Source organism: Equus asinus, chromosome 16, assembly GCF_041296235.1.
Source record: "Equus asinus isolate D_3611 breed Donkey chromosome 16, EquAss-T2T_v2, whole genome shotgun sequence".
Taxonomy (NCBI): domain Eukaryota; kingdom Metazoa; phylum Chordata; class Mammalia; order Perissodactyla; family Equidae; genus Equus; species Equus asinus.
The window spans coordinates 26,871,631-27,146,202 of NC_091805.1; the positions used below are offsets into that span (position 1 = coordinate 26,871,631).

Below are 274,572 nucleotides of genomic sequence, written 5' to 3' on the forward strand. Positions count from 1 at the left end.
TTTTCTTTGGGGGTTACCATGGAGCTTATGTAGGATAGGTTATATTTGTGATCGTATACTTAAAGCTGATAAGAACTTAACTCCACTTGCATACAAAAACTCTACACTTTTACCTGTCCTCCCCTCCACATTATATGCTCTTAATGTTACAATTTACATCTATTTATATTGTGTGGAAGGATGTTGGCTTTTGCCAAATGCTCTCTCTACATCTATTGAGATTATCATGTGTTTTTCCCCTTTATTCTATTAATATGGTGCAATATGTTCATTTTCCTATTTTGAATCAACTTTCCATTCCTGCGATAAATGCCACCTAGTTATGGTGTATAATCCTTTTATACGCTCCTGGATTAGGTTTGAAACTATTTTGTTGAGGACCTTGGCATCTATATTCTAAGAGATTTGGTCTACGGTCTTTCTTTTTTATGATGCCTATTCCTGGTCTTGCTATTGGGGTAATGCTGGTCTCATAGAATGAGTTACGAAGTGTTCCCCCCTCTTCTATCTTCTTGGAAGGGTTTGAGAATTAGTGCTGATTCTTCTTTAAACGTTTGGAAGAATTCACGTGTGAAGCCATCTAGTCCAAGGCTTTTCTTTGTTATAAGTTTTTAAACTACTAACCCAATCTCTTTACTTGCTATAGTTCAATTCAGATTCTATTTCTTCCTGAGTCAGTTTTGGTTGTTTGTGTGTCTCTAGGAATTTATCCATTTCATCTAGTTATCTAATTTGTTGGCATATAATTGCCCATAGTATTTCCCTATAATCCTTTTTATTTCTGTAAGGTCAATAGTAGTGTCCTCTCTTTCATTTCTGAATTTAGTAATTTGAGTCTTCTTTTCTTGTTCTATCTGGAGTTTGGTCAATTTTGTTGATGTTTTTAAAAGAACCAAATTTCAGTTATGTTGATTTTCTCTACTGTATTTATATTATCTATTTCATTAGCTCTTGCTGTAATCTTCATTATTTCCAGTACTTCCTTCTGCCTGCTTTGGGTTTACTTTTCTCTTATTTGTCTAGTTTCTTAACGTAGAAGGTTAGGTTATTGATTTGAGAGCTTTCCTCTTTTTTAACGTAGGCATGGACAGCTATACATTTCCCTCTTACTACTTACTGCTTTTGTTTCATCCCATAAGTTTTGTACACTGTGGTTTCATTTCTGTATATCTCAAAGTACTTTCTAATTTCTCTTATGTTTTCAAGTTTGACCCATTGGTTTCTTAGAAGTGTGTTAATTTCCACATATTTGTGAATTTCCCGTTTCCTTCTATTATTGATTTCTATTGACTCTTCCTGTCTTATTCTTCTGTTAGCTTGAATCGGCTGTTGAGCCATTTAAGTGAATTTTTCATTTCAGTTATTGTACTTTTCAACTTCAGAATTTCCATTTGTTTACTTTTTATAATTTCTATCTCTTGATAGTTTCTATTTGTGAGACATTGTTCTCATACTTTTCTTTAGTTCTTTAGATGGGGTATCCTTTGAACATATTTAAAATAGCCGAAGTTTTTATCTAGAAAATCCAAAGTCCAGTCTTCTCCTGGACATTTTCTATTGATCACTTTATTTCCTGAACAGGAGTCATACTTTCTTACTTCTTAGCATGGCTTATGATTTGTTTTTTGAAAACTGAATATATTGAGTATTATAGTGTGGCAAGTCTGGAAATCAGATTGTCTTTTTCCTTAGGGTCTGTTGTTGTTTGTTTAGTGACTTTTCTGAACTAATCCTGTGAAGCTGTATTCTTTGTTGTGTGAGGCCATTGCAGTATCCACTTAGTTGGCTTAGTGATCAGCTAATCACCTCACTATTTCCTTAAACGCCTGAAACCATAAAAGATTGGTCTTTGCGAAGGGGCTTTGTGTGTGTGTTGAGGCATACCTTCAGCACTCAATCAGGCAGTCTGCAACTCTGCCTTAGCCTTCAGTTTCTGCTTCTGCAGAGCCTCAAAGTCAGTCAGAGGTGACAGCCTAGCCTAGGACCTTCCTGGGTCTTCCTGAGTATGCACACAGCCCTATGCATGTGTATGGCCTTCTAGATTTCTAGAAATGTGTCAAGAGCTTTTCAAAGCCTTATGAACATTACATTCCTCAGTCTTTTATTCCCAAGATTTTTCATTAATATACTGTTTTCCCCAACTCTTATCACCCCTGGCAGCAGCAACCAAAATGTCTGTCTTTAAATATATCAACAGACACTGCTTGCGTAGCAGCTGTAGCAGTGGATGAGTTGTGAGTCAGGTTACATAGGTAGAAGCTTCTATTTCCTCTGTAAAGCCACCAAGTTGCAAATAAGGACAATTTTTTTGTGAATGGAGTTTGTTCTGCTCCCTCAAGTACCTGGAATGTGGGCTGTTATTTTCAAAACTACTGCTGAACTGGGGAGTGAGGATGGGAATAGGGTGCATTTAAATGTCACCAAGCTCATTGCTGTTACTGTGACTCAGCTTTTTCTTGAAAAGCCCCTCCCCAAGTTGCTGCAAGCCTTTGGTTAATTTCTTGAGCTCTGAAAAAGTTGATTTAGACAGGGTGGTTTTTCGTGTGTGTCAGTTTTTACGAAGGGGTAGGATTTTGGAGTTTCTCACTCGGTCATTTTCACTGACATCACTCCTTAGCGACTTTTTTTTGTGTTTTCTCCCCAAATCCCCCTAGTACATAGTTGTGTGTGTGTATATATATTTTAGTTGTGTGTCCTTCTAGTTGTGGCATGCGGGATGCTGCCTCAACATGGCCTGATGAGCAGTGCCATGTCCGCACCCAGGATCCGAACTGGCGAAACTCTGGGCTGCTGAAGCGAAGCGTGTGAACTTAACCACTCGTCCACCGGGCCAGCCCCATAGTGACTCACTTTTAATGAACGGATGCAGCAGAAGTAATGCAGAATGTCTTCCAAGGCTAGGCCAGAAAAGGTGACGCAGTTTCCACTTGGCTCTTTCTTGAGACACTTATCCCTGGAACGAGTGATAAACAGTGACAGCCACCATCTTGGAAGAATGCCCAGAATACATGGAGAGGCTACAAGACGGTGTTGAAGGCAACAGCCCAGTTAAGTCCAAGCTGACAGCCAGTCTGCCAGTCTTAACAACCAGACTCCTGAGTGAATTCGCTAACACTAACTGGAGGAGGGATGAATGTTCCCCCCCGCCCCGAGCCCTGCTCAAAAGGTAGTTTAAATGGTAAAAACAATGTTACTGTTTTATTATTTAATAAAAATGTATATATTTAAGGTGTAAAACTTGATGTTTTGATACACATATACATAGTGACATGATTAAAACAATCAAGCTAACATATCCATCTCCTCATAGTTACTTTTTTGGGGTCAGGGCACCTGAAATCTACTTTCTTAGCAAATTTCCAGTATTCAATACTATTATTAACTATAGTCATCATGTGATTCATCCGACATGACTGCAACTTTGTACTCTGACCAACATCTCTCCCACTTCCCACACCTGGTAACCATCATTATACTCTCTGCTTCTATGTATTCAACTTTTTAACGTTCCATATATAAGTGAGATTATGCAGTATTTTTCTTTCTGTGTCTGGCTTTTTTCACTTAGTATAATGTCCTCCAGGTTCATCCATGTTGGATAACATTCCATTATATATACGATATATATATATATATATATATATCACAATTTATCAATGAACACTTTTATTGTTTCCATATCTTGGCTATTGTGAATAATGTTGCAATGGACATGGGAGTGCAGATATCTCTTTATGATACTGATTTCATTTCCTCTGGATAAATACCCAGAAGAGAGATTAATGGATCATATGGCAGTTCTGCTTTAAGTTTTAAAGGAACCTCCATGTTTTCCATAATGGCTCTACCAATTTACATTCTTACCAATAGTGTGCAAGGGTTCCCTTTTCTCTACATCCTTGCCAACATTTGTTATCTCTTGTTTAGATAATAGCCACGTGAGGTGATATGTCATTGTGGTTTTATTTGCATTTTCCTGATGATTAGGGATGTTGAGCACTTTTTCATGTACTTTTTGGCCATTTGTATGCCTTATTTGGAGGAATGTCTATTCAGGCCCTTTGCCCGTTTTTTAATCAGGCTATTTTTTGTTTGTTTGTTTTTGTTACTGAGTTGTATGATCAACGTTATTTTAAACAATTAAGTTTCGGAGTGATTTGTCACACAGCAGTAGGTATTTGGAATAGATTCAGGTACCTGAAAGAGGTGTGCTGCTGTAATCAAAAACCTAAATTACAGGTAGCGACTTTGGGTGGAAGCTAGAAGGGGAGTGTTAATAAAAGCCAAAATGGTCTCAAAGATGCTCTTAGTGAAAACTTGATGGCCTCCAAGGATGCTGTGGTGAGGGATTAAAGGACAGTGAAAAAAAAACGTTACTGGAAACTGGAGAGGAGAGGACCCTTGTTATATAGTCGTGAAAGCGTAGCTACACTGTTGCTTGCAGTAACATGGAAACTAGGAAACGTACATGATGAACTGGATTCAAGGCAAAATGTTCAAGTTGCTGTTTGAGTTCTTTTGGCTGCTTCTAGTAAAATGCAAGAGGAGAGAGAAAAGCTAAAGAATGACAAAGTAACAAAGGGCTGTTGTTTGAAAAATAAAACTGTCTCATTTCTGGCTTTTCCAGAGGGCAAATGTTGCTAAAACTAAGAAATGACTTCTGGGAAGAGTTCAAATCTAGGGTGCTGTCACGAAAACATCGTGTAAAAACGCAGCCCAGCCCATCGCTGAAGACTTGTGATAAAACCTCAGGAAGGTTTAAGATGGTGCCTCAAACAGACAAAAGCCCTTCTAAGGGTTGTGAGTGTGCCTCATAGACCCTCTCCATTAAACAACAGGTCTTACAAGGATCTCGTAGTCATTGTCCCACAGGAGCCTTATAAGAAGTGCAAGGTAGAAACTGGCTTTATCATGACAAGATTTGCGAGTGATGCTTTTGTCTAATGGATTGAATCTCAGTAAGATTCATAGGAAACTCAAAGTTTTGAGAAAACTGTACCAACAGAAACATTGTCAGCTTGAATTGAAAGATACAGAGACATAACAAAAGAAAGAGAACTATTAAGAGCAGGGAGCAGGCTAAGAAATCTTCTCAGCTGTATCACCAACCATTTCTTATATGCAAGGAAGGATGACTCTTAAATTCAAGAAAATATGAAAAAAAATCCAGAGGAAGAGCCCAGAACTGTGGAGAATTACTCCCAGAGAGTAGGACTAAGCTCTAATCAATGAACTGGCAACATGTGCCCTGCTGGATTTTAGAGTGGCTATGAAGCAATAACTTCTGTGTGCCTACTGTTTCCGCTTTTTGAACGGGAGGGTCCATTGCGGTTATCCTGTCCCATTATTGTGTGTTGAAAGAGGTGGGAGAAGACCACTTTTCTTTTTAGTTCACAGGCCTTCAGATTAAGAACTGTACTTAAGGAGCTGTACTGAGGCAACCACATCCAATGAGCCACATCTACCTCTGGATCTGGTTTAGACAATGAAATCCTGACCCTTACCCTGATCCTGACATTATCTTTAGGGATGTCTGGAGAGGGATGAATGTATCTTGCATGTGGCAGGAATGTAAAATTTTGTGGCAGACTGTGGTGGCTTTAAACATGTTGAAAATTCTTTGACATTTCTCCTCTCCCCTTGAAAATGGGCCGGCTTTAGTGACTTACATCTAATGAATAGAATAAGACAGATTGTTGATGTATGACTTCAACTTCTGAGGCCAGGAGAGAAATGTCTATTTAGAAATGTCTGAAAAAGATAAGATAGTTTCTACCTGATTCCCTCTCTTTTGGGATGCATGCTCTTGGAATCTAGCCATGTTGTGAGGAATCCCAGGCTATATGGAGAGGCCTTGTGCAAGTATTTAGCCAACAGCACTACCCATGGTCCCAGCTGACAGCTAGCATGAACTGCCAGACAAGTGAGTGATAGATAACTTATGGGTATTTGGGCCTGAATGGCTTTTGCCATTAATGAAGACACTGTGACAAAATATAGAGTAAATTAGTAGTGGGGGGTGGGGGGGGAGGGGTGAACAGGAATATTGAATTGAACATATTAAGAAGGCCTCAATTTCCTTACCTGGAAATGAAGGGTTTACACTCTAGATCAAGGTTAGTTACTGTGACTGGAGAACTTTTAAAATTTAATTTTAGTTAATTTAAACTTAGCCACATGTGGTTAGTGGCCATCATTTTGAATGGTACAGCTTTAGACTATCCATGTTTTTTTCTGGGTCCAAAATACTACAGTTTTATAAGTTTGATTCTGTAATATCATTAACAGGTTTTGTGATGCTGAATTAGATTTCCTTCGGTCAGTTTTGAAGCTCTACTAAGGAGCAAGAATTGGCAGAATTTTGTACTCAGTGAAAAGCCAAGAAAAGCAGTTACCATTTTTTGAGTATCTACAATGTTCTTTCTATATATCATCTTTCTATATTATATATTATCTTTCTATATATTATTTTTAATTCTCACAATAACTTTCTAAAGGAGGGGTTATCATTGCCATTTTGAGATGATGAAATTGAGGGAGTCAACTTGAAAATAGCTTAAGAAATGGGGTAACACAATAAGAAACAGTGCCAGGTATTAAACCCAGGTGTCTATGATGCCAAAGCACAGATCCTTTCCTTCCACTACGCATAAACTTCAGTAAAACCTGAATGTGAAACCTGTCTCTTTGGCATACTAATTATGAAACTGGAGAAGTCACTAAGTCTCCAGCAATATGCCTCCACTTCTTAATCTGTAAAATCAAGAAAATGATAGCCATGTCATAGGAGCACTATAAGGATGACTGTGTTTAAAAGGACATTGTAAACTGTCAAGCATTTTATAAATAGTTATTTTTATCAAAACTATTCTAATGAATTGGTTTGTTTCCACAGTACTTTGTCATACTTTTGGGAAAATTTGATAGATTTTTGGCTTTTTTCCCCATAAAAATGCTAACAAGATACTCTTTTGTCTTTCCCTTTATGCCATCAGATTATCCTTAAATTTAGTATATAGAGAAAGTGACATATTTTTATTCAATATTCCTTTCAAATGCTAAGCCTGCTTTCCTCCTGTGTTCACAATTAAAAAGTACTCTTTTTATTACTTTCTATGGCTTTTTAGGATCTGTTAGCAAACACAGAAAGCTGGTCTCAAATGACCCAGAAATCATGGATGACAAGCGGCAGAAGTAACATGCTGATGGCCCTGCTCATGCAGGGTCCACATTCCACCTGTGTCCAGAAGTGGGCCAGCACAGGTTGGCACAGTCAGGCCCAACATCCGTTTGCTTGCAGACACTCACTCCTCTCCTGTTGTAGGAGAGTGGAGGGTGTGTAGATGGCTTCACAGGGCAAGGCTACATTGTGGGTGGGAGACGACACAGCTGAGGAGGTTTTGCATCATCCGTGCGGAGACCAATACACCAGCATGTGACAGTGCTACGTCTACGTGAGTTAGCTTTCTCTGGATTCTTAAAAAGGAAAAACAATGCTTGGTGTTAAATTCCTTTGGGGCTAATAGAAAATGCCTGCTTAACTAGACTTGCTTTCCCTCCAAAAAAACCCATGCAGGTCCAGGAATGAAGAAAGGAGGTGGGTCATGAACTGACAAGTTAATGTAATAGTTCCACTGTTTCCAAGAATAAGCAAATGGAGACATTCTGGAACTGTTGTGAAATGTGTTTCCAGACAGACTCTTATTTTATGGTAAGCAGTATTTTTCAGTGTGTTATCAGTCTTTTAGACACCAAAAATACTAAAATTCAAATTAAAACATGCCTCCAAACTATTATTCTATTCTGGAGGTTGTGCTCTCTGCTCCTAAGAGTCACTTCTGTTGACCTATAGACACTTTATTTCGTTTGCAGCAATCAGAACACAGAAGGGACTGGGTGATACGACGCAAAGAGCAGTGTCACGGGGGAGGCTGCAGTTAACAAAGTTCAGGATGTAAAAATCACGGCTCTTTGATGGGACAGAAGCCATGCGTTTGCTTTGCTCTTAGAGCATTTGTCACGAGGTGGGAGGGAGAAATTCTACTTCACAATGACAACGATGGCTGTCATTGAATGACACAGAGTGATGCTTCTGCATTTTGGTGCGTCATGTACACTCGACATAGTGTCTTGTGCTGGAGCAACAAGAGGTGCTTGTGTACATCTCTTCCCAACTCTGCCTTCAGTGATGTCATTTTGGTAGCTTGCCAGTGGCCATGGTGGGGGCGTTTACATCATAGAAATTGGCAAATGCTACAAATCAGGTACCTGTGTTGCCCTCAGCACCCAGTTTGCCGGGAAAACCAGATATTGAACATTCACTAGCACACAACTGCGAATTCTTACCGATTCTTACCGATGCTCAATCTGTGATTCTACAGGCACACGCGCGGAGTTTCCCATGAGCTGTTTGAATGAAGACTAAAAGTTCTAGTCTAAAATGCCACTAATATCTTCCTCTATCTATACTAGCGGAAACAGTTCAACCTCAGTCAGGCATCCTAGTTCTCAGCATTTCAGTTCTCCAGGATCCTAGCCCTCAGTGTAACATACCTGACACTGGTCTAATGCCCTATGGTTCTCAGAGACTTTAAGACGGCTTGAATTTTCTGGAAGTTAAAGGCTGTACTATGAAAAATATTGACAGTTGATGAAAAATATTCCACCAATGCCAAATGTTTGTTTGAAAATTTTCTCCAGGAGGAGGCTGTTCTAGAAACTGTATACAGATCATAGATGCCAATGAGAATCGACTCAGTTCAAAATTGTGTCAACTGACAAAGCTAAAGCTGATTCAGACTCCTTTTCTGTCCAAAAGCAGTTAGAACATTTCCAGAGTTTAATTAGCTAAATGTTGCCATTATGTTGATCTATACGTGTCTCTTTCTCTCATTTTTGTGGTTATGTATTTTCGTGCTTCTATCTTTTGTTATTTGTTGTTTGTGCTGATTATTCCCCAGCTCAGACTCTCTAATTCTTGTGTAACTCATCACACATCTCTTACTACAGGGCTACTCACATCACAGACAAACAATAAATGTTTTGAGTGGAAGCAAAGACTTTTTAAAAGAATTCCACAGAATAAGATTCACTCAGTAACTCACTGAAATTTACAATATTCTTCCTCATTCTTTGCCCAAATCCTTCACAGTGAAAGCTTATGCCCTTATCTTATTGTTTGGAACTCAGAAAGAGAACAGCTGGTCACTATCTTCCGTAAAAGGCCCTTAATATTCGGGTGGGGCGTACATTCAAGACAGAAGCTTAGGGCCTAGTATTAGACTCGCTGATCGGGCTTGATTCTTTAAAAATGTTAAAACTTCTATTACCCAGCCTACTACTCTCTTAAATGAGTTTATGAATTATGGGTTTTTTTTAAGACTAATTTCAGTGTTTTCCCAGGCTAGGAAGTCCAAGTGACTAGACATATGAAATGCCTAATGATGATCTTTTGCAGTCTTTATTCACCTTACCACCTTTCACAACGACAGTGTCTCCCCTCCCATTTGGCCCCACAATAATTCTGGTCAATTCTTCTTTTTCTTTTGGTGAGGAAGATTAGGCCTGAGCTAACATCTGTGCCAATCTTCCTCTATTTTGTATGTGGGATGCTGCCACAGCATGGCTTGATGATCAGTGTGTAGGTCCACACCCAGGATCCAAGCCCACGAACCCTGACCCACTGAAGTGAAGCACACAAACTTAACCACTAGACCACCACGGGGCCGGCCCCTGGTCAATTCTTGAGACATGACACGTTATCAATGCTGTAGGCTCGAAGAAGTCCAGCTTAAGTAGGCTTTCCCCAGAATTTCATATTATTTCTTATTAGTCACATGCTCCATTTCCACTCTAGTTTCTAATTAACAGTTTACATGAAGCATGTATTAATAGTAATATTTCCTTTCTCATATCATTTTGAACTTTTCTGTTTCTCATTTATAAGGAGACTATTTTCCTTCCTTTTTGAGTTTTCTGTCTAAAGGATGCTGTTTCTATTTCCTTTTACTTCTATTAATTGCAGCTCAGTTCTAGAATAAGGTTTTCTCATCTTATTCCAACAAAGAGTTATAGTTATGTAACTGTGTGAAGAAAAATGGTTATTTCAAATTTTTATCCCAATTTCCACATAATGCTCCTTTACCATCTTTCTTTGTCAGAAAGGACATCATAGGCCATCAAAAAGTCTTGATTATTAACTAGGGATCTGTAGACTTGGGGTGCTTTTTAAATAACAGAGGAGGCTATGAGATAGTCTCCTTCTCTCCCAAAAGCTAATAAAATTTTTAGCAGTCTGAGGAATGCCAAAGATGTACTGAAAGGAAAAGTACTTTTCATTTAGGCAAATCATACTGTTCCTCCTGAAGTGTAAAATATTTCCAAAGTAATATAGAATAAAAGCAGCCCAGGAGGCTCTACCTCAGAGAATGGAAAGACAGGATATTACTGCCTTTATTCTGGAACATGCCTGAAATCATAAAGTATAAACTAAATAGTCAAAACCTTACAGAAATTTCTTCCCAGGAGGTTGTGACAAAGAACAGAAACTCTAATTTTTGGAACTCTTTCGTCAAATCCTTGTGTTTGGAGGGTCAGATTACCTAGTCACACACAGCACAGTTATTGTTTCTCTATTTTCCCACATAAAGAATAAATTTTTAAATTTAAGGCACATCTGATTGGCTTCCCAATTTAAGCTGAAATTTAGCATTTTTTGAAATTGCAGCTTTGACAAAGGAAACAAGATAAGCAAATCTTTACAGACTACCCAGAAAACTGTTGTTTTAATAATTTCTACAACACAGTTTACAGAAAATACAACTAGGGTCATATTCAGCCTTTGTTATGAGAAGAGGATGTACTCATGTTTAAGCAAATTTGGTGTATCCCACTGGGTTATGTGTCATTCAGTGAGAAGTGCTCCCTGAGTCAGGGGCCAGATGGCGGATGCAGAAGTCTTTTGCTAGAATACATCTCTATAGAGGATGATGTCACATTGGACTTGGTGACCAGGCTGACACTGAATGCAACTCAGTCACGGTATTTAAATCACATTAAGACTCTCTTTTATTTATGGCTCTCCTTGTGATTTAGTCTGGCTTTATGTCTAATTGTTAGCCTCCATGTGGCGATATGATGTGCTATCAGTTCTGCCTTTTATCTTTGCCAAATGAACTCTGCAACTCTTTCCAAAGTACAGAGGTTCCCGAAAAAAAAAACTGTTACATAAACCAATTACAATTAAGCATAAACTTAACTAAAAGAACACCTCATTCTATATGTTATTTTTCATATTCCTGATACTGTTTAGGCTATTTTATTAGTGTTTCTGTGGATGCTTTCTGTTGTAATTACAGATTTTTAGAGGTAGAAGGACAAGTGATCACATAGTCCACTTCCTAGTGATAGGGAAACTAAGTAGGAATTCAGGGTCTTGTGTTTGGCTAAAGTAGGGAACAACCCAGGCCTAAAAATCAAGTTATGATGCCTGCTTTAGTGTTCTTTCCACCACTCCCAACTTCCTTCCTCTAACAGCCACTAGATTTCAAATGTGCCTTCATCATCGTCACTGTCATCATCATCATCCCACCCTCATCAGCTGACCGCGGTGGGAAACACCATCCATTTTCTTTTTTTAAACCACGGAAAAGTTCTTCCAATCTGCATAATTTCCTTCTTTCTTTTGGTTAGGGAAAAATTGTATTTATTCAGTAAAAGAAAAAGTCAACTGAAGTTATATTTGTCATTTGGGTGTTTCTGACAGTGTCATAGTATCAGAGAAAGTAGCTGTGTGAAAATCAATGGCAATGACGGAGCAACAGTGCTGCTCTTGAAATAGAAGTCCTCTTCCTTCCCGTATCAGTTTTAACAATTTTTGGGGGGAACACCTCCCTTGTCCATATGCTCTGGTCCATAAAGAAGCAGTGTTTTTTCCCTGGCTGGCTCTTCAAGCATATCCAGTGATTGGGCTGAATGTGAAACTGCTCTCAACACTCTCCTTCCTGACAGCCCCTCGCGTTATTCTACTGTCCAACCTCCACTTGCAGAAATTAGACTCTTTGACCTGTCTGCCTTGTCAAACCTCTCATCATCTTCTCTCTGGCTCCTACTCAATACATAATCCCTCTGGAGTATTTCATAGTAGAAATATGATTCTATCCTCATCCACACTATTGGTGTCAACCTGACGGACCTGCTTTAAGGATCAGTATTTACCCCTGTTTAAAAAGCCCTTTCCTGCAATAGGAAGTGGCAACATCCAACACAGGTACAACTGGATTCATCACAGTAAAACCTTGGGCCACAGATTGTTAAATTATGTTCTTGGTCTTTGCAATCCTTGATCACATTATTGTTCTTTAAACCATTAACATGGAAATACTTTATTTATTAAAAGTGATTAGGCCAAAGCCTTAAGACACATGTCTAGTAAAAGGGATCAACTCACCCAAAAGTATATGGGATTTAAAACCCTTTAGCCAAATCTCTACCAAGTTATATTTTCTTTAGAACTAAAGAGAAATGTTTCAGATATTACTACTAAAGTACCAATGATCTTCATTCATCAAGTTTAGGCTGGTTTGGCAAAATTATTTGGTTTTATGTTTTCCATGAAATAAAGCTTCCACAGCGAAAAGTAATCACTTGGGAAATGGTTGGATTTTCATTTCACCACGGGAGTTTGTAGGCCAATTCTCTTTTATTCTCTTTGAGTGGTTTCATACTAACATCAGTTCCTTTTGAACGGATTGGACCTTTCATTGTGAATAAAATTTCAACATTTTTGCAAATTGAGTGTAATTAAAACACATGTGGGTGCAGGAAAGTAGAACTACGTATAATGGGGTACAGGCAACAACATGGCTTGGAAAAGCTTGCCTGCTCTTTCTAACGGGAGTTTTAAACTCTGACATGAGGATAACTTTCAAGAAGCCAAAAAAAGAAACAAACAAAAAACAATAAATAGGAAACACTAACAATGCTCCTCCAGGGACGGTGGTTGACTCCACAACCTCTCTCACCCAGGGACCAGAAGAGCCAATCACAGGAATCCCTGCACCTTGCCAGTAACTGTTTAGGAAGGTGCGTGCAACCTCTGCCAACGAGAAGAAGGTCAGTCAGCTAGACTGATTCTGATGTTTCCTTGTTCTTAAAACTTAAAAACTTAACTGATCTTGAGGATTTACTATTTAAAATTTTCTAAATCAGCAGCTATTTACAAAGTGTTCATACAGTCATGCATTGCTTAACGACAGAGATACGTTCTAAGAAATGCATCATTAGGCGATTCTGTCATTGTGTGAAGATCATGGAGTGCACTTACACAAATCTAGATGACACAGCCTACTACACACCTAGGCTATATGCTACTATTCTTATGGGACCACCGTCGTATAGGTGGCCCATGGTTGACTGAAATGTTGTTATACACCACAGGACTGTAAACTCTTCACTGGTTTGCTATGAGAACAAAATAAGATTAATATATGTAAAATATTTGGAACAGTGCCTGGCACAGGGCAAGTACTTGATAAGTGTTATCTATTATTATACCTGTTATCATGACTATTATTTCTGGTTCGGACAAGGAGTTTTGCTTTAAAAAGGAAAAACAGAAATAGGTGGTAGCTGGAGAGGATAGTGGGGGCCAAAAGAAGTTGGGTTTTTTTATTTTTGGTTTTCTTGTGGGTTTTTTTTGAGGAAGATTAGCCCTGACCTAACACCCACCACCAATCCATTTTTTTTGCTGAGGAAGATTGGCCCTGAGCGAACATCCATGCCCATCTTCCTCTACTTTATATGTGGGACGCCTGCCACAGCATGGCTTGATAAGCCGTGTGTAGGTCCACACCCAAGATCCCAACCGTCGAACCCTGGGCCGCCAAAGTGGAGTGTGCAAACTTAACTGCTGCACCACAGGGCCGGCCCCAGCAGTTGTTATTTTTTTTTTTTTTTAAGGTGGGAGAAAAACATCATAAGTGTAGAGAGGTGGTTTAACTAGGGTTGGGATTCTGCCAAGAGAGTACACAAAGTGAGAGCAGGACAAGGGATGACTGATTCTAAGAGTGATGCTGATGAAAGACTAATGAATATAATTTTGGTAAGGGAGTAACAGCCAGTCCTGGTGGTCTAGTGGTTAAGATTTGGTGCACTCACCACCACAGCCCAGGTTCATTTTCAGTCAGAGAACAACTGCCTGTCAGTAATCATACTGTGGCAGCTGCTGTGACGCTGAAAGCTATATCACCAGTATTTCAAATCCAGCAGGGTCACTCATTGTGGACAGGTTCCAGCAGAGCTTCCAGATTAAGACAGACTAGGAAGAAGGACCTGGCCACCCACTTCCAAAAAATTGGCCATGAAAATCCTATGAACAGCAGCAGAGCATTGTTTGATATAGTGCCAGAAGGTGAGAGAAGGGAGCAAAAACGATCAGGCAAGGTTCTGCTCTGCTCTCCACAGGGTCACTCTGCTTTATACAGGGTCGCTAGGAGTTGGAATCAACTTGAGGGCACCAACAACAAAAGGAGTAAGGGAAAACATGGCAGGGGGAGGGCTGAGAGTCAATTAAAAGGTTGTTAAGATCAATGGATTGTAGGTCCTGGTGGGGTTGAAGAATTACTGGAATCAGACTATAAGAGAGAATAAAATTAGAAGGACAGGATGTGCTAATTTAGAGAGGAGAAATGTTAAAACTGAGAAAAAAGATGTGGCGGCACTTTTGGGTGCAGACAAGATTTAAGATCACGAGAGTGGGAGACTGAAGGAGAGTGAAGGGTAAATTTGCTAGAGAGATCTTATGATCTTGCATACCTTACAATGGCATAGAGGCCCTATATGACCCACGTCTATGTTTTTCTGATTTTCTCTCCTACTTTTCCCCTTTTCTCCAGCCATAATGGCCTTCTTTCTGTCCCTTCAGCACACCAAGCATGTTCTGCTTCAGTCTTTGCATTTGTTCCCTCAGCCCATTACACTTTTCCCCAAGATAATTACATGACCAACTCCCACATCTTCTTTGGCAATTTACTCTAATGTCACTTTCCCATGGACACTGAAATCTTCAAGATTTAGGACACAAGTCATGTTGCAGAGACTGACCAGGAGCTAAAACTCCGCAAGGCTGCGGCACACTGGGGAACTATCAGATAACTGCAATAAAGAGGAGGAGTGAGTGGTGTAGTCTGATAGCACGAGCTTCAAAGCTGAGGATTCTTACAGAAGAGAGAGGGAGAAGAGTCTAGAAGTAGCAATGAATAATAGGATCAGACGTTTTCCTCCTCTGCAGAGTTAGATAAAATATAAAATTTATTAAGGTTATTGGTAGCTCTTACATAAAGTGAGCCCTAGCTGAATCTATTCACTGCTAACTGCACATACTTTACTGTGATTGTGTTTTTAGGCAATTCAGTAGATCATCCAGAAAATGGACTATGAGAATAAAATAAAGCTTACTGTTGTGCCAGTAATACCACTTGGAACCCTTTGATTTTAGCAGTAACTATGCAAGGAATCGACTTCCCTTTAACCTGTGTAGGCTGAACACCACACAGCAGACTGCACACTCTACTAGAGTTCCCAATCATCAATTCAAACAGCCATAGTAGCTTTAGTCTTCGGGAGAAGGCATTTGCCTGCTGTGTCAGAGAGGAAATACAATGGTAACAGATGTGTGATATAGAAGACAGATCTTTAAAGTCATAAAGAGAACATAAGTTTCTTCCATCTTCCCAGTGAACGGTCTTAAGTCCTTTTGTATTGCCCTTCTGGGTGAGAAGAGGTCTCATCAACTATGATCTGTGATATATAGATTTCTCAAAGGGCTTGAACATACTATATAAAATAATGGGGGGGGGGCCCAAAATCACGTTCACATAATATTTTTCACCTTTGGTAAATAATGTTTTGGTTCTGAAATGGCACCACAAGAGACATTTCAAATTAGCAGCTTAGTCATTTTTTTTTAAATTTTTAAATTTTTTTTTCCTTTTTCTCCCCAAAGTCCCCTGGTACATAGTTGTATATTCTTTCGTTGTGGGTCCTTCTAGTTATGGTATGTGGGATGCTGCCTCAGTGTGGTTTGACGAGCAGTGCCATGTCCGCGCCCAGGATTCGAACCAACGAAGCCTGCAGCGGAGCGCGCGAACTTAACCACTCGGCCACAGGGCCAGCCCCAGCAGCTTAGTCATTTTGAGCAAAGAGAAATGAGTAACAATAAATGTCATCTTCTAAAAACAACCAAATAAAAAATTAAAAAGTAGAACACAAAGTTTAAATCACAGGGTAAAATATGTACTCATTTTAATCATGTATGTTTTAGAATAACTTCTAAAAAAATCAAATACTTTCACTCCTTATCTATTTCTATACATCTTCATGAAATACATGTCTAATGACGCACTGTTCTGATACCCTAAAAGGACTCACTTATATAAGATATATACGGGAAAAAAAAAAGAGGATTTGAGGCAGCTAAAAAGAACATTGCTTTGAAGCATAACTACCATGCCTTATAATATGATTTCACAATAGTTTAGTGAAATAACATGCCACTCCAATTTTTACAAACTGTTCTATCTACCAAAAGAAGGCTTTCATGTAAAGTGTCTTACAGACTGTGTATTTTACTAATAAGTTTACCAATGACTAAGAAATCACTAAAGAAGTGATATGGGGGAAATTAGGAAGGTTATGTATTCACAATAATTTATGGATTAGCTCCTGAAATTTGGATCAAGATCTAGACTGAATATACTATACACTTCAGGATCCTCTAATTCCTAAAAACTGACATAAAGAAAAAATTTAAAAGTCTATAACAGTGTTGGGAAAGAAGAAGGTGTATTTTGATTAATCATAAATTATGAGCAATATCTGAAAAAACAAGGCAAATGAAATCTAACTGAAGGAAGAAATTTTAACCCAAACTATGAATGAGCAGACTGCTACAAAAGGTGCGAAGGGCTCAGAGGTTGGGCTGCTTTTGGTTCAGCCATGGCAGAGGCATGGTATTGCTCTACAATACCAAAAACAAAATGAAGTCTACACTTCTAGAAGACTCGATAGTAGTTGCACTCTTTCCCTATAATCACCAGAAACAGGCTAAATTAATGGAACATTTGCAGAAAGGCTAATAAGGAATTTGAAACGATAGATGAGTAAAAAAGCAAGAACCCACCAAAGATCTGAGGGAAACCAACACCATGAAAGAAGGGCATCACACTCAACAAATAGAACTTATTCATGAGAAAACAATTAATAGAGCAAAAAGAAGACTTAAAAATATATACAATTAGTATCTTGAGAATGCCAAGAGGAAATCACATCCATGAAACAAAATAGGCTCTTAATAAAAACAATTAAAGATCTTAGAAATAAAAAGTGTGAGTGCCAAAAAGTAAACAAACCAAAACACCAAACCCCAAAACAACTCAACAGATAGGCTGATTGGCAGAATGAACATAGCTTTAAGTTGTGTGCTGGAAGACTGAGTGAAGGAACTCTCCCAGAGCCCAGTGCAAAAGACAAGGGGATGAAAGTGTAAAAGAAAGAGACATGGAAGACAGACTCAGGAGTTCTAATATCTACCCTAAAGAAGTTCCATAAGGATAGAACAGAAAGAATTTAAAAAGATAAGTGAAGAAATAATAAAAATAAATATCCCAGAACTGAAAATAGACATAAGTCCTCAAACTGAGTGAGTCCAAAAAGTGCTGAGCAGGATGAATAAAAAATAAAGACATATCCTGGTGAACTTTCAGAACATTAAGGATAAAAAGATAATCTTAAAATTTCCAGAGGGGAAAAAAAATGATTGACAAAGGAATTAAATCAGATTGGTACCAGACTATCCATGATACTGGATATGAGGACAATGGAACAATATTTTCAGAAGTCTAAGGGAATTCCATCCCCACCCAAAGTGGAAATAAATACATCTTCAGATGTACAAAGACTCAGAGAACTTATCATCCATAAGCCCTTTCTGAAAAAATTTCCTTGAGAATATATTCCAACAAAAGAAATAATTCCAAGAGGAAGAAATGCATAGATAAAACCATGGAGGACAAAGAAACTAATAAAAATTTGAGTGAAAATAAAAAGTATTGATTAAAAAATAATAGAGAAGTAGAAGAGGTAAATTCATTGAGAGAAAATGCAGATTGGTATTGCCAGGGACTGGGGGTAGGGGAGAATAGGGAGCAACTACGTATGCACAAGGGTGGGGTAATGAAAATAGTTTGGAACTAGACAGAGGTGACTATTGTACAACCTTGTGAATGCACTAAATCATTTAAAGTGGTTAATTTTATATCAATTTTACCCCAATAGAAAAAAAGAGTTCCAGGAAAAAGGCAACTAGACCAGCTTGGAGCTCAAACAATTACATACAAGCGCTTTTTTTTGAGGCAACCACCGTACTTCAGTATGCAGCTGAAATGCTTTATGTGTTCTTCACATGGACTATTAAAGGATGTGTATCGAAGGGTTGAGATTCAATACGATTAAATTAAAAAAATAATATGGAAGCCAAATTTCAGGTGATCAAAAAAAAAAAATTGGTTCCTGAATGGGAGAGAAGCAAAGCATGCTGAGGTTCTTTAGTTGTTGGAGGAAAAAGATACAGATATTGATTGAAGTCAATGCTTATTAAAATTAAGTTAATATTTATTAAAAGTTTCAAGGGTGAGGAAATTATGGGAAAGGGGTGATTTCAACAGAGTTCCCTCTTCCTAAGCCATACGGATGCTCAGACTTACAGGTAACTGGTGTAAATGTGAGTGAGGCGTGGGGTTCTCTTGGGGTCCTGTCTGAGAGAAAAGGGAACTGATACAGAACTTTCTTCTCCGTGTCTTGAAGCTCAGGGGTGAGGATCAGAAGGTGCTGGACCCTGGGGAGAGCCTGACTGTGAGGGATACCTGGCGTCTATGTAAGCGTACTGCATCTTTTCCAAGCTCAAAAAGGAACCGAATAGGGAGACTGAATCCTCCCTGCCTTTGAGGCTGAGAGACCACAGGGCGCTCAGGGAGATGAGGGACGTTGTTCAGGTACCTCAGCAGGGACTGCCACTTGACTTTTCACTGCTTGGAGGACTATTAACATGTAGGCTTATCCCAATAAAGAGATCTGAATTCAACGAGCTGAAAAAGAAGAACAACCCGTTTAAGGGAGCCCAGCAACCAGGGAGGAAAATCACCAGAATAATCAGAAGATATACTCAGTAAAATAAAAATGCTACAGAAGAAAGATGAAGACATGAGTAAAAATAAATAATAGCATTTAAGGAGATTCAAGTACAGTGAACGTACACACACATTTCTAAAAGCTTAGTAACATTATTTTTGAAACAAAATTTTAAATAATTTAAGAGGTTGGTCACTATAAGAGCAAGAAATATCCATAGTAGAAAGCAAACCTACATAAATGGAAATCATGAGGGAAGAGATTTGGAAAATAGATCAAGGAAATATAATGTGCAGATAATAGGTGTTCTGAAAGAAGAAAAAGGAACAAATGGAAAAGATAAAATTAAACAAGAGATAATAGGAAATTTTACCTGAGTTAGAGAAAGACTGGAGTCTGTTCACTAAGTTCTAGGCTGCACTGATGAGAAAAGCACACATTTAGGCACGCTTGGCAGAAGTTCCTGAACTCTAAGGATAAAGAGAAAATCTTATGAACATCCAGAAAGAAATAACAAGTTACTTAAAAGGAAAAAAGTCAGACTGGCAATGAAATAGCCAGTCTAAACATCCTGAGACAAAGAGCATCTCTCCATCCTGAGGGAAGAGGACTGCCTCCAAGGACCCTTTACTCAGTCAATTTATTAGCCATCTTTCAGAGCAAAAGTATAAAACAAACTAGAAAAGAGACCTCAAGATTAAATAAGAGCAAAGGAAACACCAGTCAGCCATGTAAAATTAAATGTAAATGGATGAGGACTGACTTCTCAAGGTAGTGAAAATAGAGACGTAAAACTTTTGAAACAAAGAGCAGGGTAGTAAAATCACTCTGAAGATCTTACTGTGAGAGCACAGTGAGGAGGTAAATGCATTCTAAAGAAGGAGGGGGAACTTTGCTCTGCCAGTTATCAAAACATAGTACAAAAAACCCCGTAATCCAATAAATACGGTATTGATTTAGAAAAAGACAGAAAGAATAGTTGAACAGAACAGAGATTCCAGATGTAGGTCCCAGGTTACACAATATGTGACAAAGGTAGTGGTTCCGTTTTGTTGGGAAACAAAGAACCATTTAAAAAATGGTGTTGGTATAGCTGGTTATCTATTTTGAAGAAGAGAAGAATGGACACCTATGCTACACCATGAGCAAAACTAAATTTCAAATGGATTAAAGACTATCTTAGTCCATTTGTGCTGCTATAAGGAAACACCACTGACAGGGTAGCTTATAAACAACAAACACTGCTCATAGCTCTGGAGGCTGGAAGTCCAAGATCAGGACGCAAGGGCCCTCATATGGGTTACAGACAGTTTTACATAGTGGAAGGGGCCAGTGAGCTTTGTGGGATCTCTTCCATAAAAGCATAATCCCATTCATGAGGGCTCCATCTTCATCACCCCAAGGCCTCATCTGCTAATACCATCACCTTTGGGGTTAGGATTTCAACATATGAATTTTGGGGGGATACAAAATTCAGAGCATAGCAAAGACTGAATTTGAAAAAAACATTACAAGAAAATCTATAAAACTACCTGTATTATCTAAGCAAAGACATATTTTTCTTTGCCCTATATGACCGCATACAAATATAGGTATAAAAAACTAACCAAGAAAACTCAATCCAATGAAAGATGGGAAGGGAAAAGAAACACTAAGAAAGCACAATACATAGAAAGTATACAATAATATGGCAAGAATATACAAGAAACAATATACAAGAATAAGTGTAAACATATGCATAAGCACAAAAATATGAATGGTTACATTCACTTTCATCTCAAATTGGGTGAAATAATAGGAAAATCTAGCTGTACATCATTGACAAAAGGCAAACCTAAAATAAAATGACATCAGAAAGGAGGGGAAAAAAAGACATATCAGGTAAAAAAAATTAAAAATAGGGTTTTTTCTGTATTTCTGTTGAATCCAAGTACATTCAATAGTCATGGACCTTTATATACTTAAGAACAATGACTAGAAAAACAGAAAGCTAAAACTGAGGATGAAGAGAAATGGATACAGTAGTAATCATATTGGGATCCTAACATACTTTCACAGAATCTGAGAGGTGAAATACATAACATATGAGTATGATATAATTTAAATGCCATCATTTAAACCCTGAATATATGGATGATATAAATCATATATAAAAATATTTTTATATAATTCTGTACCCTTAAACTCAGAGATTATATATTGTTTTTCAAACATGTGAGACACTGCTAACAAGTAACTGTGTATCTTAGATCACACAGAAAATTCCAACAAATTCCCAAAAGGTAGAAATTGGTTAAAAAGGAAATCAAAGTTTAAATGCAAGATAAAAAATAAACAAGGATGATAGCTTTATATATCTACATCCATGGGATATGGTCAAATTGATATGCACAGAAAAATATGTAGCCTTACATGTACTTTAGAAAACTAGAAAGGCTTGAAAATAAGCCTTAAGTTGTGGAAGGTAGAAAAGTAGAGTTTATGAATAAAATACCAGGAGCAGGTTCTTGAAAAGACTAACAAAAATAAATGAAACCTTCAGTAAGTTTAACTAAGAAAAAAAGGTAAGCTAGAAATAAACACTAATAACGTGAGGGAACAATGACAGATATGGAGATCAAATAACTTGTAAGAGAATATTATGTACAAACTATTCCAAAATTTTAGAAAATCTGGAAGAAACAGACATTCTTCTAGGAAAACATAAAACTGGCTCAAAGAAAGGAAAAAAATCTAATAACCTGTGATTATAAAAGAAATAGTAAAAGTACTCAAAAGATTTCTCTCTCAAAGGTAACAGTTTATAGATGAGTACTATCAAATCTTTAAGAAAGCAAAACTGGGGCCAGTCCAGTGGTGTAGTGGTTAAGTTCTTGCACTCCACTCCTGCAGCCTGGAGTTCCCAGATTTGGATCCTGGGCGCTGATCTAGCACCACTTGTCAAACCACACTGTGGCAGCGTCCCACATAAAATGGAGGAAGACTGGCAACAGATGTTAGCTCAGAGTCAATCCTGCCCACAAAAAAAAGACAAAGAAAGGCGGCAAAATTGTACATGTTATGAAAACTCATTCAGAGCACAGGCAAATTTAAACTTACCAATTCATTTTATGAAGTTAGCCATAACTAGGATAACAAACCCAGACCAATATAGCAAAAGAAAAGGCCAATATCACTAATAGACATACATGAAAAAATTCTTCAATGCAATAGAAGCAATCATCAAGGTCACAGTATTAAGCAACACATCAGGACTACGGAGAAATTTAAGGATGGCTCAATGTTTAAAAGCTTATTAATGTATTTTACTGACATCAACAGATTCAAGAAGAAAAATCACACGAAAATCTCAACAGAGGCAGAAGAAACATTTGCTAAAATCGATAGTCCATTTTTTATTAAAAACAAAGCACGGAAAAACTCTTATCCAATAAGAAATACTCTTTTTTATCTCAATAAATTGTGTCTACAAGAACTTTCAGCAAAATTACATTTAGTGATGAAACACAAACATCCCTATGACAATAACGAACAAGAGAAGAATGTCAGCTATCATCACTAAGATTTAAATATTGTACTGGAGATCCTGGATAACGCAAGAACACACAAAAAAACTAGGGATAACTACTGGAAAGTAAGAGATAAATGTCACAATTTGTAGATGATATGATGGGCTACTCTGAAATTTCAAGAGAATTCACTGAAAAAATATTAGAATAAGAGAGTTCAGCAAGGTGAGAGTTATAAGACTTCCATACAGAGAATCAATAGTTTCCCTTTATGTCAGCAATATTCAATTAGAAAATTTTGGTAAAAACCTATTCACAATAGCAACAAAAACTAAAATATATAGAAATAAATTTTTAAGTGTGTAATTCTTTACAAAGAAAACTATTTAAGACTTTCCTATAAGACATAGAAGATGAAGATAAACAGGAAAACACACCATATTCCTAAAAGGGAAGACTTATATTTTCCCATTTTCCACAAATTACTTTATAAATTCAGTGTAGTGACAAGCAAAGTCTCAGGGTTCAAATGGAATTTGACTAATTCTAAAACACCCGGGAGAGAAAAATGCTTTAAGAATAGTCAAAATTTATTTTTAAGAAGAAAAACAAAAGGGAATGTACCCCATAAAGTATTTAAATTTGCTTTAAAATAATGGTTTATTCACTTAATCACTCAGTGAATCTTGAATGGATCCACACTATATACTAGAACTCTTCTAGGAAAACATAAATGAACAAAACATACAAAAATCACTGCTCTCAGAAATATAAAAGACTTCTGATTCTGATAATGGTGAACTAGGTAATCTTGATAAATTCCCTCTCACTGAGGTCAACTAAAAAGGTTGGATTAATAAAAAACAAAAACATCACAGAAGCATCAGAGAAATAACAAGATGGTGAAGAATTATCAAGTTAAACTCAAGAGAAGAACAAAAACCCAGCAGGGCCACCTAGTAATGAAACCTTTTATTTTTGCCCTGAGGCCACATCCTATCTGGAAGGAATAGCCAGGAAACTAAGCTGCACTTTGGACGGCCTTGTGGGGCCAAGCAGAACAAAACTACATTCACAAGGTAAAAACTGAACCAGAGGTATACAAGCCTTCCCATGATGTAGCTCTTATAGCCTGACTTTGGGTGATCTGGACAGAACAAGAAAACACAAACCTTGAACTTGCATTAAGGCGTTCTAAACTGGTAGTACCTCTAGGTGCAAGGCAGAAGTAAATGAAAATCCTATGGGGAAAGATACTATCCTGGGCCTGAAAATAGTTCTACAAGTGTTTCCAAATATTATGTCCAGCACGTTGTTAAATATACAGGCAGACAAGAAAACAAGACGGCATGAACAAGCAGAAAAAGGAATATCAATAAACTCAGACCCACAATTATTTGAGATCCTGAAATTATCAGAAGCAGAACATAAAAATAATTATGTAGGCCATATTCAAAGAAATAATAGGTTACTAGAAAACAATAAAAACCATATCTGAAAAAGAACCAACAGAAATTCTAGATCTGAAAAATATAACCCAAATTAAGACTTCAGTGGATGAGGTTTAACAGTAGCTGAGAAAATTAGTAAACTGGAAGATAGGTCAAAGGAAACTATCTAAAATGTAGCACCAAGAGAAAAGAGATGGAAAATGGAAAAGATAAGGTAAAAAATCTAGAGGACGCAGCGAGAAGCATTTAACACACATTTAACCAGAGTTCCAAAAGAATGAGAGAGAGAAAATGAAGCAGAATAAATAGGTGAGAGACAATGGCTAGGAAATTTCTAGGAGCCCAGCAGAGATCTCAAACTTGAAAATGATAAAAGAGAAATTCTTATCTAGATACATTATGGTAAAACTTTAGAAAACTAGAGATAAAGATAAATATCTTTAAAGCAGCTAGAAAATATAGGACAGCTTATTTTAAAATGAGCAACAGTTAAATTTGGAAGAATGAGGCAGGAAACGGTGGAATAACAGCTTCAACATGCAGCGGAAAAATAAGTGCTAATCTAGACAGAATTCCATACCCAGTGAAAACAACCTTCAAGAATTAGATGAATAAAGATGCCTTCAGACAAACAAGAATATTTGCCACAAAATGACCTTAGGAAGTTCAAAAGGATGAATTTGATTACATTAAGAACTGTTCATCAAGAATCACCATAAAGCAAGTAGAAAATAGAGTTACAAAGTAGACTATACGTGTAAGTATAAAATCTAAGGATTAGTGGAATTCTTAAGTCAATAAGAAACTAGATAGACACCCCAACAGAAAAAAATGGGCAATTTGTGAAGATATTTCTCAAAAGAAGAAATCTAAGTGACCAATAAACCTAAGAAAGGATAATCAATCTCATAGTAATCAGGAAAATGTAAATGAAATTCACAAGGAAATATCACCATTCACACAGCTGGCAAAAATTTAAAAGTCTGACAACAGTATTAGTGAGGATATGGAGGAACAAGAACTCTTATGAACTCCTTGTGAGAATATAAATGTGTACAGTCATTATGGAAAACAGTCTGACCTTGTCTAAGAAGCATATACTCTATGACCAAAAAATTCCACTCCTTGGCACGTACCCTAGAGAAACTTACAGATATTTACCAGGAGAAAACAAGAGTGTTCATAGCTTCACAGCTCTTAAAAGCCACACACTGAAAACAACCCAAACGTCTATCAACAATAAAAAAGGGGGATAATTAAACGGTATCACATCAATACATGCAATAATACACAACAAGGAAAATGAATAAACTATAGCTACAGGCAAAAACAGAGATGAACTTCAAAGATAACATTAAGTAAAAGCAGCAAGTCACAAAAGAATATATGTGGTATAATTCCATTTCTATAAAATACACAAACAGGCAAAACTAAACTAGATGCATTCATAGGTCAAACTGTCACCAATAGCAAACGAACGATTGTTAGAGATGTCAGAATAATGGTAACGTGAGGGAGAGAATTTAACTGGAGTAGGGAACATAGAGGTTTCTGGGGATGCCTGAAATGTCCTACATCTTGTCCTTGGTAATTAAAATATTTCTTTAAATGGTAACATGTTTACGTACTTTATCTCTCAATAAAAAATAATTTGGCAACAGGCAATTTGTGCATACTTTAAAAATTTCTGGTATTTATAATATTTGCAAAAGTCTGGCCTATTAGACTAAGAGTTCAGCTTTCCAAATCCAATTTAAAATGTGCAATGAGTAATCAACTTCAACTTGCAATTTTTTTTTCTTCTGCTTTTTCTCCCCAAATCCCCCCAGTATATAGCTGTGTATTTTAGTTGTAGGTCCTTCTAGTTGTGGCATGTGGGACACCGCCTCACCGTGGCCTGACAAGTGGTGCCATGTCCACACCTACAATCCAAACCAGCAAAACCCTGGGCCGCCGAAGTGGAGCACGCGAACTTAACCACTCGGCCACGGGGCCGGCCCCATCAACTTGCGATTTTTAAGTAAAAATCTTAGTAAGTTATATGAGGCATTGAAATATTCAACAGAATTCAAAGTTCTACACATTTATTGAGTTAATTTATAAGAGATACTTATGTACTTGAGAAGGTTTTAAATCAGGGAAGTGAGATTATTGAAATAGAAACAACACACTGAATTTATAAATGTAGTTTACAATATTTTAAAAGTTTCATTTGTAAATGGGACTAAACATTATTCTAAAACCTCCTTAAAATATTTGCTGAAATTTCCAAACACATTAATAGAAAAATAAAATCCCAGAGGGTGATCTTAAAAGTTTAAGAAAGAACTAATAACTCTTTGAGTTTATATCTTTAAGAAATCAAACACCTTCTTAAAAGCAAATAATCTTTTTCTACCAACTTGTTCAGAAGATGCAAAACAATTCACACTCTCTCATTCCCCTACCACAAAAACGAACAAACAAAAAACCTATGCCAGAAGATTTTGGGGGTTAATTTTGTCTAGGATTATACTCAAAAACATAACCACTTGACAATTAATATGGTGACACACAATACTTTCAAAATAGTTATTCTTTCCTTTACTCGAAGGGGGAAGGTCACAACCTAACTCAAGTATTTGATAAGTGCTAGAACTCCCCCAAAATGCACATTGATGTACAAACAAAATTTTAGAATAAATAAAACAAAGATCTCTTGAAAAAACTACAGAGTATCAGGACACTTACTCTCTCTCGTACCAGAGGCCAACCACAATATCAAGAGTAAGTTATTTTAGACACGTCATCTACTAAAACATAATCATATGTATCTTTATTTTAAATCAAAGTGTTAGTGTCTTTTTTTTTTTTTTTAAAGATTTTATTTTTTCCTTTTTCTCCCCAAAGCCCCCCAGTACATAGTTGTATATATTCTTCGTTGTGGGTCCTTCTAGTTGTGGCATGTGGGACGCTGCCTCAGCGTGGTCTGATGAGCAGTGCCATGTCCGCGCCCAGGATTCGAACCAACGAAACACTGGGCCGCCTGCAGTGGAGCGCGCGAACTTAACCACTCGGCCACGGGGCCAGCCCAAAGTGTTAGTGTCTTTATAATCAAAAGTTCAGTTATTTTGTTTTCATTTGTCCCCTAAGGATGAACAATATACGACTTTTTACCTATTAAATAAGCAAAGTTTTAAAGAATAGATTGGCAAAGACAAGAGGAATTGTAAGCCATTCTCATACATTGCAGGTAGGAGCAGACAGTTATAAGACCGTCTGGAAAAACAATTTGGAAATTCATATATAAAGCCTCAAATATGTGAGCAATATACAACTCTTTGATTCACCAATTCTACTACTAGAAATTTATCCTAAAGAAATAATTTTGGATGTGCACAATTTACTACAAGAATAGTTGCAAAAAGCATTCTTTATAATACCAAAATTCTGGAGATGACATAAAATGATCAACAATAGACGAGTAAAAATGTGTAGTACAAGGGAACATGATGCAAAAATTTAAGGTATATATAAGAATATTTAGTGGCATGAAAATGCTCACGGATCTACTGCTTAAGAGAATAAAGAGTCAATTTCTACACAGCATGATCTCATGTTTTTTAAAAAGGAAAAGTCTATGAACAGAAAAACAAGACTAGAATGAGTATATGACAGATTTTTAATGTGATGGAATTCTATTCATTTTTCCTTTTACTTGTCTAAAACTTTAGTAACAGGAAAAGACCCCAGTAATTTATTAGATTATATCTACTCTTTGTTCATCTTGACTTCTGGCTTCACCTAAGAAGCCTGAGGTATGAAGAATCAATTCTATAAGTTTTACTCATTATTACTGTTGTTTACCTAAGCAATTAAAAGTATTATTCAATTATTTGTTATCAATTATTTGTAACCAAGAAAAACCAAGATTATATCTATGTCTATAATGTAGGATAGAGGACCAAGAAATTAAAGTTATGGGCTATTGATGGAAGATCAATAACTGAACTTGATTGGCCCTCAAAATAAGAAAACAAGTTCCCATTGTTAAAATAAATTTGATAACTACCTTCTATAGCAGGGGTGAATGCTAATTCTAGTCTATGATTTGAAATATCCCTGATGCTGACTGGTTTTTGTCACATCCAAGTATTAACTATCTAGTGTGATCTAATAAAAACAATTGAGTCTTTGTCCCTGGCACAGGGCTCCTAAAACCCTGGAAATGTGCAGAGTTATTAAGAGTGTCTTTTGTACGCTAACAAGATGACTGGTGGCTGGGGGCCCTAGACAGCTGCAGGATGGGAGCTGGTCACAAGAAAGACCAAGGCATGACTAGAACTTTCAGCCCTACTGCCCACCAGACATCGAGGGGGGCGGAAAGAGCCAGAGATTGAGCTGATCACCAGTGGCCAATGATTTAACCAATCGTGCCTATATAATGAAACCTCTATAATAGTAACACCCTAAGTGATGGGGTTCAGAAAGCTTCCCAGGGGCCAGCCCCGTGGCTGAGTGGTTAAGTTCTCATGCTCTGCTTCAGCGGCCCAGGGTTTGCCAGTTTGGATCCTGGGCACAGACCTACACAGCACTCGTCAAGACATGCTGTGGTGGCGTCCCACAGAGAAGAACTAGAATGACTTACAACTAGGATATACAACTATGTGCTGGGGCTTTGGGGAGAAAAGAAAAAAAAGAGGAAGACTGGCAACAGATGTTAGCTCTGGGCCAATTTCTCTTCACCAAAAATAAAAACAAAAAAACCTTCCAGGTTGGTGAAACACATCAAATGCTGGGAGGATGGCACACCAGAGAGGGCATGGAACCTCCATGTCACCCTCTCCCCATATACCTTGCCCTATGCACCTCTTCCATTTGGCTGTTCCTGAGTTATATCCTTTATAATGAACTGGCAAAGTCAAGTATTTTCCTGAGTTCTGTGAGCTGTTCCAACAAAGTATTGAACCTGAAGGGGGTTGGGTTGTGGGAATCCCCAATTTATAGCTAGTTAGTCAGAAGTATGGGTGACCTGACACTTGCAACTGGCATCTGAAGTGTGGGCAGTCTTGTGGGACTGAGCCCTTTAACCCATGGTGTCCGATGCTAACTCCAGGTAGTATAATGTCAGAACCGAACTAAATTTTTGGACACCTAGTTGGTCTCTGGAGAATGAGAGAATTGGTTGCTGGTGGTGGAAAATGCTCCAGATCTAGTATTCAAAGATTAGTCTATACAATGTACTACTCAAATTTAAAATTAACTTGGGAAAACAAGATACATTATCATCACAACTATAGAGAAACAATAAGAGAAGAGAAAGCAATGTTAACAGGGCTGGCCCGGCGAAGTAGCAGTTAAGTTTGCATGCTCCACTTTTGTGGCCCAGGGTTTGCTGGTTTGGATCCTGGGTGCGGACCTACACACCACTCATCAAGTATCCCACACAGAAGAACTAGGACTTACAACCAGGATATACAACTATGTACTGGAGCTTTGGGGAGGGAAAAAAAAAAAGAGGAAGATTGGCAACAGATGTTAGCTTAGGGCCAATCTTCCTCACCAAAAAGCATACAAGAAGAAGAAAGCTGCATCTATTTTAAAAAAAGGAAAAAGAAAGAAATATAACAAGCTGTTAAAAGTAAATGTCTTTGAGTGATGATATCACAGGTCATTTTCCCCATTTTTTACTTTTTCATTTTCCTAATATTTCTAAGATAGCATATAATACACTTTCTTAGTGAGAAAAACTATCAAAGCTGTCTTTTGAACTGATATGTTTTAACTGTACAGTTCCTGAGAGAGAACATGTACGTCCTTAAGAAAAGTTTATCTATTAAATTACTACTGAAAAACTATCATCTCCCTAACTCATAATAATCATAATTAAATACATGAAATCTAAAATAGAGATATTAGCTATGCCATGGTTCTAATATATTCTAAAGAAGCATAGTGGAAACTACTACTTTTGGAGAAGTTAACTTTTTTGTCTTGATGCTAGTAAACAAATCAACACTTTTAACCAGATTAAAAAAAGATAAAAGCTTTAATACTAAAGAAGCTCAAATATATTAGGCAAAGATAAAGTAATTAAAAGAAAATTAGGCAATACTGAATACTGAATCAGCCCTCATTTTGACATAAAAACCTATCATGTAACTTGAGACAATACTTTATAGTTTTCTTCTAGTGGAAGCCAAATGAAAATATATCATTAACTTTCTAGTTGCCAAATAAAAGGAAAACTTTGCTTCCTAAAGAATTTTTAAAATTTTGTAACCCAAATATCTTTATTACGAAAAACATTCGTTGTTTAATTTACTTTTCAAGAATCTCTCTAGTTTACTGTTTCTAATTTGAATTATTCTATTTTGATGATTTAATTCTTTCATATCCAGAAAGATTAATTGTTTTAAATATAATTTAACATAGAAAATTTAATCTAGGTTTGCTTATGAAATCTGTGGTCAAACTACCTATTCTACTTGTATTCCTATATCTTGATAGTTGGTTTAATAAGAAAAAATCATAGAACTATAACAATTAGAGCTGAAACGGGCTCTAGAGATTGCTAGTCTTCCTACCAGGAATCCTTTTCTTTTTACTTCTGAACTCTACTTGCTATGTAGTATGTCTTCCATTAAAAAAAATGTTCATAGATAACCATTAACGAAATTTACTCAATAAGGGACAACTAGTATACACAGACTTGGTATATTTTCAGTCAAAAGTTAATAAATTTGATGTTGTAGTCTCTTTATAGAGAAATACACAATTTCTATTATTTCTATTATTATCTTTTGAAAAATGAAAATAACTTACAAATACTTTTTTCTGATCTAGCAATCCAAGGATCAGGATACCTTTGGTTGAGAATGATCCATCTAGTCCAATTTCCTAATTTCTCATATAAGGTATGTGAATAAAGCAACTTTCTAAGCATAAATAACTGAACTCAAATGAAACACAACCTCAAGTGGACTATTTCCACCAGTGATAAAAATAAGAAATGCTTCACACTATAGACATTATAATTTTCTTTAAATCTTTTTTTATTTAGAGATTTTTCTGGTAAGGAGATATACCATAGGAAAGCAATTTCACTGGCAGTGAGGTATGTATATACTCTACCAAAATACTCCTTATTTTAACTGTTTTTAACTTTATTTACATACGAAGAAAAGTATCAATGCATATCCTTGTTTCAACTATAGCATTAGCCATACTACATGAAATAAAATGAAATGGTGCTTGCATACAAAAACTGTTATTTGTAAAGGAATCTGATTTCAGATTAAAAGAAGTAATTTGTTTTTGGAAAGAGTTTAAAAGAAGAATCACAATTCATCATGACCAAGACATCTGCACCATATATTTTCCATTCCTCACAGCACATTTATTTCAGTAATTCTGTTATGTCGGTTCTTAGCATGAGCATAGTGTTACACGATTTTCGTACATATAATCACATCCAAAACAAGTTCTAAAATTTAAATTGTAAACATTCTCATCATATGTAGAAATATTTCAATTGGTGTATTAAGTTTTGCTAACTCATCAAATTTGGAAGAGAATATAAATGAGAAAGCCTATTCTAAATTGTGTAGTGAGCACTGTTTATTAATTACATTTCTACAATGTTAAATAAAGTAAGAGGCAAACCTGTCCTGTAAGCATGTCAAATTTTAGGTAAAACATTAAAAAGAAACAAATCTGTTAACAAAAGGATGTCTTGCAATAAAGAACATTAGATTTTTTAAATCTATTATGATACAAAAATGTAAAGGGTAAATAGCATCTTTGTTGACAAAGTAGGAGGTAGCATGGATGCACCACTTTATTGTCTGAGAAATGCAACTGGAGTAAAGAATATTTCCTTACCACAAATAATTTCCAGGACTATGTACATATTTCTTTTAGAAATACTTGTTTAAACAAATCTCCCTCCACTTTTTAGTATAAAAAAAACCGTTCCATGTGATTTTAAAAAAACACTTACACATCTAGATAGAATAGTACTCTGCCCTATTTGAGTGAACAGTCTCAAAACTATGAAGTACATGATATTTAATGCCCTAAGTTGAGTAAATTTAGTTAGCAGTTCATGGTATTATACAAAACACTAAATACATACAAACAAAATATAATATCTTATTTTTCAATGCAAGTCTTGTGGGGAATAAACAGAACCTTGATTCTGGTAACACTGCAGAAAACATAATTTTCCAGTAAGTCTGTCTTTAAGTATCCATGTGCAACAGTTTATTAATGACTGCTTACATGTACTGATCTTTTATTGAGTGAACACAGTTAACTGACAAAACTTAGTAAACCTTAAAAACACATCTTCCACCCTATATAAAATATATGGACTACTTACTGTTTGAAGTACTCAATTTGCTCTGATGTCACTGTAATTCACTGTTCCCCATTTTCCTGCTTTAGTATTTATAAACGGATAATTTAATGTGGTTTTAAAAAAAAGACAAAGAATTTCAAATTTACATCCAATTCAAACTTGCTATTTAAAAAGTTTCCTTGTTCTATGAAGCTGCTTCTGCCATTAGTAGAGAAAATGAAGTTTCTGTAATGGAGGCAGGCTTTTTAAGTAGTGACGTGACTTCCACCATGCCAGCTCCAGTCCGTGGAAGATTAGCGTTTACAATGTGTCGTTGTAAGTGCTTAATCCAGTCTTCCTGAACAGACAATGGTCCACGAAAGACTAGGCCACAAAACCTACAGAAGAAGTTGATAACAGTTCTCTTAACATGACCAATTCCCTTTATTTAAAACCAATTCACATAACATTCATAAGCATAAGAAACAAATCTTACCATATATTGGAGATAGTAATTGACCAGAGATTCTAAACACATATAAAGTCAAAATGATTTAACACAATATCAAAACTGCCAACTTACATGTTTAACAGCTATACTAACTCCACTAATATTTGTAGAAGTGGGAACATTATTATTAAGTTCAAATTAATTAAAAGACCTTAACACCTACACATCTTAAAACATTTAAAACAACTATAATTCCATATGTACCATTCTTTTCAAAGACCTTCCCCAATTGAGAATTCTTTAAACTGCATGAGGGTAAGCATGAAGGAGGTGTGAATGAATTTCTATAGCTACACTTAGAAGTATAAGTGGAGAGAAAATGTGTTCCCAATAAGCAGGAACTCAAGACAATTAAAAAAAACACCCAAACTAAATAAAATTAAACTAAACAAAGCAAACAAATAAAACAAAACTTCATTCATCAGTTGTTGAAGTACAGCATATTATGAGCTGAATGAGATTTTATTAAGTCTGTCTCCAAAAGTTCACTTATAACTTGATTGTTGAGAACGCACCTTCTGCCACAAATTAAAAATCCCAAATAAAATAGCTAATATAAGTCAAAGCAAAATCTGAAGAAATTGCGCAGATTTGGCAATACACACATATACCTGCATCGGAGAATGTAAACCTCGTCAGCACCATGAGGTAATGTTAGCATTTTCTTCTTGCTTCCAGATCTTGACCTTGATTTCTTTTGCTTACAATCTAAGGCTAAAAAAGGGAAGAGAAATAAAACATTTCTTATATATTCCAAAATATACATATACACATATATTTCTAGAGAGGTCAGACCATCTAAATCAAGTTAGAAAAAGTCTGCATTTATTTGTATTCCCTGAAGCATGCACTAACTTGCAGCTGGTTCTCTAACAGCAGTAATATTGTCTGCACACTTTCTTCCTACACTGCTTTTCCAAATAATGCTTTACCATACCAAACTAGAACCGAGAAAATAGAACTAAATAACCTGAAATTACTACATTGGTCAATTGTTACAATAATGATCATCTTTTCTCTTATGATCATACATACATTATTTTAACAACTGGTTAAATCTTCCTTATTTCCAGGAAAATTATAATCTTTTCTTTAGATCATTAAATTAAGTTTGCATTTGATTACTACTCCATTAAGTAGGCCTCACATACTTTGAAAATCTAGTAAAGGAACATCAACAATGTAATAAGACCTTCAATGAAGAACCAATTCACTTGGAATTCTATAATAATAAATAGTTCCTAAACTATATACTGGCCGTCGATTTGAAAGGGCAACAAAAGCTCAACTTTCATTTTTTAATTCAACCTGTAATGCATATACAACCATATGTTTTATTTTACTGGAAAATGAATATAAATCCAGATTACCTCAAAGAAGTTTACAAATGAATCAGAAGTTTAATGCTAACTATTCTTTACAGTTTTTTTTTCGTTTTACATTTTTTTCTATAGCTTATTTTTAAAATGTGATTAAAAACGGGGGAGAAAAAGATTTTTATATTAAAGTGAACCAAGATTTTAGTGATAACTGTTCTTGAAATTTCTCCACTACTTTGCTTTTCCTTCAATCATTTATTCCAAAAAATCTAATTTAATAAAGAAAAAAAGATATTTTTTATAGGTAGGAATAGACAGGACATAACATTTTATTGGTGTTTGAACACAACCACACCATTCCTCTGGTCAAAGGGATGACAGTATTCCAGGGTGCTGCTGGTCAATTAGCAGGAAGAAAACGTAAGAGTTTATCTCTAGGGGTTCAAAGGGGAGGGAAGTAAATGTAACAGAAGAGTTACCCAAATTGGCTTTTCTTCTGATAACCTGTCATGTGAAATCTCCTGGAAAAGTTGTAGGTAAGAGAGAATAGGAACTGGCTATTCAATGATTCTGTGAAATGAAGTTGCTCAAAGTCCAGATTCCAAAAGAACAGATGCTCCTATTACAAAACCAGTAAACATAGTTCCTTATCATAGACAAGTGACAATGCTAACGGAAACGTCATATAGAAAACTAAAAACCATGAGAAGCCTAAATCTCATTCACGCTCCTGGTCTCCACTTGCTGTCACCTTCCTCTTCAAAAATAAAATCTAAGGCCCATGGTCTTTCTCTGCTCATCTGCAGAAAAAGCATCTAATAAGTAAAGAACTACAGGAAGTCAAGTTAAGTATTAAAGAATGGCTAATTCCAAGCTAAACAACCAAAATTTGGAACAGAAAAATCTTCTAAGGTTCTCATTAGTTATGTCAGTCAAGAGCCTGGTACATAGCAGGAACTCAACAAATACTTCTGGAGTAAAAAATAAAGGAAAACCCAGTAATTTAACCTTTCACATTTAGGCAGCATATGAATGGAAATTTGTTCTACCTCTATGTAATATAGATAACATTCCTGTAGAACACTTCAGCATCATTTGTTTAAATTAATATGTTGCTAGCAGTCACACAAATTCTTCACTGATCAGTCTAGCTTATATGTAGAATCTAAGTTCTTCACAATCAGTAGGAAGAGTGAGGTATCACGTACTTTGTAACCAGCACCTTCTTTTTCCTAGTTACTTTCGTGAGCAATTTAAATTTAAGTGGATTTTAAAGCAATTCATACAGTAAAAGTAAAGAGTTTAGGGAACTCAAAAAGTGCTACTAGATGTCAGCTACTCTTCCCCTATCTGTAGTATGAACCACACATAATCCCTCTCTCTGTTATGGGGAAGAGCAAGCATTTGGTATATCATGAGATTACAGGCAGAATCTTACTTTGATGAAATTGCTAGTTGTCAAAATTGCTATACTATATTCAAATTTCTTTAAAAATGTAAATAAATTATTGTACAATACTAATACAATTCATTATAACAATCATTTAAAAATTTGTTCACAGAATGCTAATGTTCGGTGTGCAAAGCAAATTGAGGGAGAAGGGAGGAAGGTGATGGGGTATGGAAAAGAATGTTTTATCAGTTACAAAGCATTTAAGTTACAATCAGATGCTGCAATACTTTAAAAATGTGGAACTGGACATTTACTATCACATGCAGAAACGTTTTTTACTTTAATAGAGAAAAAATAATTCTTCTGACTTTTGATGTTATATGGACTCTAGAAACTGAAGTTTAGGCTATTTTATGAATGATCAGATCTAAATTTTAAATAAGAATGCATGGTTTCTGTATTAATTAATATTTGAAGGTATTGCAACTTTGGAAAGTAGGACAACTCTGCCAGCATATGATTGAGAATCTCCAGTATCCAAGGTTCCAAATAAGTTTAGAGAACCACACACATTGGGAATCCTGGAAAACTTCTCCATAAAGTAAGTACTGGAAAAACCTGAGACCTCTAGTAATCATATCTAAATGCCTCAGTGTCTTAATATCTCCATGATCACTTTTAAATTTCTTATCCCCCGAAATGTCACGTATGTATTTTAAAACGTAAAACATGAATACATCCTACAAGAAGTTTTTTCTAATACCAAAATTCAACTTTCACCCCTGCAATATTGCCCAAATAGTCTAGAAATAGCTGTAAAAAAAAATGAGCATTTAATATATTATTAATATGCACAAAAAGGGGACATCTATATAGGATTGTCTACACAAAAAAGGTAATTTACACAAAATGTTCCACTAAGTGAAAAATATGATGTACAATCACATCTATTACACAAATGTTTTAATTTAACAGATTTTATTATATCTAGAGGGAAAAGCAGTTTTATTCTGGACTGTACCAGGAGTCACTAGAACATTAAAAACAGAACATTACTAACACATTCAGTTTAGTATAATGGGGCTCATCAATATTTGTGATAAATAACCAAAAGTTTAACAAAGCTGTTTATATTAATAATCTGCCAAATAGATAACTAAATATAACATCTTTCTTTGTGATAGAATTTTATTTGCACTTATTTGTCAATGTCAAAAAACAAAACAAATGCACACCTTTTTTCTCTTCCAAACTATTTTAAATCTAACATTGTTTCTATATTTGAAATTTTAAAACATACTAGATTTATTTTATAAATTGTTAGTTTTCTTCTCCTTGACTATAACTGCTTCTTTAGAAAGGAACAAACCCAGTCACTCAAACCTTCCTACTCAGGGTGGCAGAAAATGTTTAAGTGATAGTATTCACCAGAAGACTGTAAAAAAAAGTTTGCAGTTATCTAATTTATAAAGGATCTGAACTGCTACTGGGAATATTGTTATTCTACTTGCAAGAAGAATGAATTGAGCTGTAAGGTCATACAGAAAAAGTTTTAGAATATACCCTCCAGTCAAACAGTTGTTTTGCTCAAATAGGAATGAGAGAGAAATACATTGATAAGCCCTCAAAAAGAATACCACACTGCTAATCTATGAATACAACAATAACGACATAGACATGTCTAAAGCACTAAACCAGATCAGTGAAAAAGCAAATCAATAAATACAAGAGACACAAATTCAAGTCTGTTTTCTGAGACATTATGTAATTTTATACATAGAAGTAAAAGGATTTACTTTAGGCTCTAACATTATTAAATAAATCCTTTTGCCCTTTCCACCTCTCTGCCCATTATATACAGTAATTACTTCAATGAATTTCATTTTCTTTTTAATTCACTACACAATTGACTTCAAAGAATAAGAATTTATTTCTTAAAAACATCTGAAGCTTCTGTTGTAAAGAAGCACATCATAACTAAATTAACATTCACCACTAAAATATTTTTATTTGCAACCATTGTCCTCTTCCCATTTAGTTAAAAGCCCTGTTTCATCTGTTTCCTTTCTAACTGGTTGTTGACATCTCCAGGGTAAAGCAAAACTTAATATAATGGCCAGATTATATATATCTAAAATAAGAGGCACGATATAGCCCTACCAGGGGGAAGAAAATTTCTTTTTTACCTAGTTGCCCTGTATAATGTGAGTAGGCAAGAGTAGCTATGAACTCTTTCAGGAAGACAGAAGGGATAAAAATGACATAAATAGGTAAGCCATCATTCCACCACCATTAACAAGCTGGTGGTGAAGATGGTAGTGGCAGTGGTGAAGTGAGGAAGAGGATGCATATGTTCCGAGGGGTACACAAGTGTGAGATGAATAAATAAACTCAATTCTAGTTGCTGCCATTAATCCTTCAAGGTTCATAAGCCCCAAGCATACAAAAGACTGCAAATAGCATTTTCTTTCCCTCAGCCCCAACTGAAAAAGAAGCATGGCTTTATTGGGGGGAGAAGAAACACGTTAGCTTGTACAAAATAGGGATGGGGGAAGGGGAAGTCATCTGTTGAGAAGCCAAATTCTTATTTCTTCAGTGTACACTTTTCTTTTTGCATAAAGTGCCTACAAGACAGACTTCATGGGTGCACGTGCACTTGAATAGGGTCCCACACTTGGTTTAATGCTCTGCTGTCACAGTCTTGAAATTGTTAGTAATTTTTGAACATGCTCTACATTTTCATTTTGCACTGAGCCCTGCAAACTACATAGCCAGTTCTGGGTCCTCAGTACCTACCACCCTAAATGAAAAGGTAGCCCCCAGTTCCACCTCTTAATCTCTTGGCCCATAAAAAAAATAGCTATTAAGAGAAAAACTGTTAAATCCTACTACTCTCTGCAGACCATTAAAATTGGAAAAGACTTTCCCACTCCCAATACCAATTCTTTTGTTCCTAGTTACACACTGCCATAATCAAACCAGTCATTATTCCCAAAACATACATATAAAGCAGTTCAAGTGGTTTATTGTTATGAAAAGCAACGTTCCCTTTCCAATTAGAATTAAGCATACAGACAGATACACTATTAACAACCTCAAAAGTATACTTTCACCATCATTTTCCCTTGATATTTGCACTCTAAACCTGGATATTTCTTTCAGGACCCTAAATTTCTTCCATCAATTTTTAGTTTCCATTCTCAATAACTAAAACACAATAACTAACCCAGAATCACAGAGCAATCACAACAAAGTTAATTAGATCCTGCACGACATAACATTTTACCTGGAAGAGGATGAAATGCAAAAAAAACTGAAAAAGCAGATTTCTTTTGTTTTAAGTATGAGGTTTGTGGCTTAACAACATTAGTTTATAAGAGACAGGTAGCTTGAGTTTGCCTTATAAAGTAGGAGGTTGTATTAAGGGTAGCAACAGCCTTACATGCTTGGTTCAGAGAAAGAGTTAAAGCAAATGAAGGTAGCTTTTTAAACTTGGGTCTACTTGGGAGAAGAAATAGTACATTCAATTTGTAGAAGCCTCTGCTATTTCAAAGTAGAGATGATTAGTAAAAGAGTAGTTTGAGCCAAGTATTTTCAAGATGTGAAGGGAAAAGCTAAACATAAATATGATACCTTATTCACACATTTTTATAAACAGAAATTGGAGGCAGTTAGTTTTTCCAGCTTGCCAAAAGCTGAAAGCTAACAACACCCTAGCTACAAGTTGCTTACTGGTCAGTTAAGAGTTAACAGGATAGCAAATGTATTATTTCTCTGTGGTAACAGGTAAAAAAACCCCAATTTCTCCTTAAGGACTTGCATGCTGTTTTATTAAGCAAAATAGGCACTTATCAGTATCAACCACTTTTCCAAGACACATCTAAAATTGGAATAAACATTAAAATACATAATGACAAATCTGCTTTATGTCACTTTTGTTTAGAATTATCTGAATATAATCACACTCCCTGCCCTCTAAAAGTCTCAGTATTTCCAAAACATTTCATATTTAGCAAGAGTAATTGAATAATTGTTCCTGATTACAAAATTAGTTAAGAAAGGGAACCACCTTACTTTAAAATTTACATTAAATTATCTGTAATATAATCATGTTCAACTTTAAATTAGATGGGGTTCACAATAATTATAATAGTAAATCTAAATGTCACAAATTCATGATCCCAATAGATCTGATTTGGTGCCACAATTAAATATATATTGTAAACACTGGGTAGCAAGAATTAACCTTATTCCTCAAAATCCAGACACAACACAGAAATAGTACATCCTACTCTTCCTCTTAGATAAATGAGGGACCACCAGTCTCCAACAAGCCATCCTCTTGCCATAACCTCCAAAAGAGAAAGTCTATGTAGTATTTTATTACTTCCATAAAGTTACTTAAAACAGATTACCTACATTTTCGCTCTGGCCAGGAACATGCCTTGTTACAATAAGGTCTAACTATATCTTAATCCAGATTATAAACAGCATTCAAAAAATGTTAGACTAGAAATCACAGCAAACACAACACTACAACTAAGGATATAAATATATTAGACACGTTAAAAAATCCAAACATATGAAAATCCAATTAAGTCAATTGTTTAAAAAATCAAAACAAGATACAAAAAGCAAGACTCAGAAAACTAGTAAGTAATAGAACCCCAAGAATGCGCGAGGACTAGTTAAGATTTTTTTGAAAAACAAGCTGTTGGCCAAAAAAGATTATCAACCAAACAGAATTCCTAAATTTTATAACCAATAACCAGCAAAAGCAGGCATCATTAAATGTAAATATTTTATGCTACAATGGTCCTCTTAGGCTCCATTCTCCAAAAACAAACTTACTGATTCAATAAGTGTGGTTATTTGCTTTCTTATAGTGGATAGCTGGATGATAAGGTGCTGGTAGATAAATGACAGCCAGAGAAGTAATGAGGCCTACCCTTCTCTTACCAGATACCATGGTAGCAGATTCATTAACTATACTGGTATAACCATTCTCAGTGACAAGATTTAAAACCTTGAGCCATTTCTGTCTCTTTCCTCTTATTCTTCTACCTCTAACTAATCTGCAAATTCTTACTTTACTTTCATAATACTATCTGTACATCTGCTCTATTGTCATTGTCCTGGTTCAGGGCTCCTAAAATGATCTTACCTACTACAATCTTTCCACCTCCCCACCAAATCTGTTAACTTTTCTTTAAAAGGCAGTTTTAAAAACTTTACTCAAATTCTTTAAAAAAACATCCTTCCTGGCTCCTCACTACGAAATTAATTTCAACATAACAAATTAGCACTCTAGCATTCTATGTCCTTACCTATCCACCTCTATTCCCTATCTCCTATTTCTTACTATTTTCAATGAACTTCCCACATTGTCCCAGGTTGCTTCCCCCAAGTATACTCCTTCCCCACTCCTGACCCCCATTTCCATTTCAATTAGCTTTCCTTCAGGGTCCAAATCAAATGTTACTTCCAAAAGCTTTGCTGAGTCCTGGTCTAGCAGAAAGTATCTTCTTCCTCTGAAATTCCACAATACTTCATGCACATCTCTCCAATGGCACCTAAAATTCATCTTGTATTAGTTATATATATATATATATATATATATATATATATGTGCTTCCACTATATTGTAAGATCTGATTTATCTCTAGTATTTAGCATAATGCATAAAACACAGTAGGAGCTGAAAAAAATGCTTGTTGAATTAGTGAATAAATCAGCCAATCACTTTTTCAGTACTGTGGGCAAATAGCCCAATTCTTGATGGCATGACAAAACAATCAGTATCTAAATGATTAAATTATATTCAGTCTACTGTTTAACAAGGCAGAAATGAGACCAACATTTTAGAAATATTACCATCAAAATGGTCAGGATAAAATCAAGGTTGACAATCGTCTTCGATTACCTGGAAAATTTACTCAACTGGAACATTCATTACTTTGCTAATCCTGAATAAATGATTTATTACTGTACAGATAAATATATACAGATATACACTTTTAATGAAGAACAGTACTACAGAGATAAGTTATAGCCAAGAAAACAGAGAAATCCATCTTTCATTGTATCAGGGCTATCTTTTTAAGATACAAGTTTGACCATGTCATTCCCTTATTTTAAAAATCCTTCAATGACTTCCTAAATTTTTAGCAAGCATTCAAAGCATTAAACCCATCTTTCTAACATTACCATCTTCCCAAACATCTATAACTGAATCTCCCAGCACCTCTTGAACTCTAAATTTCAACCCTTTGTGCCCACACTATGTTCTTTTCTCTACCTGGAATGTCTACGTCATCTCTTCTTCCTAAAACTACTCATCCTTCAAGTTCATGGTCTAGATGAAACGTTCTAAAGCTTTCCGTAACAGTACACTTATCCTTATCCCACTGCATCATGATTATGTTTATGCAGCTGCAGTGCAGGGTCTTTCTAGCCTCAGAGCTAGCACAGTCCAGGCACAATAGAATAACTAAAACTTTCATTGAATGAATGAAAATTTCCTTTGACTACTGGTTTCATTTTTCTCTGTCATTTTAAACATAATGAGAAACATACCAGTATGAACTATTTTTATCTTTTTTCTTCCTTTTTGAGGTTCTATTTACCAATGAGACAAACAGTAAAGGCAGCAGGACAAAAGGAACCAACTTACTTCCCAGCTCCCCTTGAAAGGAGGCCTAGACTAAAATAAACACCTCGAACTCCTTCAGCACTTAGAACAAATACACCACTTATTTGTATACTATCTTGCACAGTTCTCTAATTTTGATAGTTTTGTATGTGTTACCAATAATGCTTTCCTAAGTTCTTTGGTGACAGGCACATGTCTCATACTTCTCATGTATCCCCCATACAGCCAAGTCTCGAGGAATTATCAAGGTATTTGCTTTAACTAGCTAGTTTTCTCCATTAGAGTTTAATTATAATAATAAGATAATTTTCTACTTGTATTCTTTCAGGCTGAATGAATCACTACAAAAGCATACAATTTCTTGAAGATGTAATGTTATAATACATTTAAAAAGACACTGCAGAGACACTCATGAAAGAACAAGTATTAATGCACCTTCAGAAGCTTTCGCAATACTATTCTTTTCCTCTTTCCATCACAGAGGAAAGTGTTCCTATAGCACTTTCCACAATGTAAGAAAAACTTTTCTGGTGGCTTATATATCTACTCAACACACGGCACTGTGTTATATGTTCATTAGTACTTATTGTTACAGGCCTCTACTGCCAATTATATCATTATAGCTTAAAACAGGCAAAAGATCTGTTAAGTAATATGCAGTGGATAGTGTGAAAAATCAAACACTGACTTTCCTAAAAAAGAATATAGATATGTTGCACTAGTGGTATTGACTGAAAGGGTGTAGTACCAATTCTTAAGCCATTTTTTTCTCATGGGAAAAGTCATTTTTTAATTGTGATGGTGAGTCTGTTGTAGAATAGCAACAATCATGCTTTACTTCTAGAATGCTATCATGAAAGTGTTCTGAAAATAACGAAATGAAGACCTTCCCTGAATACATTTGCACATAAAATATTTTTCTTGTATTATTTTAAATAACTAGAAATTTCCAATTTACTTTAATTACCGAAGATCAACATTTGATTAAAAAACACTATCTACAGATAAACATTTGAAAACAATGAGTAAAGAAAACTCATTTGCTGCCACACAAGTATTATGATTTCCAAAATATAACTATTGTCAATTCCAGTCAGTACCAGTCCCTAAGAGGGAGAGTCACTTAAGGAGAGTGTCTGCAATCTGTGGGTAGTAACTTCTTACAGGGTGGTAAATCAGTTTACTGGGTCACGACCAGCATTAATTTTTAATGAAAAAGAATAAAATAAAAAACATCAGAGTGCATCACACTCAATTCAGGTGAGTGAATGAGTGAACAAGTGAGTATGTCTAAGAATGCGAGTTTGCATATGGGGTCAAGATATAAAACAGAGTTCCAATCAAAATGTTGAACACCAATGTTATTTTTTCTTCTTTTCAAGAGATAACAGATTGCTATGTATCACAGGGAAGCATTGTGCAAAACACACATTCATCTTACTGATGTATTTCCTTTTACAACATTCTCTACCCAGACTTTAATTATTTCCATTTCTTCAACTGTTGAAATTCATTCTTTGACCTCAGAATATTGTTTTTTGGTTCCTGGTTGCAGATTAAGTTAATAGACTACACTTTGCCTTACATAATTTTAAATATTTTAGAAATTTTAATAGCAGAGTAACCATATAATTTATCGTCCAATCTAGGACACTTCTGAAAGAGACACTACTACTTGGTTGGGACAACAGGGTTAAACCAGTCTGCATGGTCACTTCATTAACTAACTTAGTACTACTGTGTTCTTAATATTGCCAGTATAAAAAAGACATCATTTAATTAAAATATTATTAAAGCATTTAATATGAACTATGTGATTCTGATTTTTAATGAAAATTACATAATGTTTTTATTAGACTGCATAAAGAATTAACCAGGAAAAAATGGGTATAAACATATAAAACATTAATCTAAAGAGAACAAAACCTGAAAAAGAAGTCTACCAATAGTTCAGTCTATATTAATTGGAATAAATTCCTGAATAAGAAGTATGCCTTGAATTTACAATATAGGACATAAAGTAAACCCTTCCGCACTAGTCTCTTTAGATAAAAATCCATTAAAAAAAAAGTAAAACATCTTTGTAAATGATTATCCACAAGTGAAGGCACATGGAAATTATTAAACAATTTATTTGAACTTGCCCAACAGATGATAAACTGGGTCAGTTCTGGGCAAAATTTTAATCTGTGAAGTTTATTCTTTTTTGACAATTTAACTTTGTCCCAAGTATGGCTACCTCTTCCATGTCATTATTCCAAAGTTTTCCTACTTCATCATTTCCTTTTACTAAAATTAGGAAGAATTTTTTATTTTAATTTACATTTGTGACCATATAAATTAGTTTTGATATTAACAGTTCTGGCATTTTAGGAACTTCTAACTCAAAAAAAAAAAAAAAAAGATTTCTTAGGACTCCTGATTCCCAGTTCTGTGTTCCTTCTACTTTGTTTTTATTTTGGCATCTCCCTTTCTTGGTTTTCCACCAGAGGAAGGGTCCCTGGATGATAACTTCTAAGGGATACGCAAAGCCTATATATAGAAAAATTCTTATCTGTGGATGAGTAAGTGCATGTTTTTGGGACAGAGCCTATAGCAATGACCCAAAAAAGATTAAGAACTATCATGTTTGAACTTTTGAGTCATCAGTAAATAACTATTTGGGGAAGCAGGGGGGCATCCTTTTCAGTCTATTCAGGCTAACAAAAAAATCTCTCCCCTTCGAAAGGCCACCAGTTCCCACAGAAAAGGCCTGGAGCTGGTGGCTTATAAGAAGACTTAGAAGTTATTCTATCACAGGTCACTAGGCAGGCCTTCAGCATTTAGTCTAGGGATATCTAAGTTTTTTCTTCAAGATTAGGTAGTCCACATAACTAAAAATCTACATGAATGAGGACTGCCTGAACTGGGAACACAGAAACTAGACATTCTTCTGGCGGCTTTAGTCCTACCTCTTTTCCCTTACATTGTTCCACTTTTGTGATACATTTGGATTAAGGTAAGGTCTTTTAAAAATGATTTTGCATTTTATTCATCAAAATAGCATCTACATGTTCTTGAAAAATAATGCTTATTACTCATATGAATTGTTGAAGCCCTTATAATAACCCAGTGGAACCCTCCAGGACCAGAGGTTGGGACCACTGCTTTATACCAGTGAAACTGATATGGGAGAAGAGAAGAGGCATGTAGAGTTTCTAAATATAACATAAAATTCTCATTTTGAAAACAAAAAACATTAATAAAGCTGATTAAAAAAAACTTCCTAGTTGGCATGAAAAAGCAGCAAAGACATCTTCTCTGTCATTCCACTGGTCAAGAAGATTTTAAAAAGCAGGGAAAAGTTTCAGCATTTCCAAGAAAAGGGAGCATGAGTTTTTTATTTTTCTTAAACGGGTATGGGCTATGGAAAGCACCACCCTAGACATTCTTCAGCTTTTCATTTCCCTTCCCTTTGCCCTAGAACTATCAAATACACACTTTATATTTTCCTACACTTCCGATATTTTGATCAGTATTTAATGATATTTTAAAAATAATATCTTTTTTCTTATATCCAAATAAATGTATCCCCATTCATCCTATATACTTTTCTCTCTAATAATGAAATTTTTTAAAATAATAAAGTGTTCATTAGAATGCACCCTAGGTCAATGGAGGGTTACTATCAGCTATTTTAAAACAATTAATCCTATGTTTTGAAGGATTTTCAGATAAGGTAAAAGCCATTTTTTAATGGACTGCAAAATCTGTACCAGAGAGATATACCTCACCGAGCATTTGCATAATCTGCCTGAACTGCCAAAATGGAACACTGTCATCTCTTCCAAGCCTAACCATTTTCTTGGGTCTCTGCTCTAATTAGATTCTTATTTATTCAGTCTTCACCAGAAAGTTCCTCACCTTAAACCCAACTCCATTTTAGGATTTTCAATTGCTTTCATTCTGTATGTTGTAGATAACAGTGATTAAAAACAAAGGTCTAGGGTAAAACAGCCTTGATTTGAATTTCAACTTTGCCATAATTAATAATTACATGAGTTTCGGCAACGTGCTTAAGTTCTCTAAGCCCTAGTTTCCTGTGAAATTGAGAGAATTATAGTACCTACAATGCATATGGTAGTAGTGAAGATGAAATGTTATGCACGTAAGCTGAATAGCATAATGCCTGACACTTATTAAGTTCAGTAAAAGTTAGTGGCTAAGAGAACAATAACGATGATTTTCTGTTCCTGCAGTCTCTTACTATCACTGCCTTCCTGACTCTAATGTCTGCAATCACCTTCCAAGCCTGATGAAGGTAGGAGTAATATCATAAAAACTAAAACCTTACTGTAGGAGGACTAACCCAGTAAAGTAAAACTCACTCTATTCCTCTCCTTTTAATATAAATGGTCAGCAGTCATCCCTGGTCATTTGTATATCAAGTCAAAGGATAAAGCAAAGAAAGACATTAGCATAAATACAAGTGTTTTTTTGGTAGCAAGAACATATTAGATGTGAGCCATAGGAAGACATGAGAAAGAACAAAAAAGTTGGGAAAACAACAATTAGAAGGAAGCAGAAGGCAGTGATCTAAAAGAGCAAGAGAAATAAAAAGACTCGATGGAAAATTTTAGGCAAAAGGATTTATATAGATCTATTTAGAAAAGAGGGTATATTTTAAGATGTGAGAGAAATGGGATTTGCCAAAGCAGGGTATTCTGAAAGGTTACAAACGAAAAGAGCAAGGCATTTTGTAGGGTAAGAAGCAGTATTACATATGAGTAAGCTAATAAAATTTTCAGACTAGCAGTATGAAGAGGCATCTGCAAGGTTGGGCTAACCAACCAAAAATAACACAGAAATGTGCATGTTAACATTTATGGGCGTAGCTGTATTTATTAATCCTAAAAATAGTTTATAGGGACATTAAAAGAAAAAATCTATTCAGTTTCAACATGGGCCATTATTAACTCTTGCCCCTTTAAAGATCTGATCTATAGACTAATGAAAACTCATTAGTTTGCTTAGTTTTCTAATCAAGCTACATATTTGAAATTTCACAATAATTTCCTTTTCTAATAAAGTATATCCCCACGCTGGAATTTTTTTTTTTTTACCAAAGAGAGGTGTCTTACTGGAATCTACTAACAAAAATAAATTTAAAAATGAAAAATAGTATAATTTAAAAATCAACGGGAACAATGTAGACTCAAAAGTTCTACACCTCTACTGAGTTATTTTTTATAAGAGCCAAATGAAAAAGAATAACTTGCTTAAAATTATATCTAACAGTTTACAAGTTGCTGAAATTTAATGTGTATTCAGACTCAATTGCTGCTTACCAAAGAAAGCTATAAATATCATCTGAATTAGCACCAGTCTGGTGAGAAAAAAAGTGTATCAAACAGACTTGCTGTGTTATCTGTTCAAACATACCTGTACCAGTCAAAAGTCCAGCACTCTTCTTTCGTGCATAAGCGCGTAAGTGGTTGGACAGGCTAACAGCACTTGTAAACGTCGTATTGCAATGCACACATGTTCTAAGCTTCACAGGCATACCTATCATTCAAAAGAAAACTATAATCCAGTTCTCACTCCAAAAAGTGAAATTTTCTTAGCTAAAAGCGTGAAGAAAAGTACCACAATAAAGATGGTTTAAAAAACGTTCATTGAATTAGCTTAACTTAAAATAAGGAGGGGGAATTGTTAACTATTATTAGTTTGTAGTTAGTATTTAGAGCCAACCCACGCTCTTTGGAAAAATGGAAGAGGAATGTCTTGCACCTCTGAGCTGCTCTGGATTTAACACCTATTATCACTTTCTTGCAGATTTCTGTGTTACGCAGATCATTTCCCTAAACCTAAAATACAATTCTGTGATTTGAATAGCACAGTTCTGTTGAGAAGTTTCAAAGCTTACAACATAACCAATAAAAAGAATTAGAAAGTCTAGTTGACAAAGTGGTAATTAAAGTGTTTTACCCACAAAACAGTAAAAGGCTCAATACTAAATTAGGCTTTCTGATGAAGGCTGGGAGAAAAGGTGGTAAAACACACCACTGAACAGCTGTTAGACACAACATTTTATTCAGGGCATTTTATGTTCATTACTCTGAATGCGCAATCAATAATGAAAGTTAATGATTTGAAGTTTTTTGCTAAAATCTTTGTGCTAAATAAATGATCAACAAGCTAACATCTTCGTCATCACAGGGAAGTAAACAGGTTGAAACAATAACAAACTCCTAACTTCTGACGCAACCCTCACCCCCCCAACACATTTCACTTGGCTTCTTCAACATTATCGTGATAGCCACAAGTACACCTTCCCTCTGAAGTGTACTACACCTTTGTCAACACAGCTAACGTATCTTCCTTATATTTTATCCTTCTGAAAAACTGACTTGGAAAGACTCTCTTCGTACGAAAAGAAAGAGATTAACCAGAAGCCCATACAAGATAAACTGCTTTTCAGACCACTTACAATACAAGGCAATCTTTCCTTAAATCAAAACCGCATTACGAATGTCGTCTGCCCAAAGTAAACAAATCAAGATTACAGTAATTTTATTCATTATTAATCCATTGATCAAATACTTTTCCTTTAGACACATTCAACTCAGGGCTAAAATTATGAGACCACCGAAGTTAATCTTCAACATTCTCAACCTCCAAAGAAACCTATAAAGACGCATAAAATTATTCTAGTCTAAAAGAGTAAACCAGACTTTACAACACCAAATAAAGGTTGGCTACTTTATCTGCCACATCATTTGCCAATACATACAAAATGTTCCTTTGAAAAGGAAAAACTATTGGTGCATAAGCACTGAGCTAGGTCACCTGTTCTGCTCCATTGGAACACTATTGTAAAATCTAAAACCACAAACAAACGTTTTATACTCACAACAGTTCTCCAAAACCAAACTATCCCACAATACAATGAAGAATTGGAGAGGAAGAAGTTTCTTTGGGTTAATCACAACACACAACAGACACCAATCCATTCAGCTTAACAAGTCTGTTTTGTTTTACCTAAGCAGCAGGAAAAGCAACAGCTAAATCTTGAAAATATTATCACTTTGCAGCACTGGCAAAAATAGGACAGAGGCTTGCCTTTTCAGTAATGCTATGCTTTTGAACAACATCAACCTCCCATCCATAGAACCATCCCCCAGCCATAGCAAATTTTATTTTTACAGATCAGCTTTTCGTTTGTTTTTGTTCTCACCTTACATTCTGACCCAAGAAATAAGGCAAAGAGAATTCAGACTGCTGATGATCATCAACTGATGATTTATATAGAAATGACAGTATAACCAATCTCTGCTGCAAAAAAAGCAGCTTAAATAAAGATTCTAAAAAAGTATTTTCTACAAATATTCCATTAAAGTAAGCATAATTAAATTGTGTTTAAATTATACAAGATAGTCATAAATGTCTTCTTACCTGAGTGCATAGTCAAGTCCATTTTTTGTGGGTGATACATCAACGGACCGTCTTCACTTAATGGAAGAACACATTTCTGAACAAATCTCTTTCTTGCAGTTTGATTATGAATCTTTTGAGGAGAAATAGCAGAATTCCTTTCTTCTCCCATCCTTTTATTTTTAAGCAGTTCTATCAGTGTAAGAGACTGATTCTTTTTTCCACTGGGCAGTTCTGGTTTTGTTTCATCATATTCATTTAAGAAATTCAGCCCTTCTTCCTCTGACGCAGATACTGATAAAGCTTCAGTCTTTAGGCCATTACGGTATGCTTCAAGAGGTATAACATTTTGAGATAGAAAGTCATCACTTGATGCAAGTTTTTGAGCTACAAATGGTCTGGGAATAATACGTCGACTGTTCAATGCCTTTAGGATTTTTTCATATTTTTCTTCATTTTGCATCATCTCATTCAGAACACATATTGGAGATTTGTGAGCATCCCATTTGGTCTTTCCAAGTCTTTTCAGGTGGCCTCTAACATGATTTGATAATCCAATTTTAGTATCAAACCAACCACCACAGAGCTGACAAGTATGTTCAGAAGTGGTTTCAGACTTCTCTATAGCTAAAAAAAATTTTTTAAGAGTAATATCAGAATTTTTTGTAAATTGACCATCTTAAAGCCAATTAACTCTGAAATATGAAGTTATGTGATTCTAATAAAGACCAAATTTGAGCAAAACCTTCAAATCCTTTGAATTTGAATATAGACATATTAGCTCAAATTATCTACATGAAAACTTACCTTTTCTAACTCGTTTAACAGGTGTCCCTGTGCCAGTTCTTTTGAAATGTTGCATTTTATCACTTGTAGCTATTTGTTCTGGTGATACAACATGACGGGCTTCATAGCTTAATCCTGCTCTGTGAAGATGTCCCCGGACATGGTTTGACAACCCAACACCTGTTTCAAATGTTGCTGGGCAGTAAGGACACGATTTCTTCTCAAGAGACAAATCAGTCCAATGAAAAACAGAACTATGCTTTGTCAATGAAGTTTCCGCATTTTCTAAATGCTGAGGATCGTGTATCTCATGCAAAAAGTTATTAGTTCCAGCATCTTCATAATATTCAAAATAAAAGCCATCGTTTTGATCATAACTAAGGGTAGCATTTTCCCCAGGCTCTTGGCCTTCTATCTTGCTTTTAAACAGAGGGAATAAGTTTACATGTTCTTGATTAATATCATTATAAGTTTCATCTTCTATAGCCTGTGCAGTATAGTCACCTAGCTCAACATTATCCCAGGAACTTTCATCTTCTGTTTCATAGCTATCTTTCTTTTCAGCAGAATTAAGTTTCTGTAAAACAACAACAGTCATTTTATGCAAGAAATCCGGATAGCTATCCAAATCTTCTCCTCCAACAGTTCTTCCCTTCTTAGATTCCCTAACTACTCTCTTTACAGCTACACGCCTGTGGTCTTTAAAGCTTTCTGGCCTTTTGGTGTCAGAGTTACGAGGGTCTGAAATAAAACTATTGTTGTGAGAATTACTTGATGATGAAAACAGATGTAAAGAATTTAATGAACTACCTTCTTCTTTTTTGAAATGCAGAGGATATGATTCACCTGATTTTTTGATCATCCTGTAGTTTTCATATTTGTGTCTATATAAATAGTTGCTATTTGCCTTGGCATTAGATTTTTCTTTTGCTGCTTGCTGGAAATACTTAGGTTTTTGGTCAATGCTGCTTTTAATCATAACAGTCTTGTGAGGAGAGTTGTTTTGACTGCACACATTTACACCTGACTGGGCAATGCTTTTCCGAGCTTTTTGTATTCTGTGTGGCCGCTTATGGAATTTTGAAAAATTACTTGGTTGTGAGGATGATCCAAATGTTCGCTTTACATCTTGTTTTAAAGCAGAGTTCTTTGGAAATGTGGTTGACTGTTGTTTAACTAATGGTTTAGTGCTATCAATATCTATAGATTCTTCAAGGATGTCACTTTTTCTTTTATCAAGTCCAAGAGGACTACCAAATGAATCAACACATGATGATGAATGCAAGTACTCCACGTGTTTTTTTAAAATACTTCTGGCTGAAGTAGTAAAAGGACACATCTTACATATGTAGGTAGCTGATTTTTTGGATGTTCCTATAACAGAGTCTTTCATGAAAGTCTTTTTTTGCGTTTTTCTCTGGGCTACGTCAGAACTGACAATAGGGCATTTTACCACTGCTCCATGGGCAATGCCTCGATGGCATTCTAGTTCATTTTCTGTCACTGCCATGAAGTTACACTCCTCACAGCAGTAGTACCTTTTATCTTTTTCATGGGTTTTAGCATGCTGCACAAATGTTTTAGGGCAATTGGTACCAAACACACACTGAGGGCACTGTAATCGTGCACTTCTTCCTTCATCCTGAAGTTCTTTCAATTCACGAATTTCCTCCATCAACTTCTGTCTTCTTTCTTGGTGGATAATCATATGCTTTAGAAGTGAGTTACGGTCTCGAAATGTCCGTCCACACTCTCTACAAGCATACGGCCTTGGGACATTAAGATGACGAAAGTGACTATTCCCATCTAAATGATACATCATATGCCTGTGGAGGTGCTTTTTCTCCCTAAAATTCACATTGCACTTTGTACAGGGGTAGAACGATGGCTCTTCGGTGCTGAAAGTAGCAGGTGACTCGGAATCACTTTCTTCACATTTCTTTTTTAAGGTATTTGAAAGAAAAGTGCTAGTATGAACAGGTGAACTGTCTTCTCCACACTTATTTGAGTTATAAATTAGATGTTGAAAAGCATCCACAGATTCCAAGTCTTCATCAGTTGATTCAGGCTTCACTTTTGACAATGCATATTTCTGTGAGTCTATTGCTTGTAGTTCTTCATTCTGTTCCAGAAAGTCTACTTCTAGCATTTTTGACTTATTGGGTATACAATTAGAATCACTAAAGCAATCCTCAGTATAACGAGTTATCTTGCTTACATCCATTTTTCGCTTTCTCTTTTTTTCTAGACCTACTTTAGAGTGAACTGGAGCTTTATCCACTGTGTCTTCATTGGTCATAAGAAACTGAATAAACTCTTTTTGGGGATCCCAGTTTGTATCATTTTCTGACCTAAATTCATCTGTACCTGAGGAAATTCCTGTTAATGTATTGACACAATCATCTTTTACCAATAAATCTTCACTATCCTCACCCACCTCTACTTGATTTATTAAAGTGCTATCTGACTTCATACTATTCCCTACTGAATTCTGAATGTCACAACCAACTGAAGCAGAGGTAGGTAGTTTTTTAATGGAATGAGTTGGATTCTTAGCATGTGCTACATCTGATAACAAAAATAAAACTTGATGTTGACTTGCTTTCTGTGGTGTAGACAGCTGAAGATCAGCTGCTACCTTCAAAGACGAACAAGATTCTGTTGTTGGCTGATCCACAGGCTGTCCAGTGGTTAATGAAACACTGCCTTTATTCATATTGGAAGTCTTAGTTAAAGAGGAGTGTGAAACTGGTCCATTAACAGCAGCTCCTTTAGGCAAGATAAAGTTTTCACTAGAAACAGTAGGAGCACCAGCATGTATAAATAGAGTAGACTGGCCTCCACTTAAGGCTTTTTCAGATTTGTCCTTTGATAGTTCTTCAGGCAGAGTGAACGTATGATTTTTCTGAAATGATGTTTGACAATCTTTTGGTTTATGAACTCCACTCTCTTTGTCTGAGATGAAATTGTTGTCATCTAGGAGTTCTTCTTTAGCACCAGTAATATCGGTGTTTATCTTCAAATCATCCATATTGTTGGCAAGCCCATTTAATACATTTAGTCTAGAAAATGGAAAAAAAAAATTTAGATTTGCATGAAGGAAAAAATACTATTAGAACGTATGGAGAGTTGAAAGTATACATTTTTATTAGCTTAATCCTACTCGTTATATTGAGATTCATTTTAAAAAACTGAAAGACTTTAAAAGTGTCTCAAAGGTGAATTTTTTCTTTGTGCTAGGCAACAACCACCACCCAACACTGCATATATACAAAATGTCTAGGGAACAGCAACATATACACAGACACAAACGATATAAATGAATATGCTACATACTGAAAAAGCAATTTTAAATCTCATATATAAATTGCTAATAAAAAGATTATCTCATTTAAGTAGATTTATTAGAGACAATCACTCCATACGAGAGAACAATGTAAACTGTTAAACATTGCAGAGCAGTAGAAGTTTTGTCACTTAAAAGTTCATTCCTGGAAGAAGGTAACAAAACACCACTCAACAAAGAAATTTACTTGAATGAACATATGTGCTATCAACATCAATGGCTAATGTATGAAAGAGTACTCTTTATTAAAAAAAATTATGATTACTTTGCTCTCAATGTTTCATATTTTCCTAAAATTCTACCAATTTAAAAAATATTGGGGCCAGCCCCATGACCAAGTGGTTAAGTTTGCGCACTCGGCCTTGGCAGCCCAGGGTTTCACCGGTTCCGATCCTGGGCACAGATAAGGCACCACTCATCAGGCCATGCTGAGGCAGTGTCCCACATAGCACAGCCAGAGGGACCTACAACTAGAATACACAACTATGTGCTAGCGGGCTTTGGGGAGGAGGAGATGAAGAAAGGCAAAAAAAAAAAAATTAAACAGGAAAGTTTAGTCACAGGGTTTCATTCATTTCTCATGTAAATTATCATTAGTTCTAAATTAGTAAAGTTAAAATAAAGGAAGTTTTACATGTTGCTTTAAATTTTCATAACCTGGGCCCCCAAATTCTAGGCATTCTCTAAAGGCAGTTATCCCATTTATGATTTGACAGTCTGCAATGACCTAAAAATTTTTACTCTGAAACATCATGAATATATGTTTTAGTTTACTTCATATAAAATATAGATACAACTTTTCTAGGCAATTTTGATAATATATTTAATTATTATGAAAAGACAATAGAATATTTTAAAAGGAAAGGAGACTTCCAAAAGTTTAGGAGACATTCATACCATGGTTATATTACTGCCCCTACTATGAAGAGTTCCTCTGCACCCTGTTCTTATCCTGCTCTTAGAAATGGTTACACTACACAGGAATTGCTTGTCTTCTTGGAAGAATGTAAGCTCTTTGAGGTCAGGGACTGTGACCCGGTCACCTTTGTATCTCTAGAATAGTGCTTGGCATAGGTGTTCAGGCAATATTTGTTGAATAAAGGACTAAAGTGTTGAATGAATAAAAAAACAACTGCAAAATCAAAGCAAAAGTTCCTAAAGCACAAGAACAAAAGTAGTTTTCTTCTTATGAAATTTTGATACACTACTCAAATAATGCAAATTTGATCGTGGTTCTGATTTCTTGACTCAGCAACTGTAGCAAGCTTCAAAATATCCAATAATCCTCAAGTGCAATTTAAAAAACCTGCTATTTAGCAACTCCAGGTATTAACTATTTGAAGTACTGGCATAAAATTCCATATTTCTTTTCCTTTTGTACATAGTAGTAAGTACAGCTTATTCATTCTCCAAGTATTTATTGAGCTCTTACTGTGCCAGGCACAGCTCCAGTACTAGAGATACAGTAGTAAACAAGACAGACTAGCTTCCTGCTCTGGTGAATAGTATTCTATTTTTTCATAGTATTTTTAATTTGTATAACAAATACTATAACAGTAATACTATTTTAGGACAGCAGGAACTAACAATCTGATATTTAGAAATTAAAAGGTTTTCAATAAAGTTCATTATTTCTAATATCTTTTATGGTACCAATTACATGCTTCGTAAAACATTAAATCTAGTTCAAGAATAAAAAAATTGTTTTTAATTACTTTCTTACTTCACTACTTGGAACAAACACTTACAAAATAACCTTAATCCTTCCACAAGATGTGTTTTTTAATACAACAAACATTACAAATAATTATTACAAATATCTTTTTTGGTACTATTGTTTATACCAGCAATCATTTTTCCACCCCTCATAGGTCTTAGAACTCTGTTTCGAGATCAGCAAACTTTCACAGTAATAAAAATAGACTTCCAATAAGATCATATTCACTGATATCACCCCAAAATGGTGCTAATGCAGCACCCAGCAGGAGTCTCTACAACGCATACACACAAATTAAAAATGGGCAGCACAGAAACATGTGTTAGGAAAAGAGTGTGCAAATGTCAATGAAAAGAAAAGCAAACCCTGATGCTATACTATTACCCATTCCTGACATTTCTCATTAAATCAGTAGAAAAAGTAAAATGCCCAAATAGGAACAATCTCCAAAATCTGAAATGGACAGAATTTTTTAAAAACTAGCCTGAAAGACACTTACTTTCTGTTCCTACTTATTATAATCACAGAGGTAGACAAATATATGCTCAGTCAATTTGAAAGCCTATATTAGCTTTTCTCAACAGGAAGCAACGTTGCTAACGAAGTGGTAAATTCAGTGTTAATGAGTGGCTTCACTGTTACCACCTCAGAGGTAAAACCTTCCATGTTTCATGTTCCACCCATCTGTTCTGGTGTTAGAGGTTCAGAGATGGAACAGACGCTTCCCATTTAAAGCAACTTCATTGGTATCCTCTGAACAGCAGGGTGACAAACTATGAGAATACCATGTCGGCTCGAAGACTGCATCCTCATTACCAGACGGCTTTATAAGAGCCTTCCATAAGTTCACATTCTGAAGTTACCAAACTGTTTTGCACTAAAACATGGAAAGGATATATGTGTATAATAGATCTTTTATCTACAAAACATATGTAGGAAAAAAAAAGAGGTTCAAATTAAATATTGTTAAAAATAAAATGAGGTCTTTAACAAGCAGTTTTCCTTTACACCTACATAATGAAATATGCCTTACTTACCCCCAAATTAAAGATTATCTCTACTTAAACAGAGAAGTTATTCTTTTTCAGAGTATTTTTTTCTTATTAGCACATTAATATTAAAAACTTACTCCATCAGTTAAAAAACATACTATAAGAAATTGACTCAGTAAGCTAGTATTTTAGCAACAATGAAAAATGTTAAAAATACATTTTTTTCTTAATAGCATTCAAGACTCATAGCTATTGCATTGAGATACAATGCAGAACAACAGATCAAAACCTGTTGAACTAAATAACAAATCTAGAATTTTGACACCAAAAATTATTTATCTGCATTCACAGATGGTTATGTGGCAGCCAGGCAAGAAAGCATTTGACTTATAAGGTAATTTCACATGGTCTCAAATAGTTTTTCCAACTATCTTTATATAATCAAAAATATATAACAGCTATCCACAGCAGTTTATGTTAATATAACTAAGTTGAGGACATACTTGAAGGTAGGCATTATTCATTAAGTTAAAAAAAAGCGAAAATGATAAATTAAAATAAACTGTTATATCGTTTGGACTCCCTAAATTTCAATGCATTTGCTATATCAACTAGGATTTTTTAATAAAATGTTAAGACATTAATACTATGTTCTCCTCCATGTAATCATATAACCAGCCAATTTTCCTTTTAACTGAATTTTAAAATGTTCTTTAAAAAAATTCACACACTTTATAAAAAGCTGCAAATGGAATTTTAAATCTACATAAAACACATTTCAGTTTCTGGAAAATCATAATGAGTTCTACAGCTATAACTGCCTGTAGTTATATACTGTGAGCATTAAAAAAAAGCACAAAGGTCAGATCTGTCTTCAGGATGACAGATCATCACTTATATGCCTCAAGCTAGACTTATTGTCTCAGAAATCTCAAACATCAGTATTTTTGCAAACTATCAGCACTTGCTATAACACCCTCACTACACTACATCTTGAGGTTACTACAGAAGAAATGAGGTGATAATTGCATATTAACATAATTATTCTGTAATCCCTCTGAACAAGCTTCCTAGGTCACTCAGTAATTCAGATTAGATACAACCTTCCTGTCATCAAATCTATGCTGTCCACTTTCTGTTCATGAATAATTCTTTTTTGATAGAAAATTAGCTTAATTTCATTCTTTTATGTACATTATTAATTGTATTTATTTCAAGTAGGTTAATATTTGGTGGGTACTTACTACCATAATGCCAACCTTTGTCATGTGGTATAATTTCACACAAAAACATAGTATCATTTGCCCTCATTTTGCATTAGTGCATTAATAACTATATTACACAGCTATAAATAAATTATAATGTTGCCAACTAGCTGAGATATAGTAAGAATCTGTCAGATTTTCACAAACCTCATCTTCATTTAAATTATCCTTGAGAACACATGACAACTTCAGTTAGTCATATATAAGATCGGGTCAAGAAGAGAAAATCATTCACAACTATCATTCTAATTGCAAAACCAATCTTAATTAACTGAAATATTACATCTAAAATTACTGTAGTATTTAAGCCTATATATACTATACACAACATACAAACATATATACCCAAGACTCAACTAGTATACAATTCAAGTGAAGACTATATAACCATATCATCCAGTAGTTTCCTGCTCTGGATATCACATTGAGAGGAACACTAAAAAAATAAAGAACATTCAGAATGGTATCCAGCATGCCACATAATGAAATGAAAAGAAAACTTGGTATGTTTAGCTTAACAATTAGCTAACACAATTAACAATCTTCAAATGTTTGAAGGCTTGGTGTACAGAAAAAAGAACATACAATCAAGGTGTTTGAATCATAAAGATGTGGATTTCATCTCAAGATTAAGAAAAACTAGGAATAGGAACCATTCAACATTACACTTTCGTAATGGCAAATCACAAACCAGCTACTACTTTTTTTCTGATTTAACATTTGAGCTGCTAACAAGTTTTTACTTATTACATGTTTAATCCTGGAGTTTCATTTATAAAACCAGATACATTTATTTATTGTGAATTTAAATAATTACCACATTTCACCAAAATGTTACAGAAAACACTACATAACATTTAGGAAGTGCAAGTCCTTACTAATAATCACATGTATAGCTCTATTCAAACAATTATGATTAAAAGAATGTCCTTCAGGTTCACTCATATGAAGAGAGAATGTCAGCCAGGTCAAGAGTAGCAATTTTGAACTATAAGACACTTATAGAACATATGATTTCCATCTATTCAATCCATAAAACCAAAATGTTATCAATAGTATATTATTGTTTTATAAAAGGTGACTAAAATTTATTTAAAATTGAGATCAACATCAAGGAAAATTTCAATTATTCTTAACACTAGTCAAATGGTACTGTTGTCGTTTTTGGTTTTTTGTCTTTACTGTACTGCTATCTAACTCAGGAAGCCTATATCGGACAAATATGAATAAAAAACTGCTATCAATAAAAAGCAATATATTGTCCCCAGTGAGTAATACAGATTATACATTCTACAGCTCAGAGAAGATAGAAAGTCATATAAAATACCATGGCTAAGAAAAGCCTCACAGAAAAGAAAGGGTTGTACCTAAATTTTATCGTGCAGTGCCAAGAGAATCCCTCTTTGGAGGCAGAAACACCTGGGTTTGAAAAATGGCTCCACAACTTCTAGTTTGGGGCAAAGTTACTCTACTTTCCTTAAGTTCAGTTTCTTCATCAATAAAATAAGCATGAAACCTACTTACAGGATTGTGAGGATTAAATAAGACAATGTACATAAAACATGTAGAACAGGTGGTGGCATTTAGTAATTACTCATTCAGCGTTAATTCCCTATTACCCTTGCCACTTACTTGTTTCATTTACAGAATGATGACACTGAATGTGCACACTGCTTCCAGTGATGAAGGTGGCCCTTACAAACAGAAATTTATTCTAGAAGGAAATACCTGGGAGCTTATACCACTCCAAAGGCATAATAAACAGGATAAACGGGTAGAAGTTAAAGAGCCAGAGGAAGAAGCATATCTTAAGAGTTGCTGAGGCTAGAACAATAACACTCTTGTGGGGATAAAGCAGGGCTTTAGATAAATAATATTCTATAAGCAATAGGGGGTAATTACAGTGCTTGACTCACTGCTCTAAGGAAAAAGGACATGAAGTGACCACTCAGGATTTAAGAGTTTTTGATTCCTTAGAATCTATCGAGGATATAATTTATTTTTCCTCTCTCATAAAACACCAATGAAACGAAAGCAGATGGACTAGAAGAGAGAGATATACCAAGGCATATAAAACCATAAATTAGAACAGTCGTGTCTAGACAAGGGCTGCTGGAAAGAATGGAGATGACAATCTCAAATAAAACAAACAAAACTAAAAACAGGTCTTATAGAAAAGAATATGAATCAGAATAGCATCAGACTTCTCATTGTCAAGACTAAGGGTGAAGTTAATGGAGCAATAATTCCAAAGTTTGGGGTTAAAATTATTTTGAAATAGAATCCTATACAGAGACAAGTTACATAATACTCAAGTGTGAGGGGCACACAATCTCTAAGTTTACCACTTACCTACCATCTCAGAAAAATTCTTCCAAAAGGTTGAGAGTGTGTGTGTGTGGGGGGGGGGGAGGTATCTGAAAATGGCTGAAATTAGTGTGTTAAGTGTATTTTTATTATTTTATACAATGAGGTTATAGATATTTATTGACAGTGATTGAAATATATAAATTTAAATATGGTAAAATTATAAGGTTAATCAGAAGAAAAAGAGAAAGTAAAATATATTTAATATATACTTAATATCCTCAGATTCTATAAACTACTCTGTTTTAAATAAAGTACAATATGCTTTGAGCAGGAGGCTGACAAAGAACTTTGAAACAAAAAATTACTTTAAAAACCCCAAAAACCAAAACAACCCTTAACAGGTGAGCTGAAGAGTAGAGTGGAAACAGCTGATGAAATGAGGTATTCTTCCAGAACAAAGATTTTTTTAAAAGGGGTCAGCCCCATGGCCTAGTGGTTAAATTTGGTATGCTCCACTTCACGGGCCCAAGTTTAGTTTCTGGGTGTGGCCCTACACCACTCAGTGGCAACCATGCTGTGGCAGTGACCCACATACAAAATAGAGGAAGACTGGTGAGATGTTAGCTCAGGGCAAATCTTCCTTAGCAAAAGTAAATAAAATAAAATAAATAAATAAATAAACAAAAGAGGGCAAGAAGGATGTAAAAAGATTAAGAGACAAAATCTAGATCTACAAATTGTACCAAGCAGCATCACACAAACACAGACATCTTTAGATTAACAGGGTTCAATGAGGGCTCAGAAGGATGATGAAAAAGACATACCACTTGACAAGTCTTGGAAAAATTTCAGAACTCTAAGAATAAAAGCAAGAATTCTACTCATTTCCAGAAAACAAAACAAAGACAAAAACTAGACTACTTACAAAGGAACAAGAATACACAATTCATCATCAGTAGTAATGTCAGACTTTTGAGGAAAAATAATTTTTTAAAATCAAATTTATCTGAAAAAATTACAAAAGCAGAACATATTTGTTGCAATCTTTTTTACTTTTCCCACTCTCTCCTACCTCAGTTACCAATGTATTAGTCTGGTGTACCCTTCTACTCCTTTTTCTTATTCATACTAACGTATATACATACGTATTTGTTTTGCATTTATCTTTACAGAAATAGGATTATATAGACATGCTACAATATATACCCTTGTACAGATAGCCATATAGTAGTGTTTTTATTTCAACACTGTAGATTCTTTACAGGTGTGTGTGCATTTTTTTAGTTGAATATACATTTCCAAATCATTTCCCAAAAATTTCTCTCAATATGCATGCCTACCTTCAATGTATAACGAGTTCTGCCACATTCTTATAATTTTTGCCAGTATCATGGTGACAGATGTAAAAATACTTTTCAACCCAGAATTCTATAACTAACCAAACTAGGATTCAAGTTAAACAACAAAATATAAAACATTTTTGGACAAAAAAGGATTCCAAAAGTCTACCATCCACAGATAAAAGAATTACTCATGGAGACATTCAGGCATAGAGAGAAAAGAATATATGAAAAAGGAAGACGTAAGAATCAATAAACATTAGTGAGCAATTAAACCACTAAAACATGCAATTAAATCTAGCAACTTGAAAATTGTTCAAAAAGAATTCTTATGAAATGAAAAGTATACAGTATTAAATAACATGGGAATTAAAATCCCAAAAAGACTTCAACACAAGAGGTTAAACTAGTGGACACTAATTAAAAGAAAATCTTTCAAAAAACATGTTAAAATGTTAAGGGTAACCAACTATATATCTTAGCGAAATAAGATATATAATTTCAAATCTAGAGAGTTAAAAAATGAAATTTGATCCAATAAAAATAAAAAAGCAGAAAGAGGTCCAAACACATCAGTATTCACAATAAATGTGAAAAGTTCATATATTAAGAAAAAGGCATTCATATTTGTTTTGTTTTTAAGTATGCTATATGTTGTTTATAAAAGAAGCACTGAGTTAAAAATAAGGCAATAATAAGATCAACCAGGCAAATGTTAAAAAGAAAATAGATGTCTCTCCTATCAGAAAAATCAAATGTAATTTAAGGCAAAAAGCACTAGACTTGCTAAAGATAAATACTATATATTAATAAAGTATACAAGCCACCAGAAGATATTATATTCATGAACACCTTTGCAAACAACAAAATGGCCACAAAATATACAAATCATAAACTTTTACAAGTATTAGGAGACAGTGACAGCCACAGAGGGAGGCTTTAAACACTTCTCCCCAAAGGTCAACAGATCAAGAATATTCTAGTTTTCCTCACCCGTCTCATCTTTCAATATCACCCTTCTCTCACTTTACAAAGGAAAGGTTCCCAAATACAAATCTGCAAAGTTCCCTCTATCTCCATCAGTTGTTCAGGTCAATAACCTTGGGGTAATCTTTCTTTTTCTCTCATATTCAGACTCCATATTCAAACCATCAGGAAATCCTATTGCCAACATCTTCAAATTACATCCAGAATTCAATCACTTCTCACTCCTGCTACCCCAGGTCCACTATTATCTCTCCCTGTACTATTTCAACAGCTTCCTAATCTAGTCTTAGTGCCTCTACCCTTGCCCACCTACCATCTGTTCTCAGCACCACAACCACAGGGATCATTGTAAAACCTAAGACGGATAATGTTCCCCAAAACCCTTCAACGGCTCCCTGTTTTTTCGTCTCAGAGAAAACAACCCAACGTCCTTATAATAGCCTATAAGGCCCTGCAAAGATCCCTTCTAGCAACTCTTTGATCTCATTTCTTACTCCTCTCCCCAACTCACTCTGTTCTAGCTGTACTGGCTTTCTTACTGTTCCTTGAACACGCTCTCTCCCATGTTAAGGTCTTAGCATAGACTATCCTCCGGCTGGAATGCTCTACCTCCCAGACACTCTCACGGCAAACTCCCTCATCTTTGCTCAATCATTTTCTTTTGAATGATGCCTACCTGGACCATTTTGGTTAAAATTACATCCCAAATTCCCTCATGTTCTCCACCCTGCTGTCATTCTCAAATACACTTATACTAGTTTACCCTTCCCACCCCATAAGTGTTATCACCTTCTAATACACTATGTCATATACTTATTTATTACAGTTATTGTTTGTGCATCCCTCCTGTAGAACTAAGTTTGAAGGGCACAGACCTTTGTCTATCTTGTTAACTGAATGTCTCAAGGGTCTAGAAGAGTGCCACTACCCAGAATCTTAGTATTGTGCACTGCTCTGGGGTGTAAAAACCCCTGGGGAACCAAATAAAAGGAGGTTTGGGAATACCAATTTCCTTAGAGAGAATGCCATGGCAGCAAAGCAAACAATATGGAAAAGCTACACAGTCTTATTACATTGAAAACAACTCAAGGCAAATTCCAGTGCCTGTCTGTCTCTCACTCTACCCCTTTCTCTAACCCCTCTCTCCCCACTTTCCAGTCTTAGAATTAAAATTCAGAAATAAAAAGGTTGTCAACAGTAACATGTATTATACTTGAATTTAAAAAGTGAAGCCACGTTTTTACTGACAAAGGGTTACTTTGATTCAGCAGTGAAACTGGCTTTGTTAAACATGTTACGTGGCAGACATTTTCACCAGGCTGAATGAATTAAATCTACACTGCAAAGATTTTGAAGAAATTAGATTTACAGCACGTACACAACATATAAACACTGATAATTATTTATCTTGTGACAAAAATTACAAATGCCAACTTAAAAATGCCATAGTTTTTCAAAATTCTTTTACAGGATATGCAAAAGAAACAAGAAATAGACATTCTATTTCAAAACAGGAGTGGAACATTTATAAAATCTGACTATATATTATAATGACCACAGAGAAATTTTCAATGGAAATAGAAATCATGTAGACCATATTTTCTGGCCACCATGTACAAAACTAAAAACTAGATAAAATTAAAGAGTTAATTAGTATGTCAATTATATATCAATAAAACTGGGGGAAAAAAGAGTATCTACTAAAACAAAACAAAAAGTTAACTAGCAAACTAGAAAGATCAGAATAATTATCTAGAATGAAGCAAGGAGAGACTAAAGGATGGAAAGTGGAGAAAAGAATAAGAGCCAAGGAGGCCGGCCCCATGGCCAAGTGGTTAAGTTCGCACGCTCTGCTGCAGCAGCCCAGGGTTTCGCTGGTTCGAGTCCTGGGCACCAACATGGCACCACACTCATCAGCCCATGCTGAGGAGGCATCCCACATGCCACAACTAGAAGGACCCACAACTAGAGACACACGACTATGTACTGGGGGGCTTTGGCAGAAAAAGGAAAAATAAAATCTCAAAAAAAAACAAAGAATAAGAGCCAAAAAAAAAAAAGATACAGTGAAAAAATCTAGCATATATTTACTGAGAATATCAGAAGGAGAGAAAATAGGACAGAAGCAATATTTGAAGAAAGAATGGCTGAAAATATTTTAAAACTGACAAAAGATATCAAGCCACAGTTTCTGGAAGCACCGGGAACTCTAAGATAGGTAAATAAAAGAAAACCACACCTAGATACATCCCAGTAAAACTGATGACAATGAAAGACAATGAGAAAATCTTAGAAGTAGCCACAGGAAAAAAGAATACATACAAACAGACAATAATTAGACTGAGAAAGAAAAAAAAGCAGTTCCTGACATCCAAGAATTAATCTGATGCTTTCAGCTAAATCATATTGTTCTCCTGTTGAACATAAAAATATCTCACAGAATATTCACTTCAGACAGGTCATTGTACAACACAAACTACCAAACATACGCTTCTCTCGCTAAATGAGTTGACTGCTACCTTCTTTGTCCATTATAAGTTTATCCTAGCTTCAGTTAGCCTTCCCTACAAATGAAATTTATTAAGACGGCAATCTTGAAATGAATGAAAACAAAACACAATGGAATGTAGCAAAAGCAGCATTTGGAGGGAAATTTATAGCTGTAAAAGCCTGCATTAGAAAAGACGACCTCAAATCAATAACTAACTCTAAATCTTAACAAACTAGAAAAAAAAGAGTAAACTGAACCCAAAGCCAGCAGAAGGAAGGAAATAATAAATACTAGAGTAGGGAGAAGAGAATATAAAAATACAATCAATCAACTCGAAAGTTGGTTCTTAAACACATAGATGGGGAGAATAGACTGTTGGTTACCAGAGGGGAAGGGGGTTGTGGGTAGAGTGAAAGGGGTAAAGTGACACACGTATATGGTGACAGATGGAAAATAAACTTTTAGTGGTAAACATGATGCAGTCCATACAGAAGTCGAAATATAATGATGTATACCTGAAATTTATATAAAGTTATAAACCAATGTGACCTCAAAAAAAAAGTTGGCTCTTTTAAAAGATCAACAAAATTGACAAAGAAGTTGACTAAGAAAAAAAGAAGATGCAGACAACTAAAATCAGAAACAAAAGTAGGGACATTACTACAGACCTTGGAGAAATTAAAAGGATTCTAACAGAATACTATGGACAATTGGATGCCAATAAATTAGATAATCTGGATGAAATAGACAAATTCCTAGAGACACACAAATTACCAAACCTGATCCAAAAAGAAACAGAAAATTTGAACAGATCTGTAACAGCTAGAGACTGAATCAGTAATCAAAAACCTCCCGAAAAGGGAAAGTCCAGGACCAGATGGTTTCACTAACAAATTCTACCATTTAAAACACCAATCCTTCACAAACTCTTCCAAAACTAGAAGGAATACTTTCTAACACAGTGTATGAGGCGAGCCTTACCCTAAAACCAAAGCCAGACAAAGATAACCAAAAGAAAACTACAGACTCTTAAGAATATAGATGCAAAAATTCTCAACAAAACACTATCAAATTGAATCTAACAGCACATTAAAAGAATTATGTATCATAATCGAGAGATTCATTCCAGAATACATAGATGGTTCAATATAAAAAAGGCAGTCAATCTACTACATCATATTAATAGAACAAAGGGAAAAAGTACATTATCATCTCAATAGATGTGGAAAGAGCGCTTGACAAAATCACTCAGCAAACTAGGAACAGAATGGAATTTCCTCAACTTGATAAAAGGCATCCATGAAAAAAACCCACAGCTAACATCATACTCATCAATGGTGAAACACAAAGCTTTCTGCCTAAGATCAGTAGCAAGACAAGGCTGCCTGCTTTCACCACTGCTATTCAACACTGTACTGGAAGTCCAAGGCACAGCAATTATGCAATAAAATAAATAAAAGGCATGCAAATTGGAAAGGAAGAAATAAACAATTATATTTGTAGATGACACGATTCTATATATTAAAAAATCCCAGAGACTCTACACACAAAAAAACTTACTAAAGCTAATATAACAAACAAGTTCAGCAAATCTGCAGGTATAAAACCAACATACAAAAACCAGTTGGTAACGAATACTCCAAAAGGAAAATTAAGAAAACAATTCAATTTACAAAAGCATCCAAAATAAAATACCTAGGAATAAACATAACCAAGGAGGAAAAAGAGTTATACACTTGAAAACTAAAAACACTGCTGAAAGAAATTAAAGAAGATCTAAACAAATGGAAAGACGTCCCATGTTCATGGATTCCAAGAAAAAATACCGTTAAGATGGCAAACCTTCCCTAGATATATATCCAGGTGAAATGAAAACTTACGTACACACAGAAACTTGTATGTGAATGTTTATAGCATCATTATTCATAATAGCCAAAAAAAAAAAAAAACGAAGTACATGCTACCACTTGGATGAACCTTGAAAACATGGTAAGTGAAAGCAGCCAGACACAAAATGTTACATATTCCTTTCATATGAAATGCCAAGAATAGGCAAATCCAAAGAGACAGAAAGTAACAGGTACCAGGCGATAGTGTAAGAAGGAAATAGGAAATGATTACTTAACAGATATGAGGATGTTGAAACAGTTTTAAAACGCGAGAGTAGGTGGTTGCATAATATTGTGAATATACTAAATACCACTGAACTGTACACTTAAAATGATTAATTGTATGTTATGTGAATTTCACCTCAATTAAAAAAATAAAGATGACAATTATAAAATGCCCCATGGGCTGATAACATCAAATTTAGAGCAAACTTCTACTACCTTAGACCGTCTCTTAAATTACCCATCCAAAGTCCAAATCCTGTAACAGGTTCTTTCTAATCCTCTTAAAAAGACATCCAAACGTTCCCTGAAGTGTGCAGAATCTCTCACTCCAACAAGTGAAACATGTTCAATTTTCACTTTTTGGTCTATTTGGTCTTTTTGGCTATAAGGCATTGATAACACGCATTGACAAGACTAACAACTAATTTCTCAAAAGAAATAATAGAAGACAGAACACAAAGGGATAAATTCCTAGTTAAAAGAAAATAACTGACAACCCAGAATTCTACCCAGTAAGAAGCCATCAGTCAAAAGTGAAGGTGAAATACAGAACACGACCAGACAAATACTGAGAGGATTTCCCAGCAGAAATCTACACCAAAGGATATACACTAAAGGGTGTTCTTCAAAAAAAGGAAATGATCGTAGATGGAGAACTGAAGATGCAGAAAGGACTAAAAAGCAATAAAAATGCTAAGTATGTGGGTAAACCTAAAATAATGACATAAAACGATGATGTCTTATGGGGATTAAAATATATCTGATTTAAAAATACATGAGTATTATAGCAAATAAATTGAGCAAGGAGGGTGGAATTAATGGAATTAAAGTGTTTAGCCTCCATGTAATGTCTGGAAAGATATAAAATAACTTAATTCGACTCTCATAGGTCAAGGATGCATGTTGCAATCTCTAGGGCAGCAGTTCCCAAAAGTGTGGTCTATGGACCCCTGGGCGTCCCCGGGACCATATTAGGGAATCCTCAAAGTCACAACTATTGGGGCTAGCCTGGTGACGCAGTGGTTAAGTGCGTGCTCCACTTCAGTGGCCCAGGGTTTGCAGGTTTGGATCCCAGGTGTGGACCTAGCACTGCTTGTCAAGCCACACTGTGGTGGCATCCCACATAAAATAGAGGAAGACTGGCACAGATGTTAGCTCACCAACAATCTTCCTCAAGCAAAAGGAGGAAGATTGGCAACAGATGTTAGCTCAAGGCCAAACTTCCTCACCAAAAACAAAAAACAAAAAACCCACCACAGCTATTTTCATAATAATACTAAGAGCTTATTTGCCTTTTTCACTCTCATTCTCTCACAAGACTACAACGGAGTTGTCCAGAATCTATATGACTTGTGACTTCCCAATAGATCAAAGCAAAAGCAGGTATGAGACTCCAGCTATATTCCATTAAGCTAGACATTAAAGAGATTTGCAAAACTGTAAAACAATGCTACTCTACTCACTAAATTTTGTTTTGGAAAGAACATTTTTCACAAAATTATGTTAACATTTAACGGGATAGTCTTGTTCCTTCAAACAAAAAATTATCTGAACCAAACGCTATCACTGAGAAACAGTGATATAACCAAATAAACAAAAGTTCTTTTTAAGAGTTTAAATAGGTCCCGAGAACACAGAGTTTGAGACTCACTAACCTAAATAATGAAAGGATAATATGACATTCGTGGATTGGAAAACTTAATATCACAAAGATGTCAACTCTTATCTCTAATTAATGAATAGATTCAATTTTTGTAAATGTGACGATGTGATTGTAAAAATTTATGTGGAAATGCAGAGTCAAGAAGTATGAGGTGGGAAGACTTGCCTCATTGAACATAAAGACTTGTTATAATGCCACATAAATTAAAACATTGTGGTTTTGGTGCAAGAGTAGATAAAACAGACAGATGGGGAAAAACACAGAGCCCAGAAACAGACCCATGCATATATGGTCACTTGATTTTTGATAAAGGTGATACAGTAGAGCAACGAAGAGACAAACTTTTTAATAAATAGTGCTGCATAAAATGTATATTCATAAGAAAACAAGAAAACGTGACCTCCTTACTTCACATAGTATACAGAATCAATTCTAGGTAAAAGGTAAATCTAAATACATACTAAACCATATACTAAATGATACACAATAATCAGCTCCAGGCAGAAAGCAGAAAGCAAAATAATAAAGCCTCTAGGACAGTGCCTCTCAACCTAAGCACCACTGATACTTTGGATTAGGTAACTGTTTCGTGCATTGTAAGATGTTTAGCATTCTGTGCACTGTAGGATGTTTGGCAACACCCTAGCCAACCCACTAGATACCAGGAGTACTCCACCCACCCAGTTGTGAAAACCAGAAAAGTCTCCGAACATTTCCCAATGTCGCACCCATAGAGCAGAAGGTGTGAGGGAAGGGGGAATCGCCTCTAGTCGAGAACCACTGTTCTAGAAGATAACATAAGAGAGTATCTTATGTCCTTGGAGCAGGGAAAGACTTCTTAAACAGGATACAAAAAGCATCAACTATCAAAGAAAACAATGATAAATCAGACTACACTAAAATTAAGATCTTCCTTTCATTAAAAGATACTATTAATAGAGTGAAAATCAAGCCAAAGTGGGATATATTTTTCTAACAAATGTAACTAAACAAAGGGCTTATATCTAGGACACATAGAAACTCCTAAAAACACAAAGGACAGAAACTGCAATAGGAAAAAAAAAGGGCTCATATCCATAAAATATGTAACTCCTATAAACTGGTAATATAGAAAGGTCAATAGTAGTAGTAGTAATAGTAATAATAATAATGAAGTGGGGGAGATAAGAGACTTCACGAAAGAGGATATCCAAACAACCAATAAATTTATGAAAAAGTACTCAATCTCATTTGGAATCAGGGAAATGCATCCTCCAGAAGGGCTAAAATTAAAGAGGCTATTAACACTAAGTGTTGGTGAAAATACAGAGCAATGGGAACCCTCATACCCTGTTGATGGGATAGATGCAACTACTTTGAAAACAGTTCTTCTAAAGTTGAACATATATACACCAATGACCCAACTTATTCTACTTCTGGTATATACTCAACATAAATGCTGTACATGTGCCCCAAGAAACATATACAAGAATCTTCCTGACAGTATTATTCAATCAAATGTTCTAAAGTAAAAAGGTAAATAGTGATAAAATAGTACAAGTGAGTTACAGCTATATCTGAAAGCATTCATGAATCTCCCAAACATAATGTTAAATAAAATAAGTAGAGACAAAATACTACTATATAATCATTTATATAGAAGTCCAATAGCAGGTAAGAAAAAGCTATATTCTTTGAAGCCAGGCCAATGGTTACTCCAGGAAATAGGAAAGGAGGAGTGATTGGGAAAGGAAACACAGGGGGCTTCCGGGTTGCTGGCAGCATCCTATTTCTTGGTGTGGTGGTCATGAGGTGTTTACTTTGCAGTGATTTGCTGAGCTGTATACTTATATTTTGTATACTTTCCTGTATGTATTATATTTCAATTTTAAAATAGACATGGAGCACTATCTTTTCTATGCTGTATATACAACCTAGAAAATAGTAATTACACAAAAACAAGTATTACGGTACTAGATATCAATTGTTTAGAAGTAAAAATCATGTCTGGGGACACAACTTTCTACATCTTATACTTCAGGATCCTTTGTCTAATTAAATAAAACAAATAAAATATCTTAAAAAGGACTACCCGAGTTTCCAGTATGCTGTAGCAAGACATAATTAAATACATTAAAATCTTCTGTTTTCCTATATATTTCATTTACCTTGACCATCTGAAAAAAAATCTAATTTCTTAGCTTTATATATGACAAAATAAAATACACATCTTGGAAAATGTTAATATTAAAGGAAAGTTAAAGATGTTTGTTTCTAACATTATATTTTTCTGACCTTTAGACACAAAGAGGATTAAGGCAGAATATAAAACGATGCCTGAACTAAAGAAGGTTTCTATCAAAAATTTTGTAGGCTTCCTCCCCACTAAACTAAGTCTTGGTTTATATTTTTATATTCCACCTGACATTTTAATAAAACTCAACTTTACAACATCAATTATTATTTTATTTATAAACTAAGAATCAAACATTTATAATACTAAGTTGCCTAACATCAAATAGATCCACTCTGAATTTAATCATTTATGTAGAGCAGCATACAGTTCACAGCAGACAACCTGATTTATTTTTAAGCCAAGTAGTGCCACCAAGTGGTGGCAAATTCTGTTTCCAAACTACCACTCTGAATCAACAGAAAAAGTTATACTGGAATATAATATTGGAATGGAAAAAAAAAAAATCAATCTTACAATAAATTTTAAGTAAACAAGATTGTGAAATATCTTGGGACAAATCTTTAAAAACCAAACAAAAGAGGTCAAGCTTTTTTCAAAAAAGTTGTATATATCACTGTAGTAGACTTAGTTTCAAAGTAAAATTTTTCTTAGAAAACAAGGAACTACGAATATAATGTTGTAGTGTTTGCTTTTTGTTGCTCTAGTTTTTTAATTCCATAATTTCTTAAAAGACTTAAGCTGCTTTAGAAATTAATGAAACCAACACACACACACACACAAACACACAGAGTAAAAGACCTTAAGTTTTTTATAACATTAACCTCTTTAAGTATAGGAAGAGAATGAGGACAGTAGGAAAGGATCTGCACCAGGCCTCTCCTTGGCTTGTAGATCACCTTCCTATGTCTCTTCAAGTTGTCTTCCTTCTCTGCACATCCGTGTCCAAATTTCCTCTTTTTATAAGGACACCAATCATAACTGGATTAGGGCTCACCCTAATGACCTATCCTTCTGTATTTTGAATATTTTTGATAAGACTGTATTTTTCTTATTTAAAAAGAAGTCAAAAATAGCTCTTAAAAATCGTTAAATGATTTTGATATTGTGATATTTGGTTTTCCTCCCTGTTTCTGGCACAAAAGCTCCAAAAACCCTTGGAACTTCCTAAGTGACAAGTACTATAAAGATGTCTTGTTATGTTAATTACGCAACTTTCAGAAAGCACCTAAGGATGGGGCTGATTGCCAAAGGATCCAGCCAGGTAACTAGAGGTTGGAAACTTCAGTCCCACCCACTGACCTCTGGGGAGGGGAGAGAGGTTGGAGGTGGATCAATCACCAATGGCCAATGATTTAAAGGATTATGCCTACATAATGAAGCCTCCATGAAAAACCAAAAGGATAGGGTTCAGAGAGCTTCCAGGTTGAACATGTGGAGGTGCTGAGAGTGGCGCCAGAAGAAGCGAGAGGGCATGGAAGCTCCATACTCTTTTCCTATACTTTGCCCTATGCTTCTCTTCTGTCTGGCTGTTCCTGAGTTATATCCTTTTCTAATGTAAATGGATTTCCTGAGATTGGTGAGCTGCTCTAGTAAATTAATCTAACCCAAGGAGCGGGGCGTGGGAACCTTTGATTTAGAGCCAGTCAGTCAGAAGTACACTTGACAACCTGGGCTTGCGACTGGCACCTGAGTGTATGAGTAGGGGAGGGGGCAGTCTTCTAGGACTGAACCCTTAACCTGCGGAATCTGACACTCTCTCTGGGTAGATGGTGTCAGACTGAGTTGACTGTAGGACATCTAGCTGGTGTCCGGAGAAGTGCTTGGTGGTGTGGGGGGAAACCCTTCTCCACACATTAGAATTGGATCCAGAAACCAAGTAATACTATTTTAATTTCATGAACTATTACCAGCAAAAGAAGTGATTATATTTTAGTATAAAGTTATATATACAAAATATCAAAGTAATGTGTCATATAGTTCATGTTCAACCCAATTATACTGCACTTAGTCTAGACCTCATCTCCTAATACTCTCTTTCTTCTCACTGTACCCTAGCCACACTAGTCTCCTTGCTATTCCTTGACGAGGCCCACGTACTTTGTACTTAATGTTCTCTACCTGGAGCTCTTCCTCCAAACATATGCATAGATCAGCTCCTTCAGTTCCAATTATCTCTTTCTCAGTTCTTAGACCATCCTAATTAAATAGCACTCTTAGTCACTTTTTATCCTTCTCTCTGGTTTTATATTTCTTCACAATACTTACCAATACCTGACAGATTATAGAGTTACCTGATTATCTGTTTTCTCTCCCCTACTACAAAGTAAGCTTCTTGAGGGTAGAGACTAATGTTTTGTTCACAGATGTACCCCCGGCATCTAAAACAGTACTAATGTGACTACTTTTTTGACATACTATCATAAACAGAAAGAATTTTTTAAAATGAATGCATCTCTGCTTTCTAAATGGATCTAGTGGCTCCTTTCTAATCAGTTCTTCACACCTATAGGCAGGGATCTTTTCAAGTTCATCACTCCTCTGTGGAACAAAATGTTTCCCACTCTCTTAGAACATAATCTCAAATCTTTAACAGAGCTGCAATGGCTTAGCTGGGCCCTGCCTACCTGTCCAGTCTAGTCTCACACTTTACTCCTAACATTTCTCAGAGATTCAAGCACACTAGCCCTCTCTCAAATTCCCCAACATGTTGCTTTTCATCACAGGGCCTCTGCACATGCAGTTCTTTTGGTCTGGAATCCTCCGCTCCCCTCTGGAATCCCAAGCCCTCTATCACATAAATTTACTTAACCTTAACTCATAATCTTCAGATTACAGCTCTACATATCACTTACTCTAGGAAGCCTTCCTCGAACATTCTATGTCAAGTTCCTTTGTCATAAGCTTTTGAAGAACTGTTCCTTTCAGAGCCTTAATGTCTTTCAAAGATCCAATTGATAATTATTGATTAACGTATCTATTCCAATGAACAGAAGTTCCAAGAGAATGGGAACCACGTCTTTTGTGGTATACACTGTGTTTTTAGCAACTAGAAGGTACTCAAATGTTTAAATGAAAGGACACTGACAAAGCAGGCTAACAATAAATGTATAATAAAGCCTGCAATGGGAATTAAACAAAGCAAACTTTCTTCTTAGTAACTTTAACTGTTTTATCTAGACATACTGCATGTTTCTAGGCAGATCTTCCCAGCCATCAGTGTGTGCACAAAAGATAAAAGCTTATTTAATATTTCTACTAATTGGAAAATAAGAATAATATAAATCTCTGCAACATTATTCTATCATTAGCTTTCAGGTGCCTAAACAGCAACTATCTCTAGCTAGAATTACATAATTTTGACATATAGTACCAACTTTTACTATTTTTTTATGAGAATACCATAATGATAATTAAAATGGGTCAAAATGAATTTTTAGAACAAATTCATATTATAAATGATATAAAATAAGGCTATAACTCTCTCCCAGATTTGTGACGCTTTTTCTAGACACTTCAGTATACTTTTCAGATGACACACATGCATACCTACTTGCCATAGCAAACCAAAAGTACATATCCGACTGGATGCATTACATCTTGTTATTACATTCTAAAGGTATGGTTAAATATTCATTACAAAAAACAATTCCACACAATTTCATTCAACTCATTAATTCATTCAGTTATACAGGAGAACATTTTGAACTAACTTACTGCTATAGACTGAATTGTCCCGTCATCCCCTTCCCCCAACCCTGGGCATAAAAATCATATATTGAAGCCCTAACCCCCAACACCTCAGAATGTGGCTATATTTGGAGACAAGCCCTTTAAAAAGGTAACTGAGTTAAAATGAGGCCATTAGAGTGGGCTCTAATCTAGTCTGACTGGGGTCCTTATAAGGAGAGAATAGGACATACACAGAAACACCAAGAATGCACTCACACAGAGAAAATGCCATGTAAGGACACAGCAAGAAAGCAGCCATCTACAAGCCAAGGAGAGAGGCCTCAGGAGAAACCAAATCTGCCTTGGACTTCTTCCAGAACTGTAAGAAAATAAATTTCTGTTGTTTAAGCCACCCAGCCTGTGGTATTTTCTTATGGCAGCCCTAGTAGACTAATTCACTCATCTTGGCAAAACCACTGAGATGTTTTAAATCATACTGCATATGAAAGTTTTATTCTACTGTGATATATGTGAATGACTGGTAATTTCTGTCCTATAAATACACCAGACTACGGTCACCTCCACCAGGCTTTATACTAAATGCTGGAACCTAAAAAGAATATCTGTTTAGGCATATGAGGAGATGTGTCTAAGAAAAAATTGGTCCTGTTTACCCATATTACTGCAACCATACGCAGCAATGAGATGGATCTACACCTCAATAGATACCCACATCAATTTCCTTAATGGTCAGAAGAGAACAACTTAGCTACTATATACCTACTACATAAAACATATTGATCTCCTTTCAGCCCGTAATACAAAAAAAATTACATTCGGGGCCCTTGCAAATGACCTTAATTAAAATAGTTTGCTAAGTGTCTTTGTCTACGGCTGAGAAAATTATGGACTAGTGGTCAGAAGCCTACTGTGCTTCAGAAAAGCTTCAATATTTTCAGAAACACAGATTGCAGAACTTTTCTTCCCTGGAATTTCTAATTCAACCTTGCAAAGGTCTGTAGTTTTTCTTCAAGTACCCCCAGATAACTCCAACATGTAGTCAGGATCATCTAGAACAGGTTTCTCAAACATGTCTGCACTTGGAGACCTTTCAAAAAATACTGATGCTCAGTCCCCCTCTGAAGAATTTGGGAATGTGGCTCTGGCACTGTTAATTTAAAATATATACATATAAATTTTAAAAAATATATATGTAAATTTAAAAAATATAAGCATATCATATACATACTAAGAGAATATATATATGTATATATAGAGAGAGAAAGAAAAGGAATCTCTAGGTGAGCTGAATGTGCAGCCATGATTGAAAACCATGGTCCAGAATCCAGGTAACATATGATTATCATGTGTTGTGATTAACGTGAAGTTATGTGCAACCAAATACTGGTGTACATGAATGATTATCTATTGAAAAGTGTATTATCTCATTCCAGTGAACATATTTTCCTTAGCAGTAAAGATACAGTAAAGGACAGTATGAAAGGCATCTGTGAGATTTCAATTATCCAAGTAGAAAAGGGAATGAGAACCTCAACAAAATACCAGCAAATAAAATTTAACAGTACATTAAAAAGATTACACACTATGACCAAGTGAAATTTATTCCTGGAATGCAAGGATAGTTCAACATATGTCAATCAATCAATGTAATATACCACATTAAGAGAATGAAAGACAAAAACAACGTGATCATCTTAATTGATGCAGAAAAAAGATCTGACAAAATTCAACATCATTTCATGATAAAAAAACACTCAACAAACTAGGAATAGAAGGAAACTACCTCAACATAATAAAGGCAATATATGAAAAGCCCACAATTAACATCGCACTCAAAGGCAAGAGACAGAAAGCTTTCCTCCAAGATCAGGAACAAGACAAGGATGCCCACTTCCACTGCTTCTATTTAACACAGCACTAGAAGTCCTACCCAGAACAAGTAGGTAAGACAGAAAAATAAATGACATCCAATTTGGAAAGGAAGAAATAAAGCTATTTTTGTTCACAGCTGGTATGATCTTAAAGGTAGAAAATCCTAAAGATTCCACAAAAAAAACTGGCATAAATAAATAAATTCAGCAAAGTTACAGCATACAAAAATCAACATGCCCCCTATCTTACACCGCTCACAAAAATTAACTCAAAATGGATTAAATACTTACATCTAAGACCTGAAATTATGAAACTCCTAGAAGAAAACATAAGAAAAAAGCTCCTTGACATGTGTGTTGGCAATAATTTTTTAGATATGACACCTAAAGAACAAGCAATAAAATAAAAAATAAACAACTGGGATTATATTAACCTAAAAAGCTTTTGCACAGCAAAAGAAACAATCAACAAAGTGAAAAGACAACCTATGAAATGAGAAGAAATATTTGCAAACCATATATCTGATAAGTGATTAACATCCAAAATATATAAAGAACTCACATGACTCAAAAGCAAAAAAAAACCCCCAAAAACCCACAATTAATCCAATTAAAAAATAGGCAAAAGACCTGAATAGACATTTTTCCAAAGAAGAGATATGAATGGTCAACAAGTACATAAAAAGATATTCAACATCAGGCATCATTAGGGAATTGCACATCAAAACCACAATGAGATATGGCTTCATGCCTATTAGAATGGCCATCATCAAAAAGACAAGAGGTAAGAAATGTTGGTGAGGATGTGGAGAAAAGGGAACCCTTGTTGCACTGCTGGTTGAGAATATAAATTGGTAAAGCCAGTATGGAAAACAGTACCGAGATTTCTCAAAAATTAAAAATAGAACTGCCATATGACCCAGTAATTCTACTGCTGGGCATTTATCTGAAGAAAATGAAAACATTAACTCAAAAAGATATCTGCACCCCCATGTTCACAGCAGCATTATTTACAATAGCCAGGACATGCAAACAACCTAAGCTTCCACCCATGGATGAATGGATAAGGAAGCTATGGTATGTATATACACAATGGAATATTATTAAGTCAGTAAAAGAATCAGGAAATCCTGCCATTTGCAAGAACACGGATGGACCTTGAGTGCATTATGCTAAATGAAATAAGTCAGACAGAGAAAGGCAAATATTGTATGAGCTCTCTATTATGTGGAATCTAAAAAACAAAAATAAAAACCCAAACTCAGAGACAAAGAGATCAGATTTATGGTTACCAGAGGCGGAGAATGGGGGGAAGGGGAATTAGAGGAGCGGTCAAAACGTACAAACTTCCAGTTATAAGATAAATAAGTACTAGGGATCTAACATACAACATGATGACTATAGTTAACACTGCTGAATGATATATATGAAAGTTAAGAGAGTAAATCCTAAGAGTTCCATCACAAGGAAAAAAATTTTTTTCTTTTTGCCTTTTCTTTTTATTGTATCTATATGATACAATGAATGTTAACTAAACTTCTTGCGGTAATCATTTCACAACATATGTAAGTCACACAATTATACTGTACACGTTAAACTTATACAGTGATGTGTGTGAATTATATCTCAGTAAAACTGGAAAAAATAAAATAAAAAACAATAATGATAGAAAAAAATCATCATGTACAAGTCACCTGCATTTCTATACACTAATGATGACCAATTCGAAAAAAAATTAAGAAAACAATCCCATTTACAATAGCATCAAAATAAATACAATATTTAGGAATAAACTTAACCAAGCAAGCTAAAGACTTGTACATTGATAACTACAAACATTGCCAAAAGAAATTAAAGATGACAAAAATAAATGAAATGACATCCAATGTTCATAGTTTGGGAGGCTTAATAACATTATAAATGTCACTGCTACCCAAAGAGAGGTGTCAAGATGGTAGTATATCTGGGTGTACCTCGGTGAGAGGTGAGACCTCTCCAGGGACTGAGACATTGGCGGCAGCCATTGGTGTGACCTAGTACAGGCGTGATAACACAGACACTGGCACATGCCACTGGATTTCTTCCCCCAGCCTGTTAGCCCAGGGTCTGCCCCACCCACTAGAGCACCAATTAAGCCTGGCTAGAGCAGAGAGCCTGCCCTAGGGACTGGCCCCACCCACCAGCAAGCCTTTGGGCAACTTGTGGGCCTGCATGGCTGGTTGCCTGCAGGGCAGGGTTGTGCAAGGAGCAGACAGACTGTGTGGGGTCTCTGCAGTGGGGCAACTGGGGCATGGGGCAAGACTGCACACACATGGGGCAAGACTGTGTTGGTGGTGTGTACAGCCCTATGGGCAGTGGGGCTTGTCAGCAGCAGAAGACCTGTGCTTCTCAAAGAGCTACATAGGGGATTGGCCCCAACTTCCAAAGCCTGAAACAACTGGGTGCTCCTGTGCCTGGTGCCAGCTCCACTCAGCTACAATCCTGAGAGAGCTGACAAGAGCCTTGTGGGCTGGAGGCCTACAGCAACTGTAAGCCCCTGAGCCTAGAAGCCCACACACTGGGGGCCTACTCACTTAACAGAAAAACTGCAACAGGAAGGTGTTATTAGACCTTGCAGCCAACTGTGCTGGGGCTCCCCACACCCGATAAAGTGACTCAAGGGTCCAGAGCAGCCAGATGCAGCTGAGTATTACAATCAGCTGGCCAGGGGGATAGCCTAGCCTCCCTGGGCACCTGCAGCAAGAGCAACCCTGCCACAACAGAAGGACACACGTAGCCCACAGAGGGGTCACTCTTGGAACATCTGGAACTGGTGAAAGGAGGAATGCACACTGCTGGGCCTCATAAGGCATCTCGTACACAAGGCCATCTCTCCAAGATCAGGAGATGTAGCTACCCAACCTAATACATACATATAAACACAGAGAAAGAGGCAAATGAGAAGGCAAAGGAATACATTCCAAGTAAGGGAACAGGACAAAACTCCAGAAAAAGAACTAAATGAAACAGAAATAAACAATCTACCTGAAAAACAGTTCAAACAAAAAGTCATAAGGATGCTCACTGATCTTGGGAAAGAATGGATAAACTCAGTGAGAACATGAACAAAGAACTGGAAAATATAAAAAAGAACCAATCGGAAATGAAGACTAAAATGTCAATACTATCCAAAGCAGATTTAATGCAATCCTTATTGAAATCCCATTGGCCTTTTTTACAGACATAATAAAATTCATCCTAATGTTCATATGAAATCTCAAGGGATCTCAAATGGCCAAAACAATCTTGAAAAAGAAGAACAAAGTTGCAGGTCTCACAATTCTTGATTTCAAAACTTACTACAAAGCTACAGTACAAAACAGAGTGGTACTGGCAGAAAGACAGACATACAGACCCATGGAATACAATAGAGCGTCCAGAAATACCCCTTCACATATGAGGTCAAATGATTTTCGACAAGGATGTCAAGACCATTCAATAGGGAATAGACAGTCTTTTCAACAAATGGTGCTGGGAAAACTGGATAAACACATGCAAAAGAAGGAAGTTGGACTCTTACCTTACACCATGCTACGGCCTAAATGTTCGTGTTCTTTCAAAATTCATATGTTAAAATTCTAACTTCAATGTGATGCTATTAGGAGGTGGGGCCTTTGGGAGGTGATTAGGTCATGAGGGCTGAGTCCTCATGAATGAGATTAACACCCTTATTAAAGAAGAGCTCCCTTGCCCCTTCTGCCATGTGAGGACACAAGGAGAAGTCTACCACCCAGAAGTGGGCCCTCATTCAACCATACAAGCACTCTGATCTCAGACTTCCAGCCTCCAGAATTGTGAGAAATAAATTTCTGTTGTTTATAAGCTACCCAGTCTGTGGTACTTTGTTATAGCAGCCCAAACAGACTAAATTAACAATACAAAAATTAACTCAAAACAGATCAAAAGACCTAAACCTGAGAGCTAAAACTATAAAACTCTTCAAATAAAACACAGGGAAAAGCTTCATCACACTGGATTTGGCAATGATTTCTTTGATGTGACACCAAAAACACAGGCAACAAAAGTAAAAATAGAGAAATGCGACTACATCAAACTTAAAATCTGTGAATCAAAGAGCATAATATGAGTGCAAAGGCAATCTGTGGAATGGGAGAATATATTAGCAAATCATAAATCTGATGAGGTTAATATCCAGAATATATAAAGAACTCTGTGACACAACAAATATATATTTGGCCTCTGACCCCAGTTCCTAACAAAGAACTCCTAAAACTCTTGGAATTTCCTTAGTGACAGGAGTGTCTTTTGTTCTAATGAGGCAACTCTTGGTGGGCTCCTGGGTGGAGGCCATCACCATAAAGATCAAGCCATGATTAGAAGCTTGGAACTTTCAGCCCCACCCCTCCATCCTCTGGAGGAGAGTAGAGGGGCTAAACATTGAGTTAATAACCAATCGTGCTTACAGGATAAAGACTCCATAAAACCTCCTTAGGTACAGGCAGCACCTTGGAGAGCTTTCAGGTTGGTGAACACATCTACACCAGGAGGGTAATGCATCTCAACCACACGGAAATAGAAGCTCCTGCACTCAAAACCCTTCTGGAACCTTTCCCTATGTTCCTCTTCATCTGGCTATTCACCTGTATCATTCAACATATGCTTTATAATAAACTGGCAAACATAAGTTAAGTGTTTCCTTGAGTTCTGTGAGTTATTACACCAAATTTTCAAACCTGAGGAGGGGCTCATGAGAATCCCTGATTTGTAGCCAAGTTGGACAGAAGTGTGGGCACCTGGGTACCCACTAAAGACTGGCATCTGAGATGGGAGACAGTCTTGTGGGACTGAGTCCTTAACCTGTGGGGTCTGCACTAACTCCAGGTAGTTAGTGTCATAACTGAATTATAGGACACCCAGTTAGTATCTAGAGAGGTGGAGAAGTGGTTGGTGTGAGAACTCCCCCCCAAAAAATTCAACAACAAAGAAGAAAACGCTGTGATTAAAAAATGGGCAAAGGACCTGAATAGACATTTCTTCAGAGAAAACATACAAATGGCCAACAAGCACAGGAAAAGATGCCCAACATCACTAATCATTAAGAAAATGCAAATCAAAACCACAATGAGATACTACCTCACATCCATCAGGATGGCTACTATCAAAAACAAAAAACACCCCAGAAAATAATAAATGTTAGTGAAGATGTTAAGAAATTCAAACTCTTGTGTACTGCTGGTGGGAATGTAAAACGGTGCAGCCATTTTAAAAGGGAATGTAAAATTGAAAACAGTTAAGGTGGTTCCTCAAAACATTAAAAATCTAAGTATCATATCCAGCAATTTCACTTTTGGGTATATAGCCCCAAAAAACTGAAAGCGGGGTCTCAGAGAGATATTTGTTCATAACAGCATTATTCACAATAGTTAAAAGGTGGAAGCAACCCAAGTGTCCACCGATGGAATGAACGGATAAACAAAATGCAGTATATACAAGCAATGGAATGTTATTCAGCCTTAAAAAGGAAGGAAATTCTGACTTATACAATAACATGGATGAAACTGAGGACGTTATGCTAAGTGAAATAAGCCATTCGTAAAAGAAGTCAAATTCAAAGAGACAGAAAGTAGAATGGTGGTTGCTGGGAACTTGATGAAGGGGGAATGGGGAATTCATTAAGCACATAGAGTTTCAGTTTTGCAAGATGAAAAAGTTCTGGATATCAGTTGCACAATAATGTATACACTTAACGCTACTGAACTGTACACTTAAAAATGGCTAAGATGGTAAATTCTATGTAATATATATTTTCCCAAAATTAATTTTTTTTTAAATCATATGGAAATAAACACAGAGTAAAACAAAAGCACGGAATTTTCTCAAAAAAAAAAAGATTGAGAACTTCATATCTAGAGGGTTAGATTTAGGGATACATCAACCACTCATTCCTCTTACATCTAGACACTTAAGAATTCTCTAAAGTTTATCCCTGAACCAAGTCACACCATCAGAAAGCTAAACGTCATGACTATGTGCACATAAAAACATCTCCAGAGAACCAAAAGAAAAATATTTCCACATCTTTATACAAAACTTCTCTTATGGGGCCAGCACAGTAGTGTAGTGGTTAAGTTCATGTGCTCCGCTTCGGTGGCCCAGGGTTCACAGGTTCGGATCCCAGGCATGGACCTACACACTGCTCACCAAGCCATGCTGTGGTGGCATCCCACATAGAAAGTAGAGGAAGACTGGCACAGATGTTAGCTTAGTGACAACCTTCCTCACCAAAAAACACAAACAAAAAACTTCTCTTAAAAGCACTATCCATTATGTAATTCAACGCCCCTTGACACAATAAAGATCTACATGATAAATTTTCCACAGAGTTAAATGTAAGGAAAAAATTACTTTCTTATTCTTCCTCTTTGGGTGACAATGAGGACTATTTTAATACATAGATCTCTTTCCCCAATGATTAACAGGAGCATCACAGTCTGCTTAGTTGTAGAAGTTATCCTTCAGCTAATATTTTCTAAAATAATCATTCTCCTTTGCCCCTCTTTAACCCTCATTAGTTTATTCTCTCACTCTTCTTTGCAAGTAAATAGTGTATTGAGTACAGTAATCCTATACTCTGGATTTTCTAGAACAAATTTTCAAATATTGTTTTATACCCCATCAATGAGTGGTGATATTCCAGAAACTCCAATATTTCAGTGGCCAAACATCCCTCCAGAAACACATGTACCCAGAAACAAATTTTTTAAAATCCTTGTCAAACATCATCACTGTAGATATAAATAACAGGCAGTGAACTGCAGAGTTACTACTAAGGTAGATATCTTCAAAGAAAGCCAATAGCAGAAATATTTCCAATCTGCAGATTAAATGCATCTGTTTACCTGTGGCAGGTTTGATTGTGCGAGAAGAGCCGATCAAAAAACAACTGTTTCACAGTCAATCTGGCATAAATAAGAATTGAGTAGAGCAGAATTCCCTTCCAGGCATTTTGTTCTTTTCCCCATTTCCTATTTAAAACTAGTTAGGCATATTTTAAGAGACTGGAAGGAGTAGAAAAGACAGGTAAATATAACAGTTAAAGTTTAACCTCTTTATTACTGTTATATATAAAAACAAAATTAAAATTGATATAATTGTAAAATTTCTTAGATATTTTCAAAAGATTACCATAAAATGACAGGCAAATTATTCTCATCTAAATCACCTTTGTCATTTAGAACATTTGAAAACACTGCTCCATAACAGCTGCTGTACTCATGGAATTCCAACTAATTTCACATGGTACTATTTTTTAAAAAGGCAAATCATGTAAAGATTTTAAGCCTAATGATTTTTACGAAAATAATTTTATATAGAATAAATAAAATAATTAACATGGATTGTAATCACAGCACTTTTGGTCTAGATGAGATGGTATAGACTCATCTCTCCCTGCTCCTCCCTGCTCACTACAACTATAAATCCAGGAATAACACAAGAGACAACCAGAGGAGAAATCTGAAAGGTGGCAAGAGGAAGATGAACTTCTTAGGCACCTTACGACTAGAGGATAGTGGCAGGACATCTTATGACCCTGCAGTCAACAGGTTACCCAGGCCCACTGTTTCCCATTAAAGCACCAGACGGTAGCCCAGGTAGGCTCATTCCTTCCCTGGACCAAACAGGAGTCGCAACCAGATAAACTTGGCAGAAGCAACAAGAGGTATTAAGTGGAAACTCTGCTGATAATAAAAGCACTATCCTTCCCTGCCAGCAAGATACTGCTTCCCCCAACCCAGAAGTACTGTGTAGATGAGAAGCACCAGCAAGGGGATCCCACCACAACAAGCACCAAATCCAGAAAATATTCTTTGCCCCACCAGAGACTACCTTCCTTGACCTAAAGGCACCAGGTGGCCTGGTCATGGGAAGCATCTTCCACTCCCTATAGAAGCACCAGAAGGGACCAGTGGGAGCCCCAGAGACATGAAATAAATCAAGTAAATAAACACAACACTCAGATAATTAGACTATCATTGAACCATAGCCCACAAAAGTAGGCTAAGATCTGCATGCCATATCTGAATAGGTATCTACTTGTAAAAAAAAAAAAACCTTTACGGGGCCAGCCCGGTGGCTCAGCGGTTAAGTGTGCATGTTCCACTTTGGTGGCCCAGGGTTGGCCAGTTCGGATCCTGGGTGCAGACATGGTACCGCTTGGCAAACCATGCTGTGGCAGGCATCCCACATATAAAGTAGAGGAAGACGGGCACGGATGTTTGCTCAGGGCCAGTCTTCCTCAGCAAAAAAGAGGAGGATTGGCAGCAGATGTTAGCTCAGGGCTAATCTTCCTCAAAAAAAACCCCAAACCTTTAAAGGGTCCAGAATCTCTGAAAATAGCCAAAATGTATAGGATAAAATGTAAAAATCATCTGTCATACAAAGAATCAGGAAAACCACAACTTTACTGAGAAAAGACAGTCAACTGACACCAAAAACAAAAGAAATCAAACGGTACAATAACCTGACAAATGTTTTAAACAGTCATTGTAAAAATGATTCAATAAGCAATTACACTTTCTCTTGAAACCAACATAAAAATTGAAAATCTAAGCAAATACACAGAAATTACAAATAAGAAGCAAATGGAAATTATATAAATGAAAGATACAGCAACAAATTTTTAAAAACTCAGACGGGCTCAACAGTAGAATAAAGATGACACAGGTCAGAATTAGTGTACTAGAGGACAGCAGGACAGAATTCATTCAACCTAAACTACAAAGAGAAATTAAAAAAACAGCCTTACAGAGCTGGGAGAAAATAACAAATGATCCAACATTTATATCATTGGAGTCTGAGAAGGAGATAAGAAAGAAAAGTGAGGATGACAGACTATTAGAAAAAATTAAGGCTGAAAACTTCCCAAATTTGGTAAAATACACAACCATACAAATCTAAGAAGGTGAGTGAACCCAAACATGACAAACCTAAACAAATCCATGTCAGGACATAATAGAATTAAAACTTTTGAAAGCTAAAAACAAAGAAAAAATCTTCAAATTAACCAGAGAGAAATGACAAATTATAGGGGAAAACCAATATGAATAACAGCAGATTTCCCATCTGAAACCAGAAGGAAGTGACAAAGTATATTCCAAATGCTGAAAGAAAAGAAGTATCAACTGTGAATTCTACATCCAGTGAAACAATTCTGCAGGAATGAAGGGGAAATAAAAACAATCTCAGACAAAGAAAACCTAAACTAAAAAAATTTATCATTATCTGACCCTTAAAGATTGGCTAAAAGCAGCTCTTCAAACAAGAAATGAAATAAGAAAAAATCTTGAGAATAAGGAAATAAGAAACAAAAGAGAAGTATGGACACATACAATAGACTATGCTTTCCATTATAAATTTTATAAATTATCTTTGATGACTGAAACAAAAATTATATCATCGGATACTCAAGACCATGATTATTTAAAACTGAGAAAGGTAAAGGGAAGGTTAATGGAAGTAAGGTTTTGAGATTTCACTCCAAGTGGTAAAATGTTGGCACCAGTAGAGTGCTAATAAGTCATATATGTGTATTTTAACAGCCAAAGGAACCACTGGGAAAATTACACCGCAACAGACTAAAAAAACCCTACTATAAATAAATAATGATATAATCCTAAAAAAAAGTTCAAGTAACCCACAAGGCAGCAAAAAAGAGAAACAGAGGAACAATAACCAGAAGAAAGATATCAAAAATTACCTTAAATGTAAATGGTCTAAATACATCAATTAAAAGAAAGAAAATGACAGAGTGAATAAAAAATACAAAGCTACTATCCATAGCTTACACTTCAAATTCAACAACATAAGTAGGTTGAAAATAAAAGGATGGAAAAAGATATATCATGCAAACATTAATTTAAAAAAGAGGCAGGAGTGGTTACATAATTTCTGGTAAAGCAGACTTCAGAATAAAGAAAATTATTAGTGACCAAGAGGGACATTAAACAACGATAAAAGGATCAACCCACTAGGAAGACATAACAATTCTAAACGCGTATGTACCAAACAACAAAAACTCAAAATACACTAAACAAAAACGGATAAAGCTGAAAAAGAAAGAGAGGAATCCACAATCATAGTTGGAGATTTTAATACTCTCCTCTCAGCAATTGATTACAACTACTAGACAGAAAATCAAAAGAATATAAAAAATCTGAACACAACCACCAATAGAATCTGACATAGACAGAACACTCCACCAAGCAACAGAGGGATACACATTTTTTCCAAGAGTCCATAAAACACTGATGAAGATCAACAATATCCTCAGCAATAAAACAAACCTGAGCAAATTTAAAAGAATTGGTAATCACAGAGTGTTCTATGACCATAATGGAATCAAACAAGAAGTTACTAACAGGAAAATCTCTTATCAATTGAAAATTAAACAACACAAAAATAATCCATGGCTCAAAAATTCTCAAAGAAAAAAATTTTAAAAAATAGAACTTAATGAAAACACAACATATCAAAATATGAGAGATGCAGCTAAAGCAATGCTGACAGGGAAATTTATAGTATTAAATATCACATTTGAAAAGAGAAAGGTTTCATATCAATGACTGGAAAAGAATAGCAAAATAAACCCAAAGCTAGAAGAAAGAAGAAAATAATAAATGTAAGAGTAGAAATAAATGAAATTAAAAATACAAAAATAACAGAGAAAAATAACTGAAACAAAAAGCCAGTTACAGGAAAAAAAGCAATAAAATTAATAAACTTCCAGCAAGACTGGCAAAGATAAAAAGAAGATAAAAATTATCAATGTAATAATGAAACAGAGGATATCACTACAAACCCTATAGACATCATAAGGACACTAAGGGTATACTATGAACAACTTTACAGACATAAATTTAACAATTTAAATGAAATAGCCCAATATGTCAAAAAACACAACTAACCACAATTCACTCAATATGGAATTAACCTTTAATAGCCCAGTAACTATTAAGGACATTGAATTTAGAATTATAAAACTCCCCAAAAAGAAATCACTAGGCCAAGACAGTTTCACTGGAGAATTATTTTAAGTAATTTAAAGACGAATTAACACCAACTCTAATCTTTTCCAGAAAATAAGAGAGGAGGGAACACTTTGCAATTCATTTTATGAAGCTAGTATCTCACTGATACTAAAACCAGAGAGTACAAAAAAAAGTACACACTAATATCTCTGATGAACTTAGATGCAAAAATTCTGAATAGAATACTAGCAAGTTGAATCAAAAATGTATAAAAAGCATTATACACCACAACCAGGTGGGATGTATTCAGGTATATGAGGTCAAGTCAACATTTGGGAAAAAAAATCAACGTAATGTGCCATATCAATAAGCCAAAGAAAAAAATCAATGACTATATCAACTGAAAACCCAACATCCATTCATGATAAAAACTCAGCATTTGGAATAAAAGGAAACTACTTCAATCTGATATACAGCATCTACAAAATACCTACAGCTAATATCGTACTTAATGGTAAAGGGCTGAATGGTTTCCCCTGAAGACTGGCAACAAGGCAAGGATGTTCAACCTTACCACTCTAATTCAACATATTGCTGGAAGTTCTAGCTACTGCACAAAAGGCAAGAAAAAGAAATAAAAGGCACATACACTCAAAAGTAAAAGGAAAACTGGCCCTATTTGCACATGATACCATCATTGTCTACATAAAACATTCCAAGGAATCAAAAAAAACCACTTCTAGAACTAATAAGTGAATACAATAAGGACACAGGATACAAGATAAACATACACAAATCAAGTGCAGGATGTCAGTTAAAATAATAGAATAGGTGTAATGGTTAATTTTATGTCAACTTGACTGGGCTACAGTGGCCAGATATGTGGCCAAACATTATTCTGCATGGTTCAGTGAAAGTGTTTTGGGATGAAATTAATACTTAAATTGACAGACTCTGAGTAGACTGCCCTCCATAATGTAGGTGGATCTTACCTAATCAGCTGAAGGTCTGGATAGAACAAAAGACTGACCTCCCCCGAGCAAGAGGAAATTCTGCAGCAGATCTCCTTCGGAAATGAACTTCAATATCAGCACTTTCCTGAGCAGTCAGTCTGACAGCCTTCAGACTTGAACTGCAGCATCAGCTCTTTTCTGGATCTCCACCCTGTCAGCCCACCCTACAAACTTCAGACTTGTCAGCCTCCACTTTTGCATGACCCAATTCCTTAAAATAAATCTCTTTCCATATATATACACAATCCACTGGTTCTGTTTCTCTGGAGAACTCTGACAGATACAGTAGGGAAACTCAAGGGGCTGTTGCTCCAAGGAAAGACTGGAAAAAAGAGCAAAAATTGTCAGAAGCAACTTTGTCCAAACTCTGGAAAACAGTAAAAGGTTTACAGCAGCCAAGTGAATGCTGAGTCAAAAAAAAAAAAAAACAAAAAACAAAAAGAACCTTAAAAATGGCAGGAAAGCTTTGTGCTATTTTAATAGCCTAGCTCCAACCCCCCTGCACAGCACAGTAAAAGTCAAAAAGATTTCAGCCAGCACTCCTGTTGTGGAGGATCTGGTTCCAGAGAAAGCAGAGCAGACCTTGTTCCAAAAGAAATATCTATGTTTGTTTTGAGCTATCTGGGGGTTTGATGATGCACTGACAAAATGCACATGGCCTTGGTTTCACCTAACTTGAAAATGTCTCAGGACAGATAAGCAGCAAAGCAGAGAGTGTTAGAAAGTTTAGAGGTAATTTGACGAATAAGGGCTTTGAAAAGCTTGCGTATTAGAATGGGGAATATAGAAATCCATGCCCATGTCCAGGGCAAGATGCAGGATCAGAAAAGACAAGAAAAAATCCTAAACTTCTACCTCTGGCTAATCTTTAAATTCAGTGCAAGCAGGACTTGAAGGCAAAGGCAGAATTGCAAATAACCTGGCTAAGAATTGAAGGGATGCCCAAACACAAAGCAAATTCCTAATGACTAGAAAGGTACTTTTTTTCCTTGAAATTTTTCTTTCTTCTCTTTCCCTTTTTTTTGGCTACAGGCATTTAAGGAAATCTCTGTCACATCTCTACATGACCACAAACTAAAGCAAGAGAGACTTCAAAGACACATGAAACAAATACAGTTAAAAAAAAAAAAAGTTTAGAAAAGTCACAACTACAAAGCAAGTAATAGCAAGAAACCCTGAGGAAAGGGAAGACCCTGATTTCCAGAGCTGTCACACTATAATATCCAAAAGGTCCAGTTTTCAAAAAAAGATTATGAGGCATGCAAAGAAACAAGATATGTCCTATTCCTAGGGGAAAAAAAAAATCAATGGAAATTGCCCCTGAAGAAGCATATACATGGTACTTCCTAGATAAAGCCTTTAAATTGACAGTCTTAGATATACTCAAAGGGATTTTAAAAACCATGGTGAAAGAACTTAAAGGAAAGCAAGAGATAATGTCTCAATACAGAGAATATCAATAAAGAGAAAGAAAGGAATCAACAAAAATTTATAAAAAAGAACCAAATAAAAACTCTGGAGCTGAACAATAATTAAAATGAAAACTTCAAATGGGTTTCAAAAGTAGATTTGAGCAAATGGAAATAACAATCAGTGAACATGAAAGCAGGTCAATTAAAATTATGCAGTCTGAGGAGTAGAAAGAAAAAAGAATAAAAATGAACAGAGCCTACGAGTCCTGTGGACACCATCAAGTCTACCAACATATTTATAATGAGAGATGAAGAAGTAGAAGAGAGAAAAAGATGGAAAGGATATTTCAAAAAATAACGGCCATAAACAAGCCAAATTTGATAAAAGACATGAATCTAACTATCCAAGAAATTCAACAAACTCTAAGTAGGATAAATGCAAAGATATCCAGACTAAGTCACATTAATATAAAACTGTCAAAAACCCAAAGACAAAGAATGAACAATAAAAGCAGCAACAGACAAGGAACTGGTCACATACAGTAAGTCCTTAATAAGATTAAAAGCTAATTTGTCATCAGAAACCATTGAGGCCAGAGAGCACTGACATGATATTTATAAAGTGCTAGAAATAAAAAACCGTATCAACCAGAATTCTCTATCCAGCAAAATTATCCTTCAAAAATGAAAAAGGAATTAAGACAGTCCCCGATAAACAAAAGCTAAGAATTAGCCACTAGTAGACCTGCCCCACAAGAAATGTTAAAGGGAGTATTTCAGGCTTCAATAAAAGGATACTATATTGTAACTCAAAGCCATAAAAAGAAAGAAAGAACAATGATAAAGGCAACTACATAGGTTAACATAAAAGCCAGTATTACTGTATAAAGATGTAACTTGGGACAGTAACAGCAAACCAGAGGGGAGAAGGATCTGTAAAGCACAGTTCTTATACTACTGAAACAAAGTTGGTATTAATTCAAACTAGATTATTATGAGATTAAGATGTTAACCGTAAACACCAAGGTAAACACAAGAAAATAACTGAAAAATACACATAAAAGGAAATCAAAGTGTTTCACAAGAAAAATATCAATTAAACATAAAAGAAAGCAGTAATGGACAGTACGACAACACAGATTATCAATAAGGAAATGGAGAACTTGAACACCATTACAGACCAATTGGACCTAACAGACACAAATGAAAAACTGACTCCAAAATAGCTGAATATATAGTCTTCTGAAGGGTACACGCAACATTTTCCAGGATAGACCACATGTTAGGCCACAAAACAAGTCATAACAAATTCAAGAAGACTGAAATGATACAAACACCTTTTCTGATGATAATGGAATGAAACTAGAAATCAACAGCACAAAGAAAACTGGAAAATCTACAAATCTGTGAAAATTTAACACTCAAACAGCTAATGGGTTAAAAAAGAAGAAAAAAGATAAATTAGAAAGTACCTTGAAACAAATGAAAATAAAAACACAACATACCAAAACTTTGGGATGCAGTGAAAGCAATGCTAAGAGGTACGTATACAGCTGTAAATACTTACATTAAAAAAGAAGAAAGATCTTAAATCAACGACCTAATTTTACACCTCTCGATATTAGAAAAGAAGAACATTAAACCCAAAGCTAGCAGAAGGAAGGACATAAAGATTAGAGCAGAGATAAATGAAATAGAGAACAGAAAAACAATAGAAAAAAACAAAACAAAGGATTGGCTTTATCAAAAGATCAACAATATTGACAAGTCCTTAGCTAGATTAAGAAAAAAAAGAGAGAAGATTCAAATAACTAAATTAGAAATGAAAAAGGACATTACAAACACCACCACAGAAATAAAGAAGATTAGAAGAGAACACTATGAACAACTGTACCCCAAAATGGTGGATAACAAAGAAGAAATAGATAAATTCCTAGAAACATATAACCTATGAAGACTGAATCATGAAGCAATAAAAAATATGAACAGACCTATAACTAGTAGGGAGATTGAAGCAGTAATCAAAACCCTTACAACAAAGAAAAACCCTGGACCAGACAGCTTCACTAGAGAATTCTACCTAACATTTAAAGATTTAACACAAATTCTCCTGAAACTTTCAAAAAATTGAAGAGGAAACATTTCCAAGCTCATTCAAAGAGGCCAGCATTAGCCTGATACCAAAGCCAGACAAAGACACAACAAATAAACTATAGACCAATACCCCTGATGAACACTGATGCAAAAATCCTCAACAAAATACTAGCAACCTGACTTGAAAAGCTCATTAAAAGGATTGTTATCCACCATGATCAAGTGGGATTTATCCCTGGGTGAAAGACTGAAAGCTTTTCCTCTAAGATCAGGAACAAGATAAGGTCATCCGCTCTTGACATTTCTATTCAGCATAGTACTGGAAGTCCCAGCAACAGCAATTAGGCAAGAAAAAGAAATAAAAGGCATTCAAATTGGAAAAGAAAATAAAATTCTGTTTGCATACATGACCTTATGTAGAAAACACAAAAGATACCACAAAAAAACTGTTACAACTAATAAATTCAGCAGTATTGTAGGATACAATATCAACACACAAAAATCAGTTGTGTTTCCAAAGACTAACAATGAACAATGCGAAAAAAATTAGAAAAACAATTTCATTTACACTAGTATCAAAAAGAATAAAGTACTTAGGAATAAACTTAACCAAGGAGATAAAAGACTTGTGCACTGAAAACTACAATACAGTGCCAAAAGAAATTAAAGAAAACACAAATAAATGAAAAGATATCCAGTGTTCATGGATTAGGAGACTTAATATTAAGATATCCATATTATCCAAAGCAATCAACAGATTCAACACAATCACTATCAAATTCTCAATGACTTTTTTTTGCAGAAGTAGATAAATTGATCCTAAAATTCATATAAAATCTCAAAGGATCCCAAATAGCCAAAACAATTTTGAAAAAGAACAAAGTTGCAGGTTTCATACTTCCTAATTTCAAAATAAACTACAAACCTACAGTAATCAAAACATTCTGGTGCTGGCATAAAGACAGAGAGACCAACGGAACAGAAAAGAGGGCCCAGGAATACACCCAAATGATCTTTGACAAGGATGCCAAGACCACTCAATGGAGAATGGACAGTCTCTTCAACAAATGATGTTGGGAAAACCGGATAAAAACATAGAAAATGATGAAGTTGGACCCTTATCTTACACCATATATAAAAATTAACTCAAAATGAATTAAACACCTAAATGTAAGACCTAAAGCTATAAAATTCCCAGAAGAAAATACAGGGGAAAAGCTTCATGACATTGGACTTGGCAATGATTTCTTGGATATGACACCAAAAGCTGAAACAACAAAAGCAAAAACAGACAAATGGAAGTACATCAAACTTTAAAAAAACTTTTGTTTTTTTCCAAAGGTCACAATCAACAGAGTGAAAAGGCAATCTATAGAATGGGAGAAAATATTAGCAAATTACACATCTGATAAGAACTTAATGTCTAGAATATATAAAGAACTCCTACAACTCAACAAAAAACAAATAACTGAAATAAAAAATGGACAAAAGACTTGAACAGACACTTCTCCAAACATGATCTACAAATGGCCAACAAGTATATAACATAATGTTCAACATCACTAATTATCAGACAAATATAAATCAAAGCCATAATGAGGTATCACCTTAAATCCATTTGGATGGTTCCATCAAAATCAGAAAAAAATAACAACTGTCGTTGAAGATGCGGTGAAAGTGTAAAGTGGTGTGAAAACAGTATGAAGGTTCCTCAAAAAATAGAACTACCATATGATATACACTCTCACTTCTAGCTAAGTATCTAAAAGAATTTAAAGAAGGGTATCAAAGAGATATTTGCACATTCATGAACCTAACAGCATTATTCACAGAAGCCAAGAAGTGGAAGAAACTCAAACGTCCATCAAAAGATGAACAGATAAAGAGAATGTGATAGACAAGTACAATGGAATATTATACAGTCTTATAACGGAAGAAAATCCTGTTACATGCTAGTGAATTGATGAACCTTACAGACATTATGCTAAGTGAAATAAGCCAGTCACAAAAAGACAAATATTGTATGAGTCTACTTATATGAGGTATCTAAAATAGTCAAATTCACAGGACCAGAAAATACAATGTGGTTACCAGGGGCTGGGAGAAGGGAGAAAAAAGGGGCTGTTGTAATGGGTATAGAGTTTCAGATTTGCGAGATGAAAAAGTTCTGGATTTCTGTTTCATAAGAATATGAATATATTTAATAATATTGAACTGTACACTTAAAAACAGTTAAGATAGTAAATTTTATATGTTACATGTTTTTTTAATCACAATAATAATAAAAAAAAGAAGGCAGTAATGGAGGAAATGAGGAACAAAAGAGACATAAGACATTAGACAACAAATAGCAAAATGGCAAAAGTCCTTATCACTAATTACTTCAAATATAAATATGTTAAATTCACCAATTAAAAGGTAGCAACTGGTACAAATAATTTAAAAAATGATCCAACTATTTCTGTCCACAAGACTCACAGTTACATGAAAGACACACATAGATTGACAGTCAAAGGATGGAAAAAGATATTCCATGCAAACAGCAACCAAAAAAGAGCCAGAGCCGTTACACTAATACAAGACAAAATAGACTTAAAGACAAAAACTGTTAGAAGAAACAGAGAACATTATATATCAACAAAAGGGTCAATTCATTATGAAAAATCAACTAGTATAAACATATATGTACCTGGGGCCAGCCCAGTGGTGCAGTGGTTAAGCTCACACACATTCTGCTTCGGTGGCCTGGGGTTCACCGGTTGGGATCCCAGGTAGGGACATGGCACTGCTTGGCAAGGCATGCTGTGGTAGGCGTCCCACATATAAAGTAGAGGAAGATGGGCATGGATGTTAGCTCAGGGCCAGTCTTCCTCAGCAAAAAGAGGAGGATTGGCAGGAGTTCCCTCAGGGCTAATCTTTCTCAAAAAACAAAACAAAACAAAACAAACCATATATGCACCTAACAACTGAGCCCTCAAATACATGAAGATTGAAAGTAGAAAGTTCTACAACAACAGGTGGATACAGGAATACCTCATTTTCATAATAATGGACAGAAAAATCCAATGGAAGATCAATAAGGAAATAAACAGCTTGAGTAATAATATAAACCCACTAGACCTAACAGATACATAACATTCCACTCAAAAACAGTAGAATATACAGTCTTCTGAAGTGCACAGGGAATACTTACTAAGAAAGAATATATGTTAGGCCATAAAATAAGTCTCAATATATTTAAAAAGATTAAACTCAAAATATCTTTTCTAACCACATGGAATAAACCAGAAATCTAGAAATCAATAACAGAAGGAAAACTGGAAAATTCACAAATATATGGAAATAAAAGATACCCTCTTAAACATGAGGAAAATAAGAAAATATTACGAGATAAATGAAAATGCAAACACAACATACTGAAACTTACGGGATGCAGAAAAGCAGTACTTAGGGGGACATTTAAAACTGTAAATGTCTACATTAGAAAAGAAATATGTCATATCAATAACTTAACTTTACACCTTCCAGACCAAGAGAAAAAAACTAACTAAACTGAAAGCTGGCAAAATGAAAGAAACAGTAAGAATTAGGGCAGAAATAAACAAAATAAAGATATGAAAAATAAAAGAATCAACAACATCAAAAGTTAGTTGTTTGATGAATAAAATTGAAAAAGCTTTAGCTAGACTGACCAAGAAAAATGAGAGAAGACTCAAATTACTAAAATCAGAAATGCAAGTAGGGACATTACTTACCAATCTTATAGAAGTAAGAGGGGTATAAGAGAATACTATGATCAATTGTATACTGACAAATTAATAGCCTAGATGAGATGGAAAAATTCCTAGAAACACACAAACTACCAAAAATGACTCAAGAAGAAACAGAAAATCTGAACAGACCTATAAGAAGTAAAGAGATTGATTCAGTAATCAAAAATCTCCTGAAATGGAAAAGCCCAAGATTAAATGGTTTCACTAGTGAATTCTTCCAGTCATTTAAGGAGGAATTAATACCAATCCTTCTCAAATTCTCCCCCAAATAGGGAAGAGAACACTTCCTAACACATTCTATAAGGCCAGCATTACACTGATGTCAAAGACATCACAAGAAAAGAAAACTACAGATCAATATTCCTTATTAACATAGATGCAAAAATCCTCAACAAAATACTAGCCAAAGCTCCAGCCGACTAAAATGATTATGCACCATGACCAAGTGGGATTTACCTCAGGAATTCAAGGGTAGTTCAATATAAGAATATCAAATAATTTAACACATCACAGTAACAGAATGAAAAACAAAAACCAACTGACCATATTGATAAATGCAGAAAAAGCATGTGACAAAACTCTACAACCTTTCATTACAAAAAACACTGCATAAAGAATGAATGGAAGGGAAGTTCCTCAACCTTTTTTTAAAGGACATCAATAAAAAATTCACAGCTAACATCATACTTGATGATGAAAGACTGAAAGCTTTCCTCCTAAGATCAGGAACAAGACAAGGATGTCTGCTCTCACCACTTCTATTCAACACTGTATCAGAGGTTATAGTCAGGGCAAACATGCAAGAAAAAGAAATAAAAGGCTTCTAGTTTGGAAGAAAGAAGTAAACTATCTATATTTATAGCTGACACAATCTTATATGTAAAAAACCCTACCCCACAAAAAAAACCCTATTAGAGCTAATAAACAAGTTCAGCCAAATTGCAGGATACAGTATCAATAAAGAAAAATCAGCTGGCAATGAAAAATCTGAAAACAAAATTTAAAAAACAATTCCATTTACAAAGCTTCCAAAAGAATAAAATACTTAGGAAAAAAATTTAACCAAATAAACAAATTAACACATTAAAAACTAAAAACATAGTTGAAAGAAATTAAAGACGACCTAAATAAATGAAAAGACATCCTATGTTCATAGTCTAGAAGACTTCATATTGTTAAGATGGCAATACTCCTCCCCAAGCCATCTTAGAGACTCAGTGCAATCCCTGCAAAAATCCCAAAGTGCTTTTTGTAGAAAGAGAAATGCCAATCCTAAAGTTCATATGAAATTGTAAGGGATTCCAAATAGCCAATACGATCTTGAAAAAGAAGAAGAAAGTCAGAAGACTCACTTCACAAATCAAAACTTATCACAAAACTACAGTAATAGAAACAATGTGGTACTGACATAAGGATATACCAATAGGGCAGAATTGACAGTACGGAAATAAACCCATTCATCGATGGCCAAATGATTTTCAATAAGGACACCTCATCAATAAATGGAAAAGGAATTGCCTCTTCAACAAACGATGCTGGCATAACTTGATATCCATATCCAAAAGAATGAAGTTGGACTACTACCTCACAGCATATTCAAAAATTAATTCAAAATAGATCAAAGACCTAAATATAAGAGCTAAAATTATAAAACTCTCAGAAGAAAACAGAGGAATAAATCTTTATGACCATGGATTTGGCAATGGGTTCTTAGATATGACAAAAAAGAAAAAATAATAAGTAGGACTTCATCAAAATTAAAAACTTTTGTATATCAAAGGACAGTACTAAGAAAATGAAAAGACAACTTAAAGAATGGGGGAAAACATCTGCAAATCATTTACCAATATAGGTCTAGTCTCCATAATATATAAAGAACTCATAACTCAACAACAAAAAGATGAACAACCCAATTTTTCAAATGGGCAAAGGACTTGAATTGACATTTCTCCAAAGAAGATCCATAATTGGGCAAGAAGCACAGGAAATGATGATCAACCTCATCAGTCATTAAAGAAACACAAATCAAAACCACAATAAGATACTACCTCGTCGTACCCACTAGGATTGCTATAATCCAAGAAATGGAAAATAGTAAGTGTTGGCAAGGATATAGAGTAATAGGAAGCCTTGTACATTCATGGTGGGAATATAAAATGGTACATTCGCTGTGGAAAACAATTTGGCAGTTCCTCAAAAAGTTAAAACACAGAATTATCATATGATCTGGTAATTCCACTCCTAGATATGCATCAGAAAGAATTAAAAACAAATATTCAAACAAAGGTCCACAAATGGGCATAGCAGCACTATTCACAATGGCCTAAAGGTGGAAATAATCTAAGTGTCCATCCACAGAAGAAGTGATAAAGAAACTGTAGCATAACCATACAGTAGAATATTATTTAGCAATAAAATGGAATGAAGAACTCAATGCTATAACATGCATGAGCCTCAAAAATATTACGCTCAGTGAAAGAAGCCAGACACAAAAGGTTACATATTGTATAATCCCCTTTATATGATATATCCAGAATAGGTAAATTCATAGAAATAGAAAGCAGATTAGTGGTTGCCAGGGGGAAGATTTTGGTAGACGTAGGCAAGCTTATCTTAAACTTTATATGAAAAGATACAGGCCTTAGAATAGTTAATCTTGAAAAGAAAAATAAACTGGGAAGAATCATTCCACCCTAAATTATGGCATATTATACAGCTACAGTAGTCAAGACAGCATGGTATTGGACAGACATGTAAATCAAAGAAGCAGAATAGAGAACGCAGAAATGGAGCCACACAAGTATGCCCAACTGGTTTTTGACAAAAACCCAAAGCAGTTCAATAGAGGAAAGATTGCCTTTGCAACAAAATGGTGCTACTGCAATTAAAAAAGAGAACCTCGAATTAAGTCTTATAACTTATAAAAAATTAACTCAGAAAGGATCATCACAGACTCAAATGTAAAATGCAAATCTATAAAACTTCTGAGAAAAAAATAAGGAAAAATCTTTGGGATCTAGGATAAAAAGTTCTTAGACTTGACACCAAAAGTACAATTCAAAAAAGGAAAAGCTGATAAACTAGACTTCTTCCAAATTTAAAACTTTTGCTCTGTGAAAGACCTTGTTAAGAGGATAAAAACACAGGCTATAGTCCAGGAGAAAGTATTTACAAACTCCGTATCTGACAAAGGACTAGCAAACAAAGAATACATAATTCTCAAAACTCAACAGTCAAAAATCAAACAATCCAATTAGAAAATGGGCAAAAGACATGAACAGACATTTCACCTAAGAGGAGAAAAAAATGCAACTGAGCACACAAAAAGATGTTGAGCATCATTAGCCATCAAGGAAAAGCAAATTAAAAACACAATGAGATATCACTACATACCATTCAGAATGACTAAAGTAAAAGAATAAGTGACATCTACCAGCTAATGCTGGCAAGAATGTGGAGAACTGGATTACTCATACATTGGTGGAAAACAATTTGGCCATTTCTGATAAAACTAAACATGTAACTAGCATATGACAGCAATTATACTCTTGGGCATTTATACTAAAGAAATGAAAAACGGACGTTTACACATAACTGTTCATATTAGTTTTATTCATAACAGCCCCAAACTGGAAATGACCCAAATGTTCTTCAAAAGGTGAATAGTTAAACAAACTGTGGTACACTGACACTGTGGAATGTACAGGTCACACTGATGTACTAATTGATGTACAGAACAACTTGGATGAATTTGTTTTTTTTTTTTTTTGAGGAAGATTAGCCCTGAGCTAACTGCTGCTAATCCTCCTCTTTTTGCTGAGGAAGACTGGCCCTCAGCTAACATCCACGCCCATCTTCCTCTACTTTATATGTGGGATGCCTACCACAGCATGGCGTGCCAAGCGGCGCCATGTCTGCACCGGGGATCCAAACCGGCAAACCCCAGGCCGCCAAGAAGTGGAACATGCGCACTTAACTACTGCGCTACCTGGCTGGCCCCAACTTGGATGAATCTTAAGGGAACTATGCTGATTGAAAAAGCCAATACCAAAACATTATATACTGTGTGGTTCCATTTATATACAATATTCTCGAAATGACAAAATTATAGAAATGGTGAAAAGATTATTGGTTACAAAGGATTAGGGATTGAGGAGAAAGGAAGTAAACTGGCAATAAAAAGGCATCACTAGGGATTCTTGTAAGGCAACTGTTGTATAACTTGACTGTATCAATGTCAATATCTTGGGTGTGATATTGTAAGGTAGTTTTGCAAGATGTTACCATTAGGTAAAGGGTACAAGGGATCTTTGTGTTATTTCTTATAACTACATGTGAAACTGTATTTATATCAAAATAAAAGTTTAATTTAAAAGTCTACCCTCTTCAAAAATGTCAACATCATTACAAAGAAAAGATGACAAAAAGGACATCATTGAAACAACTGGTCAAGGTTTTTTTGTTTTTTTTAAAGATTGGCACCTGGGCTAACAACTAGTGCCAATCTTTTTTTTTTTTTCTTTCTGCTTTTATCTCCCCAAACCCGCCCTGGACATAGTTGTATATCTTAGTTGCAGGTCCTTCTAGTTTTGGGATGTGGGACGCCGCTTCAACGTGGCCTGAGGAGTGGTGCCATGTTGGCGTCCAGGATCCGAATCCTGGGCCGCCGCAGCGGAGCGCGCGAACTTAACCACTCAGCTACAGAGCCAGCCCCACAATTGGTCAAGTTTTAACATGAGTTATGGGTTAGATAGGCAATAGTGTGTCAATGTTATATTTCTTGATTTTGATAATTTTATGGTTATGTAAGATAAAGTCTTAATTCTTAGGAAATAAGACAAATATTTACAGATAAAGGGACATGATATCTGCAAATTAATTTCAAATAGTTTAGTAGAAAAATGACAACAAATAGGTATGTATATAGATACAGATATACAGCATATGGTAAATAGCATACAAATAAAAGCAAATGTGGCAAAATGTTAACAACTGGTGAATCTGGATATGAGTATACAGGAGTACTTTATACTATCCTGTAACTTCTCTAACTGCGAAAGTATACCTACATTAAGTTTGGGGTATTTTTTAATTACAAGTGGGGGTAGGGTGGGGCCAATAATGTGTCTAGATTTGCTCCAAAATAACCTGAGGGTGGAGGAGAAATGAGTGAGAGCCCCAGTGAGCTAAGACTATATATCTGATTATAGCTTTTTTCAGTAAGATTTCTTCTCTTCACAGCTAAATTATTTCACAGCTCTAATGAGATGCAGTGTAACAGTCTTTAGAGCACAGACTCTGAAGCTGGACTACCTAATTCAAATTCTAGCTCTTCTACTGCTAAGTCAATGAAACTCATTGTATCTCAGTTTCCTTATCTGAAAACTGAGAATTGAGTTAATATTTATAATGTAATTATAACAATGCCTGGCATATGGTAAGTACTATATAACTGTTAAATAAAATAAATTTGGGCTTATCATGGTTTTGGTTTTTAATCAATCAGGCAATAACTAATTGCTTGTTAAGTGTAGAGACAGTGAACACTATATAAACTTTTGTCTAAAAAAATAAATCTAAGTTTCTCATAGGTTTGTTTTTTAAGCAGTCAGTCAAATAAACATAAGAGCCCATCAACTGCAGAGAGTACTGTAGAAGACGTTAATATTTAGTATCTTATCTTGTCATGGCTTTAAGTCACTCAGTCAATAGGTGGTTCAGTTTACAATTACAGTAGACACAGAGAGAAAGCGACTCCCTAGGGACTATGTCACCTCAAGACAGAGGCAAGACTTGAGCTGAACTTTCTTGGATGAGTTAAATTTCAAATATATAGATGAAATAAGAATGAGACTGGTGAGAAAGATATGAGTAAAAGTGAAAGTGTCAGGATTTTCCAAGAACAATGATAATCAATTAAGCTGCAGCAGAATGCTTATTAAAAAAAAACAGTAGGAGATGAAACTGTTAAAGTTGATTGGAACATGAATTTGGAAGCTCTTGAATATAAGATCTAAAAATTAAAATTTATCCTTAAGGAGTGTGACCAAGTGAATAATATAATTCGGGTAACTTCCTAAAAAGTTGAATCAAATGGTCTTACACAAAAGAAATGAAGTGAGCAAAGACATATCATTCACGGATGAATGCAACAGAGAGTGTAAACAAAATAGCAATGGGAATGGAGAGAAAAGATAAATACACACTACACTGATGAAACAAAAGCAAAAAGACCTAGTAAAGGACTGACTCTTTAAGACAGAAAATAAGCAATGTAAATATTCAGAGGGATTTTGGTCTTGATAACAAGAGTATGGGGCACTAGCAAGAAGAACAGCTTTTGAAAGTAAAGGTGACTAATCCAGTTTAGATGTCAGAATACACAAATGAAAATGTCCAAACCAATTACGTTTTTATTAGAAGACATGTATAAATACAAATGGTTATAGGGTAATGTAAGGGGAGAAAATACTACTCAAAAGTACAATCTTGTAAGTTGGAAGAGCTAACTTGTCTGCCACTACTGTCATTTGACTAAAAATAAAATTTGATTAGATATCATAAACATTATATGTAAATATTGACTGATTATTCAACACATGTTTATTGAGTGCTAAGAACTGCTCTAGATAGTGAATACACAATGGTAAACATGGCAGGTGAGGTCTTCCTCTCACACATACCTTTTATCCTAATAATTTACTCAATCATGATTAACCTAAAGACTTCAGGACCATTTTAACCTGAACTTTGTTATTCAGGCTGGTAAATGTCTGCATTATCAAATATTATCAGAATTCATGTTTAGCTATTATGTATTAGACACTATCAATGGAAATCCAAGGTTTAACACATTTAATGCATCCTTAGCCATTCAAGTATCTTTGGTAAGACTCTTGCTATCAACAGTATGATTAATTATTCATTCATGGTAATAAATCTTGCTTAATTAAGAGTAAGCAGAGGCCGGAATCTCTAAGAAAAACAGCAGCTCATAAAACTATATGGAACGATTCATTTTTCAACAATCTTTAGGTCCTTTGACCTAAAGATTATATGCTTTGTAATATCTTGCAGAGAGAGATAACAAAAGACAAACAAATATTACGAAGATTTAATGCTGATGGCTTTCAGATCTCTTTCTTAATAGGTCTCTTGTATCTAACTACCACCTAACATCTCTACTTAGCTGTCTTGAGCTACTTCAAGCTCAGGATACCTAAAATTTAGCTCCTGCTCTCTACAAACCTGCTCTTCTTCTCCACAGTTCTATCTTTGACTGTATCACTACAGCCCAGGCCGGAAACATGGATATCATCCTTAACTCCTTCCCTGCTCTCTTACCCCCAATTCTATTACAATTAATCACCAACGCTGGTCTATTTTGCTGTCTAAATCTCTCTCAAATCCAATTACAATCTTTTCTCCCCACCACCAACACTCTGAAGTCAGGCCGGCATCCTCCCCCTGCTAAGTGGTCATCCAGAATCCAGTCTACCTTCTCCTCTGATCTTTTCTCCACATTTTAATTAGGGACCTTTTCTAAAACACAGATCTAATTACTTCACTTCCTCACACTTAAACTCCTTCAATGGTGTCTCATTACTCTGTTAATCCAAACTCCTTAAAGTGGTTTATAAAAACCTCAATAAAATAGCTCAAGCTTTACTCTGTCTTATCTCTTGACACTCCCCGTGAATCCCCATGCAAGACATACTACATTTCTTTCAGTTCCATCAATCTTCCGTTTCTCTTACCTGTCATCCTTTCCAAATACTATTTCTCCTGCTAACAGTCCTTCTCCAAATTCTTTATCTAGATAAATCACCAACAATTCCTCCAAGTTTTAGTTTAAATGTCACTTCTTCCGAGAGGCCTTGCCATATTTCCATTCACTCATTCAATAAATCTGTATTAAATGCCTACTTATGAGTAAAGTGCTGTCCTAAGTGCTTAAAACAGAGATGGTCCTTACTATCGAGGAATATTTTAACTGTAATAACATTTTACTGCAATTACATACTTAGTCATCTTTGTTCCTCAGACTAGCAACTAGTATCAAGTATGAACTAAAACCAATTTAGCTACAATAACCAATTGATAAAACACTGAATCAATCAATAAATCATTAAACAAATACTTGCTGAGCACCAATAATGTGACAGGTAGGCCCACAGCCCTCAGCCTAGCTAGAAGACCCTAAAAAGGTTTCAAATATCTGCTTTAATGGTCATCTCAAAAGAACAGTAGACCAGAGGTCAGAAGACTTAGGTTCTAATTCTGTCTTTGTACTTATTTACCTGACCTCAAGCTAGTCTTTTATTACTTACAAACCTCATACCCTTAAGTATAATATTAAAATATTTAAATTAATGATCAGTATGGAGCCTTTCACAGTATAACTTATTTCTTGGTGGGTTCAAAATCAGACTTGTTAAAAAAGTGAAAAATCAAACAAGGAAACAGTTCAAACAATGAATTCCTAAGGTGTAGTAAACTGTAAACTTCAGTATGCTTAAGAAAATGACAGTAACTTTGACAACATGGATATCCAGTTAAATGTAACTGTTTTACAAAATAATTCCTGGAAAGCAAAATAAAAGCTTTAGTTAACACCTCCTCTGTCCACATTTTCCCAAGGTCATCCTACAATCAAAATTCTATTACGTCTTTCTGGGACCTACTCAAATGTCACCTTCCTTCTATGAAGCTTTCCTGATCTCTTCCTCCAAAATTCCCTCCTTACTCTTACTATACTCCCCTATATATACCTGAGAGTATTCTGTTCGTGACTTATAACACAATTAGTTATACAGCACTGAGAATTCTAACTACCAGTGCATACTTAACATACAGCATAGTGCCCAGAATTAGGTTTCAATAAAGCCTTACTGAATGCCTTATTTTATTTAGCATCTTTATTTACAGTTTAGACCTACCATAGAAGGTTAAACTAGCAACAGCAAAATTCTTTGGTCTGACAGGGCTGTTTTACGGTTTCCCATTCACATATTAGAATGACATTTGCCACTCAGCCTTTAATTGTTAAGTTAAAAGCCACTTCAGATTTGGGTAGAAACTTTTATAATAAATATAGGCCTAGATGAAACTTTCTTTGGAAAAATAAGATTGACAGCTCAGCTTCATAAGAGATCAAGGCAGCCTACTTAAACCTTTAAACACATGAAAGAACAGGGAAAAACCAAGGATGAGTTTTAAGAGATGTAGACCAAGAAAGAGACAAACGTATCCAAGAGTAAAGGCATGACACTGGAAAATACCATACCAATAAAAATAAGCTCAAAAGAAGACAATATCTTAATCCTAAAAAATAACTCAGATAAAACCATCATAATAATGTTAAGGATTTTCTCACTCTTTTTTCCTGGTCTTAAATTTAGCAGTTTCTAGAATTAAAGAATTTGAAAAAAAGAGTTCACTGACTTTAAAGCTGAATCTGAGATTAATAATTATAGCTTATCGTACATGCTAAAGGCAGGAAAAAAAAATGACCATAAAGAAGAAAAGTTTTTTAATGCTTGAGTTGCAAGGGACAATAGATTTTGAGTAGTATGCTGCTAAGCTACACTTAATTAACTGAATACTTGGTAATGGCTTTTATTTTCTTTTTACTTACAGACCATGCTAACATTAGTTGGTAGCAAATTATAAGGAAATTCATCATAAGGAAATATTTATCCTAAATAAACAGCATGAAGGGAACCAAGAAGGTAATCTGGTTATTTGATATTAAATAACTGAATGCAGTACATAAAACACAAAGGTATGTTAATTGATAGATTTAACAACAAAGGAGAAAAATCTTTGCAAATTACATATTCTCCAATGGAATTAAGTCATGATGAAGGTAATATTTCAAACCTTTGAGGAATCTTACAATTAAATAAATGCCACTTTTCACTGATTAGACTGGTAAAGATTAAAAATAAGTTAACATTTAGCAGAGAGTGGGGAAACAGTATTCTCGAAAACTGCTAATAGGAATGTTAAGAGGTCTGGCCTGGTGGCATAGTAGTTAGGTTGGTGCACTCTGCTTTGGCGGTGGGGGTTTGCAGGTTTGGATCCTGGGCACAGACCTATACACTGCTTGTTAAGCCATGCTTTGGAGGCATCCCACATTACAAAACAGAGGAAGACTGATACAGATGTTAGCTCAGGGACAATCTTCCTCACGCAAAAAGAGGAAGACTGGCAATAGGATGCTAGCTCAGGGTCAATCTTCCTCACCAAAAAAAAAAAGGTAAGTAGTACAATCTCATTGCAATTTTGCAATATATATCAGAAATTGAAGTGCACATATATAATGACCCAGCAATCCATTGCTACAAATTACCCTATAGACACTCTCACACAATCCCAATGATATAGTCAAGAATATTTATTGCAGCACTGATTATACAAGCAAAAAACCTGAGATTTACCCAAGTATCTATCAATAAAGAAACAATTATAGTAAATGTAATGCATATATGAAAAAAATGTCCAAGTTATATTGGTAAGTTGAAAGACACAGATACAGAATACATACCAGCTATTTTTGATAATTTATGGGGAGTACAGTGCTGGACGAGAAAGGAGAGGTTTACTTATTTTAAACATTTCTATACTATTTGCTCATACATATAAGCATATGTGACTTTTATAGAAAGATTTTTTTTGACAATACTAAATGTTTCTTGGCCATATATTTGAAAAAGATGGAATGTACACTGTGCAATCTCATCTGGAATGAAGAACAAGTAAGTTTTCTTTTTCACATTACAACAAAGGACAGCACATCTACAGTGCTGCCAAAGAAATTGAAGCATAACGAGGTTAATTTGGAAATTAAGCTAATGTAAGACAAAGATTCATAAAGAACTTCAAATCCTTGGATTCAAGGATTCCGAAAAATACAAAATCTTAGCAGCAGCCAAATACATAAAATATTGAAGCACAAAATGAAGAGGAAGAGTCTGAAACTGAGTCATACCTATCAGCCTCTGAGAAGAGAACCTAATCTTAAATCTTTTAAAGACACATAAGCAATCTCAAAGTTAAACTTCTCTGAATACTCAAATTTCATCAGCAAGAAAACTAAACACACTTCACATCCAGGAAGAAATAAGGAAATAACCAAAGTTATACATTCGATGAGAATCCATGGCTAAGAAAATCACTGTAGGGAGACAGAAGGAATAGCACGAGACAGGGTCAATGTCCAACTCTGTGTTCAACCTTGATGGCAGAAACTGCAGAGAGTAAAGGCAACAAATTGATCCCAGTGAGGAAGAATTTCTCCTTGCTTTAGACTTGCTGGAAGGCAATCAAGCTTCAGGCATTAAAATCCCCCAGGTGACTACAATAGCCAATTCAACTGGCCGAATTTCAAACATGGAAAAAGAAAACTAGTGTAAATGCTTCAGAATTTTTTAAAAGTTTCATTTCTTAAGAAAGTATAATTTTTACATATATTACAGATCTATAATGATAAAATTTTTAAAAGCACTTTTCAGCAAACAGCAAACTTCCTAAGCTATAGGAATCAAAAATGTTATCACAACTCCAGACTATGATTCAATCTCTTCCTCTACTCCAATAGTTTTTTTACTCTCAGGAAAATGAGGAAAAGTTTTCCTCACTTCTGATAAATGGGACCAGCCCTCCTAATCTTCTATTTGTATTATTAGTCTAACACATCTTTTAAAATCTTTAATGAAATAATTAGTATAAAGACAATACTGTTAGTCCCAAACATTCCAATTTCCATAACATGGATTAACGCCTTCATCTGGAAAAAGTAACCAAAATCAACAATGACACAGTCTTCCTTAAAGTCTGAACTAAGAACATTACTAGCCATTTTATTCCAACTGGACTGAAAGAAGACTTGGGGGATATTTTATTTCTCTTTTCAAAAGCCCTATAATGCTGTCTCTGTATTGCCCTCATTGGCTCCTTCCTACAGCTCAACAGCAACTGAAGTGCCAATGCCCCATCCCATTCCAGCCAGCATTCTCAATCCCTATTTGTCTGAGAGAGCACTCTGTTCATTGTTTGAAGTTTAACAAACATTCACTAAGTGCATACAGTACTGTGGCATTGTACTACCAAGATAAATAAGACATGGATGGTGTCCACCTTCAAAGAGCTCACAGTCTAGTAAAGAAAACAGACTACTGCTGGCCAGGTGTGGATCAAAGGAGAAAACGATGCTCGAAATGGACTATTTCAGGAGATAAGCTGACAACCAGGAGGAAGGACACTGGCAGTTGGGGAGGCAAGGGGTTGGGGAAGAGCGCCAACATAAACAGAGGACTAAAACTAGGAATATAAGACATCATACTTAGTTTATTCAGGTAATTCCAGGCATTCTGGAATAGCTGCAGGGAGATTATGGTATGTCACGTTACAGAGCTTACATTTTATTGTGCAGGTGATGGGGGACAATGAGGGGGACAACCAGAGGAAGGAAAGCAGAGCAGAATGTTGGCAAGTGAGGTCAGAGACTTGGAGAAGCCAATAAAATCATAGAGATAATGCATTAAAAATGTGCAGTGTGTTCATAGAATGGAATATTACTCAGCAGTAAAAAATAATGAACTGCTGAGACTCAAAACAACACAGAGGAAATGCAAAAATATATGTTGGATGAAAAAAGCCAGATACAAAAGAGTTCGTATTTTATAATTCTATATATCATAAAGTTCAAGAATAGGCAAAACTAAGCTATGCTGATAGAATTCAGAAAGATGCTTACCTCAGGATGAAAGGTTATTGGATTGGAAAAAGAAGAGCACAAGAAACTTTCTGAGATGATAAAAATGTTCTACGTAGATCTAGATGGTGTTTTACACATGTGAACATATAAGTAAAGACCCATTCAGCTCTATAATTTAAATTTTACACATTTTACCATACATAAATTATAACAGTAAAACATGTAAATTACATCTTAATAAAAAATGCATATATAATTATGGTGGAATAAAGTCAGAATAAGTTAAACCAGTGTCATCCCATGAGCAGTATCTAAGAAATCAGAATAAAGGTTCTACTAGATACTGTATATTCAACTAGCAAACAAAATCCCTGTTAAGACCTTAAGTACTAAAGTTAAGTTCTTTTCCCCTTTAGGAAGATACACAGGCAAGTACTGCTTATCATAAATGCTGTGAAAATAAAGTACTCCACCTAAAAAAAAAGAAACAGCTCAGCTTTTACCAAAAATTTAAAAATTCCCTATACAGCATACCTACCTTATAGGAGGTACTATGAAGATTAATAAGGCATGAGAAGCACTTGATACAGAGCACAATAAGTATTCTTCAAACTACCACTACTATTCTTATTAAATAATAGCAATAAAAGGAAAACTTTGCTTCAAATTATGCTTAAACCACTTACTGAGAATACATTACTTAACTGCACGTTACTCAACTATAGCACTTCTCAACCCAGGCTTTTTTTTTTTTTAACTTTAAGATCATCAAGTTTCTGACAGCTGAAACATCTCACTAGACAAGAGAAAGACCAAGTTAATTGCAATTTTATCAAAGTATTTTTTATCATCTCTTTATATCCTGAAGCTGTGTTAACTTACCAAATAGTAAATGTATCTTTCTAACATTTCAACAGTTTTTATTCTTAAAAAGCATTCTTTCACATACCAAACCAAAAGTACAAAATCAAAATTCAACTTTTGGAAAGTCAAGAGTCTTAAAAGATCAAAGGGAACCAGAATGCTAAATCAGGAAAGTCATTCAGTAGAGATACCCACAAGAAAAATATTAAAACAGTCATTTACAATTCTGAACATTATATTAACATGAATAAGCCACACAACTTGGCAAATTTACATTGTTAACCAACTTGTGGAAGTGGTTTGTTAATGGAAATAAGAAAGTAAAATTCACTAAAACAAAGACTATTCAAGTACTATAAACCACTAAGAAGAGAGCATTGAAGCAATGTAGCAAACGACTTCTTTAACTGGTTTCAGAGTGGCTACCAAACATCAAGTTGATTTTCCAACAGGTTTAAGACTCACTAGAAAGTGTATACTTAAGCTAAACTCAACATGAAAGAAGGAAAACTAAGAATTTAGCTCCACAACTTGATAGCTGTATTTTTTTTTTCTGCTGAGGAAGATTTGCCCTAAGCTAACATCTGTTGCCAAGCTTCCTCTTCTTTTGCTTGAGGAAAATGAGCCCTGAGCTAACATCTGTGCCAAGACTTCCTCTATTTTGTACGTGGGTCGCCACTACAACATGGCTGATGAGTGAGGTAGGTCCATGCCCAGGATCCAAACCCACAAACCCGGGGCGCCAAAGCAGGGCATGCCGAATTTAACCACTATGCCACAGGGCTGGCCCCTGATAGCCGTATTTTTACTCTCATCAAATCAATTAGACCAGTGCATAAAAAGTCAACTCCTCATATTTCAAAATTTTATTTAAAAACTCATTTATTCTGGACTTGAAGGCACATTTTTTAAAACAATTTTTATTATTATCCCTACTTATATGTAACATTTAACAAGGCAGCCTTCTACTTACCTAGATTTTGTCTTATTAACATCTCGCTGCAAGAACAATCTCATTCGAAATTAAATCAAACCTGAAAGAATACATGTAAAGACCACCATTTAGTTTTTTGCTTCAAGTAATAATAAGCACATCTATGATACACTATTCTTTTAAACTAAAATCTGTAAGTCAAATTATTTTCTTGATATAACATCTATCCAAAAAGTGTTTAACTAAAACATGATCAATTTAACCTTAAGGAAACTTTCTAAGTACCACTTTTTTTGAGGAACAATAATCTATTCAAATGAGAAAATTAAACTTTCTAGTTCTCTTTAAAAATTTTTTTAAAAATCTAAAAAAATGTACAATATCATAAATTTAAAAAAATTTACAATTTTGTTTCACTAATTTTGATAGTACGGCAATAGCAATAATTAAAATCAGTACTTGTTACTAAAACACACTATCTAGATCAATGTTTATACAGCACTATTAGGTACATACCAAAAAACATGCCAAAAAGCTGAAGAAAAAAACTGAGTATGAGATGGCATAAAAGCATATACTAACAGCAGCCATAATAATGGCTAACACTAATTATTTACTAAATGACAGGGACCATTATTCTAGAGAATAGCATACATTGATACTCTCCAGCTTCCTCAACTTAATCTTCAATCTAGTTTAACAAGGCCTCCACCCCAAAACTCCACTGAAAATTTACTTGTCAAAAATCTACCTACCTCTAATTTGATCACATTCCACAAACTCTGAAAACTCACTATGTCCTACCCTGAACTCTGCACATCTTCTCCTACTTGAAACTTAGCTTGTTACTCTAGTGAATTCTTATTCTCAAAAAATGGTACCACCATACCTACTGCCATTCTCACCTAGATTACTGTAAGTATTTCCAGGCTCACTAGCATCTCAAATTCATCTTTCCTAGAACTATATATAATTATTTTGCAATGGCCATCCTGAAGATGTCACATCTATGGTTCAAATCCTTCAACAGTACTCATCAATGTTCTCAACCTTAATCTATCTATTCCCAATCTTTACTCTCCCATTCATTCCAAGTTCCTAATATACTAAACCATTTTAACTCCCAGAACAGATCCCACGGTCTCTCAGCTTTCATGCTTTTTCACATGGTAAACTATATCTACCTTCTACCTCTCTTGAAATTTGCTAACACCTTTTATTAGTTTTTCAATATTTAGCTCAGTCACCCTAGCAGATCCTTCTTTAATTTCTCCAGCTATGTAAACTTGACTTTCTCAACTGCCATAGCAACTAGTAATAGCTCTATATCAACCCTATTTGTTTTACCTGTGTATTTTCTGAACTACAGTGTGGATACACTGAGGAAAAGAATTCATTTATGTTATTCATCACTTTCACTGAATGGCATAACAATGCAGGAAGAATGAAAGATTAGAAATTTTGTGTTGTATCCCAAAATGTACATAGGGATACAGGAAAAAAAAACAAGTAAAATTCAGTTTAATGAGTTTAATTCACACCTTCAAGGGCTAAAGAAAAAAACTCATATCACTTCTGATTCTGGTAGTTACTTAATGAAATAACTACATCTAAGTAAAAATACAACTAACAATAATCAGCCCAGCACAACCTTTTATTGATTAAATTAAGTAATTTCACTGATTATCAGTACAGTATCAAGATTGTGGTACTAAATGTTTACATCCCTACAGAAAACAAAGTTTGTAGACTATAAATCCCAGACTGATTTAAGTATTAGCCTTAAGTAGATAAGAGTTGGAGAGGGAGGGAAAAATGGTTTTAATGATGTCCATAACCTAGAAAAGTGGTTCTCAAAACTTTACTATGCATCAGAATTACCTGGAGGGCTTGTTGTACACAGACTGCTGGGCCCCACACTCAGAGTTCCTGATTCAGTAGGTCTAAGATTGGAGCCTAATAATTTGCATTTCTACTAAGTTCCTAAGGTGATGCTAATGCTGTTACTTCCAGTACCACAGACTGAGAACCACAGACCTAAAGTTTTCTACATAATGCCTAGAAGAGATGAGAATATTCTCTCTGCAATCTACTGCCACCAACCTTTACCTAGATTCTGGAACTTATTACAAATGAAACTAAACCAAAGTGAGAGCAGTAAAAGTCTACTACAAGTTGCTAAGTGTGATGGGCTGAAAAATGGCCATGCAAAACATATTAACATCCTAATCCCTGGAACCTGTAAATGTTATATGGCACAAAAAATAAAGTTCTTTGCAGAGGAGTGACATCAGCATCATGGCAGAGTGAGGTCTTCCCATAACTCTCCCCTCTAAGATAGAATGAAAAGGTCATTTATATTCCAACAGAGAACATCCACACAACACAAAAGAAGTCTGAGAGACCCAGACAGCCATACATCAGAAGGTGGAAATACTGGAGCCTCCTCTCCCACGTCGAGAAAGTGGAACAAGGTAAGAGAAAGCTTCTGTTCCTCCCTGAAGGGCAGCATCCCAGAGACTGCACACAACTTCCAAGAAGAAAGGGGGAAGGGAGCAGCAGCTGTCCAGGGAACACCACAGATCTCTCAGGTCCCTCACAGCCCAGGGGAAAGTCCCACACAGAGCAGACTCGCTCACAGGAGGTGTCTTCATCAAGCCAACACCCCAAGAGGGCAGAGCGAGAAACCCCCGAGATCATGCAGGGGAAAGCGCCCCTCCCTGCCAACCAGCACCCCAGACCAGCACCTGGGAGCTGCCCTCAGAACACAGTGGGCTCAGAATATGAAGCTCTTGACCCCTGCCCAGTGGTGAGAGATGGAAGCAGTGATCAAATACTACCACAATGCGGAAGCACAAATCCATGCCATCTAGCAGTATGAAAAAATATATCAAATCTCCAGACAAGAAGAAAAATGATAAGTACCCAGGAATCATCCCTGAAGACCCAGAAATCTACAACCTAAATGACAGAATTCAAAACAACTATCACTAAAAAATTCAACAAGTTAAAAGAGAATACAGATAGACAATTCAACAAATTCAGGAGCTGCTACACAAAATAGATTGAAACTATGAAGAGACTGAAACTATAAAGAACCAATCAGAAATACTGGAGATGAAAAACACAAAGGTTACATAAAGAAGAATATGGATTCCCTGATATCATGGAGTAACAAATCAGCACCACTGAAGACAGAAATATAGAAATGCTTCAGATGCAGGAGGAGAGAGAACTAAGACTAAAAAGAAATGAAGAAAAGTCTCCAAGCAATATCCAACTCAATTAGGAAATGCATCATAAGGATTATAGGTATTCCAGAGGTAGAAGAGAATGAGAATGGAACAGAAAGCTTGTTCAAAAAAATAATATTGGAGAACTTCTCAAACCTGGGGAAGAAGATGGAAATCCAGGTGAAAGAAGCCAACAGATGTCCTAACTATATCAATGTAAAAAAGACTTACTGCAAGGCATATAATACCAAAGCTGGCAAAAGTCAATGACAAAAAAAAAATACTAAGGGCAGCAAGGCAGAAGAAAATAATTTACAAAGTAACTCCTATCAGACTTTCAGTGGATTTCTCAGGAGAAACCTTACAGACTAGGAGAGAGCAGAATGATATGCTCAAACCTTTGAAAGATAAAATCCTTCAGCCAAGAATACTGTATCCAAATTAGTACTCTGAAATAGGACAAGAAACAAAGGAAATGCAAAAGAACCAGAAAACAAGTGATAAAATGGCAGCATCAAGCCCTCATATATCAATAACCACTCTAAATAGAAATGGATTGAATTTGCAAGTAAAAAGACAGAGTGGTGAGATGGATTAAAGTTCAAGACCCAATAATATGCTGCCTCCAGGAAACACATCTTAGCTCCAACCACACACCCAGGCTCAGAGTGAAGGGATGGAAGATGACAGTCCAAGCTAATGGCAAACAAAAGAAAGCAGGTGTTGCAATACTTTCATCAGACAAAGAAGACTTCAAGATAAGACAGGTAAAGAAAGACAAAGAGAGGTAGTATATAATGATCAAAGGGACACTCCACCAAGAAGACATATAACACTTATATATATCTATGCACCTAACACAGGGGCACCAAAGTACATAAAGCAACTATTAACAAACCTAAAAGGAGACATTAACAGCACAATAACAATAGAGGACTTCAACACTCCACTCACATCAATGGACAGATCATCCAGACAGAAAGTTAACAAGGAAACAGTGGAATTAAATGAAAAACTAGACCAGATGGACTTGATAGACATATATAGAACACTTCATCCAAAAACAGCAGAATATACATTCTTCTCAAGTGCTCACAGAACATTCTCAAGGATAGACCATATGCTGGTAAACAAGGCAAGCCTCAAAAAATTTAAGTGGAGCGAAATAACAAGCATCTTTTCTGATCATAATGCTATGAAACAAGAAACTAACGTAATAAGAATTAACAATTAATTGCTTAACAATTAATAAGAAATTAAATTAATTACCAAGAAAAAAGGTGAGAAAGGGACAAAGATGTAGAGAGTAAACAACATGCTACTGAACAACCGAAGGATCGTTGAAGAAATTAAAGGAGAAATCAAAAAATACCTGGAGACCAGCAAAAATGAAATATACGATACAAACTCATACGGGATGCAGCAAAAGCTTTACTAAAGGAAATTCATCACAATACAGGCTCACCTTAAGAAACAAGAAAAATCCCAAATAAGCAATCTCAAACTACACCTAACAGAATTAGAAAAAGAAGAACAAAGGCCAAAGTCAGCAGAAGGAAGGAAATAATAAAAATCAGATCGGAAATAAATGAAATTGAAACAAAGACAGCAGAAAGAGTCAATGAAACAAAGAGCTGATTCTTTGAGAAGATAAAAACTGACAAACCCTTAGCCAGACTTACAAAGAAAAAAAGAGAGAAAGATCAAACAAATAAAATTAGAAATGAAAGAGGATAAATTAGATCAGATACCACAGAAATACAAAAGATTCTAATAGAATACCACGAAAAGCTATATGGCAAAAAATTGGACAATCTAGAAGAAATGGATAAATTGTTAACTCTTACAACCTCCCAAATCTGAATCAAGAAAAAATAGAGAATCTGAATAGATCAATCACAAGCAAACAGATTGAAACAGTAATCAAAAACATCCCAAAAAATAAAAGTCCAGGACCAGAAAGCTTCCCTGGAGAATTCTACCAAACAGTCAAAGAGGATTTAACACCTAGCCTTCTCAAACTTTTCCAAAAAATAAGGGAAGATGGAATACTTCCCAGCACATTCTATGAGGCCAAAATCACCCTGATACCAAAGCCTGATAAGAACAACACAAAAAAGGAAAACTACAGGCCAATTATTGCTGATGAATACAGATGCAAAAATTCTCAACAAAATATTGGCAACCCGAATACAGTACTATATCAAAAAGATCATACACCATGATCAAGTGGGATTTACACCAGGGACACAAGGATGGTTAACATCCACAAATTAATCAATGTAATGCACTACATTAACAAAATTATGGATAAAAACCACATGATCATGTTAATAGATGCAGAGGAAGCATCTGATAAGATCCAACAGCCATTTATGATAAAAACTCTTAACAAAATGGGAATAGAAGGAAAGTACCTTAAGATAATAAAGGCCATATATGACAAATCCACAGCCAACATCACATACAATGAGGAAAAACTGAACATCATCCCTCTCAGAACAGGAACAAGAGAAGAGTACCCACCCTCACCACTCTTATTCAACATTGTACTGGAGGTTTTGTACAGAGTAATTAGGCAAGAAAAAGGAATAAAAGAAATCCAAAAGGAAATGAAGAAGTGAAACTCCCACTGTTTAGATGACATGATTTTATATATAGAAAACCCTAAAGAATCCACAGGAAAACTATTAGAAATAATCAAAACAGTAAAGTTGCAGGGTACAAAATCAACTTACAACAATCAGTTGCACTTCTATACTCTAATAACAAACTAACAGAAAGAGAACTCAAGAATACAATCCCACTTACAACTGCAGCAAAAAGAATAAAATATCTAGGAATAAATTTAACCAAGGAGGTAAAAGACCTAATACAATGAAAACTATAAGCCATTACTGAAAGAAATTGATGACGGCATAAAGAAATGGAAAGATATTCTATGCACATGGATCGGAAGAATAAACATAGTTAAAATGTCCATAATACCCAAAGCAATCTACAGATTCAATGTAATCCCAATCAGAATCCCAATGACATTCTTCACAGAAATAGAACAAAGAATTTTAAAATTCTTTTAAATTCTTTTAAATTCTCGGGGGCAACCAAAGTCCCCGAATAGATAAAACAATCCTGAGAAAAAAGAACAAAGCTGGAAGTATCACAATCCCTGACTTCAAAATATACTACAAAGCTATAGTAATGAAAACAGCATGGTACTGGTACAAAAACAGGCACACAGATCAATGGAACAGAACTGAAAGCCCAGAAATAAAACCGCAAATATATGGACAGCTAATCTTTGACAAAGCTGCTAAGAACACACAATGGAGAAAAGACAGTCTCTTCGATAAATGGTATTGGGAAAACTGGATGGCCACATGCAAAAGAATGAAAGTAGAGCATTATCTTACACCATACATAAAAATAAGATCAAAATGGGGGCTGGCCCCGTGGCCGAGTGGTTAAGTTCGCGCGCTCTGCTGCAGGCGGCCCAGTGTTTCGTTGGTTCGAATCCTGGGCATGGACATGGCACTGCTCATCAGACCACACTGAGGCAGCGTCCCACATGCCACAACTAGAAGGACCCACAACAAAGAATATACAACTATGTACTGGGGGGCTTTGGGGAGAAAAAGGGAAAAAATAAAATCTTTAAAAAAAAAAAAAGAAGGCTTAAAAAAAAAATAAGATCAAAATGGATCAAAGACTTGAAGGTAAAACTTGAAACCATAAAACTGGAAGAAAGTATAGGTAGTACACTCTTTGACATGGGTCTTAAAAGGATCTTTTCGAATACCATGTCTTCTTGGATAAGGCAACAAAAGAAAAAATAAACAAGTGGGACTTTATCAGACTAAAGAGTTTCTGTAAGGCAAAGGAAACCAGGATCAAAACAAAAAGACAACCCACTAACTGGGAGAAAATATTTGCAAATCATATATAATCAACAAAGGGTTAACCTCCATAATATATAAAGAACTCACACAACTGAACAACAAAAAAAACAACCCAATCAAAAATGGGCAGAGGATATGAACAGACATTTCTCCAAAGAAGATATACAGATGGCCAATAAGCACATGAAAAGATGTTCAACATCACTAGTCACCAAGGAAATACAAATCAAAACTACACTAAGGTATCACCTTACACCCATTAAAATGGCTTTAATCACTAAGACAAAAAATAAATGTTGGAGAGGTTGTGGAGAAAAGGGAATCCTCATACACTGCTGGTGGGAATGCAAACTGGTGCAACCACTATGGAAAACAGGATGAAGATTTCTCAAAAAACTAAAAATAGACATACCATATGACCCAGCTATCCTACAACTGGCTATCTATCCAAAGAACATGAAATCAATTCAAAGTGACTTATGCACCCCTATGTTCATTGCAGCATTATTCACAATAGCCATGTAAGTAACCCAAGGACCCATCAACCAATGACTGGATAAAGAGGATGTGGTATATATACACAGTGGAATACTACTCAGCCATAAAAAAGACAAAATCATCCCATTCATAACAACATGGATGGACCTTGAGGGTATTATGTTAAGCAGAATAAACCAGACAGAGAAAGATAAACACCATATGAATTCACTCATATTTGAAAGATAAACACACGGATAAAGAGAACAGTTCAGCAGTTACCAGGGGAAAGGGGATTGAGGGGTGGGCACAAAGAGTGAAGAGGAGCACTTATATGGTTTCCGACAAACAATAATGTACAACCAAAATTTCACAATGTTGTAAACTATTATGAACTCAACAAAAAAAATTTCTTTTTTTTTTTTTATAAAAAGGGTCTTTGCAGATGTAATTAAAGATCTTGAGGTGGAGAGATTATCATAGATTATCTGGGTGGGCCCTAAATACAATCACACGTATCCTTAAAGAGAGAGACAGGGAGAAATTTAACTACACACAGAGAAAGCAAAGACAGAGCAGGGAGAGATTTGAAAACACTGGTCTTGAAGATTGCAGCCAGAGCCAGGGATGCCAGCAGTCACCAAAATTGGGAAGAGGCAAGGGACCGATTCTCCCCTACAGCCTCTGGAGAGAGAACTACTCTGCTGACACCTTGATTTCTGTCCAGTCATAACGATTTCAGACTTCTGGCTTCCAGAAACTGAGAGAGTTTCTGTTGTTTTAAGGCACCTAGTTTGTGATAATTTGTTAGAGAAGCCACAGGAAACTAATATACTAAGGATGGCAGGCTCTCTAGTAGATAAATTAGAAGCACTATATAAAAGGTGTTACAGACCGAACAGTTTCCCCATAAAAATCATATGTTGAAGCCTTAACTCCCAATGTGACTGTATTTGAAGACAGGGCCTTTAAGGAGGTAACTGAGGTCATAAGGGTGTGGCGCTAATTCAACATGAACTAGTGTCCTTAGAAGAAGAGAGATATCAGGGACGCATGCATAGAGGAAAGGCCATGTGAGGACACAGAGAGAAGACAGTCATCTGCAAGGAGAGGGGCCTGAGGAGAAACCAAACCTAACACCCTAATCTTGGGCTTCTAGCCTCCAGAACTGCGAGAAAAGAAATTCCTGTTGTTTAAGCCACCCAGTCTGTGGTATTTTGTTACAGCAACCCTGGAAGACTAATACGAAAGTATATACATGTTTGCACAACCATGTGAATGCACTTACTGCCACTGAACTGTATACCTAAAAATGCTTAAAATGTTAAATTTTATTATATTTTACCACAACAAAAAAACAAAAGGGGCCAGCCCAGTTATGCAGCGGTTAAGTTCACACATTCCGCTTTGGCAGCCCGGGGTTCACCAGTTCGGATCCCGGGTGCAGATCTATGCACCACTTGTCAAGCCATGCTACGGCAGGCATCCCACATATAAAGTAGAGGAAGATGGGCACAGATGTTAGTTCAGAGCCAGTCTTTCACAGCAAAAAGAGGAGGATTGGCAGCAGATGTTAGCTCAGGGCTAATCTTCCTCAAAAAAACAAAACAAAAAAACCCGAAAAGACAAAAGCATACACAAACACCACATACACACACAATAATTTTGACTTCAGCTCTTTATTATTTATCTTGCTGTGTTCATGGTTATATTCCAAAATCTAGGGGAAAATACCTTTTAATTGCATTTGTTCCCCAACAAGCAAAACCAGCCCATTTTAAACACTATAAATACACTGTTTTAAAGGAGATTTGTAATAAAGTTTGCTAGAAAGTACTTTTTAAATCTGTACCTAAAAAGTATAATATAATTGGGATATTGTTTAGGTGAGTGCTGACACACAACAAAAAAAGAAAACTACAGACCAATATCCCTGATGAATATTGAGCAAAAACTGTCAACAAAATACTAACAAATGAAATTCAACAGCAAACTAAAAGAATTATATACAATGACCAAGTTGGATTTATTCCTGGAATGCAAGGATCATTCAACAAATGAAAATCAATTAATGTAATACACCACATTAACAGAATGAAGGACAGAAACCATGTGATCATCTCAACCAATGCTGAAAAAGCATCTGACAAAACTCAAGACCATTTCATGATAGAAATACACAACAAACTAGGAACAGAGGGAAACTGCCTCAACATAATAAAAACCCTATGTGAAAAACCCACAGCCAACATCATACTCAACAGTAAAAGACTTAAAAGCTTTCCCTCTAAGATCAAGAAGAAGGTGATGCCACTCTTGCTACTTCTATTCAGCATAGTACTGAATGGACTAGCCAGGGCAAATAGACAGGAAAAAGAAATAAAAGGCATCCAAACTGGAAAGGAAAAAGTAAAATTTACCTGTTAGTAGATAACATGATTTTTTAGGTAGAAAACCCTAAAGATTATTCAAAAAGAAAGAGAAACCTGTTAAAACTAATAAGTGATTTCAGCAAAATTGCAGCATATAAAATCAGTTGTGTTTCTATATACGAATAATGATCAATCTGAGAAACAAAATTTTGAAAACAATCCCATTAACAATAGCATCAAAAGGAATAAAGTACTTTGGAATAAACATAACCAAGGAGGTAAAAGACTTGTACATGGAAAACTATAACACATTACTAAAAGAAATCAAAAAGAAGATACAAATAAATGGAAGAATACCCTGTGTTTGTGCAATGGAAGACTTAATATCGTTAAAATGTCCATACTACCCAAAGCGATCTACAGATTCAATGCAATCCCTATCAAAATCTTCTGCACATCAAAGGAAATAATCAACAGGATGAAAAGGCAATCTACAAAAAGGGAGAAAAATTTTTGCAAATCATATATCTGATAAGGGGTTAATACCCAAAACACAGAAGGAATATCTACAACTCAACAACAACAGAAAAAATAAAAACAAACAACCTGATTAAATGGGCAAAGGATTTGACTAGACAAATAGCCAAAAAAGATATACAAACCTCCAACAAGTATATGAAAAGATGCTCAACATCACTAATCATGAGAGAAATGCAAGTCAAAACCACAAGACATCATTTCACACCCAACAGGATGGCCACTATCAAAAGAACAAAAAATAACAAGTGTTGACAGGGATCCAGAGAACTGGAATTCTTGTGCATTGCTGGTGGGAATGTAAAATGGTGCAGCCATCGTGGAAAATAGTACGGCAGTTCCTCAAAAAATTAAAAATAGAATTACAATATGACCAGCAATCCCAGTTCTGGCTATATATACAACAGAATTCAAAGTAGAGTCTCAAAGAAATGTTTACATACCCATGCTCACTGCAGCATAATTCACAACAGCTAAGAGGTGGAAGCAACCTAAATGTCCACTGACAGGTGAATGGATAAAAGAAATGTGGCATATACATAAAATGGAATAGCATGCAGCCTTTAAAAAGAAGGAAATCCAGTCACATACTACATTATAAATGAAACAAGGACACTTTGCTAAGTGAAATAAGCCAATCAAAAGGACAAATACTGTATGATTCCACTCATGTGAAGTATCTACAGCAGTTAAAACCACAAAAAAACAAAGTAGAAAGGCTGCCAAGGGCTGGGAGTGGGGCTGGGGCAACAAATTAAGTGTTTAATGGGCACAGAGTTTCAGTTTTGCAAGACATAATGTTCTAGAGATCCTTAACACTACTGAAGTAGTTAAAAATGGTTACTTTGGTAAATTTAACGTCATGTATTTTTTTTACCACAATTAAAAAAATAAATATCAAGAAAAAAATACATATAAAGGCCAAGATGGACTAACAGAGACTGAGTTTGCCTGCCACCTGAAAAGCCTAAACACACACACACACACACACAAATATATACATATGAAATGGCAGTTTTCAGACATTACACAGGCAACCACTGATGGTGAACCCTAAAAGAAGGGAAACAAATGAGGTGAGCTCTCCAGCAATCCTAACTCACTGCCTGAGAAAGCACAGACCCCCACCTGGAGAAGGGGTACCCAAGCAGAGCCTGGTGGTTTCCCCAAGTTAAGGAGACGGAGCTGGAAGTCTAAAGAAGCCAAGATGGCTAGAGATTTCAGGGCAGAGTGCTGGAAAGAAGGCAACTGCACAGATCAAGAACACCCTTAAGCATTCAACTGCATAATGTGTGGAATCCTGTGTGGAAACTACCCAAGGCCAAGGAAAGAGCCACCCAAAAGGATGAGAGGGATTATTGGCCCAGTCTCACACAAAGCCAAAAATAATGCCTGTTCCCTTCAGACAGAGCAGAAAATCTCTTAATTCAGGCAGCACTGGCTTACAGTAACCCTAGACAAAATGCTGTTTGAAAGACAAACCCAGAAAGGGAATCTGACTCAGGAGAGAAGAATTACAAAGTGGAACAAGGAAACTTTGGAGGGTGATAAATATATTCATTATCTCGTTTGTGGTGATGGCTTTCTGAGTGCATACATATCTCAAAACTTATAAAGTACATTTCAAATATGTGTACTTCACTACATGGCAATTATATCTAAATGTCTGTTTTTAAAACCTCAATGACAACAAAACAATCCTATTACAAAACGGGCAGAAGATTTGAAGCAGCACTTCACCAAAGATACATGAATGACATGTAAGTACATGAAAATATGTTCAATTATCATTTGTCATTGGGAAAGTGCAAATTAAAGTCATAATGAGTTATCACTACACAACTGTAAGAATGGCTAAAATTACTAAGACCAATCTACCAAGTGTTGGCAAACATGTGAAGGAACTGAAACTCTCACACATTCATACAGAAAAGTAAAATGCTTGGTGCAACCACTTTGTAAAAACAGTTTCACCAATCAGCAAGTCAAAGAGACTTATACACCCCTATGTTCATTGCAGATTACTCACAATAGCCAAGACATGGAAGCAACCTAAGTGCCTATCAACTGATGACTAGATAAAGAGGATATACACACACACACACACACACACACACACACACACAATGGAATACTACTCAGCCATAAAAAATGATAAAATCATCCCATTCACAACAACACAGATGGACCTTGAGGGTATTATGTTAAGCGAAATAAGCCAGAGGGAGAAAGAAAACTCTGTATGATTCCACTCAGATGTGGAAGATAAACACATGGACAAAGAGAACAGACTAGCGGTTACCAGGGGGAAGGAGGGTGGGAAGTGGGCACAAAGGGTAAAGGGGCGCTCCTATAAGATGACTGACAAATAATAATGTATAACTGTAATTTCACAATGTTCCAAACTGTCATAACCTCAATTAAAAATTTTTTTTTAAAAGTTTCACCATTTCTTAAAATATCAAACATACACCCACTACGTGATCTAGTCATTTCACTCCTAGGTATTTACCCAAATAAATGAAAGCACATATTCACACAAAGACTTACATACAGATGTTCATCCTTATTTCTAACAGCCAAAAGCTGAGGGAAAAAATGTCCAGCAACATGTGAATCCTTACAATGTACTTTACAACAGAGTAAGTAGGACTGAACTAATGATACACGCAACGTTGTGAATGAATCTAAAAATAATTATGCTGACTGAAAAGAGGTAGACAAAAAGATTACATACTGTATAAGCAGAGGAGCAATAAACACGATTGCAAAGGGGAACAAGGAAACTTTTCAGGATGAAAGATACGTTTATTATCTTCATTGTGATGATAATTCCATGGATGTATACAGATGTCAAATCTGTTCAAACTGTACACTTCAAACATGTGATTTATTATATGTCAATTATACTTCAATAAAGTTTAAAAAACCACATATGCAAATAATAAAAAATTTGGGAAAAAGATAAAGTCAAATCTCAAATTAGAAAGTCAGAATGATAATAATGAACACAAAAAGAACATTGTCATTTATAACCAAAAGAGTAAAGGTACAAATGAATCTTTCAACATCTACAACTGGTGCTACAATTACCCTACAATCAGTAACTCAATGCATGAACAAGGCTTCCGAAAATCTCATCAGACACAGCTTATGAAACAATTATAACTAGAGTCATTGTATCTAGATTGATACAATTGATTGATTGTATCAGTCAATACAGATCAATGTACTTAACTTACACTTGCCCCAACTTCTATACTCAAACACAATTCCTACTGAAATATAATGGGGCTCAACCTAGAACTAAATAAACATTAAAAATTAATTTCACATCATGAATCAGTGTGTCTGCAAAAATAACCCCAATTCTGCACCACCTCATCATTCATTCATTTGGCAATGAGGCTTTGCAGTTTTTCCTATCAAGAGGTAGAGAGTCTTTTACCCCAGACTTTAACTCTATGCTTGACCTTCTAAGGAAGACCAGTGAATACAGCAGATGTCACGATTTGCCAGTTCTGAGCTAGGTCTCAAGAGATCTTGCATGCTTCTGTTTTCTCTTGGAATCCTGCCACCATCACGAGAAAAAATCCACTCTAATCTGCCGGAAGATGAGAAGACAGCCCAGATGTCCCACCCCAGGCCATCCTAGAGAACCCAGCCAAGAGGAGCAGAGCCACTTTCCTGAGCTGCTGCTGAATGCAGACTCATAAATGAGTCCAGTCAAGACCAGAAATTCTGCCTAGCTGACTCACAGACTTGCTCTAATAATAAATGTTTGTTTTAAACCACCAAGTTTTAGAGCAATTTGTTACACAGCAATAGCTAAGTGATACAGCAACTCTATCTTAAAGATGGCATAGTAAATTATTCTCATTTCTAGAAGAGTTATTTTAGATTAACAATTGATCTAGGTCTCAACTTTTGAAGGCAAGGGGAAAAACAGACATCAAAGTCTCTTTTATTCTTTTATTAGACGTAGCTCTACAAAACACTTTGTCACAGTATGTCAACCTCAGAGATACATAAACTGAGCAAAATCATTTTTATAAGTGATGTTACCAGTCACCTATAATTTCATGAAATTTTGCTGCTAGACGGCTTTACCGGATTCAACCATACAATGACATTTTTCAGGATACTCCAAAAATCTATGAAAACTGTTGTAGAGCAACTTGCTATCTTGCCTAACATCTCTGTTCCTGTTTATGTTAATGGCACCCTGACAGTCCTTTATGGAAACATCCTTATTCAACTATCAAAGTGGTGCCAATCCTAGGTCCCTGGACTGAGGGATACAAAAGTGACACCCAGGCTGATCAGAGTACCTTGTCCTCCTAGCCACAGTAATTTGTTCCTGGATGGGGAAGTAGCCCAAAGTGGGGAAATCTGGAATCCTTCTCAGGATGTTTGCAGGTACTGGGAAAGGTACACTCTTCAGTGGAAATAACAGCTACAAGAATGTAGGTCAGAGCAGCCAGTGGCCATCTTTGCCACCTCATGGAAATAACAAATTTAGGAATAAGGCCACCACAGAAAAAATCCAAGCCAACAAATAGAGACATTAACTTAATAATATCATACGCACCCATCAACCCAAACAAGCCTGAAATAATTGCAGTGATAGCAAAATAGGTAATACCAATCTTCCTACTGAGACCTATTAAAGAAACTGAACAAAATATTAAAAACTACCAATTTGAAGGTATCAAAAAGCTAATACCTTCAAAAAGTGATGAGGCCAAGATCCAAGACAAGACAGAAACATACAGATAAGATAAAAATCTGAGGATGCTTTTGCCTTGGGGTTATTTGCCAATCCAAATGAGACAGCTGAGAAACTGGTCATTATTTCTGACACTGCTGTAGAGCCAGGGGGACCAAAAGGGGAATGCAAGGTTCAGAAATGGTGGGAACCATTATAAATGCTGCCCACTATTTGAGTTGAGACCCAACAAAACTAAACTCTATTGAGCCAGAAGTAAACAAGTTCTTGCATGCTCTGAAGCGCAACCTGAAGACATCTATGTGGTCAAATGAAAAAAAAAACTCAATCCCTAAAATTTAATTAAGGTGATCCCAGACTGCTGGAGACCCCTGGTGTGGCAGAGGCAACAAAAATTATCTCCAGAAAAAGACAATATTACCACAGGGCTGGGAGTTTAGGCCTGGAAAAGGAGCTATAATTTAAATGGAGAGAGCATGGTATGACAGAACCAGATAAGGAGTGAAATAAAAATTCTTGGTATAAACTCTGCCCAAATCACCAGATGACTGCTAAACTATGCATGCCCAGAGGAGAACTGAAGAGGTCAAGGGAGAAAAAGTTGGCAGAGGTCAGAGAGAAAGCTAAACTTGAAAAACAGAACTGTATCGTGAGTCTGATGCTTTTTCAACAGGGTGCATAGCTTGGGGGGCAGGAAGGTGAAGCCCTACAAGGTTGAAGTGTCAGAGGACAGAACCCAAGCCCAGCAGAACAGCTGGAAATTAGTGGAATCCCTAGTAACAAGAAAACCACAGGGCAACCTTGAAAATCTGACTACAAACTTCACCCAACAATTTTCAGAAAAACATGATCAGAATCCAGTCACTAAAACATACTCACAATGTCCAGTTTTCACGCAAAAACTACATGACATGCAAACAAACAGGAAACTATGATCCATACTCAGGAAAAAAGGGGAGTCAATAGATATTGATTCTGAGTTCCCTGAAATGTTGGAGTTAGAATATAAAGAATTCAAAGCAGCTATTCTAAGTATGTTACAAAAATTAAAAGAAAGTACATTCAAAAAATTGACAGACTACAAAAAGAAAAAGCTGAAAAATAAAATAACTAAAACAAAAAATTCACCAGAAGGGGGTGATTAGAGGGAGCAGAAGAAAGAATTGATGAGCTTGAAATAAGGCAATAAAACTGTCCAATCCAAACAACAGGAAGTAAAACGAGTTAAGAAAAATTAACAGAGTCTCAGAGACCAGCAGGACAATACCAGGCAGTTCAACATAGATCTAATACTACTCAACAAAGATATAACACAAAGAGAGAAGATAGAAAAAGGTATAAAACAATTTTTGTTAAAGAATAGCCAAAAACATCTCAAATTTGGTAGAAAACATTAGCAGATCCAAGAATCTCAACAAACCCAAGCAGAATAAACACAAAGAACCACTTCTACATACGTATCACAGTCAAGCTGCTAAAAGCCAAAGAGAAAACCTCAAAAGCAGCCAGAGAAAAATGAATGAATGGTCATATGGGTAATGACAATACAAGTAATGGCTGATTTATCATCAGAAAAAATGGAGATACTGGAACAACATCTTGTATATCCAGTGATATTATCCTTCAAAAATGAAGATACTATCCTTCAAAAAGAAAAGACTTTCAGATCAACAAAAATTAGACTTGCGGTCAGCAGACAAAACAAAAACAGGTTAAAAAAAAAAAGATGGGGGAAGTGACAAGTGATAAAAATACTTAGTCCAAATGATGGCAAGGAAGATGAGAAAAAGAAAACAGAATAAATAGAAAGCACATAATAAGATCACACATTTAAGCCCCAATACATCAGTAATTATATGAAATCTAAACAAATTTTATGTCATAACCAAAGACAACGAGTGTTAGATGGGATTGAAAAAAAAAAAGCAACGACATGGTGTATGTATGAAACAGTTCTAAAACATAAAGGCACAGAAAAATTTAAAATAAAAGGTTGGGGGGAGAAAATGAACCATACAAACACTAGTTATAAGAAGGTTAGTGTAGGGGCTGGCCCCATGGCATAGTGGTTGAGTTCAGCACACTCCACTTCGGCAACCCGGGTTTGCAGGTTCGGATCCCAGGCGTGGACCTACACCATTCATCAGCCATGCTGTGGCAGAAATCCACATATAAAGTAGAGGAAGGCACAGATGTTAGCTCAGGGCTAATCTTCCTCAGGAAGGAAAAAAAGGCGGCTAATGTAGCTATGTTATTATCAATTAAAGTAGACCAAAGCAAAAAAGCATTACCAAAGATAACAAGAAACAACAATGATAAAAGGAACAACTCAACAGAAACATAGAATAAAACAACTCTAAATTTGTATGCCCCTAATAGCATGGATTCCTATATATAATAAAGCAGAAATGGATAGCAACCCAAGAAAGACAAATCCATTATAGCAGTAGATTTCAACAAATCTCTCTAATGGAACCAACATGCAGAAATCAAACTGGTAGGGATGTACAAGTTTTGAAGAAAATAATTAACAAAACTAACTTAGACACATAAATACACCCAAAAACTGCAGAATACACATTCGTTTCAAATACACACACAATATTTACAAAACCTGGCCAATAAACATATAAAAATGTACAATCACATTTGGATCAGGGAAATAGAAAATAAAACCACTAAGAGATACCACTATACACCCTCTAGAATGGCTAAAGTGAAAGACTAACAATACAAAGTGTTGGTGAAGATGAAGTGCAAAAGGAACTTTGTTGATGAGATTGTAAACTGTTACAAACACTTTGGGAAAAAAAGTTTTGAGTATCTTCTGAAATCAAACATAAATACACTCTAAAACCAAGCTATTAAACTCCTACATATTTACTCAATATAAATGCTTCCATGTGTGCACTAGCAGACATGTACAAAGAAATGCATAAGCAGCATTATTCATAAAAGCCTAAAAGTGGAAACAATCCAAATTTCCATCAGTAATAGAATGAATAAATTGTGGGATATTCATATAATATACTGTACAGCAATGAAAATGAACTACAGTTATATACAACAAAAGAGATGAATCTCACAAACTGTTGGAAAAGCCAGGATCCATTTATGCAAATTTCATTAACAGGAAAAAAATACAAAGTTCAAAAGTTTACTTTTAAATGATAAAAACATAAAACAAAAAAGTGACCACCATAAAAGGTAGGATGGTAGTCTCCTCAGGAAAGACGGAGAGGTGTGACTGGGAGGGGGCAGAGAGGAGGATCTGGCAATGTTTTAATTCTTGACTACGGGGTGATTAAGCAGGTATGCCACTTTTGAATGCCTGAGTTGTACATTTTTTTCCGTGCACTATTTTGAGTATTTTCTCCACAAGAAAAACACTGCAAAACAAATAAATAGACATATAAGGGTTTTTTTGTTTTGAAGAAGATTAGCCCTGAGCTAACATCTGCTGCCAAGCCTCCTCTTTTTCTTTTTTTCCACTCAGGAAGATTGGCCCTGAGCTAACATCCACGCCGATCTTCCTCTACTTCATACGTGGGACACCTGCTACAGCATGGCTTGAGAAGTGGTGCATAGGTCCGCACACTGGATCCAAACCGGCAAACCCCGGGATGCTGAAGCAGAGCGTTCAAACTTAACCACTGCACCACAGAGCTGGCCCCAACCTTTAAGGTTTTAAATTTTCCCCTAAGTAAGGCCCTGGCATTATCCTATAGTATTTTGTTTTTATTTGAATTAAAGTTATACAAATGCATATTTTTAAAATCAAGCAAAGCTTCTTATGAAGAACAGCACTACCCACCACCCTTTCCTTCCCTAACATCTCTCCCTCTCATTTCTAAACAATACAGTTATACTGGTATCTTGATTTTTCATTTGGGATCTGATGGCCTATGATTACATAAGAAAATAACTTAAGTCTCTTATATCCCTTCCATAACCTCCCAAAATTATACCATAGCCCCACATGAGGCTAGCTGATTTTTTGACAAAAGCGCAAAAGCAATCCAATGGAAAAAAACAAGTTTTTTCAACAGTTAGTGCTGGAGCAAGTGGATATACATTTAAAAAAAAGAAAACCTAAATCTCACACTCTATATCAATATTAATTCAAATGGATTATAAGTTTAAATGTAAAATGTAAAATTACTATAGTAGTGCCCCCTTATCTGTGAGGGGTATGTTCCAAAATCCCCAGCAGACACCTGAAACCATGGATAGTACCAAACCCTATATATGACAAGTTTTCTCCTGTATGTACATATTTGAGATGCAATAGCAATACCAGCATGAATTTCTTTTTCCTTCTGCACAATTTCAGAGATAGAAGATTCATTCTTACCACAGATCTTAGCAACCTCAGCATATGACCGTTTTTCTTTCCTTACTAAGTTGAGAATGTTTACCTTTTCACTTAAAAGATGCACTTTATAGCTTCTCTTTGGCATATCCAAATTTCTGGAATCATTACTCTTGCACTTGAGAGCCATTATTAAGGAAAATAAGGGTTACCTGAACACAAGCACTGTGATACAACAACAGTCAATCTCAGAACAGAGAGACCTACCAAGTGACTAACGGGCAGGTAACATATACAGCATGGACACACTAGACAAAGAGATAATTTATGCCCCAAGTGGGACAGCACAAGATGTCATCACACTACTCACAACAGTGAACAATTTAAAACTTATGCACTGTTTATTTCTGTAATTTTCCATTTAATATTTTCAGACCTTGGTTGACTGTAGGTAACTGAAACTGTGGAAAGTAAATCTGCACATAACGGGGGTCTCCTATAATCCTACAACAGATAGAAGAAAATCTTCAGGATCCAGAACTAGAAAAGGAGTTCTTAGAAGTAACACAAAAAAACCATGATCCATGAAAGGAAAAATTTAACAAATTGGATTTTATTAAAATGAAAGCCTTTTACTCTGGAAAAGATTCTGTGAAGAGGATTAAAAAATAAGTGACAGATTTAGAGAAAATATTTGCAAGCTACATATTTAATAAAAGACTCATATCTAAAATACAAAAGAACTCTCCAAACAGTAGGACATCAGCAAAAATAGCAAAACAAATCATCTCTTCTACAAAACCAACAAGAACACTGGGAAAAAGAGAGTTGTTTTCCAAACTCTAGAAATTAACCAAAAGCTTGCAGCAATCTAGGGCGAGCTTATTCAAGAAAGATGGCCAAATCTTGATAAGATAAGCAAACTTTATGGCATTTTATTTTGCTCTATTCCCATCCTCCCATCCCAGCTCCACATTAGCTTTGAAAGACAACAGTTCACAAGCCCAGGGAAAACCAGCAGCCTGGCAGCTACCTGAAGGGAGCAGAAGAGGGTGGGAGTTCCTTCACTACTCCATCCTCAGAGGACTGTCATTATTTGACATGCCTGGTAGTTTTCTAGAACACCCCACTCCCAAAGCAATCTTAATTTGACCTGATTGAGAGTTCACCCAGTGCAAAAACTGTCTTTTCCCCAAGGATGTCTGTCAAAAACAATCAGAGGCAATTGTTTCATGTTGCAGCTGATCAAGGCAGTGGTTAACAGTTGAGACAAACAATAAGCTAACAAAAAAGCTTAAACAGAAAAGCTGTGGTTTAGAAAAGCTCCAATATATTCCTGAGAATCTAGATGCTCACATGTATGCACATGCCCAGGGCTGTGCATATGGTCGAGAAAGGCCTAAGAAGGCCCTAAGCACTCACCTCTGGCTAACCTGAAAGCTCTTGCACAAGGGGGAAGTGAAGGGTAAGGCAAAGTTACAAACTTCCTGGCTGAGTGCTGAAGTCATGCTCCAACAGATACAGAACCTCTCAACAAAGACTGGGAGACTTACTCGTCCTAAGAAGTTAAGAAAATCACTGTCCAATTATTAGCTGACCACTAAGCTAACTGAGTAGAGAGACTTTAGTCGCCACACGTGACAAAGAATACACATTTTAAAGAATTAGTTCAGAAAAACCACTAAACAAGCTTAACAACAAACACTGGCCAGAGGAGAATATCTGATTATCAGAGCTGCAAAACTGTTTAAAATGTAGACCTTTCAACAAAAAGTGACATTAAAAAAAAGAAAAAAACAAGAAAAGAATGGCTCATGCACATGGGGGAAAAACGCAGCCCAGAGAAAGTGTCCCTGAGGAAACCCAGACATTGGACTTACTAGACAAAGTTTTTAAATCAGCTATTTCAAACATGTTCAAAGAAACATGTTCGAAGTCAAGGAAATCCATGTCTGAAGAACTAAAGGAAAGAATGAGATGAATGTCTCACAAATAGAGATAGAAATCATGAAAAACAACAAAATAGAAATTCTAGAGTTAAAAAGTACAATACCTAAACTGAAAAATTCACTGGAAGGTTTCAGCATTAGATCTGAGAAGGCAGAATCAGTGAATCTGAAGACAGGTCAATTGAGATTATCCATTCTGAGGAACAGAAAGGAAAAAAAAAAAAAGAATAGCATCTAAGATACCTGAGGGACACCAATAAACATATCAACAGATACATAATGGAAGTCCCAGAAAGAGTGGGGTAGAAAGGGACAGAAAGAATATTTGAATAAATAATGACTGAAAAATCCCCCAAATTTAATTAAAAACATTAATCTCAAGAGGCTAGCCTGGTGGCACAGTGGTTAAATTTGCACACTTGACTTCAGCAGCTCAGGGTTCAGTGGTTCAGATCCCAGGCACAGACCTACAGACCATTCATCAAGCAATGGTGTGGCAGTGTCCCACATACAAAACAGAGGAAGATTGGCACAGATGTCAGCTCAAGGACAATCTTCCTCAAGCAAAAAAAACAAAAAACAAAAAAAACATTAATTTAAAACCCAAAAAGCTCAGAGATATACAAGTAGGATAAACTCAAAGAGATCCACACCTGGACATATCAAAATCTAACTGTCAAAAACAAAGAGAATCCTGACAGAAACAAGAGATAAGCAACCAGTCACATATAGAGATCCTCAATAAAATTAATAGTTAATTTCTCATTGGAAACCATGGAGACCAGAAGGCATTGGGAAAACATATTCAAAGTACTGAAAAAATAAGACTGTCAACCGAGACTTCTATAACCACTTTTGAGAAATGAAGGAGAAATTAAGACATTCTCAGATAAACAAAAACTGAGAATTGGTTGCTAACAGACCTGCTGTACAAGAAATACTAAAGCATGTTCTTCAGACTGAAATGAAAGGACACTAGACAGTACCTTAAGTCCACCTGAAGAAATAAAGAGAACGGTAAAGATAACTAGATAGGTAAATATAAAACACAGTTTAAATTTGTCACTCTTTTTTCCTCCTATCTGATTTAAAAGACATATAAAGATGTAATTTGCATGACAATAGCACAAAAGAAGGGAAAGGAGTGAAATTATATAGGAGCAAAACTTCTGTATGTTATTGAAATTAAGTTGATATTAATTTGAACTAGATTGAAATAAAGTTATTAACTGTAATTCCCAGGGCTAAGAAAATGAAAAAAATATATGCTGAAAAAACCAACAAGGGATTTAAATGGTACTACAAAATAATCTATTTAGCACCAAGGAAGGCAACAGCAGAGGAACAACAACAACAAAAAACCCTTAAAACATACAGAAAACAAATAGCAATATATGTGACAGACATAAATCCTACCTGATCAGTAATTACAAATGCAAATTAATTGGGCATCTCAATAAAAAAGCAGAGACCGGCAGATTGGGTAAAAAAATACAATCTAACTATATGCTATCTATAAGAGACACTTTAGATTCAGATAAGTTGAAAGTAAAAGGATGGAAAAAGATATGCTATGCAACCAATAACCACAAGACAGCTGAAGTGGCTATACTCTTATCAGACACAACCGACATTAAGAAAAAAATTGTTACTAAAGACAAAGAAGGACATTTTATAATAAAAGGGTGAATCCATCAAGAATTAAATATTAATTATAAACATATATTCCTCAAAGACTCAAAATATATGAAGAAGAAACTTATAGAACTGAAAGGAGAAACAGACAAAAGCAAACAAACAAAAATAATTGGAGACTTACATACCTCATTTTCAATAACAGAACCAGACAGAATACCAAGAAGGAAACAAAAGACCTGAATACTATAACTAGACTTAACAATTACAGAATACTCCACTCAACAACAGCATAACACACTTTCTTCTCAAGTGCACAGCCAACATTTCTCCAGTAGAGACTACATGTTAGGCCATAAAACAACTCTCAATAAACTTAAAAGGAATGAAATCACACAAAGTATGTTCGCCAAACACAATGGGATGAAACTAGAAATCAATAACAGAAAGAAATTTGGGAAATTAACAAATATGTGAAAATGAAGCAACAAACTCCCAATAACCATAGGACAAAGAAGAAATCACATGGGAAATTACAAAGTATGTTGAGATGAAAACAAAAACACAACACACCAAACTTATGGAATGAAGTAAAAGCAGTATTTAAAGGGAAATTTACAGCTATACATGCCTCCATTAAAAAGATCTCAAATCAATAACCTAAGCTTCCACCTCAAGAAACCAGAAAAAGAGCAAACTAAACCCAAAGCAGACAGACAAAGCAAATAATAAAGATCAAGGCAGAAATAAATGAAACAGAGAACAGAAAAATAACAGAGAAAAAAAATCAATGAAATCAAAAGCTGGTTCTTTGAAATTGTCAACAAAATTGATAAACCTTCAACAAGACTGACCAAAGGAAAAAAACACAAACTACTATAATCAGGAATGAAATGAGGGTCATCACTACTGACCTTATAATGAGAAAAAACAATTTTTTTTTCCTTTTTAGTATTTAGTTGTTCCGGAACACTAGGAACAACTGTATGGCAACGAATATTCTAGAAAAAAACAAACTACTGAAACTGATTCAAGAAGACATAGGCAATCTGAATAGACCTGTAACAAGTAAAGAGACTGGGTAATGAAAAAACTTCTCAGAAAGCAACTAGGACAAGATGGCTTCTCTGGTGAAATTAACCTTTAAACCAAATGTTTAAAGAAGAATTGACACCAATCCTCAAACTTCTGAAAAATGCAAGAGGAGAGAACACAACTTAACTCATTTTATGAGGCCATTATTAGCTTCATTCCAAAACCGGACAGACGTCACAGAAAAACAAAACTACAAATACTTTTTATGAATAGTCACAAAAATCCCCTCTATTTCTTTTGGATCTGTGTGTTTTTCTAAAGACATACTCATCCAGATTCTTTTGCCCTCCCGTCCCAATCTAAACTGATTACTCTTCAGACCTGCTGCATAGCCACCTTCCTTGGATCTCCCTTCACCATCATCCTAGGCATTCTCTCCTGTACTGGATCCTATTTCCTGGATCCTTCCTCTTTTTGATTTACCCCATCATTTTGATGGAGCCTATGTCCTCTAGTAACTTCCTGAGATATAGCGCATTTGAAGTAAATATTCTAACACCTTCATGTGTTTCATACTTTTAGCCTACTCCCACATTTGACAGCTTGGAAAGCTACAGAATTAGCAGTTTGGAAATAACTTTCCTTAAAGATCTTGAAGGCATTATTCCATTATCAATTACTTTCCAATGTCACTGGCTTGTAATCTCTTTTTACACACTCCATAATTGAAAGCTTTTAAGACGTTCCCTTTATTTCTGGTGCCTGAAACTTCACCATGATGTACTTTGATGTAGTTCTTTTTTCTCGTCACTATGCTGAGGATTCCTGTGAGTCCTTTCAGAAATGAGGAAACTCAAGGTTTTTTGTTCAATTATTCTTAATTTCCTCCATCCACTTTCTCCCATTCTGTAATTCTTATTTTTCACATTTTGAACTTGTCAGGTGTGATCCTCTAATTTTCTTACTTTCTCCTACTTCCTATCTTTTTTGGTCCTGCTTTGTGGGAGATTTTTTCAATTTTATCCTCCAACTTTCTACTAAGCATTTAGTATTTTAAATTTCTAACTCTTCTGTATTCCATAGTCCATATTTCCAACCCTTTTAAGTATTTCATATGCTAAATATTTAAGAGCTCTTTTTTCCTGAGAAGTGCTTTTTTATAGCATCCTTTGTTCCAAAGGTTCCAAGGATTTTATAGCATCCTTGTTGCAAAGAAACAATTACCCTCTTACATCCAAAGATATCAGTAATTTTTTAGAAGTTGTCTTCATGAATTGTTTCTATTTCCTTGTTTTCTTACATATTGAGGTTATCCTCAAATGTTTAATGATCCTTAATCTCATATTTTAAAATAAAACACTTAAAAGTTACCTAAAAGTTCTATGTTAATGGTTAGGTGTCACTGTAAAATGATCAGTCTGGGCCATTTCCTTGGTGGATATGCCCTCATGTGTTATTATCTGTTGGTCTTTTTTCCTGACCATTAGTTTGCTCTAACAGAATGAATCTTCCAACCTCGTATCTGGGGTTAGGAACCTGACACCAAGTATTTTCAGAACTAGGAGGGGGAAAGAGGTTGGGGATGGTTCCCAGTTCAACACGTAGATTTCTACTCAACTGTTTTTCAGTATGACACTCTTAACCTGAGCTGTGCCTAGTGCTCTCAAGTAGAGAGATCTTTCCTCTTAATATCACAGAAACCTGGATAAAGCTAAAAGACCCTTTCCTGGCACCAAGAGTGTTGCTTACTTGTTATTACAAACTTTTAGACAATTCTTTCAAGGTACCTGAAACTCCTGAAGGAGTCCTACAGCATCAGGGCCCTAAAGCATCAACTCTAGGCCTTCCCCACCAACAGCAGAAAATTCTGTTTCTGAGACCTACAAAGTTAGTTACCACTTGTTGCTATCCAGCTTTCAAAGTTTTACTTCTGTGATCAACTCTCCAGTTTTCTTTGTCCTTGATATCCTATGCCTTTTTTAAAACCATTACTATAATTCTAGTATGGATTGATAACAAAGTAAATGCTTATTTAATCTATCATGTTTAAATGAATATTCATTTAATATTTGATTTTTTTTATGTGTCATGTCCTTTGTTGTTCATTGCTAAATCGTATGAAATTTAACCGCGAGTTCCAATAGGACACAGAGTTTTAATCATCCAAGTAGTTACAACCATTTTGGTTTTAACATCTAGTTTTACTAAACTGTAGTTAAAAAATATTGGTCTATACAATTTCTATGTTTTAAAATTTCAGATTCTCTTTGAAGCCCAAGATAATTTTTTTAAAATTCACAGGAATTTGAAAAGAACGTGTATTCTCTATTGGGAACAAAGTTTGACATACATCTATTAAATAAAGTATACTGCTATCAAAATCTTTATAGCCTTGGGGCCAGCCCGGTAGCACAGTGGTTAAGTTTGCAGGCTCTGTTTCAGCGGCCTCGGGTTCGTGGGTTCAGATCCTGGGCACAAATCTACATACCACTCGCCAAGCCATGCTGTGGCAGGATTCCACATATAAAATAGAGGAAGACTGGCACGATGTTAGTTCACGGACAACATTCCTCAAGCAAAGAGAGGAAGACTGCCAACAGGTGTTAGCTCAGGGCCAATCTTACTCACCAAAAAAAAAAAAAAAAAAAAACCTTCACAGCCTTAATTTTTGTTTACTTGATCTATTAAATTCTGAGCGACAAAATCCCCTAAAGAAACTGGTGTTATCAATTTCTCTAAAGAATCTATAATTCATATGTTTCAATGCTATTTGAGTTTTATCACACAAAAGTTCAAGCCTGATACTGTTTAGTAGTCCTAACTTTTTATTAATTAAAAACTTTTTCACTCAAAAGTTTGGCCTAGAAAGGTTTTATTCTTTGCTTGATATCAATGAAATTTGCAAGTTTTAGTATTATTTTTGCCATTCCTTTATTTTCAATTTTTGTGTCATTTTGACTTAGATAAAACTCATAAAACCACACAGCATGAATTTTTAACCCAATTTGTAAAGGGGAGAGGGTAAGAAATCAATTCCAGTTAAATTAAGAAAAAGCTGTTGGAAGAGTATCAGGAAATCAAACTTGACAGGAAAGTTGGTGAATAAAATGAACCAGGAGGTTAGGTAAGCAATATCACATTAAAGGACACCTACTAGGATGCCATTTGTATCACTGTTAATGGCACTGCCAGCATTAAGACATTCACATTGACACAGCATAAGATTTTGCGTCCATCAGAGCCACCGAAAGTTATCTCTATCTCCTCCACCTCTTTCCTGTATGAGCTGTTTCAGTAGGATCAATGTATATGGAATAGTCGATTTGGTTTCCGAGTCCTCACCCCTTTAAAACTGCTGCCTCTCCTCATGCATGTAGTGATTTTTCATTGGTTCTCAGCTTGCAGAGACCCAAGGCAGCATACACAGGTGGGGATGGGTCTATTTCCAAGAAGACTGCAGCCACAAATAGGTATAAGCTGAGAACCATTTATGAAAGAGGTTCAGAGCAGGGTTTTCAGGCAAGCTTCCTATTCCCACACCACTAGTTCATCAGATAACCAGGGAACAGTAGATAGTTCTGCTGTCACCCCTTCTCGTCCATACTATCTACACAGAAACTCCCAATTTCAGAGATGTGGATAAAATCTCTATTTCTCATTGATCGTAGGGGACAACCTATTCTCTTTTGTTTTAGCTGATTTGCCTCAACAGGTAAAATGGATGGAGTCAAATCTACCTCCCTATTTTACCACGTTGCCAGAAACCTAACTTCTTTACCAACTGAAGTTCAGTCTATATTAACAGCGAGAATGGTTAAAATACAAACTTGTTAAAATAAGGCTTACATACTATATTAAAACTCTAAGACTCTATTAATTCCCAAACTCTGTTCTATTTACTAACTCTAAAAAAAGGCAGAAAAAGATCTTTTAAATTATTTTACTCGTATAACTTATTTTTCTAATTCTTCTATATTAGAAACTATATTTTAGGAACATAAATTTCTATGTAAGAATAATAAATATGTATAAATTAAGTAACAAATGTATATTTCTATATATATTTAGGAATATATATTTTTATATATATATTTTAGGAATCTTTTTTCCCCTATGAAAGCAGTATGTTCTCAACTATTCCTATATTTTAAAAGAAGTATTCATTTTAAAACAAATTTAAACATTGGTAGTCCAGATTATTAATTTTTATCATCTCTTTTTTCCCCAACTCCTATACCAACTAGAACATCTCTTAAACCATGGTGAAAAGTACTATTATAACTCAAAATACAGCACAATTACACGCTCTTCTTACTATTCATCTCAAATTTTTTTTTAGTTCAAAGTACTAGCAATTTGAAAAATACCACTATAGTGTAACTTCCTTGGGTTTTACTTAGTTTTCAAATCAAACTTAAAAAATAAAAGCTCATCAGTTTTTATAGAACAAGGCAGCTGTACCTGAATTAGTGTTAATAACTTATTTGCAAACTGTATGTCCAAGTAAATTTATTTTCAATACCAAAAGATGATAAAATTGTTCTACTCTTATCCCAACTTTGCACTACAAAGTTAGGAGCCACATATTTCACCTGCTTTATTTTAAAATTGCCCATCCTTACTCTTCACATACCTTCCCCACTCACCCACCAAGATAATAATCTCTACACGACCTTCATCACTTCAATCTTTTCTCCAATTATGTTCTATCTGGCTACTAATCCTTCTCATTTTTCTTCATGTATTTCTCTTCAATGGCCATCAGCAGAACTCCTTATTTCTATTTTCTTATCCAAACTTTAGATTCCTCTAGCTCAGACCACAATCTTATCAACTTTAGTTTTCATTACATTAATCTAAAACAGACTCTACTTCAAGCAAGGAAAATGACTGCATTCCACCATTCCCATCTCTGTGCTTTTTAATATACCTTTCCCCCCAGCTGATATTCCTTTCCCTCTCACCAACCTATATATGCCACTTCTTCAAAATCTAGATAAAAAATTATTTTTGCCAAGAAGCTTTATTAATTAATCCAGTTTTACTACACACCATTCATATTATTTTGTGTCAGCTCAGTAATTCAAATGCTTCTTCATTAACTGCTCTTCAAGTTGTGCCTTAGATCACGAGCTCTTTGGCACAGGAACCATATCCTTTGCTCTGTACATCTGCACTCTTACTCTTAGTGAGGTACCGAGAATTTTTTATAATAACTAATCCAATTAAAATAAGTGAAGGTTGAGGAAAAATACAACCATACAAACAAGGTTTTTCTGTATACAAAAAATCAAATCTCCCAAAACTAAATCCAAATATAACATTCATTTTTGTCAAAAAACACAAAAATAAATATACCCTTAAATGTATTTTTTTCTACACATACAAGTCATCTCTTAAAGCTGTTAATATTTTGTTTTGTGACTTTCTAAATCTAACCCAAAAAAGGTATTAAAGTCTTAATGTTTTGTAGATAAATTTTTTCAATGTCTAATTTAACCAATTTTGCTTTAGCCTCTATACTTCACAAACACAAAACCTACATAAGAAAAGTTGACAGACAAGGTTTTATTTCTTCAAGACAACTATTAAAATTCTTGCAGCAAGAGTATATTAAGCAAACATTATAAATTTAAAACATCTTTATATATTTTCATTCATAGACTCAAAAGCATTCATAATCCAAAAGTTAATGAGAAAGTATTTTCATGTCTATTTCTGCACAATTTACAAAACACATCTATTCCTCAAAACTAGGCACACCAGAATGTGAAGATACATATTTTTATGGTTATGTACATTTTAAAACTTTATTATAATACATATATCAAAATAAATCTTTCTCACCAAGGCACCAATTGTTACACTACAATAAGAGCTCAATTCTTATGAAAAACAAAGCTGTAACCATTAATTCCATTTGAAAAACAAAACTGATTCAAGCACTGTAAGTGAAATTCATGATTAATAATTCCATTTCAGTTTTCAGTTTATAAAGTGTCCTTCACAGATTTTTTTTTTTTTGAGGAAGACTAGCCCTGAGCTAACATCCACCAATCCTCCTCTTCTTGCTGAGGAAGACTGGCCCTGAGCTAACATCCGTGCCCATCTTCCTCTACTTTATACATGGGACACCTGCCACAGCATAGCTCGCCAAGCGGTGCCATGTCCGTACCTGGGATTCGAACCAGCGAACCCTGGGCCACCAAAGCAGAACGTGCGCCTTTAACCACTGCGCCACAGGGCCAGCCCCGCCTTCACATATTTTAACCATTCAAACTTTTGTGCAACTGTCCTTAAGGGAACATGCTAGTTCTTTACACACAAATGAATGTCAAAATCTTTCAGGTTGAGAGTGGATACTTACCTTCAAACAGAACTACATCAATTTATTAACTACCCCTACAACCACAATCAGAAATACTCAAATACCTTATTAAGTAACCTGAAATGCCTGAAAGCTAAGTTACATAACGCCTAGAAGCTACTATTAAGGAGGATCCAAAAGGCATCTATATAAGGAGGCAATCCAAGACCTCCTCTATCTACTTCTTGGCTATCTGCCTAGCAAATACTGTAATGAAAGCAAGCCAGACAACTATGTTATCTGTGGAAGCAATTCAAATCTCTGCATTCTAAACAAATTTTGTAGTCATAAAACTAACCTTAAGGGGTTATTAATGAAAACTAAGAAACATCTCTAGGACCTTGGCATAAATCACACTGGAAAAAACCAGAAGGGCCCTAGTACCAACTACCTATCATCTGATTTACCTCCAAATTCACACAGCAATGCCAAACAAGGCTAGAAAAGAGACAGATTCAAGCATCAGTTCTCACCACCCTTGGAAAGTAGGACAAATATGCCATAAGCAAGTTCAAAAATATGCCAAATTTATTTATGATGATAGAGGTCAGAATACTTCTGTGAGGGGGAATTAATAGGAGGGGGCACAAGGCACTTTTTTCAGTGCAGAAAATGTTATATATCTTGATCTGTGTAGTAGTTTTCTGGGCGTATTTATATGTAAAATTTCATTGAGTTGTACTCACAAGATTTGTGCATCTCACTGGATGTAAGTTATACCTAAATAAAACATTTAAAAACAAGTCACCAATAGTGGTCAAATCTAAAAACCTTTTCTCAGTTCTTATCCTTTTTGATCATTCTCCAATATATTGCTAGTCACAGAATACCAATATCCCCTAAGTGCAACCCTTTCCCCTTAGAACACTCACCATACAAGTATTCTTCCAGCGGTTTTCTTATTCTGCCTCATATTAGTTCACTTAAATATTAACTCAATATTCATCAAGCACTCGTGTACAAGACATGGATTGCGCACCCTCCAAAATATCACTCACACACACATACACACACATTCCCCAAATTTCCCAAACTGGGTTCAAGCCACTCTATCATCTGGTTTCAAATTTTATCTCCTATTGTAATTCCCATCACTTCTTTTCAGGAATGTTCTCCCTCAGCACACTCTTTTCTCAGCTATCCTTTATTAAGGCTTAGTTCAACTTCTACTTTATCCTTTCTCCACATTAGTACAAAACTTACTATCTATATCTGCACTGCCCAATACGACAGCCAAATGTGCCTACTGAGCACTTGAAGTCTGGGTAGTCTGAATTGAGATGTGCTTTAAGTACATAACATACACTGGATTTTGAAGATGGTGTGGAAAAAAACAATGTAAAATATCTCAATCATGTTTACATATTGAAATGATAATGTTTTGGATACACTGAGTTAAATAAAATACACTAATAAAATTAATTTTACCTATTTCTTTTTATTTTTTAACATGGCTATAGAAAATTTTAAATTACATTTGTGGCTCAACATGTTTCTATTGTTAACCTATACAATCTATTTATAAATGCCCCACAAATTATCTTTTAATATATATCATCTACTCAATGAGTGTAGGAATTCAATATTAAGCTTTTTTTCCTTTTATGAATTAAAGATTATTACATTAGAAATTACTAAAAGTAACTAAACAGGATTTAAGTACCTATTCAATTTCAGTATCACTTTTTAAAGGTTTTTAACAAGGAAGCTTAAAGTATTTCAAACTATAAAAGTATAACAGAAGTTCTGTTTTCAGATGGTTATAAACCAAAAATGTCACCCACATTTTAGATATACACAATTTTGAGTTAAAGGTCCCACCAGAAAGGACAGATAGTATTATTAAACCTGTAGCATTGCTAATCCCAGAGTATTAGTTCTGATTAAGCTACATTACTTCTCATCTCAGTTACTCACTAAAGAAAAAGGCAGCTGCCATTTTGACCAATATCATTGTACCAATGTCCAGCAACCAAGACAAAGAACCTTTATTTGGTGGTATGAATAAACAATGCGGGCAATAAGACACCACTTGAAATAAGGATAGGCAGAAAAACGCTTTTATAACTAGGAGATAAAACTTACAAATTATATAATTAGATTAAAGCATAGATATATAGAAAGAAAGGACAGGAAGGCAGAATAGAAAGGTTTCATCTGTAGAATCAAGACAACATCAAGATTCAAACTTGGCTGCTCTATTATTTACTATCTTTGTGACCTGAGTGTGTTTCCTTGCATGTAAAATGGGAATATGCACAGTATTGTTACAAGCAACACATAGTAGATGCTTAAAGTCAGTGTCATCTCCCTTTAATACTAATGATTATATAATGGTGATAAGATTATAGGTGACGTTTCCCCCCTTCATTTTCCAAACTGCTGAAAACATTTTTTAAGCATATATGAAACTTCTGATATTTCATGCTCACAGCCCTCCTCATGTGAACTTAAAATTACTTTTACTAGCTGTCTTTTACAATTGTTTTTAAAAGCTTAAAATTTGTGTTGGGGGGGAGTAAGTAAGTGGTAGAAGAAAACTCAAAAGGGGAAATAAGTTTCAGACCATACCACACAGGCATATACAAAACAAAGAAAAGTGTGGAGGGGAAAAAGGCAAAAGGAAATTCCCCTGACTCAGACTAAGCAACGAAAGATAACATGCCTCTCCTCAACCTGGCTACTGTGGAAGCCGCCTCTCACTCTCATCTGGGGTTTCTACGTACATTACATACAAATACATGTACCCACTCACTCTCTTCTCTCTACTAATGGTCACCACCATCCTCCTGGTCAAAAATTTAAAGGAGAGTGAAGAAATTCAGGATGTTGTAACAAAGACAAACCAACACACTGGTTGGGAAATAACTTCACTAAAATGCACTCATTCCCAAGTGCATATCTTCATCAGCTGGCAGTCATAAACGAAATGTGTTCCTGAAATACTAAACATGGTTATAGCTTTTATTGCTAGACCTGGAAAAGGTACACACACTCTGATGCCTGCCTCTGACTTCCTTTATAACAACCTTGACTCTGCAGACATGTGTCTAAAAACAGAACATTAGCAAAAGTATACAACTCCCAATCACTCCACGTGAAAATTTCAAGTTAGTGTAGAAAAAATAATTAAAACAAGAGTAATAATAATAGCTATTATTATTATTCTAAAATTTAACATTTACTCAGCATTCACTGTGTACCAAAAAAGCTAAGGACTTTACATGAATTATGTAATGTACACCTTAAACCTCTATGAAGATGGTATTATTGTTAAAGCCACTTGCATAGTACTCACCCAGCTAGATTTTAACCCCACTAGTTTTACTTCAAAGGCTACACTTTTAAACTTTATCTCATTCTGCCTCTTTATTTATATACACATAATTACAAATGCAACCATGATTTTCCATGGGTGTGTATATATACACATGTATATATGAGTTTATGTGTGTGTATAATATTTAGTAAGTCAACAGTAAGCAACGGGCAATTAACTCTAACTTTGGAAAGGCTTTTATCCACCTTCACAAACCATTCGACAATAATTGGGAATCACCCCCTCCCCAATAAATGATGTTTTGAAAGTACTAGTTATATTTAACATCTTCCTCAAAAAACTGATGAAAAAGATATGCATTAAGTTTTCAAGTAAAACGATAAACACCATGGAAGAAAAGATAAAACTGTTAGCTTTTATAAAAACTAGATAAATAATTGACACAATACCGGTAAATATACTATGTAAACTGTAAAGTACTTTAATCCTAACGCTTTATTAGGTTTTTTTATTTTAAATTATCCGTTTGGATCACAGCATACTTTAAGTTTCTTTGTACAAAAAATTTTTTAAAAGCTGTATTTTGAACATCAATGAATGACTTACATACTAAAAAGCTTAATCCCTAAAATCTCTATTTATTACTCTAACCAACTTCAATTGTATCACAATCTAGGCTAATACAATTAAATTTCAAGGGACAAATCACTTATCTGTAGTTTTCACAAAGTTACTTACAAGATCACAGTTTCACGAATCTCAATGAAACGGGAAGGCCACAGCTTACAGACAGAAGAGGTAGGGCAAAGATTAGTAGAGAGAGAGGGCAAAGGAAATCTCTTAGAAACACTAATCTTAACCTAGTCTCACTTTCCCCCATCCAAGGGAAGTGTACACTGCTGCTGCTTCTTACCCTGGCATCCTCCTCCCTCTCTTCCTCTTGAAATCCTCTGCTTTTCTCCTCCTGGAAAGCTATCTCACAGCACTTTCTGTTTTTCTTGCTACCATCTCTCAATTGTCAAACGCTGTCTTATCTTGAATTTAAAAGAACAAAAACATACTAACTCCCCATAATCACATAAGAGTTCTCAGTAAATTCAGAGAATAGTTAATTCCAAAGTTCAACTTTGACACATCTAAGAAAAAATTAAATTTAACAGTCGAGCAACTGGAGCCCTAGAGATGAGAAAACACCTTTTTCATGGAGACTCCATCTCCCTGAAGAAAGACTACGAATTCAATTTGGTGTTCTACCTTCTGGGTCTCAAATGATCGTTAAGAGTGTGTTTGTTTTTAAGAGGGGGAAGAAGAGAAATACTTTAGCCAACCAGCAGGGTGAGCTAGTGCTAGAACCAGTTTGATTATTCTCAATTCTCTCAAAATTCAAGGGTGTAAATTGTTTGCACTATTAAAAGCAGCTATATCTAATAAACCTAAATTAAAAGACACTACTTCTAGAACTGCTTCAGGCAACGGTACATCTCATAACTTTCAAATTTTACAGATTCTCCATCTACAAAACAGACATTCTCTATACCAGAGATTAATGATAACATATAAATGTAAAAAAATTACAGCTCATTTGACTATCTACCCAAAATATTATAGTAGCCAATCTTTATTCTTACATTTCATTTTATAGGGCTATTAATTTTTAAAAACTTTAAACACTTTTTTTAAAAGGATTGCTAAAATTAGTATTCTATAAAATTGGAGCTAGATAATTCATCATACCAATTTCTGCATTCAGTACAAAGTATAGCTGCCTTACAATCTGCCTGAAAAGTACTCACGAGAAAAGCATTCCTACAAGAATAAGATCCATTCTTTTCCTTTGGAATCATACCCTGAAACAAGAGTCTAAATAAGTAACCCTAAACACTAACAGTGCATTTGGGATGAGAGAAAGATGAACTTTATCTTTTTTGACAACCAATTTCTCTAAATTGCAGGTCTCCCCACCACTTTTAGTGTCCTTGAGTCTTTCTTTTTCTCCTCCTGATACCCAATAGTCTCAATTCAACCACAAGCAAAACTCTCCCTGTTGTAACTTGAATGACAAACTAAACCCGCAAAATGTTTAATGTTTGCAAGTGACAGACTCAAAAATAATCCGAGTAATCCTAATTATCACAAGACTAAAGTGTAATTAAATCTACTCACATAGTGTTGAAAATTAAGAAACAGTTTATCAACTTCCTTAGAAAAATCAATAATTTAAATGCACCTTAAATGACCCACAAAAGCTTTAAAATCTCAAGACAATTTAACTAGTTTTGCTAAATTTGATAACCAAAGCAATTAAAGATAACTGTGGGAGCCCACCATAACAGATTTTACTGCTTGTTGAATTTCCTAACAGATTTACAGATCTACTACTCAGTAGTAATTGTTGTAGTTAGACTTAAGTTGTTTTTAACAAGGACCAGTGTAAGTGGCATGTCCATTTATCCAACCACAATGCTATTACAAAATGAAAGGCACTAGCATCACTGTTTTCAGTATCTCTCTCATTTCTTATGTAATAACTGGTAGTAATGGCAGTTATTTCAAACCTTCCAAGAAGTTTATCAAGCTGTTGTGTTTTTTTTAAATTTCTGGGTCAAGACTGCTTTTTGAAAACCTCAAAATTCAAAAGCAAAATTGCTCTGAAATTACCTGAAATGTATTTTCTATCTGAATTTGTTTCACTGAAAGTCTAATTTCTTTCACTTTAAAAACTAAGTAACCATATCACCTTAAACAAAAGTTTCTTACTGTCACAGAAGTTCTATTTAATATAATAGCACCTAATTAACAAGTATTCCCAAACACACTCCTTTGTTTTACTTTTTAACCATTATTAGTTATACACAGTTACCTTCTCATCCCAGCAATGTGATCAATGAAAAGAGCAATGGGGTAGAAGTTGAGGAACAATTTTCCACTATGCCACTAACTTATCATCTCTGGCTCTTAATATACCGTAAAAGACAGGGTGAGAATAGTTGTTCTCTGAGTAAAACAGTATGATTCAGTAACACATTTTGTCAATGTTAATACATCTCCTATTCATTAATACAAGTAGACTGTTCTCTATTAGGAGAAAAGCTAGAAGGGGGAAAATACATATCTGAAAAAAAGGAAAATGAAAGTTTTTAATAATGTTGAAAAGTTCAAATTTCTATTTGAACAGAGATCTAAAGTTCGTGATCTAAATGTGTTTAAACATCTCTTCAATCAATTTGTTAATGTGACCTGGCCAAAACAAAACAGTTGTTTCCAAATTTTGTACTTCAAATATCAGTTAATAGCTATATACAAAGTACGTAAGTGCCATATAACTTTACATTATGTTAGAAATTCGAAAACTTACACTGCCATGATTTTAACAGCAATATACACATCACTCCATTAATACCAGTCAAGCCTTCATGTTTCACCTATTGAAATTCCCAAATTATAACTCCTTCATAAAAACTAACTTTTTCTTACCAGACCTACCAACGCAGTACTGCTGCCATCAAGTTCCCTGGATACTTACACATGGCACTGAAGGCAAAGAGCAGGTCTCCTTTCTTTGAGTAACTTGAGTTGTCTATTTTTTTTGAAATGCTTTCCTTCTTGAAGGACCAGAAAAATGTAACTAAACTACTGCAGAGAAGCAATATACTATTAAGGCAAATCTAATCTATCATCCAGATGCAACAAGCCTGGCATTAGTCAGGAATGGCCAGAAGAGATGATGGTGTTTTGGCATCGCGGTTGAACTTTTTAAGTTGTATACAAAACAGGACCATCATTCAGGCCCCCGGTTGTGTTTATTATCCCCTCGTGCAGTACTTCTGAACGACCACACAAAATCTGAAGTCTAAACATAAAAGTTCTGTAACAACTAAAATTATGTCAATATGACTTAAAACAGTTCAAGAAAAGTTTTCCACTAATGGTGCTAAACCATGGATGGATCCCAACACGAGAGTCGTCTGCGGAAGTCTGGTAAGAAACCTTTAGCTCCACCACCTAAGTTTCCAATCACTGAGAAGGGTCTGGGACAACTCATCTTCAGGTTCACGGGAGAAGTGGAGCACACCTGCTTTCGTCTGGCAGAGATTAAGCTCCCAGGGACACAAAGGCCAGGGAATCAGACCTGGAGAAGCAAAAAGCTTTAGCTGGACACCCACCAAGCCCCTGGCAACCCACACACTTTGAGCGATTTACCTCTTGCTGTTACCTCCCGGGCACCTAGCGGCACGAGATCTTGCAGACCGGGGGGAGGGGCGGGCTATGCGGTCCCGGTCCCACGTTAGGGGAGGGGTGTGGACAGTTAATGCCAGAGCTGGCGCTCCTGGCCCAGACCGAGCAGCCCCGACGACGGGGGTTGGTGACTGCTCTCGGACCGCCCCGTTACTCAGTGCATGGCAATGGCGACCGCCAGGCTCCCCAAGCCGCCCGATCTCGGCCCCTTCCCCCGACCGCTCACTGGCTGCTCGGCTTCATGTGACTAAACAAAACCCCCAAGTCTAGTGCCCAGCTCAGCCCCTTTGTGTCCGCTACCGGATCCTCCGACGCCGCCGTGGAAAAGTGCCCCCACCTCCGCCGAGTCCCGCCCCGCGGCGGCCACCGCCGCTCACCTCAGGCTCCGCCGCCCCCCGCGGCCGCCGCCTCCCCGAACCCGGGGCCCGGGCTCCTTGTGCAGCACCAACTCCGCCTCCTCGGCCGCCGCCGCCATCTTAGCCTGTGCGGCAAAATGCGTCCTTTTGGATGGTTGGGACCCAGCCTAGGGCGTCGCTCCCCGGGCCCCGAGCGCCGAAGGCCGGGTCCCCCAAGTTCTGTCGCCACCCTCAGTCCCGCAGCCGCCACAGCCCACACGCCCGAAACCCACTCGGGTCCCGGTGAATCCGACCAAATAACCCCTGAAACTCACAGTTTGGTGCCGTGTGCGTCAAACCGGGGCGACGTTGGGAGCGCGCGGCGTCCCCGCGTCACACGCCGCTCTGTACGCTCCTAGGCTCCAAAGGCCCCCCTCCGCTCCCCGCTTTTCGCCTCCGGCCCCGGTTCCCACGGCGCAGGCGCGCGGCTTTCCCGCCTCTACCGAGCTGCGGGCCGCGGGGGTGGCCGGCGACGAGCGCTGGGGCGGCCTCGCACCGGGGGAGCGTCTGGGCCAATTAGACAAACGGAGGCAGCGGCAACAGTGCACCACTGTTCTCGGGTGCCAGAAACCAAACAAGGTCACCTCCCCCAGAGCTGACCTAATCACTCTCAAGGAGGTTCCCGCCCCAAAGTAGGCACGCTCCAAATATGGTGGTGCCCAAACTCTGCAAGACCCAAACACTTAGACAAGCCTAGGCCCTTTAAGGTGGAACAGACCCATATTTGATTTCCACAATCACTGGCGTGCCAGAATTCCTTCTCTTTTTCTCCTGTTGAGGAAAACAGCTAAAGATCTCAAGATTGCCAGTCACAACTGTAGAGTAATGGGCAGAGGAAGGTTTTTGGATCTTAAGGGGACCAATTGTTGGGAGATGCTTGATGGCCAGGCAAAGCCTCAAATGTGGCATCTTAATTAGCCGAATGGGCTACCCTACAAGGTGCCCTGGGTTTGGGCCAGTTCGATTCTGTAAGGATGCTTTATCCCTGCATTGCTGAGTGTGCCATGGGTCTCCAAATTAAAGATATATAAGAAACCCCTGAGATACTGATTAACCCTGGAAAGAATCAGTAGGTCCCGAGAGAGTTCTGGAAATCTTCCTTTTTACCATGCATCCACTGCAGGAGTCTGAGGACGGAGTCTCATAGACCACACTTTGAGAAACACTGACTAGGGGCTATTCTCTTTGCTTTTCAACTGAGCAAACAAGAAGTTGCTAACATGTTTGACATGAACCAAAAGTTCTTGAGGAATCTGCTAGTCCTCCCTTAATAAATTCTTTGGCTTTTCTGAATCTCTGTTTTCTCATTTAAGAAAAAAAAAAATGTTTTCGTCAGTTTAGCAGCTATCATAAACTGTTTTCCTCCAAACCCTCAAGATGTTATTGGCATTCAGAGGAGTATACTATAATTGCATTTATTTGAAAAGAATGAGAAACATTCTCTTTCCTATAGGACGGTGACTTCGTCATCATTATCAGCAAACATAGATTCCAAACAACAGATATTTATATTTGCTGCATTAGTTAATAATAATACCTAACACTTGTGAGTGCTTACTGTGTAACAAGCCTTGGTCTAACTCATTCAATTTTATTACAACCTAACGAGGCAAACAGAGGTTAGGTAATTATCTTAACATCACAGAGCTCTTTGGGCTTTTTCAAAATGCAAATTTTCCTTCTTTATTTACACAAATGAGTAAACAAAATATAAATGTATATATATTTTCAGTCGGTTGAGGGGAGTGACCTTTGGATCATTTCATCTGCAGAATCCATTAAAATTGGACATTCTCAGTTTACTATTGAACTTACAGTACATAAAATTATTATGTACTGTGGAAATTCTCACATTATATCGCTACAAAAGCAGTTACCAGCAATGACAAAAACTCGTCTGTTGTGAATGTACACCACTGATTGACTGATGTGAAGACATCATACTAGAAGCAAACGGAACCACTTAGGGCTCAACCGTGATCAGAAATTTCTCTCACTAATGAAGCTGTTTGTTTATACTAGAATTCAGCAACTAAACTGTAATACCATAGAAATAGTAACAGTAGTATAAGTAATAGTAAAAGTAGCAATAGTTGATGAAGCTGTTTGTAAACAAAATAGAAGTTAAAAAACTTTCTATGAGTGGGAGAGAACTTGGTAAGGGCAGAAAGCTTGAATAAGGTAATGCAAAATGAAAAAAGAATACAGGCAACTAGAAAAACCCAAGGACTAGTTAGGTGGCTCAGTGCCAAAATATTTAAAGACATTACAAAGAAATTGCAGTTGAGAATGAAAATCAAGACGTGGAAAACAGTTTGACCCTGAGAGAAAATGCACAAAGCACATCTACCCACTGTAATAAACTAATGCTCTGATAAATACACCTGGTGAAGAATCTTTAAAAAGAAAAGGAAAGCAAGACCTGGCTATGGTTAATATGTTGAAATCTGACAATGTTAGCACAATATGTGAATCCATTAGTTATTCCAGTGAAGGGAATTACCCAATAAAAGATACAAAGTAAGCTGTGGTCTCAAATGACCTAATCAAAAAGAAAATGCAGCTTAATGTTGGATAAAAACAGGTAATTCTCCACATTCCAATGCATCTGAATTTCAGGCAAAAAGAAAAGATGAAATATTGATTAATCTACTATCCTAGTAATAAAGTCAAATCAAGTTTTGGATTTATCTTAGGACCTCACTAGTTCTGGACCCACCTCTGAGTACCAAAACTGTAAGGTAGTCTTATTTGTGGAACTGCAAATATTACAAGTGGAACTGCAAATATTACAATATGTGTGTTAACTGGGGGGGGGGGGGGGGGCCGGAGGGGAGTGGTAGGAGGATGTTTGACATAGAGAGAGATGCAGAGGTAAACAGAGACCAAGCCTTATATTTATTTTTGTCTCACACTAATCCCAGCACAGAACCTTACACACAGCAGATGTGCAATAAATAATTCTGTTCAAGTCAACCAACACTTAGCAATTGCTTACTTTGTGCAAGGCACTGTACTAGGCATTATCAGCAAAAAGAGGAATAAGACATTTCCTTGCATCTGTTCAATAAATAGTAGTTGAATGAATAAGAAGCTTTTATTATCCAATAAAAGAACTGACAAAAAGATACAATCAACTTTCAATTTACCTGGGAATGAGGGAGATGAGGAAACAGACAGTAAAGATTTCAGAATCGGAGTTAAAACAAAACCTTGTAAAACATTGCATAAATAGGTTTAGTATATACATATTTAGTAAAAATTATTTCTAATATTTAGGAACAGCTTTAACCACTCTAATCCATCAGCATATCAGAAGTAGACCAGGAGCATATATGGCCTTGTTCACAGAACATATGTAGAAAAAGAAAACAGCAAGCCATGGAAACATAGACAAAATGTGTTTTAGGAATGAGTAGGGGAGAAGTCCAAGAAAATAGGAAATAAAGGGCTACGAGGGTGTTCAGGCAAGAGTGTAGCATCGCGGAAACCAAGGAAGTAGCGGTGACAAGCTTATTTTGTTGTTGTTAGTGCCCTGGAGTCCTAGTGACCCTGTGCCCTGTCTCTTTGCACCATCCTCTCATCTTCCAGAGCTACATCTACTGCTATTCATAGGGTTTTCATGGCCAATTATTTCAGAAATGGGTGGCCAGAGTGCCTCTTCCCAGTCTGTCTTTGTCTAGAAGCTCTGCTGAAAAACCTGTCCACCATGGGTGACCCTGCCAGTATTTGAAATAGCCACAGCATAGCTTTCAGCACCACAGCAACAGGCAGCCACCACAGTATGACAACCGGCAGACGGGTGGTGTGGTTACACAATAGGGAAACAAACCTGGGCCGTGGCAGTGAGAGCACCGAATCTTAACCACTAGACCACCAGGGCTGGCTAATAGCATACTACTCTAACAAATAATAAGAAGTGAAACTTTACTGTGTTAAGACGCTGAGATTTGTGCCCCCGAATCTCAATGGCTTAACACAGCAAAATTTCATTTCTTATTCACATCACACTCGCTGCAGTCGGTGGGAAGGAGAGAGGAGACCTTGGAGCAGTTATTCAAGCACTTAAGTTTCTTCTATCATATGACTTTGCCATTCCATAAAGTCTTAAAGTCTTCTAATGGATCCTCTGCAAAGAGAGAGCACACGTGGAGAATCATGAGGGCAGTAAGTTGGAATGGCCAAGCCCAGAAATGACACACATCACTTCTCACTTTCCACTAGTCAGCACTCTAGTTGTGGCAGTAAGTAAGTGAGTAAGTAAGTAGTGGCCCCACTTAACTGCAGATGAGGCTAGGATATGTAGTTGTACAAGATCATTGGTGACCCTGGTAAGAACAAGGTCAGTGGAGTGGCTCAGCCCGCTGCAGTGGGTTCAAGAGTAAATGAAAAGAAAAGAAGGGGAAATAGCACTGAGTCTGATCAACTATGGAAACCAGACAAGATCAAGCAACTGGACTCAAAAGGGTGAGAGGATAATCCGAGGCTATAGGTAAATGCCACTACTCAAGGATTCTTGGCAACTAACCAGCCAGCCTTCTGCTGGTAAGAAGAAAGTCCTCACTAGGCCTCCATCAAACTTGCATACACATGAAATTTGAGAAATGCCTTTATTGTTTATATTTTCCAGAGTGAAAGATTCCAGATGTTCCAAAATATTTGGTTGAGATCCATCCAAGGAAAAGGGGCATCTGTAATTTGAGCCATCCCATGTGCTTTATTAAAGAAAATGAGCATAAAATAGTAAGCCAATGTATTGCATTATATGTATTGATTTCCTTCGTAATCAATAATTGGGAGATATAATTGAACAAATGTGTTCCTTTAACTACGTGGCATTAATTAGAAATTGGACTTTGATATCTCTAGTTTAATTGTACCTGAAATTAAATGTCTTCAAAATGAACATTAAAATGTCTATCATACATCATTTACTTAAATTTTCTAAATATGTTGTAAGAAGAAAAGGAATGGTGGTGACAACCTTTAAAAATTAGATTTAGGAGGCTGACCCCGTGGCTGAGTGGTTAAAGTTCTGTGTGTTCTGCTTTGGTGACCCAGGTTCACAGGTTCAGCTCCCAGGCATGAACCTACTCCACTCATCAGCCATGCTGTGGATGCATCCCACATACAAAATAGAGGAAGATTGGTACAGATGTTAGCTCAAGGGGAATCTTCCTCACAAAAAAAAAAAAAAGATTTAGGGAACATTTAGTCCAAAATAGAAATACAGGTCTAGAAATACAATGCGATAATGTTATCTTTATTTTTCTTATCCATTTCTCTTTTTGTTCCAGGACATTAAAATTTCTGTTACAAACTCTCTGTCAGATTCCTTCCTGATTGCCAGACTCCACCCTCAACATAAAATGACTATGGTCTCCAGGCACATGTGAAAGATGCCCCTGAAAAGGCAGAGCCATCCCGTCTTCTCACATTCACGCAGGGCCTGCAATGTTCCGAGCATTGTGCTGGGCCCCTTGGAAGATGTGAAGGTAAATAGAACACATTTAGCTCTCAAATATCTTATGGTCGAATAGATCAAGAGTCACTTGCTCAAAGTGCTATTTTCACTTTTAAGTTGACAAAGAAAGAGGTCCGCCTATTGTTCAACCAGAGCCTCCCATGGTAATGGTAATGTGGAGTCATTTTCCTCCAGGGTTTGACTCTTAAGCTTTGCAGGTTGAGAATCAGGCCAGAGTTGATCAAGTTCAGATGCATGAAATATATGAAACTAATGTATAAATCACATGTTGATATATTAATTTACAATAAAAGTTTTGACTGCCAAGCATAATGAAATACTCAGGCAGGTTGCTCAATACATTTTCTCCCCTGAGGAGAAGGGTGCCAGGAACACGAAATTATTTGATCAATGAGCAAGGAATTATATGAAAATGATCTTGACAGATGGTGTCATGAAACTTTGATAGCAGACTGCACTCTGCCATGTAGATGTACCTGTCAAGGGAACTTGAACCACTAGTCTGCTCTCATCAGGAAAATAACTCTTTCAGTATTTTCCTTAAAGATATATAACAATATATCAAAACCACAAAAAGATGGAGTATTTTATAATCCATATTTCATCAATGCTGTAACGCTTTCCTAAAAATATTGTAACACCTCTGAAATCAAGATGTGTTTTATAAATCTTAGTTTGAATGGGCATTTTTTTTCTTTCTTAGGGGTTCATAAGGTAATGGCATATCTTTCGATCAGTGATATCTTAGAATAACTACCTGACATTTTTAGAAACTCTTCTGATTCTGTTTTGGTAAACTGACTTTCATAAACTTAGTTGTTACCCCAGTGTATCATTACAGTCCAAGTTCAAAATTTATGTCAAGCTTTAGTCTCCTCAATTCCTACTCTGCTCAGGCTGTTATAACTGAGAGAAGTTCCCAAGGGATACAGGACATTAGAGGATAGTTCATACACAAGTGTATTCTTTGCTTCTAAAGTAAACCAGAAATAACCTTCACTGGGCTTTGTCACCACTTTTCACTGCAGGACCCTTTAAACCCCCACAGAATTCCTCGAGGGATTCTTGTGTTTACTCAGGAACTGGTCCTACCAGCTACCTCGTTAATCCCCTGATATGACAGGCTATCTTCAGTGGCCACTGTGAGCCTTCCGCTGGATATGACTGCCTCCCACATGGCACCACCATTTATTACCAGGCACCTCCAAAGCCATAGCTGACAATCTAGAATACACATGGTACTGAGGCAGCACTGGGATCCCTAGTCTAAGCATTTATTTCTATGGAACATTTTTTAAATATTTACCTACTGTGTGCCAGGTCCTTTACTAGTCACTGCAGAGACTGTAGTGAAAAATTCATGGGGTTTCTATGTACAGTTGCAGAGTTTGCGCACTGCACAAAGACACTCAGCCAAGCAGTGACTGGAGACTAAAATCCAGCCTGTTCTCCATTCACCAAGTCATGCCCCTTAGTGCAAGGCTGAATCTTTCTTCAGGAAAAGATGTTCTTTTCTTCCCACAAAAGTCCCTTTCCTTGTGGAGCAATCCTTGTACTCGTGGGCCTGCATCAGCCTATTTCTAATTCTTCTGCACCTTTTTCAGTCCCTCTGCCCAGAGAAGGTCTTTCACTAATTCCTCTTTTCTACTTCACACAAAGGCAATTGATAGGCTTCTGGGTCCTAAATATTCAGTCCCTGCCCTCATGGAGCTTACAGTCTAATGGAGAGAGATTAAAAAAAATAATAATAAAGAACGCGCTACCGTGATATGTGTGATAAGTGTAAGATGGGAGTCAGCACCCAGCAGGGCCTTGAAGACACCGAGGAGGAGGACTTAGGCTAATCTGGGGACCAGGGAAGGCTTCCTGGAGTAGGCTCTGTCTGCCTAGAACCATCTTCCCACTCCTTCTCCTGGGTTAATTCCTACCCACTGCTGAAGTGTCAGTTAAATAACCCTCTCTCAGAGAGGCTTTCCTCCGCCCCTTCCCTCACACCCACATGGCACTCTGTGCTTTCCCTTTGTCACACTCATCTTACGTGCACAGTAAACCCCACTATGACAAAACAAGTAGGGCCCCAAAATTTGATTTCATAAATTACAAGGTCATAGTATTATGAAGTGAGTGAAATGACTGGCATGAACCTATACAGTTTGCTGGCTAGAGTTCCAGGGGTCTGACTGTGTGATGAAAATCCATCCTGGGCTCAGCTAGAGCTTGGAGCAATCTGCTGGCACTTGACTTCTCCAGATGAAATATACTGGGAATGATTCTAGGTCCTACGACTAGCTGGGAATTCCAGGATCACAGCACCGATTCCAGGAATCTCCCAGTTGCTTGGCACCCATTTCATCTGCCTAATCCAGGAAGATTGAGTTAGGAGAATACTGGGAATGCAGAATCCCACTTCCTCCATTCCACCTTGCCTCTCACTATCCCAAGTTAAGAGCTTTAGCCAGCCAAATTTGAAAATGGGAACTGGACAGGGGCCAGCCCAGCCCATGGCTGAGTGGTTAAGTTTGCCCACCCTGCTTCAGCAGCACGTGGTTAACCAGATCAGATCCTGGGCATGGACCTACGCACTGCTCATCCAGCCACACTGTCGCAGCATCCCACATAGAGGAGCTAGAATGACTTACGACTAGGATATACAACTATGCACTGGGGCTTTGGGGAGAAAAAAAAGGAAGATTGGCAACAGATGTTAGCTCAGGGCCAATCTTCCTCACCGAAAAAAAATGAGAGAAAAAAAAAGGAGGGCCTCTCTGAGCAGTAAACTTGGCCAGGTAGATCATTAAAAAAGAAAAGAAAAGAAAATGAGAACTGGGCAGAGGATAGAATTAATGGCCAGATGTATTACAGTCTGATTTGCATTATCAGGGAACATGATTTTACTGTATATTATTTTCTACATCATTGTAGATATGTATTTTATTATAATTACTTGCTTAATGCCCACCTTCTCTTCTAGATTATATACTACATGAGGATATGTTAGATGTTCATATTACATTCCTTACTCACGTGTTAGTTCCTAACACATTAGTTGCTTGATAAATATTTGCTGGACTGAATTGATGTTATATCTAACCTGAGAACTAAAAGACTTATAAAAGCTAGCTGGAGGAAAAGAGTGGCAGGAAAAGCATTCTATGCAGATGGGGCAACATGAAAAAAGCCCAAGACGAGCCAGAGAGTATGGCATGTTTGGGGAATGGCAAGTGATTCACATGGCTGAGTATAGCACGCAAGTGGAGAGTGGGGAGTGGTAAGAATTGAAACTGGAAGAAGCAGAAGTCGGATCACAAAGGTCAAGAAACTTGGACTTTACCCTAAAGGCAATGGGAAACCATTACTGGATTTTTAAAAGGAAATTATACGATCAGATTTTCATTTTAGAAAGATCTACAGTGTGAAAAATTTATTGAGTAAAACTGGATGCAGAGAGAGAGTGGGATGTTTTCAGGATAGAGCCTGGTGCCTGTATAATCATAGCATATTTTAAAGGAAATTGCCCTGCCCTCAGCCCACACAGAGAGCTGGTCCTCAGCAGTCCTGCTTTGTACTTTGCAAGGATGCTCCCTCCAATGCTCAGCTGCAGCTGACTGGACCATAAATGGGAACCTGATCCAAAAAGAAAACAATTCCTAGTCTGGCAAGTGGTGGTCTCTGACATAACTGGAATGGAATATAGTAATCAAGACAGGGTGGCATTATCATAGACAAATAGATCAATGGAAGGGGATAGAGGGTCCAGATATGGACCCACAAATACGTGGTCAATCAATTTTCAGCAAAGGTGAAAAGGCAATTCAGTGGAGAAAGAATTGTCTTTTCAACAAATGATACTGGAAAAATGGAATATCCATATGCAAAAAAATTGAACTTTGATCCATAGATAAAAATTTACTGAAAATGAATCATACACCTAATGTAAAACCTAAATCTTTCTAGGAGAAAATCTTTGTAATCTCGAGTTAGGCACAGATTTCTGAAATAAGACAACAAAAGCATGATTCATAAAAGAAAAAATTGATAAAATGGACTTCATCAAAATTAAGAATTTTTTTCTTTGAAAGACTTTGCTAACAGAATGGAAAGAATTCCACAGACTGGAAGAAATATTTTGCAAATCATATAATTGATAAAGGACTTATATCCATGATATATAAAGAATTCTCAAAACTCAATAAGTAAACAAATAACCTGATAAAAAACAGACAAAAGAATTAAAAGATACTTCACCAAAGAAGATATACTGATGTCAGATGAGCATGGGAAAAATGTTCACTAGTCATCAGGGAAATGAAAATTAAAACCATAATGAGATATAACTACACACCTGGGAGAATGGCTAAAATCAACAAAACTGACCATGCCAAGTGTTGACCAGGAGGTATAGCAGCTGGAACTCTACTACACTGCTTGAGGAAATATAGAATGGTACAACAACCTTGGGAAAACCCTTGGCAGTTTCTTTAAGACGTTAAACATACACACCAGAGAGTGAATATGATTCAGCCCTTTCACTCCTCGGTATTTACCCAAGATAAAAGCAATATACATCCACACAAAGACTTGTACAAGAATGTTCATAGCAGCTTTATTTGTGACAGCCCCAAACTGGAAACGACCCAAATGTCCATCTGTAGGTGAAGGTATAAAGCCAGCCCAAAAAAGAATACTTACTGTGTGGTTCTCTTTGTGTAAAACTCTAGAAAATGCAAACTAATCAACAGTGACAGAAAGCAGGTCAGTGGCTGCCCGTTGTAGGGGAGAAAGAAGAGAGAGAAATGGGGGTTAGGGATTATAAGGGACGTGAGGATATGTTTGGGGGTGATAGATATGTTCATTATCTTAATTGTAATGATGGCTTCAGAGGTGTAGATATACGTCAAAGCTTATTAAATCGTACATTTTAAATATGTACAGTTTATTGCTTCAATAAAAGAGTTTCAATAAAGAGCTTCAATAAAACTCTAAAAACTTTTAAAAGAGAGATAATAGAAGGAGTGAGTTCCTTGAAGTGGTGGAATAGAAGGGTATTGAGATTAGACTTGGACTGAGAGGGATAAAACTCCCATTTGACGTATTTCTACGTGGCATGTCAAGCAGATGAGATTATTTCTCTTGCTAGATGGTGTCTGTTTTCTCTGTAAAATTGGCAGCAAGTCTTTCTGTACAAAATGAAGTAGGCAGAAGTCTTGAGGATAGTGGAGCAAGTTTGAAATAGCTGCTGTGGAGAATGGATGAGCCCAGATCCTTAGCATTTAGGCAGCATGGAGGTTTCTCTTGATATTGGAGACCAAGAATCTTAACGTTACCATTTCTGTATCATTATGTAATTTCCTCTAACACGAGTCAGCAGTACAAGTGAAGGAACAGTCTTCTCACTTCCCTGAACGTATCTTATCTTCCAGAAGCTTTTTTAATCTTTTAAGCACTCAGATTTCTATGGCATCTGTTCCACCATTTTACCAGACATATCAAGACATTTTTCGTTCATCCATTCATCCATCCAGTAAATATGTATTGAACCCCTTTGACTCAGGTGTGAGGTGTCTAATAGCAGTGAATATGCAGTAGTCTAAATATGCATGGACACTGCTTTCAGGCTTCCATGCCTAAATAAGCAACTTGCTCCCCCAGGCTCTACCCTGATCCCTTGCAGACTTCAGAGGACCAGACATTTCCCAAGTATAGGTCACTCCTGGGACTCATACCAGCTATAGATCACTTGGTCACCCATAATCAAGGTGGCTCCATTGCACGTCCCCATTTCTAAACTGGCCATGTCATGTTCCTCCTTTCTACGGTGGGTATTGTGAGCTGGGAGATGTATGTGGCCAACACGGAATTCCTAGGATCTCTGAGTAGAGACCCAAGGGCAAAAAGAAATGTACACAGCTATCTAGTACACTGTCAGTAAGAGCTTTAGGTATTTTCTTCCCTTAAAATTCAATAAACCTTCATTATGACTTTTCATTAAAGATGAATGCTAGACTCCTGTCTCATCAAGTTTGGATAACAGATTACTAATAAATAATGTGACAATACTGCATCAAATGGAAGTAACATGTCAGATTATTTCTTTATCCTGTTAAAAGAGAGATAGCTGATGCATAATAGCCAAATACATGTCTTTATATACATGGAATGTTGATTTAGGAATCACATTATGTTTGCTTTGAGGGGAGACAGAAAAGTAAGACTTTCTTTCTCCCTTTGTAAGTCAGTTTTGAGTAGAGTAAGAAATACCATTTGAAGTTACAATTCTGGGCCAGAATCCACTGTCCTGTGGTCATCTAGCTGAGTGTCAATATTTTCTCTGTGAGACTACCACCAGAAGAACAGCTAAACAGTAACAAAAGAAAAAAAGGTATAAAAAGATTCAAAGGATCCTAAGAGACTACTGTGAACAATTATGTGCCAACGAATTGGACAATCTAGAAGAAATGAAGAAATTCCTAGAAACATACAACCTGCCAAGACTGAATCATGATGGTATAGAAAATCTGAACAGATTGATTACTAACAAGGAGATTGAATCAGTAAACAAAAACCTCCCAAAAAACAAAAGTCCAGGACCAGATGGCTTCACTGGTGAGTTTTATCAAACATTCAAAGAAGAATTAATACCAATCCTTCTCAAACTCTTCCAAAAAATAGAAGAGGGTGGAATTCTTCCAACAAATTTTATGAGGCCACTTTTACCCTGATTTCAAAACCAGATGAGGATGCCACACAAAAAAAGAAAATTATAGGCCAATACCCCAATGAACATAAATGCAAAAATCCTCAACAAAATATTAGCAAACCAAATTCAACAATACATTACAAGGATCACATAACATGATCAAGTGGGATTTATTCAGGGACACAGGGGTGATTCAATATCCACAAATCAGTCAATGTGATACACCACATTAACAAAATGAAGGATAAAAATTATATGATCATCTCAATAGATGCAATAAAAAAAAGCATCAGCAATAGATGCAAAACAATTCAACATCCATTTATGATAAAAACTCTCAACAAATTTGTGTATAGAGGGAACAAACCTTAACATAAAAAAAGGCCAAATATGACAAGACCACAGCTAACATCTTAGTGGTGAAAAGCTGAAAACTTTTTCTCTAAGATCAGGAACAAGACAAGGATGTCACTCTCAGCACTTTTATTCGACTTAGTATTCCAAAGTCCTACCCAGAGTGATTAGGGAGAAAAAGAAATAGAAGGCATCCAAATTGGAAAGAAAGAAATAAAACTGTCACTATTTGCAGATGACATGATATGATGTATGGAAAACTCTAACAAATGAATTCAGTAAAGTTTCAGGATACAAAATCAATACACAAAAATCTGTTGCGTTTCTTTACATTAATGATGAATTATCAGAAAGAGAAATTAAGAAAACAATCCCATTTACAATTGCATCAAAAATAATAAAATGCATAGGAATAAATTTAACCAAGGAGACGAAAGACCTGTATATTGAAAACTACAGGACATTAATGAGAGAATTTGAAAAAGGCAAATAAATGGAAAGATCTTCCATGCTCATGAATTGGGAGAATTAATATTGTTAAAATGTCCATACTACCCAAAGCAATCTACAGATTCAATGCAATCTCTGTCAAAATTCTGATGGCACTTTTCACAGAAATCAAACAAATAATCCTAAAATTTGTAGAGAACCACAAAAGACTCCGAAGAGCCAAAGCAAACTTGAGAAAGAATAAAGCTGGAGGCATCACTCTCTGATTTCAAACTATGTTAAAAGATTATACCAATTAAAACAGTATGGTATTGGCATAAGAACCAACACATAGATTAATGGAACAGAATAGAGAACCCAGTAATAAACTCACACGGATATAGTCAATTAATTTATGACAAAAGAGCCAGGAATATACAACGGGTAGAGGACAGTCTCCTCAAGAAACTGTGTTGGGTAAACTGGACAGCCACATGCAAAAGAATGAAACTGGACCACTATCTTATACTATATGCAAAAATTAACTCGAAATGGATTGAAGACTTGAATGTAAGGCCTGAAACCATAAAACTCCTAGAAGAAAACATAGATGGTAAGCTCTTTGACATAGGTCTTAGTGATGATTTTTTTAATCTGAAACCAAAAGCAAAAGCAACAGAAGCAAAAATAAACAAGTGGGACTACATCAAACTAAAAAGCTACACAGCAAAGGGAACCATCAGGAAAATGAAAAAGCAACCTGCTGAGTGGGAGAAAATAATTGCAAATTGTATAAGGGACTAATATTCAAAATATACAAAAAAACTCATACAACTCAATAGCAAAAAACCAAACAATCCAATTAAAAAATGTACAGAAGATCTAAATAGACATTTTTCCAAAGAAGACATACAGGTAGCCAACAGGTACATGAAAAGATGCCCAACATCATGAATCATCAGGGAAATGCAAATCAAAACCACAATGAGATATTACCTCACACCTATTAGAATGGCTATTATCAAAGAGCCAAGCAATAAGAACTGTTGGTGATGATGTGGAGAAAAAGGAACCTTTGTGGACTGTTGGTGGGAATGTAAATTGGTGCAATCACTATGGAAAAAGTATGGAGTTTCCTCAAAAAATTTAAAATAGAATTACCAAATGTTCCAGTAATTCCAGTTTTGGGTATTTATCCAAAGAAAACAAAAACACTAATTCAAAAAGATATATACCCCCCATGTTCATTGCAGCATTATTTACAATACCCAAGCTGTGGAAACAACCTAAGTGTCCACTGATGGATAAATGGATAAAGAAATTGTTGTGTATGCATACAATAGAATATTATTCAGTCATGAAAAAGAATGAAATCTTGACATTTGTGACAACATGGATGGACCTTGATGGTTTTATGCTATGTGAAATAAGTCAGACAGAGAAAGGCAAATACCGTACCATCTCTCTTATATGTGGAATCTTAAAAAAAAAACCAAGCTCATAGACACAGAGAACAGATTGGTGGTTGCAAGAGGCAGGGGCTGGTGGGTGGGAGACATGGGTGAACTGCTTTCTCTTTTTAGTTTCAATAAATTGAATACCCTTTTTTTTTTTTAAAGCTATATGCATGTTCTTTCCCCTACTGTTGTTGTGATCCAAAAAATTAAAATAAAAAATATGCACAGATGCATAAAGGATGTTTCTTTTAGTGAAAAGGACAAAAACGAATCCTTAAGGGTTGGGGAATAGAAATTGATGAGTTTGGCAGTAGGCTTTGGAAAAGAGTAGTGATAGCCAGCCTGACTAATAAGAAAAAAATGTTGCAAAGAAGCACTAGGACCAAAAAAGCACAATTTTTTGAATTCTACAGGAAAACAAAATGGTCTTGTAATAGCCCTGAGGGAAACTTTCTTGTGGCAATGAAATTTTCCTAAGAAAGAAAATGGAAAAAGGGGACTCTGCCTGCAATATCCCCAAAGAAATAAAGTGGTAATCTCTCTATCCCTATGGGTAATAATGATTTTTTTAGTAGGAAAAGTATTCATGTCCCAGATATTTCCCTAAATCAGGGCAAAGCACAAATTCTCCATGTAGCCATCCATGATAAAAAATCTGGCTGAAGACTCCAGGATGATCACCATCCATAATTAAGAGTAAAGGTTACATCTAGCCAGCTATTAATATTTTGCCTGCAAGTATATTTGCCAGAATAAATTACTGAAATGGTAACAGAAAATCAGAGAAGATCCTGGATTTACTGAAATTTGATCAGCCCCCCTCACCCCAAAGGAAGAAGATTGGTGCTGAAACTCATAATTTCCCCCAGCTTTTTGGAAACTTAACTATTGAGATAGCGAGTTCTTGGAGCTTATTATTATAAGTGTGCTCTCAGTATTTTTAGTTAGATAAATAATCAGAGAATACTTATATAAATAACTCTAACCCATTCCTAAGACAGATTACTTTGTGAATTATCTGTGGTGACTTGTGAAGAATTTCCCCTCCTCCCAAAGACAGCTTACTCTGTGTCCCCTCGGTCACTCCTTGTTTGTGTCTAGAAGGACTGGCCTGTAGAGACTTTAGGCAAACCTTCTGAAAACAGTCTTTCTCAGTGGAGCTTTTGATAGGTACTTGGCATCCATGAGTTTATGATTTTACTCCCTGCAAAGTGCCAGAGCACAGCATGTCTATGTTGCTGTGATAGTCAGCCAAGTTTGGGGCTGCATCACCATCAGACTGATTCAGTCAACTATTATCTATCATGTACCTACTGGGTGCTGGGAACCACACCGTTTGTGAGACTGGGCATAATTCTATGAACAAGATCAACCAGGTCTTGGCTGTCATGAAGCTTACATTCCAATGTGTTGACTGTAGCTCAACACTAGGAGTTGATACATAAGAAACCACTCTGGGCACTTCAAGCAAAGAATTCTTAGGTAATCCTACGAATTGAGTGGGATAAGGAAGAGGAAAAGGGAATTAGGCTATTGATCCCAAGATAGACCTCCTGATGGGAAAGTCAGAGTTTGCTCAGGCAGACAGGCTTAGGTGAGAGAATGAAGGAAAAACCTACTGCTTTGCAGGTAGGGAGGGCAAGTCTGTGAGGGCTCAGTGAGACCCAGAGTAAAGCATTCTTGGAGCGAGAGCAGGCTGTTGCTTATGTGCTAGGATTTGAGATGAATTGGGAAAGCTGCCAGTTCAAAAATGTCTCTTCCACAGACGTCTGGAAAATATGAATGTTTACTTCTCTTGGGAGAGGTGGTGGTTAAAACATGGACTTTGGAACCAGGCAGATTTGTTTGTAAATTGCAGTTCTGCAACTTACTAACTATGTAACTTTGGAGAAGTTACCTTTCTCTCAGCCTCAGTTTCCTCATCCATAAAATGGGGGTAATCATGCCCCCTCATAGGGTTTTTTCTGGTGAGGAAGATTGGCCTTGTGCTAACTTCTGCTGCCAATCTTCCTCTTTTTGCTTGAGGAAGATTGTCCCCAAGCTAACATCTGTGCCAGTTTTCCTCTATTTTGTATGTGGGATGCCGCCACAGCATGGCCTGATGAATGGATATGTAGGTCTGTGCCAGGGATCCAAACCCACAAATCTCAGGCTGCTGAAGCAGAGTGTGCAAACTCAACCACTACACCATCAGGCTGGCCCCCTAGATTTTTATATCCATGTCATATCTCTCTCGTGAATACCTCCTATTTCCAACTGACTTATATTTCCAAATATTTGGTGAATATCTTTACCTGGTTGCCTTAAGAATGCCTCAAAATTAGAATGCTCCCAAACTGACTTATTTCCTTTCCAAAGCCCCTTCTGGTGTTCCCTGTCTCAGTGCACCACCGTCCCCTCAAGTGCTGTCCAAGTTAGAAACCTGGCAGTCATTCCTGACTCCATCCTCTCCCTCAATCATCACGTTTACTCAGTCATCGAGTCTATTCCTTCTACCTCTTAGATATGGCTGTCTCAAGTCTGTTTCGCTATCCTCATTGCCACTACCATCGTCCCCCTATACTTTCATATCGTCTCCCCATATTTAGTCTACTTCCCCCTCACCCAATCCAGTCTCCCCAGCAGCCAGAAAATGCAAATCTGTCCGTGTCACTATAAACCCTTCAAAGGCTTCCCATTGCCCTTAGGATAAATTCCAAACTCTTTACCAAGCTGTCCACTTATCACACTTAGTTCCAGTCATTCTGAAACTTTCACTTCCTGGGACACACTATTCAGGCTCTTGCTTGCCTCAAAAGCTTTTCCATTTCTCCCCTCTGCCTGGAATGCTTTGCTGTACTTCTCTTCACCTAACTACTCTTAGCCATCCTCTAGGTCTCACTTAAAGGTCACTTCCTCATTGAAACCTTCACAACCCTCACTCTAGGTCTAACTCCTCTTACTCTCGTGTTTCAATATTACAGACATTTATCAAGAACCTACTGTGGGCGAGGTATTGTGTCTGGAACTAAGGATATATATTAGTGAGGAAAAAAAGAGACATTGTACCTTCCTTACCCAGCTTATAGCCTTATGGGAGACACAGAAATTATCAAATAATCACACATGTAAATGTAAAATTGTAGCCATGAAAAGTGCTATGAAATAGAAGTATATGATGCTTTGAAAGGACTTGGTGGGACAGGAATGCATCCCCAAGGAAATGGTGGGGGATCTAGACCTGAAGGTTGGGGAAGAATTAACAAGGAGTTGGAAGAAGGAAGTGACTTTCCCCCAGGGGAACAACTTATCATGGGCCCTGTGGCAGGAGGGATTTAAATGCATTCAGGAACAGAAAGAAAGCCAGTGTCACTGGAGAGCAAAGAGCAAGGGGACACCTATAAAATGAGCCCACAGCAGAAGGTGGGGCCAGACTTTGCAAAGCCCTGATGGCTCTGCAAAGGATTTGAGTTTTTATGCTAAGAACCATGGATAAGGGGAAGTGGAAGGGGTGGAAGGGAAAATATGATCAGATTTGCATTGTGAAAATATCACTGTGGATGATGCGTGGAGAGCAGATAGGAAATAGGTGAGAATGGATGTTTCCAGTAGTTAAAGTGATGAGAAGACTATTGCAGAGGTCTAGGTGAGAGATGATGTTAGCTTGGACCAGGGAGGTGGTAATAGAAATGGAGAGAAGCTAATATTGTCAGAGAGATTTTGGACGTGAAATCAATAAGCCTTGGTAGTGCATTGTATTAGGAGAGGGATGCTTCCCTACTCCTCTGGTTTTCAGGAAGAGGGATTTTCCTTAAAATTCTTGCTTCATCTCAGCCTCCTTCCATGTGATCGATGAGTTTGGGAGAGTAACTGGGCTTGCAAGATTCAGCCCTTCCTGCCTTCTCTGTAAGACTGGGTTGCCTGCAGGGAGCACGTGCTCTTGGTCTGCATAGGGGTCAAGTTTTTTGATAAAGAGCGTGTCCTTGTGAGGAGAGGGCTGCAGTGGTCTGGTGCTACCAGCAGCAAGCTGGATAAATCTTCCTAAAGCTGAGATTCAGAGTTAGGAAACTCATTTCTGCCACACACCTAAGTCACATTCTTCAACCTGGCCTGTATCAGTAGGAAAGCTGACACATTGATCTCTATCTTCCTGACTCTTAATCTACTTCTTAATTCATTCAGAGCTCAGATGAGCGTTGGAGAAGGAGAATGAGGGGCAAGGAAATACAGAGCCTTATGGGGATGATGGTGCATAGAAGATATAAGCCCAAGGGTGGGCTCATACATTGGGCATTGACTAATGAACACAATGTTCAGATTCAGTCTCAAAGCTTGCAATAATTTAATTATTTATAACTATTTGTCTAATGCTTGGCTTCCCCTCCAGATAGAGACTTTAAAAGACTGTCATTTCTTGGTCACTACTGAATCCTCAGCCATATCCATCAGCACAATTCCTGGAACAAAGTAAGGGACTCAATATCCTTTGCCTTCCTACCTTTATATCAACTGATAAAAAGTCCTAAGAAAGAGAAGCCTGTTAGCATTTCTTAGGTTAAGTACTAATTTACAGGCACAAAGAGAGAGGGGTGGTGGTGAAAAGAAACATATTTGTCACTCACTGCATTCCACACTGATGAAATTTATTTTCCTGCCCCTTATTATTAGCCAGAACTCTTCTCCTTTAGTGTTATAATTATCTGATTGTATGAAACCCCTCATCAAATAATTTTAAAAAGTCTTCAGGCTCCCCAAAATATACCTGGCTAACAATATTATAATTTCAACTATGTTAAAATATGCATTAAAGCAAGACTGGAAGGAAATGTGATAACATGTTCATAGAGATATGAGAATGATTTTTCTCCTTTAGATCTATCTAATTTTTAAATATTCTAGTTATTCTATTCGTTATTGTTTTAAAGGAGTTTTTATATTTTGTGGATATTAATCCTTTGTTGATTGTGAATTGTCAATATTTTCTCACAGTCTGTGTTACATTTTTTAACTGTTTGTCCTTTATTTTTAAAAAGGTTTATGGAGGTATAATTTACACACCATAAAATTTACCCACGTTAAGTATACAGTTGAACGGGTTTTAATAAATTTATATAATTTTGCAAACATCACTATAATCAAATTTTAGAACACTTTTTTCACTCCAAGGAGTTACATCGTGCCCATTTGCATCAACTTCCTCTCCTACTCTCAGCCCCAGGAAACCACTGATCTGCTGTCGATAGTTTTACCCTCTCTAAATTTTTGTATAAATGGTATCATACAACATATAGTCTTCTGTGTATGGCTTCTTTCATTCAGCATGGTGTTTGTGAGATTCATCTATGTTGTTAGATATATAAGTAGTTTGTTCCTTTTTACTGCTGAGTTTTTATTTATCCATTGTATCAATAAACCTTAGCTTGTTTATAATTTACATGTTGATGGACAATTGGTTATTCTCAATTTTTGGCTATTATGAATAATGCTATTATTCAAAGAGTTTTGTGAGGATGTGTGTTTTCATTTCTTTTGAGTAGATAGATAGGAATGGATTTTCTGGTTTATATGGTAAAGAAAGTGCTAAATTGTTCCAAAGTGACTGTAACAATGTGTGAGGGTTCCCATTTCTTCAAATCCTTGATGACACTTGGTACTGTCAGTCTTAGATTTTAGCCATTCTAGTGAGTGTGTAGTGGTGTCTCACTGAGATTTTAATTTGCATTTGCCTAATGACTAATGATACTGGGCATCTTTTCATGTGCTTATTGCCATTTATTTATCTTCTTGAGTGAAGTGACTGAACAAATCTTTTGCCCATGTCTGTATTGAGTTGTTGGTCTTTATTGTTGAGTTGTAAGAATTCTTTATATCTTCTGGATACAACTCCTTTATGAAATACATGTCTTGCAAATATTTCCTCTCAGTCTGTGGCTTGTCTTTTAATTTTTAATGGTGTTCTTAGAAGAACAAAAATATTTAATTTTGATAAAGCTAAATTTATCAATTTTTAAATATTATTGTTTGTGCTTTTTGTGTCATATCTAAGAAATTTTTGCTTATCCAAAGTCTCACAGATTTTTCCCATATTTTCTTCTAACAGTTCCGTAGTTTTAGTTCTTACATTTAGGCATATTGTATATTATGGATCTGTCTATTTTGAGTTAATTTTTGTGTATGAGTGAGGCAAGAGCCAAGGTTTTTTTTTGTTTGCATAAAGATGTCAAATTATACTAGCACCATTATTTGAAAAAAAAAAATCCTCTCTTGCTAATTTAGCTTGGCACCTTTGTCAAAAAAATCAATTCACCTTATATGTATTTCTGGACTTTCTATTTTGTTTCATTGATCTATATGTCTATCCTTATGCCAAAACCATATTGTTTTGATTACTATAGCTTTATGGTATGTTCTGAAATAAGGTATAAAAGTCCTCTAATGTGTTTTTGTTTTTCAAAATTGTTTTAGCTTATTCTAGGTTCTTTGCATTTTCACATAAATTTTAGGATCAGTTTCAATTTCTCTAAAAAAAAAAAAAGCCTGCTAAGATTTTGTTAAGGATTGTATTGAATTTACAGATCAGTTTGGGGAGAATTGCCATCTCAACAACATTTAGTCTTCCAATTCTTGAACATGTATAGCTCTCCATCTATTTAGGTGTCTGGATGCATTACTTTTATTATGAGAAAAAAAATCAACAATACTTCTCCCCCTTTCCTCAAATAGTTTTTTTTTCAGTTTCATATATCTTAAATGAGAATGGATTTCTCCTATAGCTACTAGTTACAGGTGAATGTAAGTCTCACAGGCAGGTGAGGGGATACTCTCAGGGAAGTACTTTAAGCTATTGAGAACATCGCTGACACTGGTAGTTTACCACGGAAGAAAGAGATGCAATGAAAGTGTGGTGAGTGGGCTGCAGAGGTCAGTGGGTCAAAATCATTCTCTGCCATTCTTCATTTCCACTTGTTTAAGATACTTCTAAGAAAGGGCATTTAATTTGTCCATCGTCATCAATTGTTTTTAGTGCTGTGGAGTTGATTCCAACTCCTAGTGACCCTGTGTACAGCAGAGCAGAATCCTGCCCAGTGTTTTTTGTACCATCCTCTCATCTTCCAGCACCATCTCAGACAATGTTCCACTGCTATTCATAGAGTTTTCATGGCCAATGTTTTGGAAGTGGTGAGCCAGGCCCTTCTTCCTAGTCTGTCTTGGTCTGGAAGCTCTGCTGAAATGTGTCCACCGTAGGTGACCTGCTGGTATTTGAAAAACTGGTGGCCACCACAGTATGAAAACTGACAGACAGGTGGTGTGGTTCCTTGACCAGGAGACAAACCTGGGCTGCAGTGATGAAAGCATTCAGTTTTAACCACTAGATCACCAGGGCTGGCATCTTCATCAATACTAAATACATAATCTTATAGAAAATAAATGCTCAAGTAATGGATAGTTTTCAGTTATTTCTAAAGATCATTAGAAATTCTGAAAGCATTGTTTATGATAGCATTTTTAATACATGAAGAATAACAAGTGAAAATATGGCTGTTTTTAGAGATAATCGTTTATCTTAAGACTTTTCCTGCTGCATTTTATTGATAAATTATGTTGAAATGAGTATTCCTATCCAAACCAGACAATTTATATGCCTTAAAGAATGTCATTCAAATATCAATCCCAATATAAGTAACTTGTAAATACAGTAAACCTACTAGAAGATGTTAAAAAATACTATTATCTGTTAAAATATTTAAAAATTCTAGATGTATAAAGTAGCTTTAATACACGAAACAGCAACAACAGCAAACCTGCCTTTATATAGAGTGAAAAAAATATTTTCTTTACAATTTTTCCATTTGAGAAAGTGAAATACATTTGCACTAAGATATAGTAAACTAAAGAAAAAGAGCAAGCAGTAGCCTGCAGAAAATAGAATGCAACACTCTGTAGTTCCAATTACAGAACTGCAGAGTAAGAAAGAAATAAATGAGATGCAACAAATATAAACACATTATATGTCTTATATTCAATGCTTCATGTTATCAGCTTCAATTACAAAGAAAACATAAAAAGAATTTGCAGTAAAAAAAAGAAAAAGACATAAGGCTCACCCAACTGCATTCATAAATCTATAAAATTTCCTCAAATATAAAAGGACACATTTCAAAAAATCAACTATGATAATGCTACTAATGGTAGAACATATTAGGAGTCAAATATTTCTGCATATTTAATAATTTATTCAATATTCAAGGGTTTAATTAATAGCCTAATGGTTACTAACAATTACAGGTGGAAAAAGAAGTGTTACACATAGAAAGGAGGTAGATGGATAGATTATAGATAGATAGGTGTAAACATACATGGCATATCTACTTGATGTATTCTTTTCAGTATATTTTGTCTCTCTGAAGGGGACTACAGATTATTTCGTAGGCCATAAAAACGTTTTTGAATGCACGAATGAATTAATTTGTCCTGATTTTTTCATTTTACAGATAACAGACTGATCCAGAGAACTTAAATAACATTCACTCACTCACTCGTTCATGAATACATTTACTACACAAATAATTTTTGAGCACCTACTATGTGCCAAGCCCTGAGCTAAGAACCGGGAATTCGAGGGTAAACCAAAACTCACAAGGTACTAATGGATGGAACTTACTGTCTAGCAGGAGGAGACAGACATTAATTACACAAATAAATTACAACTGTGGATAAGTGCCTAAAAATAAGTATATGTGGAGCTACACAGAGGTAGCAAATGACGTAGTCAGGTAGATCAAGGAAGAGTCCCCAAGGTGAGGTCATATAAATAGTATTTTGGAAGGTCCCTTTTCTCCCTGGGTCTCCAAGAGTGAGGCCCTGGAGCTCCATGGAAAGAGCATGAAGTTTGGAATCAGACTGTGTTAGGTCTGAATTCTGTCTCTACTCCTTACTAGCTATGGGATTTAGAACGAGTTATGTAACCTCACTTAGGCTTAGTTTCCTCTTCTAGAACATGGAAATAACAAAATCCCTACTTCTCTGGTTTCTTATAAGGATTAAGTGAGATGTTTGTTCAGAGTAAATTTTCAAAAAAATGTAACTGTTCTTAAAAACAAATAAACATGTGCTAGAACCTACATGTCCTAATTTTCTACACAAATGTCGCTGCCATGTCAAGCACCCCTTCCTGAATTTATCTTGCTTTTCCCTTGAGATACAGTGATCAACTTTGGGTACGTTCTGATTGATCAGCTACTGTGTGATGCAAACCTGTAATGCCCCTCAAAGACCAGGACAAAGATCAGGGCCAGGAAGGGCTCTGCCTTCTTCTCCTGTATCACCTATAGTGTCCGTCAGTAATTTCTGTGGTATTGCAATTATTTGTCTTTTTAAATAGGAGATAGAAATAAAACATTATATGGCCCCATTTACAAATATCTGGAAAAAAGGATTTTACAGATTTTATGCAAAGAAAAACTTAGGGCTGTTAGCACATCAAATGCTTGTTAAAGTTTGGTAAGGAGTGAGTAGATACTGTTAATTGTGTTTTAAAATAATTTCCTTTTAATATGCTGAATTCCTATAAAAGATACTATATTGAAAATTATCAGCATAACCATTTGTGTAATTTAATAATCATAAATGACTCATCAGCAAAATGCAGGAGTATCTTCAAGGTCTCAGGAAATCTGTCATCTTCCCCTCAAACCTGCTCTTCTACCCTAACCCACCAAATGGCACTACTTGGGAGCCATCCTCCAGTCCTCCTGGCCTCAACCTCCACATCTAATCACTTGCCAGAGCCTGGAGATAAAAGCTATTAAATATTCCTCAGTTCCAGTCCTTTATCATCATTGACCTGGAATAGCCACTCGATTGCTAGTCTTACCCCCTTCTATTCTAGTTAGATTGCCTCACACAGCCTGCCGAGTAATCTAACAAGAAAATGTGATCATAAAACATGGAGGTACAGTGTGCCCCTCGCCACCCCCCCCAAAGTGCCCCAACCCCTGGAACCTCTGAATGTATTATATTATGTGGCAAAGTAATTAAGATTTTTAAGTCTTCAGTTAGGGAGATTGTCCTGGAATATCCGTGTGGGCCCAACCTAATCACAGGAGCCCTTAAAAGTGGAGAACCTTCTTCAGCTGGAGTCAGAGAGAGATGGTGGAACAGGAAGAAGAGAGAAGTGGCCAAAGGGGAAGTCAGAGGGATATCAAGTGAGAGAAGGATGTGACAAGCTGTTAGTGGCTCTGAGATGCAGAGGCCCTTGTGTAAGGACCAGAGAGAGGCCTCTAGGAGCTAAGAGTGGCCCCCAGGTGACAGCAGAAAGGAAACAGAGACCTTAGTCCCATAACCACAAAGGACTCGATTCTGCCAACAACGTGAATGAGCTTGGAAGCAGATTCTTCCCCAAAAGCTTCAGTAAGAAACATAGGCTTGCTGGCACCTTTATTTTAGCCTGATGAGACCTATGTGGGACTTTCTACCTACAGGTGTCATTTTAAGTTGTGGTAATTTATTATGGCAACAAGAGAAAACTGATTCGTGAGTTCACTGCTCAAAATGAACAAGTGACTCCAGTCACAAAGTATAAAATCTGAACTCTTTAGCATAGTGTAAAAATGTCATCATTCTCTGTTCTCAACCCACCCATCTTGCTTGCTCTCCCAACATTACCTCCCTCCCTGCTCCTGTCCTCCTTACACCCTGATTCTCTGAATTCATGTTGTTCACTCACTTTCTGGATGTGTCAACCTGGCAGACTTTAGCTCAAAATTCATGTCCTGACCAGAAGCTACCTCCTCTGTGAAGACCTCATTGACTCTCCCAGGCGGTTTCTCTGTCATTCACTCAATAAATACTTATTTAACACCTACTATGTACCAGGGACTGTTCTAGGTATGTGAACAAGACATCAAAAGTCCAACCTTTTACAGAGCTTCCATTCCAGTTGAGAGAAGCGGGGGGAGAATATAAAATAAATAAACAATCAAATACATAATTAAGGTAAGTCTGCATTGTAATAAACACTATGAAGGAAATGAATAGGTTGACATAATAGAGAGCATCTTGGTGCAGAGGTGATTTTAGAGAGGGTGGCCAGAAAAGGCTTTGAAGGCAGATCTTCAGGATAAGAATGAGCTGGCCAGATAGAGGAGCCATGGAAAGGCAGTCTAGGCAGGGGAACCTCTAGTGAAAAGGTCCTGGAACTTAGCATGCTCCAAAAAAAGAAAAGATGACAGTGTAGTGGGAAGCACTGAGGGGAATTGTGGACCAAGATGAGTCCAGAGAGATATAGGCAAGGACTAGATCATGCAGGGTCTAGTAGGCTGTGGGGAGGAGCTTGGATTTTATGCTAAGTGCAATGGGAAGCCATTAGGAAGGTTTTGAGCAGGACAGCGACATGATTTGATTGACATGTAAAGGCCTCACTCTAGCTGCTCTCTGAAGAATAGACTGTAGAAGCGTAGGCATAGGAGCAATAAGAACCATTAGAAGGCCATTCCAGGAGTTCAGTGGGAGAAGGCGGAGGCCTGGCTGAGAGTGGTAGCCATGGAGAAGGAGCAAAGCAGACATATCCTGGAAGTGAAATCAAGAGCATTTGCTGATAGATTAGCCTGGGGAAAAAATCCATTAAATATTCCTTAGATCCAGCCCTTCTTAATTTCTTGCCTCCTTTCCTTGGAGCTGACTCAGAGGTTTTAGCTGGATGGTGAATGGTACCATTTACTAAGCCAGGGAGAGGAACAGGTTTGGGGTAAAAAATCAAGAGTTCTGTGTACATTGTGTTAAATTTATACCTGTTAGGTGTCAAAGAGGAAATGCCAAATAGTTTTCTGTCTGTGCCTGGAGCAGGAGAGAGGTCAAGATTAGAAATGTGAAACTTGAGGTCATCAGTATATAGATGGTATTTAGACATAGGCACTCTTTTCCATGCTCTAACTGCACTTTGCAGAGACCTCTGATTCAGCAATTACCATACTGTCTTATAATTGTATCTTTGTATGCGTGTCCTCCCAATAGATTATAAGCTTTTGAGGCAAGGAATTGTATTGTGTCCAAATTGTCCTTTATAAATACCCGGTGCCTATTACATAGTAGTTCAATAGACAGATAGATAGAGATAGAGTGATACTTATACTCATTAATCCTCACAAGAAACCTCATGGAGTAGACACTCTCCACATCCTGATTTTCTTGATTTTTACAGAAAAGAGTACTGAGGCACAGGAAGGCAAGTAACTTGCCCAAGATCACACAGATAATACATGAAAGAGGAGGGATTTAAACTCAGCACACTGACCCCTGGGGCCCCAATTATCAACCAGTTAGGTATAACTGCCTCTCCAGGAATGCAGTTGTTTTTGTGTGTGTGTGGAGGAAGATTGGCCCTGAGCTAACACCTGTGCCAATCTTCCGCTATTTTGTATGTGGGATGCTGGCACAGCGTGGCTTGATGAGGGGTGCTGGGTCTGCACAGGGGATCCGAAACTTCGAACCCCAGGCCATGGAAGTGGAGTGTGTGAACTTAACCACTATGCCATCAGGCTGGCCCAGGAATGTGGTTTTGTTGAATGATGTTCAAGGCACAACATAATCTTTTAAAACAAAATTATGAAAACATTATTGCAATTTTAAAATTCTCACAAATGGAACTCTATCCCCAGACCTATATTCTAGTTAAAGGGCCACTGTGATGTACAACTCCACGTGTACTTCTCCACGTAGAAGAGAGGGCGAATGAGGTGCTTCCCAGAACTGTGCAAAGTGGTAGACCCTCTTGTCTGATAATTAAGTTAGCTCTCCCTATACAGCTTTGGGTTTGGATAGTCATTCAAAACTTCATTTAAGGTGAAGATTCTTGATGTCTACCTTATTCTAACTTTTTGGTTTGGTTAAATTTTTATATATAACCTAAGCATTTTGTCATCATGTAAAAAATGGGCAATTGCTGGAACATATACATTGGGTATTCTTCCAATCCCTAAGAACACAGGGAAGGGATAAATCAACGGGGAGCAGTGCGGCATGTAGCACTAGTAAACACTGTTTGCTGTTTACTGGGCACTAAGCTTGGACCAAGCACAATGTAAAACATTCATTTCATCTTCCACCAGCCCTATAATTAGGAAAAAAGAAGAAGTAACTTAACCCAGGTTCATAGTTGTAACTACGAGAGGCAGGATAACCCAGATCCATTATCTTTCCAATACATCTTCACTCAATTGGTTGAAAGCACTAAGTACTAACCTGAAAGGATATCTTGGGGAAAAAAAAATCCCACAAGCATTTTTTTTTCTTAGAGTTTACTTATTTTTTATTTTTATTTTTTGAGGAAGATTGGCCTTGATCTAACATTTGTTGCCAATCTTCCTCTTTTTTTTTTCTCCCCAAAGCCCCAGTACATAGTTACATATCCTAGTTGTAGGTCAGTCTAGTTCTTCTATGTGGGATGCCTCCACAGCATGGCTTGATAAGCAGTGTGTAGGTCTGCCCCCAGGATCTGAACCAGCAAACCCCAGGCCACCAAAGTAAGGCGTGTGAACTGAACCACTCAGCCACGAGGCCAGCCCCAAAAAGCCCACAACCTTTAATTCAGAAACTGTTAGTATATCTTCCTATTATGTGAATAAATTAGGCATACATACACAAACCTTTAAAAAAGCACTTAATTCTTAAAAGTCAAATAAATGGATTGTTTAGTAAATGGTGCTAGGTAAATTGATGATTATTTTGGCAAAAGTAGATTTTTACTTTACATATCACACAAAAAGCAATTCCACTTGACTTAAAAATCTAAATATATTTTTATAAAGCTAAAAAGTATTAGAATAAAATATAAATTTTTTAAAATATTGGAGACAGTATGATCTTAAAGAAGAAATAAAATTTAGATGCTATAAAAGAAAAGATTGACTACATTGACTACATGAAAATTAAATACCTAGGCTTAGGAGAAAATGTTCTTTCTCTTCTCTTTGTCTTTTTCCACACACACACACATGCACACACCACACAATTATATCCATAGTATATAAAGAGTTCTGGCAAATCAGTAAATAAAAGACAAACAACCCAACTGAAAAATGGGCAAAGGACATGTGGCAGGAAGACTTTAAAATGGTCTCCAACACTCCCTATCTCCTGATATTCATGCCCCTTATGTAATCTCTCAAGTGTTAGGGCACACCTGTGACTTGCTACTAACATTTAAAATACAACAATGGTAATGAGATGTCACTTCTGTGATTAGGTTATATAAGATTGATTTCCGTCTTGCTAGCTGCTGACTCTAATGCCTCTCAGCTTACATACTTTGATGAATCAAGCTGCCATATTGGAGAGGCCCACATGGTAGAGGAATTGTGAGTGGCTTCTGGCCAACAGCTAGCAAGGAACTGAGCCCCTCAGTTTAACAGCCCTTGAGGAACTGAATTCTACCAACAACCACATGAGCTGGCAAGTGGATCCTTCCTCAGATAAACCTTCAGATGAAGCCATAGCCTTATGAGAGACCCTGAAGGAGGAGCTAAGCTGTACCCAGACTCTGACCCCTAGAAACTATGAGATGATAAATGTATGTTTTAAGCCATGAAATTTGTGGTAATGTGTTATGCAGCAATAGATAACTGATATAGGATATGAACAGGCAATTTATAAAGGAAAAACTACAAATGATTAACAAATATACTTTAAAAAAATGCTTAATTTCACTAGTGATTAGGAAAACAATACAGAAAAATTACAACAAGCTATCAATTTGTGCCTGTTGGGTTAGTAAAAATGTCAAAGATTGGTAATTTTTTTTTTTTAAAGATTGGCACCTGCACTAACATCTGTTGCCAATCTTTTTTTTTTTTCTTCTTCTTCTTCTCCCCAAAGCACCCCCATTACATAGCTGTATATTCTGGTCATGAGTGCCTCTGGTTGTGCTATATGGGACGCCACCTCAACATGACCTGATGAGCAGTGTCGTGTCTGCACCCAGGATCTGAACTGGTGAAACTCTGGGCCGCCAAAGGAAGCCCGCAAACTTAGCCACTTGGCCATGGGGCCGGCCCCAAGATTGGTAATTTCTAATGAAAGCAAGAGTAGAGGGAAAGCAGTTCTCTCATATAGTGTTGGAAGCAGCGTAAATTGTTACAATTTCCTCTTTGGGTAACAATTTGGCAGTACTTTTGAAAGGGTTAAATATATAGACCGTTGACCCAGTTAAATCTCTCTCTTGAAATCTATGCTTCCAAAAGAATAGAGACATGTATCTCAATGTTCACTCCCACATTTGATGTTGTAGCAAAATATTGGAAATTATCTAAATCTCTGTCAATGGTGGTGGTTGAATAAATTATGCCATATTCATACAATGGTAGTCAATAAAGGTAGGTCTACCTGGAAATGTATTCATGATTTATTATTGGGTTAAAAATCAGGTTATAAAACAATCTGTATAGTATGATCTTATTTCTAATAATGCAGACATACACATATATGTGTTCATATGTGCATATATATACATATATATATGTACATCAGAAAAGGTCTGGAAGGATACACACCATCTAGTATCAGTGGTTACCTAGGAAGTGAGAATAGGGCAGATGAGAGAGGGGCTTCCACTCTGTACTTCCTACTGTTTAGATTTTTTCAGGGATCAGTTCATCCTTTTTGTGCAATATTTATCATTCTCAAACCAGTGAAAATAAATAAAAAGAAATAAAAAGCAACACTAAAACATTCTTTCCTTGTTGGAGAAGAACTTTGGGATTCTACTTCGTCGTGTAACAAAAGAACACTGAAAACAGAAACAGATGTCCCTCATTCAAGCGCAGAGAAGGAAGCAAAATAGGAGAATTGTTTAAGAAAGAAAGGTTTTAAAACAAAAGCAATCCCTTAGAATTGAATCTACACAAGCACATATGGCTCACATTTTTTAAAAAATCATTTTATAAATGTAAAGGAGAAACAGAAATAACATGTTCATTTTACCACTATGAGTAAAAAATACATTTGATAGCCATGAACATTTCACCCAATAGAACGTCCAAGAAAAGATAGATAAAACAAACAAAACAAGGGAAAGCATTTCTCAAACAGACTGAGATTATATGTGATTAAATGAGGAAACTTTTAGATTGAACATTATGAAATTGCCATTTTTATGTCAAAAACAGTAGACAATCAGTAGTTTTATATTGTTCAACCAAATATATAGGAGGATTTCTACATTATACAAGCCTTTGAGAAAATAGCAAAAATAAAGAAATTTAAAAATCTCAAGTTTTCTTTACTATCACTTTTTTATATTCCATAATACTTTATGGGACAAACCTGAGACCCCACTTTGTTTTCCAGACAGGGAAATTCATTTTTTTCATAATAAATTACAGGTATAAAGGTTAATATTTGAGGGCATCATTCAGCTGTCTTTTGTGCCTAATTAATGTTCAAAGCAGAAAAGAAGAAAACAATTTTAAAAAATTTTCTCTCATGAAACTCTAGTGCTCAAAATGGAGACAGAAAATTTAGAGAAAGCTTTTCCACTGACAGCTAAACTGAAACAATCTCTAGATAAAGGGGAAGCATCAAAATTCAGATTGTTCCAAATCTAAATTCATTTTTTAAGAGCAAAGGAAAACAAAAACTCCCTTAGCTGTAGACAAATGGATTGTTTTAACAGAATAACCTGTAGATAATTGGTTCAGAGTGAAAAATATGGTATCAGCAGATGGAAGGAAAATGAAAATAGAGAAAAAAATTTTTCCTGTAAATTGAGATCCTTTCTTTATTCTTCAAATATGCAATGCTACCTGGAAATTCATTGTAAAACACTTTTACCTTCAAAAAATTGAAAACCTCCAAATTTGGATAGTTTCATTAAAGCTAAGATCCTACCTATAAGAAATTTCTGCATTTTGAAGCATAAATCCACAACCATTGTCCCTATTCTAATAACGGAACAGTGTACATCATTGAAGATTCTACCCTGTCTTGATAAAGCAGTTTTCCTCACAAGTAACAGATATGCACTCAAAATAGCCAAAGCAAGAAAAAAATGGGGAGGGGGAGAAAAAGAAGAGAGAGAGGGGAAGGTGCATGGAGTTGTTGTAAGACTGTAGGGCTACCGCAAGAAACTGGTGAGTAGAATGTACCATTGAACTTCATGATCAGCTAAAACCTGGAAAGAGTTAAATACCATGTGCTTGATCCCACTTCCACCTCTGTGGAACTACATGTTCTCTCTTCTCTTTCTCTGCATATTTGTTGCTTTCTTCTTTTTCTGTAGACCTTTTCCCTATTTTTCCATACGTATGGCAGGGGATTGCTGTCTGAGTTCAGGTGCTAGCTAAGATTGATTAGCATTAGCATCTCAGAATGTAAAATTCCGAATTCCTTGGAAGAAATTGGCCCAGCTTGATGTGTCTATTACTCATCCAATCAACTGTGTGTGAAATCCCGTAGACTAAATATGGCTGTAGGATCTGCTTCCGTGAGTGGAGGGCAATACTCCATGGGGGAGGGGGGGCAGTCATGGCCTAATATACACCCCAAGCCTAAAATTCTGTCCGCCTTTCCAGGCTCACAATTTTTCCATCTACAAAACATTCTGAAATATATGTATGTCCATTTGATCCAGTCCATATTTGTGTTGTTTGTATTGTTTGTGTCATTACTTGTCCATTACAAATATATGTACCCCCAAAAAAAGGTTAAGAAAAGAATATCGAAAACTAAAAATGGTGTAAACTTTCAGAACAAATTAACCATGCCTGTATTTTTACAAAAAAATCAGTGTGGTAGACTGAATAAAGATATCCAAGTCCTGGGGCTGGCTCTGTGGCCGAGTGGTTAAGCTCAGGTGCTCCACTGCAGCGGCCCAAGGTTTGGATCCTGGGTGCAGACATGGTACCACTCATCAGGCCATGTTGAGGCGGCATCCCACATCCCACACCTAGAAGGACTGCAACTGAGATATACAGCTGTATACGGGGGGGGGGGGTGGTTGTGGAGATGAAGCAGAAAAAAAAAAAAAAAGATATCCAAGTCCTGGGGCTGGCCCAGAGGCATAGTGGTTGAGTTCGCACACTCCACGTCAGCTGCCTGGGGGGATTCCACTTCAGCTTCAGCCAAACCAGTTTGCCGGTTTGGATCCTGGGTGCGGACCTGCACACTGCACATCAAGCCATGCTGTGGTGGCACCCCACGTAGGAGAGCTAGAGGGACTTAGACTAGCATACACAACTATGTACTGGAGCTTTGGGAGGAAAACAACAAAAGAAAAGAGGAATATTGGCAACAGATGTTAGCTCAGGGCCAATCTTCCTGATAAAAAAAAAAAGATATCCAAATCCTGATCGCCGGAACCTGTGAATGTTGCCTTATATGGGACTTTGCAGGTATGATTAAATTCAGGGTTTTGAGATGGGGAGATTATCCTGGATTATCTATGTGGGTCCTGAATGTAATAATTATAAGTGTCCTTATGAGGAAGAGGGAGGAAGAGGAAGATTTTACTACACAGAGAGGAAGGCAATGTGATTCTGGAAGCAGAGATTTGAGTGATGCACTTGGGAGACGGAGAAATGGGCCACAAACCAAGGCATACCGGGGGCCACTGAAGCTAAAAAAGGCAAGATAACGGGTTGTCTGCTGGAACCTCTAGAAGGAACTAGCTCTGCCAACACCTTGATTTTGGCTCAGTGGAACTGATTTTGGACTTCTGACTTCAAAAACTGTAAGAGAATAAATGCGTGTTGGTTTAGGCCACCATCTATGTGGTAATCTGTTGCAGCAGCCGCAGAAAACTAATATAATCAGCATGTAAAAGGCATTGCTTTGGAACTTATAATTTATGTGCCCATCATAGCGCTCGAATAAAAACTGTGTTTGTTTTGAAGAAACTTAAGAAACATGTCCTTTATTTTACAAAGCTTATTTAAAAATATGAACCCTTAGTGTTATATGGGCTTTGCCATTCATTTTCTTGCTAATCTCCTTTTGAGAGCAACACTCATTCATTGATTCATTAACAAATGTATACTGAGCACCTACCCTGTGCTAAACATTCAGTTCACAAATATTTATGGAATATCAACTCTGTAGTGTGCTTCATGTTAAGATACCATGGTTGAATGGTAGGCATGGTCCATGCCCTCACAGTGTTTATAGTCCAGCAGAGAAGAAAGACAATTAAACCCAGGATTACAATAAAGTGTGAGGTGTGTTAAGATTCAGAGAAGGACAGAATGTTATGAAAGTACATAGTGGGCAACTCACCTAGTCTGGAACAGGATGGGAAGGCCTCTCAAAGGAGATCATAGTTGGGTTGAGACCTGGCCTGGGCCCTGGGAATACAGGCATGAAGTGACACAGTCCCTGTCCTCAGGACGCTTACGGTTAAATAGGGATCTAGGCCACATAAACTAACAACCTCAATCCAATGTGATAAGAGCTACAAACGTGCAGTGTACAAGGTGCAGTACAGAAGAAAGAGGCCATAACCAGATGTATGTTGCAGTGGGGGTATCAAAAAAGTCCTGATTTTTGAATTGAATCTTGAAGGAAGTATAGACTTTAGTCAAGTGAACAAGGGAGAGGAAGGGTGCCCTAGCGTGAGGAAGCAGTGTGGCCCTACAGGGCATGTGGTAGAGCTGCCACTGACAACATGCATGGATTAGCTATTTGTGGTTATTGATCCTTTTTATCATAAAAATTTGGCCATGAAAATTTTCAAACATAAAACAAAGTTAAAAGACTATTACAGTGAACACCCATATACTGCTTCTCAGATCCTACCATTAATATCTCTATGCTATTTTATCACATATCTATCCATACAAGTTTCCAAATACTAAGGGAAAAACGTATGTGCTAATAAGGATAATTTTAGGCTATACTAAATTACCATTTTTTGTGGTTCCTTCCACTGGAATTACAGGTTATATGAATATAAATTTTTTGGTAAGACCTTGAATAAAGAAATTAAGGGTATATTTGTGATATTAAATGAGCAAATGAAAGTACTATTAATGAAAATTTAATCCATAGACTATAAAATGCTTTCATCTATCAAGAAAGTACCTTTTGTTCTGTGCTATTTTTGTTTTATTTTGTTGCAACTGTAAAAGGGTTTATGCTGATTAGGAATACTAGGTTTGTGATTTAAATTACATTTGGTAGTCTAAATCCCCCCATTCAACTGATAATTGGATTTCCAGTTTCTAGATTTTTATGGAGGTTATGCTGTCAAGCATTCTTAGGATTTTTAAAGTTTTATGCACTCCTTATGGTAATTTAAGTATGCTACTAAGAATCTGTTATGAATATGTATTATAAATATGAAGAAAATTAAAAGAGGTGCTGAGAAATAATCTCTTACAAATGAATGCTTTACTAATGCATATTCCAGGTGAGAAGGCTTTAGAAAACAGGCATTTCTGGGGATGTATGAGATCTAATTTGGAGCCACGCCTTGGTTCAATTGTTCTAAACTTTGGTGCACCTAAGAATTACCTGCAGAGCTTATAAAAGTGCAAGTCTAATTTGATCTCCCCAATTCTAATCAGTAGGCCTAGGATGGGGTCCAGAATCTGCATTTCTGGCAAAGGATGCAGACAATGCAAGAGCACACTTTCAGAGACACTGTTGAGCGAGTCCCAATTCTGTGGTAGTCGAGATTGACAGAGCATATCTTAGTAGATTTCCCTAGCTCACTTGGACAAAATATTCGTGACCTTTTATTGAGCACTTATTATGTGTTAATATTAGTAATATGAGGACAGGTTGTTTGAACTAATCCTCCTGCTAAAAACAACTAAAAATGCTGAATGAAATATGTTTTTAAAATATCTTCTTAAAAGCATCTTACCATTAGGTAAGAAGTTATCAGGCCAAAATCCAAGTAAAGGAAGGGATCCTGAATATAGCTGAGAACCAAAGTGACTTTTGCCTTGAGGGTTTTTGCTGAAAGGGGAAAGATCGAGGGGCAGTTTTCATAGTTTTAGCTTATGGGACACTCAAGCTGGGGAGTCTAATGGGAAACTCTCCCCCAGTAAGGCTGGGACTGAAAAGGGCTAGACTCCAGGGGGGGATAACCCAGAAGCAACTCCCCCAAACCTCATTCTTAGAGTAAACAAGGAAAATTATCCTGGTTCTGAGGGTTTGGGGAGGAAAAGAGCACCCTTCTACGAGAACTTGTAGCCACAGGCTTGCATTTGTGCTGTTTTTCAGCCTAAATTTATATCGCTTGAGTGGTACAAAACTATTCCTTCAGTTAAGCAGAAGGGAGATGGATGGTCAAACTGGTGGTTCATAGAATAGGAGCTTGCCAATGGGTTTCCAGCCTAAACCAGGGTAAAGGGTCCCTGACGTTTGTTTCCCCATGCTCCCTTCTGTTAGCAAGATGATAGTTCAATTGCTTCAGCAAGGAAGATAATCAATGTAACTCATCTGGCTCTGATTTTTTACTCAGTAACCTGCTGATTAAAAATGTACTTATCATAAAGATATTTCTATAGACTCAGAATATATTAGTGAATGAATACCAGTATTTTGATAGTTATATAATTTGGCATTCTGCTTCATATACCAGTCTTTTGAGTTCGGTGGAATGAGTCTGTCCCCTGGGTGCTCTGGCAAGAAGAGTTGCTCACCCTGCAGGGCTGAAAACCATAACCTGCCTGTCAAGTCCTTTGTGAGTTATTGTCATGCTGAGAAGTCTTGCCTGGAAGCCATCAAGTCAGGCCACCAAAGCATTGCTTTCAAACAACTACAGGCTTTTCTCCACAAAGTTAGCACACTCAAAAAAGCATGTAATTGTTTTCTACAGAACCCTCTGAACCAAGAGCAGATCAAAAAGGTATGCTGTCTCTGGAAAGAGCACTGTCCTAAAAGTCAGAAGAAGTAGGTTTAAATTTCACTTCTGCTGCTTCTAGCTTTGTGGTTGTGAGCTGCTTAAATAATTTCATCATCTGTAAAATGGGGTTGGTAATATTTGCTTTACAATATAGTCATGAAGATTAAATAGAATAATATATGTGTAACATAATGGCTGATATTTAATAACAAATGTCAATAAGTGTTAGTTTTCTTCCTTGCTTTGACTACTTTTTAATGATACAGACGCATTTTAGAATTTTTTTCCTCCTCTTCCTATCAAGTTTGTGTTTGGAAGGGCTGGTAGTTGGTTTGCGGCTAGTGATAATCACAGTAAGGAGAAGAGTTGTATAGAAAAACGAGTGACAGCTTTTATCAAGGAAATTTAGTTTTCTAGATTTTTCCCTTACCCCCAAAGAAAGAGGAAAGGCAACTGTGAATAAGATCGAGAAGTAGTGGTCATAGAAGCAGAGTAAAACCAGTGGAAGATGATGTCCTAGAGACCAAGGGAAGAAGGAATTTCAAAGAGGCAGCGATCAAAATGTTGTAGAGTGTCAAACCAGTTCAAACATTGTAGAGAAATAAAGTAAAATAAAGACTGAAATCTTTCTATTTGACTTAGTAACTTGGAGGCCATTGGTGACTTTAGCAACAGCATTTCAGTGGAACTGGCTGAGAAATCAGTTTGCCTCACACTGAGGAGAGAGAGGGAGAAAAGGAAGTAGACTAGAAGAGTTTGGACTAAAGTTTTCAAGTCTGGCTATGAATGGAAAGGAAGAGATATAGCAGTAAAGAGGTGAGAGGTAAGGAGGACCCGAGATTTAGAACATTTGGTTACTTAGATAGGAGACAACTATGGAAGTGAAATACTGGTGGAGAGGAGACAACAGAGAGGGAAAGATACATGATACAGAAGAGAGAGGATAATGGAGAGAGGGAGGTTCCTGAAAAGGCATAAAAGGTTGGGACCAGGGCTCAGATGGAAAGATAAGCCTTAGAAGGAGGGACTCCTATTTCACTGTGAGGGGAAAAGGCAGCATACAGACAAAGGTTCACTTATAGACTTGGAAGCAGGAAGTTGAGAAGGTGCTCCTTGGTTGGCTTCTGATTTCTCTGTGAAATAGGAATTTAAGTTGTCTTCTGAGATTAAGGAGGAAAGAGTGGAAGGGTTATATGCTGCAGGGAAATGAAGAAGGTAAGAAAAAAAAGCATCTGGAGCATGGAGGAAAAAACTGACCAGAGAAACATAATAAGATTGCTGAGCAGTGCTGAGGGCCCAGCTGAAGTCGATGACTCTGAATCTATATTGATACCAATATGCAGGACTCTGTGGTTTTCTTCAGGCACTGTACAGGGAATAGCCCGGCTTTCCCATTGTGTTGCACAACCACGTGCTGGAAAATACTTCTGTTAAAAGACAAAATCAACTGAGTAAATTTAAAGATCTAATCGGCTTTATTCAATGATTCAAGAATTGAGCAGAACCTCTTCCAGCAAATAGAAGGGAGCTCTGAGAAGCTGTACAAAATGGAAGGCTTTTTACAGGCTGAAGGGGACAGGAAAAAGGAAGTTTCCAGCAAAGAGTGGATTATTGCAAGCAAGGTCATCTTCCCTTGTGGAAGAACCAGAGTCTATCAGACAGATTACCTCACTAGCACTGATCAGGTAATTCCAGATGGCCTGGTTAAAGGTCACATTCCTGGGAGAGACTGAAACTGCAATTAAGTGTGGATTTGCTGACTGTGGGGCTTAGCACAAGTGACTCCATTTTGGGCCTGTTGTTGCTTTTTTAACACTTCACAACTGTTTTAGGGGGTGCAATGGGAGGAACCTTGATTTGTAGAAGTGGTGTAAATATTCTCGCCATGACAGACTTCAAACTACCAATGTGGTCACTGAACTCAGACTTGGGAAGACATGCCCAGCAGCACATTATTATATAGTAGTCCCACCATACAAATATAATAGATGTAAATAACCTTAAGTGCATAGAAAATTGTAAAATAATTGTGTTGAGTTTTGATTATTTATTACCTTTGTATGTAATTCCCTTCACTGTAAGTTTATATAATTTAATTTTTATAACTATTTTAACAACTGGTTTGCAAAATTCCTAAAAATTTTACCATCAGCTCCCTCAAGACAGTATGAGCTGGCTCCAACATACCACTGGTTGTAGAAAACCAGGCTGAAATGGCCTACACTAAGGGATGGGGGATTGGGGACTGGGAGCCAAGACATAATGATGAGATTGCTTTCCCCAGGGCCAGGGGACTCTGCCTGGAGCCTGGCAGAGGAGGCCTGAGTTCACTAGAAAAGAGGGCTGGAAAGGATTGAAAAAAGTTTGACTTTGGGGAAGGGAGAGAGGGTGTTAGGTGGGACACGAATCAAGGGTCAAACAATTCAATATTTGAGTAGTTACTAAGTTTGCATCTATTTTGTGACCCTGAATTTTCTCTCACTGTACTATAATTACTCTACAAAGGTCTGATGGAGTCAGGGAGGGGTGCCACAGGAGAAGGGCAGGGAGGGTGATTGTGAGCCCAGGGCAGGAAGCCTGGGCCCCTGGATAAGATCAGAAGAAAGTCACCCCTGCAAAGGCAAAACCAGCTGGGAGTCTTGCTGTCACTATTTCCCTGAGCTGTGTTTTTGTTAGAGGTTGGCAGGGAGATACTTGAGGGGTGGAAACTTTTGGGTTCTAAAATTACACTATAGAAATGATTACCTGTACCTAGAAACTTACTACATAAACTTAGACAGAAATCTTTTTTTTTTCTTAAAGGTCTTTGCATAAGGTACAAGAATAATTTCACCTCAGTTCTGTTCAGGACACTTTTCTGGTATTGGAAAGTCGCTTTCCACAAAAGACAACACGTTAATGGCATCAGTTGGCTTTTATGATTATGACTGGGTGTAATTCAGAATCATGTTTGGTGTGAGATACATCAGCAGGCAGCATTTTCACTCTTTCCAGAGAAAATATTTCAGAGAGTAGCTGTATTGTCAACATCTCCCTGTTTGCAAAAATCCTGCCTGTTCAGGCTACAGGTGCCATTACAAAGGCATATAGAGATTTTATTACATTTGATCAGGTTTTAGAAGTAGTGACAAGAAGAAGAGGAGGATCTAGGGGGAAAATAGGCAAATTTATTAACACTTAAAAAAAAAGGCATAAATTAGTGAAGCAGTTCCCAGAGCAGTAAAATTATGAGAGAGGCGGGCAGGGAGGGAGGCAGGGTAAACATATAGTTTCCAAGTCAGGACATTAAAAAGAAATTACCGGTTGCTGTCATTATCATTTCATTAAAGAAAGATATTTTAATATTAGATAAATAGTAAGAAAAGAATCTTTGAAGAAAAGTCTTTTAATAAGAATACATTTAGTTTATGGGAAAACTCAGCACGTTGCTTTTATTTCTCTCATTTAAGGCTTAGTCGTGAAAGCATCTTCATGAACCACTGTAGGACACTATAGCTGAGGGTTTAAAAAATGCAGTGACTCTTTCTTCTACCTTTTTGATAAATCCTTAATATTCTGCTACAAAAGAAAAGAAAACAAAGAAAGAAATAAAAGAGGCAGTGTGATGTTTGTAGTTTAAAAAGGCAGGTTTTCTTTGAAAAGTAAAAAGGACTCCAGGTGTTTCCCATGGCTCTGACAGGAAGAAGAAGGATGTGATTGGGAGGAAAGTTATGATTACGTGTAGTCTGGCATAATGAGGAGAGCATGGCTTTCAGAACCAGGCCAGGCCTAAACAACAAAGCATCTCAAAAAGAAATAAAGAGGGGCCAGCCTGGTGTTGTAGTGGTTAAGAGCACACGCTCCACTTCAGCTGCGCAGGGTTCACAGGTTCAGATCCTGGGTACAGACCTAGCACCGTTTGTCAAGTCATGCTGTGGCAGCATTCTACATGAAATAGAGGAAAATTGGCACAAATGTTAGCTCAGTGACAATCTTCCTCAAGCAAAAAGAGGAAGATTGGCAACAGATGTTAGCTCAGGGTCAATCTTCCTCACGCATACAAAAAAATAAAGAAAGAAAACTATCCTATTCACAATAGCATCAAAAACAATAAAATACTTAGGAATATATTTAACCCAGGAAGTGAAAGACCTGTACACTGAAACCTACAAAACTTTGATGAAAGAAATTGAAGAAGACACAAATGGAAAGATATCCCATGTTCATGGATCAGAAGAATTAGTATTGTTAAAACATCCATACTACCCAAGGCTTTCTATAGACTCAATACAAGTCATATCAAAATTCCCATGGCATTTTTCACAGGAATAGAAAAAACAATCCTAAAATTTGTAAGGAACTACAAAATACTCTGAATAGCTAAAGTAACCTTGAGAAAGATGGCGGCATCAAGCTTTCTGATTGCAAACAATACTACAAAGCTATAGCAATTAAAATAGTACTGGCATAAAAATAGACACATAGACCAGTGGAACAGCTAAGAGAGCTCAGAAATAAATTCATACATATATGGGGTCAACTAATATTTGACAAAGGAGCCAAGAACATTCAATAGAGAAAGAATAGTCTCTTCGACAAATGGTTCTGGGAAAACTGGATAACCACATGCAGAAAAATGAATTGGACCCCTATATTACACCACTCACAAAAATTAACTTGAAACAGATTAAAGACTTAAACATAAGATCTAATACTGTAAAACTTCTAGAAGAAAACATAGGGAGGAAGCCCCTTGACATTGGTCTTGGCAATGATTTTTTGGATATGACACCAAAAGCACAAGCAATGAAAGCAAAAATCAATACGTGGGACTACATCAAACTAGAAAGCTTCTGCACAGTGACAGAAACAACCAACAAAATAAAAACACAACCTACAGAATGGGAGAAAATATTTGCAAACCATATATTGGATAAGATGTTAACATCCAAAATATATAACTCAATAACCAAAAAAACCAATCTGATTAAAAATGGGTGGAGGAACTGAGTAGACATTTTTCCAAAGAAGACATCTGGATGGCCAACCGGTACATGAAAAGATGCTCAACATCACACTAAACATCGAGGAAATGCAAAGCAGAACCACAATGAGATATCACCTCACACATGTTAGAATGGCTATCATCAAGAAGAGAAGAGATAACAAATGTTCCTCAAAAAATTAAAATTAAAAATACAACTACCTTATGATCTAGCAATTCCACTTCTGGGTATATATCCAAAGGAAATGAAAACAGGGTATTGAAAAGATATCTGCACTTTCATGTTCACTGCAGCATTTTTCACAATAGCCAAGATATGGAAACAACCTAAGTATACATCAATGGATTAATCAATAAAGAAGATATGGCATATATATGTTATACAGCCTGAGAAAGAAGGAAATCCTGCCATTTGTGACAAGATGGATGGACCTTGAGGGCATTATGCTTAGTGAGATGTCAGACTGAGAAAGACAAGTTCTGCATGATATCACTTATACATGGAATCCAAAAAAGCCAAACTCATAGGATCAGAGGGTAGAATGTGACTACCAGGGGCTGGGAGGTGGGGGAATTGGGGTGATGTTGTTTGAGGGTATAAACTTGCAACCAGTAGATAAATAAGTTCTGGACATCTAATGCACAGCATAGTGATCATAGTCAACAATCCTGTTTATAAACTTCAAAGTTGCTAAGAGACTAGATCTTAATTGTTCTGACCACAAAAAAGAAATGATAATTATGTGACATGATAGAGTTGTTAGCTAATGTCATGGTGGTAATCATATTGCAATATATAAATGTATCAAGTCAACATGTCGTACACCTTAAACTTTCACAATTATATGTCAATTATATCTCAATTTAAAAAAAAAACAACTGGGCCAGGCCTGGGTTCAATTCCCAGCCCTTCCACTTACAACCTGGGGGACCTTGGGCAAGTCACTGAACCTCTCTGAACTTAAGTTTTCTTCTCTTCAAAAGTAGGATAATGATAGGTTCTTCCAAGGTAGTCATGATGATTTGATGAGATAAAATATAGATATAAAATGGGACTCAGGCAAGGGAAAACAGGATTGAAACAAAAACACAACCCACCAAGTGGGAAAAATTATTTGCAAATCATATATCCAACAAAGGGCTAATCTCCATAATATATAAAGAACTCACACAACTCAACAATAAAAAATCAAAAAGCCCAATCAAAAAATGGGCAGAGGATATGAACAGACATTTCTCCAAAGAAGATATATGGGCAGCCAATAGGCACGTGAAAAGATGCTCATCATCACTAATCATCAGGGAAATGCAAATCAAAACTACACTAAGATTTCACCTTACACCTGTTAGAATGGCTAAAATAACCAAGACAAAAAATAACAAATGTTGGAGAGGCTGTGGAGAAAAAGGAACCCTCATACGCTGCTGGTGGGAATGCAAACTGGTGCAGCCACTATGGAAAACAGTATGGAGATTCCTCAAAAAATTAAAAATAGAAATATCATATGACCCAGCCATCCCACTACTGGGTATCTCTCCAAAGAACTTGAAATCAGCAATTCAAAGACACTTATGCACCCCTATGTTCACTGCAGCATTATTCACAATAGCCAAGATGTGGAAGCAACTTAGGTGCCCATTGTCTGATGACTGGATAAAGAAGAAATGCTGTACACACACACACACACACACACACACACACACACACACACAGTAATGGAATACTACTCAGCCCTAAAAAGGGATGAAATCGTCCCATTCGCAACAACATGGATGGACCTTGAGGGTATTATGTTAAGTAAAATAAGCCAGATAGAGAAAAACAAACTCTGTATGATTCCACTCAAATGTGGAAGATAAACAAACACATGGACAAAGAGCACAGATTAGTGGTTATGAGGGGAAAGGGGGGTAGGGTATGGGCACAAAGGGTGAAATGGTGCACCTATAATATGACTGACAAATAACAATGTACCACTGAAATTACACAGGGTAGCAAGCTATCATAACCTCAATAAAAAAAATAAATAAATAGGACTCAGAAGAGTGCCTAGCATTAAATAATTCTTTGCTTTCATCGTCTCTTGTTTCCATATCTTTCTTTTTAAAGTGATAATGACAGAAGCCGGTAATAATTTCCTTTTAATGTCCTGAACTTGACTTTATGTTTGGTAACCTCACCCTCTTTAGGAATACACACACACCCCCTTCCCCACTGACACCAATGTTTCTGGTCTGGGAACTTACAAAGTAGCCCCTAACACACACTAAGTCCCCACTAAAGATTAGCTATTATAGTTTTTCATACTTCAGTATTTTCCTTTTCTGTTTTAAAATAAATTTCTCATGCTTATAAATTGGTCTTGCACTCTTTAATACTTGAGACTTTCCAAATTCGGTCAGTGTGAACCACTCTGAGCAGTGAGCATGCTAGCAGTAACTAAGCAGGTGAGTACCCAGAAACCAAGGCTCTCTCCCAGTGGTACCACTGCTTATCTAATGCTTTCCATTCACGTGGTGTTCAAGCTGGCCCCTGGGTACTTTGTGTTTCCATACCTCTAACGTTTTATTGAATTTTATTGCATTATGGAACAAGTATAAGGCTGTATGTCAGTTCCGTAGAACGTAGCACAGCAGAGTGGAGCATCTGTAGTTCATTTATTTCATTAACATTGTCAGCAGAAATGTATTATCTGGGTTAGATGCTGGGGTTATGTTAAAATACGTAATAAGAAATAAGAAACATAGTTCCTGCCCTCAGGAAACTATCAGTTTGGGGGGTGGTGACAAGTCACATAAACAATCAGATAGACGTTAGAGAAGAGTGTTGGTTGGGGTCTTCGAGATGTGTTTGCTCCTGCTGCCCTGGGAGCAGAGGTGAGGAGGCGAGGTGGAGTGCGATGAGCCTCCTGGTGAGAGCTTACACTTGGCCTCAGGCCTAGGGGCAAAGCAAAGGGCAGCCCGATGGAGCAGAAGGCGGGTATTCAAAGCAGTGGGGCAGTGTGAACAAAGGCATGGAAGCTAGAAACAGCTTGGCGTGTGTGAGTGTATGTGTGTGAAAAGCAATAGGCAGTTCTGTTTTGCTGGACTACAAAGTGCCTTCTGGACAGGGAGGAGCAGGGGTGAGAGGGAGTCTGGGCCACATGCAGAGGCCAAGGCATGTAAGCCCCCCGGGGGTCCTGCAACAGCAACAGGGAGCCCTTGTGGATCTTCGGGAGGATCTGATTTGCCATCTCTGTGCTCTGGGCTCATGCAATTCCCTCTGCCAGCTGACTCAGACCTTCTAGCTCAAGTCCACTTTTCCTGACTTGCTCAGGCCACAGCAATTTCTGCTTCCTCTAAACTCTTACAACATCCAATGTATAAACCTTATGGAAGTTAATACTCAAGGCCCTGCCCTGTGAATTATTTCTGTATGAAAATACTCCTTGGCTCTTCTGCAAGATAGTGAATTCCTTGAGCACAGGACCTGCTTCTTCTACCTCTTTCTGTCCTCCACAGAGGCCGTGCTAGAGCTTTAACGTACTGATTGTTCAATAAATGGTGGTTGTTCAGTTGTTGCATCTCTGTTTTTTGGGAGGGGTAGAACCAAGGCCAGATCCAGAAGGCTGATGCAGACATGCCATATTTAGGGGAACTTCCGGTTTGCCAGGCCACAGGAAGGGAAGTGGTAATATTCTTGAAATCTTTTTTCTCTTGGGTGTCAAGTTACCACTCCTGGTTTCTTCCCAACTCTCTGGCTGTTCCTTCTTAATCTCTTTTGCTGGCTTCTCCTCTGCCTCAAGCTTAGGTGCTGGAGAGCCTCTCTTCTCTTTGGAGTTCCCTCTCCCGGGAAGATTTCAACTCCCTCTTGAGGCTTCAAATCACCATCTTTATACCAATGGCTCTCAAATCGGGAGCTCCCGCCCCTTACTTCCCCTCATGATTCCTCAACATCTCTACCTGGATGTCTCACAGGCATCTCAAATTCAGTGTGCCCCAAACTGAACTCATCCTCGTACTCCCTACCCTGAAAAATAAAAAAGCAATAACAAAACAAACAAACAAACAGAAAACCTGCCATTCCTCCAGGTCGCCCTGCTTCATAAACGGCCCCGGCCACTCAGTTGCTTAAGTCAAAAACCTGAGAGTTCTTCTGGCCTCCTTCTCTCTCACTCCCACGTCAAATCAATCACCCATTGACAATATGCCCCCATTTCTCCCCATTCCCATTCATGGAACCCTGGCTTTCTGCCTGGATTACGTCAATAGGTTCCATGAATACGTTCCTGACCCTCTTAACAGTCTGTTCTCCCTCCTGCAGCTAGAAAAAACAATTATAAAATGCAGATCTGATTATGTGACTTCCTTACTTAATACTCTTCAGTGACTTTCCACTGCCCTTAGAATGAGGCAGAACCCCCTGCAGACTTTGACCCTGACTTCTCCGTATGTTGACCCTCTCATTTCTCTTCTCCTTAGTTTGCATACCCCACTCTCTTGGACTTATTTCTGTGAGTATTTCATGCTCTCTCTTATCTCTAGGTCTTTATGTATGCAGGTCTCTCTTTCCGGAATGTTCCACTCTCTCACTCTCTCCCTGGCAAATAAATAAATTATGAGTCACTTGCTGCTGCTCTGATTGGAAACATGAACAAGGCAAGGAAGTGGTAGGATCTAATATACTGAATGGCTAGGTTTCAGCCTAGTCAAATTCATGTCTCCTATTTACCAAAGTTATCAATATATCTGCATGTTCTTGTCCCGCATTCTGGCATATGTCGACTCACTGGGTTTGTGATCACATGGGATAACCGGTTTCATGCATATATGCTAAGCCATCTTCTAGGTAGAGTTTGGAGACCTATGCTGGACCTTTCTGTAGTATGCAGGTGTTTTGACATATGTAATGATCATGAATGTTCCCTTTGTTCTAGAGAATGTGTACCTCAGAGGTGAGGTACAATGATAGGCAATGTATGGCCCAAGAAGATAAGTATCACATGATATATGTTTTTTAAAAATGAGGGTTGCTGCTTAGGTCTATGTCATCTTGTAATAATTCCCCCAAGAAACTCATTAAGCCTGGGTGTCAATTTACTGGGCAGCACTGTATTTCACCAACAATTGATCTGGAGTCCTGGAAGGCCATTAAAATGAAATGAATAACCTAATCTGCTCTGCAAAATCAGCACAGGATTCTAATTTACACTTATCAAAAAAAATCATTTCTATCCAAATTAACCAATGAGTAGTACAATGTTAAGGCAATTATGTTAGACAATGTTTCCACGAGATTGAATTACATCAAATTAATCCCATATTGGCTTAGATCTCCAGGCCAGGTATTCTCCAGGGGCCATGTGTTATGAATATTTGTGCCACATCTGGGCCTAAAGAGGTCCTCATAATCATAACATGCTTTAAACAAATACAGAGGAGCTACACTATAATGAACAATAGTAAACTATTTTGGAGCAATCAATTAGGAAAGATTAAAGAGGATAATATCAGTGTTGGAAAAGGAAGAAATTTAACAGTCAGCATTAAAAAATTATTTCTAGAACAAGCGGTAAAGTATAAATGAATGAACAAATGAATATATGTAACAGCAATGAGTCTAGAATGCTTTTTAAAAGCATGTGCTTTCCTAACTCAACAGCTGAGTATCTTCACCAGCATCATATCACAAGCACACATATAAATTCAAATCAAAAAATGATATTTTTTTCTCACTAGGCACAATTCAATATTTTCGAAAATAGTAATTTGGCGATGTGATAGAAATAGGGAGAAGCTAGCTCTGCCTGCTTAACAAAAGGGCAATGGAGAACTGCATGCTGTCTTTCTCTTTTTGAGTCAGAATTTGCGGCTTTAACCATTTCATGCCAGAGGCATCAGCGGGCGTTCCAGACTCTCTTTGGGTTTTGGTGTCCTGAGGTCTGGCACAATGTAATCCTTTCCCTGAAAGGAAAGAAATTCCATTATTTCAGTGCTTAATATGAGCTCTAACTTAGTCCCTCTCCAACAGCTGTACTGGGAGGGAAGCATTAGCATCCCAATTCTGCCTGTGAGGAAACTGAGGCCCTGAGAACTGAGAGGATTTGCCTAAAATTTTGTGGCTAATTTCAGCAGAGAACTCAAACCCTCAAGCCATCCCAGCACGTTGCATGCCCCTCAAACTGCCTTTCCTGGCACAAAACCGTAAGAAACTTCTGTAACACGTAATTCCATTGACAGGAGACTGAGCCCAAACTAGCAGGAAATGGTCAGTGTTTGGAGGGGCCACAACATGAAACGCCAACCGAAACAAAAAAATTCTCTTTACCTTCAAGGAAGGTGTGGATTTAAATCCAGCAGATATTTATTGAGTACCTTCTTTGCCCAGACCCTGTGCTATGTACTTTCACATGGCTCTTTTGTCACTATGAATGATTTTATTGATATGCACTAAGGTAACAGAAGCTTCATATTAAAAAAGAATGCAGTGCATCTTGTGGTTAAGGAAGGACACTTTTAGAATTTTCTCTGCATCTCCCATTCTTGGGAAGGACGGGATTACTGTCTTAAAAGCAAGCTCATTTAAATGCCCAAACATCAGCTTGTGGACATTAATTTTGTTCTTTCCTTTACTCAAGCTCAGTGTTTTTCAGTCCTTATTGTGACTAAGAATTAACGCTATATACCCATTTTAGAGGTTTTTCTAGGGTGATTTTTGAGATATGTGATGTTTCACCTTCAGGCTGACTTTAGAACCTAGCCCTCGCTTCAGATATGATCCCTTGGTAGACTAGGACCGAGGAGGCTGCAGGTAATTCTCCCAGTGTCCACTTTAGTCTCATCTCCTTCTTTGGGGGAACCACCTGTCTTTCTTGCACTCTAACCCTACGGTGTGAGTGGGAACAGCCATCATCTTATATGACTACCTCCCTGGCCCGAGGGATTGCTCCAAGAGATTGGCACATGATCCAAGTTGGAACATCATAACTTTTTCCCGGGATTTTTCAAAGAGGAGCAATAGAGATTCACACACACTTTCTCCTTTCTGATTGTGGCCCTCTGAGGGCATGAGCCTGGAGCCACCAGTGCCTCCCTTGAAGAGACAGAGAAACAATCCTGATGGTGCTCCAGCCTCTGGATCCAGTCTTTCCTCTGGCCAGCTCTATCTAGTCCTTCTCATGATTTAACTGAGTCAATAGATTTATCTGTTTTCTTAGGCAAAAATTGGGGGTTTGTCTCGTGCAACCAAAGAGTTCTGACTGAATATATCAATGAAATATTTTTTGTTTGTATGCTTACCTGAAAGGGAGTATGCTGTAATAGAAGACATGGTGGATTTCAAATAATATCAGAATCAACTTTGAATATTATGAGGTATCAAGGACTTGTTATTGAAATCTGGTGTTGGAGTAGGGTGTGAGAGAGAATTGGCCCAGGACCAAGTGGTTCATTCAGCCCAGCTCAGGGATTGGTCAGCCTGATCCTGGGACCCAGATGCATCAGAATTATGTTTACAACCAAGTTAAGATTATCTGCTTCACACTGCCCATTCCCCATCGAGTTGTGGGGACCCATCTTCTGTTAACCTTGGGCCCAAAGGCAGAGCCCTTGCTGTCCTTTCAGACACTGAACTAACCCTGAGCACAAGAGTGCTAGTCCAGAACACTGGCTGCAGTACAGGTCCAGTTGCTCATAGGAAATGCTAAACTACTGAACGCAGGCCAGGGATAAAGAGTGGGGGTGTTTAGAGCCCCACAGAAGTAGGCTTTAACTTAGCTCTGTTGCTTACTGACTCTGAATTCTCTGAGGTTTTTCTATAAAGTGGGGATAGAAATTCCTTAACCTTTAGCACTTTAATGAGAATTAAATAGCTAAGGAAGGGATATGGTGTAATGCCAGCGTAGAGTTGGCACTTGAGATGCAGTACCTGTGGTGATGATGATGATGGTAGGTGATGACAATGATGGTAACAGTTTGACTGTAAAGTAGTGTCATTCTTTCCAGTAGAGAAATACAGCATGGGAAAGTGGTTCTTTTTCCTCAGAGCCATGTGCTGACGTACTAAAAGGATTTAAATAACTGACTCATTTTGGGTGTTTGTGTGTTCTTATAAGCCAAAGTGCTCAAATGATGGAACTGCTTAGTTTCATGCAAGAAGTGTGAATCACTATTATCTTGCTTTTTGTTTGTTTCTATATTTCGGTCTGTAAAATAAAATTTAACAGAAGTATACTTTTAAAACATCTTAGACCCTGATTTGGGGTGGTACTTTCTCTTACATTATCCTGGAATTGTACTTCTAAATTCTTCCTTCTTGGTTCTGATCTTTTTTCAAAATTTAAAGTTTTCTTTACATTTTTCAAAAGTAAGTCACCTTTTCCTATCTTAGCGAAAAGAAAACGAAACTATTGCATATCCCCAAAGAGCTTGAGGAACATCCGCTTGAGGCAAAGCAGATCCCTGAGAGGGTATTATTAACTGCCTGCCGCTTCTAATTGAGGCCTCTTCTCAGACGACTCTGCTGTTTAATCTCAGCTCTCACCAATAACCCTTTCCTCTTTCTGATCAAGTGTTTAATTTCCTTGAAAGATTTTCTCAGATTTCAGCAATTACTGAAAGGATTTTCATTTTACCCTAACCCTTTAATGGCTAAATCTTGCATAACTATTATTTCCAAAAAGGGTATTTCTGTTCATCTAAGTAAATAGTTCAAGGATTTGATCTTCTTTTCTTGCCTATTACTGCTGAAGTAAGGAATTATTTGGAAACTTCTTTTGCTAGATGACTACTTTGCAAAAATCAGGTAAAATTAAGCATTTACAAAAACCAATCTTGGACAACTCTCAATTATCTACAGCAATATAAACTAAAGTACACATTACTAAAAATAGATAAAACTCCCAAATCTGATTTTGACCATTCTTTTACTTTCTTCCAGGTAAAGTGTGTGTGTTTAACCTTTAGTTCAGTTTTTCTCACAATGCTTAAAAACCTTCTAATTTTAGAAAAAACATGAAATACTCATAAGGAGGTAATGGTAAAAAGAAGAAAGAGGTGCTAGGATAAGACAAAAGTCTAGGGGTAAAACTTATTGCCATTAATATTTAAATATATAAGGATATGATTCTTTTTAAAAACATATAAAACTACAGTAACAAATCAATCCAGCATGGCTTTTGCCAGATTCTTCTACAGACTTCAATAAGATATCAACTGAACACAATCCTAGCTATAAACGTTAGCTGGCTTCCAAATCCGGGTTAGGACCTGTGTACTAAAGAATTTGGCTTTATCCAAAGAGAATATCTGGCTTTTTCCCTCAGCTTCTAAGAGGCACTCTGTCTTAGGAGTGTCTTTGTTTAGGGCAGGGGCTGGCCACACCAGATTGCAGAGTAAGGCTGACCACATCTGACAATCTTAAGGTAGGGGCTGGCCCCATAAGACCAACCATGCGATTTAGGGCCAGGGCTTTGGATCATGCAACATCATTGGACTTGGAGACTGAGGTCACTCACATGGCTATCAATCAATCATGCCTATGTAATGAAGCACCAGTGAAAACTGTGGACACCAAAGCTCAGATGAGCTTCCCTGGTTGGCAACACTCCATGCACATTGTCATATATTGATGCTGGGAGAGTAACATGCCCTGGGGGAGTAACAATAGAAGCTTTACATTTGAAACCGTCTCAGACTCTGCCCTATGTGTCTCATCTTTTGGTTGATTTTTATCTGTATCCTTTCCCTGTAACTAAACTGTAACCATGAGAATAATAGGTTTCTGTGAGTTCTGAGTCATTCTAACAAATTATAGAACCGGAGGGTGATTTGGGGAACCCCCAAACATGGAGTTGATGAGGCCAGGCTTGAGGACTGTGCCCTCGAACTTTACAGTTTGTCTGAGTGGTGCTCCTCTTCAATTCTCCCACAGCACTCTGTCACCACCTCTATTGTAGCATCTAATACATTGTTCTTTTTTTATATATACTTAATTACATAATGGAAAAAATGCTCAGGGAGCAGAAAAGATTTTACAGTGTCTGTCATTTTATTAGCAGTTGTAGTACAGTAATAATGGGGAAACTGAGATTCAGAGGAATTAAGCAACTTGCCCAAAGCCACACAGTTAATAAGTTAATAAGACAGGATTCATTGGAGTCTAGTCATTCTGGCTCCAGAGTCCAAGCCATTAACTACCACATCATTCTGCCTCAGCATTTGTTGCAAATAGTATCAGAAAAAAAACACAAAGCTTAAGTTTAACTCCTACTCCCCCCACAAAAAAAATAACAAAGAATTTACTGTTATAAGTTCTCCTCCTCCCCCTCCCTTCTTCCTCCTTTCTCTCCTCCTCACTGTGCCTCTGCCTCTGTCTGTGTAAGACAGATGAAAACAATACATGTACAGTACAGGGGAGAAAGTAGTAATGAATGGAGAGATTTCAAAGGGAAAATCCACTGGACCTCTGGCTAACCGGATTTGGAAGATAGAGGGAAAAAATCAACAAAACCTTTAAGGTGTTTAACCTCGTTAACGTAGAGGATATTATTGTCCATGTTGGAAAGAGGCAACTTGGAGGGAGGATAATAAGCTCAATTTAAAAAAAAAAAACTCTACTTTATTAATGCATAATTTACATGCAATAACATTTACACGTGCCAAGCACAGGGGTGATGACTTTTGACAAATGTGTGCCCACCACCCTAATCGAGGCATAAACGTCTACAGTTCGGCAGCAAGTCCTCCTGCGGCCCTTCCTCCCCTTGGCATGCCTCACAACCACTCATTTGATTTATTTTACTGTAGATTGATTTCACCTGTGCTAGAACTTCATGTAAACGGAATTATACATTATGTACTTTGCATCTGGTTTCTTTGGCTCTGTATGATGGCTGTGAAATCCGTCCATGTTGCTGCATATTTCAGTTATTTTGGAAGGGGCAAATGATATTCCATTGTATGAATATAATGCAGTTTTTTGGGTTATCCCCTTACCTGTTGGTGAACATTTGGGTAGGTTTCCAGTTTAGAGTGATTATGGGTGAAGCTGCCACAAACATTTAAGTACGTGAATTTTACGGATAGATGTTTTTATTACTGGTGGGTAAATATCTAGGAAAAAGAATTACTGTTCATAGAATTGATGTATTTAACTTTCCAAGAAATTGCCAAATGTGTTTTCGAAGTGGTTGCACCATTTTATACTCCCACCAGCAATGCATGAGTGTTCCGGTTGCTCTACAGCCTTGCCAACCCACACTGTTGCCAGTCTTTTTAATTTTAGCCATTCTAGTGAGTGTGAAGTAGTAAGTAGTACTTACCTAGCACTTAGTAGTAAGTAGTAAGTTTTTTTTAATAGTTTTTTAAACATCTATTGATATAATTTACATGCTATAAAAATGCACCCATTGTAAGTGTACAGTTTAATGATTTTCAGTAAATGTAGAGGTGTGTAAATATTACCACAAACCAGTTTCAGAATAATTCTATCATCCCAAAAAGTTTCCTCATGTTCACTTGCAATCAGTCTCTGCTCCCACTCTCAGCCCAAGGGAACCACTAATCTGCTTTCTGTCTCTGTAAATTTACCTTCGTATAAATGGAATCATAGTACGGGTGGTCTTTTGCCTCTGGCCTCTTTTGCTTATCATAACACTTTTGTGGTTTATCCATGTTGCAGTTTGTACATCAAGAATATGAAAGTCCTGAAATGTTACCCTGACTGCAGCTAACCAGTTAGCCTGCCACAGTTTCATGTCTACTGAGTGAAGACACGAGACTCTTGGGTCAGGGAGAAGGGACTTCGTTACTCACGGCCCAGCAGGCAGCATGAGCGTCATGTTTGTGCAGATTCCCTATGTCCCTCCAGTCCCACAGGGGTGTTGCAAGAATGCCTGGATGGATGCTGCACATGCAGTAGGTTTATGCCAAAGCTGAGGAACCCGAAGCTTAGGAAACCTCGATTTTTTGTAATGGGCTGCAAGTAAACCTACTCAATATTTGCCCTGGAGAGACACGTTATCTTTATTAAACTGGACTTCGAACAACTCATCCCTCTGCTCCAGAGGGAGGCACTATCTCAGTCTTCCAGAGCTGTTTGCTAAACAATCATCCTTGAAAAGATGGCCTGGAACAAAGGCAATCAGTGCCTCAGCTCACGGAGAATTATCCCCAAACAATATACCAGTAGTTTGTTTCTTTTTTGCTAAATTATATTCCATATTAATAAAATATTATACATATAAAGAAAGAAAATATTTTTTGTGTAGTATACCGCATTTTGTTTATCTCTTCATCAGTTGATGGATATTTGGGTTGTTTCCAGTTTCTGGCTATGATAAAGCTGCTATGATTCACAAGCATGCCTTTGTGTGAATATATGTTTTCATTCCTCCAAATTCTTAAGGGTGGAATTGCTGCATTGTATGGTTACCTCACGTTAAATTTTTTAAGAAACTGCCAAACTGTTTTCCAAACTGGCTCTCCCATTTTACACTTCCACCAGCAAAGTACGAGTGTTCCAATTTCTACGTATCTTTCCCAACACTGAGTATTATCTATCTATTTGATAGTAGCTATTTTAGTTGATAGGAAGTGGTATCTCATTGTAGTTTTAATTTGAGATATAATTTACATATCCTAAAGTTCACCTGTTTAAAGTGTACAATTCAATGGCTTTTAGTATACTTACAGAGTTGAGCAATATCCCTATACTCTTATTTTGGAACAGTTTCATCATCCTCAAAAGAAACATTGTACTTATCAGCAGTCATTCTCCATTCTCCCCTCTCCCTTGCCCCTAGCTAGATCATGAGTCTACTTTCTGTCTCTAAAGACTTGCCTATTCTGGACTTTTAATATAAATGGGATCGTACGATAGATAGTCTTTTATGACTGCCTCCTTTCACTTAGTGTAATGTTTTTGAAGTTCATCCATGTTGTAAATATATCAGTACTTCCTTCTTTTTTATTGATGATAATATTCCCTTGTATGGGAATATTTTTTTCCATTCTTCAGTTGATGGACATTTAGGTTGTTTCTACTTTTTGGCTTTTATGAAAATCGTTGCTGTGAACATTCATGTACAAGTTTTCGTGTGGACATGTGTTTTTATTTATCTTGGGTAGATATCTAGGAGTAGAATTTCGGGGTCATATGATAACTCTATGTTTGACATTTGCAAAAGAACTGCCAAACTGTTTTCCAAAGTGGCTGCACCATTTGACTTACCCACTGGCAGTGTATGAAGGTTCCAGTTTTTCTACTTCCTCTCCAACATTTGCTATTCTCTCTCTTTTTTCCATCATTCTAGAAGATGTAAATTGGTATCTTTTTATGGTATTAATTTGCAGTTTCCTAATGACTAATGATGTTGGGCAGCTCTTCATGTGTATATTCACCATTTATATATCTTTGGAAAAATGTCCATTCAAATTCCTTGCCCATTTTCTAATTTCATTATTTATTTTTTTATTGTTGAGTTATTAGAATTTTTTTATATTCCAGATACAAGTGCCTTATCAGATTAATGGTGTTTTTTGAAGTGGCAAAGTTTTTCATTGTGGTGAAGTGCAATTTATCAGTTTTTTTAAATGAGTTTGCTTTTGGCATTGTATCTAAGGAATCTTTGCCTCATTCAAAGTCACAAAGATTTTCTCCTATATTTTCTTCTAGAAGTTTTATAATTTTAGCTATTACATTTAGATCTATGATCCTACATTGAGATCGATAAGATAATTTTTGTGTATTTTGTAAGGTGAGTTCACTTTTCTGCATATGGATATCCAGTTTCACCACTATTTTTTGGGAGGGCTACAGTTTGCTCATTGAGTTGTTTTTGCACCTCTGTTGAAAATCAATTCAACATAATTGCAAGGTTTATTTCTGGACTCTCAATTCTGTTCCATTGATCTATATGCCTATCCTTGCACCAATACTACACTGTCTTGACTACTGTGGCTTTATAGTAAACTTTGATGTTGAGTAATATAAGTCCTCCACCTTTGTTCTCTTTTTAAAAATTGTTTTGGCTGTTCCAGTTACTTTGTATTTCCATATAAACTTCAGGATCAATTTGTCAATATATACAAAAAAGGCTGTGGGGATTGATAGAGATGTGTTGAATTTATAAGTCAATTTGGAGAATTGTCACCTTAACAATATTGAGTCTTTTGATTCATGGACATGGGATTTTTTTCATTTATTTAGATATTTAATGTCTTATCTCTGTTTTGTCTTTTTTAGTTTGTCTTTTATTTCTTTTATTAAATTTATTACTACATGTAATTTTTGGTGCTATTGTGAATGGAATTGATTTCTTAATTTTATTTTTGGATTGTTTGATGCTAATATAGAGAAATTAATTAGTTTTTGTGTATGGTTCTTTTTTTTTAAAGATTGTTAAAAATTATTTTTCCTTTTCTCCCCAAAGCCCCCCAGTACACAGCTATATATTTTTAGTTGTGAGTGCCTCTAGTTGTGGCATGTGGGATGCCGCCTCAGCATGGCTTGATGAGTGGTGCCGTGTCCATGCCCAGGATCCAAACTGGTGAAACCCTGGGCCAGCTCCTATGCCTACACTCTTACTATCTCATCTCTAGAAACTGACCCCAAAGCATTAAAATCCTCCCTAGCACTCAAGATCCAGCTTGAACCCACCTCTTAAGAAGTCCTTTCCTCTCCCCAGGCAGAGAAGGTAACTCTTTCCTTAGCCAATTATCCCCTCATTTAATCCATTCCAGTGGGTCAAGTTGGATTGCCCTTGGATCAAGTCAACATTCTACACCAGTAGTTTTTGGAAAATGGCAACAGAGAGAAAAATAGTGCTAATACATTGAGTTTCATAAACCATGAACTTAACCACTCGGCCACACAGCCAGCCCCTGGTTCTTGTATCTTGTGATCTAACTCAACCTGTTTATTAGTTCTGTAGTTTGTTGAAGATTCTTTGGGATTTTCTAGATACAATATTGCATCATCTGTGAATGAAGACAGTTCTACCTATCCCTTCCCAATCTGAATGCATTTATTTATAGGCCTTACAGAAGGGGAAAGAGAAAACATCCTTGCTTTGTTCCTAATCTTAGGGGGCAAGTATTTCATCTTTCACCATTAAGTATAACCTTAGTTGTATGAAGTTGCTCTTCAAGGATTTTCAGAAACACAGCAAACAAGATTGAACATCTTGATGACAGAGTTCTTTGTTCCTCTAATTGGCTTAAATAAATCCCAGCTACAGTATTGAATCCAAATATTTTGCAAATTAGAAAACACCAGACGGTGGAAGGAGAGATACGGAGATAGATAGAGAAAGAGAGAGAATGGTAAGGGCATGAACGATTCATCTGAATGACATCAGCCAAGCTGATTTTGTCAATGGGTTGTAACCAGGAGAGCATGGAGGGCCTGAATAGGAAGTGATAAAAATCAAAACAATGACCAGTGGCATTCCATCAGCACAAAAAAAACTTATCTCAAGATAAGAGTAAGTGCTACCTTAATCTGAGAGCTGGGAAAAAGAGGCTCCCTGAACTGGCATTATCTGTGTGGAAATTGGAAGGACTGGGACAGGATGTAGACATGCATTAAGGGAGGGCAAATCCTTTCAGTATGAAAGCAGAGCTTAAAATATTACATTAGCCAAGTGTACTGGCTGCCCTGTCCATTAAATATTCATGCTGAAATCTCTGTCAATCAACAGGAACAACCTTGTTCCACTCAGACCTACTAAAGAGAAGCTGTGAAGGTTATTCAGCAAATTGTAAGGGGAAAGTGACTTGGCTCTTGTCCACAATGATGCCATAGGTATGTTTGGTATTGAAGGTCAGACTGCTCTCTTCCTCATCTGTCTTTTGACAGAATGCATCTGGAAGGCTGGGGAGTGTGGCCGTGGTTCTCAAACTTGGATGTCCATGGGAAACAACTGTGAACTTTATTGAAATGCAAATTCCTGGGCTCCAGGGCAGGCCCGGTGGCATAGTGGTTAAGTTCGCACACTCCACTTCAGCAGCCCAGGGTTCACTGGTTTGGATCCTGGGTATGGACCTACACAAGGCTCATGAAGCCATGCTGTGGCGGCATCCCACATAGCAGAACTAGAGGGACTTACAACTATGTACTGGGGTTTTGGGGAGAACAAAAAAGAGAGAAAAGAGGAAGATTGGCAACAAATGTTAGCTCAGCGCCAATCTTCCTCACACACACACAAAAAGATCCTTAAAAAAAACAAACAAACCTTGAAAAAAAAATTCCTAGACTCCCACTATTCCTACCCACCTTCATCTGATTCACTTGGTTAGGGTAGGGGTTAGGGGTGGGGTGGGGAATGGACATCAGGTGATTTTGATATATGTGGTCTGCAGGCCATTCCTTGAGAAACACTGGGGTAATTAAGAGCACTGGTTTCTGAGACAGCCTACATAGTTGCATGACCTTGAAAGTGTAACCTAACCCAGCCTAAGTTTTCTCACCCGAAGGACGGGGATAATAACAGCACCCACAACCTCAGAGGGCTCTAGTGAGAATTGGGTGAGATCATGTGGGTAAGGTACCAACACGAAACACTCAAGAAACGATAGCTATTGTTATTTTGAATTCAAGCAGAAATAAATTCTCCAACTCATAAAGGCTGCAAGTGTATCAGCAGGAAACTTAGGCCCCACTGCACCTCACAACCCTAGTATAAATTGGGATGTAGCAAAAGTAAAATATCCCCCAAGGCCTTGGCTTGGCACAGAGGCTGATACAGGAAGCCACACTTCCCACAGAGAGATGGCAGCCTGACCTAGGGGCTGGGCTGCAGTGATCTATTGGCTGAGTCTGCTTTACAAAAACCCTGACTATGGGGGTCTGTGTGACCCGAGTCCTTCCTTACTTCTCCACTGGTGAAGGGCCTGCAGGGAATGTTGGTGGTTCAGGAAGCTGTGCTGTGTAAAGGAAGGCACACTGACCCAGCTTCCTGTCCTGCCTCTCCCTCCTGTAAGCTGAGAGATTGTGCACGTCAGGTCCTTTCTGTCGATTTCAGTTTTCTTATCTCCCCAAAGAAGGGCAGATCAGATATTTGTATGTGGGCATTGTGGTTTAGCACTTTGACATATGTCTCCTTTTTTATTCCCACAAGACTCGATTCCACAAAGTAGGAATTCTCTCCTGATTGACTGGTGGGCAAATTGAGCCTAAAAAGGTTCAAGGACTTGTTTGAAATCACAGGGCCAGCATGGAACTCAAGCCTGACTCCTCTAGGGCTCTACATCAAACTGCCTTGCTCTCGCTGCCTGCCTCAAAGGGCAGCTGTAAGGAGTGAAGATTATGGATGTGAAAGTTCTTGACACACTTTGCAAATTGAAAGCTTTGTGCCACATCCTCATCAACCATACCACGACAAACAGGTGGGAGTCTATTTATGGAGAGCTATGGTTTGGCTTTCTACTGACTTGCCACTGTATTTTAGAGAGAGGAATATCAATAAGTGCTTAGTATACTGAGAGTTCTTCAACGTATTATGTGGAAAGTGTATGCTTTCATCATCATTGTCTCTGTTATCATCTCCGTTATCATTAGCAATGTCGTTAATAACATTACACCAGCATACTGTGTACCAGGGCCCTTGTATAATGCTTTATATATAACATCACAGTTATTTCCACCAATGGCAGGTGAAGATTAAAAAAATACCTATGAGAAAGGTCCATTATTATATACCTTTAATACAGAAGAAGAAACTGAGGATCAGAGTTTCAATATCTGATCTCTGCCCTGCCTGACTGTGGAGTCTTCCTGTTAATACCACCCTGCTCTATAGCTTCTGGTTAGAGGTGACATAGATGGACAGTCACGTGAATAAATGAATATATTATCCAAGGCCAGGGCTGCTTTAAGACATACTCCATGCTTGCTTTTGAAGTCCTTAACCCACAGCATATACCATTTGGACTATAATTTATGTGTAACAAAATATGAGCTAAGTTATACTTGAGTAGTTGACATAAAGTTAAATTTTGCAGGCATTTAAACATTTATTAATTTTAATTTTGCAAATTTTCTTTTCCTATTTTACAGCTAATTGTTTTTCCAGGCCTGAAACACTTTTATAAGTCCTTAGGAATTGTGCTTATAATGCCTTGTTAATGACCCCACAAAAGAAAAAAATTGAGAGCATGGCCATGGGCTTTATATAACAATGAGAGAAGGAACTGAGACCTGGCAGATGGTTGTGCTGGCTCACTGTCATGCAAAACATGACACCACTAATGGAGGAGCTCCCAAATTGAATCCTTGGGGAAGCTTTAAAAAAACATAGACTCAGGCCAAATTTCTCCATGTGCTCGAGGCACCACCCCCTGCCCCACCTCCCTCCTACTGGGCTGGCTCATTTGCCCAAGTCTGGGTCTCAGCCATCACTGTACCATGCCCCTCCTTTCCAAGGAAGGCTCAGGGAGCAGAAGCTCCAGCCACACACCTTAAACTCCATCATTCCTTCCCTCATCATCTTTTTTAGGTCTAATTGACACATTTTTCTCCCCATTTTTATAGTGTTATGTAAACATAGCTTCAAACCACCCTTCTAACAAGGTTGCTGCCCTCGAGTCCCTGCTGTGGAATTCCTAGAGATGCCCTTGGAGCCCTTCTCCTCCCCTGACTTCACTCTGCCTCTGAGGTCAACATGTCCTCTCTGTTGGCTTACCCTTTGGCCTGGGTTTCTCCCCAGTTCAACTCGCCTGCATCATCCGGGGTCCACCCACTCCCCATTGCCTCATCTTCTGCTCTCTCTTGACTGGCTCTCCACCCTCTGACTACACACTTGCTGGGGACCCACCTTCTCTTGTTTCCAGCTGGACCAGGACCAAGACTATGAGGCACTTTCTCAGGTGGTGAAATACTTCAGATCACGTGCAAATTATGTTCACCTCAGAGCTTGCAGGACTTGCCAATGTTCTTGTTAAGGAAATTCCTTGATGTTAGCAGGTTTCATCAAATTACCACCCGAACACGTTAGGAATTAAATTCCTGAGGCACGTAGGCACAGCAGCAGTGAGAGGTTTGGGTTGGACTAAGGAGCTTGGGGGCAGGTGGGAGTGTGAAAGATGACATGAGAGGAGCCATATTAAAATGGAGCCGAAGCAGCCATTTCAAAAGAATTGCCTTGCCCTTCTTATTTTCTTCATCTTCCAAACTGGACCAAATTGCCAACATTCCAAGAAGTCAGTAAGGACAAGAATATCCAGTTTGTAAGGACTGATGAAAATGGACTTTGCTGATGAGGGAATCGCTAACCAATCAATGAAGTCCAAGTCTAGCCTTACCTTGTCTAGTACCAATGGACTCTTCTTTAGTACAATTTACCTCATCCTCCTCCCTTTTTCCCATAAAAACTCTGATCTCCTCTCCTGTAATCAGGACACTATTTGGGTTTCTTACCTGCATCTGTGCTCCCCGAATTGCAATTCTTTGATCTCAAACTAAATGCCTCTCTGCCTCTCACTTTGGCTCTTTATTTTTAGGTTAACAAAGGAAGGCAGAGGGAGCAGGAAAATGAAAGTAATATTTACCGAGCATTAATATATTAAAGAAAGGAGATTTCAGTGTATCGTAAGTACTCCCAACAACCCTGTGAGAGAGATGTTGTTATTCCTGTTACATAAATAAAGATACTGACATTTAAAGAACTTAAATATTTTGGCCCAGGTCAAACTATAAATAAATAACTGGACCAGGACTAGAATCCACACTTTGGAAGTGGCTCCAAAGCCCATCGCTCTTTCCAGGAGATCGTAATTCTCGAGACCACTATGATCTTTTTAACCTTCTCAGATTATTTCATATGTCCAGAATACCCAAATTGAACTTTTAGGAGGCTAAATCTTCCCTATGCTGGGAATTTCCTTGTGCTTAGAATCTCCTTTCCTTCCTGCTCCACAGAGCCCAAGGAAAGACTTTCCTTTTGAAATACAGCTTCACCCTCAGGTGATTCGTCATGTTTGAGGCAAAGCATAAGCATTTGCCCGTTCATAAGCCGAGTGACCAAAACCCTGCGGAGATCACGTGGTGCACGGAGATGCAGGCGCTTCCTGCAGAGGCCTGGGCCGCCAGCCTTCTGCCGCTCCCCACTCCCCGGCTCCCTGAGCTTCAGCAGCTGTGCCGTAGGCCACTGCAGTTGGTTGCAAAAGACTTTTATGGATCTACTTTTTAACACTTCTAAGAGGGCTTTTTGATTTTATAAAGGTTGAATCTGACGGTGAAACCCCTTCCTGTTCTTTAGAAAAGGGTGTTTGTGTAGTCTTCCATTCATCAGGAAAGCTTTTTCATACTCCAGATTTGTCTGTCATTGACCAAATGAAAATCATGGAAGAGACAGAAGATTTTAAATGAGAGGAAAGGAAGGGTAAGTCAAACAGTAACACTAGACTGGGCTCTTGCTTTTAGCACGTAATCTCCAATAATCCACGAAAAGCAAGAATAAAATGCCACAGTTATTAAATGCCCTGAGGCTCTTGCTTTTAATCCCCCTTTCCTTAAAAAGTTATCTGTTCCATATGCACAAGCCACTTCCCCTACCCCCACTCCCTCCATCGCCACGCCCTCCCCAACACTAGAGATTCATTTATTCAAGGATTTATTTAGTGTCAGTCAACTGCCCTGCCGTGCACCAAAAAAAAATTAAGTAAAATATAATCTTTTTCTGTTCTTTCAACACAGGAATTAACACCCTTCCCCGACTCTCCTCACTCACGTGCCTTCTTTTTCAATTATTCTGTGTGTAAAGCAAAGATCTTTCCTAAGCTCTCCAAATCTAGGCTTTGTTCCTAGGCCCCTAAAATTCACTCCTCCAGAAACTCAAGTCTTTGAGGAGTGAGGTTTCGCCCTGGCTGGCATTTTGTAAATCAACCTCTTTGAGAGCTTTTTCCACCTGGGAAGTCTTTATGATTCTGGATGAATACCAGAATGCAGGGGGCCCCAGGAAGGATTATTTTTCCTACCTTTTGGGCTATTTGCATGAATATTGGTCAGAAGTTTTGCAAAGAGTTGACAGAACACTCAAGTGGTGATCCAAACAAGAAAATGGAAAAATGTCATGAGCATAGGCTGAAAGTGAAGTCAATGAAGTTAGTGATTTTGGTAAAACAAAAGAGCCAGTTTCCACAGTAGTTTCTCTCTCTGCTTTTTCTAAATCAGAGTAGGTAGCTTCTTTTAGCCACATTTTCTTGCCTGTGGCGTCTGGAAACCTTGGGTACAGAATTCAGATAGTTGATCAAGAACAAACTTGTAAGCACCTGCTCTAAGAAACAGAACGCTATTGCTTCTTGCGCAGCATCGGTGGTGCAGAGGAAAAGCATTTGCCTGTCACTGGAGGTGAATTGGAAGCAGTGACGGGGGAGGCAGAAGGCGTGCTGCTTTGTCTCAGGACCTAGAGACATAATACTTGTGACTTTTAAATAAGCTGCCAAAAACCAAAATAAGACCTCACTTTGATTCAGGGGAACTTACCCATCTAGGACCATTAGAGCCTTTTCATTATCAAGATTCCAAGAAAAGAAGTGTTATGGACACCTGAGGGCTGCACATATGTGAAAGCAGATACAATATCAGAAGAGACTGGGAAAGAGGGAGGCTAGGCGTGGGTGAGCCTGCGGACATATAGGAGAGAGCAGAATAGTCAGTATTTGTGTTTGCAATGTCTGGCCGGCCTGAGGACCACCTGCATCAGCAGTTCTCAGAAGGTTTGTTTAAAATGCACGTGTCCCAGATGGACTGACTCATAGAGTTTCTGCAGGTGTGCCCCAGACTCCAGAGTTTAACTAACTTTTCAGGTGTTTCTGATGCACACTAAAGTTTGCAAATCATTGCTTTAGAACTGATAGAGCTAGACTTACCTGTTGCAACTTGGAGTTAGAAAGAGATGATCATTCATTGATTCTAGCAAATGAATGTGCTCATAACTGCAGCCTGTTTTATGTGGGCGCCTGAATAGCACCTGGACAGATCACTGGGGCCCCCATTCAACCAGCAGAAGGTGGCCACACAGAGACTCCAGATTCTGACCAGCCCCTCTTACACCTCTTCTTCCCCATCTCCTTTATTTCCCTTCCCTCTATCGTATACTGTGTAGCAGTTCCTAGACTTTTTGTTTTTCGCCAATCAGTAAAATAGCAAAACAAATAAATAAAACCAAAAACATTTTGGTGATCAACATACAGCTGCCTACTTTTTATTTTGCCAAGTAAGAACATGGAAAAACAGCAACTGTCACCTCATCATGCTTACATAAATATGCTTATATAACCATGCTTATATAAAATAAAGAACATTTTAGCACTAATTTCAAAAAAAAAAGAAATGATATGTGAGTTGGTTTATGAAACTCACTGTATTAGCGTTATTTTTCTCTCTGTTGCCATTTTCCAAAAACTGCTGGTGTAGGATGTTGACTTGATCCAAGGGCAGTCCAACTTGACCCATTGGAATGGATTAAATGAGGGGATAATTGGCTAAGGAAAGAATTACCTTCTCTGCCTGGGGAGAGGAAAAGACTTCTTAAGAGATGGATTCAAGCTGGATCTTGAGTGCTGGATAGGATTTTAATGTTTTGGGGTCAGTTTCTAGAAATGAGATCGTAAGAGCGTAGGCATGGGAGCTGGGAGTGACGGGTATGCTCGAAGATAGGAATTCTGCTAGTCTTTCAGACTTAGATTGGAGAAAGAGAAGAATTGAATACGGGAAAGATCTTACCAATCATCTTGATTGATCAATAGCAATTATCCTGATTGATCCTCTTGTGCTGGGCACCGTAGTTATTATGTCCCATTTAGTTTTTATAGCAATCCTACAAGGTGGAGTTCTACCTTACAAATATGTAAACTGAAGCACAGAGAGATTAAATTGCTTGTCTGAAACCACGATTGTGTGAATGTGAACTGAAATATTTCCAGGTCTGACTGCAAAGTCCATGCTCTTTCTTTGTACCGACTTTCTCTCTTGACCTTGAATGACAGGATAATTATGGTTGGCACTTATATCCGGTACTTCCTATGTGCCAGGAACTGCACAAACCACTTTATAGCCATCGGCTCGTTTATTCCTTACAATAAGCCTACGAGGTAGGTACTCTTGTTACCACTTACAGATAAGGAACTGAAGCCACAGAAGTTCAGCAACTTACAGAGCCAGAGTTTAAACCCTCGACTCCGATTCCGGAGCCCAGGCTCTTAAACATCTGGAATTTCCTCTGCTGTGGAAAAGGTTCTGAGCTGGGGTCACAGAATCCAGGTACTACAAATGCTAATATGTTTCCTGGATGAAGCCAGTCACAGATAATAGATCAGCAAATTCTTCTTTCTTGCTTTAACTCCTCAGTCTTTCCTGTGTCCCCCTGGCTTCTCCCCCACCTCAAACACACAGCTATACTGCATTTGCTTGACAGACAACATATATTGGAACTCTTTCAGCTTAGCCAACTAGCTGTCTGCCTGTCCAGGGGTAATGAAGGGGACCTGAGTAGGGTCCCTGACAATGGCAAAGGGCTCCTTAGTCAGCAGGGGCAGATTGGGCTTCGGTGGAATTGGTGGGGTGGGGCCGAGGGAAGCAGATGAAAGTTCCATGGACAGGGACCAAAGATCGTTCTTGTAGTGCTGATGCCCAAGAAGGAGATTCCTCAATTACGAGAGCCTCTGGCCAATCGTGACATTTTAAAAAACGCCTCATCCTGATACTTCTTCGATTTAGAAGGCACTTTGCTTCTATCAGGGGTGTCCGTACACAAATGGGAAAACATTCAGCACAAGTTCACAGTTTTTAGTATAAGTTTAACATTTATTGAGCACTTATGACATATGGAGCACAGGAATATTCAAGGATTTAGAGGATTTTTTCCTCACTAAGGTGACCAACCAGATCCTGTTTGTCTCGGACTGTCTTGGTTTAACACAAAAGTCCCACATCCCAGGAAACCCCGCGGTCCTGGGCAAACCAGGATGGTTGGTCACTCTACCAGATGACTAATGCAGGGCCTCTGTCCTCAAGGAGCTCACAGTCCAGGGGTGATGGAGGAAAGTACGCAAAGCAATCACCACAATCCAAAGGCCTAGGTGCACTGCTTCACTCAGGAGGAAATTGCGGTTTGATGTATTTACTATGCCCCCTAAGGCTGTAATGCAAAGTAATTTCCATCCATTATGAACTCTGAGCATTAGCTCCTTAGTGGATTGCACTGTGAAATGGAAATTATGGCAGAATTTGTAATTCAAGCAGAGTTTTGTTCTTGTCTGAAATAAACTATCTTTTTCCCCTGGACTAAATTCTCCTTTCACTCTGTTAGTGATCCAAACTTTATGATTTCTTTCTTCATAGTCTACTGAGTGTGTATAGGCATTGCCTCCATCAGTGCTGTCCAATAGAAATATAATGCAAACCACACAGGTGATATAAAATTTTCTAGCATCCACATTTTAAAAATTAAAAAAAAAGGTGAAATTTACTTTAATAATATAGTATATTTAACCAATATATTAAAATATTATTATTTTAGTATGTGACCAGTGTTAAAATTATTAATGAGATTTTTTTTGTACTAAGTCTTTGAATTCCAGACTAGCCACATTTCAAGTGCTCGGTAGTCGTAAGAGTCTAGTAGTTACAGTTTTGGATGCCACATGTCTACACGAAGTCAAGTGTAGAATAGAAACAATTAGTTTGATAATTGAAGCCAAAACTCTGCCTAAATTAATGGACTGTTTTGAAGGAGAGTGCTTGTTTCTGCACAGGTTTTTGACTCGTCAATAATTTGGACCATCCTGCCACCTGTCCTTAGGTTCCAGCTGAGTTGAACACGCATTCTAAGTGCAGGAGCAGAAGCACATGCAAAGAAGAAAACTGCAAGCAGGGGACTGCATGTTCTTTCTCAACTTGGGGAGCCCTGCTGAGCACATCGTGAAGAGGCCATTCTTAGGCTGGTTTTGCAACATCCCCAGGTGTTTCTACATACCTCAAAGGGGTATCATGGAGCTTGCAAAACAAAACATAATTTAAATTCTTGGATATATAAAAAGCAATTATTGTATGTGCCTCATGGTGTGTTCTTGATGGGAAGGGAGAATTGTGAAACCCAGCAAACAATGAACCAATGTTGTCATTTCCAACTGCAAACCACAAACAAAAATTATGTGACAGAGACAGTAAAGGCACTATGAAAAAACATTGAGTTGGGGTTTAGAAAACCCAGTTCTCCTTCAGCATGCTTCACCAAATGACTTGTTTTTCAATAACGCTGAATGAACCTTCCCCCTTTTCCTCTGTTAAAAACTTTTGACTCCTCCCCCTTTTGTTTGCTCTAAGCCTCCACTATTTTTGCTCATTTGCCCCTCAAAATAACTGCACCCATACTCTATTTTTTTCACTATTTATTCATTTTGCAAACATTTATTGAGTCTTCCTATGTTTCAAGCATTGAGTTGGGCACCGGGGTTGGGGAGGAATTACAGAAATGCTCACCATCTAGTGGGTGAGACGGAGAAGCCACTAGAACTGCTGCAGAGTGATCATTTCTGGAAGCAAGTTCCGTGCAAATGGTCAAGGGAGCATTGTGAAGGTGGAGAGTTATGAAGTCAGCTCTGGGTCTGGCCAGGTAAGGATTAGCCCAGATGGGGATGACCTTTTAGAGCAGTGTTACCACATCAGTTGGAAGAGCAGGGGCAGAGGTGGAGGAAGCCTCTTAAAGTGAAGAGGCCAAGCCGGGGGAGCAAATGTGTTGAAGCTCTATCAGGTAAGTGTCCTTGTCAGTTAATGTCTCAGCAGCTTGTGGTTGGACCCCGAAAGGTACCCAAAGCAGGCAGGGCAGGAGTGATCCTGGATGAGAAGCAACTTTTATTGACTTTAACACATTTTTCTCCAGAGCTGGCCTTGACTTGCCATTCCAAATAATCTCAGTGACACCTTTGACACCGTTCCTTCCTTCTTTTTACATATTTATCAAATAATGTTGAACATGTAATAGATGCCAGTGTAGAGTGGTACCAGGGGTAGGAAGATGACTATGACACAATCCTTTGCCCTGGAGGGCAGGTGGGGGAATCACTCATCAGCACAAGTATTAGGATGTGGTATCTGCAGTGGCAAAGGTAAATAGGGGAGGGTCCCTTAACCAGCACCTCGGAGTTCAGGAGTCAGAGAGCTGGGAAAGGAACATCACTCCACACTCCCCTGGATTCTCAGAGATTTTCAGGAGGGCTTTCAACCCACAGCTCATGGGAATTGGGCATGACATATGCGGCAGATGCTATACAATTTTATCTGGATTTTGAGGGCTGAGGAGACCCCCAGCTGACATCCAGTAAGACTGGGGTGAGAGATATGCCTGGAAGCGAGTGACCTCAACATTCTCACTTTGGGGCAGTGGTGTGTGTGTGTGTAAGAGCCGGCCAAGTGAACCTCATAGTGGCAGGGAGGGCCCACAAGGCAGAGCCTGTTCCCTGACTCCTGGGTCAGAGCTTCTGTTGGAATGGGAGTGTCCTTAGACACCCTTTTCTCTTTTTTCAAAACCCTTCCCTTAATGACAGAGAAATCTAAGATCTAGAGAAGTGCAATGAAAAGTCATCAGGTGCTGTGACTGGATCCCATGTTTTCCTGACTCCCTGTGTCCTTCTTTCCATCATACCGCCTTTCTGCCCAACTCTGTGAACAATCAGGGCAGCACAGCCGTGGACGTAGGCAGACCTTATCCAAGTTCATTTTGGGTAAGTTCAGGCAGCACAGGCCAAGGCCCTCTGCTTTGCCAGCATGCCCGGCACAACTGCTCTGAGTCCCACTTCTTCCTGGCTGGAGAGTCTTGTGTGTCGTCTTGTTCAGAGCGTATCCCTGCGTCTGGCAGTTAGGGGATGTGCCATCGCTGTTGACCGAGTGGATGAGATGTCACTCCATCCAGCTCTAGTCACACAAACCCAGACTGAAGCCCCAAGAAGCTGTAGGCTCCTTCCCACTCTCAGTGGCAGCTGCAATAGTGGCAATAATGCCCTGTATTCAGACGGCCCTTTGCTATTTCCAAACCTACTCCCCTGCTGGGCCACATTCAACCTCAACTATCCCTGTAGTGTGAGCATTTGTCTGAGAGTAAAGGAAGCCTGAAAAGTTCTGGACTTCTCTTTGGCACTTTCATTCAGGCCCACAAAGCCTGAAAAACCAAGTTGTTATTGCATGTTACCTAGACTCTGAGGAAATTGCATCATTTTCTACAGTTTAAAATTGATTCTTAGATGTGTGGTATTAAAGGCGGCTGTCCCTCCTACAGTTGTCTGTGGAACTGTAATTTATCCAGCTGGAGTTTTTCCTGGGTACATTCAGCCCAAACTTAGGGGGGACTTGGTGCACACAGATGCAAGTTTCTTACAAGCCTCTTGGTCAGGGAACGCAAAGGAGTTTCAGCCCAACACAGGCTTGGGTTCACGCCTTCCTCACATCTGACTTCCTCAAAGAGTGCACTTCCTCGTGTCTGAGGGGAAGGACCACACCTGTACCGGTCCATTCTGCAATCCCAGGACCTAGCATTTTCAGTGGATGGATGGATGAAACTCCAAAGAATCTTCCCACTTTACAGAAGTTTCAAGTTGTCCCCCTTTTGCCATTCTAATCAATTTCTTTACATAAGAGCCTTGTAATAAGCAGACAAAAAGGAGTGCATTAGCTGACACAGAGAGCAGTTACAAAGGCCAAACAGCAGGAAATTTCTCCACAAAGAAAAAGAACCTAGCGGAAAAGAAATGTTAAAAATACACATGCATATTTTTGAGAACCAGGCACTTTATCGTACCTTATTTTCACAAAAACATCTTGATAGAAAGAGTAACAATTTAGTGAACATTTCCCTGTGTAGGTTACCTTGCTGAGGGCTATCTGTGCATCATCTCATTTAAAATTCACAAAATAAACAGCCCAACACTGTTGTTATCTCCATTTCACAGATGAGGAAACTGAGGCTTAACGAGATGAAACAATTAGGATGTGACAGTTGCAGGAATTAAACCTAATTCCAAAGTATATGCTCTTAACTGCTTTGATTTATGGTAAGGTGGGTAATTTGATTTTAGTTTAGAGAGTTGAAGAAATGGAGGGTTAGAGAACTTATGAATCCTGCTCAAGCCAGTAAGTGGTAGAGCCAGGATTCGAACTCAAGTCAGCTTGACTTTAAATCCTGTCCTCTTTTCAACTCTCCAAACCCTCTTCTCCTTTGACATGCTCAGTAGCTTCAAGGCAGACCACTAAAAATGACTTTAGATGCATACAGAAAGAACAATGTTGACCATAAACTTGGCAATGGTGTCTGATACACATTGAAAAAAAAAAAAAAGATTTCCGTAAGAGTTGGGCAGCACTGAGCAGCCCAAACAAAAAATAGACTTAGGCCCCTGCAGGATGATTTTTTAAATTATTTAAATTTTTTTTAAACTCATTTTGTTGAACAGGCATTTCATGCTCTTGGTGTAACATTCAAAGAGTACAAAATGGTACATAGTGAAAAATAAGCCTTCTCTCACCATCCCCCAGTTACCCAGTTACCTCCCGTGGAGCTACTCACTACCCCAACACCAGTGGTATATGTTTGGGGGACAAGCCTGGCCTGCCCCCTCGCCCCAATCCAACACGTTTGCTTAAGAGCAGGAGGAGAGGGGAAGTCTCCACAGGGGAAGGGAGAGGCAGGGAGAAGAGAATGGAGGCAATGGAATGAATGGCATCTGCCCCTACTGGCCCCCTCCCAGACAGGAAGTTAGAGGCCAAGGTGCTGTAATTACTGGCGGCACACAGAGTGAAACCCTGGACTCCAGCCAAGCTGGGTCGGGGTGGGCGCTCTCCCCGTCCTCTGCTGCAGTAGAGCCCACCCATCCTTGTGCCAATGCTGGCACTGTAAGCTTGGGGTACATCCAGAGTTCACTCCCGCTGGAAACACTGATGCTCCTGGTTGGCTGTGAGTCACCTCTAGCCCAGAACCATGGGATACAAGAGGAGGAAGGGGGCTGTGGCAGTGTGGTAACAGTTGCTGACCAATTGGGTGTGAAACATGTCCCCTCTGGGGACATTTTGGAGGTGTGGGCTGAGGTCACACTTTTGCATGCGTGGAGGTGATCAAGCAGTAGATGTAGACCTATGATAATATTACCACTGAGCGAGTGCTTGCTGCAGCATACCATGCACACTCCCGAGCTACGTGAATCACAGTGAATTACAGCCATTATCTGATTTCAGCCCCACAGGAGAACTTCTTAAAGTGAAACAGCTTTGGCTGGCCCAGCATTTGTCTTGCTAAGAGCTGGTGAAAGTGGAGGACACTGGAAAAAAAAAAACAATGAAGGAAAGAAGTCTTGTGCGGTTCCCAGATTGTGTGTAGCTTAAAGAGGAGAAATGCCTGACCCTACATTGAGCAGCAGCAGATGTCCTGTGAATGTCATGGGTTGCTGCTGTTGTTTGTGTTTGCGACCTGGAAGAAGCCCTCAAGATCCTTTTACCCAAATCCCTGCCATTCATAGATGAAGAAACTGCAGCTCTGCTGAGGGTGTAGTGACGTGCCTGAGGTCACTCAGTCAGTACTGACGCCATCTGGCCAAGAAGACCTATGTGGCGGGCAGGTGGAGGCTCCATGCCCCTTGGTCACAGCCTGACCAGAGCTTTCCCCATAGCCCTGTTACTGCTTGTATGCATGTTCGCATATTCGTTGTCTCTGAGTTCTGGGGCTGGAAAATCAGGTTTTTCAAGTCTAAAAACCGCATAACCCCTATCTTCACAGTGCCTCAGAGGCCTCGGGAAATAGGCTTATGATAACCTAACTCTGCTGAGGTTTATTTGTAATCAAGGAAGCTAATAATTTACAAGGAGGACGCAGTCTATTCCAGAATCTCTTTAGCTGGTAGTAGGCCTCCTTATGAAATCAAGAACACAACTGGAAAATCGCCTGATAGACAGAGAATTATACTGCAGGATGAATAGGCCTAGTAAAATTTATCCAATATGGGGTCTGGGAAAATCTATTGTTACCCTCTTTTTTTTTTTCATGGATGGAGTTGTGTCTTGGGTTTGAATTTTAGCTCTGACATTATTAGCTGTGTGACTTTGGACAAGTCGTTCAACCCCTCTGAGACTTCATTTCTCCATAGGTCCAGCAGGGACAGCTGCCAAATAGAGTCTCTTTCTCTTCGAGGGTGTTGGAGGCACTGAGATTTGGGTTCTCAAATGCTGTTTAGTGGACTGTAATTTTCACCGTCCTTTGCTAGGTGAAAAAGGACAATGTAGCGAGTTTTCACCATATTAAATTCATTGAAATATTTGATGTTAAAACGTCCTTTATTTCATCAAAAGATGGTGATGAGATCATCTTTCTTAAAAAAATGTCTTTACTTAGCTACATAAGATGTCGATTTCTTACTCTAGTCACTTGGGATTTGCGCCTACACAGCCAGGAGTATTTGGCTTAAGCGACTCCAGTAAAATCAAGAGGTGCATAGTCTTTTGCTTTCAGGTCTTTTATTCGCTTAGTGGTTTCAGTGAATTTAGAAATAAAAACTGAAATTTCTAAAACAGAAAATTTTAAATCCATGGTATTCAGTCTTTTACTTTTAATTTGTCTCAAGAGAGAATGTTAGCATTTGGTGGCATCCAGGCTTCTATGGCACTTTCTTGCCCATCTGCCTCCCACATCTGCCTTTGTTGCCTTTCTGTGAAGGCTCCAGTGTCTGGTGACTCGGGTTACGTAACACCTTTAATGGGGACGCAGACATCATGACTGAACTTTGTTGGAGTCCCGAGCTCCTGTTGGGGGCTTTGTCCAGCAGGTAGACACAGGTGGAGGGAACTTTGGAGCCAGCCCAGCAGTGTCCCACTCTGCTCAAGGGTCAGTGACTTCCAGAACCAGCAGCCGGCATGGGTGAAGCTGCTGAGGAAGACTTCAGCCTGTGGCTCTATGCGAAGAGGAAAGAGAAAGTGAGAGGAAAGGAGGGAGGGAGAGAGAAGGGCATTATTATCTAAGCCAGGAAAGCTCCTTAAATAAAAAATCATATGGCCCTCTGGAGAAAAAAAACCCCAAACGTTAAAATTTGGGAGCTAGATTGTGAGCGACACCTGTTGTGTTTAGAGGCAGAGCTATTTAAACAGCAGCACCCCAGGCAGCACTTCAGGTACAAGTAAGCTGTTATTCAGCTCCGGCAACTTGAGCAGAGGGGAAGGGAGAGGAGCCAAGAGCTGGGTGAACTAGCTAAACCCGAGGCCGGTAGAGGAGGGGAGTGTCTGGCTGGCGCTGCCAGCCTCGGGCAGCTGGTTGGGTACTTCGGTGAGAGCGCCCTGGGGGAGGGACCTCACTCCATCCCTCATCCCTGTCAGCCAGTCATCTGGTGCTGTTCTGAGCCAGCCAGCACAAGCCAAGGTTTTCACACTGTTCACACTCTTGCGAAGGCTGTTCTGTAGCCTATAGTTGTAGACTGTAACTATTTTGATTCTTGTGAATCTTTTCGTGTAAATCAGGCGAGGGGGAAAACCCAGGCGGGGCCTTTCTGGCAGCTTTCTGGGCTGCCCCTTCCTTGGAACGGCGCAGGAGGAATGTTGTGCCAGAATATCTGAGGGCGTTTGCAAACATGGCTCTGGGAAGACGAGATACAGGTGGAGGGGATGTTTCTTTGCTGATTCTTAAAGGATCTAAGTCCACAGTTGTCATGGTTTGGAGGCAAGACTGTGGATGGATGCGGGGAGCTAGCATATCCCTCCCCTCATACGTCATAGCAATAGTTGGGAAATCTTGGTGCTATGTGGTGATGGTTGTGGTAGTGTTTGTGGTGCAGGCAGGGGGTTTTGTTCACTGACATGCGTAGACTGTGGGGTTAGCTCCAGCTGTGTGTTCGAAGGAGAGGAAAGTTTAGACTACCATCATCTTTTGACTGGACTAGCCTCCTAACTAGCTTTCTTGCCTCAGTGGCACTGAAACCTGCTCTGCTGGCTCCCAAGAGTTAACTGTGCACGTGTCTTCCTCACTCGGCATTCAGTGACATCAAACTGGTAAGCTTGAAATTGGCCATAGTGGGAGTATTTACACTACAGAAATTGGCAAGTGCCTCAAATTAAGGCTTTTGTTTTTCCCCAAAGATCTGATTTATCAGCACAGTACCTTGTTGCTTCTACTCCTGTCCCCCTACGTTCATTTCCTCCCACAACTACAGTGGTCCATCAACAGATGAAGCTGACTGTTGTCACCGCTTGTTTAAACCATCCGCTGTCTTCCCATTGCTCTGAAGAAGACCACAGTCTTTACCATGGTTTAGGAGTAAATCTTTACCGCGGCTTTCACCACCTGGCCCGTACAGGTCTCCCCTGCCTTTTCTTGCATTGTGCTTCACCTCACTATGTGAGCCCAACCAATTCTCCCAACGAAGCTTCAGTTCCTCACCACAAGTTCTTTGAACAAATTCTTTCTTCTCTAGTATGTAGAGCCATTTGCTGCTCACCAAATATCCACAAACTTTCTCACATTTCCCAGCCCACTTGCAGTTGCATGGGGCCATGTGATCAGTTCTGCTGAGTGAGTTGTGAGTAGAAGTGACACACAACAGAAGATTTAGGAGCTGATGTGCCATCTTCCGGCTTTCCCTTCTACAGCTGCAGTCGTGGAGGCCGCGTGTGGAGACAGCAGAACCACAGGACCGAGTCACCTGGTTGCTGAGTCAGCACATGAGGACAGCTGTCTTCAGAGAGTAGCCTGATCGTCTGTGCATGAGAGGGAAATAAACATTTGTTCTGTTTAGCCACTGAGCTTCAAGACAGTTTTGTTACTGCAAAATAACCTAGCCCAGCGGTTCCCAAACATTTGGGTCTCAGCATTCCTTTAAACTCTTAAAAGTTATTGATGATCCCAAAGAGCTTTTGTTTATGTGGATTATATCTACCAATATTTCCATGTCAGAGATTAAAACTGAGAAATTTTTAAAATGTGTGTATATTAATTCATTTTAAAATAACAATTATTAAACCATTACATGTTAACATAAATAACGTATTTTTATGAAAAACAGCTAGTTTCCAAAACAAACTAGTGAGAATGACAGTTTTACATTTTTGCAAATCTCTGGATTAATTGAAGACAGCTGGATTCTCATCTCTGCTCCTGCATTTAATCAGTTTCAATCTGTTTTGTTGCTGTTTTTGAGGTATTTGAAGAAAATCTGGCCTCACACAGATAATGTAGTTAATAATCTAGGGGTGTATTTTAATAGCTTTTGTTGATGATGGTGCATAATCTTTTTGTATACTACATCAAAACTTGACAAGTGGTAGTTTCTTATAAGTTAATTACGATATGGAATCTGAAACCATATCAAGGACTTTTCGTACTCTGTTACATTAAAATCTATTAGGCTGTCTTGCACTTTGAGCGGATCCTTTACCCATGCATGAATTTGTAACCTCATGCATTGATTATTGGAAAAGATCGATTCACTGAGTTATACAGATCTTCCAAATGTTGGCATATTTCATTATACAATATATTAAAAGCTCACATTAATTAGTATCACTATCAATCTCGTTGGAGACTTTAAGTATGAGGAAGTTGTCAAGCTCATGTAGTAGGTACAAGTTTTCTAAAATTATAGTTTTTGTTTGAAAGCTTGAATTCTATCTTTGGCAAAAAACAGTCAGTTATTTTCGTTGAAGTAACAGGCTCGCTTTATTCATTCTCAAAAAAAAACCAAAAAAAAGTCTGCCAAGAACGCAAGTTTGAATAACCATGGTTTGTTAGTAGTTTTTTTCAAGTAAAAACTGTGCTCCATGATAAAAGCAGCTAGTTGCATTTACAACTCAAAAAATCAAACAAGTACTTTTCCTTAAGACAACCATTGTACTTTTCTGTATGCAGTAAAAATGCTTTTTATACACTTCCCATTTGTCACACAGAATATTAAAAAGATGTATACTCAAGGGTAGTAATGTAATAAAAGAAATAACTTTTACTGCTTAATCAAAGGCATTTTGAAGTGAAACTAACTTTCCCTCCCTGCAAATGCATGGACAAAGAATACAATGGCTGCAAGGACAGTCTGGTGTCACTGCCCTGCTTTGTGCTAAGGCCCCAGCAGTTTTACCTACTAGTGCTTTTATAGCATCAGTGCAAATATCAACCCAGTGGGAAAGGGCAATAACATCGTAGCATAATCATGAAAATAGTTTTGACCTCACAGAACCTCTGAAAGGCTCTCTCGTACCCACAGTGGTCTGAGGACCATGCTTTGCAAACAACCAATGTAGGCCAACCTCACTAATTCATTCATAGTTTTCCTGCTGGCTGGAATGTACCCCTGCAAATCAGCTCTTCCCCAGGCCATCACGTTCTGGATGTGATACCCAGGTTCTGACCAGGTTCTCAGGGGGTACTTCCTCGACTTCCTAGGTCTGTTCCCATTTTAACATTCTCACGTAGCCTCATGTACATCTTCACTTACCACAACAGTAATTTTACACTGACATCTGTCTTCCTCACTAGATTTTAAGCACCAGTAGAGTAGGGATGGTCTTTTTGGCTCACTATTACATTTTTAGTGTCTGGCATGGTGTCTGGTGCATAAATACTCAAACCTTAGCTGACTGAGCGAATGCGGGGATCTGAAGCAGCCATGTAAAAAGCCCTAATAAGCTTAGATGGGGGCTTCTGTTGATTTGGGACTAACCAGAAGGATTCTGGGCCTTGATTAAACTTTAGCTCACCCAGGTTTTCCTACAAATAGGTTCCACATAGAAAAGATAGCTGGCCTGTGACTGGTTTCTAAAATATCTGTATTTAGCCCTTTCCTATTTCTGAAGAAGGCATGTGTGTGCGTGTGTGTGCACATGAGAGACAATAGGGCTGGAGAAGGGACATTGACAATTGTTAATTACATCAATAATGGGGAAAAGCACCAATAATCTCTGGATAAGTTATGTGATTCTATCTTTTTATCTCATCCCATTGAACCTTCAATAAGAGCTGTTATTAAGTAGCAAACTGATTTCCGTACAATCACATTTACTTCCCTGGCGAAGGTTGGTAAGTTCTTTGAGGATGAGGACCACGTCTTCCTCTTTCTCTCTTTCTCTTGATGGTGCACAGCCCAGTGCCTGGCATACAGAAAACATTCAATAAATGTTCATTAAATTGTCATGTGGCAAGAAGGCAAAGTAGCAGGAAGGAGGAAAAGCAAAGGACTTGAGTTGGGAGCTGACTACCTAAGATTACACAGCCCTACCATCTTCCCTATCCAGTGAGAGGTTTAAGCACAGCCGGGCCACCCCATGGCTACTGTTGGCCGTAGTTAGCAGCTCTTAGGCCCACCTCCTTTCTATTTTCTATATGCAAGATGTTGAGGACCAAACCACTCCACCCTGCTGGAGAGGGATGGGGGCCACTCCCGTGGTTCTCAACCGGGGCTGCATGTTAGGTCTTCCCAGGGAACTTGTGAAAAATACCACCTCTCTGGGGAAGGCCCCAGGGATCAGTATTTTAAAAAGCTCCCCAGGTGATTCTGATATGCAGCCAGGATACAGAACCACTGAGTTAGGCAAGGAGTGGGGAACTCAGGTGCTCATGGGGCTCCCCCTACCTCCATGACAATAACTTGAAAGCCAGGTAATGAGTCCCTGAGAAATTAACGTAGCGCTGTTGGTCGCCATGATGGCTGTCACTGCTAGAGAACAGTGCTTGGGATTGGAACCAGTTCCATGCCTGATTCCTGAGCCATGGGATCACCTCTGAGTGGTTTCAGCCTTGTGCTGCTTGAGTGCTCCTTGTATAATCCACCTTTAAAGCACCATGATCTCAAAACCTGTTGTTTACACCTTTCAGTTACTTGAACTAGAGGCAAGTGGAGTGGTGTGATGCCCTAGAAAGACAGGTGTGTGATTAAATTCTGCTCACAATGAAACTCCCGAAGGGAGTCATATACTGAGAGTACTGGGAGCAGTGCTTATAATAAGCCCTTGTTTATAGTTCAATTAGTGTTCAATAGCTCAACAACCCCCTTCTCCTCCTTCTGCTCCCCACAGTCCCACCCAATGGTCTCCCTCTAACAGGATTCTCTAATAGTGGGGTGGGTACACGACCCAGGGCCAGTTATGCTTTTAATGGTGTTTACACAGTCAAAGTAGCTCAGCTTGTTAGACCATCGAGCCACAAGGACAGGCAGAGCATCTGCTCAAGGCTCTCTGAAATTAACCTTTAGTTGGTTTGCCCTAATTGATTCAGTGCTACACTCCCAGGGCATTCTAAGTATTTAAAAGGATATAATGAAAGATCTGAGTAGCCTATAACCATGGTGGTTTAAGAGAGCAGCTACAGTATTCCTTTTGAAATATCCCACTGAATTAAAAATTACTTAGGAGGTATTGGGCTGACCATAAATTGATTCACTTTGGGTGAAATTAGTCTCTAAAATGTGGACCAAAAATGTATGAACCTGAAAGAACTTGTTATATACTCAAGAAAGAGTTGCTGCAACATTAACATCCCTTCCCTTGGTCAGAATGTTTGTAGGAGTCTGTATGCCCCAGCAGCTCCTGTCAATAGAGGAGCATGTGGTGACCTCAATGTGTCAACAAATGGAATTCACATGGCAGAGGTGTGTAGACTTCAGAGAACTCTCCCAGGCTCAGATTGGGCTCCAGCTTTGGCCAGAAGCTTGCCAGCCAGAGTCCATTGGAGTGAATGGCATAGGATTTGGAGTGGAAGAGACCCAAGTTAAAACCCTCAGCTCTCACACCTACTGGCTTTGTGACTTGAACAGTCTCTTAACCTTGTTAAGCTTCTGTGTTCACATTTGTAAAATGGGGCTGATAATAGTACCCACCTCCCAGGGTTGCCATGAGGATTAACAAAAATAACACACGTCAAGTGCTTAGCACAGCATTAGGCATGTAGTAAGTATACAATAAATGTCAGCAAAACAAAAAACAGAGCAAGATAAAACAAAACTCAATCAACTAAACAACAACAAAAATAGAACAAGAAACTCTGAAGAGTCATACAAAGTTTTTTAGCTGCTTAAAACTGCCACTGCCCCCTTCCTTTCCACCTCTATTTGGAGCACACTAGTTGCAGTGACCTCAAAGAAACCTATGTTTAAATGAATATTTTACAGGGACCTAAAGTTCAAGTGCCTGTAGCAATTTCAGGACAAAACAGCAAACTGAGAACAGGCTCCTTAGCATCTGCTGCTCTCAGAAGAGACTTCTAGAACTCACGAGTGTCCATGAGTGCTCTTCTTCCTGAGCACACATCAGACTACATTTCCCAGCCTCCCTTGCAGTTAGATGTGGCCACTTAATTGAATTCCGGACAATGGAAGTGAGGCAGGCCACTTCCAGGCCTGGCTTGTTAAAGGCCAGGTAACAATCCTACAATCCTCCCAGGGACAGTCCTTGCTCTGTTTTTTCATTTGCTGGCTGAATGGAGAGGACACCAAGGACACCAAGAGGGAAGAGGGAAGGCCCACCTCCTACCTGTTTTGGGCTGTGACATAAACAAGAAATAAGTTCTTAGTGTGTTAAGCTACCGATGCCTGTGGTAGTGGTTATAGCACTTGGCCCATCCTGATGGGTACAATGAGCTTTGCTATTTTTTGCTGGTCTCTGAGGGTGGGGAAAGCACGAGGCAGGCAGTCAGGAGAACTAGTCCGAGTCTGGGCTCTACCCCTCGCTTCCTGCTGGACCTAAGTGGTTTCAGAGATCTGAGAGTATAAAAAGAAGGCCAACAACTCCTTCTTTTCTGGTGATGACACAACTGCCTCTCCGCCTGGGCAGACTTGGCAGGGAAAGTGCCTCTGCTAAGCCCTTCGGGGGAGATGCCAACTGCCTTTCCCCTCCTTTTCCCAGAGGTTGACTTATGTGCAGGCTCTGCAGTTCAGCACACCACAAAGACTATTTGGTTCAGCCACTTAATCTAGTTCAATGACTTTGGCCAAATCCCTTAACCACTTTGTGCCTCAGTTTCCTTGTCCGTACAATGGGAATAATGATTCACTTACTAAAGAGAGTTCTAATAAGAATCAGAAATAATTTTTGTAAAGCATCGATCACAGTTCCTGGCACTGGTAGTCACGCAATAAAAAGTTCTTGCTATTAAATTAGTGTGTTTACAACTCGGTGCATCCCACAAACATTTGTTGAGCACTTGCTGAGGCCAGGCAAATTGCTAGGGATGCAGAGACAAGTGGGTGGACAAATCTCTTCCCTTGATGCATTTATGCTTTAGTCCTGGCATCCTCTAAACTCCTCCGTCCCCTCCTCCCAGTCCCGAATGTCCACATCGGTGATATGAAGTGGAAAACAAAGAAATGGATTTTCCAAAGGATGAATTCAAACGGGTATTTGGGACAAGACTTCTGCTCTTCTGCCAGGTTGTCACATGGGGTCAGATGTTCCTTCCTTAAGGAATTTCTTCCTCAGTGCAAGAGTTGGCAGAATTTCCTGGTTAGACCCTGGGCAGAAGCAGTCAAATCGCAGAGGGCTCTCAGTCAGTAGAAAAACTGAATTTCAGCTGCAGCTTAAGCTTGACTTCTCTGGTCTGAAGAAGCCTGGGGAGAAAGGAGAGGTCAGAGTTCAGAATCATTGCACAGTTGCCCTGGGTGCAGGTGAGAGAAACTGAAAGCCATGCAAAGTGTTAAGACAGGGGACAGATAATTCTATGTCCACACATTACTATTCTGAATGTAACATCTCCAATAGTCATTCCATGCACAATGTAACAAAGCCTTTAAGGACAGGCTTAAGAAGGATTAATTTACAAAGACCCAACAACTAGAAACCTCTAAAATAATTGTAAATGGAAAAATGATGCTCAAAATCACAGAGTTTAAAAGCTAGAGAGAACTTCAAAAATCATCTAACTCAGACTGTCAAATGCTGATCCATGATGAAATTGTCACTGGTCCGTGATGAAATGAAGACAATTAGGACAAGTTTTTGAGTCTTTCCATACAATAGATGTTATTCATTTTATTTTAGCTTGTTGAAGTATAATCGACATATAATATCCTATTAGTTTCAGGTGTACATGATAGTGATTCAACATTACGAAAGGATCATCATGATAAGGTCGGTTACCAACTGTCACTGTATAAAGTTATTATAAAATTATTGGCTATATTCCCTATGCTGTACATTACATCCCCATGAGTCATTCACTTTATAACCGGAAGTTTGTACCTCTTAATTCCCTTCACCTGCTTCACCCGCCACCCAACCTTTCCCCACTCTGGCACCCACCAGTTTCTTCCCTGTTTCTACGAGTCTGTTTCTGTTTTGTTTTGTTTGTTCATTTGTTTCGTTTTTCAGATTCCACATATAAATGGAATCATACAGTGTTCGTCTTTCTCTGTCTGACTTATTTCATTTAGCATAATGCCTTCCATGTTGTCACAAATGTTATTCATTTTAAATGATTTACCCTTTATTCTAAGATTATGATCTTCCTAGTTTTTTGGTTGAAATATTCTTTTACAGAATTATGAAAGTATTTTAGATGGTAGCTTGTTTTTGTTTTTTCTCTTTTGTACATGGTTTTTTTTTAAACCCTAACCTGTAAAGATAAAATAGCAATTCCATGTTGGTCCCAAAGTTTTTTGAAATTTTGTTCCCTGTAATCCAAAATCGAGAAACCACTCGTCAAACTCAACCACCATATATAACATATTGAGAAACTGATTTCTAAGAAATTATGCAATTTCTCCAAGTTTAGAGAATACATCTGAATATGGAAGCTTGCTTTGATAAATAGGAAGAAGAAACACTCTGTCAAAGCAAAATGAATCTGAAGATAATATTTCTGCAGATGCTAATAAAGTTAGTCTAAAAAATATCAACTTACAAAGCAGAATAGTGGGGAAAACACGGAAATTAAAGCAGTGTCCTGTGTTCTAGTCCTTCTTGTGCTTCTAACAAGGTTTGCAATCTTGGGAAAATCACTTCACTTGCCTTGGCCTCAGTTTCCCATCTGTAAAATGAGAGGGTAGGGGCAATATGATTTCTAAGACCACTTACCGCTTAAACATTCGTTATTATAAAGGGAGACAGCATGGTTTAGTGGCAGAAAATTCAGACTCTCGAAGAGACTTTCTGGTTTGAATACCGACTCTGATGCTTACTGACTGAGGGACCTTATGTAAATTACTTAATTTGTCTGTACCTGAGTTTCCTCATCAATAAAGTGGGGATGATGATGGTTCTTACTTCATGAGGAATAAACTGGATAAAAATTGCAAAGCACTAAATGTGTTTTATTTAATAAGCTCTCAATAAATACTAAATATTACTAGCAATAGTCTATGCTTTTTCTAAACAAAATGCTCACCCTCATCACTTGGGAATATAATTGCTGTGCATAAATTGGACTATGCCACAAAGGGGACCCACTCTGAAAGGAAGAACAACTCAGGAGGCTGCCAAAAGGATTTCAAACACTAAGATGTCATAATAAGTGCAGGAGCTATTCAAGCACTTAACATAGGTTGTCTCATTTAGTCCTCAAAACAAATCTCTGAGTTAAGCAGAATATATTGGTTTTTCGGCCATAGTCCAAACCAAAAGCTCGTTAAAGACAATTCTTCACTTTGCCCTGAATTATGAGTCTCCTCCCTTGAGGGCTGAGGGGAAGTGCTTGGATAGAGGGTAAGCAGAGAGAGGTGGTGTTGGTGAATCATGGCTGGCAGAGCGGCACCTCTTACCTGAGCAGCAGGTGCTGAGTCACAGCAGAGTGGATCATGGGAAGGAGGAGGATAGTCCAGGGACAGCAGAGGGAGCCGGCGAATGAAGCCAAGGGATTATAGAAGGTACAAGGGAGGTAAGGGCGGGTGGAGAGCTGCTGTTGGAGCTGTGGCATAAGGCTGTTTTTTATGTTCTTCCTGTGTAAGAGACAAGCCTCATTTAAAGGCTAGAGATCGAGCGGACACTGGGCAGCAGTTTATTGTTTTAGGAACAGGTAAAACAAAATTCTGAAAATCTACCTCTGATATTGCTCCAGGACACTACATTCCTTGGAGGATCACTATAAATCCTCTCCTTTTCAACATGTGAAGGAAATTAGAACGATGGTCCTACATCTTCTAGCCACAAAAGTGATACTGTTAGGGTGAAATTTAGCCCCTTGGTATATCAGATATTTCTGGCAAGATGCCCATCTTGCTCTTTATCTGTTTATGAAGGCAACTGCCCTCCCATAGTCCCTTGCTGCAGGAAGCAGGGCTTTAGGCTGGGCTTGAGACAAGTGGTGGCCACTGGACTGGACCACCGATTGGATCCAGTCAATCCAGGGGATGGATACACACCTGTGAGATGGTCTTGTCTGAGAAGCTCTGCCCAGGAAACTACTTCAAGTAAGTTCGAATGGGGAGGCCCAGAGAGAGCCCAGTGTAGGTACAGAGGGCCTGGGAAGAGAAATGAGCTAACAGACAAAGATACACAGGGCTGGCAAAGTATGAGTCACCATAACAATAGAGCATGAAAAAGGAGAGCTTTGGCTCTTGTAACTGAAGAAGGGACAAAACCACTTGGATCCTAGGCCTGTCTTGGATCTTGAAAAGGGGCTGCTCCTTGGTTTCCATGAGATTCTTTACCTGTCTGTTTCCCGCATGTAATAGACATGTGAATAACAACTCCCCATTACTCTAGGTACCTTGACTTTCTATTCCTTACAACCAAAAGAACCTAACAAAGCATGAATCTTGGTCTTCCTATTTATGAACTTGAGTTGTGTGGGGAAATCTGACTGGAAGACTACAATTTACCAGGCAGCATGGGGGGAAGACTCCTCTAGGGGACACGGCTGATCAGGTATAGAGGCGTGGAAGACCAAGCTGGGTTCAGAAAATGGTGGGAAGATTGATGTGAGTAGTGAGAAGGGTGAGGAAGGATGGCAGGCTCTGGGGTTGGAATAGTAGGCTTTAGATTTTCAACAGTCTGCCTGTCATGCTGAGGTTCGGACAAGATCCTTAAGGAGGGTGGAGGATGGAGACATGATCAGATTCGCTTCTCTGTTAAGTTTCTTCAGGCTACAAATGCAGTTAATACTGTAAAGACACGTGAGAAAGAGGAGGCCAAGAAACTGCTCTATCAGCTGCCCATTCGGGTCTCATGGAGAAGGAGAATGTCAATCAGGACACAGCCCTAGCTTTAGGGAATGGAAGTTGAGGCCTTTAAAAAAATTATTTTGAATTCTACATGATACCATTTTGTTTTTCATACTCGGTATTCCAGTTACAGGATTGACCCTTAGGAACATTTTCCTACTTAAAGTTTCCAGGGCTTGAATGAAAGACTTGAAAGGAATATTTTCTTTGACACTTAAATTCAAATGTTCATATTTAGTGAACCACAGGCCACTGAATTAAACCAGAGGAAACTAATTGTTCAATGACCAAAGTGAAATAAGCATTAGTGTGATACAGGGCATCCCTTTGAGCACACTATTTAAGTGATGAGATTTTTGTCCTTCTTGAAGCAGGGCATTAAAGGCCTGGGTAATATGATGTAATCACCCAAATGATAACAAATGGGTGCAAAGTTTCTGGAAGACTATTTGACAATATGTATCAGAATCCTTATAAATGGTCACATACCTTGACTCAGAAATTCTATCTCTACGAATAGTATCATAATCAGATATGTTTCAAGACTGATATCTAAGGATGTTTATCACAGCATTGTCTATACCAGATCCAAACTAAAAACTACTAAAAGGTCAAATTATAAGGAATGTAAATAAATTATGGTAGAGCCATATGATGAATTATTAAGAAGTCATATTAATGTTAATTTCAAAGAATATTTAATGTCATGGAAAATTACAATATAAACTTACTTGAGAAAAGAAGAACATAAAACTATACACACACAAACACACACATATACATACATAAAATTTTTTCTATGTTTTCTCTGTATTTATATATTCTTTTTAAATGCTTTAAAAGAAAATCTGGAAGAAAATACTCCAAATTGAAATCTGCAATAATCAAAATGTTAAAAGTTTTTATCTTTTGGTAGTAGGATTATAAGTGCTTTAATATTTTCTTTTTTAGTTAAAATTTTATTACTGCATGTGTACTATTAATATAATTAGGAAGAGTTTTATTTAAACCACACACACAAAAATGATCATTTGGGCTAGTCATTAGTTGAAAGGATGATTATATTTAGAAAACAAAGAACAGAGACCAAAGTTTTCACTACACCCAACTTATTGACACAATTACGGGGAGCAAGCAGGAGATCTGATTTGGGTTCCCATTCTTTATCTAGCTCACTCCCTAGGGGAACTGATCAAGGCAAACCAGATCACTGAGATCTTCTAGGCCTATCATCATCATCATCATCATCATCGTTAACATCACCATCATCATCACAGATAACAGTTATTGAGTGTGTACCAAGTGCCAGGCACTGATGGAAGGGTTTTATGTATATTGTCAATTAACTCTCATAACCCTTTGAAGGAGGTTTATTATTATTACTATTATTGCTCCTATTCTACTGATGAAGAAACCAAGCAACAGAGAAACTTGCTCAAGGTCACACTCTTAGGAAGGGATGGAGCTGGATTCAGACTCCAGGCTGTCTGCTGTGCTGTAATGCAATGCCTTATGCTACACTGCTTTGCAGAAATCCACAGAGAATATTGGAATTTTTGGAACCAGAGGAGATCACAGGGCTTTTTTTTTTAAGCATAGGAAATTTTTCCAAATCAAACTCTTATGTGTAATTCCAATACCTAAAACAGATTTTTGAAAGGAGGAGTTCCTTCTGGTTTAGTTGAGGCATAGGCTGGGGTCCCTTCCTGTGCCTCTCCCTCATTTTCTGTTGAGGTCACTGTGGTGCCTCGTGTTTTGTGCCACTCTTCTGAGAAACTGTTGCCCAATCCAACTACTACTAAGACATGATAAATCTTGGCTCAGAGCTTTTAAAAGACCTGCCTGAGGGAACCCACTTGGTATGTGCATAAGCCAGTGCTTCTCTAGTACCACCCCAGAGTACACGCCAACGTCATTCAGAACTCTTTCTGTTCAAGGAACAGAAACCCAACTCAAAGTTGCTTAAACAGAAAGAGCACTTGCTATTTCAAATAATTAGGCAGTCCAAGGAGATTTTGGCTTCAGATACAGCTGCGTCCTGGAGCCCAGTATGACACGAGAGGCTCTGTCCCTGCCCGCTTCTCTTAGCTCTGCATCACTGTGAACCGACTCCATTCTCCGGAAGGCCCTCCACATCATCCCCCTGTACACTAACAGCTCTAGATGTGCAGGACCCTGCACGGTAAACTAGGCAGTCACTGTCGTCTGTGTATCCTTCTAGTCAAGAAGATTTTGTTGACCTTTATTTCTGTTGGTGGTATGATGGTTAGGTCTCCCATTCCCCATTTAGAAAAGAGAAAAGAAATAAATACGTAGTGTTCAGTGGTCCACAACATGTACCACCACCTTCTGTAGGTCTAGTGGGAATGAGTTTCTAGCCAGGCAATCTGTTCCACTGATCTCTAGGTCTGTCTTTTCACCAATACCACACCGTCTTGATCACTATAGCTTTATAGCAAGCCTTGAACTCAGATGCTGTAACTCTCCTACTTGGTGGTGGTGGTGGTGGTCTTTCTCCTCCTTCCCCTCCCCCTCCTCCGCACTCCTTCTCCTGTCAGATTTATTGATGTATAATTAACATATAATTAAACTCACCAATTTAACAGTGTAATTTGATAACTACTCATGAATGTATATAGTCATATAATTATTACAATCATGGTATAGAAGAGTTTCATCAAGCCAAAAAGTTTCTTTGTGCCCCTTTGCAGTTAATCCCCTGTCACTACTCTCTAGCCCCTGGCAACAGCTTTCTATTAGCTTTTCCTTTTCAACAATTTCATATAATTGAAATCATACATATTTTGTCTGTTGTGTCTGATTTCTTTCACTTAACATAATGTTGTTGATGTTCACTCATGTCTTTGCATTTATCAGTAGCTTGTTCTTTGTTATTGCTAAATAGAACTCCAAGATATGAATATACCACAATTTGTTTATCCATTCACAAGTTTATGAACATTTGGTTGTGTCTACTTTTTGGCTATTAGGAATAATGCTGCTATGAACATTCATGTACAAGTCTCTGGGTCGGCATATGCTTTCATTACTCTTTTGGTGAATGTCTAGGAATAGCATTGCTGACACACATGGTAAGTTGATATTTAACTTTTAAGAAACTTCCAAATCGTTTTCCAAATTGGCGGTGCCATTTTACATTTCCACCCCAGTAATGTATGAGGGTTCCAGTTTCTCCACATCCTCCCAGCACTTGGTACTGTTTGTCTTTTTATTCTAGCCATTCTAGTGAGTGTGTAATTGTGTCTTATTTTGGCTGTAATATGTGTTTCCTTGTGTCTAATGATGTAGAACAGCTCTTCATGCGCTCACTTGCCATTTGTATATCTTCTTGGTGGAGCGACTCTTCACATCTTTTCCCCATTTTTAATTGGGTTGTTTGTCTTCCTACTCAATGTGGACTGAACTGTGTCCTCCCAAAATTTGTACATTGAAACCCTAGCCCCCAATGTGATGGTATTTGGCAATGAGGGCTTTGGGAGGCAATTAGGTTTAGATGAGGTCCTGAAGGTGGGGCCCTCATGATGGGACTAGTGCCCTTAAAAGAAGAGACACCAGAGAGCCCGGTCTCTCTCTCTCCCTCTGCCATGTGAACGTATAGTGAGAAGACTGCTGTCTGCAAACCAGGAAGAGAGCCCACGCCAACAATGCTGACACCCTGATCTTGACCTTCCAGCCTCTAGAATGGTGAGAAAATAAATTTATGTTGTTTAAGCCAGTCAGTCTATTGTATTTTGTTATGGCAGCCTAAGAAGACTAAGACACTACTTTGGAAGTTCTTTATGTATAATAGAGATGTCTTTGTTGGATATATGTTTTGCAAATATTTCTCTCAGCCTACGACTTGCCTTTCAATTTTCTTAACAGCACCTTTGAAGAGCAAGCATTTTTAATTTTGGTGAAGTCTAATTTATTGATTTTTTTTCCTGTTATGTTCTGTGCTTTTTGAGCATATTTATAAAATATCTTCCAAACCCAATGTCATTAAGATTTCATCCTATGTATTTTTAAAGAATTTTCATAGTTTTACTTCTTACATTTAGGTCTATTATCATTTCAAGTTAATTTTTTATTTTGTATAGTGTAATGGTCAAAATCCTCTCTTTTTCTTTTTTATTTCTTCCCTTTTTTCTTTCCTTCCTTCCATTTTTTTTTCTTTTTGCATATGGTGTGACTGTCTAGTTGTTCCAGGACCATTTATTGAAAAGATTATCCTTTCCTTATTGAATTGCATTGATATCCCTATCAAAAATCAATCAACCCTATATTTGTGGGTCTATTTCTAGACTCTAATCTATTCTGTTGACCTGTATGTCCATCTTCATGCCAATATCACACTCTCTTGATAATTGTAACTTCACAGTAAATGTGAAAATCAGGTAATGTAAGTCTTCCAACTCTGTGCTTCTTTTTAAAAGTTGTTTTGGCTGTTCCAGGCCCTTTACATTTTCATATGAATGTAAGAATCAGCTCATCATTTTCTACGAAAGAGGCTGATGGTATTTTGAATGAGATTATATTGAATCTATAGATTAACTTGAGAAGAATGAATAATATTAAATCTTCTAATCCATTAATATGGCATAACAATGATACATAGTTTTCATTGATGTGATCTTGCACATAGTTTGTTAAATATATCTCTAAGTAGTTCATACTTTTGATGAGATTCTAAATGATATTGTTTTGTTAATTTCCATTTTTGACTGTTTATTTCTACTATAGAGAAAAACAATTGATTTTTTTAAAACATCTATTTTAATTTTTTTTGTTTGAGGAAGATTAGCCCTGAGCTAACATCTGCTGCCAATCTTCATCTTTTTTGCTGAGGAGGGCTGGCCCTGAGCTGATATCTGTGCCCATCTTCCTCTACTTTATGTGTGGGACGCCTGCCACAGCATGGCTTGACAAGCGGTGCCATGTCTGCACCTGGGATCTGAACCAGCGAACCCTGGGCCGCTGAAGTGGAATGTGCAAACCTAACCGCTGTGCCACCAGGCCGGCCCCCAACAATTGATTTTTGTATATTGACCTTGTATCCTGCAACCTTGCTAAACTTACTTCATTCTAATAGCTTATTTTGTAGAATTGCAAGAAGTACCTGTCTAGTTTGCAGATATCTTTTTTTTTTTAAAGATTGACACCTGAGCTAACATCTGTTGCCAATCTTCCTTTCTTCTTCTTATTCTTCTTCTCCCCAAAGCCCCCCAGCACATAGCTGTATATTCTAGCTGAGTACCTCTGGCTATGCGCAGATTTCTCAAGTTTATCTATCATAGATGATTATGGACAGTTTTGCAAACAGACAGCCTTACTTATTCTTTTGCAGTCTGCATGCCTTTTATTTCTTTTTCTTACTTTATTACAATAACTGGGATCTCCAGTGCAATGCTGACTAGAGTCAGTGAGAGCTGACAATCTTTCGTTGTTCCTGATCTTAGTGGAAAAACATTCATTCTTTTACCACTAAGTATGATGTTGGCATGCTTTTTTTTAGAGATGCTTATTATCAGGTTGAGGAAGTTCTCTTCCATTCCTTCTTTGCCAAGATATATATATATATATGTATACATATATTTTTTTAAAAATCATGAATGGTGTTAAATTTTGTCAAATGCACTTTTTTGCTATTTATTGTAATATATATTTATTTTGGGTTTAGTCTGTTACTATGGTGAATTATATTAATTGACTTTTTCATGTCAAAGTAGTCTTGCATCTCTGGGATAAATCCCACTGGGTCATGACATGTTATCAGTTCTGTGAAGAATTTTTGTCTCAACATTCTTGAGGAATATAGGTCTGCAGTTTTCTTTTCTTACAATGTCTTTGTCTGACTTGGTATTGGGCTAATGCTGACCTCATAGAATGAGTTGGGAAGTCTTTCCTCTTTTTCTATTTTCCTGAAAGAGTCTTGGTAGAATTGATGTAATTTGTCTCTGAAATGGTTGGTAAAATTCACCAGTGCAGCCAACTGGGTCTGGAGTTTTCATTGCGTGAATGTTTTTAACTACAATTTCAATTTCTTCAATAGATATATGGCTATGTGAACTATCTATTTCTTCTTAAATGAGCTTTGGTAGTCTGTGTCTTTCAAGAAAATTTGTCTGTTTCATCTACGCTGTTAAATTTATTGGCATATATTTTCTTAGTCTCATTTTAATGTCTGTAGGATCTGTAGCAATGACCCCTCTGTCAGTTCTGATTGCTGTTAATTTGTGTCTTCTCTCTTTTTTTACTTCAATTAGTCTGGCTAGAAGATATCAACTTTATTGATCTTCTTAGAGAACCAGCTTACAGTTTCGTTAATATCTCTATTGTTTTTCTGTTTTCTATTTCATTGGTTTCTGCTCTAATCTTTGTTATCTCCCTTCTGCTTAGTTCAGGTTTAACTTGCTCTTCTAGTTTCTTAAGGTAGATGCTAAGATTGTTGATTTGAGACCTTTTTTTCTTTCTGTATAAGCATTTTAATGCTGTAAATCTCCTTCTAAGCACTGCTTTACTGGAATCCCAGATATTTTAATATGTTGTATTTTCATTTTAATTTATTTCAAAATATTTTCTAATTTCCCTCATGATTTCTTCTTTGACTCATGGATTTTAGAGAAGTGTGTTGCTAGATTTCCAAATATTGGGTGATTTTTTTGTTTTATAGCTAGTCTTCTTTTTTTTCGAAGATTGACTCTGAGCTAACATTTGTTGCCAATCTTCCTCTTTTTTTTTCCTCCCCAACACCCCAGTACATAGTTATATATCCTAGGTGTAGATCATTCTAGTTCCTCCATGTGGGATGCCACCACAGCATGGCTTGATGAGCCCTGTATAGTTCTGGGCCCAGGATGTGAACTGGAGAACCCCGGGCCACCAAAGCAGAGTGCTCAAACTTGACATTTCAGCCATGGGGTGGCCCCGATGTTTGGTGATTTTTAATATATCTTTCTGTTGCTGATTCCTAATTTAATTCCACTCTGATCAGAGGACATATATTGTATGATTTCAATACTTTTATCTTTATTGAAATTTGTTTTATGTCCCAGAACATGGTCTATTTTTGTAAATGACCAATGTGCACTTGCAAAGAATATGTATTTTGCTGTTATTGGTAACATCTTCTATAAATTTCAGTTAATTCAAGTTGGTTGATAGTGTTGTTGGTCTTCTATATCCTTATTAAATCTGTCTTTTTATTCTACCAATTATTGAGAGGGACATTTTGAACTCTCTAACTGTAATTATTGATTTGTCTATTTCTCCTTACACTTCTATCAGTTTTTGCTCCATGTAGTTGAAGCTCTGTATCAGGTGCATATACAAATTTCTTGAGTTGAAATTAACTTTGTTTATATTACTATTTTACTATACTACATTTATATACCATACTATATTACTATATATTACAAATATATATTATTTAAATATTATTATATTTGTTTGTTAATATTGTTTTCATTATATATAGCTACTTCAGCTTTCTTTTGATTGGTGTTAGTGTGATATAACTTTTCATCCTTTTATTTTCATCCTATCTACACCTTTATATTTAGAGTGAGTTTCCTGTAGACAGAATATAAGTTTTTATGTAATTTGACAATTTCTGCCTTTTAATTAGTGTATTTAGATCATTTATATTTAATTTGAATAATAACATGATTGCGTTTAAATCTACCATTTTTCTAATTGTTTTCTATTTGCCCCATCTGTTCTATCTTCCTCTTTTCTTCTTTTTCTATCTCCTTTTGAATTAATCAAGTATTTTGTATACTTTTATTTTATCTCCACTATTGATTTATTGAGCTATACCTCTTTGAGTCTATGAGTGTGTATGATTACTGTACAGTTTACAATATCCATTTTCAACTTATCACAATCTACCTTCAAATAACATACCACTTTACATGTGGTGTAAGATTCTTACAGAAATGTATTTCTATTTTCTCCTTCCCATCCTTTATACTACTTTTGTCATCTATTTTACTTCTACATATATTATAAACTCTATAATACAGTCATTCTTGTTACTTTAAATAGTTGATTATCTTTTCAAGAGATTTTTAAATTGAGAAAAAAATTCTATATTTACTCACATATTTACCTTTTTTTTTTTTTTGCTCATAGTTCCTTTGTATAGATCCAAATTTCCATCTAGTATCATTTTCATTTTGCCTGAAGCACTTCTTTAAATATTCCTGTCATCAGTGATGTGCTGGTAAATTTGCTCTCTGAAAAATAAAAAAAGAACCCTGATTGGTAGTGTTTGCCAATTTTCATAGTGTAAATACTGCCATCATTACCAATTTTAAGCCACCAACAATTTAACAGCCAATTTACAAAATCCCTGAATATTTAGCAATCAGTTTGCGTGGACTCGTCTGAGCTGGCTCAAGCTTGTGGTGCTAGTCCGCTGGCGATGAATTTTCCCAGGCCTCATTTGTCTGAAAAAAAGTCTTCCTTTCCCCCTCATTTTTGAAAGATATTCTCCCTGGGTGTACAATGCTAAGCTGATAGTTTTCCGTTTCAGTACTCTGAAGTCATTGCTCCATTGTCTTCTGCTTGCACTGCTTCTGATGAGAAGTCTGCTGTAATTCTTATTTTTGTTCCTCTATATCTAGCTTGTCTCTCTACCTCTCCTCCCACTCTACATGCCTGGCTGCTTTTAACCCTGTCCCTTTATCAGTGGTTTTCAGTAATTTGATTATGATGTGCTTTGGTGTACTTTTCTTCCTATTTCTATTGCTTTACCCTAACATGGCCATTTTTTTTACCTGTTTCCTACACCCTTGGACAAATAATGTGGAGCTGGTGTGTTGAGATTGGCCATACTAATCTCAGATGCATCCTAGTGGTTAGGGCTCAAAAGGATCTGTTGCCGCAAGACTAGTCCTTGACTTTTCGTTTAATGAGATTTTTAGATTTCATACTTATTAGAAATATTTTATATTTCTATAGCAGCTTATATTTTTAAAAGAACTTAATCCACATTTTGTTAGTGTGTAGATTATTTCAAATGTAGCTGTATATCAGAATTACCTGAAGATCTTTTTAATACCTAATAAAAACACAGACTTTTGAATAAAAATCTTTGGGGGAAGATACATTTTTAAAAGCTTAAAACACCACTGCACTATCGATTTATATTTCTTGTAAATTTTGTAAATCGATTTATATTTCTGTGATGTAGGCATGGTTATCTTCTTGCATATGAGAAAACTGAGGTTTACCAAGACCAATGGCTTATCTAAGGTCTCAAAGCCCATCAATGACAGAGCTAGAACATGGACCTGGATGTTCTGGCTCTCATGTTGGGCTTCTTTCCACGACATCAATTGCCCCAATATTTTTAAAGACTGCCTAGCCCCACCAATATATTTGTTGAGCTAAAAAGTAAATCTATGGGTTTGCATTTTACTAATCACAACAACATCTACAACACTTTAAAAAAGTCATACACGTGTGCAACAGGTATTAAGTATTTAGACCACAAATTATGCTTGACATACAAAAGAAAGATCATGAAAGAGGTTTGGTGATTTCTGTAATAGCTCCAAATGCCTTAGGGATCTGTAGCCCTGGGACACAGCCTGCAGTATAATGGCCACTGAGTTGATTATGGCTACAGTGGTTTAGGATACTTGTAGGCAATCATTAGAAAGTTACTAGATTTAACAAAAAAAGAAGTGCCATGTTTTGTGTAATTTATTATAGGTACCAGGATTTTATTAAATTCTAGGATTCTTAGAATTAGAGAATAAACATTGTATGCAAAAGTAAATAAGGGTCACAAGAATGAAAAACCTATTTTAGCAGAAAGACTCCATATAAAATCAGCTCTAAATAAATATCTGGGAAAATGAATAAATCTCATTTCAGAGCTGAGAAAGAAACTGACCCACTCCTCAGTTTTGCCTGTGCTCCAAGAAGATGGAAGCAATTCAAGTAGGGCACTCAGGGATGTTCCCTGTACACCTCTGCTACTAAGATAAGATGCAGCATGTGGCTGCAGTGGGGATTCTCTTGTTTCATCTTTCCGATTTCCTTTGGCACATCTTCAGGCTGACAGTGATGACACTGACCTCCCAGTTGAGAGTGTATGTGGGGAGAAGAGACAATAACATTGATTAAAAGTAATAATTGTTTAAGAAAACAAGGAGTTCAGAACTTTGACTGCTACAGGGAAAGCGATGTGGAGAAGCCTGGTGGGAGCAGCTTAGAAAGAGACCTTCAGCTCCAGCTCAGATACCTGCATTCATGTGATGGGCGAAATCCTTGTGTGATTTGTCAGTCCTGAGAGAGTCTTCTTCCCCAAATAATTATTCTATCTTTGTAACAGAAGAAAGGTTATCTTCTGTCTAAATTCACATCTCCATCTACCTTGTGCAAGCCCCACTCTTACTAAGTCTTTGGCCCAGAGATGTTGCCTGCACTCTCTGCTATGGTCAGATCTTCCTCCTAAGCTTCCTGGACATTTTAATCAGTAATGGCTGTGGAAAGAAGGAGGTTCAGGATCCCATTATGTCTCCATGATGAAAAAAATTGAACAGAAATGGAGAGAGAAATCACTGTGGTCACTAGCAAGAGCACTTTGTGAACGAATGGACTGGTTTTCTTGAGAAGTGGGCACTTCTTCTGTGTCCACCTGCCTGGGGTCCCCTAAAAGCAGAGCCTGAGCCAAAGGCGTACACGTAGGTAGTTTACTTGGGAATGTGGTCCCCAGGGGCAGGAGTGAGGGAAAAGCAGAAAAGGGATGAAAGCCAGCATAAGGATATATTGCTGTGTTGACCTCAGCATGGACAATAGGGCTTGACCCTGTGGAACTTTCTGAGGATCCATGTGAAGTGTTTCAGGAGTCTATGGGAGATGAAAGAAGGAAACATTTGTTTATCAGCTGTCATATGCCCTTGGTCAACAGTGGCCCCAGGATGTTAACTCCCCTGCTTTTGAGCTGTCCATGTGGAAATACTGTGCCATGCTGTCCTACGGTGTGACATCAGAGAAGCCACAGGGCAGGAAGTGAGAGGATGAGACATAGGCTGAAGCAAGACACTGCCAGCTTGCTTGTGCATGAAGCTGATTCGAACCTGCACAGAACTAGTTGCTTCTTCAGTGACTGAAGGAAGAGGTAGTGCTGCAAGGAACTGGAGTGGCACAGAAGACATGTCTACTACACCAACCAGTTTCAATGAAACAGCTTTAAGATTCTAGATTACTCCTATGGTCTCTTTGTTTCTAAATCATTGTATGGGATAAATAATCAGAAACTTTGATTTTGGCCTCCTTTACTCTTGGATTTGAGTCCTGACTCTATCACTTTTGAGTTTTGTTTTCTTGAGCAACTACTTAACTTCTTTGATCCTTAGTTTACCTAGCTGTAAAATTAAGACAGCGTATCTACCTCATCCTGTTGCTGTGAGAACGAGCTGAGATAATGTATGCTAAGTTCTTATCACACTGCCTGGCACATGGCAAGAGTTAAAGAAATGCTAGTTTGTATTATTTATTATGATTTTGACATCACAACAGGAGTAGTCATGAGGCATAAGCAGTGTGGAAAGGGAGTTATCAGGGACTGGGACTGGAGAGAGGATGAACCCAGACCCCCAGTAGGAATGTGGGGTCAGGGATGGTGAATCTGTTTTTCAACAAGTCAGGGTGCAGGCGCTGGGATGGGGCCAGCTAAAGTCTGACAAGGTGTCAGGACTTCCATTAAAGGAGCTGAGATCCAGGAAGGGAAACAAGCGTGTTATGAGGAAATAGAAGCAGTTATAAGAATTGGGACATTGCAGAAGGGTTCAGAGAAAGTTTGGACGGCCTAGTGGAGGCAGAGAAGCTTCCGGGCTGCCCCCATCCTCATCCCCAGGCTTATAGCCGTCAGACTAATCTCATGCCAAGCCTTCGGTTCTTCTGAGTTTACTGTTGCCTGTATACGTGGTGGGATTCACGGGTTCAGAATGTGGAGAGGCTCAGCCTCAGGTTGAGGGTATTAGTGCTGTCGGCTGGGAATAAGAGTAACAAACTAGCGACTTGCCTGACTCTCAGCTCAGTTGCAGCTGAGCAGGAGGCCTCTGCCACAGAGCGCCTGGCCTATAACCCCTGACCCTGGCCCCAATCTGCCATAACCTGCCAGTTGATCCTCAGATCACAGGTTAACCAGGCCTCCTTGCCTTGGCTGACTAGGTGACTGTTCTGCCATTAACACTTAATCCTTTGAGGCCTAGTCCAAACTCTCAGCCAGTACTAGCAGCTCACTGACCCAGGACAACATAAACAAACGGATATCCCAAACTTTAACTCGCAGTTCCTCTGGTAATTTCATTTTTGGGGAAAGAGCCATATTATATTATAATGGTCCTGATTTTTGCCGCGTCATATGTCACGGGGTACCAACGTGACCAAATTCATTTCTACAAACTTTCCATTTTAATCTATTTAATATTAACACCTTTCTTTACGTTGTTCAAAGAATTATCTCAGAGTCTCTAGGTTTCCATGGAGAAAACTTACTGACTTGATGTTTTTGATTGAAACGATGTTGGAAGCAAATTTAAATTAGGCATGTGGTTTTACATGGGGTTGGTTATGTGTAACAATCGAAGGGTTAGCATCCCTTTATTTTTCTTCAAAAGAAAAGAATTCTGATTGAATGATGCTTTGAAAATAGCTGACTGGAAGTGTGAGGGACTTGTTTAGAAAGTTGAGGTGACAACTGAAAGTCAAGACTACACATGCTTATGTGTTTCCTAGAAAAAAAAATTTAAATTTCTCTCCAATTTAAAGAGACTTGGGTGCTGCTGTTATTTCTTCAGATATAATACATAACGATGGAAAAGATGACTTTTCTTAAGGAAACATTAGATGTAAATTGAAGAAAAATGAGTATAGAGAGTGACAGTTTTTTCCTTTCTCAAGATTTTTATCTTACCTCGTCATAGTTTTATTTTGCAGCGATTTGATGTTGACATCTTTACCTATGTGCTTGTGCACACTCATCTTTCCAGCAGCATGTGGGGACATCACAATCGTGAGTCTCCAGGAAATAGAAGTCTTGCATCTCCCCATGGGCTCTTCACACTTGGTCTATCGCTGTTCCCCTGTGTGCTTCCCCATCTCTGAGATCCCCTCCTTAGCATCCTGGGTTCCATCCTTGGCTCCATCCTCGTGCAATATCATATGAACACCTCTCTCCCTTCTCAGAGACACATTATCCTTGTTTCCCTCCTGAATTCCTGGTAGATTTTTACCTGTTCACCATCTTTTAAGTTTAATCATAAATTACAGAGTTTATGAGTAGCCTGAATTCCTAAAATGGGTTGCGCATGGGTCAAGGCAGAAACTTGAGATAATTGGATTGTGGAATCAAGTGAATTTTGCACAGGAACAGGCACTTACCCAACAGGGCTTCTCTAGCAGCTTTAACTCTTGAACACTGTAATCCTAATCAGAAGTAAGCAAAAAGTCGTTGAAGCCGTGAGTAAAATAGCTGTCACAGAATCCACATAACTTTATTCCTTTGATTAAATTTAACAAACAGTTGTTGAGTATTTTCTATCTGCCAGACACTGTCCTGAGTGGTAGGAATACTGAGATGAATAATTTATCTCTCTCTCACCTTGTTCCAGAAAGGATCTGAGGCAGCTTGCAGCAGAGACATATAAAATAAGATGGCCAAATACAGGTTTTAAAACTCAGGGCAAAGGAAATATAAATTAAAATAGGGCAAGCCCAGGGGGGAAGAGGACACAGATACATGGCCAATGGTGGCCTTCATAATTTTATACTTGAGCTGTGAATTTGACTCTAAGCACAGTAGGTGGCTAAGGGGAAAGGGAAACACGGTCAGTTACAAATTTCCCATTGCAGAAACAGAAATTGTGTAGTTACTCAGGGGAAAGATGAATAAGACGTGATTCCTAATGGCAAGGAATCCATAGTCCATCAGGAGAGACAGGTCTGCAGCAAACATCTGTAAAACAAAGCTGTATTATGAGAGTCTGTATAAAGTGCTAAGGAAAAGAGACAGGGGAGCAATTTATTTGGCTTATGAGAAGGAGAAGAGGCTATATGAACAACGCCTCAAAGGCAGTGGACAAGGAGGAGAGGGGCATGTGAGAGAGAGAGAGAAAGAGTACAGTGACTCTAGATTAGCATCCTCCAGCTATGTGTCCATAAAAATTGCTTCTTCAAGTGCTTGTTAAAAGACTCTCTGAGTCAGTAGGACTGGGATTTTTCATAAGCACCCCAGAATGCTAATTCTGGTGTTCAGGGACCATACTTTGAGAAACGCTGGAATCCTGGATGTGTGGAGCGGTGGAAGATGAGGTTGGAAAAGCAGGCTGGATTCACCTGGAGAGTGGGTTAATGGTGAATCACTGAATGACTTTAAGACTGAGCAGGTGAATGACTATTGGATCTGTGTGTGGCTATGTCGTTGTGTGTGTCTGTGTTTTTTCTGATTATAAATGCAGCAGCTAGAGGATGAAAAGCAGGAAGAAAGAGACTAAAAACAGAGAACTAACTAGGAGTGTTGCAGGGTCCAAATCAAAGAGGATAAGGATATGCTTAGTATAGTGTCAAGGGAAAGGGAGCCAGGTGAACACTTTTTGTGATAAGCATGAATCTGTTATTTTATTATTAGTCAAAAATTTACTTTTCTGGTTAATCTATGTTGTTTTTCATGTCTCACCGGTTGTTATTTTACTTCAGTTTCTGTTCTCTGGCACCTGGCCTAAACCAACAAGTGGTACCTGCAGGGGAGAAGGTCCTTGCTGATTTCTGCCTCGCCCACATGTGGGCAGTAGGATTGGTTTGAAGGGTTGTGTGGGACTCCTAGCTTTTGTTGCTTTTGCTTTCAGTGTTATATCCAAAAAATCATTGCCAAGACCAATGTCAAGGAGCTTTTCTCCTATACTTTCTTCTAGAAGTTTTATGGTTTCAGGTGTTATGTTCAAGTCTTTAATCCATTTTGAGTTGATGTTTGTGCGTGGTATAAGAGACTTGTCCAGTTTCATTCTTTTGCATGTGGCTCTCCGGTTTTCCCAGTACTATCTATTGAAGAAATTATTCTTTCCCCCATTATGTGTTCTTGGCTCTCTTGTCAAAGATTAGTTGACCATATATGCATGGATTTCTGTCTGGGCTCTCTATCCTGTCCATGGATCTATGTGTCCAGTTTTACGCCAATACCATATTGTTTTAATTATTATAACTGTATAATATAGTTTGAAATCAGGAATCATGGTGCTTCCAGCATTGTTCTTTCTCAGGATTGCTTTGGCTATTTTGGATCTTTTGTGGTTCCATATGAATTTTAGCATTTTTTTCTATTTCTGTGGAAAAAGCCAATGGAATTTTGATAAGAATTGCAGAGTCTGTAGGTCATTTTAGGTAGTATGAACATTTGACAATATTAATTCTTTCAATCCATGAACATGAAATATCTTCCCACATATTTGTGTCTTCCTCAATTTCTTTCATCAAATGTTTCAGTGCACAGGTCTTTCACCTCCTTGGTTAAATTTATCCCTAAGTATTTTATTGTTTTGATGCTATTGTAAATGGTTTTTAAATTTCTCTTTCTGATAGCTTGTTGTTAGTGTATAAAAACACAACTGATTTTTGTATATTGACGTTATATCCTGCAACTTTATTGAATTCGTTGATTAGCTCTAATAGTTCTTTGGTGGAGTCTACGACTCTCTCTATTTTTTTCCGCACTCGCTGGGGTTCTCTCCATGTAAGTTCTTGTCATCTGCAAACAGAGGAAATTTTACTTCTTCCTTTCCAATTTGTATATCTTTTATTTCTTTTTCTCGCCTAATTGCTCTAACTAAGACTTCCAGTACTATGTTGAATAGAAGTGGCAAGAGTAGGCCATGTCTTGGTCCTGACCTTACAGGAAAAGTTCTCAGCTTTCACCATTGAGTATGATGTTAGCTGTGGGCTTGTCATATACGGCCTTTATTAGATAGAGGTACATTCCTTCTATAACTAATTTGTTGAGAGATTTTATCACAAAAAGATGTCAAATTTTGTCAAATGCTCTTTCTGCATCTGTTGAGATGATCATATGATTTTATCCTTCATTCTGTTAATGTAGTATATCACACTTACCAATTTGCATGCATTGAACCATCCTTATGTTTGAAAGGTAAATACCACTTGATCATAGGTTATGACTCTTTTAATGTGCTATAGAATTCAATTTGCTAAGTATTTTGTTGAGGATTTCAACTTTGGTATCAGGGTAATTCTGGCCTCGTAAAATGAGTTTGGGTCTGTTCCCTTTTCTTGAATTTTTTGGAAGAATTTGAGGATTGGTATTAATTCTTTAAATGTTTGGTAGAATTCACCAGTGAAGCCATCTGGTCCTGGACTTTTCTTTCTTAGGAGATTTTTTTATTACTGATTCAATCTCCTTACTAGTAATTGGTCTGCTCAGATTTTCTATTGCTTCATAAAATAGAAGGTTGGTAGGTTGTATGTGTCTAGGAATTTATCTTTTTCTTCTAGTTTATCCAATTTGTTGGTGTATAATTGTTCGTAGTAGTCTCTTATGATCCTTTGTATTTCATTGGTATCAGTTGTAATTTCTCCTCTTTCATTTCTGATTTTATTTATTTGAGTCTTCTCTCTTTTTTTCTTAGTCTAGCTAAAGGTTTGTCAATTTTGTTTATCTTTTCAAAAAACCAGCTTTAGGTTCCTGAATCTTTTTGTTGTTTCTCTGGTCTCTGTTTCCTTTATTTCTGCTCTGATCTTTGTTATTTCCTTCCTTCTACTAACGTTGAGCTAAGTTTGTTTTTTTCTAGTTCCTTGAGGTATAAAGTCAGGTGGTTTGTTTGAGATCTTTTGTTTTTCTTCATGTAGGCATTTATCATTATAAACTTTCTTCTTAGATCTACTTTTGCTACATCCCATTAGTTTTGGTATGTTGTGTTTCCATTTTAGTTTGTTTCATGATATTTTTAATTTCTCTTTTGATTTCGTGGTTGACCCATTGGTTTTTCAGGATTGTGTTTTTTAATTTCCTCATATTTGTGATTTTTCCAATTTCCTCTTGTAATCAATTTCTAGTATCATACTACTGTGGTTGGAAAAGATGCTTGGTATGATTCTTTAACCTTGCTAAATTTGTTAAGACTTCTTTTTGTGACCTCACATATGATCCATCCTGGAGAATGTTCTGTGTGTGCTTAAGAAGAATGTGTTTTCTTCTTGCTATTGGATGAAATGTTCAGCGTATGTCTGTTAGGTCCATTTGGTCTAAAGTACAGTTCAAGTCCAATGTTTCCTTATTGATTTTCTGTCTGCATGATCTATCCATTTTTGAAAGTGGGGTATTGAAGTCTCTTGCTACTCTTATATTCTTGTCTATTTCTCCTTTCAAATCTAATAGTAGTTGCTTTGTATATTTAGGTGCTCTTATATTGTGTGCATAAATATTTACGATTGTTATAGCCTCTTGATTGACCATTTTATCACTATATAATGACATTTTGTCTCTTTTTACAGTTTTTTATTTAAAGTCTACTTTGTCTGATGTAATTATAACTACCCTGCTCTCTTTTTGTTTCCATTTGCATGGAGTATCTTTTTACATCCCTTTACCTTGAGCCTATGCGTGTCTTTAAAGCTAAAGTGAGTCTTTCGTAAGTAGCATATAGTTGGGTCTTGTTTTTTAATCAACTCAGCCATTCTTTTCATTGTAAATTTAATACATTTACATTTAAAATAATTATTGATATGTTAGGACTTACTAATGCCATCTTATTAATTGTTTTCTGGCTGTTGTGTAGTTCTTTTTTTCCTTTCATCCTCTCTTATGGTCTTCCTTTGTGAATTGATGATTTCCTGTAGTGGTATGCCTTGAGTCCCTTCTCTTTATCCTTTACTGTAGGTTTTTACTTTGTGGTTACCATGAGGCTTACACAAAACATCTTATAACAGTCTGTTTTAATCTGATAACTTTGATCGCATACAAAAACTCAACTCTTTTACTACTCCCCCTTTATGTTTTTGATGTCATAATTTACATCTTTTTATATTGTATATCCATTAACAAATTATTTTAGCTAATTTTAAATATTTTTGCTCTTTAATCTTTATACTAGAGTTAAGTGATTAATACACCAACATTTTTCAGTATGGAGTATTCCAAATTTGACTATATACTTACCTTTACCAGATTGTTTTATATTTTCATGTGTTCATGTTGCTAACTACCATCTTTTCTTTTCAACTTGAAGAACTCCTTTCAGCATTTCTTGTAAGGAAGGTCTAGTGGTGATGAACACCCTCAGCTATTTTTTTTTTTTTTAAAGATTGGCACCTGAGCTAACAACTGTTGCTAATCTTTTTTTTCCTGCTTTTTCTCCCCAAATCCCCCAAGTATATAATTGTATATCTTTTTAGTTGTGGTATGTGGGATGCTGCCTCAACATGGCCTGACTAGCAGTGCCATGTCCGTGTCTAGGATCTGAACCGTGAAACCCTGGGCCACCAAAGCAGACAGCACGAACTTAACCACTCAGCCACAGGGCTGGCCCCCTCCTTCAGCTTTTGTTTAACTGGATAAGTCTTTATTTCTCCTTCATTTCTGAAAGACAGCTTTGCTGGGTATAGTTTCTCGGTTGGCCATTTTTTTCTTTCAGTACTTTGAATATATCATCCCACTTTCTCCTGGCCTGCAAGGTTTCTGCTGAGAAATCTGCTGATTGCCTTATAGGCATTCCATTGTGTGAGGAATTTTTTTCTCTTGCTGCTTTTAAAATTCTCTTTGTCTTTGATTTTAGACAGTTTTATTATAAGGTGTCTTAGAGAGGATCATTCTGGGTTGAATCTTTTGGGGACTCATAAGCTTTGTGAATTTGGATTTGCAAATCTCTCCCCAGATGTGGGAAGTTCTTAGCCATTATTTCTTTGAATAAGCTTTCTGCCCCTTTCATCCTTTCTTCTTCTGTGACTCTAATTATGTGTAGATTGTTTTGCTTGATGGTATGCCATAATTCATGTAGGCTTTCCTCACTCTTTTTTATTCTTTTTACTTTGTTCTCCCCTGACTGGATAATTTCAAATGATCTGTCACGAACTTCACAGATTCTTTCTTCTGCTTGATCAAGGCTGATATTGATGATCTCTATTGCATTTTTCATTTCATTCATTATCTTCAGCTCCAGAATTTCTCTTTGCTTCCCTTTTATGATTTTGATATCTGTTAAATTTCTTGGTTTTTTTTGTGTATTGTTTTCCTGACTTTGTTGAATTGTCTTTCTGTGTTTTCTTGTAGCTTACTGAGCTTCTTTAAAACAGCTATTTTGAATTCTTATCAGGCAAACCACAGATCTATTATTTCTTTGGGGTTGGTTACTGAAAAATTGTGTTCCTTTGGTGGTGTCGCATTTCCTTTATTTTTCATGTTCCTTGGAGTCGTGCACTGCAGTCTTCACATTTGAAGAAGTAGCCACCTCCTCCAGTCTTTGCTGACTGGCTTTGGAAAAAAATTACCTTCTGAGAGCCCTGCTAGGAATTCTGAGGCTTTCTCAGACCTTTTCTATGGATACACCTGCTGCCCACTTCTTGTTCCCTCTTTGGGGGGAATTGGTAAAATTGTATGTTTCTCTTGACCCTGCAAAGCTAAGCTGAGTGCCTATAGCCTCCTGTTTGCTCTCCTTAGGGTGCTGCTGTTGCTCAAGTTAGTGTGCTTTCTCCCAATTTTGCAGAGTTGGGCCAGCTTTCTGCCCATGCTCACTAGCTGTCTACAAAGGCTCCCACTCACCACTCTTGGGGGACTTACAGGGAACCAGCCACGGGATGGGGGTAAGTGTGGTTGAGACAAATGGAGTGCTTGGGGTGCCCGTGAGCCAGCTGGGGAGATCTGCAGGTGAGACACCCCCAGCAGCTTGTGGGCAGTCTTCCTGATGGATTCCACAAAGCAGTTAGTAGGATTTGTGTCCCTTTGATGTCCTCTGAGAGCCTGGTCTGCTGTTCTCCCAGTCCCTTTCTGCCCCCAAGTTGTGCCACACACCTCAGTATACTGGATGGGGTGAGAGAGAAGCGGGCCTCTCTGGTAGCATTCTGCACAGCTGGGAAAGCCAGGCGCTCACGGACATACTCATTCTCCCCCGCAAAAGAAATCTCAGGTCTCTCTTAGCATTGATCTGTGCAGCCTTGGGGGAGGGGTGACACCCATGAACTGAAACTGTTCCTCTTATCTTCTTCAATCCATCCACTCTCAGGGGTTTTTTGCTTTTCAGTTTTTTTCTCCAATGATATGCTGGAACTTCTCCACTGGATGCCTGGACTGCCACAAAGGCACTCTCCTCCATGGTGATTGTCAAACTTGCTGTCCTTTGGGGCCAATACAGTAGAAAACTATTCCACCATTTTGCTGATATCACTCCCAGGTTTTTATTTGTTCTAAGAAAGTAGCTAACAACATCCAGGTCACTGAACTCTGCAAACACAATGCCTCCCCTTCAAAAATGGCAATAAATCCAGCACCTTTGCATTGTGGTTTACAAAATCCAGTGTGCCTGAAGCTAAACAATGAGCCTATGCAAAGACCAATTGTTTTAAGTCTGCTCTCATGCTAGCAGGTGTTTGTGAGCAACAATCCTGTGGCCGGTCCATTATTTCATTCCTGGTATAGCAGCTACTGTGCACAGGGCCAAGACAAAGTCAAGTAAATAACATTTGGCTAGGATCTACTGCTTAAACCTGTGGTAAGCAGAATAATGGCCCTCCCAAAGATGTCCCCATCCTAATCCCCCAAACCATGAAGATGTTACCTTACATGGCAAAGGATAGTAGTCTGCTAGGGTTGCTGCAGCAAAGTACCACACTGGGTAGCTTGAACAACAAAAGTTTATTCTGTCACAGTTCTGAGGGCTGGAAATTCAAAATCAAGATGTCAGCAGGATTGGCTCCTTCTGAGGGCTGTGAGGGAAGGATCTGTTCCAGGCCTCTCTCCTTGGCTTGCAGACAGCTGTCTTCTCCCTGCATTGCTTCACACCATCTTTCTTCTATGTGAGTCTGTGTCCAAACTTCCCCTTTTAATAAGGGCACCAGCCCTGTTGGATTAAGGCCCACCCTGAGGATCTAATCTTGACTGATTGCATTTGCAAGGACCCTTTTTCCCCATAGGCTCACATTCTGGGGTTTAGGACTTCGACATGTGAATTTAGAGGAGACACAGTTGGACCCATAACAAGAGACATTGCAGATATGATAAAAGTTAAGGACCATGTGATGGGGAGAATTTCCTGAGCCATCCAATCTAGTCACATGTGTTCCTAAAACTGTCTCTTCTGTGGTCAGTGAGAGAGAGGTGCGATAACAAAAGCAGGGTCAGAGACAGGCAGTATTGCTGGCTTTGAAAACGGAGGAAGGGGCCACAAGTCAAGAAACACTGGTGGCCTCAGAAGCCAGAAGAAAGCATTTTCTCCCCTAAAGCCTCCAGAATGGAATTTGGCCCTGCTGACACCGTGATCTTAGCCCAATGAGACCTGTCGTCAGACCTCTTACCTGCGGAATGTAAGACAGCACCTTGGTGGTGTTTCAGGCCAGTAAGTTTGTGGTAATTTGTTATGGAAGCAATAGAAAACTAACACACACCCCTGCCACCCACAGCCCCTCAATTCACTGTGCCATCTCCCATCGTGCATAAATAAGCCTCTTTCTGGGAGTCACTCTCCACAGAACCTCAGCCAGCCCTGCCATAGCCACCATCAAAACCAAGTCACGGAAAGTGGTGGATTCCTCCTGAAGCGTCTGGCCAGCCCCTGACCCACCCCACTGCATACTCCCTCAACTTCTGGATGAACCTCGACAACCATGTTCACAGGAGACCCTCCTACCTGGCCTGAGCTGACTGGAGCAGCACAGATATGTGAGCCAAGCTGGAGCAAACAGTCTCTCTCTGGATTTTGAGCTAAGAGACCCTGAGGCCAGCAGTTGGGAGCTGATTCCTGTTAACGATAGAGGTGTGGAGAGAAGGTCCATGAGCCAGCGCTGCTGAGGTCCTGAGGGCTGTGCTGTCTAGCTTAAACCAGTTTGCAAAGTGAGAGCCTGAGCGCTTACATTAGCTAATCCAGGAAGTCCCACCAGGACAGCAGTGTGGAGAGTGGGAGGAAAGGGAGGTGCAGAAAAAGGGCAGAGGCTGCTGCAAGCCCGGGTGCAGGAGAAATGAGCCTCAGAGGAGTTTCCAGCGTCGTTGTTACAGTGCAATATTGTCAAATGGTCCTCTATAAAACCAGCAGCCAATTTCTGGAGGCCGCGTTTTCTTCTGGAAGAGCCAAACCACACATCTCTTGTTGTAGGTGGTTCCTGTATCACATGCACATTCTCCCTCCTTACACACGTGATTGCAAACTAGGTGGCGGCCTCTCCGTGCTTTTGCTTTGTATTGTTTTGTTTTAACGTGTTTGATTTTTGAAAGTTGTTAAGACCTAGATTGGAAGCCCTCACATGATCAGATCCGCTCCAGCGTCAGGATGCAAACACGCCATGCCTGCTTCGACAAGGCTCTAGTTTTTCCTTTCCATCTGTTCTACTAGGAACTGCCATAGATAAAAGAAAATGTCAGAGAAGAGCAAGTGTGGCATCTGGTTTGCTATCAGGAATAAACCTCTACCTGCCAAGCCAGACTGTAAGGCAATCTGGAACCAGTTACTAGGCAGACTTGTTTTATTTCAAAACCATATCACCTGACTTACCTGCCTATTTATTGCCTGTCTTGAAATCTTCAGGATCAAGATGTTACTAATGAAACACAGTTGACCTGAGTTTTGAAGTGAATTGTGAGGAAGGAGCCTTTAAAACATCTTAAAGGGAAAGAGCCCTCGTTTCCTTTAGTTTTTGAGGCTGAAAAGTTTCCACAGAAACCCAGCCCCAGCTCCAAAGGGGAAGGAAGAGAAGAGAAGGGAAATTGGCGGTGTTGTGATGCCAAAACCCCTATCCTAGCAGCAGTTTCAAGATGTGGCAAATTTGCAGTATATTTCTGCCCTTATGTGTACGTGGACTCACGTGCCTGGCAGGCTGCTGCCTGGTGTTTTGAAGGGCTCCCAGAAGGAAGATGCTGGAGCAGGCCAGTGGCTGCGTGTCAGGCGGGGACTTTGTGAAAGCCCTGAGAAAACTGACGGGTATTGGGGCTGCCTGTCAGCTGCCACGTGCTGACCAGACAGTGACCTAGCTCTTCCAGATGCTGCAGGCACAAAAGACGCGGCCCATAGGCGGGCTATGGAGGGCTAATGTGTGTAAGAGCCTGGACGCTTTCTCACACACTCTCCTATGCGCTGTTCCCTAATACTCTTCCCAGAAACCCAGTGAGGACGCTGCTGTCCTTGCCACCTACAGATGAGGACACGGAGGCTCTGAGGGCTGACTGACTTGCTAGTAAGTTGAGGAGGGGTCTTAAGCCACTTTCATCTGACTCTGACGCAGGGGTCTCAGTCTCAAATGCTACGGGACAGAGGAGAAACCAGGGGACAGTCGCGGCCTGAAGAGCACACGTCCCGTCCGCAGGGGCAGCCATTACTCCGCAAAAGCAGGGTACTGCCGTCCAAGAGTCCAGGTCCAAAGTTGCCAGAGCCTTCTGTTTTTCACTCTACAACATGGATTTTTGCATGTGAGATTGCAACTTATTCAAAACAACTTCTTAAAAACAAAAAAAGCCAAAACCAACACTGTGGGCCCTAAATGACGCATCTGAAGGCTGTGTCGTTTCCCTGACTGTGTGCCACCCCTGGTGGCAGCCCAGTGACATTCACTGAGCACCTACTGTGTGCAGGAGCCGTGCCAAGTGCCGGGGCAGGCACAGTGTCCTTGGGACCGAAGCAGAAGGTGTCTTCATTCGTGCCCACTGAGCCCACGCAGACTCAGCTTCCATTCCCAGGCCAGTGTGGGCTGCTGGGGGTTAAAAAAATACCACACAGTTGCCCAACAATGTGAACAGAATGCTACTGACTGTACAGTTAAAAATGGTTAAAACGGTAACTTTCATGTGATATATATTTTGCCACAATAAAAAGTGATGCTGTAAAAAAAAAAATGTGATATTTATCCTTAGCAAAGATAAAATCTAAATGAGAAGAGAGAACTTAGTCCTATCAAATACTTCAACGCAACGAACATTTGAGCACCCGCTGTGTATCCGGCACCGTCCTGGGTGCTGGGAATGTAAAGGTCAGGAGACTTAGTTCTGTCTTCAAACGTAGCTGCTGCCGGAGAAGAGAGAGATGTTGGCAGCAGCCTTGGTTTTTGTGGTAATAATAGCTGCTGTTTATGGAAAGTGAACTCTGTGCCAGGCCCTTTAGTAAGTGCTTTTTGTGCCTATCTCCTTCGAGCCTCACAGCTACCCTATGGGGCCAATACTATTATCCATTTCATTTTACAGAAGAGGTGACAGAGGCTAAGAGAGGTTCAGTTTCTTGCCCTAGGTCACACAGCACTAGTGAGTGGAGAAGCCAGGTTTTGAACCCAGGTACACTTTACTCCTGACCCCACAGCAGAGAGACTCCAAGAGACCTGGTGTAACCAGCCAGCAGAGATCAATGTGGGGCTTAAGAGGCAGGAGCACTGAGGAGGCTGGGCCAGAGGAGCTCAGGACCAAGGGGAAGGTGCTGTGCCCTCAAGGCAGGTGAGCAAGCCAAGTGTTCCAGGGGCAGGGGCAGTGTCACAGAGGTCATTGTTTGAGTCCATTCAAGCCGCCATAACCAATACCACAGATGGGTGGCTTACAAACAGCAGAAATTTATTGCTCGAATTTCTGGAAGCTGGAAGTCTGAGATCAGGGTGCCAGCATGGTCGGCTGAGGGTCTCTTCCAGGTCGCATACGTCTCGTTGTGTCCAACATGGCGGGAGGGGCTAAGGAGCGCTGTGGGGTAGACTTTTTTTGAGGAAGGTTAGCCCTGAGCTAACTACTGCCAGTCCTTCTCTTTTTTGCTGAGGAAGCCTGGCCCTGAGCTAACACCCGTGCCCATCTTCCTCTACTTTATATGTGGGACACCTACCACAGCGTGGCTTTTGCCAAGCGGAGCCATGTCCGCACCCAGGATCCGAACCGGCGAACCAGGGGCGGCCGAGAAGCGGAACATGCGAACTTAACCGCTGCGCCACCGGCCCAGCCCTGGGATGGACTTTTATAGAGAGCCATCCACAAAGCACTTTCATAAGAGCACTAATCCCATCCATGAGGCTCCACCCTCATGACCTGATCACCTCCCAAAGGCCCCGCCTCCTCACACCATCACCCTGGGGGTGAGGATTTCAGCATAGGAATTTGGGGGGATGCATTCAGACCATAGCCATCATTAATGCTGATTCCTAAAGGATGAGAGAGGGACAGAAGGGGAAGGACATTCTGGTCACACAGAGCAGGTCAACACGAGGGCAGAGGAGGGGAGGCTGCCTGTGTCACTGAGCCCTCAATGCGCAGAGCTGTGTCAGTGAAGGGTGACACCACACAACGTGGGTGGACATCTGAGAGGAATGGCAACTGTAGCAGGGCCTGGGCACCTTCCTGGGGCTTGTGGGCCTCAGCAACCTGAGCAGCAGACACGCCACCCGGAACTGGACTAGAGGAAAATGCCAGGCCCCACGTGGCAGCCGGTGGGATCAAGCTGAAGACTTGAAATAGCTGGATGGTTGGTTTCTAAAGGCCATTGGAGGTTCTACCAAAAGGCACAGGTGGAGACGCAGAAATGTCATTGGACGAGATGCGGTGGCTCTGATTCATGCAGATAAACTGCACTGCAGGTGCAGGAGATGTGACACTCAGGCAGGGCGGCCTGGGGCACAGTTCATCCACATGTCCATCCATTTGTTAACACGTATCAATTGAGTCCCCGCTGATGCCATGCTCTGTGTCAGATGTTGGAGACACAGCAGTGCACAAGACAGACGAGGTCCTTATCCTAGGTAGAGTTTATTATCTGACCAGATAATACACAAGTAAATAAAAAGTATATAAGACCATTTCAGAGAGCGACACACATATGAAGAAAATAGGACAGGAGCATAGAGGGCAATGGCAGTTGATAGTCTAGACAGAAATGTCAGGGAAGGCTTCTCTGAGGACGTGACATTTGAGTGAGACCTGAATGGGAAGATAGGGGTGGGCGTGAGCTGGAGTGCAGAGGGCAGAGGGAACAGTAGTGCAAAGGCCCTGAAGCAGGTGTGAGCTTGGTTTCCTGTAGCTTTGAACACATCTGTCTGAGGAAAAGAGGAAAGTCAACAGAGTCGCTGGGGAAGACGGGGAAAGAAGGGGAAGAAATGAGACTGGGGTGAGGCGACATCCTATTGGGCCTTGCAGGCTCCAGGCGGTAAGTGCCTATATACTGGGATACGAGGGAGCAGCCTCAACACTGCCTCGAGGCACCAGTGGGGAAGGGGCCAGGGAAAGCTAGCTTGGCTACAGGGCGAGCTCCTCTGAGCTTGGTTGATGGCCCAGGGTGCATGTTCAAAGGGGACTAGAAAATTCAAACTTGGTACAACAGGGCATGATCACAGAACGTGTTCTGATGCAGGGCAGGAAGTGGCTATGGAAGCCCACGAGGGAAGTGCCCGGCCAAGTCAGCCCTAGGCAGTGGTGAGGGGATTGGGGTTGGGAGCACATAGGAAAAGACCCCTGTAGGAGGAGCCAGAGGAGCCGGCCGGTATCCAGGCCTGTGAGAGCTTCAGGGCTTACCAGGAGGAGAAACCCAAGCCCAGGTAATATCTAGGTGAGTACTTAGCAGGCTGAAGGGGGCCTGTAGTGGAGGGAAGGTTGGCAGGGAGGTGAGGGTCTGTCCTAGTGGAGCCTCGGCAAGAAGGCTGATGTGGGCGCCACCTGCTGGTGGGCTGAGGCTGCTGCTTGTCTCCTGATGCTGGTCAGGTTCGGTTCAAATGGAGGCCGGGAGGGAATTTGTACCAGCATTTATGGTAGGATTCCTCCTATCTCAGTTCGGGTTGAGGTATGCATACACTAGATTCCAAAGGGGACACTGTGCAGAAATTTCAAGTAGTATTAAGAACGGGGCAAACATCTCTCAAATTCCTTAACCACAAGAAAAGGTAAAAAGGATTTGCAAAAAGAATTTTCGGAGCTAGCTGCTATGAAATCCCCATCCCTCCCAGGGTTGGTGCGAGGGAGTCTGCAGCGGCTCCTTGCATCAAGCCTGGAGGCAGGCTGTAAGGAGAACACTTGGAGAGCTTGCTCAGTATTTCCTGAACGGAGAGACCAGGCTCTGACTTCTGCCCAGAAGATTTAACAGGCTAGAAATGGGCAGGCTGGCTGCCCTGGGAGCAGGAGTAAAGGACAAGTGGCTGCTGCGTCAGACAGAGTTAGTAGGGAAAGTGTATATGAGTGTGTGTGTGTGTCCAGATATGCAAAGAAAGATGGGGAAAAGAGTTTTCGTTGTGGTGTGGTGGTTGTAGTTGTTGCTTTTCAAGGAACAGTAGGTGTTGACAAAAAACAGTGAAGTATAGTAAACAAACATCACAAGATATGAAATACCATATTTCCCAAAGTGAATATATCTATTTTTATGATTATAAGAATAACACATACTAATCGAAATTGAAACAGCTGAGAAATATACATTAGCAGAGAATGAATTTCCTCTTTCCATTCCCCACAGTGATCTGTAAGGCCTTTTCCAGCATTAACATGCCGTCTACTTTCTGGGCACATTCTGCTTTGTGACCAGCAGGTGGCAGCGCACCACTGCTTTAGAGAGACCCAGAAAAGTGGATTTGAGAGGCAAGTCCCATCCAGCAGAGAGCTTTGCAAAATGCCTTTAATTTAAAACAATTTTTAAGTTTCCTAAAATGATGTCAGGAAAACCTCCTGGTGATTTTTTTTTAACATGTTTAGAACTAGTCAGTTCTGACCCCTGTGCCTTAAATTATCATTCCTGAGCTCTGAACTTTTGAGATCAATAAAAAAAAGTTTATAAAACAGAATTTATTGGCTCATGTAGCTGAAAAGTTCAGAGGTTTGTTCTGGGAAGAGGGATATGTGCTTCAGGTCTGGTTTGATCCAGTTTCACCCCCACCCCACCCCCCATCATCAGGGTCTTGGGTCTGTTTTTCAGCTCTCCACAAGCCAGCCTTGTTCTAGGGCTGCCTTCCCTCATCTTAGAAAACAGCTGCAGTAGTTCTAGCCTCATATCTGCACATTTCACCTTCTGGAGCCTCCCCCGACCACACACGCACAAATGCTGCCTTGGATCTCAGTGGTCTAAATTGAATCGCTTGCCCAATCTTAAAGCAAACACGGTGACCATGGGAATAGAGTTGAGTTCATTCACTTGACCCTAAGCTTCATGCCCCAAGAGAGCAGCCAAGTTTCTCCCTGAAGCACATGGGCTGTGTTGGGCTGAGGGAAATAACTGGATGATTAAGAGTAGTTAAGGGGCCGGCCCTGTGGCTGAGTGGTTAAGTTCGGGCGCTCCGCTTCAGCGGCCCAGGGTTTCACGGGTTCGGATCCTGGGCGGGGACACGGCACCACTCATCAGGCCATGTTGAGGTGGCATCCCACACGCCACAACTAGAGGGACCCACAACTAAAAAAATATATATACAACTATATACTGGCGGGATTTGGAGAGAAAAAGCAGGAAAAAAACAAAGATTGGCAACAGTTGTTAGCTCAGGTGCCAATCTTTAAAAAAAATTAACATGAGAGAGAGGGTGGACGTGTGGTAACCACATGTGAAATGTCAGTGTGTTTCTGGCGCCCTAGGTCTCTGGGAAGTCCTACCGCTCACCCAGTAACCAAGGAAAGGCCTAGGACAAGCCTTAAGGTAGCTAACCGGACAACCTCCCCCAGGCCTGCCCGCTCCAGTCCGTCCTCCACCCGGCCACCCCCTGAACGGCTGCTCCAGACTGCGCCTCTGATGGCAGAGTTCTCTGCTGAAAACCCCATGATGGCTCCCATTCTCCAGGCTTGAGTCTTCAACATGACACAGGAGGCCCTGTCTGTCCCACTGGCCCCTGTCTCTCCAGCCTCGTCTTCCTCCACTCTCTCTGGCACATCAGCCTCCAGTCACACTGATCTGCTTGTTCATTCCCTGAACTCTGGTGGGAGGGTCTTTCCATTTCTCCCCCCTGAGTTTACTCCTCTTCCTCTCCCCAAAGTTAGCTCAAGTGTCACCAGCTCCTCCAAAGCACCTCTGTAGACACTCCCTGACTGGCTTGGGGCCCTCACCCTCAGCCCTCACAGCACCCCAGGAATATCCACAACACGGCTCCAACCACACTGTGCTGCCATGTGCCTCCCTCCACGAAACTGTGAGACTGTTGACAGCTCGGGGCTGGGGCAGGTGCCCAGGGAGTGTCGAGAGTACTGTTGGGACGTGTCACCAGTCCTCCCTTCGGCAGCACAGCAGCCTATTTTCTGCTCTACATTCGGCCCTGGGAGGCTGGTTGTGGTTTTTCCCCTCAAGAACAGAGCTTCTTCAATCAACTGGCTTTCTCCCCAGGAACCCCACGATCCCATTGACTCGCGTGATCTTCTAGGGTCCCTTCCAGGCTTAAAGTGCTGATTCTTTACGGGAAATAGCACTGGGGTAGCAGATGAGGTCTGGTCCCACTGATCTAAGACGGTGGAGGATTGGAGCCTCCGTCCGTAGGAAGTCAGACCGGCCCGTCTGCAGACAGCCGCGGGTTTAGCTCTCCTGGGTTCTGAGTCAATTGTACAAGCTTCTCAGGGTCTGCAGCCACTCCGTTTTCACCTCCCCCACCCCAGAAAGACATTTTCATTTTTTCAGAGATTTTTAATGTTTTTCTTCCCAGCTTTCTGACTGGCTTGCCAGGGTGGAAAGGTCCCAGTTTTCTTTGAATGAGCAATAAGGTCAATGGACATGGGCCATTTGAAGTGACATCATCTGAGCTCACATTTTTTGAGCGCTCACTTTGTTAGCTATCATTTTAATGATAATACATGTAATTAACCATTCAGCATTTATGACACCCCATGAAGCAGGTGCCAGTAGCAACCCCATGTTACAGATGAGGAAACTGAGGAATAGACAGGTTAAGCATCTTACCTAAGGCCATGAAGCTGGTCCATGACAGAGGCGGGATTCAAATGCAGGCAGCCTGGTCCCCCAGACCCTCGACCACTGCCCCACACTGTTAGTTTTATCTGGGCTGTGGAGGAAGGAGGAGGGAGAGAGGCCAGTTTGGGAAGGGGCATCAAAGCCTGTGGCTGTGCCCTTCCATTGCTACCATGGCTGCGGGCCTCCAAAGACCAAACTTGGCTCAGGTCTTTCTACCCAGGAGTCTAAACCATCATAGATACTGATAATTATAGATAAGATTTCTGCTATTAATCTGTCACTTTACAGCTCTCAGAACGTATCACAAGCTTTATTTCATCAGAGACTGGCCATGGCTCTGTGAGGGAGGCACGTTAACTCCGTCTTACAGGAGGAGAGGGAAACACTCGGCAAGGCTAAGTAACCACCCAAAGGCCCCAAAGAGGCAGACAGAGAGCTGGGACCTGCTCCTGGGTCATCTGCTTGTGGACCCAGGGCCGACATCACAGAGTCTCTTCCCTTGTGGGTGAGGGCCTCTCAATTTCGGGAGAGTCTGCAATGGAAACAGCTCCAGGGTGGCTCATTCTTATTCTGCATTCTCTGCCACCCTCAGAAGACACCCAGATATGTTGCTCCCTCAGTTCACAGCCCCCTGCTCAGAGCGCCAGGCAGGTCTGAGGATGGAGTCCTGCCTCTGTGTCCAGGGCGACTTTTCACCTCTGTCCACCTCTAACCCCTGCCCACTCCCTTCCTCCAAACATCCCCATTTCCTTTTGCCTAGAAATGTTTGATGTGTGACGGTTTCTGCTTCTGAGGTCACTAAGTAACCTCCGCTGGCATCCAGGGCATCTCCCATCTTCCCACAGGGTGGGCTCACTACCTGCATGGCCTTCACTCCCCACTTCCCTTCAGCGTTCTCTCTGGAACTTTTAGGGACATTAGAGCTTGGAGGACTGGCTAAGGCCAGGTCCAGACTTCACCACCCTTCCCAGAGTCATCCAAGAGCCCCTTACCGATGGCTTTGGAGAGGAGAGAAGTGTGAAGGTCGTGTTTCTGGTCTTCCTTTCACAGAGCAGACACTGATTAAGCCCAACTATTAGGTCATTAAAACAGCTAAGGAAAGCCCATTCCAGGAAAAAAAATCCCCATCTGTCTTTACCAGAATCCCTGAGACCCCCAGCAAATCACTCCCCCAAGTAAATCCAGGCCCCCTCGCTGAGTCACATGGAGACCTGGGCTGTCGCAGGGAGACCAACGGAGCTGGACCATTTGGAATGATGTTATTATGACTGATAAGGACAACTCACTTTTTTTGAGAGCTCACTTTGTTAGCCAAGATTTATTGAGCTCTCACTAGTGCAAGATACCATTTAAGTATAATATATGGATAAATCATTCAGTATTCACAACATCTCATGAGGTAGATACCATTATCATTCCCATTTTTATAGACAAGGCAAGTCAGGCATAGAAAGGTTAACTCTCTTGCCTGAGGCCCTGAAGCTGGTGTGAGTAAGAGAAGGCAGGAGCTAAGATCAATCCTTGCTCTATTCCCAAGCTCCCCACAAAGGTGGTCACATTCATCCATTCATCAGTTTGAGTACCTGCTAAGTTCAGGGCATACGAAGAAAATGAAGCCTAGGCCGGGGCCTCTGTAAGTTCAATGCCGGACAGTGAAGACAGACATGGAAGTTATAGCACAATGAAACAATGAAACAAGTGTTGAGAGAGGGGGAGGTAGGAAGTGTGTGGGACCAGAGAGGGGACTGAATGGGAGAGAAGGGTCTTGCAGATGGGAGGAGTTGCATGTGCTGTTGTTCAGAGCCATAAAAGAGGACATCCTTCCTGGGCACTGCACTATGACCCATAGCCCTGCTGGACCCCCTTTGGTCAGGGAGGGTGGCCCATCCCCACCAAACAGCTGGCTCGCCCCTGAGCTTCCCAGCCACAGGCCAAATACCCAGTTGGCTCTTTCTGTAGAGATTCAGGGGTGGGTAAGGGGAAGAATGGGATGTTTCATGACAGTGTGAGTCCTGCTTTCTGGACCCTCTTAAAATGCATGCTATGGTTTTCTGATATTTTCCATATGTCACAAAATTTACGAGTCTGATCTCATGGAGCAGCCAGAAAGCTCAGAGGCAACTGGTGATGTATGTGGACCGTCTGGCTCCTCTGAGAAAGGATTCAATTGTGTCTCTTAAAGTGATTTAATCCTAAATCTTAGGCTGGAACAAATAGAAAATGCAAATCTGTCTTCCTTGTTTAAGGATTTTGCATTCTTTGTTAGTTTCAAAACAATCACACAGAGAAAAAACATTTTAACAAACACATCTTGTTGGAAAGTGTAGCTGCTTTGACAAATTAGAAAGCCTAGCAAGTCACACGCTTCCTTGTCAACTCTTGCTTCCAGCTGGCAAGCATTTAAAATAATATTCCAAGGAGGTTTAACATTCGTGATTACATTGTTTGATTATTGCACTTTCTAGATAATGGTTTTTCAAAATTGTATCTTGCAGCTAAAAATTAAATAGCGACTTCTGGGTATGCAAGATATTCTTTAATAAAATGAGACCCAATATAATATTCTCAGAGGCTGAGCAGTAATATAGAAGAGATTTACTGTAGTCCAAATGAGTGAGATCACTGATCCTATAGGATTCTTATTATTTTCTCAAGCTAAACTCCAGAGAATGCTGGGAATGGAGCCACAGGCTCCACTCACATCTGCCAGGATCCTAGATGGGCTTTCCTTTCCCACATGGATATCTGACGAATTCTTGGGGTCTTTTGCTGTGTACTGGGAAAATGGCTCCTAAGAGAAAGCTGTGGACAAATTCATTTATTTGTGTCCACTGTAAAAATGTAACTCTGATTTTTAGGGCAGTGAAACTACTCTGGTAATCCCATAATGGTGGATACATGCCATCGTAAGTTTATCAAAACCTATAAAATATACAACACCAAGGGTGAACCCTAATGTAAACTGTTGACTTTGGGTGATAATGACATGTAACAACTCTGCCACTCTAGTGAGGGATGTTGATAATGGGGGGGCTCTGCATGTGTAGGGGCAGCTGGTATATGGGAACTGTCAATACTTTTTCCCTAATTTTGCTGTGAACCTGAAACTGGGCTTAAAGAAAAAATGTGCCGCTAGGCAGCTCACTACACCATACAACCCTTCCCTGCCAATGCAGCCAGCCGTGGCTCCACCAGCACGCCATTCTCAGATTGCTCCTTCCTGCTGCACTACAATTTCTGCCAGCTCCTAACCCTTGACTTTGTTTCTTGCTTGTCCCTCAGGATCTGGCTATTCCATCAGTGTTTGTGGAGATTCCATTATGTGCCAGGCACTGGCTTACACTTGGGTTCAAGCTTTGATCTGATTACTCCTCAAGGGCCTTGGTTCAGATCCAGCCTTAAAGCAGAGGCTATCTTTGTATAGGCCCCAGGTAAGTTTGGGTGCAATTTAGGTCTGATGGGCTTTTCCATCTGGAATATTTATAATAAGAAAATCATTTGCACATGTGCTATAAAGTAGGGAGCTGGCTGGATTCCCAGAGAAAGAATGTCCTGGGTGGTAGGCGCATCCTGTGTTCATATATCAGAACAAAGAGGATGTGCCTGAGGATGAAAACCATTGACTATTGGCAGCATCTTACTCACTGGGCTCACCTGCTTCTGGGTCAGGCTACACTAGTTTAAGCGTGGTAACAGAGAAGTACATAATCTCAGTGACTTAACATGATGAAAGCCATTCTTCATTCACAGAAATTCCAATGTGACCGTCACTGGTTGAGTGACTCTAAATCATGAGTTTAGGGGTCCAGCTCCTGACATCATGTGTGGCTCTGCCATATCAGCGTCCTTTGCTCCAGGTAGAGATGACGAAGTGAGGGAACAGGGAACATCTTGCTGGGCATTTTAGAGGCCAGGTCACAAAGTGGCATACATACCTGGGGGTCTGAGTGAGCACCAACAGTCTCAGACACACACAGTAGGGGGAGCCACTTTGCCACTTCCACTGGAGACAATTTTAAAGGTAAAAGGTCATTTTCCATTCTTCCTGGAATTTTTCTCTCTCATCTACCAGGCTTTTTTCCTCTAGATCCATAGTCATCAAACCAGAGACCCTTTGACAGAGGTGTTCTGAATGGCCCGTCTCCCGCCCAGTGCCACGGGACAGCCCTGTGTGTTAGGACAGGGAACATGTGGGGACAGCCTCTGGGCTTGTCAAGAAATAGATCTACTAATACAAGAAATGCAGTGACATATACCATAAGAATTCTGTACAGAGAACTAGTAAGAAAGACAAATCCACCCTATTTCGCTGGAGACCCATAAATAAGCCTAGAAGATGTGTCATACCCCGAATTGTGAGTCAATCTCAAGTTGTAAAAATATCATTCTCTTCCTAACTGGCAATATATGGTTAGACCTAAAGCACTTGATAGTTTTCTGATCATTATCTGCAAATATTTGTCACTGAAAAATCTGTTGTACTAAGCTGTCCTAGACAAAGCTAAAAGATGAATTCTATTAAGCTTAGAGAAAATGCAAATTTCCCCTTTGTTATGTTGGGTAATCACGTCTTCATTCAAAAGAAATTTTCATTAGAGGATCTCGAAGTAGTGACTAAAGAGGAGGAAGTGTGGGTGTGTATGTGTTTTCACACATACGCATCCTGGTATCTGCCGAAATCCCATCCCTGTCCATGTGGAAAGTTTGAAGAGTGCTATGATGGTAGTGCCTTTATTTGTGTACCTGAAGCCTCAGTACGGTGCTCCCCCACCTCACCCCACTTCCTCAAGAAACAGGAAATAAGATTGCCTTTTGAGAGCCAAACAATAACATCAACACCAGAGCAAGCAAGCAAAGCCACTTGAAGGAGAGACCCAACTAGCAATGCAGGGAAGGTGTGATGTACATAAAGGAAGAATATGTCCATTAGAAGGGCAGCTAGTCAGCCCTGGAAGCCTAGAAAAAGGAGAGAATCAGGGGCATGTGCTGATGGCATAAGCAGAGGGCCTTGAATGCCAGTGCAAAGGAATTGGGACTGGACCCCAAAATGATGAAGTAGGTGCATTATCTTCAGTGCCCTTCTGTTTTCTCCTTTTTAACTATTTTTTTTTTTAAAGATTTTATTATTTCCTTTTTCTCCCCAAAGCCCCCCGGTACATAGTTGTGTATTCTTCGTTGTGGGTTCTTCTAGTTGTGGCATGTGGGACGCCGCCTCAGCGTGGTCTGATGAGCAGTGCCATGTCCGTGCCCAGGATTCGAACCAACGAAACACTGGGCCGCCTGCAGCGGAGCGCGCGAACTTAACCACTCGGCCACGGGGCCAGCCCCACCTTTTTAACTATTTTTTAGGACCCCTTTTCCTCCTGTTCCTTTCTTTAGAGAGCCAATACTGTAATATCTTGTTTCTCCCAAAAACCAAGCTTTTCAGAGGCAATAGGAAGCCATGGAAAGGAATCTTACCCTATAGAGGTAATGGTTCTGGAACATAATTATTGATTCTTAACTTAATTATAAATGTTTATCATATATGCTCAAATATAAGATAAGGATTATTTCCTAAAAAATTACCCCTTGGTAAACAGGAAGTAGCTTTATATTTAGGATCTCAAAAAGGCTCTGAAGAGACTGACTGCTCTCTCAATTACTTTATTGTGACTAGCAAAGTGCTGCTTGGGGAAGCTTCCTCCAGGTTAGAGGGAGTCTGACTCAACAAACTGAGTCACTGGGTCGAGTTGGCAAAGACACCTACAATGTGAAGATGGATGCAGAGGGCTGAGGCCAGTTGAGTTCTAGTCTTCTTGCCCCAGTCAGTTCTAGCTCTTTTGCCAGATGGCAGCACAGGTCTATATTGTTTGATTTCACTAAACATTCGAGTCCTCTAACTCTTCTTGTTCTGATTCTGTAACTCTCCCTCTACCCGCCAAGCAATCTTCTGATCATGCCTTAGAGTCCGCCTTCAGGAAAAGAATGCTGGTGTAGACTTTTGAGCATTTTGGTCTCTATGACAGTTACTTCTCGTTGCCAATTAGTACCTGGCATATTGCTTTTATCCTTCGGTCTCACTATTTGGCTAATGAGCGTCTACCCAAAAAACTGGATCTGCTCTTGGTGGGTTGTTAAAGTTCTGAGTCTGCAAAGCTGAAGTCTAGACCAGTCCATGGACAATCCACAAGGCCGTGCTGGCCACGAGTCAAGCCTCCCAACAGACGGGCTGCTGATCTCGTTCTTCGGGAAAACCTTTGGACTTGTTGGGCGAGTGAAAGAGATCTCATTTTCTCCATTGTCATACGATGCATAGTGTCCATTTCAAACGGCAAGCTTTCAATCCTCATCTCTCCCCAGCTCTAGGTTGCTGCTCTTTCATGTGCCAAGAATGAATTTGCAAGTAACACTCATAATTTCTATGTTACAGGCAATTTTGGAGGCAAGAAAGTTATCAGTTCTTATTAGCAATTCCTAAATAAGAAATCACAGTATACTCAACACGAAGTGTGTCTAAGAGCTGAGCTGACATAAGCTGTGTCCTCAAGATCTGCAAACAAAGACAGTGGCCAATAAAGTTGAGAACTAGTACTTCTCTTTTCCAGTGGAGAGCTCCCTCCCCAAGCTCCTGTTTCTTGGCAGGCTCCCATCTATACAAACAGGCACCCACATGCACACTACTGAAGTAAGGTCTTCATGGGTGCTTGAGTATGCTGCCATTTTTTTGCTTTGATAACTCTATTCTACACACGTTTAGGTAGCTTTCTCTAACCAAGGAAGGCTAGTTTAGAACATGGGTTTTAAATAAAAACTGAAAACATCTGGAGGCAGTGCCTACATAAGATCTTGGGAAATGAGAAAGCTTCCCTAGTGGTTTTGTAGGATAGGAAAGCAGAGGTCTGCTCATTGGTAATAGAACAAACTAAGTGAATATTTCTAAGGGGACTGCTTCTAACTCCCTGGGACATGCTCACATGGCACCCTGTCCTCTCTTTCACAACTTTTTGCTATGGTTGTAATTAATCAATTATGGAATTATTGGATCTATGTCTACATTCTTGCAACATTTCAAGTTCCAAGAACGCAAGTACTATGTCTGGTTTTTCCCCTCTGAAAACTCAGCTCCTACTACAATGTCTTGCACATGGAAGATGTTTAGTAACTATTAGATGAATGGATAATATAACATCCAAGGGACCATGTCTTTCATCTTTGAACCACTAATGCTTTGCAGAGTGCCCGGCATAGCAGGAATTCAGGCATCAGCTGTGAAATGTAGGAAGGAAAGAAGGAAGGGAGGGAGGGAGAGGTCATCTCCATCTTATGAACTCAGTCCAGTTGGACTTGAGGTTTCCTGATTAATATCATCAAAGGGAAAATCCCCTTCTGTTAGCAAAAGATATGAAAAATAAATAGAATGCCATCTAATTTAATTTGAGCTGCGAAGCAAGTGACTAACGAGGCATTTCTGTGTTTGGGTGGGAGGAGGATAGTCCAAGTGCCACCTGGAAATGGCTTTAGTTACTTTGGTGACTGTTATAGTCTTGTGAGAATAATCTCCTCTTAATAAGGACAATTACTTAGATTTATTACTCCTCTGTGGTCTTGTTAAAGATCTAAGAAGAATGCTATTTAAATGAAAAGAACAATAGGAGCTTTTTAACAGGGAACAAGTTTTAATTAAAACCCAAGCATCAGATTGGTGCCTCTGTGGCTGGGTGGAAAAACTGGGTTAAAAAAGAGAAAGAGGAATAAATAAGCAATGGCACCTGCTTTTGGAGAAACAAGTCCAGTTTGAATGAAAAGCCTCAAAATGGTATATGTATTTGGGTTACACAAAACATCCCTTTTTTGAGGGGGGCCTTTTGGAATCAAATCCTTGTACTTCGTTTACTGAAATATCCTTTAGAGTTGAGATAATGAGCTCTATTACCTGCGGGGGGTGCCCAATCCAAGAGGCAGAGCTGCGGGTGACCGATGGGACTCACTGTCATAAAATGCAGAGGTATTTAAAAAGCACTTCATATTGTTCCCAATGAGGAACAGGGACCCAGAGTGCTCCCAAAGAAATGCATTGTCCCAGAGAGTCCCATCCCACAAGTAGAAGTTCAGGTTCTTCCTGCTTGAGTAATAATAGCAAGAGCTGTTTGGAAACCCCGAAAGCTCTGGCCTTGGGGAAATGTCATTGAAAAGAACTAATATTCTATTAACTCCCAAAACAAAAATATAGATTGAAACAAGTATGATAACCCATCAGATGCGTGCCCTTATAAGCCGATGGGTGTACACTGCACCAAACAGACAGCTTCTTGGCTGCCTGACCAGGCTGCTGTTTCCATGTTGGAGTGCCACATATAAATGCAAGCTGTCTGCTGTTTGTGTCATTATTCTGCTCTAAATAAATAACCAACAGCAGTCATTTAGATGCATTTTGGGTGATGATGGCACATGGGGACTCATGTCATCTAACCTAAGGCAGAAGTAGTCCACATTAAATTATATTATTGAAAACAATGAAGGAGTAAGCATGGGGTGGGGTGGCGGTGGAGGGGCTTTTTCTTATGGGGTATGTTCTGATTTTATGTCACCCTAGTGGTCAACAAATGTCATACCAAGAACAGATGAACACTAAATGAATCTCTTCTTGTGATGATTATAACAAGACTGTAAAATGGAAAACAGTAAATATAACTCATCCTTATTAAGACTCTCTGGTATTTGTTTCCAGCTAGCACTCCTAACAAGAGAGTAAACAATACTTGGTCTCTTGTGATTGCTAATTAAAATGCAATAAATTATGGAATCAATTTAAATTCTGTATCAGCTCTACAGTGGGTTCAACAAACCTCCTAAATTTTATTTTCCCCTTGAGATCTCTTTTCCAGAATCGGGGTGGGGGGGTGGGGGGGACGGGTGGAAGTTGTGCATGGCCTCTCTTTTGTTTGATTTTTAATTGCTTTGGTGGCTCCTTTTGGGGAAAGATGGCCAATAGCAGGACAAACTCCAGGATCCTGGCGTACATTTTCCCTGCCCCTGAGTTACCTCCTTGCTTTTGGCTGGTTGTCTGGACCAGGATAAGACTTGGGGCTGCTGCCCAAAGTGTTCAGTGGCAGTGGCCTTGGCAAAATACCTAGAACAACCAAATAGCCTGGGTTCCCCACACTCTTGTATGGGCCCAGCAAGAACAGTGGGGTCTGGGTAGCACCCTTTCTGTACCTAATGTGGGAAGGCAAAGTGCCTCTCAGCAAGGCCCACAGGAGAGGAGGCTCGTGCCTCTTCAGAAAGGAGTGGATAGATATGGACACAGGTACAGTTATATAGATATAGTATCTAAGCCAGAAGTACTTAAATTATATTAAATTTATTAAATTATATAACTGAAAACAATGAAGGAGTAAGGATATATAGATATATAGATATAACATACCTATATCTATATATCTACACTTATATCTATGTGTATATTCCTCTCTATATCTATCTATACATAGTTATAGATAATATAGTTATAATATATAATATGTAATATAACATATAGTATATACAACTATATATTATAGATAATTATGAATTATTAGCAATAATTACTAATAATATACTATATATTATCTATATAACTATATCTATCTCTACCTATATCCATATCTCTCTATATAGTTTTGTTTTGAGGCTATTTTAAATCCGGACTTTGCAAGAAAGGAAAATTCTCAGAAAGCTTCTCTCTGGGAAAAACAAGGTTACTTTGACCAGATGTGGCCATGGCTCTTTCAAAACATCAGAGAGGAGATAGGAGCAACTTGCTACAACTTGTAATCCCAACCCCAGACATGGGCAGGGTTGCCCGAACGGAGACCCTTGGCAGGCTCTGCTGATCGCTCCTGATTTGCGTCCGCTAGGGGCAGGTAAAGTGTGAAGAGGAGTGTGTGTGTCACGGTCCAGCCAGAATACAGTTCAACCAGGACTGCCTTCTGAGCCGAGCCGGAGACACAGTTCCAGGGAGTACGACAATTTATATCAGGGCAGATACACAAGCCAAGTCTGCCCTTTCCCTGTGTAGACTATGCCGAGGTCTTTTCTGTCTCCTTCAGACAAACAGCATCAGCAGGTTCCTCTCTTGCTACCTGAGAGGCAAGCTTGACATAGTAAGAGACATGCCACCCTCCCAGCTGTAACTCAGGTGAATTCACTCCTATCCCTTGTGACGGTGTGAGGTGCTGCCCACCTGGTCAGTAGTTAGTAAACTTCTATTGGTTATTTTCGAGGCAAAGGACATTTTCACCTTATAGATGAGCCATATGGTCTCTTTAAAAGTCATCATGATGTAAGGGACTAAACATGGACTTTATAGAAAGAGTAAAACCCTCTGTTTTGTCTCTTATTAACCACCTATTCTTCAGCAGGTTATTTTGCCTTGTCTATAAAACAGGGTTAATAACACCTACCTAGTGGGGACTATTCTAGAGTTTAAGCAAGTTCTTGCATATAATATGCCTGCAACATCTAGCAGACACTCAAAAAGTTACTTAAAACAATTTAAAATTTGGTTTTGTCTGTTCTGTTAACTCCATTTTTCTATCCTTTTATCATTTTCTATATTAAAAAAACCTTAGGTAGAACCCGCTCCCATGCCCACTGCCCCTATTCCTTTCTCTAAAAGGAATAGCGTGACAAGACACTCCAAACAGGAAACCGATCGTTTTTCTTTTCTGGGAAAACGCACACACACACACACACACACAGAGCACACGCACACAGGCAGATGGATGACTTTCCAAAGGAGCTCGAGCTTTGGATTGTCATCATAATTCAGAAGGGGACGCGTCCAACGTGGCAAAACACGCTGCAGCAGCGGATGCGCAGTGCATCATGGGAGACGTAGTCCTCCCGGATCTTTAACAAACGTGTTCTGAGGAGCCCGGCAGAAGTGGGGTGCAGGCCCAGCTGCCTGCCGGCCAGGATGACCAAATGTTGTGCGCATGTGTTGGAAGAAAAGTTAAAAACCAGAACCCAGCAATCACTTGCTCTGCTCCAACTCTGTGGTAGCTGCTAATGAACATTTAATGGTGATTAGTTTCCTTCTGCCCTGGAATCTCTGACGGGAAAACTGTTGGCAGGGCTGCAAACACTCGCTGAAAAAGACTGCATCGCCAGAGAGAATAACCAGGCCACTGAAGGCTTTCTTCTCTCTGTCCTTCTAATTGCCCTTGTACTTTTGATCTGACAGTGCCCCTTGCGATGAGCCTTTTCTGGTCGCGCTCATTCTTGCGTGGGTGGTAAATCAAACACCCTCTTGCATTTCTCTGCTGCCGGGTGACTTTTTTGCATTTGGAATTGCTCAAAGACGGATGAGGTTCTGGACAGCCAATGCCCAGTGGGTAGTTAGGAAGAGGAGCCCAGACAATGTGGGCCACAGGGTAGAAACCCCAGGCTGTGGGCAGGCCACTGTCCCCAGATAGGTGCCCCCCAAAATTCTGTGGGAAAATAAGTGCTTCCAAGGGCTAGAAGAGGATAATGGAATCCTTTTATCACAGAAGGCTACCATTCTTATAGATAAAAAAGGATTTTTTTTTCAAAAAGTCCACAAAGAAGACAGAAGTTGACTTTAACTTTTTAAAAAAAATTAAAAATAAGGAACGCAAAAAACTGGCTTTAAAATGTCCAGCTTTATTAATGGCTGGTTAAGGGGGTGGATATGAGAGAAAGAGAATAGCAATAAAGACGATGGGAAAACGTCACCGTTTATAAAGGAGAACTCGGTCCAGGCACACATCGGGGAATCCCCTGAGTCCCAAACGCATCCTTTCTTTCAGGCACCTGAAAGTGGCGAGAGCACAGCGCCTGCGCGAAGCAGCAGCGGAGCCATCGTAAGCGCTGATGAGGAGGCCCAGCTCAGGACAGAGGTCTGCTGGGCCCGCAGTCAACGGGCCCAGCAGGAAAAGGGCCCCGACTGGAGGCTTACAAGGAACGGAGAACCAGCATAGGCCAAGGCCAAGGCTGGAAAGAGAACCGCATGAAGCGGGCTCTCGAGGCGCGTGGGGACGCTTCCTGCCACGCCCTCCCTGTGCGCATGCGCACATTCCCATCCACGTCGACTCCTCGGCTATTGGGACCCGCAGGTCCAGTCTTCTCATGCTCTTTATCCTTATTTACGTCTTTCCCCATGAGACGCTGCAAACTCAAATATCATCCCCTATCCCCTGGACACTTCATGCATATTCAATCCAGTGTGTCACATTTCCTAACCCCATCTCCAACGTCTCCTTTTCTCTTGAAATTCTCCCTCTGTGTTCTCTGGAATTCACCGCCAGTCATCAACAAAATCCCTGTATCCACCTGTTGTCTGAACGCTCCCTTCTTGGTGAAACTCACTCTTTTGAGGACATTGCTTCTTCTGTGACTCTGCTCCTCTGAACCCATTGATCCTTTCCCCTTTCACAGTCC

At 38.1% G+C, this 274,572-nt stretch overlaps 1 protein-coding gene across 16 annotated transcripts; it reads right to left on the bottom strand.

Annotated features, from left to right (window-relative positions):
* Positions 1-31,269: 31,269 nt before the first annotated feature.
* On the bottom strand, positions 31,270-149,456 carry ZNF644 (zinc finger protein 644). 16 transcript variants are annotated; one of them, XM_014841858.3, is made up of 8 exons: positions 149,071-149,456; positions 147,688-148,293; positions 110,379-110,439; positions 50,561-53,601; positions 49,775-50,380; positions 47,762-47,884; positions 33,588-33,690; positions 31,270-32,863 (listed from the first exon to the last, which is right to left on the bottom strand). In XM_014841858.3, the coding sequence occupies exons 3-8, from the start codon at positions 110,420-110,422 to the stop codon at positions 32,671-32,673; spliced, it is 4,110 nt and encodes a 1,369-aa protein (XP_014697344.1). In that variant the 5' UTR covers positions 110,423-110,439; positions 147,688-148,293; positions 149,071-149,456; the 3' UTR covers positions 31,270-32,670. The 16 variants fall into 16 exon arrangements, with proteins under 16 accessions (XP_014697344.1, XP_044604992.1, XP_070342911.1 ...); XM_044749057.2 differs by lacking the exon at positions 149,071-149,456 and adding an exon at positions 148,778-148,879; XM_070486810.1 differs by lacking the exon at positions 110,379-110,439.
* Positions 149,457-274,572: the final 125,116 nt, after the last annotated feature.

Coding starts and splice junctions, on each gene's coding strand:
- ZNF644 (XM_044749055.2), bottom strand. CDS start 148,875: ATGGCGGCGGCGGCCGAGGAGGCGGAGTTGGTGCTGCACAAGGAGCCC. Junction 53,602..148,777: donor GGGGGGCGGCGGAGCCTGAG/GTGAGCGGCGGT, acceptor TCCATTTTCTAG/ACTAAATGTATTAAATGGGC. Junction 50,381..50,560: donor TGTTAAACGAGTTAGAAAAG/GTAAGTTTTCAT, acceptor AATTTTTTTTAG/CTATAGAGAAGTCTGAAACC.